The sequence below is a fragment of the Phacochoerus africanus genome, chromosome X (assembly GCF_016906955.1).
Source record: "Phacochoerus africanus isolate WHEZ1 chromosome X, ROS_Pafr_v1, whole genome shotgun sequence".
Classification (NCBI taxonomy): Eukaryota; Metazoa; Chordata; class Mammalia; order Artiodactyla; family Suidae; genus Phacochoerus; species Phacochoerus africanus.
The window spans coordinates 105539625-105827982 of NC_062560.1; the positions used below are offsets into that span (position 1 = coordinate 105539625).

At 38.5% G+C, this 288358-nt stretch overlaps 2 protein-coding genes across 13 annotated transcripts; both read left to right on the plus strand.

Annotated features, from left to right (window-relative positions):
- The first annotated feature begins 1533 nt into the window (after positions 1 to 1533).
- XIAP (X-linked inhibitor of apoptosis) lies at positions 1534 to 44162 on the plus strand. 5 transcript variants are annotated; one of them, XM_047764499.1, is made up of 9 exons: positions 1534 to 1668; positions 1899 to 2024; positions 7761 to 7873; positions 21186 to 22091; positions 23196 to 23295; positions 24771 to 24849; positions 25805 to 25847; positions 32987 to 33187; positions 39933 to 44162. In XM_047764499.1, exons 3-9 carry the CDS (start codon positions 7852 to 7854, stop codon positions 40124 to 40126), a joined length of 1545 nt encoding a protein of 514 aa, XP_047620455.1. In that variant the 5' UTR covers positions 1534 to 1668; positions 1899 to 2024; positions 7761 to 7851; the 3' UTR covers positions 40127 to 44162. The 5 variants fall into 5 exon arrangements, with proteins under 5 accessions (XP_047620455.1, XP_047620458.1, XP_047620456.1 ...); XM_047764500.1 differs by lacking the exons at positions 1534 to 1668; positions 1899 to 2024 and adding an exon at positions 2093 to 2291; XM_047764502.1 differs by lacking the exons at positions 1534 to 1668; positions 7761 to 7873 and having other exon boundaries at positions 1758 to 2024.
- A 38566-nt stretch (positions 44163 to 82728) lies between these two features.
- Positions 82729 to 221625, plus strand: STAG2 (stromal antigen 2). 8 transcript variants are annotated; one of them, XM_047765856.1, is made up of 34 exons: positions 82729 to 82749; positions 130002 to 130145; positions 134447 to 134525; positions 139629 to 139793; positions 146256 to 146352; positions 150885 to 150961; positions 153596 to 153800; positions 156839 to 156990; positions 160429 to 160502; positions 161634 to 161757; positions 162562 to 162660; positions 162756 to 162835; positions 168111 to 168218; positions 170144 to 170255; positions 172960 to 173077; positions 173483 to 173586; positions 176172 to 176264; positions 176400 to 176489; positions 177752 to 177955; positions 179734 to 179804; positions 180611 to 180698; positions 180789 to 180869; positions 183977 to 184069; positions 186860 to 187034; positions 193544 to 193683; positions 199072 to 199173; positions 202268 to 202416; positions 203750 to 203878; positions 207887 to 208110; positions 210478 to 210667; positions 210758 to 210868; positions 214170 to 214296; positions 215531 to 215608; positions 219696 to 221625. In XM_047765856.1, the coding sequence occupies exons 2-34, from the start codon at positions 130102 to 130104 to the stop codon at positions 219717 to 219719; spliced, it is 3807 nt and encodes a 1268-aa protein (XP_047621812.1). In that variant the 5' UTR covers positions 82729 to 82749; positions 130002 to 130101; the 3' UTR covers positions 219720 to 221625. The 8 variants fall into 8 exon arrangements, with proteins under 8 accessions (XP_047621812.1, XP_047621808.1, XP_047621813.1 ...); XM_047765852.1 differs by lacking the exon at positions 82729 to 82749 and adding an exon at positions 83772 to 84012; XM_047765854.1 differs by lacking the exon at positions 82729 to 82749 and adding an exon at positions 84457 to 84581.
- Positions 221626 to 288358: the final 66733 nt, after the last annotated feature.

Here is a 288358-nt window from a genome sequence, read left to right on the forward strand (position 1 = left end):
CACCTAGGCAGAGGGGGCAGTTTGAGCAAATTACTGGAAAGTAAGAAGGCTGAGAATGGGCAGGGGCACAGTGAGTGGTTCCATTTGTTAGAAGATAGGTAGGGTGTCCAAGGGCAGAGGGCACATGAGGCACATTTTCACATTATCTTGGTGGCAGTATTAAACAATTTTTAACTCAGATGGTCTTGTGCTGGCTGTATTATAAGGGATCTGTCTAGGGATGGAGGGGTCAGCTAAGACTAGGTCATAATGGTCAGACCCACCTGTAATCAGATTTAAGTTTGAATCACTGTTCCATCTCTCACACACAATAGCAGCGTGACTTTGGGCAAGCCACTGAACATCTTTAAATCTCAGTGTCTCCTGTAAAATGGGGAAAATGCTAGTTAGATATTTCGTAAGATTGCTGCGAGAATTAAATGAAATAAATATCGCTTGCAATTACTTATTGCACTAAGTCAATGTGAGATTCCCAGAGGATTAGAGGGGATAAAAATCTTAGCAAAAGCCTAAAAACCAAGAAGTCTTTCCTCTTCCCTCTCCAAGGTCCCTTTTCATGAGGGTAGCATCATTTGAAGATGCAAGGGATACTTATGATCTTCCCCTCAACATTAGACATTCTCATTCGGAATCTCTCAACTCACTACACTAGCCTGTAAGGGAGTCCACGTTTCTGAAACACAATCACCTGTCAGTCTGATTCATCTGTGGGTTTCCACAACATATTTGAAATAAATCCAGGATATGACCAGAATTTTATGAACACAGAATTGCTTTGTTTCCCTTCCTTCTGCTTTCTTTCTTCCCTATACATTTTCCCTTCATATTCCAATCCTCTTCCCGCTCCCACTGGCTCCCTTTCTTTTTCCTTTCACCTTCCCTCCTTGGACACAGATCATATCCTAATCTCAGTTCCCTTGGTTTTTATTATTATTATTATTTTGCTGCTTTTAGGGCCATACCTGAGGCATATGGAAGTTCCCAGGCTAGGGGTCTAATTGGAGCAGCTGCCAGCCTACACCACAGCCACAGTAACGCCAGATCCCAGCCGGGTCTGCGACCTACACCACAGCAATACTGGTTCCTTAACCTACCGAGTGAGGCCAGGGATCCAACCCGCATCTTCATGGATACTGGTCAGGTTCTTAACTCGCTGAGCCACAATGGCAATTCCTCAGTTACCTCGTTTATTAGCTGCGTGCTATGGGGCAGTTAGCCCCTCTCTGGGCCTCAATTTTCCCGTTAAAGTGGTGTTATATAAGGGAGTGCCTACCTTAGAGGGTTGTCAAAATTACAACAAAGAACAGGTCTCATGCCGACCACAGTGATTGGTCTACAGTAAGAACGCAACATGTTCGCTCTCTTTATCTTTTCATTCTTTTAACTCACTTCCCCTACTCCTCCACCCTAGAGCTCATCAGGTAAAAACCGCGGGAAAAAACACCTTGAGGTACAAGAGGAAATGCTTGACCTGGGGGCGGGACTTGAGGTGCCCATTGCGCATGCGCACTCGCTCTTTCAGGTTCTAGAATCCAGCTAGTGGGGTGGGGGGAGGGTAATAGGGCCGCGTTCCTCTGGGTCGCCCCCTTCCGGCCGAAAAAAATGGCAGGCCTTCAGCGGCTTCGTGGACGAGCTCAGGGCTAATCGAGGGAGGCCTGGGCAGGAGGGGTAAGTTCGAAAATGGCGGAAGGGGAAGGAGGAGGGGCTTTGCTGGGCGGGGGCAGAGGCCAGGAGACTGCGCGGGCGGGGGCCGGGGGCGGATGGGCAGTGCCGCGTACTGTGTCTCTTTGAGGCCGTGACGTGAACGCACTTTGGATTCCCCGACTCGGGGTTCCTCCCGGGGATAGGCGGGCTGCTACGTGCGAGCGGGGGAGACTAAGACTTCCGTTTCCTTCTAGCCGGGGCCTGGCCTCCGGGAGGAGTTGGCATTTCCAGATTGGGGCTTGGGCCGCCCCTCCTCCAGGGCCCTCCCCTCAGCACTGCGCGGTGCGCCGCGGGCGATCCGGGCCGGCTCTCTAGGCGCGGTGGGTACTGCCCGAACGGGCTTTCTCCTCCCTCCCCTTTCCTTCTTTTCCCTCCCCTCCCTCCCCTCCTTCTCCTCCCCTCCCTCCCCTCCTTTCCCTCCCCTCCCTCCCCTCGGGCCCCTCGCTGTGGGGAAGGGCGGAAAGGCAGCCCCTGCCCGGCGCGGGTGGCCCGCCCGGGACTCAGTTCCCAGGTTCCCTGGACTGCCGAAGAAAGGCGTGGGTGGCATCGGGCCGCCAGGCTGCCTCCTTAAACCCATGACCTCTAAGGTAAATCGAGTCAAAGAACTTTTTTCTCTTAATGATCCAAGGGACACCCCCCCCCCCATCTAATGCCTGCGGCAGGTATGGAGCCGGGTGGGGTGTGTCTGGCGAGAGTGTGTGAAACAGAAAGAATGGGAGCCAAGGACCTTCCGGAAGAGGAAATTAGCTAGTAATTCTTTCCAACCTTTGCTACCCTCGTCACCTCCCCAGCATATTCTGTGAGTAAAACAAAATTCGGTCTAACTTTCAGTTTCATTATTTTAACTCCGTAATACACTTAATTCTTTTCGTTTCGGGAGGAGGGGTTATTGCTGAAACTAAACGACAGCCCTCTCCACCTTCAGAAAAAGAAAAACGTCAATCAAAGCTTTGTAAAGACCTATCAGATTTTAATAATCTACTACTTTGTTTTAAAATGTAATTACATCACTATTTATGTCACAAATGTACTACTTTTGTAGTTAATGACACACAGATATTTACTCTAAGATTGGAGGTTGCTATAGTGTTTGTTTCTTGTCTTTTTTAACTCAACATTTGTTATATCCAGTTCAAGAGAACACTGTTACAGACGGCCATCTTAGAATTATAACATTTTAGAGTTGAAAGGGATCTTAGTTCAACCGCGGTATTTTACAAAAGCAGAAACTAAGGCACAAGAAGATTTCATGGCTTGCCTGAGGCTACTCCATTACTTAGATTAGAACCCAGGTTGTCTGGCTCCTGGCTCACTGCTCTTTCTGCTCAGCTGCTCCACATAGCCTCCAAGCAAGAAAATTAAAACGTATTCGATGCACATTTTGGAAGTATGTACCACTTTGTGCCATACAACTGTGCTGCCTACTTTCAACGTATTTAACATGTTTATGAAGCCAGGGCTTGAGGTATTTTTCCCCGTCGTTCAAGGAATGGCAACGGTTTAGGTTAAAAAAATGTATACATAGACAGGCCTACTTGTATATGCTCAGATAATTTCTTGAATGGTGCACACAAAAAAAATGTTATCAGTGGTTACTTATGGAGGGTGGAGGGGGTGGGAGGCTTTTTACTTGCACTTCACATGTGACCAAATGTATCGTTTGAATTTTTTACCATAAACAACTATTGATTTTATAACTAAAAATAAGTTTTAAAGTTCACACACACGTGTGTATCAGTATGAACAAGTACCAGTGGTGTGTGTGTATATGTTTATATACCTATATGTATTTAGGTATCAGTGGTTTGTACTGTAAAATCCAGATTGGTTCATTTCAGCCCAACTGGCAAAGCAGGCCAGATTATTGGATGCTAACATTTCATCTTTGGTTTTCTTCTATTGATCCTAATGTAAGAAGGTAACAATAATATATGTTATTAGTTTTTATATATTTTTAGGAAATGTGCTAAGCTTTTGATTATTGAATAATGTAGCAAATTATAACATTCAGGGTATCAAATTTGACACAATGAAAAAATTCTGAATGTGGAATCTTTGTGGATAAAAATCAATAAAAAATTTAAGACTGGAAAGGTCCCTGGTAATTAATTGTTCAGCTCTTTTGTTTTTATGAAAGGTTAAGACATAAAAATGAAAAAGGAAGTTGCCCAAGGTTATATATTTGATTATTAACAGAGCTTGGATTAGTCTAGGTCCTAGTCCAGGGCTCCTTGTACTACATCTGCAGTTTTATCACTTTCTAGTGCATTCGTTGACTCCAACTAGGGGGATGAAGTAATCTGACTAAAGATTAGTCCAGCCCATTTCAGTAGATAAGTATTATTGCAATTAATGTATCAGTTTGTATAATGCTTGAAATATTTTAGTAATGTAAATATTCCCCTTATATTTGGTTGTAAGCCTTCACTTAAGAAATCTTTTATTTAATTAATAAATGCTGGAGTTCCCATCGTGGCTCAGTGGTTAATGAATCCGACTAGGAACCATGAGGTTGCGGGTTTGATCCCTGACCTTGCTCAGTGGGTTAAGGATCCAGCGTTGCCTTGAGCTGTGGTATAGGCCAGCAGCTACAGCTCCAATTAGACCCCTAGCCTGGGAACCTCCATATGCCTCAGGTGCAGCCCTAAAAGGACAAAAAGACAAAAAAAAGTTAATAAATGCTTAGAGACCCCAAATATGAAATAATTTATATTTCACTGTTTTGGGGTTTTGTTTTTGTTTTTGTTTCTGTTTTTGTTTTTTTTTTTTTTTGGTCTGGTAGTTGGTGCTAACAGGGAAAAAAAAATCTATGATTTTTTTTTTAATTTATTGAGCATTTACTATGTATGCCAGGTATTACACTATGTGCTAGAATTCCAAAGATGAGTATGGCAAAATAGATGCCCTTGTTCTTTTGAGGATGGGAGATTATCATGAGCTGTCAGTTCTAAAGCTTTATCTCTGTGGTCTGATCTGGTAATAGTATTACAGTGTAATCTGTAACACTGTTTAAGGTCATTGTGTGAGCAGATTTGAGGAGATAAAAACAGTAGTGGTAAAATAAGTTGAACTGAACAAAAGCTATTCTTAAGAGGTCATGAGGTTTGGTGGAAAGAGCCCTTGATTGGAAGCCAGGGTTCTTGTGTTGGCTTTGTTTCAAGTAAGCTGTGTAATTATGAGCAAATCACTCGACCTCATTGCCTCCATATTTCTTTTTTTCTTTTTCATAACTTTTTAAATATATTCCATTTAATTCAAAACATGAAAAGAGCATTTGGAATATTACATCTTTTTTTAAGTGGCTGAAGATACGCTTTTATTGAATAGGTAGCATCATAGGTATACAGGTAGATATTAAAGTGTTTAACATTGGTTTTGTTTTCCTAAGTAATTCCCCATTATTTATCATCTTAATATTTTATATTCAGAAAAAGCCTTGGGTCATGTCATGTCAATCCAATCCTTCCTGAAGTTCTTTATTTTTATTTTTATTTTTTTATTACATTTATAGGTGTGCAGCAGTCATCACAACCAAATTTACAGCATTTCCATCCCAAACCCTCAGTGCATCCCCCTACCTCCCCAACCTGTCTCATCGGAATATTACATCTTTGAAATGAAATGTATCTACCATAAGAATTTGAGGTCAAACTTTAAGAGTTACATGTTTTATCTGCTTTGTGTCATACTTAATAATAGCTTGTCCTTTGTGTGATAAAAGCATATTTATGTCCATTCTGTAGGACTTGACATAGACTTTTATTATTTTTAATTATGGTATAATTGTAGCTCTGCTGTTTGATCCATTTTGGGTTTGATTTGGTGTGATTAGTACCCAGTCTCTGTTGTGGATACAACAGATCATGATTCAATATCATGATCTGCTTCTGTAATGTATTGTCATGGTGAAGTGAGGTTTACCTGTGTAGACTGGAATTGGTTGAACTTGGGGACAGAGGTTGAACTGAGTTAATTAAGGGTGATTTCCTAAACTGGGTAAATCTGGTGCCACTGTGTATTCCCTAGTATAGTTATAAATGTTTATACGTGGTTTGAACATTTATGCTTATTCCTGTAATAATTTTGGTGACCTTAAAACACAGGCTTCTCAGCATATATTTCTATGTATGTCTTCTCAACATACCTTTCTATGGCTCCATCTAATTTTTCAAGCCTTGAAAGGGCACAGAGCCTAGCATTTCTACCCTTTCTGCCAGTAATCTTTATAGTAATTTCTTTACACCTATATTGGTCATAACCACTGGATTTTCTTTTTTTGTCATTTACTGGCCACATGATCTTTGATGAGTAACAACCAGTCAGAAAACCACAGTTTCCCCATATTTTAAATTGGGGGTATGATGTGTTCTGTAGGTTGTTAGCTTCCACATATGAAAAAATTGTAAAAAATTGTAAAGCACATATTTTAGTTATTATCAGAGGTAATATAAAAGAGGATGGGTTGTGGATTCACACAAGCTCATGCTTAAAATTTGAACTTATGTTAAAACAAATAGTATTAGAAACTTTTAGCATGTTTTAATAAATTAGAGAAAATACATGTAGGGGAGTTCCCGTTGTGGCTTAGTGGAAATGAACCTGACTAGCATCTATGAGGACACAGGTTCAATCCCTGGCCTTGATCAGTGGGTTAAGGATCCAGTGTTGCCCTTAGCTGTGGTGTAGGTTGTACACACAGCTCAGATCTGACATGGCTGTGGCTATGGCTAGCAGCTACAGTTCCTATTCAACCTCTATCTAGCCTGGGAACCTCCATATGCTGAGGGTTCGACCCTAAAAAGCAAAAAAAAAAAAAAAGAGAGAGAGAGAAAGAAAGAAAATACATGTAGCTAAAATGATGGAATGGAGGGAAATGAAAGCTTCTAGATGTTTTGAACACATGAGCATTCATTAAGTATGTTGTACTGCTTTAATTTGGCTTGTAGCCACTTGTAGCAAAATTCCCTTTTCTTTACGTCATTTTTATTTTTTTATTTTATTTTATTTTTTTGTCTTTTTGCCTGAACAAGATTTGCTTGTGAATGTCTACAAAATACAATGATTTTACTTTTCAGTGTACTGGGATTCTAAGCTGCCCCCCCCCCCTTTTTTTTTTTGTCTTTTTGCCTTTTCTAGGACTGCTCCCATAGCATATGGAGGTTCCCAGGCTAGGGGTCTAATCAGAGCTACAGCTGCCGACCTATGCCAGAGCCACAGCAATGCCAGATCCAAGCCTCGTCTGCAACCTACACCACAGCTCATAGCAACGATGGATCCTTAACCCACTGAGCAAGGTCAGGGATCAAACCCACAACCTCATCGTCCCTAGTCGGATTCGTTAACCACTGCGCGCCACGATGGGAACTCCCTGAGCTGCTCTTTTGTAAAAATTATTTTAGGGAAATTTTTGGCCAAAGATCAGGGGCGATTCCTTTCTTACCAGGCCTCAAATTATTGCTTTTGAAGGCAATGAGTGAAAAAGTTTAGAACTCCAGCAATAGACATCACTAAAAAAATTTTTCTAAAAAAAAATTTTTTTTGGTCTTTTTAGGGCCTCACCTGCAGCATGTGGAAGTTCCCACAGTAGGGGTCGAATTGGAGCTGTAGCAGCAACGTGGGATCCAGGCCCTCGTCTGCTACCTACACCACAGCTCATGGCAACACCGGATCCTTAACCCACTGAGGGAGCCCAGGGATTGAACCCACATCCTCATGGATACTAGTCAGTAACTAGTATATTCAGTATCATAGATACTGAGCCACAATGGGACTCCCAAGTCTTTTATTTTCAACTTCAAGTTAACCATAAGTAGCAGTCAGGTATTATTACCTGTGTTTTTCTCTGCCCTCTCTGCTATTGATTTACTGACACCCAGGCTGTGGTCTAAAGGACATTTGTTCATGATCAACTACTGTGGACATGACCTGGTCCTGCTTTTATTTTTTTTACCTCTGGGAGTTGACATATGTCCTTTTTTAAAAAAAATAGGCAAAAATTCTCAGGATAGGCAAAAATATAAGGATTAAGACTATATCTTTCTCTCTCCATGTTATAGGTTATAGAAATTATCTTCTGTGAAGGAAGAGCCAAAACTTTGCAGTAGCAGTCCTCACCATTAGTAGCTTACTGGGCCAGTGTATTCACAGATGAAGAAAGCACTGTCACATGGTAAATAGTCAAATAACAGACACCAGTCTGCTGAGCAGGATCGTATAAGGAATCTTGACTAATCAACAGTCCAACTGCTTTTTTCTTTTTTGTTTGTTTCTGTCTTTTCTTTTTTTCTTTTTAGGGCCGTACCTGAGGCATATGAAAGTTCCCAGGCTAGGGGTCAAATCAGAGCTGCAGCTGCTGGTCTACACCACAGCCACAGCAACACCTGATATGAGTCGCGTCTGTGACCTACACCACAGTTTACCGAAATGCCAGTTCCTTAATCCACTGAGTGAGGCCAGGATCAAACCTGGGTCCTCATGGATACTAGTTGGGTTTGTTACCACTGAGCCACGATGGGAACTCCTAGCCTGATTCTTTTTTTTTTTTTTTCTTTTCTTGCCATTTCTTGGGCTGCTCCTGTGGCATATGGGAGGTTCCCAGGCTAGGGGTCTAATCAGAGCTGTAGCCGCCAGCCTATGCCAGAGCCACAGCAACGCGGGATCTGAGCCTCGTCTGCAACCTACACCCCAGCTCACGGCAACGCCGGATCGTTAACCCACTGAGCAAGGGCAGGGATCGAACCCTCAACCTCATGGTTCCTAGTCGGATTCGTTAACCACTGCACCATGACGGGAACTCCCCAGCCTGATTCTTTATATATCTGTAGTTTCTTTCTTTCTTTCTTTTTTTTTTTTTTGACTGCCCTGTGGCATGTGGAGATCACTACTAGCCAGGGATCAGATCTGAGCCACAGTCATGACCTACACAGCAATTTTGGCAATGCTGGATACTTCACCACTGTTCCAGGCTGGGGACTGAACCTGTGTCCCAGTTCTCCCAAGATGCTGCCGATCCTATTGTGCCACAGTGGGAACTCCTGTATTTTTTTTTATATAATTGGGATTATATTGAACAATATTGTTTTATAACCAGCATTTTTCCACATAATACAACATCATGGACACATATATGTGTCCTTTAGTATTCTTCTACAACCTGAGTTTTTAAAAGGTTGCCTAGTATCTGCATTACCCAAATGTAGTCCTTTTTTGTTGGAATTGAGGTTTTTGTTTTTTGTAAATAGCACTGTATTGAATATCCTTATAAACATCCCTGATCATTTCCTTAGAGTTAATGTAAGAACTGGAATGGCTGTTTCAGAAGGTAATTGTGTATTTAAGACTTTTAGAACATATTGCCAGATGACTGTCTAAAAAAGGTGTACCAATTTTTAGTTCTACCAACAAGAGTGCCTTTTGTCCCATACTTTCTCCACCATTGAATTTTTATTGTTGATAGTGATGGCAGTCTCTGCCAAACAGGATAAAAATGGCATCTTTTAAGATGTTTATTTCTTGGAGTTCCTGTTTTGGCTCAGTGATAACCAGTTCGGCTAGTAAGCATGAGGATGGGGGTTTGATCCCTGGCCTTGCTCAGTGGGTTAAGGATACGGCATTGCTGGGAGCTGTGGTGTAGATTGCAGATGCAGCTCAGATCCTACATTGCTGTGGCTGTGGTGTAGGCCAGCAGCTTCAGCTCCAATTCAACCCCTAGCCTGGGAACTTCCATATGTTGCAGGTGCGCCCCTAAAAAGAAAAGAAAAAAAAATAAAAGGTGGTGATAGGACACACTTCTGTTTTAGACTTTTTTTTTTTTATGGCCACACTCATGGCATAAGAAGTTCCTGGGCTAGGGGTCAACGGGATCTGAGCCAAGACCTACACCATACCTTGTGGCAATGCCAAATCCTTAACCCACTGAGCGAGGCCGCATCCTCATGGATAGTAGTCAGATTCGTTACCACTGAGCCACAATGGGAACTCCTGTTTGAGACCTCTTGAGGTTGATGTTTCAGTAAAGTGGAAGAGGGGTTACTAGTGACATTGAGCTTTTTTAATGATCTTATGTGAATTCTTGTGCCCCAGACCTGTATATCTTTCATGCAAAACATTCTTTTAGGGAACACAGTCCCATAATTTGTTGAAGAAAATATGAAGGAATACCTTACTGTGGGTCCATTCTGAAAGAACCGTACCTGTGGAGTTAATTATTATAAATAATTTGTCAAAGATTGGAGGTCCAAGCTGAAATTTATGTATTACTGTGACTTTCTAAATTAAGTGCAGAACATGTCATTGATAATCTCTTTGTTGATTCTCAGTATGCCTCAGGTGTTTACAAAAGTAGGCTTCATGATTCAAGCATATATTGTAGGCAGTGGTATTAATAAGTTTATGTTATTGACTGAGCTTATGGGCTGAGTGCTCCTTAATGCCATTCAGTTACTTGAATGGCCTTAGTGCTTAATTTTAGGGAGAGAAGTTTTGATTTGATTGAATGTAATTAACCTCAAAAATGTTTTATTGCCCTTTTAAAGTTAAAATATGCTTCGTGCTTTGAAGAACATAGTATAAATGAACAATCTGACTAAAAGCTGAATTTTTATGTAAATGTATCATAGTATGAAAGCTGTTTTTAAAATTATATATATATATACATATATATAATACACCCTTTTTGTTCAGGGCATATTTTTAAAATTCAGCTTTTTTATACTATGATACAATTAGGTAGATAAATTTCTTATAGGGAACTAATACTTGAAGATCATTAAAAGAGGGATTGCCCTCCATTGGGTCAGGGAGATTGTTGCTTGTTTGACAAGATCTCTTTGCTGGATATGGGGAGGAAAAAAAGTAACTGATGAGAAAATCTTTATAATATTTCTACACATAATGAGCAATTTTTTTTTGGTCCATTTCTTGGGCCGCTCCCGCAGCAAATGGGAGGTTCCCAGGCTAGGGGTCTAATCGGAGCTGTAGCCGCCAGCCTACGCCAGAGCCACAGCAACGCGGGATCCGAGCCGCATCTGCGACCTACACCACAGCTCATGGCAACGCCAGATCATTAACCCACTGAGCAAGGGCAGGGATTGAACCCGCAACCTCATGGTTCCTAGTCGGATTCGTTAACCACTGCGCCACGACGGGAACTCCCCGAGAATAATATTTTTGAAATGTGATTTTAGTATAGGTTTTTATCGCTGAATTGAATTGTTTGTGTGGTGTGTATGTATTTCCTATTTCAGTCACATTTCCTGGGCACAGTGGCATATTAAAAATGTTTAGTACTCACAGTGATCTCAAGAGTCCAGGGGAGGTTTTGGGTAGGATGTGAGATAGTGACAGCAGTGGCCTAATATAGATGGTTCAACATTCATTCTTTTGTTCAGCAGTGATTAAGCACTACTGTGTGTTGTGCATTGCTTTATGCATCACGAATTCAAATGTGATAAGACAGAGCCCTTGCCATAAAGGACCTTTATTCTAACAATATACATATATATATAAACTTACAAATATACACACATGGAGAAATTATACATTCTTGTTCTGGTACAACTTGGTCCTCAGCAAATTATTTAGAGGATATAGTGAGGGCACAAAGAGTAGTCATTCTACTAGGGTTTTGAATGAAAGAATCAGCAAAGATATCATAGAATGAGATTCTAAAAACATACATTTTCTGAGTTTTAAATAGATCCCCTTATTTAATTACATAATGTGTTTGAGTTAGCATGGTAGTACTGCAATGAGAGGTAATGGTTATATCTTCTTGCTTAATTTTTGTCATTTTTTGAACATCATTGTATTAGTTTCTTAGGGCTGCCATAATAAACTACCACAAACTGAGTGACTTAAAATAACAGAAATTTATTTCCTCGTAGTTTTGGTGGCTAGAAGTCGGAAATCAAGGTGTTGGCAGGACCATGCTCTCTCTAAAGGCTCTGCAGAGAACCTGTTCCATGCCTTTCTCTTAGTTTCAGATGTTGCCATTGATCCTTGGTGTTCTTGGCTTGTACATAAATCATCACTCCAGTCTCTGCCTCTGTCCTCACATGGCCATCTTCCCTGCGTGCCTGTTCCTTCTCTTTTTTCTATGAGGATTTTAGTAATATTGGGTCCTAGTGATCTCACCTTAACTTGATTATATCTGCAAGGACCATGTATCCAAATAAGGTCACCTTCCTAACCAGTGGTTAGGACTTCAACATATCTTTGAGGGGGCACAGTTCAACCTGTAACAATCATTTAATTCTTTTTTGCTGTGTCACATCAATATAGTTACTTAAAGAATGCTTTTTCATGATGAGAGGTTAACAAAGCCCTTGGTTACCAAAATGGTGTTAAGTATTTGTAGTTCATTAAAATAAGCTTTAGTAATTGAATGAATTTCTTTCAGAGATCAGAAGGGTGAAACACAGATCTGTGAGCACAGTAGAAAAAAAGACTAGGAGTTCCCATGTGGCTCAGCAGAAATGAATCTGACTAGTATCCATGAGGATGCAGGTTCAATCCCTGGCCTCGCTCAGTGCATTAAGGATCCAGCATTGCCGTGAGCTATGATGTAGGTCACAGAGGTGGCTTGGATCCTGTGTTGCTTCGATGTAGGCTGGTGGCTACAGCTCTGATTTGGGAATTCCCTTTGTGGCTCAGTGGCTAACGAATCCGACTAGGAACCATGAGGTTGCAGATTCGATCCCTGGCCTCGCTCAGTGGGTTAAGGATCCAGAGTTGCTGTGGTGTAGGCTGGCGGCTACAGCTCCAATTCAACCCCTAGCCTGGGAATCTCCATATGCCATGGGTGTGGCCCTAAAAAGACAAAAATAAAAAAAAAAGAGACGCTGTCCTTCAAAATGGAATCATTTGATCCTTCATTGTTTTAATAGCACAGAGCTGTTATAAAGGCATTCATACTAGCCATACCATAAGATTAATTAATAAATAGCTGTGGGGGGAATTATCCATAAACCACAGGGAACTTCATAATCTTAATTTCTTTGTATATGTATACTCTAGTGTTTGCACACATTGTACAATGATAAACACCAAAGAAGTCAGGCAAAAATGAAAGTTGGCAGCCTTACCCTTGTTCTAAGTGAATGTGTGGAAAATAAATAGCCTAATAAAATAATGAAAACTGCCTGTCGATGGTAAGTGCCACAGCTTTATTTTAAAGTGTAGGCAGTGTTCCTAGAATAGTCCCACAGAAGAAAATCCAAAATTTTTGAATAAAAAGGTGCAAAAGTTTGTCCTGTGTGTAAAAATCTTGTAATCTAAGTGCATTTTGGATTCAAAATAATTTGCACCGCTTAAATACAGATCTTCCTCAACTTACAATGCAGTTACAGCCCAATAAAACCATCCTAGGTTAAAAACATCCTAAGTTGAAAATGCATTTAATACACCTAACCTATGAAACACCATAGCTTAACCTCACCTATTTTAAACATGCTCAGAACACTTACATTAGCCTACAGTTAGGCAAAGTCATCTATCACAAACCTATTTTATAATAAAGTATGGAATATCACGTATAATTTATTGAATACTATACTGAAAGTGAAAAATTGATGGTTGTATCGGTACAAAAGACTTGTAAGTTTATGGGTTATTGACCTTTGTGATCTTGTGGGCTGAATGGGAACTAGGGCTCACTGTGCTGCCTTGCATCACGAGAGAGTATCAAACTGCACTAGCCCAGGAAAAGATAAAAATTCCAAATAAGGTTTCTACTGAATGTGTATCACTTTCACACCATTATAAAGTGGAAAAATCATAATAAGTCACACCATCGTAAGTTGGGGATCATCTGTACATTTTAAAAGTTCAGAAGTTCCCATCATGGCTCAGTGGTAAGAACCCGACTAGTATCCATGAGGACGCAGGTTTGATCCCTAACGTCGCTCAGTGGGTTAGGGATCTGGCGTTGCTGTGAGCTGTGGTGTAGATCACAGATGCAGCTTGGATCTCACGTTGCTATGGTTGTGGCGTAGACCTGCGGCTTCAGCTCGGATTGGACCCCTAGCCTGGGAATATGCTGCAGAGGTGGCCCTAAAAAGCAAAAAATAAAAATAAAAGTTCAATAGCCCACCAACATATATATAGATAGATAGATAGATAGATATGCCCAAAACAAAAGGAATGCTTTCCAGTGAGAATGAGGATAAGAATTGAGTCGCCCATATTACCAGAGTCAATGAAATTAACTGCATTTTAAAACAAATTATAAAAAAAAAAACTCATACCTATTTGGAATTAATGTATAAATATAGTCTATAGGATGGACAAACACCAATGTGAAAGACTGTCACAGAATTTCATAGTTCAGGAAAATAGCTTTAGTGCTTCATAATATGGTAAGAAAAGTTAGAAAGGAGTGCATTTCAGGAAATTATTCGTAACAATTAGCAAAGAAAACCATTAAGTTAAATACTGGATATACAAGAACTGAGGTCCTAGAGTACCAAAAGAGTTAGACTTGGATTAGAATTTAAAGAATGTAGTTAAAGAAAAAATTAACTGGATCTTTGTAATCAGTTAAATATTTAACCACTTCAAACAAATAATTTAGTCCTCTCACATAGTTCTAAAAATTTGCTATAGCATCTAGTTTTCCATATCAAAGGCACATAATTTCATTAGCAGAGCTCCCTTTGTTTTAGACTTAAAATCACCTCTGATCCACCAGTTTGTACTAACAATTACCAAACTACTATTTAAATAACATTTAAACAGTTTTATCAAGATATAATGTACATGCCATAAAATTTTAAAGTGTACAGTTCAGTGGGTTTTAGTATATTCATAGTTATACAACCACCATTACAGTCTAATTTAGAATATTTTCATTACTCCAAAAAGAAACACAGTAACTATTTGCAGTTATTCCCCATTCCCTCTTTCCTCCCAGTTGTAGGCAACCATTGATCTACTTTTTGTTTCTATTTAACATTTTAAACTTACAACATTATTGTTCTCATGCCTATTTCAAATCCTTGGCTCCTCACAGGTTAAAAAGCTCTTAAACTAGCCAAATATACAAGTCCTATGACAACCTCACTCAGAAAACATTCAAACGATGTTATGATTGTTCCATCTCTAAGAGTTTTTGATCTGGAACACATGTTTCAAATTCTGTTTGCACCGCTTGCCAGGGGTGCTAAACTCATTTAATTAGAAGGAATAAAAGCATTCTGTCCAGACTCAAAACCGAGTTTGTTCTATTTGGATTATCCATTCCAGGCTCTTGATAGTAGAACAGCTTTATGAATCTAGTGTGGCACACCATTGTCTTCAGTAATAATGTCATCTTCTTCACTGTCTTCATCCTTTGTCTCAGTGTTTGGTTCAATCTTCTATGGATAGCCAAGAAAGCTATTATCAGTAGATTGGCTGAGCTGCCAAAAGTCCTACTGTTTCTAACGCTATTCTCTTGTTTTCTTGTCTTGCTGGTATGATGAAGTTGCAGCTGTTTGCAATCATCCTATCTATTACTTGATCAAAACCTATTTCTGAAATTTCCATACCATTAACTTCTAAAACTTCATCATTAACAGCCAATAGTCCTGTTCTGTGAGCCAGACCTCCTGGAGCAAGCCAGTCTATAAAGATTCCTGGGACCTTCTCTGAGCCATGCTTTATCTCCCTTAGGATAAAACCATCCCAGCTATAGATAGAGTCCTAGGTAATGTTCAGTGACATGTTTGTAAAGATGAAGTAATCCTCCAGTGTGTTTCTGAGGGAATATTCACACCTGTAATAGAAGACATACACATGAAGTCTTGGTACGTACCAATGACTGGAACTGGCTTTTTTCTGTGGTTGACTGAACATTGGTTAAAACATTTTCCTTCTTCATTAGCCTGTCTGTACCAAAGGCATTGTTAGCCTCTTCCTATTTTCTGTATAAAAATCTTAAGCAGCAAGTTGGTTGTTGAAATAGCTTTGTGATAATTATCATCATTATTTTTTTTTTAATTTTTTTTGTCTTTTTTGTTGTTGTTGTTGTTGTTGCTATTTCTTGGGCCGCACCCGCGGCATATGGAGGTTCCCAGGCTAGGAGTCGAATCGGAGCTGCAGCCACCGGCCTACGCCAGAGCCACAGCAACGCGGGATCCGAGCCTCGGCTGCAACCTACACCACAGCTCACGGCAACACCGGATCGTTAACCCACTGAGCAAGGGCAGGGACCGAACCCGCAACCTCATGGTTCCTAGTCGGATTTGTTAACCACTGCGCCACAACGGGAACTCCTATCATCATTATTTATAGTCTCCCTGGATGTCTGTATAGCCTAATAAAATGTCAACATTAGGTATCTTCAGTGCCAAACCTGCTCTTTTGCTGCAGGATGCCCTGGTAGCCGCAGTCACGCTGAGTGCAGGGGCTGCAGCCCAGGAGCCTGCAGCTTACCAAATGTACCTGCAGAGGTTGCTTGGATCTCAATGCTGAGCTCCACAGGGTGGCTGGGGCATCCTGTCTGTCTGGCAGGTAGCGACATAACTCCATCCACTCTCCCTCTGCTTTGGTGGCTGCAGAGCTCTGGTGGAGAAAGGTGAGGAGGCAGCTAACTAGCTCATCTACCTAAAGCTTTTGACTTCCTCCTCCACAACTAGGCTTCTTACCCAGGCCAGTGGTGCCAACCTGAGAGACTTTAAGTGAAAATATTAAAGACATTTTGAAGAAAAAGATCACCTCTAATCCTGCCACCTTAACATATTTTACCCATTTATTAAAAATTACCAGAGTTCCCGTTGTGGCTCAGTGGAAACAAACCTGACTAGTATCCATGAGGATGCAGATTCGATCCCTGTCCCCGCTCAGTGGGTTAAGGATCTGGCATGGCTGAGAGCCATGGTATAGGTAGCAGATGGCAGCTCGGATCTGGTGTTGCTGTGGCTATTTCTTAGGCCAGCAGCTGCAACTCCGATTCATCGTCTAGCATGGGACCTTCCATATGCTGCAGGTGCAGCCCTAAAAACAAACAAACAAAAGAGTACCCTCTGTGGCACAACGGGAGCAGCAGTGTCTCTGGAGTGCTGGGGCACAGGTTCTGTCCCTGGCCCAGCACTGTGGGTTAAGGATCTGGCGTTGCTGCAGCTCTAGATCCTGTTCCTTGGACTGAGAACTCCATATGCCGTGAAGTGGCCAAAAAAGAAAAAAACAATTACTGAAAAAAAAATAAAAATTATTTTCCAGGTCTTGTCCATTAGTATACGTGTTTTTTTTCTAAGAGAAATAATAAAGCCATTTTTTGTTTTTGAAATAAGTATTTGTTTAACCATGCTTATTTCCTCCAGCATATAACATTCAATATTTTTTTCATGGGTATGTTTTCAGAGTCTGAAGGACATCCAACCTTATATCCTTTTTCCCCTTTAAAACAACTTTATTCTATATATTTGACAACTTTAATAATAAAGACCTGAGAGAAATAGAAACTTTTGTATTGTATGCAAATACCAGGTAGGTAGATTTTCTGCATATTTTTCTCTCCCCATCAACTCCCCACATTGCCACATTATTGCTAAATTAGCAATCAGTCTTCCTTTTTTGGCGCAGGCTCATGGCTATCTTTACCCAGTTGTCTAGGTTTGTGTATGTGTGTGCACGCACACATGCTGTGTATGTGTACAGGTATATGTATATTTTAAACATAATATTTCACCATCTTGAATTCTTCCATACCCCTTATATAAACATATACTACTGGTTGCTGAGGTTTTGTTTTGTTTTGTTTTGTTTTGTTTTGTTTTTAGGGCCACACCCACAGCACATGGAGGTTCCCAGGCTAGGGGTCTCATCAGAGCTGTTGCCACTGGCCACAGCCATGCCTGATCTGAGCTGCATCTGCGACCTACACCACAGCTCACGGCAATGCCAGATTCTTAACCCACTGAGCGAGGCCAGGGATCGAACCTGCATCCCCTGAATGTTAGATTCATTTCTGCTGAGCCACAATGGGAACTTCCGATTCTTTTCATACCAGTATTGGTTTTCAGAGTGCTGTTTTTCCCAACCACTATTCCCTCAAGATTCCTGACTGCCTAGCCCCTTTATGTCAAAGCTTTATTGGACATCTTTGTCTCTCTGCCTTCTTAACTTTCTACTTACCCAGTACAAAGCCTGAATGTGATTTCACAAAGAAGCCTTAACTTATCTCAGCATATCTTATTGCACTCAGTCTTTTTCACATCTAAACCTTCTCCAATATTCATACCTCATTTTCTTCTGTGTTCACAATTCCTGTGTTCTGAATATATTTATTTTCTAAGTATCATATTCCTTACCTTCATTTCACTTAAATTCTTTTTTTAAAAAATCTCCCAGAGTTACTGTGGTGGCACACCGGTAACAAACCTGATTAATGTCCATGAGGACTCGGGTTTGATCCCTGGCCTCACTCAGTGGGTCAGTGATCTGGCATTGCCGTGAGCTGTGGTGTAGGTCATGGACGCAGCTTGGATCCCTCTTTGCTGTGACTGTGGTGTAAGCCAACAGCTACAGCTGTAATTCGACCCCTAGCTGGGAACCTCCATATGCCTCAGGTGCAGCCTTAAAAATCAAAGGAAAAAAAAAAAAAAAGAAGAAAGAAAAAAGCTCCCAACCCTTTCTTTGGGTTTTTACCTCCAATCCCAGGGTTTCTGTCTTCTGTCAATCAATTTTTCTCCCTTTCACTCTTAACCTCTCTGATAATTCTGTTTTCTCACCCTTCTCCAAAACCTCACATTCTGATAATGTATATGTACCATTCAGTTGAGTACTTCTGAATAAATATCTGCTTTTCAAAAAAGTGAAATGTAAACTATTAGCATGGAAATAACCCCTGGGAAGATGAGGTCTCCACTTGAAAGCTTCAAATAGAGATTCTCCTGCTAGTGTTGAATTACAGAGCTTTATCTGATATTATCTGAAATGGTATGACTACTTGAACCACACCAAATATTCACTATTATGAAATGAGACTAGATCGTTGATTTTACTCTTTTATCTATTTTGATGGACCTGAGAAACAAAACTTAACACCTTAGGGAAGCTAATTTTCATATGCTTTAGATTATATTGAGAATTGTCACCTGATCCATGCCAGAGTCCGTTCCATTGATGAGAGGAACTCAAAATTGACAAGGCAGCCTAATCCATTTTATACTTTTTTCTTTCTTTTTTATTACAGTTGAATAATTGTTCTATCAATTTCTGCTGTACCAACCCATTTTATACTGATATTGATTGTTGTAGCTGTTCATCCTTGTGTTGGGTTAAAGTCTACTGGCTGTAATTATGTTCATTGACTCTAATTCTGCCCTCAAGCTAAACAATTTGAATCCCTTTTCTACATGACAGCCTTTTAGATCTTTAAAGGTAGTCCTAAAAAGCAAAAAAAAAAAAAAAGCCCAAACCAAGATTCCATCTTCCTTTAGTTATAAAAGAGTTTTTTGTTTGTTTGTTTGTTTGTCATTTTGCCTTTTTCTAGGGCCGCACCCAGGGCATATGGAGGTTCCCAGGCTAGGGGTCTAATCGGAGGTGTAGCCACCTGCCTACGCCAGAGCCATGGGATCCGAGCCACGTCTGCAACCTACAGCACAGCTCACATAAAACAGAATTTTAACATCAGAATATAAGACTTTACACATAATCCTATTTTATCTCATTAGCCTGTAAGGCAGCCTTGGCTTCGTTGAATCTTGGTTTTTGTCATCTAGTTTATGCTGATTCAACAAAGATCTTGAAACTAGTGTTGGAATGTTTTCAGACATCTGGGAAACAATAACCAAAAGTCATGGAGAGTGTCATCTAAAAATTGTTGTATGAGGAGTTCCCGTCGTGGCGCAGTGGTTAACGAATCCAACTAGGAACCATGAGGTTGCGGGTTCGGTCCCTGCCCTTGCTCAGTGGGTTAAGGATCCGGCGTTGCCGTGAGCTGTGGTGTAGGTTGCAGACGCGGCTTGGATCCCGCGTTGCTGTGGCTCTGGCGTAGGCCAGTGGTTACAGCTCCGATTCAACCCCTAGCCTGGGAACCTCCATATGCCGCGGGAGCGGCCCAAGAAATAACAACAACAACAACAACAAAAGACAAAAGACAAAAATAAAAAAAAATAAAATAAAAATTGTTGTATGAGCTATAAGTCAGCTCTTGAGGTATATTGAGTTAATAACATTATAAATTGACAAGTCCAGGAAAGACTGAAGTCCATGCCAGCCTACAAACCAGAAGCTTTGTGTTGAACTTTAATTCCAAGAGAGATGATATTCCCAGACATATTGTGCCAACATAATGCCAAAAGAGCTGCTAATTCTTCCCAAGAAATAAGTTAATATGCATATGAAGTAGAGATGGAGTCATTATGACTGTTCTTTTATTTTGCATTTGACAAGCAGGTATTGAGCACAGTGTCAGGAACAGTGCGAGATTCTGGAGAACCAGGTTTGCTTGGGGCAACCCTGATTTGCACCTCTTGTCCCAGTGTAATTATTAGTAGCATCATTTTTCACTTTCAAAAGCGTCCAGGTTTGGAGGATAAATTATCTGGCCACTCTTCTCATAACCCAGCCAGTTCCTTTTAGTATTTTATCTTGGTTAGATATTACACAGCTGTAATTTGGCAGCTCTAATGAGGCTTTCTTCCATTTGAACAGATTGTTCCTTGACTGTGGGCAGTTGATTGCAAAAATAATAGCAATTAAAGGTCTACATGTACTTAATATTTTTCCTGAGCCACCCCCTAGAGGACACTATTATATACATTTGAGATGATCCATTTCCAACAAAAATGGAATCTTTGTTTATGCCTGAAAGTCATAAACATTTGATACTCTTAAAGAGCACATTGGAACCAATATTATGAATAAAACATCTTTTGCTAAGCAGTAAGGAAATATTAAAAATCATTAACATTCTGAACATCCTTTTTTATTGTAAAAACTGAACTTTTATGCCTTGAATATACAATAATCCATTATAACAATTATGCATTGACTTCAAGAATATGCATATTTTATGCTTCTTTTGTGTTTTTCCTAACTGATAGTTTTAATGGTTAATAATTTTAATAAATTCTGTATCATATAGTTTTCATATTTATGTAAAGTAAGCACTTAAATAATTCTACTTAAATATTACTTTCCTATGAAAGAGAAAACAAGAAGTCTCTTATGGCACATCGGGTTAGGGATTTGGCATTGTCACTGCGGCAGCTCAGGTCGCTGCTGTGGCATGGGTTTGATTCCTGGTTGGGGGAACTTCCACACGGCACAGGTGCAGCCAAAAATAAATAAGTAAAAATTAAAAAAAATGCTAGTTCTTAATTTATGACCTCAATCATGTGGTAATGCAGAATTCTAGTATTTATAATTAGAATGTTTCTTAGAGATTGTATGATGACTTTTATGTCATCAGTGGGTAATTTGTTAGCTCCTAATATCAAAAGTGTATTACCTGTGTTTCACATTTTGGATTTCCTAATGTAATGTTCTCTTTTTAGAAAAGGTGGACAAGTCCTATTTTCAAGAGAAGATGACTTTTAACAGTTTTGAAGGATCTAAATCTTGTGTACCTACAGACATCAATAAAGATGAAGAATTTGTAGAAGAGTTTAATAGACTAAAAACTTTTGCTAATTTTCCAAGTAGTAGTCCTGTTTCAGCATCAACGCTAGCACGAGCTGGTTTTCTATATACTGGTGAAGGAGACACAGTGCGGTGCTTTAGTTGTCATGCGGCAGTAGATAGATGGCAATATGGAGACTCAGCAGTTGGAAGACACAGGAAAGTATCCCCAAATTGCAGATTTATCAATGGCTTTTATTTGGAAAATAATGCTGTGCAACCTACAAATCCTGGTGTCCAAAATGGTCAGTACAAAGCTGAAAACTATCTGGGAAACAGAAATCATTTTGTTTTAGAAAGGCCATCTGAGACTCATGCAGACTATCTTTTGAGAACTGGACAGGTTGTAGACTTATCAGACACCATATACCCGAGGAACCCTGCCATGTGTAGTGAAGAAGCTAGATTAAAGTCGTTTCAGAACTGGCCAGACTATGCTCACTTAACCCCTAGAGAGTTAGCTAGTGCTGGACTCTACTACACAGGTATTGATGATCAGGTGCAGTGCTTTTGTTGTGGCGGGAAACTGAAAAATTGGGAACCATGTGATCGTGCATGGTCAGAACACAGGCGGCACTTTCCTAATTGCTTTTTTGTTTTGGGCCGGAATGTTAATATTCGAAGTGAATCTGATGTGAGTTCTGATAGGAATTTCCCAAATTCAACAAATCTTCCAAGAAATCCAGCCATGGCAGATTATGAAGCACGGATCATTACATTTGGGACGTGGATATATTCAGTTAACAAGGAGCAGCTTGCAAGAGCTGGATTTTATGCTTTAGGTAAACTTTATTATTAAACTGAGCTAATAAATAACTTGCCAACTATCCCAGGGCTCCTAAAAAATAATAGATGCCATTTGCCCACTAAACTAGTAAATATTTAGGTGTAGGCTGGTATAGTTATATATATTAGTATTATTCTTTGAACCCTTATGTTGAATCTGTAATATAAGCACTGAATTATATTGTGCACCTTCTCTTTGTGTTGAATATATATGTATCACATGCATTTTCTCTACACCTCACAACAACCCTGTAAGAAGAGTTAATAGAGAATTTACTTTGGCTGATGTTAAAATTGATATCTGCCTTTTGTACATAGACTGTATATTTGAAAGCTGCCCTGTATGATACCTTATTGCTTACCAGGAGCACTTTTCAAATGGAGTACTGTAGACATCTCAGTATAAAAAAAAAGGGCCATTAGTGTGAGGGCTTCCAGGAATATTCAGAAAAAGTATATCAATGTATATCTGACCCATTTACTTTGGGTGCCAAAATACAAAATATCAATTATTTCAGTAGTTTATTTACTTAGAATCATATAGCAAATCTTGCAAGTTTGCTTAGTGCCATATTGCTATAACCTTAAAGAAACTTACTTTGTAATTTCATTATACTGAACTTTATTGTTAAAGTTTCAGTTTGAAAAAAAGTAAGTGTAGGAGTTCCTTTGTGGCACAGCGGATTAAGGATCTTGGCATTGTCACTGCAGTGACCCGGATCACTGCTATGACTTGGATTTAATCCCTGGCCTGGAAATCTCCACATGCCACAGGGCAAGGCCAAAAGAAAAAAATTAAGTGTAGAATTGATGGCCCAAAATGACATATGTTAAAACCAATTGTAGTTTTTCACGTAAAGATTAGGAAATTTTGTTTTTGTCTTCTGTAAAATACCTCAAATTCAATCAGTGAATTTAATGTGTATTTCCTCCTCAAATGAGCTTATCTGTTACTTAGATGTGAATTCAGATATCTTTTTTTAAGCTCTAAGGTTTTCATGTGATTTAGAAATGCTTAATTTTATAGTATTTAAAGGGGTGTTTTGTGTAAGCTTGTAATTACACAAATACATTTATTTTTTACTTTTATGTTTTCTTAGGTGAAGGTGATAAAGTAAAGTGCTTTCACTGTGGAGGAGGGCTAACAGATTGGAAGCCCAGTGAAGACCCTTGGGAACAGCATGCGAAGTGGTATCCAGGGTAAGGTATTTAAATGTTCATTCAGTGACAGGCAAGTTGGACTGTATGCAGTGAGGAAATTTGAATAACTTTTCACCTCAACTATTTTTGCCTTCACCAGTGGATCGAAATTTGCACCAGGTTTATAAAAATGGGGTCACCTACTTTATATATTTAAAAAAAAAAAATAACACCTAAGCCTTCTCTGGTGACCAAAACATTATGTATCATAAATATGACATTCAGATGATTCCTTTTCTTTTTTCTTTTTTCTTTTTTCTTTTTTTTTTTTGTCTTTTGAGGGCCGCACTTGCAGCATATGGGGGTTCCCAGGCTAGGGGTCCAATTGGAGCTACAGCTGCCAACCTACGCCAGAGCCACAGCAATGCCAGATCAGAGCCTCATCTGAGACCTACACCACAGCTCAGGGCAACACCGGATCCTTAACCCACTGAGCGAGGCCGGGGATCGAACCCACAACCTTATGGTTCCTAGTTGGATTCATTTCTGCTGCACCACGACAGGAGCTCCAGATGATTCCATTTCTAAACACCAAATTAGGAATGTCTGCTTTTGTTGTTGTAGGAAGTGGGCTCTTTAATGATGGGGACAAGAGAACCCATGTTGCAGAGAACTTATCACACCCCTTAGCAAATACTGCTGAATCTCACTGATTCTAAGACACATAATTGTTCACAGTTTAAATTTGTAAAATCTGGACACATGTGATGCTGGGTGATAATGTAATTGGCAGTGGTGGTACATCATATAATCATACTGTTTACAGTTAGTAGCATCTTAAAATGATGACATTCTAAATGTCTCTTTGTCATCTTGCCTATTTAAAATAAAGTACACACAAAAAAACAAAATAAATAAATAAAATAAAGTACACAGATGCATACAGTGATATGAATTTTTGGCCTGCAAAAGAGTACAACTTGAAATTTCAAAATGGTAACTTGAAAATAAATCTTAACCTTTAACAACCTTAAAAGGAAAGACTGAAAGCCTAAAAAATTCCTTTAAAATGTACAATTAGTTAATCTAAATAAAACTCAGTAAGATTAATGATTTAAGGAATTCCCTTGTGGCTCAGTAGGTTAAGGATCCAGCGTCGCTGCTGTGGCTCTGGTTACAGCTGTTGTGCAAGTTTGATCCCTGGCCCAGGAACTTCTGCATGCCCCCCCCCAAAAAAGATTAACTATTTAAAGCTTCTTTTAAATATCAAGGTGCTAATTTAATAACTTGCTTAAAAGTTGAAGGGTCTCAAGTTGATATTTTTTGCTCTACTAACATTAGCATATTAAGATAACAATGGGAACATTATTTTAACCTTAAAATGAAGGTTGGATAGAGAATTGAATAACATTTTATTTTGTGGCTCCTTAGATCAAAAAGCAAGTTAATGGAATTAAGATGATGGAAAGTATATTTTTACTTATACCTTACTAATTTATGAGTTATTAGAGTTTAACTTTATTTTAATTATTTAGGTGTAAATATCTGTTAGAAGAGAAGGGACAAGAATATATAAACAGTATTCATTTAACACATTCAATTGAGGAGTCTCTGGTAAGTCACATATTATAGATTATGTATTTTCAAATATTACACAACTTGTTTTGCAATGATTTCTTGGAGTAAAATTCACAGTACAGTATTTTAAATTAATAATATGTGGCGAGCTTAAAGGGGAGATTTGAAGAGTGCTAGTTTTTCTTAATCCAAAGCGTATTTTTGGAAACGGAATTGAACTGATTTAAGTTTTGCTCAGGGCAAAAATGGGCTTGAAGAAGTAAAATACTTAAATCCCTCAGCCTTCTGAAATTATACTGTATAATGTGATTTATATTCATAAATAGTTCTTATCTTTTCATAGACAGTCTTTAAAATCTCAAAAATGTATCTAAGTTGATAGTGTGGCCTGGGGTGGCCAAAGCATCAGTACTATGTGCAAAGACCCCTGGACTAGAATGGGAGACAAGAGTTGCCATTATGGCCCTACCATGAACTATATTGTCTTGATCAAGTTGTTTAATCTCTCTGAGCCTCACCTTCTTGTCTTGTCTGAAATGAATGGATTGGGTTAGATGATCTTTTAACTTCTAGCTTCATCAGTCTGTGCCTCTTATGACTACTCATATGTTAAATTGGAATAAAGCCAATTAATAAATTCATTATTAATGTAACTTTTAAAATTGAGGCAATTGCCTTCTACCCAAAGGAATTCTAGGAGTTTCTGTCATGGTGCAGTAGAAACGAATCCAACTAGGAACCATGAGGTTGTGGGTTCGGTCCCTGGCCTCGCTCAGTGGGTTAAGGATTGGGCATTGCCGTGAGCTGTGGTGTAGGTCGCAGACGCGGCTTGGATCCCGTGTTGCTGTGGCTCTGGCGTAGGCCGGCAGCTACAGCTCCAATTAGACCCCTAGCCTGGGAACCTCCATATGCCGTGGGTGCGGCCCTAAAAAGATTAAAAAAAAAAAAGAAGAAGAAGAATTCTAACTTACAATTCATATTTCTATTTTAGGTGAGAAGTGCTGAAAAAACACCATCATTAACTAAAAGAATTGGTAAATATACTTACTAAAATAATTTGCCAATTTACTATAGCTGTTATATATAAGGTGGAAAGATAAACTGATTCTCTCAAGGTATATTTATTTGAGATAAGATTGCTATAAATTAAAGAATTAATGAAGTACCTATAAATTTAAGTTGGATATTTATATATTAGGAACATTCATTCAGAGGTTAGACAGTTTTTTCAAGTTTGAGAGGAACAGCTGTAGGCTGTCCATTGTCATTTCTGTTAAAATCACAACAAGGAGGGTTAAATGTATTTTTGTCCCTGGAATTTCTTCAGTTAGCCAGGATTGTGAATCCAGTGTTCTACTAATGACCGGCCCTAACCTACGTGATTCCTTATCCCATGCCATCTTTTTCTCTTCACCAGCTTCTTCACAGAGGAGTACGGTTTGGTTTGTTTACCATTACCTTATAGAGAGGTAGAGGTTTTTTATCACAAAGATAAAACATCATAGACATCTTTAAAAATAAAAAGTATGCAGGGAAAAAAGTATGCAGAAAAAGATATTATGTTAAGCAACAAAGATATTGTTATCCCACTTCTCAGATGAAGGAACAGAAGTTAAGTGACCTGCCCTTGATTATATTACAAAGCTTTAGGGGAACTAGGACTGTAAATAAGGTCTTCTGAATCCCACATCACACTACAGATCTCATTTTCAACCTGGGCATCGCATTTGAAAAATAATAAATTTAGAGTATTCGTGATGATTCACTACTCCCTATACTCATAGCATGATCTATTTAGTATTTTAAGGATTACAAGGCAAGAGAATACTACTATATATATTCATAAATATGCTAGAGAAGGAGAGCCACTTTGATATTATTTGATAAGGATTTTGTAATGTATATAAATTATACAGTTTAAGAAGTCATTTATGGGAGTTCTCGTTGTGGCGCAGCAGAAACAAATCTGACTAGGAACCATGAGGTTGTGGGTTCAATCCCTGGCCTTGCTCAGTGGGTTAAGGATCCAGCGTTGCCATGAGCTGTGGTGTAGGTCACAGTCGTGGCTCGGATCCCAAGTTGCTGTGGCTGTGGCATAGGCTGGCAGCTGTAGCTCCAATTAGACCCCTAGCCTGGGAACCTCCACATGCCACAGGTGCGGCCCTAAGAGAAGCAAAAAAAAAAAAAAAGAAAAAAATCATTTATTCCATCCTGTATTTTTGAAATTATCCAGAAGCAAAGATTCTATAACATTTCTCTTACAATGAGATCCTGCTGTGTAGTATTGAGAACTATGTCTAGATACTTACATCGCAACACAACAATGGGAGGGAAAATTAAGTATGCATGTATGTGTAACTTGGTCCCCATGTTGAACAGCGGAAAAAAAAATACAACATTTCTCTTATTCATTTATTTTTTGGCCATACACATGACATATGGAAGTTCCTAGACCAGGGATCGAACCCATGCCACAGCAGTGACCCAAGCTGTTGCAGTGACAATGACAGATCCTTAACCCACTGCACCACAAGGGAACTCCTAACATTTCCTGATAGTAATCATCCTTTCGCTGCTTACTGTTCTTTTTGTGACTAATGAGACTCTTGCTCTGGTTTAGGATTAGTGGGGGGGGGGGTTGCTTTTTAGACCCACATCTGTTGCATGTGGAAGTTCCCAGGCTAGGGGTCAAATCAGAGCTGCAACTCCCAGCCTGCACCCAGCCACAGCAATGCCAGATCTGAGCCACGTCTGCAACCTACACCACAGCTCCCAGCAACACCAGATCCCTAACCCACTGAGTGGGGCCAGTGGTTGAACCCACATCCTCATGGACACTAGTCAGATTCTTAACCTGCTTAGCCACAACAGGAACTCTGGAATAGTATTTTTAAATTGAGATATAATTCATATAGCAGAAATTTCACCCTTATAAAGTGTGTACTTTAATGGATTTTGGCATATTCACAGAGTTGTACAACTATCACTATTGTTTAATTGCAGAACATTATCATAACCCCAGAAAGAAATCCCATACCCATTAGCAGTCACTCACCATTGTAGCCCACCTAGTCCCCAAGCCCAAAACAACCACTAATTTACTTTTGTTTCTATGGATTTGCCTATTCTGGACATAAATAAATGAAATCATAATATGTGGCCTCAAGGTTCATGCATTCATTTAAGTATATGAGTACTTCTTTTTTATGGTGGAAAAATGCTCCTTGGTACATAGATAATACAACATTTTGTTTATCCATTCGTTAGTCAGTGGACATTGGGGTTGTTTGCACTCTTTGGCTATTATAAATGATGCTGATGCTGCTATGAATATGTGTTCAAGTCTTTTTTTTTTTTTTTTTTGGCCACACCTGAAGCATATGGAAGTTCCTGGGCCAGGGATGCAATCCAAGCCACAGCTGCAACCTACACCACAGCTGTGGCAATGCTGGATCCTTAAACTACTGCACTGGGCCAGGAATTGAACCCACACCTCCACAGCAACCCGAGCCACTGCAGTCAGCTTCTTAACCACAGTAGGAACTCCCAGGTTTTTTTTCTTTAATTAAAAACATTTTTTTGGCTGCAACATGCAGCAGTATGATGTGGGGTCTCATGTTCCGAGACCAGAAATTGAACACAAGCCAAAGCATTGAAAATGCCAAGTCCTAACCAGTAGACCACCAGGGAACTCCCTGTTCATGTTTTTGTATGGGCCTAAGTTTTTAGCTTTCTTGGGTATATACTTAGGATTAAAATTGATGGGTCATGTGATAACTCTATGTTTAAATTTGATAAACTGCCAGACAGTTTTCCAAGGTGGCTGCACCATTTTATATTACATCAGCTTTGTATGAGGGTTCCAGTTTGTTTTTTCACAACTTTCTTGACACTTGTTGTCTGTCTTCTTACTACAGCCATCCTAGTGAAGGTGGCTCATTGTGGAGAAATGTCTCCTTGTGGTTTGATTTGCATTTCCCTGATAGCTAATGATGTTGGGCATTTTTTCATGTGCTTATGGACCATTTGTGTGTCTTTGGAGAAATGTCTGTTCATCTCCTCTGCTCGTTTTTTAGTTGGGTTAATTGTCTTTTTATTATGGAATTGTCATTGTTCTTTATATATCTTAATGGATTATAAGTCCCTTGTCAGCTATGATTTGCAAATATTTTCTCCCATTCTGTCTTTTCACTTTCTCGTTGGTGTCCTTTGAAGCATATAACTTCTAAATTTTGATGAAATCCAATTGTCTATTTTTTGTTGCTTATGTTTTTGGTGTCATAGCTAAGAAATCCTTGCCTAATCCAAGGTCACCTGTGTTTTCTTCTAGGTTTTTTATGGTTTTAGCTCTTATATTCAGGTCTTTTATCCACTTTGAGTTAATTTTTGTATATGGTATGAAGTAGGAGGTTCTTCTAATTCTTTTTCATGTGGATAGCCCATTATACTTGCTTTTGGTTTTTAGCAACCTGAGGTTGAGATAGCTGCAGAATATCCATGTAGGTGGATATTAAAACCTAGAACTCAAAAAAAAAGGTGGTTAGGAGTTCCCTTGTGGCTCAGTGGGTTAAGAACCCAACTAATATCCATGAGGATGCAGGTTCAGTCCCTGGCCTCGCTCACTGGGTTAAGGATCCGGTGTTGTCATGAGCTGTGGTGTTGGTCGTAGATGTGGCTTGGATCTGGTTTTGCTGTGGCTGTGGTGTAGGCCAGCAGTTGCAGCTCCAATTTGACCCCTAGCCTGGAAACATCCATATGCCACAGGTGTGACCCCACCCAAAAAAAAAAAACGAGGTTAAAAATGAGGTTGTGTGGGGAGGGTGATGTCCATAAGATGGTTAAAAAAAAATCGATGAAGGAATGGAAGAGAACCACCAAAGTCTAATTAGGTGGGCAGAGGAGCCAGCAAAGAAACAATCAGGAGTTGCCCTATGGCTCAGTGGGTTAAGGATACAGCATTGTCACTGCTATGGCTCTGGTTACTACAGTGGCACAGGTTCAGTCCCTGGCCTGGGGAACTTCTGCATGCCATGGGTGCAGCAAAAATAATAATAGTTAAATTAAAATGTTAGAAATGAATCAATTAATAAAACCAGAAAAGAGTGATGTCCAGCTGACATCTGGCCATCTCCACCCCAAAATCTCAAAAACAGCTCAAATTCAGCATGTCTAAAAACCATTCAGGGGAGGTCCCTGGTAGCCTAGTGGTTAGGACATGGTGCTTTCACTGCTGCAGCCCAGGTTCAGTCCCTGCTCTGGGAACTGAGATCCCACATCCAGCTGCTATATGCAGCAGCCAAAAAAATAAGTAAATAAAACAATTTTTTTATTAAAAAAATCTTAAAAACTAGGAGTTCCCATCGTGGCGCAGTGGTTAACGAACCTGACTATGAACCATGAGGTTGCGGGTTCAATCCCTGGCCTCGCTCAGTGGGTTAACGATCTGGTGTTGCCGTGAGCTCTGGTGTAGGTCGCAGACGCGGCTCGGATCCCACGCTGCTGTGGCTCTGGTGTAGGCCGGTGGCTACAGCTCCAGTTTGACCCCTAGCCTGGGAATTCCATATTGCTGCAGTAGCGGCCCTAGAAAAGACTAAATAAATAAATAAATAAAATTTAAAAATCATAAAAACTAAAAGCACTCAGACTGATTTCATTTCTGGTCTTCCTCCTCCCGCCCCCCCTATTATAGTTAATAGTACTATAATTCACAAAGTCACCTGGTAATTTGAGTCATTTTAAGTTCTTTTTGTCCCTTAATTCCTCAGAATTTAATGAGTTACTGGGTCTAATGAGTTCCACCTTTGTCTAAAATCTATAGAGTGTTGGAGTTCCCGTTGTAGCGCAGTGGTTAATGAATCCAACTAGGAACCATGAGGTTACAGTTTCGATCCCTGGCCTTGCTCAGTGGGTTAAGGATCTGGCCTTGCAGATGTCGCTCGGATCCTGCGTTGCTGTGGCTCTGGCGTAGGCCGGTGGCTACAGCTCCGATTAGACCCCTAGCCTGGGAATCTCCATATGCTACAGGAGTGGCCCTAGAAAAGGAAAAATACAAAAAGAAATTTTAAAAATGATAAAAATCTATAGATTATCTAAAATCCACAGATTCTGCCATAGTCCCTGCCTTTATTCCCCATCCAGACTATTGTACTCTCCTAACTGGTTTTATCTGCATTATAACATCTTTTTTTTTAGGTCTTTTTGTCTTTTTAGAGCTGCACTCTTGACCTGTAGAGGTTCACAGGCTAGGGATCCAATTGGAGCTGTAGCCCCCAGCCTACACCACAGCCACAGCAACGTGGGATCCAAGCCACGTCTTCAACCTACACCACAGCTCACTGTAATGCCAGATCCTTAACCCACTTAGTGAGGCCAGGGATCAAACCTGCATCCTCATGGATGCTAGTCAGGTTCACTAACTGCTGAGCCACAATGGGAACTCCTGCATTATAACATCTTAACAGAATTTTTCTTTATCAAACATAAATCTTAAGAGTTCTCCTGTGGCGAAGTGGGCTAAAGATCCAGTGTTGTCACTGCAATGGCTGGGTCACTGCTGTGGTGAGTTTGATCCCTGGCCTGGGAACTTCCATGTGCCACAGATGTGGCCAAAAAACAAACAAGCAAAAACAACAACAAAAAACCCACAAGTCTTAAGTTAGTTTCCTACTTAGAAAATATCTTTAGTTGCTTACCATATAATATTCTTCATAATCAAATCCCTATATATCTCCCTTTCCAGCTTCCACTTTTAAAAACCGTTATTAAGGTATAATATACATAAAATGCTCAAAGTGCACTAATCATAAGTGTTCAACTCAGTGAATTTTAACGTGTGTGTGTGTGTGTCCATTATCCAGATCAAGATATAGAGCATTTCCACCACCCCAGAAAGTGCCTTCAGGCCCTCTTCCCAATAAATATCCACCCCCAAATTATATTCTACTATTACCATAGATTAGATTTGAACATCTTAAAAATGTAATCATACAGTATATACTCCTTTTTTCCTCTGGTTCATCATTATGATGATGATTTGCTTATCATATCTATGAGATTGATCCATGTTGTCTGGCATAGTTCATTCTCTCTTGCTGTGTAGTATTTGAATATACCATAATTTATCCATTCACCTGATGATAGATATTTGAATTATTTACAGTTTGGGGCTTTATAAGTAATGTTGCTATGAATATTCTTGTGTATGTCTTTGGTGGACATATGTTCTCATTTTTAATTCCCAAGAGTGGAATTGATGAGTCAGAGGATAGAAATCTCCTCTTTAGTACATCACAATGTGTATTCCTTCTTTGAATATTATTAAAGTGAGTTTCTATTTGCTTTCCTGCCTTAGCTAGTCCACCCCCCTCAGCTGCAGAAACTTAGTCTGAGGATAGGAAACTGATACATTCAAGATCACAGACTGGGACATCTCTCTATTTCTCTTGATTTTTTTCAGAATAATTGCTGGTGACTCAGTAAAGACATCCACCCTTTTAAGTACTTTATGTTAGTTGTTAATGGGTATAGCTGATTTGAAAGATGTTCAAATTTTTGATGCTCTTAACCCTTTTCTTATCTGTTTTACCAGAGTTGCAGCTGCCGGCCTATGCCGCAGCAATGCCAGAGCCAAGCCACATCTGTGACCTATACCACAGCTTGTGGCAGCACTGGATCCTTGACCCCACTGAGCAGGGCCAGGGATCGAACCCACATCCTCATGGATATTAGTTGGGTTTGTTTCCATTGAGCCACAACGGGAACTCCCTCATCATAGTCTTTAAAGCACCTAATCTCAATTCATAGTTCTACAAAATACCTACTTGTATTTTTTTTGGCCTCACCCACGGCATGTGGAAGTTCCCGGGCCAAGGACTGAACCCACACCACAGCAGTGATCCCACCCCCCGCAACAAGCCACAGCAGTGACAATGCTGGATCTTTAACCTGCTGAGCACCAGGGAACTCCCTCACTGCATTTTCTATTATAAGATTCTGAAAGTGATTCTTCAGTGCCTCACTATTTCAAAATCCTCTTTCCTATGCAGCTTTGGTTTGCTGCTTTGGTTTTGATTTTTTGCTTGCTGCTTAAATTTTTCTTTTAACTATACTTTGCTCTTAAGTTGTGTTGATGAAAATAAACTATGATTATTTTCATCACCAATTCTCGTTTCAGATGATACCATATTCCAGAATCCTATGGTACAAGAAGCTATACGAATGGGATTCAGTTTCAAGGACATTAAGAAAATAATGGAGGAAAAGATTGAGACATCTGGAAGCAACTATAAATCACTTGAGGTTCTGGTTGCAGATTTAGTGAGTGCTCAGAAAGACAATGCACAAGATGAATCAAGTCAGACTTCATTACGGAAAGGTATGTATGCCTGGTTTCAAAAAACAAGAAACACCTAACATCACTTCATTATGGGTAGTATCTTATATGACTTTCTCTCCTCTCATATTCCCATTATGATAAACATTTTTTTTTAAACTTTTTATTATGGAAAATGTCAAACATACTCAAAAGTGGAGAGGACAGGATAATGAACCTTCACATACCCATCAACCAGCTTCAGTAACTATCAACACTTTTCCAATCTTGCTTCATTTCTTCCCCCAACTTTTTTTTGTTGTAGTATTTCAAAGTACATCCCAGACATTCTATATATCATTTACCTATAAATACTTGAGTAAATATCTAACAGGTAAGGACTTTTTTTAAGATAACCTTGATAATGTGTGTTAGCTTGCTCAGACTGTTCGAACAGTACCGTGGACTAAGTGACTTAAACAACATTTGTTTCTCATAGTTCTGGAGGCTGGGAAATACAAGATCAAGGTGTAGGCAGATTTGGTTCCTGGTGAGGAGGACTCTTCCAGGCTTGCAGAGGGCTGCCTTCTCTATGTCTTCACATGGCCAAGAGAGAGCACTCTGCTTTCTCATCTTCTTCTTATAAAGACATTGATCCCATCATGGAGTCCCATCCTCGTGACCTCATCTAAACCTAATTTTCTCCCAAAGGCCCCACCTCCAAGTACCATTACATTGGTGGTTATGGCTTCAGCACATGAATTTTGGGGAGATAACTAGACATTTAGCCCGTAGCATACTATTATCAAATACACTTAACATAATTTCATCTGAAATTCAGTTGGTTTTCTTTTTCTTTTTTCTTTTTAAGGCTGTACCTGCAGCCTGTGAAAGTTCCCAGGCTAGGGGTTGAATCAGAGCTGCAGCTGCCAGCCTACACCGTAGGCACAGCCACAGCCATGGCAATACCAGATCTGAGCTGCATATGTGACCTGCACTGCAGCTTGCACCAACATTAGATCCTTAACCCACTGAGCAAGGCCAGGAATCAAACCTGTGTCCTCATGGTTACTAGTTGAGTTCTTAATCCACTGAGCCACAATGGGAACTCCCTGAAATTCAGTTGGTTTTAATTTTCCTCATTGTCTTAAAAGGTTTTTACAGGAGTTCCCACTGTGATGCAGCAGGATTGGCAGCATCTCTGGAGTGCTGGACATAGGTTTGGTCCCTGGCACAGTGGATTAAAGGATCTCGTGTTGCCATAGCTGCAGAGTAGGTTGCAATTGTGACTCAGATCTGACCCCTGGCCCAGGAACTCCATGTGTCACGGGGTGGCCAAAAAAACAAAATAAAGTTTTTACAGTTTATTTTTTTCTGCAGTATATAAGGAAGATCCACTGATCCATTAATTTTAAAAGTGTGAGTTTATGCTCTATTTTAAAGGACAATGAAGGCTAACTTTTATCACTGTGTGTAGATCGTAAGTTTTGTAGTTGAAACTACTTGGATTTAGAGTGTTCTGCAACTTTTCATATGATGTAAATATATAAAGGAGTTATATTGCTAAATAGAGCTTGAATGAGTGGCATTTTAATACTGTGAATCATATATAGAAGGTGTATTAAGTAATGTAGAAGAGAAGTATATAAACTCCTATTAGGAAAAAAAGACGTTAAAATATACAAGTTTTTCCTTTAAGGATGGCAGCTGCTGTAGAGCTTGTCAGCAACATTGAAAGTTAAAGAAGAGGTTTCAAACTGAGTACATTTGGGGGTACATTATTATAATCATTCTCTAAGCTTTTGACCATCTCTACCAAAAGATGAGAATTCTGAGTGCTAATAAGCCTAGAAGTTTACTTTTTTTTAACATTAAAGATCCTTTTGATCTTTATTTCAGATGCTTTTGAAACATTATTCAGATAATTAAATGTCATAAAACAATTTAACATTAATGATTTTTATTTTTTATTTATTTGTTTATTTTTTGCTTTTTAGGGCCACAGGTGCGGCACATGGAAGTTCCCAGGCTAAGGGTTGAATCAGAGCTGCAGCTGCCAGCCTACACCACAGCCACAGCAACACCAGATCCAAGTCACGTCTGCGACCTACACTGCAACTCACAGCAACGCCAGATCCTTAACTCACTGAGCAAGGCCAGGAATTGAACCTGTGTCCTCAGGGATACTAGTCAGGTTCATTACCACTGAGCCACAACAGAAACTCCCACATTAATGATTTTTAAAATTACATTAGTTGATGTAAAAGATTCAACAGAAAGCATACTACTCTTCCCCTAAAGATTCATTTGTATAAAACCTATAATAGGAGTTCCCATCATGGCACAGCAGAAATGAATCCGACTAGGAACCATGAGGTTGTGGGTTCAATCCCTGGCCTCGCTCAGTGGGTTAAGGATCCAGCGTTGCCATGAGCTGTGGTGTAGGTCACAGATATGACTCAGATCTGGCATTGCTGTGGCTGTGGTGTAGGCTGGCAGCTGTAGCTCTGATTAGACCCCTAGCCTGAGAACCTCCATATGCTACTGGTGCAGCCCTGAAAAAAAAGGAAAAAAAAACCCTATGATAGTTCCACTTGTCTTGATATTGGTAAAACAAACAATTTACTTTGTGATGCAGATGATTATATATATCATTTCCCCCTGCATCTTTTTTTTTTTTTTTTTTTTTTAGGGCTGCACCTGCAGCATATGGAGGTTCTCAGGCTAGGGGTCAAATTGGAGCTACAGCTGCTGGCCTACACCGCAGCCACAGCAACGCCAGATCCAAGCTATATCTGCAACCTACACCACAGCTCATGGCAACACCGGATCCTTAACCCACCGAGCAGGGCCAGGGATCAAACCCACATCCGCATGGATACTAGTCAGGTTCTTAACCTGCTGAGCCACAATGGGAGCCTTCAGGTACCTGAAGGTGTTTGCATCAGAAGTATTTGGGGGAGTTCCCGTCGTGGCTCAGTGGTTAACGAATCTGATTTAGTCCCTAGCCTGGGAACCGCCATATGCCGCCGATGCAGCCCTAAAAAAAAAAAAAGACAAAAAATAAAAATAAAAGTGGCTCAAGGAGTTCCTGTGTGGCTCAGTGGTAACGAACCAGACTAGTATCCATGAGGACTCGGATTTGATCCCTGGCCCTGCTCAGTGGGTTAAGGATCTGGCATTGCCGTGAGCTGCTGTGTAGGTCACAGATGGGGCTTGGATCCCGTGTTCCTGTGGCTGTGGTGTAGGCTGGCAGCTACAGCTCCGATTTGACCCCTAGCCTGGGAACTTCCATATGCCATAGATGCAGCCCTAAAATAAATAAGTAAAATGGTTTAAAATAATATAGTGAAAATATTAACAAGTAACGTCAAAAACGATCTAGATACTGCCTTTACTGCTATGTGCCAGGAATCTCCCAATCTAGAAGAGGGCCTTGTAAAAAGTAGGAGAAAGGTGCTTTAGGAAAGGATGTAGAATCCAGTAGTTACTCTAAAGGCTAGAGTGAAGTAATTGCCAGAGGTAAATTATTAGTCTGGAAAAAATGCCCAGAGCATCACCATCTCAAGTGTCTGTATTCAAGGCTAAAATAAGGTAGGAAAATTAGAGTCCATGATATTGGTGTTTGGTAGGCAGGACATTTCATCCATTGTGATCTGTAACATGGAGTTGCAAGCAATCAGAACCAAAGGAACTTAAAGATCATTCAATAATTTTCATTGCTTCAGTGAGAAAACTGAAGTACAGATGTGCTATTACTCAAGGTCACTCAGACAGTAGGGAGTAAAATTCAGGTTTCCTGACTTCTGGTCCAATGTTCTTTTTTCTTTAATTTAGAAAAAAAATGTGGTTAATACACATAAAATTTACCATCTGAATCATTTGTAGGGGTATGGTTCGGTAGCTTTAACTATATTCACATTGTTATGTAATCAATCTCCAGAACTTTCATCTACAAAACTAAAACTCTGTACCTATTAAACAACTCCCCATTTCCCCCTTCCCCTAGCAACCACCGTTCTACTTTCTGTGTCTTTAAATTTGACTAAGTATCTGGTCCATTGTCCTTTTTTACTCGTTATGGCATCGCATCCCAAAGTAATGCATAAATCACTTAATTGTTTTCCTCTTTTTGATTTGTCTTGGAATTACAAAGCTACTTTTTTTTTTTATGGCCTCACCTGCAGCATATATATGGCAGTTCCTGGGCCAGGGATTGAATCTGAGCCACAGCTGTGACTGCACTGGATCCTTTAACCCGTGACCCTGGGCTAGGGATCAAACCCATGCCTCCGCAGCAACCCAAGCTGCTGCTGATTCTGCCACAGAGGAAATTCCCACAAAGCTACCATTTAAATAAAAACACTGAGAAGGGGTAATCCCCTGAACCACAGGCCTGGCCAGGGGAGGGGGCTGGTGTAGGAGAGGCCCCCTGAGGGAAAGGAAGCACAAAAGGGACCTGCTGTAGACTCAGGGCAAAGGGAATGCTGTGTGAGGCTGGGACCTATAGCACTACAGGAGGATTGGACATGAAGCCACAAAGTTACTTGGGTTTCCCCTACTCATTTGCTTTTTTTCTGCTACTTCTTCATGATCTCCAAGTCCCTCTGCTTGCGGATGGCAGCAGGAAGCTCGTCATCTCAGTGCTTTCCCTTAACCAAGTCACTGCTTTTCAGTATTCCTCTGGTGGGCTAGCTCAATTCATGCTGGTTACCACAGTCACGGCAACGGCATGAATATACACTTTATTTTGACTTTTTTGGCCAGATGCTCATAATGTCGTCCCTTTACTTCTCTGTGCTCTGAATGCCTTTTTCCTGTTTGTGAGCCTCATTCCCCACTCCACCCCCAATTCCCAACATCTTTTCTTGAACTCATCCCTCAAGGCTCAGCTCAAAGGTCGCTTCTTTAAGTTTTTCGCAATACCCATAACAGAGTTTGCAGCTCCCTCTTCTCTACTCTCTGCTGTTAAAGCATTTGTAACTTTGTTTTGGAACTGTTTTCTCTCCTACCCATTAGACAAGCTTCTTTAGGGCAAGCACTCTATCTTCTTTTCTCTATGCTCCATGTTTGAGTTGATGGTTTTGCTTATCCCCAGGAGGTCGCTTTTGAAGAAAAAAGAGAATAAATAATCCTTTTCTTCACCCCTCACCAAGAAAGCCTTTCTGAAGTACAAATCTGACCTCTCTTTCCAGGTTAAAACCCTTCACTGGCTTCCGGGGCCCTTGGTGTCAAACTCAAATTTCTTTACATGGGTTGCCAAATTTTTCATGATCAGGCTCCTACTAACCTTCTATAGCATCATCTCATGCTATTTTCCCTTCAAATTCTCTTCCCAGGCCTTACCTTGCACTCGTAGGCTTGGTTCTGTCTCTCCCCTTGGAGCGTGCTTATGACATTTCCTCTACCCAGAACCCTCTTGTCCCACTGCTCCTGTCTGCCAGGGCCTTCTCCCTCTACTAGTTTACTCCTCTGCATCCTTTAGGACCCAGTTTAGGTATAATTTTTTTCTGGGAAGCCTTCCCTTTATGTGTGTGTGCACACACTCCCTTACTGTGTTCTTCATAACACATTGTATAATTACCTTTCTCATCACACTGTATTATAATTTCCTATCTACATGTGTTCCTTACTTGGCTATGAATGATTGGGAGCCTAAGGGTCTGTATATTTGTTAATTGTTCTATCTCTAATGCCTAGTAAGTACTTGTTGAATAAAATTAGACCACCGTTTTCCAAACTTGTTTTCAGAATAATTTCCCCCAGGATGTTAGAAGAGATGCCATGAAAAAGGAGCTTTGTAGTTAAATAAGGAAATGCATTATGAATTTCTAAGAGGGGATGTACATTTTATTACACTGCCCTGAACTTGATAGCCGTGGTGCCCAAATACCAGTGTGCTCAACCCCAGAAATTTTAGATTCTGTGAATGGGGCCCAGGAATCTATTGTTCTAAAAAAAAATGCCCCAAGTGATTCTCATTTGAGGCTTAATTTGGAAACCACTGGTATGCAATGATTACAAAGATTGTTAAAATATGTAATACATTTGGAATAGTTCCTAGTACATATTAACTGCTGCTGTTGTTGATGTTGTTGTAATTATAGTTATGTATGGCTGTGAAACACATTTTTATGGCATATTTGTTAACATTTTACAAAACAGTTTGAGAAAGGCTGAATTAAGCAAATACTTTGGTGCCACCTGTAATCAACTTTATTTCCTCTTTCTTCCTCATCCCTCACATCCAGTCAGCCACCAAATCCTGCTTGTCCCATTTCAGAAGTGGCCCTAAAGTCCGCACATAAGGAGTTCCTGAGCCCAGGGATCAGATCCAAGCCACAGCTGTGACCTATGCCACAGCTGCAGCATCGCTGGATCCTTTAACCCCCGTGCCAGGCTGGGGATTGCACCTGCGTCCTGGCTCTGCAGAGATGCTGCAGCAGGAATTCATGCTGCCCATTTTTAAATGCCACTCTTCTTCCCCCCCACCCCCACCCAATTGCCACCAACCTGTGAAGCCTTCCCCAACTAGTCTGGACAGAAGAACTTATTCTCTCATCTTGTCCCAGAGCACTTTGTATATAACTTTATTATGGCACTTATCACTTTTATGCTTACCTCCATAGCCTTAGCTCATGTCCTTCTCTCCCATTAGCATGCAAGCTAACAAAAGAGCAGATGCCATATGTGTCATCCTATCTCCCAACACTTGATTAGTGCCTCACACATAGTAGGGGTTCATATTGTTTCAATGAATTTAAACAACTAAGCCTAAAATTTAGCACTTTTTTTTCTCTTTGTACAGAAATTAGTGCTGAAGAACAGCTGAGGCTCCTGCAAGAGGAGAAGCTTTGCAAAATCTGTATGGATAGAAATATTGCTGTGGTTTTTATTCCTTGTGGACATCTGGTCACTTGTAAACAGTGTGCTGAAGCAATTGACAAATGTCCGATGTGCAACACAGTCATTACTTTCAAGCAAAAAATTTTTATGTCTTAGTCTAACTACAGTAGGCGTGTTATGTTCTTATTACCCTGATTGAATGTATGATGTGAACCAACTTTCAGAAATCAGCATTGAATTTCATTAGCATTTGCTACCAAGTAGGAAAAAACATAAACTGCAGTGTTTACAGTTGGCAATATAAAATTTGAATTTCTGGATTTTTCAGGATTTTAGCTATATTATTGTCCTATTTTTTCACTGTTATTTAATTGAAACCCTAGACTGAGAAGCATCATATTAAAACTGACCGCAGTGTGTATCCGTGGTACACTGACTTAGTTTTCTAAATGTTAGTGAATTAATCAACTGAATTTTTCATTCTTTTCAGATAGGCTTAACAAATGGAGCATTCTGTGAAAACATGGAGATTAATATCCCCAATCACATAATTTGTTTTGTGTGAAAAGGGAATGAACTGTTCCACACTGGTAGAAAGATAGAGATTATTTTTAGATGTTTCTGTTTTAGTAGTCTGTCCATTTTGTTTTAAAATTATAGTCATGTACTTGGGTGAATGATTTTAAAAAATAATTTTGCCATTGTTAAAAGGGTATTTAATGATAGAATACCATTTAGCCTACATGTACTGACATGGAAAGATATCAAAGGTGTATTAAGTGTAAAATCCAAGTGGCAAAATACTATGTATAGAATGAGCCAAATGAAGGTGTGTGTGTTTTGTATACATAGAGAAAAGATTTGGAAAGATAGGCACCAAATGTGGTTTCTTTTGAGGGGGGTGTGGGGCATGGGTCCCAGAGGGGCTGTACAGGGGCCTTTCACTTTCTACTCTTTTCATTTTGTTCTGTTTGAATTTTGTATAAGTACGTATTACTTTTGTAATCAGAATTTTTAGAAAGTATTTTACTGATTTAAAGGCTTAGGCATGTTCAAACGCCTGCAAAACTACTTACTGCTCAGCTTTAGTTTTTTTAATCCAAGAAGGCAGGGCAGTTAACCTTTTTGGTGCCAATGTGAAATTTAAGTGTTTATATGTTTTTCCTGCTTTGTGGATGAAAAATATTTCTGAGTGGTAGTTTTCTGACAGGTAGACCATGTCTTCTCTTGTTTCAAAATAAATATTCCTGATTTTGTAAAATGAAATATAAAATATGTCTCAGATCTTCCAATTAATTAGTAAGGATTCATCCTTAATCCTTGCTAGTTTAAGCCTGCCTAAGTCACTTTACTAAAAGATCTTTGTTAACCCAGTATTTTAAACATCTGTCAGCTTATGTAGGTAAAAATAGAAGCATGTTTGTACACTGCTTGTAGTTATAGTGACAGCTTTCCATGTTGAGATTCTCATATCATCTTGTATCTTAAAGTTTTATGTGAGTTTTTACCATTAGGATGATTAAGATGTATATAGGAAAAAATGTCGTCTTTACCTAAATTTTTTTTTATTTCTTGTCTAGTAATAGTAATAGATACCTCTGAAATAAATGTTCTTTGAGATCCATAAAAACCTCTTGGAAATTATAAAATATTGACAGGAAAAAATAGTTATTTTAATATTGAAGAGAAAATAAAACTTGAGTAAGAATCAATACAGATTTAAAAAATTAAAGTTTAAAAATGCTTCATAGACCAGCCAGGCAAAGACTCTTGCAGTGACCTGTTGTAGAGGTGAGTGAGGCATTTTACTGCAGAGAAAAGTTTGAGAATGAATCTGTTAATTATATTTTTGTTGTATTTTCTAAGAGAAAGAGTATCGTTATGTTCTCAATCTCTGTTGATGACTGCTTTGATATTCATTTAAAGTATTGCAAATTTAAATGAGAATTTTTTTAATCAAATAATGACTGCCCTGTTTTTGTTTTACTGTATAAATTCTCAGTTCTTTACCTTTGCACTTTCTTCCACTTAGGTTTAGTTATATATTCATTAAGTTAAATTTTACATGTATAGTCTAAGCTTTAAATTTAAACTTAAATTACAAGGAGAGAAAAGTGTTCATTTTAAAAATGTATTTTCCAAGACACGTCAGCACCAAGTTAGGTAGGTAGTTCAAACTAGTTGGCCAAGGACTGAAATTGTTTTAACATAAGGCTTTTCCAGTTCTGAGAGCCTCAGTTCATTAAAACTCTTAAAACTTGTATGTTTAGAGTTAAGCAAGACCTGTTTTTTTCTCCCCTTGAGTTGTGAAATTTAATGCATGAAGCTGATGTGGCTCACAAGTTTATTTTAAGGATTGTTTAGAAATGCTGTTGCTTCTGGTTCTTAAATCACTCAGCACTCCAACTTCTAATCAAATTTTTAAAGACTTAACCAATGTTTGTCTGTATTTGCACTATAAAAAGCTCTGGATCCTTCCCATCAAATGTGCAAAGAACGATCACTTGCAAGGTCAAAAATATAGCCAGATCCAAATCTCTGCCTCCCCTTCCCAAAATAGTTCTTAGTATCTACATGTAGACACTCCTTTTCTGTAAAGTTCACCCTAAAATTTCAAAGGCACCACCTATTTTACTACATTTCAATCATGTGAAGAGTCAAATCTTTTTGTAATAAATACTTATCTTTACTCATAATAGTCTGATGTGCTGATCAAAAGCCTTGTCTTGATTTTTGAGAAATAGATTTAGTGTTTATACAGTAAATTCCAATTTATTAACTAATGGCTTTGTATTGCCTTTCCTGCTAGATTTGTGTTTGGTTTGGTTTGGTTTGGTTTTCCCATTGGCTAGGGCCTCTGATGGGGCAGGATGGGTGTAGTGAATGTATATAATGTGATTTGGCCCTGTGTATTGTTATTTTGTTGTTTTTGTTGTTATATTATTTACGTGTTGGAAGTTTTTTCCCCATTTTCATTTTAGTGGATAAAATAGGTATTTTGAACTCTCTGAATGGAGACTACCACCACAGCATTAGTAGCACGTATTGTACACTTCAGATCCATGTCATTGTTTTATTTCCTGATTACTCACTTGTTGAATATGGGGGAAAGAGGTAGAGCAGTGGAAGAGATAGGGTAGGTTGTGTATCGTTTCCATTAGAGAAATAAGAAAACAGAAGGGAATATTTGAGAGATATGGTTATTTTTAGCCAAATTTAAAGAAACAAAAAAGAGGGCAGCCATTTCTTTATCTTTGAAATGAGAATACTTCCTGTCTTATAAAGTTATGAGTTCCGGCTCAGGGGTTACAAACCCGACTAGTATCCATGAGGACATGGGTTCAATCCTGTCCTCCCTCAGTGGGTTAAGGATCTGGCCTTGCCGTGAGCTGTGGTGTAGGTCGCAGACGTAGCTCAGATCCCATGTTTCTGTGGCTATGGTGTAGGCCAGCAGCTGTAGCTCCAATTCGAACCCTAGCCTGGAAACTTCCATATGCCAGGGGTTCGGCCCTAAAAAGCAAAAGAAAAAACAAAACAAAAACTTCAAGCTACCTCTCCAGGGAGGTCTCAGATGTTAATTTTTTCAACTCTTCTTTCTTCTATACCATAACCTTCACTACATATTAAATGACACTTTATAACTAATACTATAGGACAATCTTAACTACATATAACTTCAAATTGTACAATACTAAATTAATGTTTGGGTGGTAAGATTCTATTTTGAAGTCTGAAGTTTGCAGAAATGTGTATTAATTTTTGGTATTTACTACATTCATACTGTGTATCATTAATGTGACATTTAAAATTACTATATGAGGATATTTTGCCATTCTAACTGTATTTAGCAACAAATTTGCATTTTTGATTTGATCCAACAAAGGCTTTAATGTAATTTTTATTAGATAATTTTGTGTTTTTTTATTACTGCTGTATTTTATCTAACTTGACAGAATGACTAATTCTTATGTCATTGTATTAGTGTTGTGAATAATCATGTGAAATATTTGAAATAGAGTACTATATTTGTGAATATAATTTTATGGCTGTTTTCATTTAGTAGAAACCTTTCCATCAGTATGGAAAACCAAGAAAATTGCTTTCTACTGTATAATCTGGCAGTCATCATAGATTAAAGCTTATTTTTCTGTGAATAAAACTTTATTCAATAAAGCACTATTCTTTAAAATGATATCTTACAAGTCTATATTTGTTGCACTTTCTCAGAAAAAAAAATAGCCCTCTTAAAAATACTAAAGTATGAGTTCCCTGGTTCAGTGGGCTAAGGATCCGGCATTGTAGTTGCTGTGGGTCTGGTTACAGCTATGGCTGGGGTTTGATCCCTGGCCTGGGAACTTCCACATGCTGCAGGCATCCCCCCCCAAAAAAAGAAAACTTGAAATGCAACCTCCTAAACATATCCTCTGCCATTGGGCCAGGCATTAAGGTACACATCAAGTCATGTCATGTTAAAAAAAAAAGACATCCGCTTTCACATTAATTTTTAGAATTCTGTAAGTGCATGGAAAGTTAATTTTCAACATGTGTAAAAATAGGAACACCCCTCCCCATAAAGATTGGCAGAGAAGGATTTTTATGAGTCTGTTGGGATAAAATGTGAGGGAATAAAGGATCTTTAAAGGGAGAGAGAAGGAGTTCCTGTCGTGGCTCAGTGGAAACAAATCTGACTAGGATTCGTGGCTCAGCGGAAACAAACCTGACTAGGATCCATGAGGATGCAGGTTCAATCCTTGGCCTCACTCAGTGGGTTTAAGGATCCAGCGTTGCAGTAAGCTGTGGTATAACGGTCGAAGATGCGGCTTGGATCCCTTGTGGCTGTGGCTGTGGTGTGGGCCAGCAGCTACAGCTCCAATTCGACCTCTAGCCTGGGAACCTTCCTATGCCACAGTGCAGCCTAAAAAGACCAAAAAAAAAAAAAAAAGTTAAGAAGAAGGCATTTTAAGTAGTGTCTTATTTCCTCTATCCCTTCCCACAATGGAGTTTTCGATACTGAGAATTGTTTTTCAGGCCTAGTCTGTACAATGACTGATTATAGAATCCTTGACTATATTACCACTGTTATCTGAGATATACCATAAAACCTTGTTTTAAACGCAGTCCATATTTCTTACATGTCAACCATTAGTGAATATTGATGAAGATGTGAATTTTCTTTTTCTTTTTCTTTTTTTTTTGTCTTTTCTAGGGCCACACCCGTGGTATATGGAGATTCCCAGGCTAGGGGTCGAATTGGAGCTGTAGCCGCTGGCCTACACCACGGCCACAGCAATGCAGGATCAGAGCCACGTCTGTGACCTACACCACAGCTCACGGCAATGCCGGATCCTTAACCCACTGAGCAAGGCCAGGGATCGAACTCACAACCTCATGGTTCCTAGTTGGATTCATTAACCACTGCACCATGACGGGAACTCCAAGATGTGAATTTTCAAAGCTTTCTCTTACAGAAATTTTCAAACTTACATAAAAGTAGAAAGGAAGGAGTTCCCGTCATAGCGCAGTGGTTAACGAATCCGACTCAGAACCATGAGGTTGTGGGTTCAATCCCTGGCCTTGCTCAGTGGGTTAAGGATCCGGCATTGCCGTTAGCTGTGGTGTAGGTCGCAGATGCGGGTCGCAGATGCGGCTCAGATCTCTTGCTGTGGCTCTGGCGTAGGCCGGTGGCTACAGCTCCGATTCAACTTCTAGCCTGGGAACCTCTATATGCTGCGGGAGCGGCCCAAGAAATGGCAAAAAGACCAAAAAAAAAAAAGTAGAAAGGAAGTGTAATGAACCTCTGGTACTCAACGTTCAGCTTCAACAAATAGCAACATTTTGCCAAACTTGTTTCATCTAGGACTCTCCTTATTTATTGATTGATTGCTACTATATTCTAGAGAAAATCCTAGACATTGTATTGTTTCTCCTACAAACCTTGTTATGTGCATATACCAAATTAAAACTTTTTTTTTCTTTCTAGGGCCCCACCTGTGGCATATGAAAGTTCCAAGGCTAGGGGTTGAATTGAAACTGCAGCTGCAGGCCTATGCCGTAGCCACACAGGATCTGAGCCACGTCTGCGACCTACATCATAGCTCACAGCACTCTGGATCCTTAACCCACTGAGTGAGGCCAGGGATCAAACCCACATTCTCATGGATTCATTTCCCCTGCTCCGCAACGGGAACACTGCACCCACAGCAGGAGCTCCATAAATTTTGAATGTTTAACTCACCACTATTACTGCTACATTTTAATGGACGTCTAAACAAGAATTAAAATTAACTTTATTCCCCCTCTTCTCCTATTTGAAGACTAAGGCAAATAAATCCCCTTCAAAACGGTATTGTGGACTTCCCATTGTGGCTCAGTGGGTTAAGAACCAGACATAGTGCCTGTGAGGATGCAGGTTCAATCCCTGGCCTTGCTTAGTGGGTTAAGGATCCGGTGTTGCCACAAGCTGTGGTGTAAGTCACAGATGTATCTTAGATCTGGTGTGCTGTGGCTATGGCTCAAGCTGCAGCTGCAGCTCAGATTCCACCTCTAGCCTGGGAACTCCCATATGCTGCAGGTGTAGCCCTAAAAAGCAAAATAAAATAAAATAAAATAAAATAAAATAAATAAGCAACAAGGATATATTGTATAGCAGAGGGAAATATAGCCATTATTTTGTAATAACTTTAAGTATAATCTATACAAAATATTGAATCATAGTGTTGTACACCTGAAACTAATGTAAATCAACTACACTTCAATTTTAAAAATTAAAAAAAAATAAAAGTAGGCTAACTGGAGTTCCTGTTGTGGCTCAGCTAATTAAGAACCAAACACAGTGTCTGTGAGGATGGGGGTTCAAGCCCTGGCCTCACTCAGTGGGCTAAGGATCTGGCGTTGCAGCAAGCTTCAGTGTAGGTGGTAGATGCAGCTTGGATCTCAAGTTGCTGAAGCTATGGCCTGGGCTGGCGGCTACAGCTCTGATTCAACCCCTGGCCCAGGAACTTACATATGCCACAGATGCAGCCCTAAGAAGAAATAAACAAAAAAAGTAGGCTAACTGCATGGTGTATATATACTAGTGGTTTTCAAAGTGTGGTCTGGGTACCAGAAGCATCTGCAACACCTGGGAAGTTGTTATAAATGCAAAAATTATCCAAACCTAACGAACAGAAACTGCAGTGTAACCCAGCAATCGGTTTTTTTTTTTCTTTTTTCTCTTTTCTTTTTAGGGCTGCACACATAGGACGGCCTATGGAAGTTCCCAGGCTAGGGGCCAGAATCAGAGCTATAGCTGCTGGCCTGCACCACAGCCACAGCAACTGGGATCCAAGCCACATCTGGGATCCACAGCTCAGGGCAATGCCGGATCCTTTAACCCACTGAGCAGGGCCAGGGATCAAACCCACATCCTCATGGATACTAGCTAGGTTCGTTTTCTGCTGAGCCACAAGGGGAACTCCAGGTTTGTTGTTTTTTTGGTTTTGTTTTGTTTTGTTTTTCTTCTTCTTCTTCTTTTATTTAAGGCTGTACCTGCAGCATATGGAAGTTCCCAGGCTAGGGGTCGAATCAGAATTGCAGCTACCAGCCTATGCTACAGCCAGGGCAACGTTAGATCTGAGCCACATCTGCCACCCACACCGCATCTTGCAGCACCGCCAGATCCTTAACCCACTGAGTGAGATCAGGTTTCGAACCCGAATCCTCTCAGACATTTTATCAGGTTCTTTAACCCTCTGAGCCATAATGGGAACTCCAACAATCACTGTTTTAACAAATCTTCCAAGTGGTTCTGATAGAGGCTCAAGCTTAAAAACCACTAGAATATGGTATGAGGTAAAATCCAGAAGTAACTAAATGGCTGAAAGCTGTAAATTAAATTGATATAGCTCTCTGCAAATGACTGTCATCCTCGACTCTCTTCTCTCCTTATAACTCTGCTGATCCCGTCCTGTATTTTCTCCTGCTATCAAAATGCAACATCCTGAAAGTTCCTTCTGATTCCACTTTTCAACGAAATTTTCTTTCTCCTTGAATTTGATAATGAAATTCATTCTTCACCCTTACACTGCAAAGTTCAGAGTAGCCTTACATTGTTCATTGCCATTAAACTATCCTCCAATCAAGCAGTGAAAGGGTTAAGTATTTGAAGCCTCACTCATAAGTACTAGTGTGACTGTAATCAGTTGAAATTGTGCAGAACAGACCTGCACTAATAGAAAGAGCCAAAGCTTCAGTGATATGTGAGCAGTTAATCTACAAATGATAGAATTTGAGTTGGAAGTGCCTTCAATTCATAATAACTAGCAGTTCTGAATTCTTTTTTAGGTCCGAAGTTTTTAAAATAACTGTGGCACAGGAGAATCAAAGAAAATTCCTGTAGTTGTCTTAGGTCTCTAAAGGCCTTCAGATACATGAACACACACTGAGGTCAATATTGGTCTCTAACTGTAACCAAAATAAAAATCTTAAGGTAGGTAAAGTCAGAGTTAGTTTTCTTTTCTTTTCAGGAAAACCACGAATTTGCTTATAACAAATACTTCCGGGAGTTCCCGTCGTGGCGCAGTGGTTAACGAATCCGACTAGGAACCATGAGGTTGCGGGTTCGGTCCCTGCCCTTGCTCAGTGGGTTAACGATCCGGTGTTGCCGTGAGCTGTGGTGTCGGTTGCAGACGCGGCTCGGATCCCGCGTTGCTGTGGCTCTGGCGTAGGCCGGTGGCTGCAGCTCCGATTCGACCCCTAGCCTGGGAACCTCCATATGCCGCGGGAGCGGCCCAAGAAATAGCAACAACAACAACAACAACAACAAAAAAGAGACAAAGACAAATACTTCCATAATCTAGCCATTTGGCTTTGTATAGATTTGGTCTGCTCAGAGATTTTTTTTCCTAATCTTACTCTGTTTAATTTGATATTTCCAAGACCCTGTATGTAACATAACCAATGACTACAGCATAAGAAATCTTTTGCATGGACCTATGCTTGTTAACTTTGAATATGAATAAATATTGGAAGAATACTGGTTCAAAACAAATAAGGAATGAGAACCCAGGAGAAACTAAACTTTATTCCCCCATTTTCCCAGAATTTAAATTTTTTAAAAAAGACTAGGGTATCATTAATTGAGGTAATAGTATTTAAGCAATGATATCGCAAATTCTTATTCTTGTCTCAAAGAACTTTATGTTCCACAAATATTTTTTACATACAAAACTATAAATGTCCAAGAGTTCCCCTTGTGGCTCAGCAGTAACAAACCTGACAAGAATCCAAGAGGACTTGGGTTCGATCCCTAGCCTCACTCAGTGGGCTAAGGATCCGGCATTGCCATGAGCTGTGGTGTAGGTCGCAGATGTTGTGGCTGTGGCTGTGCCATTGGCTGGAAGCTGCACCCCAATTCGACCCCTAGCTTGGGAACTTACATATGCGGCAGGTGCGGCCCTAAAAAGACAAAAAAAAAAATTTATAAATGTCCATTTGCAGCAAAAACTTTTACATTGAGAGGTTTTTTTTTAAGTCTGTACATTGTGTTTCTTTCATTTTATTCCATTATTCCATTAAGAGGTACTAGGGATTTCTTTTTAATTCCATTAGCTTAAACAAGGGGCTTTGCATTTTTGGCTAAAGCACAAAAAATGTATTTTCTCATTAAATGCTGGAATTTAGTTTGGCAGTGATTAGTCTCTCCTTCTGCCAGATTACTAACAATTGGATTGAGGAAAAAAGAACACATAAGTATGTTCATGAACACTTAGTAATGTTTCAGAGGAACTTAAATTAAAAACAAAGACTCCAAATATCCCCCACAAAATTAATCTGAAGTGGAAAAAAACTTGCTAAAAATCATTTTATTTTTCATTAAATAAACATTGTGCAGGGATTTCTTAGAAGATTCTCTCTCTCTCTCTCTCTCTCTCTCTCTCTCTCTCTCTCTCTCTCTCTCTCTCTCTCTCTCTCTCTCTCTCTTCTTTTTAGGGCCATACCCGTGGCCTATGGAGGTTCCCAGGCTAAGGGTCTAATGGAAGCTACAGCTGCTGGCCTACACCACAGCAACATGGGATCCCAGCCATGTCTGTGACCTACACCACAGCTCATGGCAATGCTGGATCCTTAACCCACTGAGTGAGGCCAGGGATCAAACCCGAATCCTCTTGGATACTAATTGGATTTGTTACTGCTGAACTCCTAGAAGATATTTAACAAAGGCCTGTGTTAATCATTAAGAGTATGACCTAACTCACCTGGAAAAACTTGTTTTTCTTTCAACTGGATTTTTGTTTGTTTGTCTGTCATTTAACTACTAAAATGGATGTATTCTACTGTACTTATATCTTTCTTGGTTTTCTAAGTATTTCAGATACATTGTATTGTTTTGTGAGATATAAGAATTAAGTAAAAATACCTATGCTAAGTATGAGTTATAAATCAATATTTGGTCAGTTATATGTAATGAAATGGAACAAAAATATTAATACACAGGGTTAAGAATTCCTATTCTAGGAGTTCCCATCGTGGCGCAGTGGTTAACGAATCCGACTAGGAACCATGAGGTTGCGGGTTCGGTCCCTGCCCCTGCTCAGTGGGTTAACGATCCGGTGTTGCCGTGAGCTGTGGTGTAGGTTGCAGACGAGGCTCAGATCCCGCGTTGCTGTGGCTCTGGCGTAGGCCGGTGGCTGCAGCTCCGATTCAACCCCTAGCCTGGGAACCTCCATATGCCGTGGGAGCGGCCCAAGAAATAGCAACAACAACAAAAAAAGACAAAAAGACAAAAAAAAAAGAATTCCTATTCTATCTACTTCAGAGGACTGTTGCAAGGATCATATGAGTAAATGTACATAAAAGAGCCTCAAAAAGTATAAACCATATAAGCTAAGGAATGATTCCTCTAATTACAGTTTACTTGACTAATTATGGGTAGTTTCACACAAAATGAAGCAGTTGTGGACCAGAATCTGATTAATCAAGGATATATTCTATTTTATTTTTATTTTTGTCTTTTGTCTTTTTAGGGCCGCACCTGTAGCCTATGGAGGTTCCCAGGCTAGGGGGTCAAATCGGAGCCACAGCTGCCAGCCTATACCACAGCCACAGCAACACCACATTCTCAACCCACTGAGCAAGGCCAGGGATCGAACCCAAGTCCCCATGGATGCCAGTCGGGTTCACTAACCTCTGAGCCATGATAGGAACTCCTTAATCAAGGATATATAGTGGTGAAATTCATTTATACAGTTTCTTGGCCATTTCCATGGCTCTCAAAATCCTTTACATACATTATCTCTTTGCCTTCCACTCTCTACATGGTCACTCCTGTGTTTAAATCAGAAGTATATGGGTAATGGCACAGAGATAATTGGAGAAATTGTTGCTGTGTACATTTGTGGAAATTGTGTTCATAAACCCTGCCATTCGAGTGGCCCTTAAATAGATTAGCTTGGGCAGTCAGGTCAGTTCTGTTTTATAACATATGAAAATAAGAATATATAAAACAGATAAATTCAGACTGGCAAAATAATTAGTCTTGTATCTTGCACCATACAATTGTGTCTCTCACTCATTATATTCATAGCATCTCTGTAATTTACAGCTGAAGAACCCCAGACATAGAGGTTATGTGACTCACCTAAATCATATGGTGAATCACCAGTCGAGCTGTTGTTATAGGCAGTGAAAATGTTTCTAGTTAATTTTTGGCATGAATTAGCTAAATTGGCTGGCTCACTGTCTGAACTTTGAGTATATATATCCAAATCAGGCTCTTTTTTTGTATGGCAAGAACTGGCTGGCCATATGATACTAAACCACAAAGCTAATAGATATAATAAATAGTATATGTGGTCCTTAGAATATCTACTAACTAGATTTGGAAAATTAATTTTAAAAAACAAATTGATAACTATGTTTCTGATCTTAAGAACTTGGATATGCGTTCCCACCGGGACACAGCCAGTTAAAGATCTGGCGTTGTCTCTGCAGCGGCAAAGGTTCCATTCCTGGCCTGGCACAGTAGGCTAAGGATCTGGCATTGTCACAGCTGTGGGGTAGGTCGCAGCTATACCTCAGATTTGATCCCTGGCCCAGGAACTTCCATATGCTGCACACAAGGCCACCTAAAAAAACAAAAAACTTGGACATGAAAAAGAACTTTTCACTACATTGCCAAGGCAGCCTTGGAAGTCAGGAACCATGTCTCCCTAATCATTATGTTCCCAATGACTAGCATGCTATCTAGCCCATTAATAAGCACTGAATTAATTTTTTCAATACATAAATATAGGAATGAAGGAATGAATGAACAAATTAATAAACGAAGGGAGTGGGAAAGCCTCCTCATCTAAAAGTTGTGCATTGACAAAATACAGTACAATTTGGAATCAGTACTGACTTTTCAAATTTTATTTTTTTTAAATGCACCAACATTAAACACCTACTATGTGCCAGGCTCTGTGCTAGATGCTAGGGAGTCCACCCTAACAGAACACTGAAGGGCAATAGGAACTGTAGCTCATTCAAACTGTTTGGGGAGGGGCTTGGGGGCAATATTCTGGGGGAGGGGACCCTTGAAATAGTCGAGAAAGTGGTAGAAAGGATTTCTGCCTAGGAGAGAAGCACATGCAGAGTTCAGAATCAAGAAAGTCTAACATGTCTTAAGACTGAAAATGGAGGTTTTGAACAAGAGGTCTAAAGACATTTACGGGGCATCCTCAAGGCCATTTTACATGCACTAAGTCTCCTTGAGTACACATTTGGGATAAATTTGGTTTCTCATACCATCTTAGAGAAATTTAAGATGGTATGATGGAGCGTTCCCGTCATGGCCCAGTGGTTAACGAACCCGACTGGTATCCATGAGGATGTGGGTTTGATCCCTGGCCTCACTCAGTGAGTCAAGAATCCAGCGTTGCCGTGAGCTGTGGTGTAGGTCGCAGACGAAGCTCAGATCCAGCATTGCTGTGGCTGTGGTGTAGGCCAGCAGCTGCAGCTCTGATTCGACCCCTAGCCTAAGACCTACATATGCCAAGGGTGGTGGCCCTAAAAAAACAAACAAAACAAAGCAAAACAAAAAAGATGGTATGATGGGTTCTGAATTTCAGAGCAGGAAACTAGTAAGTTATTTTCTAAAGCAGGTTTTGTGAGGTACATTGGCAGGGTAAAGGAAAGGATATTCATTCACCAGGCAACCATCATCTTTTCTAAGCCTTTACTGGAGCCGGATGGTATGTACAAGTCTCACATAGGTTTCTTTGTATTTGAAATATCTATTCAAATTAAGCCACCTGGTTTAACACGTTTAATGAGACCTCGTTTTACTTCATTGTTTACCTCCACCAATGTCTCTTAATCCTATTAAATTATACCACCGGTGTGTATTAAGTGCTTGCAATGTACACAGAAATTCTGGGTGGTAGTGATAGAAAAAAATAAGACCCAGGCTGGGTCCTCCTGGAGTTTAGTCTTGGTAGCAGAAAGAGATTTACATTTGTCATTCACAAGATCGTCCCCCATTCCAAACATAATGCAGAGATCATTGGTGGTGTTTAACGCAGAACAAATCAAGAGAACAAAAGAGTATAAATATAGTGTGATACTGTGCTAGATTATGTCGTATATATAGACTAACATTATTACAGGAACAAAGAATGTCAAATGAAGGTGTGGCCCAATAATTGGAGCAGGTTTCATCAGAGTGGTGCAACCGAAGCTACATACACGATCTGAGATTGTTCAAGGCTGTTCCAGATACGCAAACTTTATGATCATATGTGATGTATTTGTTGTTGTTTTGTTTCCTATGCAAGGTTAATGGAGGACAAAAGGACCCACTTGGGCCGTTACACTATAGGCTTCTGTGTGTGTTCTGGCATGTGTCTTGAATAATATTTTAATATATTTCCATACACATTCCATTAAATAATGACTCTTTGAACAGCATTCCATTTTAAAAGGAATTCAATCTCCCTTGCTTCCAAACAAAAAATAGGAAGCCAAAATTCCCTCAAAGCCCTGCTCAAGCATTCCCTCTTCATTTGGAAATGGTCAATTAATTCAAATGACAAATCAGGAACAGGTGATTCATGGTGTGATCAAATCAAAGGAGCCTGGTACCCCTTCTGTCTCGTTTCTTCACCTGTGTGTAGGAAATCATGGTGTCACAGAGGCGTTATGAAAAATAATTAAAGTTGAGAATGTGCTTTGAGAGCCACGAATGAGCCATGCTTTCAAAGCGCAAAATTACACACTGCAGTGAGTCTCTCAGACCGGCTTCCTATACTCATTCTTTCATGGGTATTAAAAATGACCCAGCTCAGGTAGGTTTTCCTTGTTCTCAAGTTGCTACTACATTATTTAGCCACTGATACCGGTCGCCTTTAAATTAGAATGCAACCCACAGTAGTAGTAAGGACCACTAATCCTTTGGCTTTAGGATTCTTAAAGTCTTTTCTTTGGGAGAGTTTACTTTTCCAGATGACTCTCTACCTTCATCCTCAATTTTTCCACTTCAGTTGGTTCACTTATCTCCTCTCTGATACTAATCCCAAAAGATTGTAGATCAGCTCAGTGGCTTCACTGAAACTAAACAGGAGGTCCCTGTTTGCTTGGCTTAATACTTGATAATTTCTTCTTTGCTGTTCTTATTCGTCTTCTTTCCCTCCTCCCCTCTTCCCCATTTAATTGGCCTGGTGGAAACACCCAGCAGGTGAAATTCTTTAGATGACTCCACAGCAGGAGAAGAAAAGAGATGCTGAAGTCCAAATGTTGAATAGTTAAAGGGGGAGGAAAGGGGCTGGGATTGGCCAAGCAGAAAACAAGCGGGAGAGATATGTGCAAGATGTTGTGACAACATCCAAGTCTATCTGGGTAGTAAGGGGAAACCTAGAACAACAAAGACAACCGAGAACACAAGAGAAAAGAATCACTGACCTCTGACCCCAGCAGCCTTCCCACAAACTTCTTTTGCCATTTTGCCATTTGGGAGAAGAAGCAAGAGAATGTGGTACCGCTCCCCATTACAGGAAAAACAACATCAAGCTTACACATCCTAATGACCTTGGATTCACAGTGACATCGTTATGTTCAAAGGAAAGCATACTTTTCCTCAACGTTTGGTTCCAAGATGAAATATGAAATGGAATATGAAACTATGAGTATAAATCATACTTTTTCCTTAAGCTCCTTTTGAATTCTGTCATTTATCAATACGTGCGACAATTTCGACATATGAATCTCAAGCAAAACCTTTCTTTCATAACTCCCAACCCCTAAGTTCTGTCTGCACTACTGGGTGGTGGTGGTGGGGCCAAGTTTCTTTAACAGAAACTACTACTTGAAGCAGTGCCCATGTTGAAGGGCTACAGTTACCATCACTAAACTAGAACTTCACCAGAATAAAATATTCAAAGAGTGGGTCAATTTTGCCCCTTTACTTTGCTGGTAAGAAATATTTTCCTTCAAATGGAGTAAAAAACACAAAGAGGGATTTTACCATTCTTGAAATACTATAACACTGCATATGTTTCTCACTCTAAGTGCAGAAAACTTTTGAAAAGTACCTATTAATATAGCATTTTGGAAATGACAAAATTTAAGAAATGGAGGACAGATTAGTGGTTACCACTAATCTGACTGCCCAGCCAGTAGTTTTCTAAAAAAATAAGTGACATGTAAGAAACAATATGAAAAGGTCACTAAACTAAAATTCAAAAGAGATTTTATTAGTAGCTCTGACATTGTATGTTCTGAAAAGATACTAAATACAGACATTTCTTTTTTTATATAATGAGGAGGGGAGGGCAGAATAAAGGGCAACTCCAGGAATCCTTGTGGTGTCGGAACTGTTCTGTATCTTGAAGTGGTGGTAGATACATGAGTCTACTTGGGTAATAAAAGCGCATATAAATTAATACAAGCACATGCATGCAGGCACACACACATACACAAACTAGTATAAGTAAAACTGGGGAAATCAGAATAAGACCAATAGATTGTATCAATGTCAATATCCTGGTGTTGATATAAGACTACAGTTTTACAAGATGTTACCTTTGAGGGCACCTCGGCAAAGTGTACGAGGGATCTCTCTGTATTATTTCTTACAACTGTAGGCAAATTTACAATTATTTCAATAACAATTTCAGTTTTAGGGAGTTCGCATTGTGGCACAGTGGAAATGAGTCCGACTAGTATCCATGAGGATGTGGGTTTGATCCCTGACCTCACTCAGTGGGTTAAGGATCCTGCATTGTCATGAGCTGTTGTGTAGATCGCAGACACAGCTCGGATCTGGCATTGCTGTGGCTGTGGCATAGGCCAGCAGCTGTAGCTCTGATTAGACCCCTAGCCTGGGAACCTCCATATGCCATGCGTGTGATCCTAAAAAGCAAAAAAAAAAAAAAAAAAAAATTCAATTTTAAAATAGTGGACCAAAGAGTTCCCATGTGGCTCAGTGAGTTAGGAATCTGGCATTGCCACTGCTGTGGCTCTGGTTACTGCTGTGGTGTATGTTTGATCCCTGGCCAGGGAATGCATACCACGGGGCATAGCTAAATAAATAGGTAAATGATATTTTAAAAATGATAAAACTTTTTCTAGGCCCCTCTCAAACAGAATAGGCAAGGAGACAAACTACCCATGGCTGAGACAAAGAAATCTGGATGGTGAAAACTGAGTGACCCAGAACTAGAGTTTGATAAATCAGAAAAGAAAAAAATGCTTTCAACTACAACTTATTCCGTGTAAAGGATTTAGGTTACAAATTAAGAGGAAAAATGCTGAATTGTACAATACTTGTTTATTTCTTTTTAAAGTTAGCCTACGATATAAACTTTAGAAAACAAGTAACTATGGCCAACAAGGATCTACTGTATGGCACAGAGAATTGTATTCAATATCTTGTAATAGCCTATAATGGAAAACAATCTGAAAGATATGTATATACATAAATAACAGAATCACTCTGCTGTTCACCTGAAACATTGTAAATCAACTGTATTTCAACAAAAAAGCAAACAGATAACTATACTTCCTAATGCCTATTTAATTATTTTATTACAAAATGGTATTTTTATGAATAAGGGTGAGGAATTCATGCTGATGTTTGGGCATCAATTCGTCTTAACCCAAGTGTCATCACTGACATGACTGCTTGAGATTTGTTTGGAGAAATGAATAAATCTTATGAAGGTTAAATCTTCACAGTAAGAGTACCAAGTATCAGCACATGTTGTAGATACAGAGTCTTTTTTTTTTTTTTTTGGAAACGAAGAAAAATATTAAGACTAGGTTTTGAATATGTATTTGAACCAAAAAGGTAGGGGGCAGTAGATAAGACCAAAGTGAGAAGAAAAAGACTCTAGTTGTAGCCATTGATATTCTCTGTTAGATAATTATTATCCTGGGGGAATAAAAGAGGAAAAACCAGCCCAGCCCATCCGTTTAAGTATTAAAAGCTTCTCCAATTAAATTATTCTGTGTGAGTCAATAATGAGGTAATTCAGATAGAATCAAACTAATAAACACCTTGATACGGAACTGAGAAGAATTTCGGGTCAAAGTCAAATCTCTGCCTAGTAGTCTATTGGTATAATATGTAAGACTAGGCGTGGCTGAACAATAATGAATAATGCATGTGCTGAAAGTCCAACTACTGTACAGATATTCCTGGCAAATAACAGCATTCTTTCAAGCAACATCCTGAAGGCTCAACAGGATGATATTTTCCATCCCCACAAAGACTTGAAGGATATCATCCAAGCAAAAAGGAAAATAATTTCCTGGAGGCTGAGTTAGGGATCTCAACGCCAGTGTGGAATAGGAGAGAGCTCATAACTTAGCAGACAGAAGATCAAGATTATCACGTTAGGGGAAACATGGGAGAAAGGAAAGGGCTGCTGTCCTAGAGGTTTTCAAAGACAAATGGGCAAAATGGAACTGTCAGGTACACCATAAAAGAATTAAAGGGCTAAACAGTGATTCCTAATGAGCCAGAAGAAAAATTGGGTGGATGGGATTGAAAAAATATTCTTGAAAGCAAAAGGTGGGGGAAGCAATGAATAGCTCCAGATGCAGAGGCTGCAGATATTAGCAGAGAACTGATTCCAAGACCTCCAAATGGCCGAGAAATTATACATGAATAAAAAAGTGTATAAAACTTAGAACTGGTCCTGGGTTATAAGAAGACAGTGAAAGGAAAATAATTAGTAAGAACTTTAAAAATGAGGATTTCATAAAAGTATTGTGTAGGAACTGAAAAGGGAGTCTGGACATATGTAATTTGGCTTTTTTGGAGTAAAGTTTGCTTTGACATTTAAGTATTCCTAGTGGTTTCAAACCAAATCTGGTGGCATGCTGCCAATCACAGTTTTATGGTCACTTAAAAACCTAGAGTCTATTATTTCAGAAAAAAATAAAGGATCTCGATGGCAATTCTTTCTGTAAATACAGTATTGTCTCAGATAATAATAATATGTGAAAACCTCTCCTTCCTTTCTGAGGCTAAGCATGTGGCACTGTACCTTTCTACTGCCTGTCAATTTCAGCCAATAGACTATAGACTTCTAGAAGGTAAGAACTGTGGCTTACTTTTTCTGAATCCCAAGTGCCCGGCATATGCTAGGAAATCAATAAATGTTTGCTTCTTTTATAAGTGAAGAGCAAAGCAAATTTAGCAAAAATGAAAGGCAATGTTAACCTACCCACTAGGCAGTCAGCTAAATTCTGAAAGTGCTTCTTAATAATCTCTACATGATGACACAGAAGAAACTAGATAACAACCTGACAATTTCTTCGAGGAGGTTTGGGAGAAAACAATTCAACAAAGGAAAGGAACAATACAAGAGAAGCCCAATTCCTGCGTGACATTCAAAGATATGATAACATTAAACTGCAACTGGTAACAACACTTTTCCCTTCCAGACTTACCCTTTCATCAGCTATTCCCTGCTGAGCACCTTCTGTTTTTCCTTTAACCACGCAATACCACTTGCCCTTCCTGAGATAGGCTGTGCACTTTGACTCTTCTGCTCCTTTGCTCATTGGACTCACTCTGCCTGAAAAGCTCTTGCTTCCATTATCTTCCTGGAGATTTCCTATTCACCTTTCCATTGTCGGTTTGTCTCACTTACTTATTGCTGTATAACAACTCCCCCTAAACTGAGTGGCTTAAAACAACTTGATTTATTATTCCCAAGATTTTGTGGCTTGGCTGGGCAGTTCTATTGGTCTCTCTTAGGCTCACTCAAGTGAATGCAGTCAGTTGGTGGGTCATCTGGGGCTTGGGCTCAGCTGGGCTGCTCTCATACCTGGTCCTCTCTCTCCATGTGTCCTTTCATCCTCCACATAGCCTCTTTCCAGAAGAAGAGTCTGGACTTTTTTCCATGGCAACTGGGTTCCAAAAGCAAAAGCAGAAACCGCTAATTCTCTGAAGGCCAGAATGGTAATTCTGCTGCATTCTATTGGGCAAAGCAAGTTACGTGGTCAGCCTAGATTCAAGAGGGATAGGAAATAGATTTTACCTTTTGAGAGGAGGAGCCATCGCATCACATTGTGAAGGGACATGAGCGCAGGGATGTACAATTCATTGGAAGCCATTTTTAACGGTCATACAGCTGAAATGCTATCTCTTCATTCATGATTTGTGAAATACATACATATATATATAATACACACACACATTCACAGACACATAGAGAGATCACATTTTCTCATTAACATTATCTCATTACTTGTGTCTATGTCTGTTTAAAGGAGGCCGGAGTTTAGGAAAATAGTCTGAAAGGACCACTTTCCGTAATCTGCCTGGGGGGAGCTATACTGGTGAGATACAGTTGAAAATATAGTTTTGGTCCAGACATGGGGGACCTTGAATGCCATACTAAGGAGTTTAGATTTTCTTTTGCAAGAATTTAGAACTGGAGTTCCCATCGTGGTGCATCAGAAACGAATCCAACTAGGAACCATGTGGTTTTGAGTTCAATCCCTGGCCTTGCTCAGTGCATTAAGGATCGGGCATTGCCGTGACCTGTGGTGTAGGTTGCAGATGTGGCTCAGATCCGGCGTTGCTGTGGCTGTGGCGTAGACCGGCAGCTGCAGCTCCAATTAGACCCCTAACCTGGGAAACTCCATATGCAGCAGGTGTGGCCCTAAAAAGATAAAAGACAAAAAAAAAAAAAAAGGAATTTAGAACTGAAATCAAGGAGTTCCCACTGTAGTGCAGCCGGTTAAGGATACAGCATTGTCTCTGTGGCGGTGCGGGTTTGATAACCACCCCAGTACAGTGAGTTAAAAGGATCCACTGTTGCTGCAGCTATGGTGTAGGTCACAGTTGCGGCTCAGATTTGATCCCTAGCCCAGGAAGAGTACAGCTGAAAAAGAGAGAGGAAAAAAAAAAAAGGACTGAAGTCAAGAAAATTTCTCCCCAAACTGCTTGTTCTAAATTTCCTATCTGAGAGTTCCCTTCGTGGTGCAGTGGAAACGAATCCAACTAGGAACCATGAGGTTGCGGGTTCAATCCATGGCCTTGCTCAATGGGTTCAGGATCTGGCGTTACCGTGGGCTGTGATGTAGGTTGTAGACACAGCTTGGATCTGGCATTGCTGTGGCTCTGGTGTAGGCTGGCAGCTGTAGCTCCGATTCCACCACTAGCCTGGGAACCTCTATATGCCATGGGTGCGGCCCTAAAAAAGACAAAAAGACAAAAAAAAATCCTATCTGGGCGAATGGAGAAATAAATAAAGATCCATATCTTCTACCCACCTTAGCCAAATGACCTCTGTTACTTCTTACTACTCCTAAATATCTCTTGACTGTCCCATCCTCCCATTTATACTGCCAGAGCTTTAGTCCAGAGGCTCCCTCATCACTTCTCTGACCTATTGTCACAGCTTATTAACAAATCTCCTAATCCCCTTGTCCCTTCTCTATGATTCCACCAAACTCATAGGCTCACATTAGCCCCTTCATTATAAGCCTTCATGGATTTCTATCACTCCTAAGATAGAGTTCAAAGTCTTTAGCGCTGATTACAAGACCCCTCCATGATTTGGTCCCTGTCTAATCTCTCTCTGCTGTCCCCCTGCCCTTGCCCTATTTCAGCAACACCAATTTTTTTTTTTCAGCTGCGCCCACAGCATACAGAAGTTCCCTGGCCAGGGATCAAACCTGAGCTACATCAGTGACAACGCTGGATCCTTAACCATTAGGGCACCAGGGAACTCCTATACCAAACTTCTTGTAGCTCCTATATTCATGCCATACCCCCTTATGTCTTTGTGCCTTGCCCATGCTAGACTGTGTCAAAAATCCATTGTCTCCTACTCTGCTTGGGTAACCCCTAGTTTTTGTTTTGTTTTGTTTTGTCTTTTTGCTATTTCCTTGGGCTGCTCCCGTGGCATATGGAGGTTCCCAGGCTAGGAGTCGAATTGGAGCTGTAGCTGCTGGCCTATGCCAGAGCCACAGCAATGCGGGATCCGAGCCGCGTCTGCAACCTACACCAGAGCTCACGGCAACGCCAGATCGTTAACCCACTGAGCAAGGGCAGGGACTGAACCCGCAACCTCATGGTTCCTAGTTGGATTCGTTAACCACTGCGCCACGACGGGAACTCCAACCCCTAGTTTTGTTTCAAGACAAAATCTTTAAGACTACTTCCCATGACTCCCCTCAATCTGGGTTAGATGCCCCTTTGCTGCGTTGCGAGAGCACCTAGTGCTTAAGGTGCTCAGAATAGTAATATTTATTGATTACTCACGTGAATAACTCAATTCTCATACCAATTGCATGAAGTAAATTCTTATGTGACAGGTAGTAAATGACAGAGCCAGGATTTGAATCCAGGTGGCCAAAGAGCCTACCGTTGAAACCATTATACTACTTTCTCACTCAGGCACAGCACTTATAACTCTGTATTGTAATTGCCAGTTTACCTGCAGGCCTCCCCTGCCTATTGTGAGTTTTCCTTTTCTTTTATTTTCTTCTTTTTTTTCCTTTCTTTATAGGGCTACACGTGAGGCATATGGAAGTTCCCAGGCTAGGAGTCAAATCAGAGCTTCAGCTGCCGGGCTACACCACAGCCACAGCAACACAGGATCTGAGCTGCATCTGTTACCTACACTGCAGCTCATGGCAAGTCTGGACCCTTAACCCACTGAGCGAGGCCAAGGATCAAACCCTCATCCTAATGGATACTAGTCAGGTTCTTAACCGGTGGAGCCACAATGGGAACTCCAATGAGTTTCTTGAGAATAGAAATTATGTCACTTTTATTTTTTTATCCTCAGAAATTAACATAGTGACTGTCACATAATAGGCACTCTATAACTTTGTGTTGAATGGATGGAAGGACAAATGAATGAATGACTCCTGAAATTTTTGAGTGATTCCTCTTGCTCTGTCGTTTTAGCCATTTTTTAAAGATAAAAAATGCTTATTGAACTAGAAACATACTTCGATAAAGACCCAAATTATATTAAGGAAAAGAACAGAGGACTGCTCACAGGTGATAAATTTTCTGTTTACTGATGTTCTTTCAGCAGTTTAAAAAATGCAAGCAAAATCATTTTAAGAGAAAATATACAACAGTGGAATAAAGAAGGCACTAGATAACAGTAAGAGTTTAATTCTTCCTTCAACTCCTCTCTATTAAGGTAAGACATGAAATGAAACCCACTATTAAGGGAAACTAGAGAGGGACACCAAGACTGCCCAAGAAAGATATAAGCTTTACCAGAATGAAGATATTAATAATACATAGAAATATAATACAATAATACACTGAAAGTTCTCTTGGTTATAGTGGAGAGCATGTACATTTTGCATCCTAATAGATTTTGAATCCTGCCCTGGTACTCTCTGTGAAAGTCACTTAAATTCTCTGAACCTCCTTTTTCTCATCTGTGATATGGGGATGATAATATCTACCTTAGAGGGACATTATGAGGTTTTATAGATAAGGTACCATATCTAGTCCAGTGCTTCACATGGTTGGTGGTCAATAAATGGTAGTTTTATTTACTATTTACTCGTTTTTTTGGGGGGGGGGGTGCTTTCAAGGGCTGAACCCACGGCATATGGAAGTTCGCAGGCTAGGGGTTGAATCGGAGCTTCAGCTGCCAGCCTACAGCACAGCTTACACATGACCCACTGAGCTAGGCCAGGGATCGAACCTGCATCTTCATGGATACTAGTCGGATTCGTTTCCACTGTGCCACAATGGGAATTCCTACTTGGCCTTTTATAAAATAAAATGCCTCGAATACACACATGTTGTTGCAAAGTGAGTTAGGGATAAAGAAAATATGTCATGAAAGCCTACAGTATCCTGTGGAAAAAGCACTGGACTTTAAGTCAACCAGACTGGGGGGGCTGAATCCTGGCTCGACTATTTCAGGACTTTTGGTGCCCTGCAGCAAATTCTCTTAACCTCTATAAGCCTCAGTTTCCGTATTTGTAAAATAGGGACAATAGTGCCTATTTACAGAATGAAGGGTTTTTTTCAAGCCACACCCACCACGTGTGGAAGTTCCCAGGCCAGGGATCAAACCCGCGCCACAGCAGCAGCTCAAGCCGCTGTGCCTCAAGAAAACTCCCAGAATGAGGAGTTTTAGCAGAATGTTTGTGGTGTAATGGTGAGCATAGCTGCCTTCCAGAGTGAGGGTTTTTTTTTCCACTTGCATACAAGCCTAAGAACCAATAAAAAAATGAGTGTTTCAAGGGAGTTCCCATTGTGGCTCAGCAGAAATGAACCCTACTAGTATCCATGAAGATTTGGGTTCAATCCCTGGCCTCACTCAGTGGGTTAACTGTCAGGCATTGCTGTGAGCTGCGATGTGGGTCGTGGACGTGGCTTGGACCTGACGTTGCTGTGGCTGTGGTGTAGGCTGGCAGCTACAGCTCCAATTTGACCCCTAGCCTGGGAACTTGCATATGCCACACCTGCAGCCCTAAAAAAGGCAAAAAAGAAAAAAAAGAATCTTTATCAAAAAGCAACAATTCGGAGTTCCTGTCGTGGCGCAGTGGTTAATGAATCTGACTAGGAACCATGAGGTTGCGGGTTCGATCCCTGGCCTTGCTCAGTGGGTTAACGATCCGGCTTTGCTGTGAGCTGTGGTGTAGGTTGCAGATGCGGCTCGGATCCCGCGTTGCTGTGGCTCTGGCGTAGGCCAGTGGCTACAGCTCCAATTCGACCCCTAGCCTGGGAACCTCCATATGCCTCGGAAGCGGCCCAAAGAAATAGAAAAAAAGACAAAAAAAAAAGCAACAATTCATAAGATTACATACCAAAAAGACTAGCTTAAAAGTTTACAATTAGTTTTCATTAGACTAGCTGTCTCTCATCAAAAGAATTACATATATTGCACTTCTAGGTAAAGAAACATGCCCATGTATGCACAAAGATGTTTATTACAGAACTGTTGTTAATAGTGACAAATAGGAGTTCCCATCATGGCTCAGTGGTTAACGAATCTGACTAGGAACCATGAGGTTGCAGGTTCGATCCCTGGCCTTGCTCAGTGGGTTAAGGATCCAGCGTTGCCGTGAGCTGTGATGTAGGTTGTGGGAGCAGCCCTAGAAAAGGCAAAAAGGCAAAAAAAAAATAGTGACAAATAAGAAACAACCTTAATGTCTATTAGTAAATGAATAATTAAAATGTAGCTAATTCATTCAGTGGAACAGTAATGTATTATTTTAGTGGTTAAAATCATGAACTAGTGTTATGTATCAAGAGGAATAATTCTCAGACACATGAGAATGAAAATGAAAAAAGCCACAAAATGTTATGTATGATATGATACCATTTATGTGAAATACTCCAATACAATACTATGTATTTTTTAATATCTGTTTAGGTAAAAGAATTTAAAAGGTATTTCTGGAAGAATGTGCATTAAACTCAAAAATGGTTATCTATGGGCAGAAGGGAGGGGAGCAAGTTGGGGAGTGTGATAATTTTGTGTCAACTTGATTAGGCCATGGGGTTTGCAGCTATTTGGTCTGACATTATTCTGGGTGTGTCTGTGAGGATGTTTTGAGGTGAGATGAACATTTGAATCAGTAGACTGAGTCAAGCAGATTGCCCTCCCTAATGTAGGTGTCCTCATCCAATCAGTTGAGGTCCTTAATAGAATAAAAACGCTGACGCTCCCTCCTGCCTGAATGTGTGAGCTGCTCAAAGTGAAGCATCAGCTCTTCTTGGGTTTCCAAGCCTGTTTATTCCTGAATTGGAACTTATCTTTGGCTGCCCTGAGCCTCCAGCTTTCTATCAGTAGATTTTGGGATTGCTCAGCCTCCATAATTGTGTTGAGCTAATTCCTTATAATCTCTCTCTCTTTCTTTCTCTCTCTTCACATACGCACAAACACATATAGATATAGATATGGATTATACAGGCTCTGTTTCTCTGGAGAACACTGACTAATACAAAGTTTTTACTTTTATCTTTTTACTGTTCTCATTTTTTAAAAGGAGAATAGATTCATGTAGTATATTTATTTTAACATTATCTTCAAAGAACCAAAGTCTGTCAAGCTTATATTATTATTCCCAGTTAATAGATAATGAAACTGAAAGGTTAAATGATGGGCACAGTCCTTCCCCTTAGCCACACCCCCAACACAGTTGCACTTGCAAAGAGAAATGCAACATTATAAAATAGCAGTATTTGGAGCTCCTTGTTAGAACATAGAAATTAAAGGTTTTATCATTTCTTGCTTTTTCCTTCTCACCTTTTCTCAGATCTTCTGCACCAAAGAGGTGAGTTCACACACATAGAGGAAGAGAGAAGAAGCAACAAATATCTCATAAACATGTTAATTAACCCCATGTTACTTTCAGGGTTTGAGGATGTGCCAAAAGCTGTCTGACCCCCAGAGTGTGGAGTGAATAAGATTTTGGAAATCATTGACAATCAGTGCTTCAGAAACATAATTCATGGGCACAGTAGCCAGACAAGAACTTTTGCAGTAGAAAATTCCTCTCATTCCCAGGATAAAGGACAGGGATAATTCTTTGGGACAGGAAAAATGTGCCTTGAAATATGTAAGAGGAAGGCAGAAAAAAATTAAAAGGGGGAAAAACTACATGAATATTTATAAAATATCTGCTCTTAACTCTCTTGACTATGTTTCCAGGGGAAGATATATTGACATGAAATCTGTGGGGTCTTCTGCTTTACTAAAAAGGGGGAAAATAGGAATATATATGTTTCTGTTGTTAACAAAAATAGAAACCCCCTTTCCATCAAATTAAGAAAAAGCTACTGCATCTTAGATCTTGGGAGTTCTCATGTAACTACTTGAATGTCTATAAACAAGGGAAATAGAACAGTCTCTCTTCCCGGCTGCCTTGCTCCAAATCAATGGCTTGACCTTTAAATTAAAAATGTGGGATTAGTTGTTGCACAAATCAAATGTCCTATTATTCAGATAGAATTATTCATCTTTTCAAACCTGATCTTTTATCAAGATACTTCTGAAAGCTGTTTTCAGAATTCTTCCTTCCCCCTGATTAAGTACAACTTTCTTTAAACAATGTAATTTAAATATATAAACAAAAATACTGCGTTCCAAAACAGTTCTGTGGACTTCTGGTTTGAATTTGGACACGACCTCTCAAGAGACTGTATATGTTGTGCTTATATGAATGTATGCTAATAGTATTTTTTTTAATTAAAAAAAATTTTTGGCCACACCCACAGCGTATGGAAGTTCCCAGGCTAGGGATTGAATCCCAGTCACAGCTGCAGTCTACACCACAGCTGAGGCAATGCTGGCTACTTAAACCCACTGTGCCAGTGTGGGGATCAAACCTCTGCCTCCGCAGGGACCCAAGGTGCCAGAGTTGAAGTCAGATTCTTAACCCACTGTGCCACAGTGGGAACTCCACTAATAATATTTTATTGCGAAGTTTTCATTACTTTTATCTGTAGAGACTAATTTTTTTATATTGTATCACTGAGCTTTTATTAAATATCCAAGTTCATTTCAGCTGAAGTGAAAGTTTCCGAATTTCACATGATCTTGATTTTGCATTATTTGTATACATATTTAAAATTACAATCAGAATTGCTTACTACATTGGAGATCCAGGACACATATACTGGCTTTATAATATACTTTCATTTTCATTTCTTCTTCTTTTTTTTTTTGGTGGTGCCTGCAACATATGGAAGTTCCTGGGCAGGGATCAAACCTGTGCCACAGCAGTGACCAAAATCACTGCAGTGACAACACTAGATCCTTAATCTGCTGCATCACAAGAGAACTCTTTCAGAGTTCCCTTCGTGGAGCAGTGGTTAACGAACCTGACTAGGAACCATGAGGTTGCGGGTTCAGTCCCTGGCCTTGCTCAGTGGGTTAAGGATCCAGCGTTGCTGTGAGCTGTGGTGTAGGTTGCAGACGCGGCTCGGATCCCGCGTTGCTGTGGCTCTGGCGTAGGTCGGTGGCTACAGCTCCGATTCGACCCCTAGCCTGGGAACCTCCATGTGCTGGGGGAGCGGCCCTAAAAAAGACAAAAGACAAACAACAACAACAACAACAAAAAAAAACAAGAGAACTCTTTCATTTCTTCTTTTAAAAACTTCTGTTTTGGGGAGTTTCTGTTGTGACTCAGCTGTAACGAACCCGACTAAGAACCATGAGGTAGGTTAAATTCCTGGCCTTGCTCAGTGGGTTAAGGATCCAGCGTTGCCATGAGCTGTGGTGTAGGGTGCAGACGTGGCTCGGATCCCGCGTTGCTGTGGCTGTGGCGTAGGCCGGCGGACAGCTCCGATTGGACCCCTATCCTGGGAACCTCCACATGCCACGGGTGTGGCCGTAAAATAAAAGACAAAACAAACCGTCTGTTTTGAAAATTATGAAATGTTTTACAAATACAGAAAGATATAGAGAATAATATAATAAGCTTCATTGTACTCACCACCTAGCATTGACAAATCTTAAAATTTTCCCATATTTACTGAAGATCTCTTTTTTAAAGAAATCAGACTTTACAGATTTACCACATATGTGTCTGTCCATAAAAAGTATAGAATATCATTTTGAATATTTTAAGCTTTATTAAATGGTATCATACAATCAGTAGTAAAGATAGAACAGTGCACTGAATAAGAGCACAAACATTGGAGCCAGAGGTAGTCTAGAATATCTGCTGTACATGTTACCAGCCGTGTGACCTTGGACAAATTACTGAATTTCTCTGTGCCTCATCTTTCTCAAGGAAAAATGGAAATTCATAATAATACCTACAATATAAGGTTATTTTAAAGATTAAATAAGTTGATACATACAAAGTACTTAGAACATAATAAACTAAGCATGATGTGTTAGCTATTATTTTGCACCTTCCTTTTCTTAACATAATATTTTTTTTTTGTCTTTTTGCTATTTCTTGGGCCGCTCCTGCAGCGTATGGAGGTTCCCGGGCTAGGGGTCTAATCGGAGCTGTAGCTGCCAGCCTACACCAGAGCCACAGCAACGCGGGATCCAAGCCAAGCCTGTGACCTACACCACAGCTCACAGCAACGCTGGATCCTTAGCCCACTGAGCAAGGGCAGGGATCGAACCCTCAACTTCATGGTTCCTAGTCAGATTCATTAACCACTGCGCCATGATGGGAACTCCAACATAATATTTTTGAGATTTATCCATGTTGATAGATGTGGCATTAGTTCGTTTTCACCATTGCATAGTATTCCATCATATGAATATACTGCAATATATCTTTTTTTTTTTTTTTTTTGGCCACTCCCAAGGCATATGGAAGTTCCTGGGTCAGGGATCGAATCCAAGTCAGAGCTGCAACTTACACCACAGTTGCAGCAACACCGGATCCTTAACCCACTGTGCCAGACCAGGGATCAAGCCTGCCCCTCCACAGCAACAAGCTGATCTTTAACCCATTGAGACACTGCTGCAACTTCTATCTACTCTTCTGTGATGGATATTTAAATTATTTCCATTATAAAAAGTACAGCAATGGACATCCTTGTACATGTCATCTTGTGCACATATATGAATTTCTCTAGATTTCTTCATCTTATTTAACTATTTCTAGAAAGATACATTTTTAGGAAATATGGCCTTGATTTCATTTTTACAGGCAAAGGAACTATGCATTTTATTCATTCCAATATCTTCAAAATCAATAGTGCTTGTAACTTTCTAAACCTTTGCAGCTATCCTTTGAGCATTCAAATCACAATTTGGGGAGTTCCCTTATGGCTCAGAAGATTGAGGATCCTGCGTTGTCACTGCTATGTCTCTAGTTACAGCAGTGGCAAGGGTTTGATACCTGGCCTAGGAACGAATAATGATATCACGACAGCAAATACTGGTCTCATTTATTATTATTATTATTATTTTGCTTTTCAGGGCCGCATCTAGGGAAGTTCCCAGGCTAGGGGTCCAATCAGAGCTGCAGCTGCCAGCCAACACCACAGCTACAGCAATGCTGGATCCTTAACCCATTGAGAGAGACCAGGTATTGAACCTGCATACTCATGGATACTAGTCGTTTTCCTCTGAGTCTCAAAGGGAACCCCTACCTTTTATTTTTAACATAGTGCTATCTGCAAACTGAAGGATAGAACCTGACTTCCAAACAAACAGCATACTATTTTTATGCCATGTATAAAAGCATCTGGAGAGTTCCCTGGTGTCACAGCAGGTTAAGGATCTGGCCTTTTCACCGCTGTAGCTTGGGTCACTGCTGTGGCATGGATTCTATCTCTGGCCTGGGAACTTCTGCACACTGTGGGTGTGGCCAAAAGAAAAAAAATCTGATCACTGTACTTCAAAGGTTTTGAGGTCTATGTCACAACAGTTGTAACTAATGAAAGTCTTTTCAGACTAGGACTGTTTTGTTATTTCTTCCTGGGAAACGACTGAATTGGTCAAGTGGGTGTTTTATTGGTCTTAACTTGCTGAATGGTAGGCTGTAAACCTTAAGAATGTTTCAACAACTCATAAAGGAATAAAGACTCCAGTTAAAAGTCTCTGATGATTGGGATCTTAGACTACTAACCTCATTAAGTTTCATCTGGCAGTCTTTCTGAAAATTTATTCGAATTTTATCATTTTCTCTTTCTGAAGATATAAGAAAATGTTGTTTTTTAAATAATAGGAACAAAAACAATAAAAAACAAACAGAAATTAAAAAATAAAAATAGAGGAGTTCCCGTCGTGGCGCAGTGGTTAACGAATCCAACTAAGAACCATGAGGTTGCGGGTTCGGCCCCTGGCCTTGCTCAGTGGGTTAACGATCCGGTGTTGCCGTGAGCTGTGGTGTAGGTTGCAGACGAGGCTCAGATCCTGCGTTGCTGCGGCTCTGGCGTAGGCCGGTGGCTATAGGTCCGATTTGACCCCTAGCCTGGGAACCTCCATATGCCGCGGGAGCGGCCCAAGAAATAGCAACAACAACAACAACAACAAAAAGACAAAAAAAATAAAAAAATAAATAAAAATAGGGACAAACAACTTCTGATAGCCATTAGTTTTACATTTACTGTGTTGCTAATTAATATACTTCTCCTTTAAGAATATCTAAACGGCGATAATGTTTTGCCCTGTAAAGTGACTTTAAATTGATTCTCAAAGTGTTCTATAAACCATATTTAAATCCGAAAGGATAAAACCTCAGTAAAGACTCCAAGGCTGATCTCATTTTATAATTTGGCACCTAGACATTTGGATGTCCCACCCCCTGGGAAACAAGTCATCTACTTCCATTGTTGGTAGCCAGTTCTTCATTTACAGCTCTAAAAAAATACTTGTCAGGAGTTCCCGTAGTGGTGCAGCGGAAACAAATCCTACTAGGAACCATGACGTTGCAGGTTTGATCCCTGGCCTCACTCAGTGGGTTAAGGATCCGGCACTGCCGTGAGCTGTGGTGTAGGTCGCAGACCCAGCTCGGATCTGGCATTGCTGTGGCTCTGGTGTAGGCTGGCAGCTGTAGCTCCGATTTGACCCCTTGCCTGGGAAACTCCATATGCCACGGGAGTGGCCCTAAAAAGACAAGAAAGAAAAAAATCCTTGTCAAGATTTATTGCTTCATAAATAAATCAAAAAACGTCTTCGGGGAAAAAAAAGAATATGTGAAAAGCATTCCAAACTAATGGATGTATGGAGTCTTTACTGAGTACCAAATTTTATTTATTGAGCATATACTGTGCTAAATAGATGTTCCTATTCATAGAGGGAGTAAGCATATTAAGTTTGGCCAGGAAGCAGAAGACTGGCCAGTGTGTGCCTTAGTTGTGTAGAGGAATAGCTCAGGGCTTGGGAATGAGAGGATGAGGGTGTTGCTCCAAACTCCAAACTCCATAACTGGATGTTGTGTTATACTGGGCATGTTAATCTCTTGATCTTCTGTTTCTCCTCTGCAAAATGAAGGGATTAGTCTGGATGCTCTTCTGTGTATCTTGCATGCAGTTCTACGAACTGTAAGGAAAGAACCAATATGGAATGTGGTATTCAAGAGAGACCTTAGGGAGAATATGAAACTTCACAAAGTCCTGGGAAGAATTCCGATGCATGAGAGGCAAGCAGTGTTTGGACGTAACTAAATTGATTCCTATTGCTAGATATGTGATTGCTTCTAGTTTACAGTGTACAATAAATTACTACAAAACTAAGATAATGTCAAAGTTCTCTTGTGGTGCAGCAGGTTAAGGATCTGCTATTGTCACTGCAATGGCTCAGGTTGCTGCTGTAGCATGGGTTCAATCCCTGGCCTTCGAACTTCTATATGCTGCAGGAGTGGCCAAAAATATAATAATAACAGAAAATTTTCATGAATTTGGATATTATCTGAGTTTGATCCCTGGAAAATATGTTTTTTTATTTTATTTTTTTATTTTTATGATCGCACCCTCAGTGTATGGAAGCTCCCCAGCCGGGGATTGAATCTGAGCCACAGCTGTGACCTACACCACATCTGTGGCAACTCCAGATCCTTTAACCCACTGTGCCAGGGCCAGGGATCGAACCTGTGCCTCCACAGCAATCCAAGCCACCGCAGTCGTATTCTTAACCCACTGCACCACAATGGAAATTCCCCTGGCAGATATGTTTTAACAAATGGTTCTCAAGGGGAAAAAATAGCCCTGATCTATAGAAGTTGCTGATGTTCATAGTGTAAGTAATGTCACCATGGCTTATTTCAGGCTCCAGATGTGAGCTCACTAGCTGGAGATGGGAAGACATGTACATAATCAGCTCTTGTGAGCCTGTGCTGGCAGATTCTAGCACACTACCATAATGTACAATGTGTATATAAAGAATATATTTACCTTTCTTTCTGAACAATTTGAGTATAAGTTGCTGATGTAATGCCCCTTTTATCTTTAAATACTCCAGTGTGTATCTCTTAAGACTAAAGACATCCCCACTATATATGACATAGATAATCAACAAGGACCTACTTTTATAGCATGGGGAACTCTACTCAATATTCTGTAATAACCTACGACATAGGAAAAGAATTTGAGAAAGAATGGATGTATGTATATGTATAACTGAATCACTTTGCTGTACACCTGAAACTAACATAACATTATAAATCAACTATACTCCAATATAAAATAAAAATTAAAAATATAAAGAAAGCAAATGGTTATGTAAAAAATAAATATAAAATGAAATACCAGGAAAAAAAAGAATAAAGACATCTACTTAAGTAGCTACAATACAATTATCAAAATTAGGAAATTAGCATTGATAGAAAATTATACTCAGGAGTTCCCATCATAGCTCAGTGGTTAACAAATCTGACTGAGAACCATGAGGTTGCGGGTTCGATCCCTGGCCTTGCTCAGTGGGTTAAGGATCCGGCATTGCCGTGAGCTGTGGTCTAGGTTGCAGACGTGGCTCGGATCCCACATTGCTGTGGCTCTGGCGTAAGCTTGGCAGATGTAGCTCCGATTAGACCCCTGGCCTGGGAACCTCCACATGCCGAGGGTGCGGCCCTAGAAAAGGCAAAAAGACAAAAAAAAGAAAAAAGAAAAGAAAATTATACTCTACTATACCTTATTCGAATGTTGCCAACTGCCCAATAACGCCCTTTATAGCTTTAAAAAGGAAAAAAAAGGCTTGGTTCAGAATCTAATCCACTATTGTCTATATTTTGGGGATAAAATGTATTTTCTCGGAAGTTTCTATCTCTAGCCCTCTTCCACTTTGCAAATCTTCCTTCATCCTTTCTTCACACCTCTTAATCTTTCCACAAGCAGTTCTAGCATTAATTTCTAGTGTCTAACATTAGAAGTGCTATCAGCATGTAACAGTAAACTTGCTACCAATGATAGACATCAAATGCTGACAGTGGTTCTAGTGTTTGAATTTTACTTAATATTGGTAGTTACTAACAAGAAATACCACACTTAAATTCGAGGAGTAGTCTTTGTTATTATTAATGTTAGTGTCCCTCTTAGTTATTAATATGACCTTGGCATTATAATCTTGCTTTCATGCCAATGAAAGAGAGTCTTACTGGAGGTTCTGGGCAATGCTAATTTTAACCAAATCACTTTCAGCAATATAGGGAAATACCTAAAAATGTTTATTCGGGGAGTGTGTGTGTGTGTGTGTGTGTGTGTGTGTGCGCGCGCGCGTGCGTGCGTGTATTATTCTGCTAACAACAATGCTCTGCTTCCAAAAACTATTTCTATTTCTATAAAAAACGAATACCCAGCAACAGTTCCAAAATGGCAACAAACAAGATGAAGAGTAATGTAACCATTAAATGTGTATGGGTTTGAAATGATAAATGTCTCTTAAACATATTGAAAAAGCTAGCATCACAATAGGACTTTTAAAATAATCCATGAGTTTGAACTGATAGGTCTGCCTGTGACTTGATAAGTCTTTTTTGTTGTTGTTCGTTAAATGTTAGCACTCAAAAAATAATGCACATGTCATCTGTCTACATAAACAAATCCTATGACATGTTTAGCTACTTAATACAAATAACTAGGACCAGTGCCAGTATTAAGTGATGAAAGAATTACCAGCTGATAGGAATGATGTTATTTTGGCTAGTATTTCTCAAATGATTTAAGCAGAAGGTAGTATTTTCCTTGAAATTTCCAGATATTCATACCAAGTTTCGACTTTGCTTCCATGGAGATCTGGCTATTCAGCAAAGGCTGTGTCTCTCTCTATATATATATTTAAAAAAAAGAAAAAAGAAAAAGAAAAAAAAAGCAAAGAAAAAGAGGAAAATCGAATGGATTATTAAATAGACAAAAAACAAAGATGTTCACTGTAATTATTATAATATTTCAAGCCAAAAAGCATGTATACCCTATCTAAACCTTAACTACATACATTTTCAATGCCACTGATTACTCCAAGCCCCGTCACCTCTCAGACTGTCTAACCCTTTCTAATCCATATTCCAGAGACACCTTTCTAAAATGTCAAAATGAGGAGTTCCCATTGTGGCTCAGCAGAAATGAACCCAACTAATAGCCATGACGGCTCAGGTTCAATCTCTGGCCTTGCTCATTGGGTTAAAGATCTGGTGAGCTGGAGCTCCCATCGTGGCTCAGTGGTTAACGAATCCAACTAGGAACCATGAGGTTGCCGGTTCAATCCCTGACCTTGCTCAGTGGGTTAAGGATCTGGCATTGCCGTGAGCTGTGGTGTAGGTCGCAGACGTGGCTCAGATCCCGCGTTGCTGTGGCTCTGGCGTAGGCCGGTGGCTACAGCTCCGATTCAACTCCTGGGAACCTCTGTATGCCGCAGGAGAGGCCCTAGAAAAGGCAAAAAGACAAAAAAAAAAAAAAAGGATTCGGTGAGCTGTGGTGTATGTAGGTCACAGACGGGGCTCAGATCTGGTGTTGCTGTGGCAGTGGCATAGGTCAGCAGCTGCAGCTGCAATTCAATCCTTAGCCTGGGAACTTCCATATGCCATACCTGCGGCCCTAAAACAAAAACAAACAAAAAGTCAAAAGGAGCATATGGCTTACATGGCTCCCCATTGCCTATGGGATACCAGGCTCCTTCCTTAGCAAGGCATTTGAAGGACCCTCTGGGATTGGGCTCCTACCTAAGACTCCAGCACAAACTTCTCCAGCTCTCTTTTTTTTTTTTCCTTGGTTTTTAGGGCCGCACCTGCAGCATATGGTGGTTCCCAGGCTAGGGGTCGAATTGGAGCTACAGCAGTTGGCCTATGCCTCAGCCACAGCAATGCCAGATCCAAGCTGTTACTGGGTACTACACCACAGCTCATGGCAACATTGGATCCTTAACCCACTGAGTGAGGCCAGGGATAGAACCTGCGTCCTCATGGATACTAGTCAGATTCATTTCCACTGCGCCACAACAGAAACTCCCTCCAGCTCTCCTTTTAATACAGCTCTCTTCCTTCCAATTCTTGGGTGTAAGTCAAACAAACTACTTGTAGTTCCAGGAGGGGGTGGGGTCTCTCTGTTTTGACTTTCCATGCTTTTGTTCACCCTTATTCCTTTTGCTAGATGAATCTAATCTTACCTTGCTTACAAACCCTCTTCTGACTCCTGCCCACAGTCACCTTTATATACAGATTCTACTTTGTCAATCTTCTATAATTGCACCTATAACACTTGATTGGATTTATTTTGATCCTATCTTTTCTTAATAGGTTGCAAACTCTTTGAGGTCAAGGACCATGAATTATTCATGTTTGTATCAGCTCCTAGCCTATTTTGTGTCTCGCACATGGGGGCACTCAGTAAATACTGTTGAATGAAGAACAATTGTAACTGGAATTATTTAGATAGGCACTGTCCAATACACAGCCACTACCCACATGTGGCTATTTATATTTACATTTAAATTAATCAAAATTAAAAATTCAGCTCCTCACTTACACTAGCCACATTTTGAGTAGTTAGTAGCTACTTGCAACTACTGTACTGGACAGCACAAATAAAAGTTCTAATACATAGTGTTGATCTAGATAATTCTTTATTCTCCCATTTCAATTAAATAAACGTTGATTTCCTATTATGTGCTAGTATTTGTGCAAGGCATGGTGGTTATAGCAAATGTGAACAAAACATAAATAATGTTATTATTATTTATAAGCCTTCAATCTGGTAGGGAGAAGCCTTTCAAAATGAGAGAGATTATGTCCATATTGGGACATTGAGGAAGGCTTTATGGAGATTTTCTCATTTTCAACTGGGCATTTAAGGATGAAGAGATTTTTTTTTTTTTTTTTTTTGCTTTTTAGGGACTACACCTGCAGCATAGGGAAGTTCCCAGGCTAGAGGTCGAATCGGAGCTGTAGCTGCCAGCCTGTGCCACTGCCACAGCCACACCAGATCTAAGCCACGTCTGCGACAGACACCACAGCTCATGGCAGCGCTGGATCCTTAACACACTGAGGGGGCCAGGAATGGAACCTGCATCCTCATGGATACTGGTCGGGTTTGTTACTGCTGAACCACAGCAGGCACTCCCAAGGATGAAGAGAATTTGAATGGGGCAAATTTTGGGAAAGGAGAATAGTGTGAGCAAAGGTACAGAGGTGGGAAAGTACTAGGAAAATGGAAAGCAATTTTAGTTTGATTAAAATGTATGGCATACAAGGAGTTCCCATTAGTTCATTCATTCATTCATTCTTTTAATCATCCAACAAATATTTTAGGAGCACCTATCTTGTTTCAGGCTCTGTACTAAGTGCTGGGGATAAAACAGTGAACTGTACAGACATTGCCCCAGCAAAGTTCACAGTTACAAGTGATGAAATTTGGATAAGACTGTGGAAGGCACTAAAAACTACCCTAAAGAGTTTGTACTTTGCTCCTCAGGCCCTCACACCCAAAGTGTGGACTTTAGACCAGCAGTGTGGGCTAGATATAACTGAGTTTGTCAGAAATGGAGAATCTAGCAAAAAAAAAAAAAAAGAGAGAGAGAGAAAGAAAAGAAATGCAAAATTTGAGGTTCCACCCTTACCTCAGGCTTACTGAATCAGAATTTTCATTTTAGCAAGATTCCCAGGTTATTTATTTATCTATCTATCTATCTATCTATCTTTGGCCTTGTCCACAGCACGCGGAACTTCCTGGGCAGCAATTTAACCCTGAGCCACAGCTGTGACAATGCCAAATCTTTAACTGCTAAGTCACCAGGAAACAACAAGCACATTAACGTTTGAGGAGCACTGTTGTAGGCCAACTGAGCCAATAAGAGAGTATGTAAGTGAATAAGTTAGAGCAAGTAAGGGAGTAAGAAGGCAGCAAGTAAGTAAACATAAAAATAAGACAGTAAAGTAGTAGTCTAATCAGAAATGAATTGGATGTAAAAGAAATTGGACATAGGGCTATTATTATGGCTCAGACCAGAAGTAGGAGGGGTTGGATGCGAGACACCGAATATTTTGTATGTAGATACGGGTTTTTTTTTCCCCCTTCTTTTTTAGGGTCCCACTTGTGGCATATGGAAGTTCCCAGGCTAGAGGATGAATTGGAGCTGCAGCTGCCGGTCTAGGCCACAGCCACAGCAATGTCAGATCCTTTAACCCACTGAGTGAGGCCAAGGATTGAACCTGCATCTGCAGGTTCATAACCCGCTGAGCCACAACAGGAACTCCTGTATATACTAGAAATATTCTATGTTATTCAAAGTAAAAAAAATCAGCAAATTCAGTAATATGGTATTTGTGATGTCTTAGTAAGTACAAGCTATTCATTTTAGCTAAGGCTTATTGGTATGTCTAGTTCCTGTTGGTGCTACAGTCTATGGTCTTCTCCTGAGTACTGAAGTATCAGGCCCTTAATAAGTTCACAGAAGAGTGATGATAAGGATTTCAGAAATTAAGTCATTACACCTGAGTTCACAAAGAAGCTAATTTGTGAACGAGAAATTTCATCTATTATTAAAAATTTTTTTTTATTTTGTTGTCTTTTTAGGGCCACACCCACAGCATATGGAGGTTCCCAGGCTAGGGGTCCAATCCGAGCTGTAGCTGCTGGCCTAAGCCACAACCACAGCAACGTGGGATCCGCGCTGCATCTGTGATCTACACCACAGCTCACAGCAACACCAGATCCCTAACCCACAGAGTGAGGCCAGGGATCAAACCTGCATCCTCATGGATACTAGTCAGACTCGTTTCCACTGAGCCACAATGGGAACTCCCAGTGTGTGACTCTTTGAAATTGGCTTTTTCCACTAAGCATGATGCTCTTGAGATCCATCCAAGTTGCTGCATGTTATCAACAATTCCTTTTCATTGCTGAGTAGTATTCCATTCTATACAGATACATATATATATTTTTTTAACTATTCACCAGTTTATGGATATTTGAGTTGTTTCTTGATTTTGGGTATTACAAGCAACTTTGTCAAGACCATTTATGTACAGGTTTTTGTGTAACCATAAGTTTTCATTTATCTGGGATAAATGGTCCAGGAGTAAGATTGTTGGGCCACAGGGTAAGTATATGCTTCACTTCATAAGAAAATGCTAAACTGTTTTCTGGAGTAACTAGAATAAGATCATAAAAATTACTGGCAGTTCCCATTGTGGCTCAGCGGAAACGAATCTGACTAGCATCCATGAGGACGCAGGTTTGATCCCTGGCCTCACTCAGTGGGTTAAGGATCTGGTGTTGCTGTGAGCTGTGGTGTAGGTTGCAGACTCACCTCAGATCTGGCATTGCTGTGGCTGTGGCACAGGCCGGCAGCTACAGCTCCGATTGGACCCCTAGCCTGGGAACCTCCAAATACTGAGGGTGCAGCCCTAAAAAGACCAAAAAAAAAAAAAACCTTTAAAATTACCAAAGTAATACATGATCACTGTAAAAAAAAATGTATATATATATATATATATATATAAAATAAAGTAGCAATGTATAAAATGAAAAGTAGAATTACAAGCCCTGGAACCCTGCATCATCTCTTCCCTGAGAGGCAACTGTCATTAGGTTTCCTGTATATTCTTCAAGCATGTTTTAGGTGTATATAACATATATATGTTTGTAAATAAACATATTCACAAATGGGATCACACTATACAGCTATTTGCAACTTGATTTTTTCCCCCACTTGACCTATCCTAGACATATTTGTGTATCAATAGATAAAAATATACCCAGTTGCTTTAATGTTGGGCATAGAACCTCACTGTATGGATGTATTATAATTTCCTTAACCAGTCCCCTAAGGGCGCCATTTCTATAGTTGTCAGTTTCTCTTTATTACAAAGCTATAATGATAGTCTTTCTATGTATGTCTTTGTGTAAATTGTATGAGGTTATCTGTATAATAGATTCCTAGAAATGGAAAAGCTGGGTCAGTTTTACATTTTACATGTTATAAGTTTTTTTTTAACAATTTACATCTCCACCAATGGTATATGAGAATTCTTAATTATTCACCAAAATTATCATCAGAATTTGAAATCTCTGCCAGTGGAGTTCCTGCTGTGGCACAAGGGGATCGGTGGCAACTTGGGAGTGCTGGGACACAGGTTTGATCCTCAGCCCACACAGTGGGTTGGGGATCCTGAGTTGCCACAGCTGCGGCTTTGGTTACAACTATGGCTCAGATCTGATCCCTGGCCTGGGAACTCCATATGCTGTGGGGCAGTCAAAAAAGAAAATAAGTAAATTAACTCTCTGCCAATCTGGGAGTTCCCATTGCAGCTCTGCAGGTTACAAACCTGACTAATAATCATGAGGATTCAGTTTCAACCTCTGACCTTGCTTAGTGGGTTAAGCATCCTGTGTTGCCATGAGCTGTGGTGTAGGTCGCAGACACAGCTTGGATCTGGCTTGGCTGTGGCTGTGGCTGTGGCCATGGCTGGCAGCTGTAGCTTCAATTGGACCCCAGCCTGGGAACTTCCATTTGTCGCAGGTGCAGCCCTAAAAACAAAAACAGAAACAAAACCCACAACAACCAAACAAAAAACCTCTGGCGATCTGGTAGAAGTGGTATTTAATTTCCATGTCTTAGTGGTGAAGTTGAGCACTGTTTTATGTTTTATATATTTATTAGCCATCTGCATTTCTTATCCATTAAGTTGGCCGTTTATGTCCTTTTCCAGTTTTTTATTGGAGGTTTTAAAATTTTTTTTTTGTCACTACCCATGCAGTGGCTTGAGTGGCATCTGAGTTCCTTGACCAGGGACTGAATCTGGGCTGCAGTGGTGAAAGTGCTGAATCTTAGCCACTAGACCACCAGGAACAACCTAGAATATTTTTATCTTGATTTGTGAGAGTTCTTTCTGTATTAAGGAAATTAGCTTTTTTCATTCATGTAGGAAATATTTCCTCATAACTTATAGTTCATCTTTGACTTTGTTTATGGTATTTTGGTATATATAATTTTAAATTTCTGTAGACTCAAACTTCATCTTTAGGCTTCATGATTTTAGGTCACATTTAGAATGGTGTTAGAAAATACAGAATTTATATGTATGCTGTGTAGAGAAGGAGACTATCTAGAAAACCTAATTATAATCAGAAGCTTGCTCTATTTGCATGGAGTCAGAGCAAAGAAAACTGTGGTATGCTTTATTCAGACTGTGGTAAGTCTTTTTTTTTTTTTTTTTGTCTTTTTGCCTTTTCTGGGGCTGCTTCCGTGGCATATGGAGGTTCCCAGGCCAGGGGTCCAATCAGAGTTGTAGCCACTGGCCTACACCACAGCCACAGCAATGTGGGATCCGAGCCACGTCTGCAACCTACACCACAGCTCACAGCAACGCCGGATCGTTAACCCACTGAGCAAGGCCAGGGACCGAACCTGCAACCTCATGGTTCCTAGTTGGATTCGATAACTACTGAGCCACGATGGGAACTCCCTGGGGTGTTTATTTCTGACCAAAATATTTTTGCATCAAATGGATACCCCTTACACAGTATCAAATATTCTAACTATTCAGCTTTTTCAGTATTTCTTATCAGGCACCAAAAGCTTCTGCCGCATTATCTCATGAAGCACGTACCACAAATAATTAAATTTATTTATTTATTTAAAGACAATGTATTTACATATTTTTGTTATTACTCAATGAATTTATTATTTATAGTTGTACAATGATCATCACAATCCAATTTTATAGGATTTCCATCCCACAACCCCAGCGCATCCTCCCACCCCCGAACTGTCTCCTTTGGAGACCTTAAGTTTTTCAGTCTGTGAATCAGTATCTGCTCTGCAAAGAAGTTCATTCTGTCCTTTTTTTCAGATTCCACATGTCAGTGAAAGCATTTGATGTTGGTGTCTCATTGTATGACTGACTTCACTTAGTGTGATAATTTCTAGGTCCATCCATGTTGCTAAAAATGTTTATTTTACATGTTACATATTTCATTTGATGGTATTTTCTCACTTTGTCCTCAAATTCTAAGGGTGTAGTCTTTATCTTCAGTACCTTATGAAATAAATTCCACTCTTGGGGACAGGACTGGGGCGCATAGCATTGTGATCTGCACATATTGAAGACTTAATAACTTTTGAGCGAACTCTAGAAAAAAGAGAGCTAACATTGGTAATATATTTGCTATAAAACTTCTGATGTTACATAGTTATTAATCTTCTATGGTGTTTTTTACAAAATAAAAGTTTACTAAACAGGAAATTTTCAATTACTTTCAAAGTATAAAATTGTTTAAAGTCTCAAATGCTACACAGAAATCAGCTGAGAATAGAAATTTATAAAATAGATGAAAAACTATTAGCACCATGCAATGTTTAGAGCAGAAAATCAGTAACTTTCAGCTAATACTAAAACAGGAAATCATTTAATATCAATTGATATTAAATTGGCACAACTGAACTAAATTAATGTAAAATGATTTGGTACAGAGCCCAATTTTTCTATTACTTTAAGTGGAATTTTGCATTAACTTATATAACTGTAAATTTTCCACTACTCCTTATTTAATGTTCTAGCTGCATCATTCTGTAACTTGAATCTATTAAAAACTGTATAACATTCTACCAAAGATGGTCTATAAAAGAAAAGGAAATTTATTCTGAATAGTATTCCACAACCCAAAGCGTTAGCGATAAGTAAAAAAGTCTTCAGATTTTATTTCTTGTTATTGGTATTTAGATGTTTCGGTTTAACTTTTATTGTTCAGTTGACTAAATACACTAACTTTTTTTAAAGTTGCAGGAAAAAAAAAGGAAGCAAAACTAGTGAGTACAGAGGATAGGAGAGAAACTAAGACAGGCATGGAAGGAATATAGCTTAAGGACTGAAAATAACCATTAATTAGGAATGCTTTAGAAGTGATATTGGGTAAATTCTCCACCATTTATACGGGGCTTGCATTCTTTCTTACTTGGAAAATCTGTCTTGTTATTAAATACATTTATTCCTTTTCTTCTAAATGAAATCTATTATTAAAGGAACAGCTTAACTAAAAATTTAAAAAAAGAAACTAACGAAGAGCTCTTATTAACTACACAATTGTGTGAATCTGGGAACTATTGTATGAATCTGTGTAACAGCAGTGGAAACACTGCAATAGGTCACTTCTTCCTGTCCTAGGAAAAGCGGTGCATCGGGGGTAACTGGCCCTCCCCAAGTTGATGTCTCCAGCGTAGAGATCTCTTGGTGGTCAAAGGTGCCCGACGATGGATTCGAAGCAAACAAAAAAATAAAAATAAGTAAAAAGACTTGAGTTAACTGGAGTCGAAGGAGCGTTAAGGTGCCCTTTCGCCTGTCGAACGTCTAGGGGGTGGGGTGAGGAGGCAGGATAAAAAGGAACCAAAATTCTTAACTAAGTCGCGAGGCCGCCTCCGCCCACACTTCCAGGAAGACCGCGGATAAACGGAGGAGGCGGGAAAGACCCGGTAGGTGCTCTTCGACTCCCTCTTCCCAAATTTCGATTTCTTTTCACTTCGCTCCGTCCCGTTCCCCCCTCGGCCCCCAGAGTGAAGAATAAATTGGTCGAGTGCCCGGCGTAGCCTAGTAGCCCAGTTTCCCTAGTCTCCTAGACCCTGGAGGGAGAGACCACATTTTCTGGGAAACGGGACTAGTGTTTGTAAAGAAAAAAAATTTTTTTTCCAGTGCCATGTCTATCCGGGAGGGACTCAGTTCGCTTTCTTTCCACACCCGAAGCAAAAAGCAAGCAAAACAAAAACTCAAAAAGAACCCCCCCCCCCAATCACTTAGGATCAGGTGCCAGAGTTGCGCGAGTTGAGTTCTTTCGGAGGGAAGGAGTAGAGGGCGCGGTGAAACGACGGTCTGGGACCTAGGGTCAGAGGCTCCCCTCGCTGGGGCGTGTCACAAGAGGGGACATCGAGGGGTAATGCCCAACCGGGCTGCCACCTCGGGCTGCGCGGGGGGGCGGAGGGGCACGGGGCACGAGTCCCCAGCGAGGCCAGCTTCCGATTTCCCACGGCGCGAGGCTCCGGCGGACATTCCTACCGCCCTCCCCTCGACCCCCTGATAAAGAAAGAGGAAGCGCGGCGCGACCGGGTGCGCGGCGGAAGCGCTGCTAAACGCATGAGTAAGTCAGGCGCGGGCACGGCACCTTGTTTACCCCACTCGGCGGCGCGCCCCTGCGGGCGCCTAGTTGAGGGGCGGTGTCGGAGACGCTGAACCCGGGAGGCAGTCGGCCCCGATTGGCTGGCCATTGGGAGGAGGACGCTGGGTGGGAGGGCTGGCGGCCAGGCGTTGCAGTGGTGACCCTCTGCCGCTAGATGACGCTCCCTCCCAACGGGAGCTGGGCGCCGGTTCGCGGCCGACAGATGGCGCCTGCGCGTTCCATTCGCCTCCAAGTCGCCGAAGAGCGAACACCCCAAACAATCCCGAAGCGCCACCAAAAAAAAAAAAAAAAAAAAAAAAAAAAAAGAGAGAGAGAGAGAGAGAGAGGAGAAAAAAAAAAAAAAAAAAACCCCGCCGGATCCGACCGCCACTTTCAAAACCCCCCACCGCTCTAGAACCGCGGGAGCTTCCGTCCCTGAGTAGAATTCGAGGGTGTAAAGAAGAGGAAGGGAAAAATATCTTGTACCAGCCCAGGGGTGAAGAAGCCCCCGGCCTGAGAAAGAAGGAAGGAGGAGTGGGGGAGGCGAACAGTCTCGTTGCTGCCTCTGTGTACGCTGAGGGGGGAGGTAAGTTATAAAATGGCGGAGGCGAAGCTTCTAGAAGTTTGGAGGGGCACCCAGAGGGCGCGGGGCCCACCGTGAGGCGCGTGTCGTTGAAATAGGGCGCGAGAGAGGAGTTGGGAGGGAAAGAGACTGGGCACTCTTGCCGTTTAATTTCCCCTCTTCTTCCTTTGCCCCCAGCGGAGCCCGCCGGGGAGCGGGCGGCCAAGTGAAGGCGGGGAGAAGGCTCCTCGTCCCCGCGTAACCCCCGGCCCTTCTTTCTCCCCTGTTCCCGCAAGTAGCTCCCTCAACACTACCAAGGAACTTCCAGCCCCCCCTTCCTCCCTACCTCCTACTCCTAGAGTGGCTTTCTATCGCAGGACTCTTCTTTTCGACTACCCTCGCTGAAGGTTTTCTCTTCTTTCCCTCGCCCCACTCTCCCTCGGGGCCTCTACGGAGACCCCCCCCCCCCATGGGTGGCCCAAAATGGAGAACGCGGAGCAGCGCAAGATGGAGGCTCTGCTTCTCGGTCTAGCGTTAGGTTTAGGTGCCTTTTCTCCGGCAGGCTCTTAAGCCTGGGAGAGCCCGAACTGGAGGTGGGGTGGGGTGCGAGCCGTAGTGGGGGAGGAAAGCCGGGCGGCCGCGGTCGGGGTGGGGGAGAGCGTGGTATCGCGGCGAGGGGAAGGAAGAGAGCAAAATGGTGGTGCTGGGAACCTAGGGGGGAGGGGAGGCGCGGAGGCTCGCTTGTGTATATTTGGGCCTCGGACCGAGGGAGGCGAGGGAAAATCTACTCTGATCACACCCCTCCCTCGTGCCCCCTCCCTTCTCCCTTCCCCTCCTTCCTTTCCTCCCTCCCTCCTCTCCCTCCCTCTCTTCCTCCCTTCCTAGAGAGGGAACAACATTCATGTGACGGGCCCCTCTGCTTCTCCCCCGCCCCATCATCTCCAGCGCGTGGTGGGGGAACTGCCGGGGAAAGCGATTGGCATCGATCTCTACATCCCTTCCGAGGCCCGACTTCGGTCAGTTTTCTTCGGGCAGCAATTTTCTAAATAGGTTGGGGCCGGCACTGTTGGCCCCCGCGTGCAGACCTTGCCCCGAAGGGGGCCCTGCCTGCCTGGCATGGGAGGAGGGGGGAAGGGCGGGAGTGGAAGGCTGTTTGTTGGGGGGTTTTGGCGCCACTTTTGTTTTAGTTTTAGTGCTGCTTTTCGTTTCCACCCCCACCCGCGCTGTCTTTCTCAAGGCACGAAGTGAGCTGATCCTTGCCCCAGGTAGGCAGCTTCTGCTTTTTCCCTCCACACTTTTATTCTTGCTTGGGCTTGACTTTCTTTTTTCTTCTCTCATGTACCCGGTGATCTGTGGACGGCGATTTCAGGACGGAAAGGGTCGAATGGGCCATGGGAGAGAGAAGGTGTGGGAAACAGCATCAAGTAGTTCCGCAAAACTTTGAGCCCCGTTCCCATTTTCTTCTGGCCTACATTCGTAAATGTATTGTTGATTTCTGCCCCCCCCATTTTTCCCCCGTTGCGAGAATGTCTTGTTTTGCCTTTAGTTTTTTTATAAACCGCTGTACTTTCGACATTTAGTTTCCGCTCCCTCTTGGTGTATATGTCATTTTATTTTTAATCTTGAACTGTAATGGGTTTTATCGTGTGATTTTTTTTTTTCGTGCTGCAGTGTTCAGCTTTAATTTTTAATATTGCATTGGTAGTTTATCTGGCTTGTGAGACTTTCTCGTTCGTGGCCTAGAAATGTTTTATATGTTATTGCCTATAACCCCCCCTTCTCTTGGATGTAGTTTTTAAATTGAGGGTCATGGTATTTGATTAAGTGGTTATTTACAGTTTACGTGATATATGTATTAGAAACTTTTGATCTGTAGGATTAGATTTAAGTAAACCAAAAGCTCGTGTTTGAAATGGTTCCTTAAAATGCGCGGGCTGCCCCCCCCAACACCTCCCGCGGCCCCCCCCCCCCCCCGTAAAGCCCCATCTTCCCCTCACACTGGAGTGTAAATTCCATACCCCTTTTCTCCCACGGACCGCCGTATTTCACAGCAGCCACACCCTGTATTTGTCTCTGTGGATTGGACTCATTATCAGCTTAATTTAGTGACTCTTAAACCACCATGATGGGACTTGCTTAAGCACGAAGCTTCTTTTCCTGTTTAGTCCTAGTGGTTAGTGTCGAAAGAGGGATAATCGAGGTTTCTTGATGAAACCTGGTGCGGTCCAACCTCTGCCTTTTTTCTGTTGTCTTTTTTTCTACTCCGGGCTGTTGGCGGTGTCAGCACCGCTGCTGGGGGCGGGGGTGGAGGGGAGAAAGAGTCGGGTTACCGAAGTGCGTCATTCCTGGCTCTAGCAGGGCCTGCTCCGGAGCTGCTGGTGTTTGTTACTGTCCTCGCAGTACTTTCTTGCCAACCTTCTCTCTCTCCGTATTGGTTAGGAGCAAAAGCAGGAGGCGGTCTCCTAATTCTATCTGTAGCCTAGCGCGTTGTGTTTAAGGGTATATGTGAACTTATTAAAAAAAAAAAAATCGGCCCCGGAAAGTGAATGCATTTCTGTTTAATGACATACAATTCAGGTAGTTTAGACTTTCTTTCATGTATTTCCAGTGAACGGTGGGGTTAATTTTGAACATTTTAAACCGCTTAAGTTAAAATGCCTGGTTTTCTTTCCATGTTGATATCAATCTATAATTAGGAATCAGAAGGACCAGTTAAGGCATAAGTGTTCAGAGGTTTTTCAAGTGGTTGAATTGTGATTTTGTGACACATTAAGTTAAATAGTCTTTTTTTTTTTTTCTCTTTTTGAGTCAAGGTACTATGTGAATGGAAGCTAATTGCAGGTGTTTAAGCTCATTTTCATTGCATATTCCTATTTACCCTTTTAGATGTACTTTTAAATATGTCCTTTGGACCTTATGGACTTCCTTAGAATTCCTAAAGATGGCTCTTTCCCTTTTTAAAAAGAATTCTTAAAAAAAATTACCACCGAACAAGGAGTTGTTAGATTTTGACTTTTTGCTAGTCCTTGATACTCTCATCTTTGGATTTTTCTCGTACTTAACTGAGCACAGTGTCTTCCTCTTAATTCTTTTCTGAAGATAATTGGGGGAGAGGTGGGAGGTAGAGATGAAACAAAAGTGGCCTTGAGTTGCTGGGTGATGAGGACAGGAGAGCTCATTGTACTATTATTCTGTGTACTTTTCGTGTGTACTCCAACGTTTTTCTGTAATTAAACAGAAGAAATTTTGAAGGAGATTTCAAATTGTTTTGCAATTTTAGTGTAATGACTTATTAAGTTTATATTTACATATTACTTGCATGGGAGATTTGGTCTTCTAAATAATCACACAATGTCTGATTTACAAACTCAAAAAATACTTAAAATGAGTCAGTATTTATAAGCACAGTAAGTGCTTATAAATTGGTTGGACTTAAATGTTTGTAACTTTGCCTGATTGTGCTCCACTTTTAGTTTCTCTTTGAAAATAGGAAAATTCCACTCCGCAAATTTTGAATTTTGCTTGGTGTCTATTTCATTAAGTTGGAGTTCCAGTGAGTCAGTGTGAAAGGGATTTACTATTAATAGGAGGGGCTTTGGCAGTTGGAATAAGAGACAGTGGAAGGGATTCGGGTGCCCTAGGGAGCATTCTTGGTAAGAAGATCGAGGTAGGAGTCGAATTCAGTTTCAGTATTTGGTATTTAATGAATGGGTAGAGAAGAGGATTGGAAAAGAAATGTACTTATTAGTATTCTTTCCCACTGTGAAATAACTATAGCACTCTAAGGTATCAGAGACTGGCAGTGTGGGTGGGGTAGGCTTTTTTTTTGTCTGATATGAAAAATGAATGTTTACATATAAAATGAGTTAAATTCCCCCCACTTTTAACCATTTGGTGCTATAAATAGTTAAAAGTTGATATGTAGAATATTAATGTGTTGTATTAAGAACATTAACCATTATCCATCTTACAGTTAAGTAAAAATGCATTGCCATTAAAATCCTCAGTCTCCTTAATTAGCGTATTTGTAAATTGCTCCTACGAGGAATTTGTAAATTATTTGAAGGTAAGTACCTTATTTTATGCAATTTTGTGTTGTTCTGCGTCAGGTATTTTCACCTTATGTGATTTTTTTTTTGAACCAGTGTCAAAACCCTAAAATAATGGATATTTAATTTTTATATTTGGCCAAGTGTGTTCCCTAATCATTCATTACTGAGGCAAAAATTTCACTCTAGGCTGGGAACAGACAATTCATAATTGTTAGTATTAACCTGTTTGTATATTTCATATTCAACATTTTAACTATACAGAGATGTTAAGAAAAGATATATATTTTGAATTCTTATATGCAAATAATCTTAAAAGATGATGAGAATTGTGACTTATAGATTTATTTTATCGTGGTGAGGCAAGAGCTAAACTACTAAACCAACAAATTATGAGTTTGGTAACTTTAAAGTCTATTTAGTTGGGATTTTTTTAAAGCTCAAGCACTCAATATTTTAATAAAATTAAATTATACATCATTTTTTCATTGCTTTTTTTTTTTTCCGACCTTGATGACATCGGTGGTCACCTGAGAACCTATGAATTAAAATGGGTGGGATGGGGTGGGGTGGGGGACAGGCTCAGGCTCAAATTATCCTTTGGGAGTATAGAGTTAGGTGTGAAAATATGTCTTGGACAGTTTAGTAGTGCTTAATATTCTACATGTTTAACTGATACAGCCCACAGTCATGTGTGGAAAGGGAGTAAACAGTGAACAGCATATTCTTTTTGCTTTGGATTCTTTATAGTAGAAAACCAGTTTTTTTATGGTTGCAAGTTAACTTTTGAGCTTAAAATTTACATTAGATGGATACAATGGTCTATTACGACATTTCAGTGGGATAGGGTTTTTATCTTTAATGTTACTTTTTTGTCTCACGTATTAAAAAAAACTGGTCTTGTGTTAGTGCTTTGAAATCACTATTAGATTATTCAAAGTCTTGAACACAACAGTCTACTGTGTAGTGGAGCATTATATACCTATTTTGAGAGCTGGGGAGCATAGCAAGGGCAAGGGATAGTTCCAATTATCTATGGGTGTCAGTATATAACGAAACATGATTAATTATTCGAGAGTAAAGAGGAAACTTTAAAGATACAGATTCGTTTAAAAGTTATTTACATTTTCCTTACATTTAATTTCTACATTTGATACACATTTCGGACTTTTAATTTAATTTGTGGTTCAGTACTGTCCCTGTATAATAATTCTCTGTATTCTGGGCTATCATGAGCAGTGGTTATTGCATGTTTTCTTTGGCAAAGATAGGTGAGAAAACAAAATTGTCAGCCTGATTCTTTTTTTCAATCTCCTGAGTTGCCTGCTTTGTATTTAATTTAACCAAACTTTATATTTTGTCAGTGTAAATGATATATCTTGGTGGAGTCTTAATTTTTGTATATGTGCATTTTTAAAAAAATATCTCTTTAGCAGCTGTGGTAATCTGCTACCTGAACTGTATTTTTAACTATGCTTGCTATAGTTCTATCCTTGGTACTAACTAGAAGAAAACAAGTCTTAACAAGGTCTAGTCAAGAGATTATTGAAAATATTTTAAGCCTCATCCCTCCCCTCAAACAAGGGGAGGGTGAGTAGTGTCAATGGTCTGTTTTAATTGGAAAATGCAGGATTAGGCTCAGTGTGACAAACTAGGGAGATTTCTATAAGCTCCAAATAATCTAATGTACAAACCAAAGATAAAATTCCTTTATAAAAATATATTTTTCAAATTCTGTAGAACATTGTTAGAGGGGGAAAAACTAAGTCCTGTTTACATTTTTGCATGGATAACATTTGTTGTAATGGGATTTGACCTTATAACTTGTTGAATCCTGAGATATTCTAAGTAACTCTTAATTTGCCATTTGAGTGCCTTTTAAATGCCAGTACCTGTACTGTATGTTTTAACTTGTGTGTTGCTTAATCTTCTCAACTACCTTGCAAGATAGGTGGGTGTCATTTTACAGATGGGGAAATTGAGGCTCTTAGAGAATAAATGACTTCTCACAAGGTAATAATGAACAGCCTGAATTCACACCCAAATTAGTCTGACCTCAAAACTTTTGTACTTTTTTGTTAAGTTCAGTAGTTTCTCTTAATTCATTTAGGTCTTGGGATATTTATCCTCAGAAAGCATGTCTCATTTCATTGTTACAGAGTAAAGACTTTTTTCATGTATAGTACAGGGTAAATACAGATTTTTTTTACACGGGGTTAAATAAGTTGCTGCCTGATCTAAATTGTGTTTTATACTAAGAGTTGAAATAGTTGAAATGAATCTGAGCTTTGGTTTTGTTTGAGTATGCTCATTATATAAAAGTTTGTGGGATAATATGTTCAATTATATTCTTGATTTTTGGGGGGCTCATACTATGGTAGAATGGTTTCACTGACATTTTCTTCTTTCATAATTTAAGCTCTATATAGAATGGAGGCTAAATGTGTCTGAGAATAGTTCCCCAATCATTCAGCATGTTGATCCAGTGATTTGAAATAAAAATTGTGGGTGACTTTTATAATTCTCTGCTCTCGTTGGTTCTGTAGGGGGATTTTCTTTTGTTATTTAATGGTACCCTGAAAATATTTTCTTTCCTTCCAAGTGTTAATATTTTCTGTTTCTACTTTCTATTCTTGTTCATTTTTTCACTTTATTAAATTTTCTTATTTTTTTTATCAGTAATAGTTAATATTGCTGCCCTGGATTATTTGGTTCATCAGTGATCAGAATCTTGGTCTCAGCCTTGTTTGCTTTTCCTCTTCTTCCTGCTCCTGCTTTTCATAAACTATAACTAGAACTTTTCTTATCTGAAGGAATGCCAGATATTGTATATTTGGCCTGAGATAAATTACTGGAGATGAGGTAAAACAAAATATTAATGTTTTTCGCAGCCATGAGTCAAATTTATATATTTTATGCGATTTCTTTAAGCTTCATTCTGTAGGAAATATTTTTACCAGGTGATACAGTCTTGTACCCAGACTCTTTGTTCAATATTGAGTCTTTTCATCCATATTTTCCCCTTTGTAGTCCAAGAATACCAAGACCCTATCACAGAAGTATGTCCCAAAGCATCCATTGTATATAATAAATTAGTTCCTCTCCTGGGCATCTAGAAAGGTACTAGCTATGTACAGTTCTTGGGGAGAATTCAAGAAATTGTCACTCATTTTTCTGAGTTCTGTGGTTAATAACATGAACCCAGTTGAGAAAGGCTGCAGGAATATTAAGGGACTTGCTTTGGCACTAAACAAGGTTTTTCCTTTTTATGGTTACTTTCCTATCAGTAACCCTAATATAACTTCTAAAACTTATGTTTGATGAAATGTGAATGCAGTTGATAATATTGCCATCTCTGGGATAAATTAGTGTTGATTTCAAGCATTTGGAGCTATTTTGTTGTTTTAAAAAATTGAGTTCTCTTGTGGCTCTGCGGGTTAAGGATCTTGTTTTGCCACTGCACCAGCTTGGCAGTTGTCGTGTGGGTTCCATTCCTGGGCCAAGAACCTCTATATGCTATAGATGTAGCCAAAAAAAAAAAAAAATGAGTATTGTATGCGGGAAGTTAAATGCATAATATCATTTGTAAAAAGCAATATTGTAGGAGCTCTGTTCATTATATTATTCAAAACCTTTTATAAGAAGGCTTTGACAGTGACTAAAATTAACAGTAACTAACACTAGCCTTACTAGGTGCCCGACACTTTTACAAATGTTTTATGTGTATTTGCTCATTTAGTCTTCATAACTCTCTGAGGTAGGATGACCATATAATTTTATTGTTCAAACCAGGAAACTTTCGAGAGTGAAAGGGGGCACAAACTGGATAGCATGCTAGGATAATAGTATAAACTAGGACTGTCCCAGAGAAACTGGGATATATGATGACCCTAATTAACACCCCCTCCTCCTTTTTCAGAAGAGGAAACCAAGGCATAGGGAGGCCAAATAACTTGTCCAATTAGTAAATGGTAGGAAGGGATTCAAAACCCCATAGAGATTTCTTTGGGCATGAGAGGGATTTAAAATAATTTAAACTGCCATATTCTTTGAGTTTGTTTATTGTTACTCTTTTGGAGGGGTTTTTATTGGTATGGGGTCAGTGGTAAAAGACAAGGTAGTGTTTTTAAAAACCCAGTAGAATTGCCAGTTGTCTTTTTTCAAGTATTTCTTCAAGACAGTTAAGACTTGAGTGATTATGTGTCTTAATGTTGAAAAGCAACTTTTTTGAGGTCCCCCTAAATAAAAACAGAAAACTGCAAGATAACTAATTTGACTGTTTACATCAGTGTTTGTTTTCCTTACAATATTCAGACTCCCTTTATGGTTTCTTAGGAGGGAATGCGAATTGTATGATATTTCATGGGGGGCACTTTGATGGAAAATTTCTTTTGAGAAGAAAACTGAAAGAGATACAGTTTTGTGACTAAGAAGTAGTATTACAAAAGAAAGGAAAAGGTGTACTTAGTGAGTGACTCAGTGGAAAATAAACTGATTATGAAACATAATTTAGTAAAGTCATTTTGTAAAGTTAATAGTTCTTTTTTATTTTTGGTGACTTTGTAGGTGCTTTGTACTCCCAGCCTGTTTATGTTCGTGACCCCTGCCCCCCAAGTGATTTCAGCAAATGGCAGATTTTACTATTTTGTAAACTAAAATTTTTCCCCCTTTTTTTTCTTTTAGTGGGAGTGAGTGATAGAGCTGATCTTAAGAGGACTTTGAGTTTTGTTTTCATAGTTGTCTATTTTAGTACTTCATTGAGGAATTTGTGTGCTTTTTTTCCCCTTAGCTAGTAAGTTCACTTTTAAAAGTTTTGTTGGTGTCACTATCTTATAAACAACTGAGAGATTATTAAGTAGTCTATTCAAATCTTAAAGTCATTTATTTAGCTTATTAAAGTCTTTATGAAGTTGGAAGGGAGGGGCCGCTTTTCTGACCAGATGCAGGAATTTGTGGGCCACATAGTGACTGGTAGACAAAAGGTTATGTTGTGGGTTTGATTTATTGTATGAAATTAATAGTTTGGTTTTTTAAAAAAGCTACAGCTGAGTTTTAATCTGGGGCCCATGGATAGTGTGGAGGTGTGAGAACCCTATGAAATTATGTACAAGATGTATAACTGCATTTCTTCAGGTTCTCAAAAGGGTTCATCTATTGTTATATCAGCTGGTACTGATATCACAGCGCCTTCAGAGATGGGATATACAATGATAAACTGCATAATTTCTGCCCTCATTTAACATTGTCAGTTTAACCCAGAAGGGTTAAAAATAACTAACTCCTTTGGAAAACACTGGGATTACTGTATATTAAAAAATACTGGGCTAAAACCAGTAGCCAATCAATGCAGTTTTGATGCAGTGTCCTTAATTTAAGATTAGTCACAAGTATTTGGAGTTCCCATGGTGGCTCAGGGGGTTAGGAACCTGCCATTGTCTCTGAAGATGCAGGTTAGATCCCTGGCCTTGCCTAGTGAGTTAAGGATCTGGTGTTGTTGAAAGTTGTGGTGTAGGAAGTAGATGCCACTCTGATCTGGTGTTGCTGTATTGTAGGCCCCAGCTGTAGCTCCAGTTCGACCCCTAGCCTGGGAACATATGCCACATGTGGCCATTAAAAAAAAAACAAGGTTGGTTGGAGTTCCTGTCATGGTGCAGCGGAAATGAATCCGACTAGGAACCATGAGGTTGTGGGTTCGATTCCTGGCCTTGCTGAGTGGGTTAAGGATCCAGTGTTGCCATGAGCCGTGTAGGTTGCAGACGCGGCTTGGATCTGATGTTGCTGTGGCTGTGGCATAGGCTGGCAGCTGTAGCTCCGACTAGACCCCTAGCCTGGGAACCTTCATATGCTGCAGGTGCAGCCCTAAAAAGCAAAAAAATAAAATAAAATAAAAGGTTAGTCACAAGTATTCAATAAAGACTACTTTGAAAGCTTTGAGGGAAAATAACAATTGAGGACTGTTAATGTATTGGAATACTAGTTCAGTCTTTGATGGTTGTTAATAAAGTTAAAAGAGCCCATGATATCATCCCCTATAACCAGTTACTGTTATCCAAAGTTGAGACCATCTAAATGATATTGGACTTCTGTGTAAAAGGAGAAAAAAAAAGATAGGAAATCAGCAACCATTTTGTTACATGAGATTTTTTATTTCAAGTTCTAAATGTTTGCTTTTAAATAGGAATTTAAATTTGCCTGTGTTTTACTTTTTGACTTTGGATTCTTTGTTGGAATGTTAGCTTGAAATGTCTTTGTAGCACTATATGATACTCATTAAATTCATTCTCTACATATATATGATGTAGGTTTGGTATGTTTATTATTTTTTTAAAATTTTATGGCCACACCTGTGGCATATGGAAGTTCTCTCGCCAGGGTTTGTATCGGAGCCGCAGCTGCAGCAACACTGGACCTTTTAATTCATTGCGCTGGCTGGGGATTGAACCCGTGCCTCCGTAGCAACCCAAGCTGCTGCAGTCAGATTCTTAACCCACTGTGCCACAGCAGGAACTCAGGTTTGGTATATTTAAAGTAGTGTTTCCAGGAGTTCCTGTCATGGCTCAGTGAAAACAAACCTGATTGGTATCCATGAGGATTCGGGTTCGATCCTTGGCGCTGCTCCGTGGGTTGAGGATCCGATGTTGCCGTGAGCTGTGGTTAGGTCACAGACATGGCTTGGGTCTGGCGTGGCTGTGGCATACATTGGCTGGCAGCTAGAGCTCCTATTTGACCCCTAGCCTGGGAACTTCCATATACTTCAAGTGCTGCCCTAAAAAGTAGTATTTCCATGTCGGGATTGGATTTGTATGATACCCTCTTTTCTTGGATTTCTAGCCTTTTTCTTTTTTCAAAGGCAAGAATTTTTCCACACTCATCAGTGTATCTGCTGCCTTGTTACCTAACTTGCAAACTTTATGATGATTAGAATGTTACTACAAAGAAAGAACATATTTAATAGTCTCTTACTAAAAAAAGATTTTTTGTGTTTTTCTTCTTTCTTTAAGAAGTAGTATTAAAGATAGGAACATGAACTTTTGAGAATTACCCTTCTATGCTAAAGAAGTAGAGAAAATGTAGGAAATATTAGGAAAGCCATACTATTTTTCCTTTGGGATATGTCTGTCCCTCCCTGTTTCCACCGCTCATTCAGGCCAAAAGACATTCCTCAGACGTTATTCCTGGCAGGAGAATTGAGGAAGTGGTGGTAGCCATGGTTGGCAGGGAAGCAGAAGCTTGAAGGTGTGTTTTTAAAAAGCAAATTTGTCAATGACAAATGATTTTTTCCAGCTCTGAGCATATGTACTTTTCTTGAGTTTTGATTACACATCAGTGCATAAAGTGCTACTATTCTTTGAGGAATGTTCAGTAGTTGCATTCATATTCGGGTGTTCTAAATATACTTGAAAAATTTCAGAGGGATTATTTGGACAATGCAGGATTATATTAGAAAAGATCCTATAGTAGGGGATTAGTTCCTAAACCTTTGAAGTTAGACTGAAAGAGTTATCTAGGTTGCTGCAGAAAAATAGCAAGCCTAACATGAGAGATAATTATTTGTGTGTATAAATATATAGTGTTTATATGTACAGTATTGGTGAATATCCAGATTCCTCTTATAACTAGATTGTTAACTTTTTCAGACAAGGAATTATTTTTATATCTAATTTTGAATACTTGTCTCATTATGTAATATATATCATGCAGATTCTCAAATGGTAATTAAAACTTTAAGGTTTCTAGATATATAACCCTGCATTATAATGATATTATTAATAATAACTCATCTTAAAGAGTTGTGTATTAAAAGTAGTCAGTTTCCTTTAGTTGGCTTTACATTAATGATAAACTTTTTTTCCCTCATTTTTGGCCACCGGCGGCATACAGAGTTCCCAGGCCAGGGATCAGATCTGAGCTGCAGTTGCCATCTAGGCCACTGCTGCAGCGATGCCTGGCTGGGGATTGAACCTGCATCCCAGTGCTCCCAAGATGTCACCGATTCCGGTGCACCATAGCAGGAACTCCAATGATAAACTTTTAAGTTTCTATCCATAGGATACCATTTACATGATCTACTACATGGCAAGGCTCCCTAACATTTAATTTTTTATTTCTTAAAACAAATGTGTGAGGTAGTTGGTAGTATATTTATTTACTGAGGTTCAAAATGGTAAAGTGACTTGCCCAAGTTCACTCAGCTAGAGAGTAGCAGAGCCTACTTTTGAATCCAGTTCTGCCTAATTCTGGAACACTTCTTTACCTTCTTTACGTGGTAATACACTGCCTCCCAGTGGGATGATTTATAGACTTGTGCTGTGATAACTTTTTTGCGGGGGAAAGAGTAAGAGTGGGCAAGAATCCTAAATTGATGAGACTGAGAAGTTAAACTTCTCAAAGTAGTCAGAAAACTTTTGGAAATAGGTAGGAGAAAGGCTTATTTTCTGCCAAGAGCTGATAGAGAATAAATTATTGTCGATCTCAAGTTACATGTGGTATTTTTCGTATTTTATAATAAGCATCAAGTAACACCTAGAAGAGGGTTGGGTGAGGGGAGGATGAAGTTTGTTAATATTGAATTTGTTTTAATCCTTATTAAAGTAACATTTGAATTTATTTTTAAGGAATTGGACTTCTTATTAATTAAACTGTGAAACAAAATGTTATCCAAAGCATTGTTGGCGTATGTCTTCACTAATAGTGTTCCTACTAAAGGACAATAATACTTATAAGAACAGTCTGTTCAGGTAAATTGGTCTCAATCCAGGCAATATTATGATGCCACTTTTGTATTGTGTTTTTCATTTTTCTCCAGCATCCTTTTTCTGTTCTTTCCCATTTCCAGTAAATTTACAATTTCTAAAATTCTCCATGGAAAGTAGAAATATTTTGATGGTGATTTCCTTTTTTCACTTTTATGCTATTACTAATAACACTGTATAATTCTACATGCTAGGCACTGAAATAGAAGTGATTTCAAAAATAAACCCATTTTATCCTCCCAGCAACCCTGAGATAGATAGAGATGCACTGAAATAGAAGTGATTACAAAAATACACCCATTTGGAGTTCCCGTTGTGGACCAGTGGAAACGAATCTGACTAGGAACCATGAGATTTTGGGTTCGATCCCTGCCCTCACTCAGTGGGTTAAGGATCTGGTGTTGCCATGAGCTGTCGTGTAGATCGCAGAAGTGGCTTGGATCTGGTGTTGCTGTGGCTGTGGTGTAGGCTGGCAGCTGTAGCTCCAATTAGACCCTGAGCCTGGGAACCTCCACATGCTGCGGGTGTGGCCCTAAAAAAGACAAAAGACAAAACAAAACTCATTTTATCCTCCCAGCAACTCTGTGAGATAGGGATAGTATTTCCTGTTCACAGCTGAGAAAACAGGTGCAAAACAGAAAGGTAAAATTGCCAAAGAAAAGTGGTGGAGACTTGATGTGAACCCAGGCAATCTGATTATATAGTCCCACGTTCTTAGCACTACATTACCATACTGTTAATTGTTGACATTAACGTGAATGGTTTCCTCATCCTGGCAGTGCATTTAAGTCCTTTTTTTTTTCTTTTATTCTTTTTTTCCTTTTTATGGCTGCACCTTTGGCAGATGAAGTCTAATAAGGGCTTCAGCTGCTGGCCTACGCCACAGGTACAGCAATACCGGATCCAAGCTGCTTCTGTAACCTACGCCGCAGCTTGTGGCAGCACTGGATCCTTAACCCACTGAGCGAGGCCAGGGATCATACCCGCATCCAAATGGACACTGTCAGTTCTTAACCCGCTGAGCCACACTGGGAAGTTCTTAAGTCCTTTCTGTAATTGCGGACTATGGTGGTTCATACTAGTAGGAATTTTAGAGGTTAGCAGAGGATTGGGCAAATTTCTGATCCTTAGATTTCCTAGCTATAAAATGGGTATAATCCTGTCTGCTTTATATGCTGTTCGGGGGAATTAGAAAACATTTTTTCTGAGTGTTTTATGTGTTCCAGACAATATGTTGAGGGTTCTGCTGGCATGATAGGCCTCCAGATAATTAATATTCTCACTTATTAATTTCAGTGTGTCAGATACTTGATGTAATATATACTACATTTACATCTTACATAGTATAGGGGCTATTCTACCCATTTTACAGAAAACTGAGACCTAAAGAAATGTAGTAATTTGCCCAAATGTGTTCTCACTCATGGCCTTTGTATTTCTTTTGTATTTCCTGGTTCCTCTGTCTGGTGTGGTTCCTTATTTCTTCAAGACATTTTGCTCAAGTAATTTAATTAGCCTTTTAGTGAAGTATTCCTAGGCTGTGTCATGTAAAATATTCTTTGCCTCCAGCACTCCCTTTTCTCCTTACTCTGCTTTATTCCTTGAATGACTCCTTTTTTTTTTTTTTTTTGTCTTTTCTAGAGCTGCACCCGTGGCATATGGAAGTTCCCAGGCTAGGGGTCGAATCAGAGCTTCAGCTGCCAGCCTACACCACAGCCACAGCAATGGGGGTCCGAGTTGAGTCTGTGACCTATGCAACAGCTCATGGCAATGCCGGATCCTTAACCCACTGAGTGAGGCCAGGGATCGAACCTAAATCCTCATGGATGCTACTCGGGTTTGTTACTGCTGAGCCACATGGAACTCCCAGTCTTTTTTTTTTTTTTTTTTTTTGCCTCGCCTGTGATAGGCAGAAGTTCCTGGGCCAGGGATTGAACCTGAGCCACAGCAGTGACAACCCTGAATCCTTAATTGCTAGGCCAACAGGAAACTCCTAAACTGATTTAATCTTAATAGGCCAAGATGGGCATTTCCTGGAACAGAGAAGTGCTGAGGATTGTGCTAGGGCTTGTTTTGTGATAAGAGTGGGGAGGTAGTTCTCTCACGTTGTAGTTTTTAGAAGCCTATTCTCATGAATTACCTTGAATTCCAGGAGGAGTATGTGCCCTCGGGTCAGCTTTTAGGCTCTGTGAAGCCTTTTTATCTCTTTGTAGAGGTCAGCTTTCCAGCTTCTTACTATCTTAACTTTCAATCCCTCATTCTGCTTAAAGATTTGTTCATTGGCCATTTATCTTATATTTGCAACGAGTACAGTGCGGAGCTAGTTTTCCTCATATAGGAGGATTCCTAAATTTGCCATAATTTAGTGGAAAATAATATATACAGCATATGTGTACATACACACATGTATATATTAAACTGCCATGTATTGGAACTTTAAATCATTATTTTAATTAATTTTTTTTCGCTTTTTAGGGCTGCACCTGGGGCAAATGCAGGTTCCCAGGCTAGGGGTTGGATCGGAGCTGCAGGTGCCAGCCTATGCCACAGCAACGCAGGATCCAAGCTGCGTCTGAGACCTATACCACAATGGCAGATCCTTAACCCAGGCCAGGATCAGACCCCCATCCTCATAGTTACCAGTTTGGTTTGTTACTGCTGAGCCACAACAGGAACTCCTGTTATAGTTAATTTTTTTTTTTTTGTCTTTTTGCCTTTTCTAGGGCCACTCCCTCGGCATATGGAGGTTCCCAGGCTAGGGCACGAATCGGAGCTACAGCTGCCAACCTATGCCAAAGCTACAGCAACACGGGATCCGAGCTGCATCTGCAACTTACACCATGGCTCACGGCAACACTGGATCCTTAACCCACTGAGCGAGGCCCGGGATTGAACCTGCAACCTCATGGTTCCCAGTCGGATTTGTTAACCACTGAGCCACGACGGGAACTCCTATAGTTAATATTTTTGATGGCACATAAAATCATTCTTTTTGGATGTCCTGGAATTCGTATCTCTCTCTGTTTCTCATAAAATTTCTTGCAATAATTTATGTAGTTGAAAAACAGTGATAATATTGTACTGTGCTCTTGCATTTAAATGGTAGCTGAGGGAGTTCCTGTTGTGGCTCAGTGGTAACCAGTCCGGCTAGTATCCATGAGGATGCGGGTTTGATATCTGGCCTCCCTCAGTGGGTTAAGTATCCAGCTTTGCTGTGAGCTGTGGTGTAGGTTGCAGATGTGGCTCGTATCTGTGGCTGTGGCCTAGGCCAGCACCTGCAGCTCCGATCCAACCCCTGGCCTGGGAACCTACATTTGCCCCAGGTGCAGCCCTAAAAAGCAAAAAAAAGGTAGCTGACTTTCAAAGGAAAGACAAAATTGTATTTTTAGGTGCTTCATTCTTAAGCTGATATTAATGCAAATGGGGTTCGGCAGATATAAGTATAGGAGCTAGACCTTAGGGATCCCTATGCGTAGTGTCTATTCCTCTTTAGAGAGGAGAAGTTATAAAGAGGAGCAGAGGGCCAGGAGTGAAAACCTTATTAATTGGACAGAAGGAAGAAATAGGACCTTTGATAGAAAGGTTAGGGATATAGGACAAAATCTAGGAAATGTAGCATATAATTCATAAGCATCTCAAATTTGAAAAGAATCCAGATGGCATGTTTTCCCACCTGGGAGATGCTGCTAAATGGTATACAGTGTAAAAATTGTTGTTTCAGAGTTCCCACTATGGCGCAGTGGGATCAGTAGGATTGGCAGTTTCTTGGGAGCCCTGCCAGAACAGGTTCGATCCCTGCCCTGGCACAGTGGATTGAGGATCCAGCATTGCTTCAGTTGTGGCTTAGGTAGAGACTGTGGCTCTGATCTGATCCCTGGCCTGGGAACTCCATGTGCTGTGGGTTGGCCAAAAAAGAAAAAATAAAAAGAAAACTCTTGTTTCAATTATGTCAAGTTGAAATTATCTTTAAAGCTGATATTCAATCAATGATTATCCTTATGTAGATTGTGACATCTTTTGGTGAGTTAGGTTCTTCCACACCCAGCTAACCAAAAGATGTCAGGAGTGCCAAGTTACCAGACTAAGCTGGCAAGTGGTCTGGCAGAAGGAAGGTCATATCTGACTTATCTGCATTCTAAAGAGTCAACTAAAATTTTATTGGTGTTATTTTTTAGGGAGCACTTATATTAGTGTGGATAATCTAAGAATTGATTGTACTTAAATATGTGAGTGGTATTATATTGCAATTTGATGTCCTCTTCAAAATAGCTATGAAAATTATGACTGGATTTGCTGGAATTTTGAAAAGGAAAACTTTTTTTTCTTTTTTTCCTCTGTACTTTTATATGAAATAAGGGTGTAGGTAACTCCTTCAGTTTTCAAGTTTTGTGGAAAAACTATCTTGGGTAGAGGTAATGTCAGACGTGATTATCTTATACAGTTTTCTTACTTTTCTGCTTCTTGGGATGATATTTCACCTATTAAACAACTATCCTTTGCCCTCAAACAGTTCCTGGTAACCAGTGTTTTTTGTGTTCTTAGGTATGTGACTAGGAACCTCATGTAGGAGGAGGCATAGATATTTGTCCTTTTGTGGCTGGCTTATTTCACTTAGTGTAATGTTTTCAAGGTTCATCCATGTTGTAACATGTCAGAATTTCCTTCCCTTTTAAGGCTGAATAATACCCTATTTTTGTATATACACATTTGTTCTTTGATCCATGATGGACACTTGGGTTGCTTCCACCTTTTGGCTGTTTAGAATAATGCTGTCATGAACATGGTGTACACATATCTGTTTGAATCTCTACTTTAAGTTCTTTTGTGTACATACCCAGAAGTAGAATTGTCCCACAAGTGTTAGAGTGTCTAGTATGTTGCAGGCACTGTGCTAAGCACTGGGGATATCAGTAACAAGACAGGCCTGCCCTCAGTCTAGTAGGAAAAAAAGATATATTAAACAAGCAGTTACAAATTAAGTATGGTAAATTTTACAAAAGGGCAAGTACAGAGCCCGTGTATATTTTATATGAATGTAGTAACATATATTGTTAAAGTAAAAAGAGAACAAAACATGAAATGCCTTTTCATAGTCTAATATCCCCTGTAGCACCTCACTCTCTCAACTACCACCACATGGAAATCTCTTTTTTCTCCCTGCATTTAAAAATTAAATGAATCTAGGATATATTTTTGAATATGATGTGATATTGTGATATTGTGATTTAAAAGTAGTATATGTTTGGTCTTTGTCTCCATTCTGGCACAGAGCTCCCCAAACCTTGGAATTTCTTAAGTGTTGAGAGAGATAGAGGTATCTTTTGTTATGCTAATTGGCAACTTTTGGAAAGCACCTTAGGGTAGGGGCTGGTTGGTTGGAGCCAACCGTGTGATTTGAGGGTTAGAACGCTCAGCCCTCACTCAGCCCTCAGGACTTCCTTTTGAGGAGTGGAGAGGGGCTGGATATAGAGTGTATCATCAATGGCCAATGATTTAATCAATTATAAAGCCACCATAAAAATCTAAAATGAAAGGGTTCACATAGCTGGTTTTGTGAACATTTGGAGATTGGGAGATCCTCCCTCACCATTTCCCCATACCTTGCCCTAGATCTCTTTCACCTGGCTGTTCCTGAGTTCTATCCTTTTATAATAAACTGGTGATCTACCAGTAAAATGTTTCTCTTGAGTTTTGTGAGCCACTATAGCAAATTAATCAAACTCGAGGTTTTTTTGGCCCCACTGCTGCATATGGAAGTTCTCAGGCCAGGGATTGAACCTGTGCTGTAGTTTCTACCTGTGTTGCAGCGGAGGCAAGTACCGATCCTTAACTGACTGCGGCACAAAGGAACTTCCCCAAGGAGGAGTTCTTAGTTTCAACTGAAAGAAAAGGCATAGCCTAAAAGTTGAGAGTAATGTTTTATTTGGCGAAATTTCTGAGAACTTAAATCCTGTTCGCTCTGAGGGAGTGCTTGGAAGTTAGCTGTAAGGGAAGAGCCAGGCTATATAGGAGTTTCTGCAACAAAAGTCTGGGAGTAGGAACATCAAAAGATTACTGTTAATTAAAAAAAACCAGACCTTTTAAGTTAATAAATTTAGTACTTGGAAGATGCAAGAGTTGACTCATTGAGATCATTCCTTTTGATAGGCTATCTAGGGTCAGGCTAGGTAGCTGCACTGCAGCCCTTTGCCTCCATCCTGAGTTCCCTCAGGGGCTTACCATGGGGGCTTCTCTAGTGGTGGATGGCTTGATGGCTGCAGCATCCTTTGTTTGCTGATATGGCAGGCAACTTTTTTTTTTTTTTGCTTCTCCCTTGGCATGTGGAAGTTTTCCCTGGCCAGGGATCGAACCTGTGCTGCATTTGTGACCTGCAGCGCAGCTTGTGGCAACATTGTGCCACATGAGAACTTTCTGGCAGGCAACATTTTTCATTCACAATTATGAACCTTTGATTTATATAGCCAGTAAAAAGTACAGGTAACAACCTGGAACTGCCCTCTGAAGTGTGGTTGGGCAGGGGCAGTCTTGTGGAAACCTGTGATGCTGTCTCCGGGTGGATAATTAGTGTCAGAATTGAGTTGAATTGTAGAACACTCAGCTTGTGTCTGGAGAATTACTTGGTGGTGTATGAGAAATCCCCCCCACCCCCAACACAGTGTTGGAATTGGGTATTGAAGCCAATTTAGCTATACACATTTTTGTGTATGTGTGCCATACCATGAGCTACCTAATTATTTTCCTTGCTGTACATGTCTCTTTCCTCTTCTATTTTAGATGGCACAGCTTCTATGAGGAACTTAGTTTTTTTCTGCCTATGTAGTTATAACTAGTCCAGCAGTGGGATCATGCTGTCAGTCGGTATGAGCTTTATGAAGCTTCTCATAACTGAAGGTGTATTATTTTCCCGTTGTTCTGTACACCTTACAGTTCCACCATTGCTGTCATATATGGTAATCATATTATCCCCGTTTTGGAGATGTTATTTTAAGCAGTATTGCCAGTGGTATTGCAGGTTCTTTTGTTTTTTTGATTGCTAGCTAGAACGAACATTACTCTTTTTTTTTTTTTTTTTCATTTCTCCTTATTTTTGAGCAAGGTATTTTGAATGTGACAAACAGCACTTAAGCTTAACTTGAGGGCCTTTTAATTATGAGTATACAGTAGTTTCTGGTTAATTACTGGTAGGGATGGTTTTTAGTATTAAGTAGATGTATGTATTTTAAATTGGATTTGTGTATTGTAATGTCTTTTCACCTTATTTGTAGTGTTAGTTCATTTCAATTTACAAACACAGTTGCTTAGGAAGCCTTCAATAATCTATCCATCCACTTGTCTAGCCCAGTAGTGTTAAGTTGGATTCAGCGGACAGTTTTGCAGATGAGCTGTGCTTAAGTGTTTTGTAAATAGAGTGTGAGAGAATCGGTAGGAAAAGCTCAGATTTTTTTTTTTTCTCACTGCAGTATAATCTTTTTAGCAATGAAGCCTACAGTGAAATTAAATTTTTATTAGTACTTCAGTCTGTTTCTTGATAGTAATGATCATTTTTAGTCATGAGCAGGATAGATAAAGTGAAATTGGCTGTTTGACATCATTCTTTCAAAGAAATAATTACATGATTGCATTTATGGTTATGCTTTGTAGTAGTCTACAGACTATATCCAGGTAGGAAGCTCATAGACTTCCCCTGTTGAGAATTTGTCAGTGCCAAGGCATTGTGAAATCAATGATAAAAGATACCCTTTAGATATCTGAGAATTTTCTGGACTGTCTAACTTTAGAGTGATTAAAGATACATTAGCAGCTTTGTAGTGAAAAGAATTTTCAGGTCTGGGGAGAGAAGTTCAGGGCAAGAGGAAATATAGAATAGTTAATTTTCAAGTGGTTTTTGGATTAGGACTTAGGAACATAAAACCTATTATTAGTTAAAATGATCATGCATTTTACATTATGTTTAAATATAGTGAATGGATTCCTGCTCCCCTCAACATAGTCACCTTGTTTTATTTTCATGGTAGCTTTTACCACTGCTTAGTGTTTTCTTATTTCTTTGTGGTCTCTTCCCCCTACTGGAATTGAAGCATCATGGCAGCAGGGACTTGACTTTTTAATGCTATAACTTTGGTGTCTCCAACAGAGTACTGAGTACAGGTCCTCAAGAAATACTTGTTGAATGAATGAGTTATTTAATAATTTATCTGGATACTGACTGAAATGTTTAGAAATAAATTCAGTCTTAGTCGTGAATGTAACTGAACTTTCATTTTTTGGCTGTCCCGCAGCATATGGAGTTCCTGGGCCAGGGATCAGATCCAAGCCACAGTTGCATCCTACGCTGCAGCTGTGGCTGTGCAGGATCCTTAACCCACTGTGGCCAGCTCGGGATCAAACTTGTATCCCTGCGCTCCATAGATACCACGGATCTGGTTATACCACAGCAGAAACTCCATAACTGAACTTTTGAGCTTAAGAAATGGCTCAGAGGGGTTTTTTAAAATTTTTTAAAATTTATTTTTAGGGCTGCACCTGTGACATATGTAAGTTGCCAGGCTAGGGGTTGAATCGGAGCTGCAGCCGCTGGCCTATGCCACAGCCACAGCCATGCCCATATCCGAGCCTCGTCTATGACCTACACCACAGCTCATGGCAACAGTGGATCCTTAACCCACTGAGTGAGGCCAGGGATTGAACCCGCATCCCCATGGATACTAGTCTGGTTTGTTTCTGCTGAGCCTCGACGGAAACTCCCAAATTTTTTGTTTTTTTAATTTTTAAAATCAGTTTGAGAAGTGGGAAAAAGATTTGAGGGGCTTTCAGTGACATTGTACAATACAAGGAATCAGATGTAAGGCTAAGAAGACATCAGTCTCCAGAGTACATTAAGTAAATCTTTTGCTGTGTGTTAACTTTGAGCTCATTATCTGAGCTATGAGTATTAGCATATTTTCTTATCAATTTTATCTTTACAAGTTAAGGCAAGCTTTTTTTTTTGTCTTTTTAGGGCCACATGGCACATTGAAGTTCCCAGGCTAGGGGTTGAATCAGAGCTGTAGCTGCCTGCTTACACCGCAGCCACATCAACTCCAGATCTGAGCCATGTTTGTAACCTACACCACAGCCACATCAACTCCAGATCTGAGCAATGTCTATAACCTACACCACAGCTGATGGCTACGCCGGATCCTTAACCCACTGAACAAGACCAGGGAATGAACCCTTGTCCTCATGGATACTAGTTGGGTTCGTTAACCACTGAGTCAAGATGGGAACTCCAAAACCATGATGGAACCTCCAAAACAAGCTTAATTTACTCTTAAGCATCTGATTTGGTGTATTTCCAAACTTAGGTTTCTTTTACAAGTTGCAGAAGTTAAGAAGTCTGAAGTATGTGAGAAAGGGGAGTGAGAAACTGTGTTGCCTTTTTGCTACCATCTTGTAGGAGGATTGGGGGAAGGGAGATATGCTTGCTTGTGTTCTATGTTGAACCCATTACCTAATATCAAATTCTGAGTGTACTACTCATTATATGTGTTAGTCAAATGTAATACTACTGATGATTCCATCATAAGTTTTAATGCAGTATAGAGTTTATGTAGCACTTTCATTCGGTTCTCCTAATAATCTTTTAGGGAGGAAGGCCTCGTGGTATTCTTGCTATTTTACAAATGAGGAATTAGGCTTTCATAGGAGCCAAACAACATGGCCCAAGGTCACAAAACTAGAATAGTAAAATAAACACTAGAATGTAGGTCTTGTGTTTCTGGTTCTATGTCCTTTAGAACCATAGAATTTTAGATCAGGAAGAAGCCTTAAAGACTAAACCATGTATAAAAAATGTTTTAACATTACAAACCTGATGTGCCAGGATTCCAACCCAGGTCTCCTCCTCAGACTAGACTAGTATCATTTCTAATCTTCCCCATCTTTGATTTTGGAGATGTGTATGCTACTGGATGAATTGGCTGGCTGATAACAAAGGTATTTGGGTTTCTTAATAGTTATCTGATTCATGCCTATACTTGTAATGGTGAATAGCTTCCAAAAACATTTAAATGTATTTTGAGGCAGCTTGAGATAGTGGAAAGAACATAAGCCTTAGAGCCAAGCGGATTTAAGTTGGAATCTTATGACTTCTCATTAATTCTGTGACTTTGTGGAAATTATCTAAGTCTTTGCTTTCTTATCTTTAAAATGGACAGAATATCACCTACCTCAAAATAACCAAAGATAGTTAAGTTTCTAGCACATGAAGTGTGCTCAGTAGTGTTAACACTGTTTAACATTCATACAAATTGTTATGAACAGCTATTATGATCTTATTATTACTGTTTTTTGTCTTTTGTCTTTTTAAGGCTGCACCCGAGGCATATGGAGGTTCCAAGGCTAGGGCTGTTCCCATGCCAGAGCCACAGCAGTGAGGGATCCAAGCCGAGTCTGGGACCTACACCACAGCTTATGGCAACTCCAGATCCTTAACCCACTGAGCGAGGCCAGGGATTGAACCCGAGTCCTCATGGATACTAGTAGTCGAGTTTGTTAACCACTGAGCCATGACTCTCCACTATTATGATTTTATGTTTTTTTTTTTCTTTTTCTTTTGTCTTTTCTGTGGCCACACCTGCGGCATATGGAGGTTCCCAGGCTAGGGGTTGGATCAGAGCTGTAGCTGCCAGCCTATGCCAACGTGGGATCCTAGCTGCGTCTGCAGCCCACACCACAGCTCATGGCAACTTGGGATCCTTAACCCACTGAGCAAGGCCAGGGATCAAACCCACAACCTCATGGTTCCTAGTTGGATTCGTTAACCACTGAGCCACGATGGGAACTCCCACTATTATGATTTTAGATGTTAATGGTTTAATATTCTGAATACTACTTGTTGATGCTTATTGAGTGCCAGGCACTAAGCTAGGTGCTTGCTAAATCTCATTTTATTGTATTTTAATTTTTTTCCTTTTTAGGGCCACATCCTCAGCATATGGAGGTTCCCAGGCTAGGGGTTGAGTCAGAGCTGTAGTTGCCAGCCTCTGCCACAGCCACAGCCATGCAGGATCTGAGCCACATCTGTGACCATTCCCACAGCTCACGACAATGCTCTATCCTCAACCCACTGAGAGAGGCCGGGGAATTGAACCCATGTCCTCACGGATACTAGTCGGGTTCGTTAACAAGCTGAGCCACAGTGGGAACGCCCCTAAATCTCTCATTTTAAATCCTTAGGCAGTAACTACACAAAAGCTAGGTGCAAATCTCCTCACTTTACAAATAGCTAAAAATTGTAGGCATGTACCTTGTCTCTAATCAAGGGCCCTAAAATAAATGTTGATATACATGGATCTAATAATGATAAAATAGGGAATAATTCAACATACAATAGATACACAGGAAGCAGTGTTAGTTATTGTAATGAAATACTGGGGTCAGTCTTAGTGTCCAACAATAAGTAGGTTATATAGTATATTATGTGGTGGGATTTCATGAAACTATTAGTGCTGTTTATTATGAATATTATAGAAATGGTAGAAATGCATATAGAAATGAAAATTATGCACAATTACATCCATTTTGTAGTTATAGTTTTGAAAATTTTATACCTAGACCTTCATGCACACACATATGGACAAAGCCTGGGAAGAAAGATGAGTATTAGTGATTTATCAGGGTAATGGATGCTATATGGTTATTCTGAGTGTTTTAAAGGTAATTTCCTGTGTGATTTCGTGGAAATTAGGGTTATATGCTTCCTCTATAGTGTGCACTTAAGGATATTGCTCTTAAAACATTCAGGGGGTTTGACCTGGTCTGGTATAATGTTTTTTATACTTTGGGGACACCTTAAGTAATCTCAGTTATTGGCTTTTTATTTTTTTAGTAAACTCTCAGAACACATTATGGTTCAACTTACTGCATTTTATCATGGAATTGTAGGTTGTTTTTGAACACGATAGCCATGACGAGTAGACCTCTATAACTACTTTTGTGTTTTAATGGATTTATTTGAGAATCTTTAAGTTCTTAGTGACATGAAAGAAGCATGCTTTAAGCCCCAGATGCATGTTGTGTTGTGGTATTATGAGGGAAACCACCCTTTGTAATCAGTGCCCATACCTTTTTGTGTAGCTTGTCTCGTCAATCAGCAAAGCAAATACTCTGCTGCTCTCTGCCTTCTGAATTACTTCATATATTTTATGGTTGATATATTTTATGGTATGAGTGTTCTTTTCTGTTTCATTGCTTCCATAAAAAAGACTGGTTTAGGTGTTATTTTGATTCCTTCTCTTTTTCCATTCATCTGTGAGTACTACAAGACACTGTGCACCATTGAATCCTGCATTTCTCATTTATATTCTGATTTTAAAAGAAGCTTGTTAGAAAGATTTTGCCTGGGTAAGTGGTTATGATGCTCTTGGTGGTTTGAAAACTTACCAGAATTCTGCTTTTTCAGTTGTTTCCAGTTGTGTTCTGGTTAAAGGTATTGTTAAATTGTTTCTCTGTATCTTTTGTATATATCTTTGTGTCTGTCTCTCTCATTTATTTTAAATGAATCTTCAGAAATATGTCTGCAAGTGATACCATTGAGAGTTCCTTGTACTGTAATTCTTTGGAATGCTTGCCTTTCTTAGATTGTTGTGTATTTTACAGAATCAGTATCTGGAAAACTTTCGGGTTTTGTAGCATGGTCCTTGCGTTCTGTAGCATGATCCTTTCGTCTTCAAGGGATTTTTTTTTTAAATGTTTAGTTCATTGCAAACTACCTCAAAAGAAGGAAGAACTTTATTTTTCCTTATATATGATCCCGGGAGTTTCCTTCCCTTTGTGGCTCAGCAGTTAAAGATCCCATCTAGGATCCATGAGGATGCAGGTTCCATCCCTGGCTTCACTCGGTGGGTTAAGGATCCAGAGTTGCCGTGAGCTGTGGTGTAGGTCGTGGATGCGGCTAGGATCCTGCGTGGCTGTGGCTGTGGCTGTGGCATAGACCAGCAGCTACAGTTCTGATTCAATCCCCTGGTCCCTAGCCTGGGAACTTCCATATGCCGTGGGTGCGGCCCTAAAATGCAAAAAGAAAAATATCCCTACCAATGGTAAAAAATCCAGCACGAAAGGGGTATAAAATGAAAAATTCCAGTCCCTCCATTCTCAGTTTTCAGAGGTAACACCACTGCTGATTATTTTCTTCTAGAAATTTTCTAAAAATCAACAAATTGGACCATCCTTATCTATTGGTCTGTAACTTGTTCTTTTCACTTGATACTATTTTGTATTATTGATACTGTACATTTTATACTATCAGCACATTATTTAGAAGTGTGTACTTTGTATTTATGAATCTAATTATCCCCGTGCCTTTTAAAAATAAAGAATTTTTCTGGACATAGGGCATACATATAATTTAGTGTTTTTTCCTTAATGGCTGCACCCTATTGAATCAGAGCCATAGCTGCAAACTGCTCCACAGCTGTGCCAATGTCAGATCTTTAACTCACTGTGCCAGGTTGGGGATTAAACTTGTGCAGCCAGAGAGACAACACCAGATCCTTAACCCTCTGTGCTACAGTGGGAACTCCTAATTTAGTGTTTTTTTTTTTTTTTTTTTTAAACAGAAAAAGTGGTACTGTAGTTATTTCTCTATGGTAAGTTAGCCCAGACATATTTTTGTTGTTGTGGGAAGTTTATGGGGATGTAATTGAGGGCATATTTGATGTCAAAAGAATAAACTTTACTATACAGTTGTCCCTTGGTATCCAAGGGGAGTTGGTTTCAGGACCCACTGTGGATACCAAAACCTGAGTATGTTTAAATACAATGGTCAGCCCTCTGTATCTGTGCTTTTGCTTCCACAGATTCATCCAACTGCAGATCATGTAATACTGAAGTATTTATTGAAAAAATATGCATATAAGTGTAGTTCAAACCTGTGTTGTTAAACGGTCAACCGTGTATGTATTATGATGGTATCTTTTGAGAGTGAACTGTATATACAAAATGCAGTTTATGTCCTTTTCAAAGAGTCAACAGTCAATATAAAAGGTAATTAGGAAAATACAGAATCATTATTGCAATGATGGAAGCTTGCGTATAGGAACAGAAGGAGGTAGTGATTATTTGGGAGACTTCCGTGAGTGTGCCTTACAGAGGGGAGAGTCATGATTGAGGTTCAGAAGGAGTTGACTTGGGCATTCCAAACCAGTCCCCGCCCTCCCCATACACTGCAGTAATATCCAACTGCTTTTAGTTCCCTTAATATACCACAATGTTTGATGTCTACATGTTTCTTTGCCTGGGCTGTTTACAATGCCTAGAATGCTCTTGCACCCACTTGCCAGCATAACTGTGTATATCATTCTAGATTTAGATTGGGGTCACCTGGAAATCATTTCTGATCTCCCCTTTCCCGGTTAAGAGCCACTTCTCTGTGCCCTGGGGCTTCCTGTGTATATATATGCCAGCATACTTTCAATGTACTCAATTATAATTGTGTGGCGCCTTCACTGTATTGTAAGCTCCTGGTGGGGAGCAACTATATTCTCTTCATTCCCCCCAACGTTTTATTATGAAAAATTTCCAATATACATAATTGTATAGTGACCATCAATATACCTGTCACCTACATTCTACCTTTATTGTTATATTTGCTTTGTAAAATATCCATCTAACCATCTCTCCCTTCTATCCATTGATCATCCTTTTTTTTTTTTTAAGGCCGCACTCAGGGCATATGGAGGTCCCCAGGCTAGGGGTCTAATCAGAGCTATCGTCGCCACAGCCACAGCAATGCCAGATCCAAGCCACGTCTGCGACCTACACCACAGCTCATGGCAACGCCAGATCCTTAACCCACTGAGCGAGGCCAGGGATCGAACCCACAACCTTATGGTTCCTAGTCAGATTTGTTCCCGCTGCGCCGCAACGGGAACTGCATCATTTTTTTTTCCCTTTTCCTTTTTTTTTTTTTGATGGATTTCAAAATAAGTTACATATATTTGTATGTTTCACCCCATCGACTTCAGCACTAAGGTCATTAAGTGGAGTTAATGTTTTATTCATTTTTATCCTTTTATTTATATTTTGAAAATTGTGCCTGTTAGTTTTATCATCAGGGCCATCACAGTGCTAGTACAGAGGTGCTTAGTAGTATTTGAATTGAAATCCTTAATTTTGTGCATTTGAATGTGAGTGCATTGCACCTGAAAGGAGAAATTAGTTAGGGGCTAGAGATAATTTATTAGAATAAGGATAATTATTATGATTATTAGAATTTATTGTTTAAAGCCTGAAATAAATGCTAGGTAAACAGAAAGGGGCATCCAGGCAATGGATTTAGGGATAAAGTTGGGATGACAGCTAGGCAGGGAATCCAGGAGCTAACCTTGGAAGATAGGATTTTAATTGGGCATTAAAAAGTGATTCTGGGTTGCGTAGAAGGGGGCGGTTATAGTTGTAGGGGGGAGAAGCAGAGATTGGAATGAGCACCTTTCCTGGAGTACTGAGACAAACATTGTAATTGCAGCCATAGGTTCTGTTTTATATTTTTAAAAATGTTGGTTTGTGGTCTTTGGAGGATCTGGTCAGGGTTGTGAAGGGGCTTAGTGTTAAAATATAACAAGTGTCCAAAGAGGCTATTTTGCATTTTTTTAAAACTCATAGTTTAAAAAATGTGCTTTCTTTATCTAATACTTTTTTACAATTGAGTAAACAATTGTCTTGGGTTTTTCAGAATTTCTAGAAAGTGGCAGCTCTTATTCTTTCTGTAGAAGTTAGAAGTTTTAAAGTTTTAAAGAAGATCCTAGTGGCAAGTTGAAGTCTATGCGGAATAAACTTCATGAAGATTTTCAATCCTGGTTGGCTTAAACTTGGGTGGTATCTTTTAGGAAAGATGCATTTCTTTCTTGTGGAAAGAAGAGTTGTGTGACCACTGGTACTGGTGACTTGGACTCTAAGAAGTTTCTTAAGGACATTCTGGGAGAAATACATCATTGAGTTGTGGGTTTCTGACATTTGAGTGAATAAGGTTCAGATGATTAAGTGGCCCAAAGGCAGGAAGGGGGAAGTGTGTTTGTTTCTATTCTCTAGCTACTCATGCCTTCTTGTCTCTAAAACTGGGTCATCCTGTATATCAGAAATTGCTGACTCCATGACTTAAAGCAGCTTTTCTTAAAGTGGGATATGAACCCACCTACATAGGGGATTTGTGAATAATAAAAGATAACCTGAGACTTCTATACAGATCTACTGAATGAGTCCCTATTTGTGAGTTCTGTGACCCTGCATTTAAGCAAGTATTTATATGATTCATATGTACACTGGAATTTAAGAGAAACACTCTTTTATAGATAGAATTTTCCATTATTTTTTACATGATCAAGAATTTTCCATTATTTTTTACATGATCACCTATATGTATGATGGTGGAGCTACTGTTCCCCTTCAGGGATATAAAATTACAGGCAGCAAATGCTTATTTACATTAAAAGATTGATGGTAAAGTGCATCTGTTGGGGATTTTCTTCTCAAGATTTTGTGAGAGATCATTTTGTGTACATAAGTATAAGGAAAAAATACTGTTTTCATTGCATGTATTGAATAAGGTGTATAAGATATTTCTGGGGTTTCTATGTGATAGTTTCAGACATTTATGTAAATACACTAGAGGTAAACTAGCACCTCTCATATTTGAAATTGACTGATTCACAAGACTTTAAGAACATAATCTCATTTATGCTCTGAAGGGCTGATATGTGGATTATATTAACAAAAGACACCCATCTATTTGTGAAGCAAATATGCGGAAGGCAGGTTCAAACCTAGAGTTTAACTCATTAGCTGTTTGACCTTGGGCAAGAATCTTTTAGAAAATAACCTTTTAGAAAATAATCTTAAGAGTATTTGGGTGAAGTTGATGATATGTTATGGAAACCATTTTATTATTTGCATAAGACTTCTGGTTTTAGCACAATGGCATGAGGGCATTTTTCTTGTGTATAATACAGAAATAACAATAGAAAAAAGCTCTCTGTAAACTGAATTCCTTTTTTTAAAAGCATACTTGGAGATAGGTAAAATATGCAAATAACAAAAAATGTGTGTGGGGAGTGGGTAGTACATCAAAGAGGCCTGGAGAGTTAGGGAGCTAGTTAGCCCAGGGGTTGGTGATCTGAGAAATCTTAAGTGCAAAAGATAATAGCATCCTTTGTATGTGGCAATGGGAGTAGATAAGGAGGTGATCAGGCTAGACAGATAAAGCCCTCATGGACAAGGTCAGGCTAGGAGAGATGGTAGGTTTTTATGTAATAACTGTTGCGCAAAGATGCCATTATAGCAGGAAGTGATCTGTCTGTCTCCTTGGAAGCAGTGGAGAGAATGTTTTGCTTTTTGAAGTCAGCAAGAAAGAGATCATCAGCCTTTTAGGAATATGGGCAAATGACACCAGAAGAGAGTTTATAGAAAAGTTAATAAGAATGGCTCTTAAACATAAGGAAATTGAATTAAAACTATAAGTATCGTTTTTAGCCAGATCTGTATGCTTCCTGATTTTCATTAGCAAGATTTCAGCTAATCACAAATACTGAGTATCCAAATCTTCTGGATTACGAGTCTTGAATAACCAGGGATTTATCAAAAATCTATGTTTGGTTTCTAAAATGAAATTTTTTATAGGCAGATTCACCTGTATCCTGAAACACCATTTTTCATTTTAGCAGATTGGCAAAAAAAATTTTTTTTTTTTTTTTTTTGCTTTTAGGACCACACGCGGCATATGGAGGTTCCTAGGCTAGGGGTCGAATCGGAGTTACAGCTACCGGCCTACGCCACAGGTGCAGCAATGCAGGATCCAAGCCGCATCTGTGACCTACACCACAGCTCAGAGCAACACTGGATCTTTAACCCACTGAGCAAAGCCTGGGATCGAACCCACAACCTCATGGTTCCTAGTTGGATTTGTTTCTACTGCACCGTGATGGGAACTCCCAGATTGACAAAAATTTAAAAGTCTTGACAGCACTATTAGATATACAGAAACACACCCACCCACAGATAGGTTGGTTGCTGGTGGAAGTGCAAATTGGTATAACCTTGGAGTGTTCTCTCGTGGTGCAGCAGGTTAAGGATCTGGCATTGTCACTGTAGTGGCTTGGGCTGCTGGTGTGGTGCAGGTTAGATCTCTGGCCCAGGAACTTCTGCATGCTGGGGGTGTGACCAAATAAACAAACAAAAACCCCAAACACCCAAATTGGTATAACCTTTGCGTATGGAGGACGAATTTGTTAAAATTACAAATGCATGTGGCTTTTGGCCAAAATCTTCAATTATGTGCCAGTTGGTATGAGGGACAGCTTATGTGTTGTTAATTGACTAAAATGACCAGAACAACATGGAATTAAATATTGTTCATGTGGCTAAAACAGATAGTTTTGGTGTTCCAGTGTAGATGTTGAAGAAATTAATTGGAAGAAAGCATTTGGGTGGTGGGCGGTGGTGGGGGGATAGCAGTGATGGACACAGATTTAAAAATTTTTTGTTAAGATATCATTTACATAAAGTCCGAGTCACTCTTTTTAGTGTACAGTTCTGTGAATTTTGGCAAATGTATATAGTTGTGTAAACGTCATCACCCCAAGATATATTAGAGTTTCAATACCCCCCTGCTAAATCCCCTCCAATGCTCCTTGGTGTAGTCAGTCTTTCTCCCCAGTCTCAGCCCCTGGTAACCACTGATCCATTTTCCATCCGTAGGTTGTTTTTTTTTTTTTTTTTGGCTTTTCCAGACTGTTATATAAATAGAATCACACAATAAGTAGCCTACTGAGTTTGGCTGCTTTCACTTAGCAGAATGCATTTGAAATTCAGGCAGCTTGTGTATATCAGAAGTTTGGTCTTTTTTTACTACTCAGTAGTATTTTATTGTATGGCTGTAACATAATTTTTGCTTATCCATTCACCAGTTGAAAGCATTTGGATTGCTTTCCACCTCTTGGTGGTTACAAATAAAGACACCTAATTTTATAATTTAAGGTTTTTACATTTGAATCTAGCATTCATTTTGACTTAATTTTTGCATATGGTACAAGGTAATGATTAAGGACCTTTTTTAAACTTATTTTTTATTTTTTTATTTTTTTGCTTGCCCCCGTGGCATAGCAAGTTGCCCAGCCAGGGATTAGATCTGAGCTGAAGCTTCAGTCTACACCACAGCTGCAGCAATGCTAGATCTTTAACCCATTGTGCCTGGCCAGGGATAGAACCAGCACCTCCCCAGAGATAGGTCGGATCATTAACCCACTTGGCCAGGTTAGGAACTCCCTAAGGAATTTTTTTGACATACGAATATACATTTGAAAAGAAATCTTTATTCATTGAAGTGCCTTGGTACCTTTGTCAAAAACTAAATGAGCATATGTGTGTGGGTCTGTGTCAGGTCTCTATTTCATTGATCTGTCGTAATCACCATTCACAATGCCTTGATTACCGTAGCTTTATAATAAGCCTTGATGTAGTATATAGTGTGAGCCCTTCGAATTTGTTCTTTTTCAAAATTGTTTTGGCTGTTTTTTTTTTTTTTTCTTTTCTTTTCTTTTTTTTTCCTTGTCTTTTAGGGCTGCACTGGCGGCATTTTGAAGGTTCCCAGGCTAGGGCTCAGATGGGAGCTGTAGCCACCAGCCTATGCCAGAGCCAGAGCAATGTGGGATCTGAGCTGCATCTGCAGCCTACACCACAGCTCACGGCAACGCCAGATCCTTAACCCACTGAGCAAGGCCAGGGATCTAGCCTGAGTCCTCATGGATGCTAATCAGGTTCGTTAACCACTGAGCCATGACGGGAACTCCAACGCAGTTGGATTCTTAACCCACTGCAGCACAGTGGGGACTCCACAGTTCTTTCTTGCAAGTATCATACTGATCAAAACAATTTGTTGTTAACATTTATATTTAATGCCAGACCTAACAGATTGTCAGTTGTGTTGATGATATCTCTTTTGGTGAGAAAGTTGAATCTGCCACATAGACTCCTGAACAATTTCATGATCTACAAGGTAAGATCAGTATAAATTAGTAGTGAGGTATGTTCACTAGTAAATGTTAATGATTATATAGCCAGTTCAGCAATGGAGAAACTCTACTTGTTGCTCTGTAACTTTGGACAGAAAAAGAGATGAAATATATAGTTGAACACAGAGTTCATTGTTATTGCTAGCCAAAGCAGGTGGTACAGGACTAACCTGTGGAGTTGGGGGGCATAATGAAGTAAAACTTGTAAGTAAAACAACATGAGTGGCATATTTGGTAAACATTAGCAGAGTAATTTATAAGAAGCAGTTGGAGGAGAAAACTTTTTCTTTTTTTTAAAATTTTAGGGCCAAAGGTTTGGCTTATGGAAGTTCCTAGGCTAGGGGTTGAATAGGAGCTACAGCTGCCGGCCTCCGCTTACAGCCACAGCAATGCCAGATCGAAGCTGTGTCTGCGACCTATATACCAGAGCTCAAGGCAATGCTGGATCCCTGACCCACTGAGCGAGGTCAGGGATTGAACCTGCATCCTCACGGATACTAGTTGGGCTCATTTCTGCTGAGCCACAATGGGAACTCCCTTTTTCTTATTGGGAGTTTATTAATCAGGAAAACCAAGCATAATCACTGATGGTAGAGAGAGACTGCTTTTCATAATGAAAAGAGCATTTTGGGCAGTTTTATTAAAGTAATAATAATCATAAAGTAAGATGGGAGATACTTGCATATGAAGGATCTCATATATATAAAGAATATTTTTTTTGGCTGTAGCCTTGGATGTGGAAGTTCCTGGGCCAGGGATAAAACCCATGCCACAGTAGCAATCAGAGCTGCTTTAGTGATGCCGGATTCTTAACTGTCTGCACACAAGAAAACTCCAACCTCATATATATTATTCTCAAATTTTGCTGCATTATTTGGCTGAAACCTTTTTGTGAATAGATGAGTACAAGAATTTTCTAGTTGAGAAATCAGAAATTCTTTCCTAACTAATGACTTAGCAGATAAATCATTGGTACGAGAAACTGTCTTAAAAGCATAGTAACTGTGGAATTCCCATTGTGGCGTAGTGGTTAACGAATCTGACTAGGAACCATGAGGTTGAGGGTTCTATCCCTGGCCTCACTCAGTGGGTTGAGGATCCGGTGTTGCCATGAGCTGTGGTGTAGACTTGGATCCCGAGTTGCTTTGGCTCCGGCGTAGGCCGGTGGCTACAGCTCCGATTAGACCCCTAGCGTAGGAACCTCCATATGCCATGGGAGTGGCCCTAGAAAAGGCAAAAAGCCAAAAAAAAAAAAAAGCATAGTAACCATAAACCTCTCCAACTTAAGATAGTAGTTTCAAGTTCTCTGCTGCAGAAGTGTATTTGACACATAGAAATATTAGTTCTGTTATATACTTGCTTTAATAATATATTGGTCTTAATATTAAATGTTTACCGAATCATTATTTTTGCTTCCTTAACATTTAGATAATCCTTTTGAGGATGTTTTATAGGATGCTTTAATATATTCATGGTGGTTTAGAAATAAGGTAGTTTTTTGTTATCAGTTGCTCTAGGAAAGTTTAAAAATTCCTGTCATCTTGGGAGTTCCCGTCGTGGCGCAGTGGTTAACGAATCCGACTAGGAACCATGAGGTTGCGGGTTCGGTCCCTGGCCTTGCTCAGTGGGTTAAGGATCCGGTGTTGCCGTGAGCTGTGGTGTAGGTTGCAGACGCGGCTCGGATCCCGCGTTGCTGTGGCTCTGGCATAGGCCGGTGGCTGCAGCTCCGATTAGACCCCTAGCCTGGGAACCTCCATATGCCGCGGGAGCGGCCCAAGAAATAGCAACAACAACAACAACAAATTTCTGTCATCTTGGATGGATTCAGAGTTGGTCTGTTTTCTCCCCATTTCACCATTGGATGGCCTTCTAAGGTGGATGTGTAGCTGTATAGAGGTGCTGAAAATGGAATAGGTTACAGGGCAAAATATGAGGGCCCCTCGTAATATTTAGTACCACTAATCTAACTGCATATATGTAAATTCCGATATCTCTTCTTTGGGTTGTCTTTATTATGTAAGCTAATAATTACCCTAGTCCAAGTTTAATGGAATCACACTACATTTTAGGGATCAGTAACTCTTAATTCCTAGGATCATCACATGATGCTATTCCAGCATGGTAACCCTTGACTGCAGCTTGCCTGAATAAGTGCTGAAAGGTTCTTGTTGCTTTTTTTTCCTGCTTTAAATAGTGTTCTGTTCTCTTGTGGGTAACTCAAAGACTTGTACCGTCAGATTTTGAACAAGGGAGAGAAATGTTGAACATTTATTAAATGGTTTTAATGATAGTTTTCATGGCGACGAACTTAAAAAACATAGCTGAGACTGGCTTGCTTTGTACAACCAAGTGCTTCTATTTCCTCCTTTTTAAAATTTTTTATTTTTTATTTATTTATTTGTTTATTTTCTAGGGCCGCACCCACGGCATATGGAGGTTCCCAGGCTATTGGAACTACAACTGCCGGCCTACACCAGAGCCACAGCAACGCCAGATCCAAGCCGAAACTTCGACTTACATACACCACAGCTCACAGCAACACCGGATCCTTAACCCACTGAGCAAGGGCAGGGATCAAACCTGCAACCAACTACTGGTTCCTAGTCGGATTCGCTAACCACTGAGCCATGATGGGGATGCCTCCTTTTTTTTTTTTTGAAGTCAGGTTTTCTTTGTCATAAAGACAAGCTACAGTTCCTTTTTACCTTGTAAATAGGATACCAAAAAATCTGTTTGTCAAAGTATTTTCAGTGTAGGTATCAATTGTCAGTACTTTTTTTTTTTTTTTTTGTCTTGTTGCTTTTTCTAGGGCCGCTCCTGCGGCATATGGTGGTTCCCAGGCTAGGGGTCAAATCAGAGCTGTAGCCGCTGGCCTACACCAGAGCCACAGCAACGCGGGATCCCAGCCGCGTCTGCAACCTACACCACAGCTCATGGCAATGCCAGATCCTTAACCCACTGAGCAAGGCCAGGAATTGAACCCGCAACCTCATGGTTCCTAGTCGGATTCGTTAACCACTGTGCCATGATGGGAACTCCTAGTATCTTAATTTATAAAACTACATTTCTGTAGAAAGTGTTTTCAAGTGATTGGTAAAATCTTGTGATTATTTGGTACAAGAGAAACTTGTTTAATGAAAGGGTTATATTTTTTTTATTGTGGTAAAAATATAAAATTTATAGTTTTAACCATTATTAAGTTTAGCAGTGTTAAGTAAAATGACATTGCTGTGAAACTGATCTCCAGAACTTTTTCTCTTACAATTCTGAAACTCTACTCATTAAACAATACCTCCCCCTTCCTGTCCCTCCTCCGCCCCCAAACTGGTAACCACCATTCATTCTACTTTCTGTTTCTATGAATTTGATACCTTAATATCTCATGTAAATGGGATCATACTGTATTTGTTTTTTTTGTGACTAACTGGCTTATTTAATTTACAATAATGTCTTGAAGATTGATCCATGTTGTAGCATGTGACAGGACTTCTTTTTTTTTTTTTTTGTCTTTTTGCTATTTCTTGGGCTGCCCCTGCGGCATATGGAGGTTCCCAGGCTAGGGGTCGAATCGGAGCCGCGTCTGCAACCTACACCACAGCTCACGGCAACACCGGATCCTTAACCCACTGAGCAAGGCCAGGGACCTAACCCGCAACCTCATGGTTCCTAGTCGGATTCGTTGACCACTGCGCCACTACGGGAACTCCTTATTTTTTTTGTTTTTGTTTTTTTGTTGGACTTCTTCTTAAGGATGAATAATACTCCATTGTATGTATATGCCATATTCTTTTTATTCTTTGAGCAGTTGATGGACATGTGGGCTGCTTCCACCTCTTGGATATCGTGAACATGCTGCTATGAATGTGGGTGTGCAGACATTTATTGGAGACCTAGCTTTCAAATGTTTGGGATATATACCTGGAAGTAGAGATTTGTTGGATTATATGGCAATTCTATTTAAAAATTTTTGAGGTACTTCCATACTGTTTTCCATAGCATTTGCGCAAGTCCTACCAACAGTGCACAAGTGTTCAAGTTTTTCCATATCCTTGCAGGCACTTGTTATTAGGTCTTTTCTATTCTAGCCATTTCAGAGGGTTTGAAGTGTCCTTTCTCTCTCTTTTTTTTTTTTTTTTTTTTTTGGCCTTTTAGGGCTGCACCCATGGTATATGGAAGTTCCCAGGCTAGGGGTCAAATTGGAGCTACAGCTGCCAGCCACAGCCATGCCAGCTCTGAGCCACGTCTGTGACCTACACCACAGCTCACGGCAATGCCGGATCCTTAACCCACTAGCAAGGCCAGGGATCTAACCTGCATCCTCATGGATTCTAGTTGGATTTGTTTCCGCTGTGCTACAGTGGGAACTCCCTGAAGTGGTATTTCATTGTAGTTTTTATTTGGTTTTGACTTAAGTTGTTTGTCTTAACCTTATTTGCATTATTTGTTTTTTGTTGTTGCTGTTGACTTGTAGGAATTTTTTGTATGTTCTGGATATTAACCTCTTAACAGATATGATTTGCAAATATTTTCTCCTATTCTGTAGGTTGCCTTTTCACTTTGTTGATTGTATCCTTTCATGTGTAAAAGTTTTGATGTAGTCTCCTTTGTCTATTTGTGCTTTTGGTTTCCTATCCAAATCATTGCCAAGTCTAATGTTATGAAGCTTTTCCCTGTTTTCTTATAGTTTTATAGTTTTAGGCCCTACACTTAGATCTTTAATCCATTTTGAATTAATTTTTGTGTATGATATGAGACAATGAATGATCCAACTTCCTTCTTTTGCTTGTGGATATCCAGTTTTTGCATACCTTTTTTTTTTTTTTTCCTTTTTAGGGCCACACCCATGGCATATGAAAGTTCCCAGGCTAAGGGTTGAATCAGGGCTGCAGCTGCTAGCCTATGCCACAGCCACAGCAATGCCAGATCCAAGCCGCGTCTGTGACTTACACTGCAGCTTGCAGCAACGCTGGATCCTTAACCCACTGAGTGGGGCCAGGGGTCGAACCCACATCCTCATGGATACTAGTCAGGTTCCTTTCTGCTGAGCCATGGTGGGAACTCCACAGCACCATTTTATGAAGAGAAATGCCATTGGATGGTCTTGGCACCTTTGTCCAAAATCATTTGAATGTGTATTCAAGTGTTTGTTTCTGACCTTTCTGTTATATTTCATTGCTCTGTATGTCTACCTTTGTGCCAGTATTGTACGTATGTTTTGAAGTTAGGAAGTGTTTCATCCAAGTTTGTTCCCTTTTTTTTTTCTAATTTGTTTTGGTTATTTGGAGACCCTTGAATTTTATGATGAATTTTTTGTTTCTACAAAAAAAAAAAAAAGAAGCTTTTGGGATTTTGATAGGGATTGCTTTGAATCTGTATATTGCTTTAGGTAGTATGGACATCTTAATATTAATCATTCCAATTCCTGGACATGGAATGTCTTTCCATTTATTTGTGTCTTCTTTAATTTCATTTAGCAGTATCTTTTTTTTTTTTTTTTGTCTTTTTGCCATTTCTTGGGCGGCTCCCACGGTATATGGAGGTTCCCAGGCTAGGGGTCCAATCTGAGCTGTAGCTGCCGGCCTACGCCAGAGCCACCACAACGCAGGATCTGAGCCTCGTCTGCAACCTACACCACAGCTCACAGCAACACCAGATCCTTAACCCACTGAGTGAGGCCAGGGATCGAACCCGTAACCTCATGGTTCCTAGTCGGATTCGTTAACCACTGAGCCACGACAGGAACTCCCATTTAGCAGTACCTTAAAATTTTCAAGTGTATAAGCCTTCTACCTTGTTGGTTAGGTTTATTCCTAAATACTCTTTTTGGTGCTATTGTAAATGGAATGGCTTTCTTGATTTCCTTTTTGGATTGTTCATTTTTAGTGTATAGAAGCACAACTGACTTTTGTGTGTTGATTTTATATCCTGCAGCTTTGCTGAATTAGTTTATTCTAACAGGTATTTTTTTGGTGGGAGTGAGATCTTTAGGGTTTTCTGTGTGTAAGAATATATCATCTGTGAACAGAGATAATTTTACTTCTTTCTGATATGGATGGCTTTTGTTTATTTTTGTCATTTCTTTTTTTTTTGCTGCACCCATGGCATATGGAAGTTCCTGGGCTAGAGATTGAATCTAAGCCACAGCTGTGACCTACACAGCAGTTGTGGCAACATAGGATCCTTAACTCATTGTGCTGGCCCAGAGATCAAACTGCTCTGCCACAGAGATAGGCTGGATCATTAACCCACTGCACCACAGTGGGAACTCCCTCTTTCTTTTTCTTACCTAATTGTTTTGGATAGGATTTCTAATACCATGTTGAATAGAAGTGGAGAGAGAGGGCATCATTCCCTTGTTCCTGATCTTAGAGGGAAAGTGTTTAGTCTTTTACCATTCAGTATGATATTAGCTGTGGGCTTTTCATAAGTGTTCATTATGTTGAGGAACTTGCCGTCATTGTCTGGTTTGTTGGTGTTTTTATCATGAAAAAGTGCTGAATTTTATATATATATATATTTTTTGTCTTTTGTTGTTGTTGTTGCTATTTCTTGGGCCGCTCCCGTGGCATATGGAGGTTCCCAGGCTAGGGGTCGAATCGGAGCTGTAGCCACCGGCCTACGCCAGAGCCACAGCAACGCGGGATCCGAGCCGCGTCTGCAACCTGCACCACAGCTCAGGGCAACGCAGGATCCTCAACCCACTGAGCGAGGGCAGGGATCGAACCCGCAACCTCATGGTTCCTAGTCGGATTCGTTAACCACTGCGCCACGACGGGAACTCCTGCACTGTGTTTATATAATTCTGTATACCATTTATGAGTATTAACACAAGAAATTAGCTTATTGTTGTAAATTTGATTTTCAGTTCCAGGTATTCCTTTATACCAGCTAATTTGGTCTCACCTCCAAAATGTTGAAAGCCACTATACCCAGTAGTAATTATTGCTGTTTACTCATGTGTTAACATACAGAAAGTTATGTTGTGTCATTTTCTGTAAATTAGTACAGAAAGCTAAATGCAGAGTATGATATTCAAGTGTAAGTGGGATGGAGAGTGAGAATTGACAGGACTTTAAAAATGATTCATGATTTAGCTGTTGACCTTGAAGACTGAGGTATTTTTTTAAGGTGAAAGTATATGATAAAACAAATATTTACCTGTTTTGATGTTTATCTTGTGATAGGGCCAGATAATATCTACTCAACTGCAGCTTGTTAGGGCAAACTGGGGAATTAGCAGAGTTGGAATTAGCTGATATGTATCCCCTATATATCAGGTATCCAGTATCTAGCAGCAGTCAGTGCCAGTATGATAGACAGATGAGAGGAGGACAGTATTGTGACATTTAGATTAGGGCAACTAGAGTGACACAGGGAGACTAAACTCAGGTTTAGGGGCAGGATTCCAGTTCTTGGGATGGAGCTGGTAGATATATTACAGCAAGAACAAGGCAGAGTGGCATAGGTTACAACTGAGTGCAGAATGATAGAGTAGTGGGTCTGCAGGAATAAGGCAGAAACCTTTTCTTATTTCCCCACTCCATGCTCCCCCCCAACCCCCACAAATGGTAGCACTCATTTGTTGTGAAGTTCATGATGATGTGCTTGCTTTTCTGTAGAAATCAGAACTGATGGTCAAGAACTAGGGCAAACTGAGTATGTAAGTTGGGCCATGTGATCCTGATTGTAGTTAGGCCTTCAGTCACATTTGGAGAATATTGGGGAATGTGGGTAGACAAGGAAATGAGGAAGATTGCTGAGCATCTACTATCATACACTTAAAAATAGGAGGGGAACAGGTGAATGTTTCTAGTTCTATCTGGCTTTAGTTTCTGGCAGTGTATAGTGATGCCAAATCTGTGTAGGCTGCCCCAGCTTGCTTCCTCCCCTCTTCCTGAAAGGAAAAGTTGTTTTTGAAGTGTTGTGGCATTAGGTGTGTCCACTTTGTCTACTTAATTATTTTAGGAAGTTTTTTTTTTCTTTTACTTTTGGCTTCCCCTTCCTTCTGTATGTTAACTAAGTTTGTAAGGGCAGGTGTTTGACCTTTCCTATAGTTTGGAAATGTAGATCGCATTATTTTGTAAAAATTTTATTGTAGTATAGTTGATTTGCAATGTTGTGTTAATCTCTGCTATATAGCAAAGTGACTCAGTTATATATATTTGTATTCTTTTTTTTTTTTTTTTTTTAATGGTTGCACCTGCAGCATGGGGAAGTTTCCAGGCCAGGAGTTGAATTGAAGCTGCAACTGTGGCCTCTGCCACAGCCGCAGCAACACTGGATCCGAGCTGGATCTGTGACCCATGTCACCGAATCCTTACCCCACTGAGCAAGGCCTGGGATTAAACCTGTAAGCAAGCAGACAGAGACAATTTTGGGTCCTTAACCCGCTGAGCCACAACAGGAACTCATAGGTAGTTCCTATTGTTATGTGTTTGTATGATAATGATGGTAGCATTTTAGAAGGGTATATACATTTCCAAGATAAGGTCCTTATAGATAGAAGAATGTAAGATAAGGAGGTGGCATGTGATATATGTGCTGAATTTGCTAGCTTTTAGCAGTTGAAGATTTCTGCAGTTTAAGGGAAAGAATAAACACATCAGCTATAGTATGTGCTCTCTTCACACCCCAATAACACATGGGTTCTGAGGGACCTTTTGCAGCTTTTTATTTTCTATCTTGAGACCACTTGGGATTGAATTAAAGAAACTTTGAAACAATCCTTCTTTTATAAAAAGAAAAACTGGTCGTTTTTTGTGTATTTTCACTTTTTTGGAGGTAATTTTAATCAAGTCATTGGGAGTTAAGGATGCAAGCATAATTATATATATTTAATATGTATTTGTGTTTATATGCTACAGTAGTAGGTATCCAATAGATTTTCAGAAATGGAAGAACAAAATTTTTTGTTACTGAATTTAGCTTGAGAATCTAAACTGATTAACAGGCCCTAAACATATATTCATTATAGATAACTTTAAAAGTTATGGTGATCAAGTTTCAGCGTTTAGATCTCTGTTTATATCAAAAGCAGTATTGCTGAGAGTGTTTACTTGAATTTAACGTGTAGAATTAAAATAATCACCTATCACTTTTTAATCCAAAAATTATATATGAATGCATTTAATCTTTAATAGCAGTGTATTTATTATACACTTGAACTTAAGAAAGTGCTTTTACTTTATATTATTCAACCTATCAACAAATGCGTTTGCTTAGTTTTCAGTAAGGAAAAGCAGAGGCTAGTTGTTATTGGATGTTTTTTTCCCAAAAGGAAAATAGTGATTGAGAATTAAATTTCACTTCTATGCTTTATCCTCCAATACAGTTGGAATGTTAAGCCTTTTATAGTAGTTAAAGAGAATTGGTACAAATGCTAAAAAAAAAAATCTCACTTTTTCCTTGACACTAGGTGAGAGCTCCACCTTGTGATCTTTGAGCATATTTCTTAAAAAATTAATAACCTACAGTAGTCCAGAAATGAGGTGGTGAGTTTGATTATTAAACTTACACTTTTATTTGAGCATTATATACTCTTAAAGTTTTGGGTTTTCTAATTAGGTCAAATGGTATTAAAGTACATTTAAAAATCTCATTTGTGAATTTTTTAATGAAAATCTTTGGGGGAAGCAAATTGTATGTATATACAGCTGTAGACATTTAAAAAGGGAAAGTGCTCAGTTCTTCCTGCAGGCAAAGTTTGTATTCTTTTTTTTTTTAATTTGGCTACACCTGTGGCACGTGGGGGTTCCCAGGCCAGCTGCAGTTGTAGTCTGCGCCACAGCTGCAGCAACACTGGATCCTTAACCCACTATACCACACCAGAACATCCTAAAATTTGTATTCCTTTTTTTGGGGGGGGGTCTTTCTAGGGCCACACCCTATGGAGGATCACAGGCTAGGGGTCAAATCAGAGCTGTAGCTGCCGGCCTATACCACAGCCACATATGCAACTTACACCACAGCTCAAGGCAACCCAGATCCTTTACCCACTGAGTGAGGCCAGGGATCAAACTTGAGTCCTCATGAACACTAGTCAGATTTGTTTCCACTGAGCCATGAGGGGAACTCTGTAAAATTTGCGGTCTTAAAGAAAAAAGAAAAAAGAAATGCTAACTTGCCCATTGTTCCCCCCTCACTTTAAATTACAAAGCAACTGGCACAGTGGTTAATCCGACTAGGAACCATGAGGTTGCAGACCTTGCTCAGTGGGTTAAGGATCCGGCATTGCCGTGAGCTGTGGTGTAGGTTGCAGATGCGGCTGGGATCCCACGTTGCTGTGGCTCTGGCGTAGGCCGACGGCAACAGCTCCGATTTGACCCCTAGCCTGGGAGCCTCCATATGCCGCAGGAGCGGCCCTAGAAAAGGCAAAAAGACAATAAATACATAAACAAAAAATAAATAACAAAGCAACTTTAATATATATAATTTTTTTTGAGCTATGAAGAACTGTTTTGGTGGCAAATTGGTTAGAGAATGATAATAGTAAAAACTCAAGATACATAGAATTTAATATTATGTTTAATAATACATGACAATAGAGGCAGTTGTCTTCTAGAAATAAATATATTTTCACATTTATTGTTATAAGTAGTTTCGTAAGAGCAAGGATCATTGCTCTCCTGTTCGCCACTGTATGCCTAGTGAACAGGAGAGCAATGCCTCCTGTTCACTGGTGCCTACCACTGCATTTGGCACATGGTAGATACTTGGTAGATTTTTAATATTCAGAAACTTTAAAAAACAGATGTTTTACTGGCATAGGCAGTTGGATAGTTCAATAGTTTTTTATAAGTCTATCAGACCTTGGTATGATATTTCTTTTTAAAATACAGACATCTTGCCTGGGAGATTCTCATCCTTATCAATTCTGTTTTTCTTTTGTGTTTGCTTTGGTTTCTAATTACAAATACAAGTTAGCTAGCCTTATACTGAGCAACATAATTTGACCTGGCAAGATTTCTTATACACTGGAATTTAATTTTTTGCTATTTGGAAGAATGTGTATCACATAATACCTATTTTATATTTAGTGCTCTTGGCTTTTCAGAGCTGATTCATTCTTTATGCCACTTAAGAGAATACGTTGGAGTCTGCTTTAAAAATACTTAAAAGAAACACTTAAAGAATACTTTAAAGTCTGCATAAAAGCTGTATATTTAAGGAATGCACCAAGTTTGGTTTTATAAAATCCTTAGGAGAGGGAACAGGTAGGCAGAGAGACACAGCAAGTGCTTTGTTTCCATCTTGCCATCTAGATGACCTGATGTGTTGATTAGGACTTATTAGCTCTATACCTTTCCAGCTCCCTTAAAAAATAGTCTTCTTTTAAAAATAAGTTTGGATTCTTGGGAGGCTGGAGTGTGTCTTACATGTGATGGCAAGTTTCAGAACTCTGGTGTACTACTTAGATAATTCCTTAGGTTACACTAAGAATAAAACCAGATTAACAGTTAGTAGCTTTGGAGGGAAACAATCCTGGGACCATGATTTAGTGTGAGAAGACCATACTATTAGTCATATCTAAATAAAGATTTTAGGAGTTCCGTTGTGGCCCAGCGGAAATGAACTGAGTAGTAACCATGAAGACGCAGGTTCTATCCCTGGTCTTACTTGGTGGGTTAAGGATCTGGTGTTGCCATGAGCTGTGGTGTAGATCTTGTATGTAACTTGGATCAGGCGTGACTGTGGCTGTGGCGGAGCCTAGCTGCTATAGCTCTGATTTACCTTCTAGTCTGGAAATGTCCATATGCCACAGGTGTGACCCTAAAAAGAGCAAAATAAATAAATAAAGATTTTATAGTATGAGTACTCTCTGGAAAAAAGATAAACTCAGAGTGGTGGTATAGATAATCCTTGATTAGGGCTTAATTTGTGTATTATTCTTGTTTCTCCTCTTCATTATTTTGCTATTCATAGTAACTTAATTAGAGTGAGCAAGGAAATGTAGTGTTTTGAACTTTTGTATATTGATTACATATTAGCAGTCATTTATGTTTTTTAGAGCTTTAAAATTAATGGAAAATTTGATCAGTTTCTTCTATGTCTACTCTGCTGAAAGAGATCATTAGAAGTTCATCAGTATGTGACATTTTAACATTTATTATTAATTGGATATGTTTAGTCTTTAGGTGGCCACCAAGTATGAGATTTACTTGGGAATAAAAGTATAAAATTATAGCAGAAAGTTATACATAATAAGAGCTTCAGGCCCAGCATGTTTTTTCTTTTTCGTTATAGACTTGTCATTTGCTTTTAAATCACTCTCTTGTTTAGTAACTGCATCTTCCTATAGCCGGACTTAAACTTACTTTGGTTACACATGACATTATTCTGCTGTCCATATGACTTTATTGGTATTTAAATTGATTGTAAGTTCTTTGAGGAAATAGATCAGTGCTAACATTATTCCCCCTTTCCTGTTCAGCGCAGGTGGTATTATCATGAAGTACTCTATTAGTAAGCCAGGCTTTGGACTGTATGTTTCTTCTATGGTAGAAGAACTTATTTTTAAAGCGTTTTAAAATTATGTCTTATTTATTTATTTATTTATTTATTTATTTATTTTTAGCTCCTTTCAACTATTACTGTACATCATCAGCAGAAAGCTATAGAGTTTTCAGGCATCTTGTATTATGGTGTAAACTTGTCATAAAGATTTTAGGATGAGGAAAAGAGTCATATTCTGTTCCTAGTTAGGGCATCTGTCTTTTTAAGCCAGGCTAGAGAATCATAACAAATTAAAAAAAATAGTTGTAATTGAGGCTTCTTTCTTTGTATCTGTTGTTACTATTGTGGGGCTACAACAGTTGTAACAAATCCCTATCTAGAAAAAGCAGTCAAGAGCAAGGGAAAGAATTCCTTATTTAAAACACATTAGCAGGCACTTGGAAATTTAGTTTTCGGGTAGATACCCTTCCATATATATATATACATATATGTATATATATATTACATATATATATATATATATTATATATATTTTCCTTTTGGCTGGCCTGTGTCTTGCAGAAGTTCCTGGGCCAGGGATTGAACCCAGGCCACAGCAATGCAAGCTGCTGCAAGGACAGTGCTGTGGTCCACTGCACCGCAAGAGAACTCCTTCTTTCCCAGTATTTTTAGTGTGTTTACAATAAATAAGGCATCCTCCCCCTCTCCTTTTAAAGGAATTGTCTGTCTTAGAAGAAAGAAGCAAACCATCATTTTACCCACGTAAATATATGAGTATATTTCTGACATTGGGGCGTTCCAGAAGATGATAAAGAAATGATAGCAGCTCCAGAAATACCAACTGATTTTAATCTTCTTCAGTAAGTATATTATGATAATTTCTAAATACTTTTTCCACAAAATGGGAAATGTGTTAGCTTCAGTTAAAGTTATTTCTTCTTTAGAAGATCTTATGTTTCAGTATAAGCATGCATACTTAAACAGTTTATATCATTGTTTATTGGGCTCTGTAACAGTAAGTCTATGCTTTTTTTGTAATATATTTAAATTTATTTTTTAATTTAGATACTATAAAACTTATTATTTCTGCTGTTCAGTTCTTTGAGTCCATACTTGGTTTTACAATAGCAATGTTTGGATGGAATGTCATGAAATTCTTAAAATGTTAAGTGTTCTCATCAAATATATACCAAGCAATAGTATTTAGGATGTAATATCAGATTTCTATTATAAAATCAAATGATAGGCTAAAACAAACGTAGGAGGGTAGGACATGCCCTCCTTTTTTTTTGGAGGGGGAGAGCAGAAACAAATTATATGCTCATTGGTCTATAAGGTGACTTCAACATAGGTATTTTCATTACCTTCGTCTTAAAAGCTACTTATTCAACTTTTATTCTAATTACTCTTTGGTGTTAGATATAGGAAAGAATTTGAACTACTATATGCAGTAGTGGTTTTTATACCAACTAAGCTCCAGTTTTATGAGGTGCCAAAATGAAAGTGAACCTTTAAACTGCCTGTGAACCCCTTTAACTTTATACATACATAAACCACACTAAATTTGTTATTAGAGTCTTGTAAGACTTGACTTTAAAACGGAGTCTGGTTGCTAAAAATTTTGAAAAATGATATTATTGTACATAATGGTAGTCAGTGTCTACTTTTGATGTTTTATAGGTTTTCACTTGTTATTTTTTTTTTGCCTTTTGTCTTTTTGGCGCCACACCCAAGGCATATGGAGGTTCCCAGGCTAGGGGTCAAATCAGAGCTGCAGCTGCCGGCCTACGCCATAGCCATAGCAACACAGGATCCTAGCCATGACTGAGACCTATGCCACAGCTCACGGCAGCACTGGATTCTTAACTCACTGAGCGAGGCCAGGGATATAATTGGGTTCGTTAACCACTGAGCCACGATGGGAACTCTGATTTTCACTTTTTAAATGATTTTGTTATTTTTCAGACTCTTAAGAGCCTATTGGGACATTGCCAGTATTTCAAAGTATGATTTTTAGTGTCCTGTTATTTTAACCGCTGAGCCACAAAGGGAACTGCCTCGTTATTTTTTTGTTAAAAATTAAAAATTTTTGGCTGCATTTGTGGCATATGGGAGTTACTGGGCCAGAGATTTGAATCCGAGCCACAGCTGTGATCTACATCACAGCTGAGGCAATGCTTTTAACCCACTTGCCTGAGCGAAGGATCGAACCCGAGCTGCTCTAAAAATGACACTGGATCATTAACCCACTGCACAGGAACTCCTGGAGGAAAATTTCTTGTTTTTCTTTTTTGTTTGAGGGAGGATATGGGATAGTCTGAGGAAAAAAAAGTTAATTTTTGGTTTGACTATTAGGTCTTATGAAATGTCTCGGATACATTAATTAATACATTATTACATTTGAGATAATTAAAGAGGTTTGTGTAATTAGGCCCTGAAGTAGGATAATAGATAAGAGGGACTTGATGTTGTGGAGATCTAGACAGCATTTGATTGGGTATGTGAGGTGGCATCAGGGTAATGGGAAAAAGGAGTGAAAGATTTAGTCATGTGATAGATGACTCATGAAGTTTCAAGCCACTAAAAGGTTAACCCTGTATGCTCCATAAACATATTAGCATATGTTATTTCACCTAGGATAGATTTTTTTTTTGTCTTTTCTAGGGCCACACCCACGGCACATGGAGGTTCCCAGGCTAGGGGTCTAATGGGAGCTGTAGCTGCCGGCCTACGCCATAGCCGCAGCCACATCTGTGACCTACAACACAGCTCAGGGCAACACCAGATCCTTAACCCACTGAGCGAGGCCAGGGTTCGAACCTGCAACCTCATGGTTCCTAGTCGGATTTGTTAACCACTGAGCCATGACGGGAGCTCCAAGGATAGATTTTTGTTGTTGTTTTTCTTTTGATCCTAAAAATAGAGGAAAGCATCAGAGAAAGACTCACAAGAATATTTCTTCTCTGGTTGTGGGGATATTTTAGACTTACCCTGATTACTCACTTCAGTTTTCTTCAGAAGATTTTCCAGTTAGTAATTAAACCTCTAGTGGCTCATTCTTTTAGTTGGGATAGCCTGGAGATGAGGATTAAGAGTGTAATTGAGCCTTTGATTACTTTGTGGCCATTGGAATATTGGCAGAGACTAGTGATTGCAGACTTGAGCATTCACTGAGCTCTAATAAGAGAGCTAGTGTCCCTTTCGTCATGGGGAAGAAAGAAATATTACTTATACACCACAATGTTTAAAAACATTTTCCTTTTTTGCAAGACCATGTAGGTATGTAAGAAGATTATTAATGACAACAATCTTCTTAAGATGTAACAGGCATGAGTTTAAGGGATAATATTAAGTAGTCATTCAGTTTTTGGTGCATTAACTCTGGGAAGTGGTGTTTATTACAGGCTCTCTCCTCAAAACGTTATAGGGCATAGTTAGAATTGCCACTGTCTTCAATACATTGTTTAAATAACTTTAGATAAGTGCTACAAATAGTAATTTTTTTCCCCTGCTAACACCTTAACCATTACTTCAGATTTATAAAGTATTCCTGCCTCACAGCCTCTGGACAACTGGTTATTATAGCAATAAAAATGGAAATAGAATAAAACTAGTTAGAGAAAACTAGCTTTAGAAAGGTAGCTTTTGATTCTGTTTATTTTATACAAAACTGATAATAGGTTTACACATTTAAAATGGTAAAACCTTTATCTTCTTTGTGTATTGTTCAATTCTAAAATCCATTGACTCAAATACCAAGTATGTCTTGCCTTAAGCATTTAAGTATGAGTATATTACTACTATTTAGATGGGTACATGTTTACATATATTGGAAGCATCACATGTGTATTTAAATTATTCTTCCTTATGTATGAAAAGATCCAGATTATACAAAGCACCCCTCCTACTCCAAAATAGGGACAAAATCTTAGAACTATAAATTTATATTTTAGAGATTGAGAAGACTTTAGAGATTTCATTCTTTCCTGCATAAACATTGTTTATAGATGAGAAGAATGATAGGTTGTCAGTTGTCTAAGATCACTGTTTCTTTTTCTTTTTTTTGGTTGCCCTGCAGCATATGGAGTTCTTTGGCCAGGGATCAGAATCCAAGCAGTAGTTGCAACCTAAGCTGCAGCTAGGGCAACACTGGATCCTTAACCCACTATGCTGGGCCAGGGATTGAACTTGAGTCCCAGCGCTCCCAAGATGCTGCTGATCCCGTTGTGCCACAGTGGGAACTCCAAGGTCACAGTTTCTTTGTACTGTACTTGAACCAGTTCTTTTGACTATAACTCACTACCTCTTTACTTCCTAAAGGATTTTGATCAATTAGACACTTCCTTACTGTATTTCAAATGGCTTAGTTTGAAACAAATGTTTCTATATGTATATATTTTAAGAAATACATGTTTTGAGTAGTTATAGTTAGGCTTATAAATATTTCTTGGGTGATGTAAGAGAGGTCATAGGGTCCTTAATGTTTCTTTTTTTCTTTCTTTTTTTTTTTGTCTTTTTAGGGCCGCACCTGCGGCATATGGCAGTTCCCAGGCTAGGGGTCGAATTCGAGCTGTAACTGCTGGCCTGTACCACAGCCATAGCAACATGGGATCTGAGCTGTGTCTGCGACCTACACCACAGGTCATGGCAATGCCAGATCCTTAACCCACTGAGCAGGGCCAGGGATTGAACCTGTGTCCTCATGGATGTTAGATTCTTTTCTGCTGAGCCATGATAGGAACTCCAGGATCCTTAATATTTCTAAAATTCCCTAATAAAGAGAATTATCCTATACCTAGTGCTAAAATACAGTTTTACCTGTATACCATTTTCTTTGAATCAGAACATGAAACCAGCCATTCAATAGAACACCACAGTTCCTTGAGTTAAAATTTTGAGAGCTCCTGGTTTCGTTTTTATGTTTTGGTTAAAAATTAACAAAAAAGTTTAGCTGTTTGTGTTTTTGTGTTAAGTAATTTTAGATATTTGGTAATGTGCTATGATATGATGCTTTGAGAATCATCTTAATTACATTTAATGCCGATACAGAATTTTATAATGAGTTAACCAAACCTTTATTTTAGAAAATATAGTGAAAATTAGAAGTTCCGTACACATTTCTTAGGAAGATTTTAAATAATTGCTTATCTTTTTGTCATAGGGAGTCAGAGACACATTTTTCTTCTGACACAGATTTTGAAGACATTGAAGGAAAAAACCAAAAGCAAGGCAAAGGAAAAGTATGTACAGAATATGTGTCTATTTTGGTTTAAGGCCATAAATATACATATGAATGTATACATAATATATAGTTGCTTAGTTATGTCTCAGATGTTGTCTTTTAAAAATATTTTTTTCTGATTGGTATGGTAAGCCTTTAACACATGTATTAAATTTGACTTATAGACCAAATACCTTTTGATTTTCTATTTCTACTATTAAAGTTAGAATTAATACATCATTGCTTCTAGTAGTTTATTTTATAAAGCATAGTTTGCTAAGCAAAATGTAATATTCTATTTGGCTTTATTTTTGTTTGCACATGAGTGGTTTGATATAAAGCAAATCATGTGTAAACAAATTTCTTACTGTAAAGCACTCTAAAAATGTAACCTACAAGTATTTGAGTCTAATGGGTTACGACTGACACTGACTATAAGTAATGTCAAGGATAAAAACTAACAAAGTGAAGTTCTGAATCAGTCAAATGCAAGTTTAGAGTATGAGTGGGTAGCCTGAGGGGTGTGGGTAACTTAGTGAATGGTTAAATCATTTTACTGTTTTGGAAAGTACATTTGATTGACTCTGTGCATGTGTAAATATAGTGTGCAAAAGATGACTTGGTTTTGTTTAGAATTTTTTTTTTTTGCCAAAGTGAATTTTGGATTTATATTTTCTCATGACACATTTACTTTAACAAGTCTAAATAATACTGATATGTACAATGAAGAAAGCAAAAACTTAACATTTTAAACATTTAACATTTTGATGAATATACATATATAAACACACCTATGTATAAACATGCACACAGAATTTTACATAAATGGAATCATTCTATGTAAACTCTTTAATTTGCCTTTAAAACTTGGAGGTGTATTGTCAGCAGCTTTCCTATCAGTGAATTTTTCCTGTGTGTAATTTTTATGTCATAGTATCCCATTTTATTTATGGAACGTAATTTATTTAATGAGTCTTTGGAATATCTTTTTTTTTCTTTTTGTCTTTTTAGGACCACACCTGTGGTATATGGAAGTTTTCAGCTAGGGTTCGAATCGGAGCTACAGCTGCCAGCCTACACCACAGCCACAGCAATGCAGGATCCGAGCCGCTTCTGCAGCCTGCACCACAGCTCAAGGCAACACCGGATCCTCAACCCACTGAGTGAGGCCAGGGATCAAACCCACGACTTCATGGATACTAGTTGGGTTTGTTACCACTGAGCCACGATGGGAACTCGTGGAATATCTTTTTAGAGTGCACATAATCTATGTGTTTCGTAATTTCATAGTCCCTTAATAGTTCTAAGGGAGTTTCCTGGTGGCTCAGCGGGATAAGGATCTGATGACATTGTTATGGTAACAGTCACTGCTGTGGCTCGGGTTTGATCCCTGGCCCTTGAACTTCGGATTGTTGGGTGCAGCCAAAACAAAAAGGGTAGTAGTTTGAGAGAGAGAGGGAGAGAGTGAGCAAATAACTTAATACAAATGTTAACTTGTGACTATCCAAAGACAGCCATATTTCTAGTGGGTGGTATATGGGTATTCATTAGAAAATCATTTCTTTTGGAGTTCCCGCTGTGGTGAATGGGATCCGTGGCATCTCTGTAGCACCAGGGACACAGGTTCAGGTTTGATCCCTGGCCTGGCACAGTGGGTTAAAGGACCCAGTGTTGTTGCAGCTGTGGCTTAGGTCGCAGCTATGGCTTGGATCTGATCCTTGGCCTGGGAACTCCATATGCCATTGGGTAATAAAAAAACAAACAAACCATTTTTTCTTGTTCTGCATACATTTTGCAAAACTGAAACTACTTTTGGCTTTGATTTAATTTACAAATTGGGATAAGACATCTAGATAGAATAGCCACTGCTGAATGAGCTAGGTGTTAGAGGTCAGATCAAGAATTTATTGGAGTTCCTGTCATGGGGCAGCGGAAACAAATCTGACCAGGAACCATGAGGTTGTGGGCTCTATGCCTGGCCTCACTCAGTGGGGTGAGGATCTCGCATTGCCGTGAGCTGTGGTGTAGGTCGCAAATGTGGCTCGGATTCTGTGTTGCTGTGGCTCTGGCGTAGGCTGGCAGCTGTAGCTCTGATTAGATCCCTAGCCTGGGAACCTCCATATGCTGTGTGTGCGGCCCTAAAAAAAGAATTTATTATAAAAATGTTTTGACTTTATACTATGAATGTTCAATGCAGTATGCTAATAATTTTACATGTTATTTAATATTTGAACAACCTTGTAGACTAGAAAACTCCCTTTTTATAGATAGGAAATTGAGGTCTAGAGAAGCTTAGTGATTAAAGGATTTGAGTCCACATGTGTTGCAAGATGGTGCTGTTAATCCACTGTAGTATACTATCTCATAGTCTTTTTTGGCTATGCCCGTGGCATATATAAGTTCCCATTCCCAGTCCAGGGATGGAACCCCGAGCCACAGCACTGACAGCCCTGAATCTTCAACCACTAGGCCTCTGGGAACTCCCTCATAATCTTTTTCTTTTTTTTAATGGATTTTTTCCCCTCTATAAGATTATACCCAGGTTAGTATGTTTACCTCTTGTACTTCCCAGTATTATCACTTTCCATATTTTTCCTCACACATCATATCCATTGAACCATTTTAATTGTACTAATTAGTTTTTCATACCAACAGGGAATATTGAGGCATATGATAAATTGCAAATATTTAGCTGCACATTAATTAACAAGGATATTTTATACTTTTTTAGTGTACTCTTTTTTTTTTTTTTTTTTTTGGTCTTTTTGAGGGCCACACCCACGGCATATGGAGGTTCCCAGGCTAGGGGTCCAATCAGAGCTGTTGCTGCCTGCCTATGTCACAGCCACAGCAACGCCAGATCCAAGCTGCGTCTGCGACCTGCACCACAGCTCATGGCAATGCTGGATCCTTATTTCACTGCACGAGGCCAGGGATTGAACCTTAAACCTCATGGTTCCTATTCAGATTTGTTTCCGATAAACCCCGTCAGGATTTCCTCTAGTGTACTCTTTACTGTTGGTTGATCTTTTCTTTTGCCCTTATCTCTGTAATTTCTTTTACTGGGAAGCCTTTCATTCTACAATTAGGAATTAATGACTTAGGTTCACAAAGACTGATTCTCATTAACAAAAAACAATGTAAATTAACAAATAGTATCTCATTTGTTAGCAAGGGATTTGAAATACTTTTTAAGAGTAGGGTAGTTTTGAATTCTTTTTTTTTTTGCTTTGCATGCGCAAGTTCCCCAGGCTAGGGATCAAATCCATGCCACAGCAGTGACCTAAGCCACAGCGATTACAATGCCAGATCCTTAACCACGAGACCACTAGGGAACTCCAGTTTTGAATTCTTTTTTTTTTTTTACTTTTAAGACCACAAGTGGAGGCATATGGAAGTTCCCAGGCCTAGGGGTTGAATTGGAACTACAGCTGCCGGCCTACACCACAGCCACAGCAACGCCAGATCTGAGCCGCGTCTGCAACCTACACCACAGCTCATGACAACGCTGGATTCCAGACCCACTGAATGAGGCCAGGGATTTAACCCACATCCTCATGGATTTGTTTCTGCTGTGCCACAACAGGACCTCTGAGTTTTGAATTCTTGAAGAAGGAGGAAGGACCCTTTATGGAACAAAGTATACAAACATACAAACTATCAATAGAAATAAATTTGTAGACCACAGCTGTAGATCAGGGATCTGCAGCTGTGGTCTGTTTTTGTACTGCCCATAAGCTAAGAATGATTTTTACATTTTTAAAGAATTGTGAAAATAAGGAATATGTGACACAGTATGGTCCATGGATCCTAAAATATTTACTATCTGATACTTTACAGAAAGTTGGCTGACTTTTGGGCTAGATCATGGGAATGTATACATCTAAGAGATCTTAGAAATTATCTATTCTAGGAGTTCCTGTCGTGGCTCAGTGGAAACAAATCTGACTAGCATCCATGAGGACGTAGGTTTGATCCCTGGCCTTGCTCAGTGGGTTAAGGATCTGGCTTTGCTGTGAGTGTGGTGTAGGTTTCAGATGCGGATCGGATCTGGTGTTGCTATGGCTGTGGCGCAGGCCAGCGGCTACAGCTCAGATTGGACCCCTAGCCTGGGAACCTTCATATGCTGTGGGTGTGGCCCTAAAAAGACAAAGAGAAAATAAAAATAGAAATCATCTAATCTGTAAAGGTTGCAATACAACTCTGACATTTTAGAAATGAGGACTTTAAGTTGGGGGAGGTGTTTTATAACTGAGGCGTGTAGGCAACTTTTTCACTGATTTATGATGTCATCACCTCCAATCCAATATTGACAACTTTCATTTCTATAGTGAATTTTTTTAAGTTATGCTTTGAATTTTGATATTTTTATAATGATTTTTATTTTTTTTGATTATAACTGGTTTACAGCATTCTGTCAATTTTCTACTGTAAAAGCAAGGTGTCCCAATCACACCTACATACATACATACATTCTTTTTTCTCACATTATCATGCTCCATAAGGGGCTAGATATAGTTCCCTCCATAGTGAATTTTTATGATAAATAAGTGTTGAGGGAGGGGCCAGAATTAAAATGAGATTGATATAGCTATTCATACTATTTGGAATTCTTTTGTCAAGGCACAACAATGATTTACAAGACTAGCAGTAGACATCATGTTAAAATGTTGAACAAGTTACTTATTTCATAGAATTTTGTTATTCCTGCTGCCCACTTCAGTCTGTACCCTAGAGTAACAATCCTGTGCACTAAGCACAGTTTTATCCTCACTTTACAAATTAGAAGCTCTCTCTGAGGCACAATGTGGTTGAGTAATTTGCCAAAGATTACTCAGCTGACAGGAATAAAAATTTGGACCCATGCAGTCTGTCAGTTTGCAGAGACTGTGCTCCTAACTGCAATGTCACATGAGGTATATGGTAGTTTAGTTGAAAAACTCGATACCACAATGAGGCTGTCACAACCATAACATTTTATTATGGTATATGTGTATGGCACTCCACTTTGTTAGGTTTAAGCTTGTTACAATTAGGCACTCTATCAGCTGCTTCTGCTGTAGCTTTATTTTGAACCTTCAAGGATAAGGATATAACCTGGTTAATTTGTGTTTTTATGCAGACTTGTAAAAAAGGCAAAAAAGGCCCAGGAGAAAAGGGCAAAGGTGGAAATGGAGGAGGAAAACCTCCTTCTGGTCCAAACCGAATGAATGGTCATCACCAACAGAATGGAGTGGAAAACATGATGTTGTTTGAAGTTGTTAAAATGGGCAAGAGTGCTATGCAGGTAATGTTTATTCTGTTCTTCCCAGTTCATTTATACATTTTGAACTTTTAGAGAGTTATATAAAATATATCCCTGATGTTGCTGCTTATTAAAAAACCTACAAAATAGCCAGAAACTGGGACTCTTTCTAATCAGATGTAAGATCTCTAAGCTGCGTCTTTTCTGCTGCATTATTTTCTTTTAATGGCATATGGTAAAAAATTACTTGGTCAAAAAAATATGCTGATGTAAACCCTGACTGAGGTTTCGTTTTCCTTTGTATTTATATAGTGGCTATTAGAACATGAAGTTCTTTGCCCATAGAGAATTCTTGGTTGAGTGATCTAATATAAGCACTGTTCACTTTAGTGTATTATTTTGATCACTTTTGCCTATTATAAATTTTATTGCTTGTGCTGTTGCTTAGAAGAAGAATAAAATAAAAAGTTGGAGTCATATCCCTTGTCAGGTCATCCTAATTTTTTAAAATGACAGTAGAAGCATTTCGGCTTTACATTGTAAGGTAATAAACCCATGTGATTTTTAAAAAAAAAAAATCCATGTTTTTAAAAAATTGAATCAACACTATACTCAAAGAATATATACGCTTAATGAAATTTTTAATTTATAAAAGCCATAGGGAAAAGTTGTTTTCCTTCATGGAATTAGTCAAAAAAGATGCCCATAAATGGGTATAGGGAGGGCTAGCCATTAAAATTTTGTTATCAATGAATAACTAAAATGTAAATCTTGTTTATATGGACTTATCTAAATATGTGTGGTTTTTAAAATAAATTTTAAAATATCAATTGGGAGTTGCCATTGTGGCTCAGTGGGTTATGGACCTGACACAGTGTCTGTGAGGTTGCGGGTTCCATCCCTGACTTCACTCAGTGGGTTAAGGATCTAGCATTGTGGTAAGTTGCAGCATAGGTTGCAGATGCGGCTAGGATCTGGTGCTGCCAGTAGTTGTGGTGTAGGTCAGCAGTTGCAGCTCTGATTCAACCACTAGCCCAGAACTTCCATTTGCTGCAGGTGCGGCCATTAAAAAAAATAATCAATTGGAGGAGTTCTGGTTGTGGCTTAGTGGTAACGAACCCAACTAATATCCATGAGGAGACTCAGGTTTGATCCCTGGCCTCCCTCACTGGGTTAAGGATCTGGTGTTGCCGTGTTGAAGCTGTGGTATAGGTCACAGTTGCAGCTCGGATCTGGTGTTGCTGTGGCTGTGGTGTAGGCCAGCTACAGCTTTGATTCAGCCCCTAGCCTGGGAACTGCCATATGCCACGGGTGCGGCCCTAAAAAAGGCAAAAAAAAAAATCAGTTGTAATTAATAAAAACCTTTTTTTATATGTAAAATGAAAAAGAATTGTTAACTTTTGAACTATCATCAATTTACAGTGCAGTGTATTTTCTTAAATTCGAACTCACAGTCATTTATCCATATATGGTTTACTTTTATGTAGTTATGATTAGTATGTGTATTTTATTTCTTGTTTAGTGTTTTGAATGATTATTTTGTGTACATATTAGAAAAAATAATAATGTCTTATATTACTGTACTGTGGTTTATTTAGTCATTCCCTGATTAAAAAAATTATCCTCTCTCTAGTTCCCACTTTGGGTTAACTTTATCAAAGGTATAAATTATCTCTGTCACATTTTATACCATTTCATTGCTTTCCTTTTTATATTTATACTTTTTTTCCTCTATAATGTCTTAAGTGGTTAAATGCATTAATATTTTTTCTGATATATTTTATTTTTGTTAACATCAGAAATATCAACTTATATCCATAAGTAATTAGGCTATTCTATTTTTATCTAGTCTGTAGGGTTTTTTTTTTTTTAACTTTTTGGCACATCAGAAAATTTTAATAGAAAACCTGGTGGCTTTTCTTTATATATTTTTTAATGGTATCTCAGTGTTTAAAGAATGAACACTTTCCTTATTTTTGTGTTGCTTATGATTTGTCATATGTTAAGATTGTACCTCTATGCCATTTGTTTTTTTGTTTCTAAATGCGTTTTCCTTCTTAAAAGCACAATATCCACAGTATCTCTCCATTGATTTCCCTGAATCATCTCTCCACCTCCAGTTTGTTTTGTACACTCCTACTTGGGTTATCTTTCTAACACCAGATTTAATCAAGGAAGTCTCCCGTTTACAAACTTTCAAGAGTACTTTCTTATCTAAAAGTTCTAGCCCTCGGAGTGGTTAACGAATCCGACTAGGAACCATGAGGTTGCGGGTTCGGTCCCTGCCCTTGCTCAGTGGGTTAACGATCCGGCATTGCCGTGAGCTGTGGTGTAGGTTGCAGACGCGGCTGGGATCCCACGTTGCTGTGGCTCTGGCGTAGGCCGGCGGCTACAGCTCCGATTGGACCCCTAGCCTGTGAACCTCCATATGCCGCGGGAGCGGCCCAAGAAATAGCAAAAAAGACAAAAAAATAAATAAATAAATAAATAAAAGTTCTAGCTCAGATTTCCTAAAGACATACTTGATGTTTTCTAGCCACCATATGTTCTCTGCCCTTCCTTTTGTTTTTATTATTTATTTGCCTAGAATAGTTCTTACTTCCTCCCATCCATATCACACAGGATTGACAGATTCAAATATCACTCTTCTTTTTTTTTTTTTTTGAGATATGTTCTTCTCCCCTTGAATGTATTTCTTACTCTTCTCTTTCTAATGTAGCACTTGGTATACCAAACTTAGTGATGTAAAACAACCATTTTGGAATCATCTGGTGGCACAGTGGGTTAAGGATCCAGTGTTGTCAGCTGCTGTGGCTCGAGTTGCCACCATTTTGTTATCCTTGGTGATTCTGTGGATCTAGAAATCAGACAGAACTAAAGAGGGATGTCTCTTGTGTGCTTCCAGCCATGACGGCTGGGGTTTTAGCTGAGATAACTTGAATGCCTGGAGGTGATGAAAACAGGGACTATAATCATCTGGAGGCTTTTAAAAGAAATTTTTTTTTTTTTTTTTTTTTTTTTTGCCATTTCTCGGGCCACTCCCTCGGCATATGGAGGTTCACAGGCTAGGGGGCGAATTGGAGCTGTAGCCGCCAGCCTACGCCAGAGCCACAGCAACGCAGGATCCGAGCCGCGTCTGCAACCTACACCACAGCTCATGGCAACTCGGGATCCTTAACCCACTGAGCAAGGCCAGAGATCCAACCCGCAAGCTCATGGTTCCTAGTCGGATTTGTTAACCACTGCGCCACGACGGGAACTCCTAAAAGAAAATTTTAAATGGCTGCACCCGCAGCATATGAAAGTTCCCGGGCCAGGAATCAAATCTGAGCCATAGCTGCAGCAATACCAGCTCCTTTAACCCACTGAACTGGCCTGGGGATCAAACCCATGCCTCTGAGCTGCTACAGTCAGATTCTTAACTCACTGTGCCACAGTGGGAACTCTGCTTGGAGGCTTCTTTATTCATGTTTGATGCCTAGTCAGGAGTGACTTGAAGACTGGACTCATCTGGAAATGTTGTCACCTGGAATACTTAGAAATGGTCATTCCATGTGGCTTTGGTTTCTTATAGTATGGCTTTTGGGTTTGGAGCGAGTGTCTAGTTTTCTAGTGCTGCAAGAATCCAGTGCTGAAATTGAATAGCCTTCTATGACAATCTTGGAGGCATCATTTCTATTGCACTTTGTTCTAGAGAAGGGGACAGAGACCCTACTTCTTTTTTTATGGCCCTACTGGTGGCATATGGAAGTTTCTGTGCCAGAGATGGAATCTGAGCCACAGCTATGGTAACATTGTGTCCTTAACCCACTGTGCTGGGCTGGGGGTCGAACCCAAACCTCAGCAGCAGCCTGAGGCACTGTGGAGACAACTTTGGATCCTTAACATATGCTATGCCGCATCAGGAACTCTAGACCCACCTTTTTCGGGGGGAACAGTGTGAAACAACTTGGGGCCACGTTTTAAAACTCCCATACTCTTGGAGTTCCCATCGTGACGCAGTGGTTAACGAATCCGACTAGGAACCATGAGGTTGGGGGTTCGATCCCTGGCCTTGCTCAGTGGGTTAACGATCCGGTGTTGCTGTGAGCTGTGGTGTAGGTCATAGAGGCGGCTTGGATCTTGGGTTGCTGTGGCTCTAGCGTAGGCCGGTGGCTATAGCTCCGATTAGACCCCTAGCCTGGGAACCTCCATATGCCGCGGGAGCGCTCAAGAAAAGGCAAAAAGGCAAAAACAACAACAAAAAAACCAAAACCTCCCATACTCCTGTGATATATTCCCTTGATATCTATTGCCCATATCATCCTTGGGAATCATCTTAAATACATTTCTTTCATAAGTTGAATTGGTTAACATAAGCTACTACAAAATATAGAAAAGAACGGAAATCTAGAAATTAATCAGAATTTTAGAATATATCTAGTCAGTCTCTGAAGCAGGTAATTCTTAGATAATATTTCCTTTTTCTTTTTTTTGTGTAGTACTATCTTTTTTGTACATAAAATTGTACATATTTTACTCATTCAGTTCATACCAAGATTTTATATTTATTTGTATATAACTTAAAACATTTTTCCCTCCTGACTTCATTTTTTAGTATTAGCTGTTATTTATCCTAATTTTGGAGGGGTGATTAAAGAGAAGAAGATAGATTTATTGCTTTGCTAGGCAAAGGGAGCCTCAGCATGCTAATGCCTAAAAACTATGCCCCCTATCATCCTAATTTTAAAAATTTTGTTTATTTAAAAATGGTTTTTATCTATTTTGTGGTTTCCTCTTCTTTCCACAAGGGGATATAGTACTGTTTTTAGTTTATAGTTCTATTTTTTTTTAAATTGCTTTATTGGGATATAATTCATAAACTATAAAATCACCCTTTTGAAGTGTAAATTCAGTGGTTTTTAGTGCATTCACAGAGTTGTGCAGGCATGACCACATTCTAATTTTAGGATTTTTTTACAACCCCAGAAAGAAACCTTGTGCTCATGAGGAATTTTTTCAATACCCTAGAAAGAAACCTTGTACCCATTAGCAGTCACTTTCTCCTCACCTGCCCTATTCTAGACATTTCATATAAATGGGGTCATGCAAATAATGTGGTCCTTTTTGAGTGGTTTATTTGACTTGGCATAATGTTTTGAAAGAGCATCCATGTTGTGCCATGTATTGTAACTTCATAGGGTAGCTCTATTTTTAGTTTCTTTGAGGAAACTCCATACTGTTCTCCATAGTGGTTATACCAGTTTACATTCCCACCAGCAGTGTAAGAGGGTTCCCATTTCTTCACACTCTCCAGCACTCCAACATTTATTGTTTGTATCCGTTGCAGTGTATGTACATAGTATGGCGTTCCATGGTGGCTCAGCAGGTTAAGGATTCTGTGTTGTTACTGCTGTGGTATGGGTTGAATCTCTGGCCCAGGAACTTCTGCATATTGTGGGTGTGGCCAAGAAAAATATTACATGGTATGATATTTCAGTCAAATCTTTTAACCATCTTTTTTTTTTTTTTGGCCTTGCCCATGACATGTGGAAGTCCCTGGGCCAGGGATCAAATCCGTGCCTCAGCAGTGACCTGAGCTACAGTCATGACATTGCCAGATCCTTAACACACTGAGCCACCTGGGAAGTCTGCTCAAAAATATTTTAAGATTTTTTTTGTCCTTTGTGTGATTGTTTTTATTCTTTTTTGTTGTTGTCGTTTGTTTATGGCCATACCTGTGGCATATGGAAGTTCCCTCGCCAGGGATTGAATCTGAGTTGCAGCTGCCGACCTATGCCAACAGCTGTGGTAGTGCCAGACCTTTTAACCCACTGCACCTGGTTAGGGATTAAACCTGAGCCTCTGCAGTGACCTGAGCCTATGCAGTCAGATTCTTAACCCACTATGCCATGATGAGAACTCCTTTATTGTATTCTTTATATTAAAAACATTTTAGTATTTTCTAAGAGATCTGTAATGTTACTAAGAAGTTTCGGTTCAGACTTGGGTCCCATAGTTTTCGGATTCTTGCAATGCAAAAAAAAAAAAGGGTGAATCATCATCATGTACTATCAGGTGATGAATTAACTGAATTTGATTCTATTTTATTGTTAAGATTTAACTCTCAGTTTTAGTGTACAAGTTTTTTGTTTGTTTGTTTGTTTTTAAGGGCCGCACTTGTGGCATGTGGAAGTTCACAGGCTAGGGGTCAAATCAGGGCTGTAGCCACTGGCCTGTGCCACAGCCATAGCAATGTGGGATCCGAGCCACGTCTGTGGCCTACACTATAGCTCACGGCAACGCTGGATCCTTAACCCACTGAATGAGGCCAGGGATCAAACCTGCATCCTCGTGGATGCTAGTTGGGTTCATTAACCACTGAGCCATGACGGGAGCTCTTACAAGTATGTATTTAGTGAAGTAACTATACTACTTAATGTTGAATTTAATCACTTTAATCTGATTTAATTAATTCTTAGAAATTTAGAAAAAGCTAATGGTTTTCCTTCCTCTCTACTTTAGTCCGTGGTAGACGATTGGATAGAGTCATACAAGCATGACCGAGATATAGCACTTCTTGACCTCATCAACTTTTTTATTCAGTGTTCAGGCTGTAAAGGTAAGGTTTATTTATTTTGGAAACAGAATGTTCTCAAATGATCTCTTCATTTTTGGTTCACCTAAAGATGTATTAGCGTTTTATATGGAAAATAATGCCAAGATATTGAATTATTTGCATTATAACCATACAGAATATATATAAGGAAAAAAAGAGCAAAGAACAAAGTAAGAGAGAAAATCTTTTGACAGCTGTATTCATATATGAAACTTAACTAAAATCTTGGCAATTTATAATTGTTATGTTACTTTTATTAGATATATTTCCCACTTTCAGCATCTGGTTTTAGGAACAAAGAAATGGATTAAGAAGGGAGGAGGAAGATAATGAAGAGATACAGGTTCAAGTGGCAGGGAATTGTAAAGTTTAGGGAAATAAAAAGTGCCATGAATAAAAGTAAGTAAGTAAGTAAGTAGGTAAGTAAGTAACTAAGTAAGTTAAGGTGTTGGTGAAATTTCTAGGTTTTTTTTCCCTAAAAGGTAGAAAAACTCTGAGTGGGGAGTGGGATCTTATTTAAAATGTTTACACTTTATTTTAAAAGATTTTGAAATAAGAGCAGGGAAAATATAAAATATAGAAATGTCTTCCCTGGGACCAAAACATTTAGCACACTCATTTGGCTAGGGGGACAAAATTTTGAATGTTAGGGAGTCATACATCCTGATCTGGATTAGTAGGAGTCAGTCAAGATCATCGGCTGTTTCTGATCTATTCGGTATCTCCCTAACACTTGGCCCATTCTTAAAATTTCAGAATATGCATAGGTAAATGTTTCTAAGGGTATTACATATTTTTAAATGAATATGGCACCTAAAACATGGGCATTAGGAGTCAAGAGGAGAGAAGATTGCTTAAAAATAAATAAAAATGCTAAAAATGACTAATTTAAACAAATCTGAAAAAAAGATCCCAAGAAACAATTTACTTATGTCTACTCCTTTAATTCTACAAAACTTTTTTAAAAATCCTGTTGTTGGAATTGGAAAACAAGTAACATAAAAAGCTAATGCATTTTAATTTGAGGTTGATCACAACTTTGAGTGCAGCCTGCATATTAAATGTTATATGTGTGAGGCCTGATAGGCTTCTCGAGTCTATGGTCTTAATAATGCCATTAGTGTGGTCAGTTTTGAGAAATTTTTTAAAATGTCTAAACTTTAGAATACAGAGATTGCCTAGTTTGCTTGACTTCTTAAAGGTAGCTGTAAGTCAATATTAGAAAATTCTAAATCTGTTTAGAGAAAGTGTTGTAGTAATGACAGTATTATTAGCCACATTAACTCTTTGTAAAATGACATATGTTACTATTATTTTTATTTTGTTTATTCAGTTCATCTTTCTAGAGTAGAAGGATACAAGTACCTCTGTTGTATTAAGTAATCAAGGGCCATGTCCTTTCTTTGAAAATGGAAGGTTGATTTACAGAACAGCTGAACAGGTGCAAGAAATAATTTGATGAGTTGATAACAGTTATCTTTCCTGTTATACTATAGTTTGATCAGTTTTAGTTCCTAATTAGGCTTATCAATTTCAATTTTAAAACAAAGTCATAGAGCATTTTCTCTACATCAGATAACATTATTTGGCATCAGTGTGTTTTTAGGTCAGGAGCTTGCCCAATCAAACTTAGGTACATTTAAACACTGATATTTATTTTAGAATTAAGAAATGAGATGAGAGGAGGAGCTTTAGAAGTTTGTCAAAATCTATACATTATGGTTGCTTTGAGATTTATATATATATAAATGTTAGTTTTATGGAAATTGTTTTAGGGATTGAGTTTTACTTGTCTTTAGTAGTACAAAGTTTACTGTACCTGGGTGTAAAACATGGGAAGGTTCTGGAGATGTATCCATGACTCTAGATAAAAATTAAAAACCTTCAAAAGGTCTTTGAGAATGTGCTTCTTTTTGGGTAGGGATGTGGTGCTTTCCTACAAAGTTGTTAATATTTTTAAACTATCATTTGGTTTTTTAATGGTTGTGGTAAGTAAGGAATCTTTCACAGTACCAGTAGAAATTGATCTAACCTGAGGCTGGGCAGTATGCTGTAGATGAATATCTCATAAAAACTTCTCTTTGTCTTAGCATCAGTGTCTTTATCTGTAAAGCCAGGAGTATAGTACCTTGCTTATAGGCCTGTTACCAGGGCTGAAGTGGCTGATGCATGGGAGGCTTGATGGATGTTAGTTCCTGTTCTTTTGGCTTTGGTATGCTGCTGGAAGGTCTTAAAGCATACCCATACAGAAGGAGCTCAAGTATCTGTTGTTCCTTTCAGATTTGGGATTGGAAAGAGAGGATGATATTCTATTGTTTTTAAATTTATGTGTGCACACACACGTGCATGCACCTAATCTACAAAATATAATTTGGTCAGTTGAAATAAATCTGTTAATTATATCTAATTTTTATAGTAAATCTCATCTTCCTGTATCAGAATATATGTATTTTTTTTTGGTCTTTTTTTGGGCCACACCTGCAGCATATGGAAGTAAATTCCCAGGCTAGGGGTCAAATAGGAGCTGCAGCTGCTGGCTTATGCCACAGGCAAAGCAACGCCAGATCGGAGCCACACCTGTGATCTATACTGCAGCTTTCTGCAAGGCCAGGGATCAGACCGCATCCTCACAGACACCGTGTTGGGTTCTTAACCTACTGAACCACAATGGGAATTCTTGAATACTCTTTTTTTAGATGTTACTATATTTATAATATTCTTTTTATTTTTTTACTTTTGCAGCCACACCTGCAGCATTTGGAACTTCCCTGGCTTGGGGTCAGAATGGAGCTGCAGCTGCCAGCCTACACCATGGCCATGGCAACACAGATCTCACCTGCATCTGCAACCTATGCCACAGCTTATAGCAATGCTGGATCCTTAACCCACTGAGCAAGGCCAGGATTGAACCTGCATCCTCACGGAGACTACGTTGGGTTTTTAATCTGCTGAACCACAATGGGAACTCCTGTTTATAATATTCATAGTGAAAAGACTGGCAAGGAATAAATAATCTACCATTAGAAATACGGTTTAGAAATATCAGTTTTTACTTTTTTTTAAAAAAAAATTTGACACCCTGTTGGTGGAAATTCACATACGTCTTCTTCCTACATTGTCTCTTACTCATAATTTTTTTCTAGAAATCCTTTTCTGATATTTGATCTATGCATGGCTAACTCTTACTACTTTTTTAAATTAAATTTTTTTTTTTTTTTTTTTGTCTTTTGAGGTCCGCACCCACGGCACCTGTAGGTTCCCAGGTCAGGGGTCTAATCGGAGGTATAGCTGCTGGCCTTAGCCAGAGCCACAGCAACACCAGATCCAAGCCGCATCTGCAACCTATACCACAGCTCACGGCAACGCCAGATTCTTAACCCACTGAGCAAGGTCAGGGAACCAACCCGCAACCTCATGATTCCTAGTCGGATTTGTTTCTGCTGCACCACAGTGGGAACTCCACTACTTTTTTTTTTAAATTGAAGTATATAGTTGATTTACAATGTTGTGTTAATTTCAGATGTACAGCAAAATGACTCAGTTATACTACTTCTAATGTGCATCCTTTTTTATGTTCTCTCCCATCTTCCTTTAAAACTCTAAATGTCCTCATTAGATTCCTTTTCTGTGAAATGCCTACTTACAGAATTTTTTTTTTTTTTGTCTGAGCTATAACCTTTCTTGGCTTTTCCCACTCATCAGGGCATTTATTATGTACCTCCATTAATACTTTATTCCCTACTCCCTTCCTTTTTCTTTGTTTATGGTTACAACTATATCACAGGCTTTTGGATGGGCAGGAACTACAACTTACTGCTTAAAGTTTATTTGAAGCCCTTTTAGGGGATGATGGGATGTAGTTGCCTTTCATATAGTTGTGCTTAATAAAGAAACCTGCCTATTACTTGTTCCCTCATTATCTTTAGATTCACCCTCAAGGTTTTATCTTAATTTTTTTATCTTTTTAAGGCCACATCTGCGGCATATGGAAGTTCCCAGGCTAGGGGTTGAATTGGAGCTATAGCTGCCAGCCTACGCCACAGCCACAGCAAGGTGGGATCCGAGCCACATCTGCGACCTACACTACGGCTCCTGGCAATGCTGAATCCTTAACCCACTGAGCGAGGCCAGGGATCGAACCTTCATCCTCATGGATACTAATTGGGTTTGTTACCACTGAGCCATCATGGGAACTCCCTTAAGGTTTTAAATGTAATCCTGGATGCTGTCTCACGCTTGATGACACAAGCTTTATATTAAAGGGTAGAAGCTAGTATATATATTTTAGGCATGAGTGAAATAAGTCAGGTAGAAATGGCTGAGGCTGATTGTGTTAGGAAAATGATAGTTTATCAGAAGTGTGAGGCCGTTTCCTTGTGTATGTTGAGAATGGCATTTGTACTTTATAGGGTTGAGTATCATGGTAAAGACCATGTAATACAGAAGTACTTTAGTGTTAGAGAGACTGACTTAGAAGGTCTCCATTTTTTTTTTTCATTTACCATGTATTAACCTCTTATCCTTGAAAATTTCAGGTGTTGTCACAGCAGAAATGTTTAGACATATGCAGAACTCTGAAATAATTCGAAAAATGACTGAAGAGTTTGATGAGGTAAGTTATTACCTCAATTGTTGTGATAATTTTAATGCGTCTTGTTTTCGATTTGCCCTTCAAAGTTTTAAGTTGTGAATGTTAGTGTTGTGGATAAGATCTTTGGTAATAGCAGTCCAATAAAATGATGGCTATGTGACCTTCCTTGGGCAAGTTGTCTTAGTGTCAGTTCATCATCTGTAAAATGGAGCTAAAAATACTCATAAGTCAGTTTTAAAGATTGAATTCAATAATGTATGAAAAATTTCTTAGCATTTTACAATGCCTGGCACATAGTAAGAACTTAATAAATGTTAGCTGTATTTATTTGTTAAAAAATTAAAATTTCAAGGAAGAATAAAATTAAGTGCCTACAAATATACTTTAGAATATCATAAAAGGAAATATTTAGGGAGCCAGGTGGTAGCTTAGGCAAAAGAATATATACATTTAAAATCTTCATGTTTCAAATATCAGTAATAAGAACAATACATATACATAATAAATAATAGCTTAGACTTCAGTAGATCCTTTCTCACAGTAATGCCTTTGAAGTATACTTAGCAATAAAGTCATAGTTAGATTTACTATAATATAAACTCCTTCAGGGCAGAGATTTTTGTTTTTTTTGTTCATAGCTGTATTCCAGCACCAGTAGTTTTACTCTTTAAAACTTTTCACCATGAATTTATAAGTTAAACCTTGTCTCATTTGAGCTTTATTTCATCATTTTTTTCTTACTCAAGTGAAGGAGCTTTCAAATGTCATTCTAAAAGACAGGAATTAAAATGGCTTTGATGATCACTAAGTACTGTTAATCAGTCTCTAAGTCGAGGTGTAATTCATGAGGAATGGTATTATTTAAATCTTCTGATACTAATGTTTTAGTGGGAACTTATCTTTCTTCTAAACAGCTATTTGAAATAGGAATCCTGAAATAAGATTTGAAAATATCAGCAAACCAAGTTGCTAACAACAGTTAAGATGATAACCTTTCAATACAAGATGATAACCTTTCAATACAGCACCAAATGAGCCAATCAGAAAATGTGATAAAATCACCTTAAGTTTCTAGGATATTTTTGTTCAGAAACTCTTAATTTTAGAGGTTCTGTATAGTATTGGTCTTTTTATTTATTTATTTATATCTTATATTTTTTGGTATTTTTAAATTAAAGTATAATTGATTTACAATGTTATGCCAATTTTTGCTGTATCTGCTTTAATTTTTAAATTTTTAAAATTTTTTAATTTTTGGCCGCCCCACGGCATATGTAGCTCCTTGGGCAGGGTTCAGATCTGAGCTGCAGTTGCAACCTAAGCCACAGCTGTGGCAATGCCAGATCCTTAAACCCCTGTGCTGGGCCGGGGATCAAACCTGCTAACGAGTGCTCCTAAGACACCACCAATCCCGTGACGCAGGAGCTCCTTGCTTTTATTTATTATTGGCTTTTTAGGGCTATACCTGCGGCATATGGAAGTTCCCTGGCTAGGGTTCGAATAGGAGCTACAGCTGCTGGTTTACATCATAGCCACAGCAACACTAGGTCTGAGCCACATCTGTGATCTACACCACAGCTCATGGCAGTGCCAGGTCCTTAACCCACTTAGTGAGGCCAGGGATCAAACCCACATCCTCATGGATACTAGTCAGGTTCTGTTACTGCTGAGCCATGACTCCTCTCTGCTTTTTTTAAAAAATTTTTTTAATTTAATTTTTTTTTAATGAGAGTTGCAACATTTATTTTAGATTCTCTCTTGGGTTTTTTTTTTTCTTTTTTTTTTTTTCTTTTTTGCCATACAGTCAGTATGTGGGAATTCCTGGGCCAGGGATTGGACCTATGCTGCACAGCAGCAACCAGAGCCACAACGGTGAGAATGCAGGAGCCTCAACCCACTAGGCCATCAGAGAGCTCCCCTGCTTTCATTTTTAACACTTGTTTGTTTTTTAATAATTTGTGGAGACTCTCAGTGTTTCTTCATTGGCGACTGCCCCATCTTATATTTAAGAATACTTGACTATCAGTCTTTCCAGGCCATACTAGCAACATTTCCATTAAAAAAAATTATCTCTTTATTTATGTGCGCTATTTGATGTCTTGAAGCCAATGACAACATACATTGTAATGCTTCAATTATTTGTAAGTCATATATCAATCCATTAGACTAGGTGAGAATGATTTCATCATTTTGAATCCATTAAAAATATAACTGGTTTGATTTTGGTTCGCTTTTCTTTTTTTAATTCAGTAAATTTTATTGTGTTTATAGTTGTACAACCATCATCATAACCTAATTTTAGAATATATCTGTCCCAAACTCCCAGGGTTTGCTTTTCTTTTAAAGAAACTTATTTCTAGTCAGTGTTCTGTGTTGTGTGATGGGAGAGGCTTTTTATTTTTAACCTGAGTAATTGGTATATATTTTCATTGGTTAAAGCGAATTCATTTTATCCATTTTGATTATAAATAAAAGAGCAGAGGTGTTCAAAGGTACCTGTACTTTTGCATATAATTCTTTTGCCTGCTTTGATGACTTATTGTAGAAGATGAGATAAAGGAATCTCTTCAGCTTCTGCCGAGGGTATTTCAAAAACAAGTAAAATTTTATTAAGTCATGAGTTCTAAATGAAATTGTTTAAAATTTCTGTTTTAGGATAGTGGAGATTATCCACTTACCATGGCTGGTCCTCAGTGGAAGAAGTTCAAATCCAGTTTTTGTGAATTCATTGGTGTATTAGTACGGCAGTGTCAATATAGTATCATATATGATGAGTACATGATGGATACGGTCATTTCACTTCTTACAGGATTGTCTGACTCACAAGTCAGAGCATTTCGACATACAAGCACCCTGGCAGGTTGGTATTTAGAAATATTTTCTGTGCATTTCCTTAGGTTAGAGATGAGAATGATTTGAAATAATGGTGACATTAATTAATTTTGTTTATTTATTTTTAAAATGATTTTTATTTTTTCCATTATAGTTGATTTATAGTGTTACTGTATAGCAAAGTGACCCAGTCACACATGTATACACATTCTTTTTATCACATTATTCTCCATCATGTTCCATAACAAGTGACGAAATAGTTCCCTGTGCTATACAGCAGGATCTCATTGCTTATCCAGGATCTGTTGCAAAATGCAGTAGTTTGCATTTCTTAACCCAGACTCCCAGTCCATCCCATTCCCTCCTCCTTGGCAACCACAAATCTGTTCTCCAAGTCCATGAGTTTCTTTTCTGTGGATAATTTTGTTTGTAAAGTAACCCCTAAGAGAACATTCTCTCCTCTTCTCCTGACCCCATGAATTACTGGGAATGGATGGTATTTTCAGTTTTGATTCTGTGTAGGGATGCTATAATTAATCTTATGATAAACCTACCTCATTACTATGCTATAGAAAGGGAGAAGAGGTGGATAGGATAAGAGGTGTTGGGTCCTTGGAATGTGTTTTATCAAGGACAATATTGACAGCAAATTTGCGAAAACTGAGACTTTGGATATGTAGTTCTAAATGGCCTTTATGCATAGTCTCTGCTATCTATACTCCCTGCTGGTATGATGGTCCGGACAGGATCATGCTTATTTAACCACAGAAAGTTGATTTCTCTTGTGTTTCTGAGTAACATAGGCTGAGTCAAATTCTTTGATCTTTAAATTTTAATGAAATGAGTTACACTTTAAGGCTCACATGATTAATTCTAGAACAGTGATAAATCTTCCGGTTTCTCTTTTGTGCCAAAGGTAAAATCGTTCATATACTGTTACTGAATGTGTGCTTTTTGGTTTGAGTTTAAATTGACTAGACATTAATTGTTAAATAAAGTATTCTAAGCCTTAGTGATAGAATATTTTGGTTTCTGAAAAAATTTTCATTCTCTAAGTGTGGGAATATTTTTTTCTTTTTTGATCTCCACACTGCATATACAGTTCCCGGGCCAGGGGTCAGATCTGAGCCGTAGTTGTAGCTTAAGCTGTAGCTGCAGCAGTACTGGCCCCTTAACCCACTGTGCTGGACTGGTGATTGAACCTGAGTCCCATCGCTTGCAAGATGCTGCCTGTCCCGTTGCGCCACAGTGGAAAACTCAAAGAAATATTGTTTTCCTTTAGAGTATTTCTCCAAAGAATGAAAGCTGTGATTAAAGATGTACTTTTGCTAAACCCTCTATTTAAAAAAATAAAACACAGACAATTTCCCTGTAGGTTTTGTTTTCAGATTTGAGGTCACAGAATGTGAATGTGATCTTGCTGTATGAATTTAGGTAACTTTAGTATTAAGAACTTGAATGATTAAATTAAAACATGTTTGAGGGCATAAGGTGAATAATTTAAAATCAGAATGTCAGACTGGTTTGCTGAGGATGTGGAATAGCTCAGAGCGCAAGATTGAAAATCTCTTAAAGAGAGGCATTAGCCACAAATTAGGTTTAGTTTTGTATTGTAATGTCATGCAATGAACCAAATCTGAGAAATAGTCTGGACTAAGCTAAAGAAAGCATAAAATGGAGTTCCCTTTGTGGCTCAGTGGTTAACGAAACCGACTAAGAACTATGAGGTTGCAGGTTTGATGCCTGGCCTTGCTCAGTGGGTTAAGGATCTGGCGTTGCTGCGAGCTGTGGTGTAGGTTGCAGACGCGGCTCGGATCCTGCATTGCTGTGGCTCCCTAGCCTGGGAACCTCCATATGCCACCGGAGCGGCCCAAGAAAATGGCAAAAAGACCAAAAAAAAAAAAGCATAAAATGATCAGATACTTCAGTTAATAAATTTCTAATCATAGGCAGTGAGTCTTGTCTCAGGAGCAAGAGTTCAATAACAGAAGATGGAGATTTGGAGGAACTCTGATGAAAAATGCTTTGTTTTTTATTTAAACATTTTTGGCCACACTTATGACATGGGGAAGTTCCCACACCAGGGTTAGAACCCATGCCAGACCAGTGACCTGAGCCACAGCAGCGACGTCAGGTCCTTTAACCCACTGTACTACCAGGGAACTCCTGAAAAGCGCTTTATTGAGTGATATTTTACTCTTTGTACTTTTGACTTTTTATCTAGATCTGTTTTTCCTAATCTCACCATTGTCTTTATGATGATATGTAATAAAGTGAAAGGAAATAAAATACTGATAAGACGCTCCAACATTTCTATACATTGTACTTGATAAAGCACTTAAGGAGTTCCTGTTGGGGCTCAGTGATAACGAACCCAACTAGTATCCGTGAGGATGTGGGTTTGATCCCTGGCTCTGCTAGCGGATTAAGGATCTGGCATTGCTGTGAGCTGTGGTGTAGGTCGCAGACACTGCTCAGATCTGGTGTTGCTGTGGCTGTGGTGCGTAGGCTGGCAGCTGTAGCTCTGATTCTACCCCTAGCCTGGGAACTTCTATATGCTTCCATATCCCCCCCCCCCAAATGATTGCTGTATGGATCAAAATTTATTTAGGAGGTGAATCATGATCTCTGAAAAAAAATTGTTGTAAGGGACATACCATTAAAATAGTGGGATTTGAGCCTAGTCTAGAGTCACATTATCTAGTTTTGAATCTTGGTTTAAATACATATATGAATTGCATAATCTGAAGCAGATTTCTTAATCTCCCTGAGCTTCAGGTTCTCCATGAATGAAATGAGGATAATATTTAACTTTGAGGGCTCTTATAAGGATTAGGAGATAATGCATGAAAAGTATTTAACATAGGTAATTGACTGACATATAATAAATATTCAGAACACATTAGCTGTTCTTTTACTATTGCTGTTGTTATTTGTAGCAGCTGTATTTTCTTTTCTGTTAGAAGTGGAACAGCCCATCTTGTTTTTAATTTCTCTTAATTTGATCTTAAATTGTAAATTTTTGCATCTGTGAGACTAATTTCAACATTTTTCATTTAAAAATAGCTATGAAGTTGATGACAGCTTTGGTAAATGTGGCACTAAATCTAAGCATTAACATGGATAATACACAAAGACAATATGAGGCAGAAAGGAATAAAATGATTGGAAAACGAGCCAACGAGAGGCTAGAACTTTTGCTGCAGAAGCGGAAAGAGGTAAATTTTTGTCTTAAATCTTTAAGCTATCAATTTGTGACCAACTTGGTTACCATTAATTATGATATGACTTTGCTAGTTCATCAGATAAAATTTTTTGAAAAATATAAATAACATGTTTCAGGTTATTTATATGTCTAGCTTATTTTTGTTGATTATCCATGCCAACAATACATTCTGTGTATATTTTCTTTCTGTGGGCTGGGATTAAGAGTTCAAGGGTTAAGGAGTCCTGAGCCAGTCTGACGGGTTGTTTTATGCTTTGGTGTTGTTCATCTCTACTATGAAAATAGCTTTCTTAACTTCCTCCTTCAGCTTATTATCAAGATGAAATGAGGTTTCACTTAGATGAAATCAATTTGAAAAATAACTTTTAAACTATTTATGGTGTCATAATCTTTTTTGTTTGTTTCTTTTTTGTAGTGTAGGAAATTATTGGTTAACATTAATGACTGACCACCAAATTCAACTTTGAAGGGGAAAATATTTTTTCAGTTTTATGCTAAGTAAAAATAAATAAAACCTTTTGATGTATTTTTGATTGAAATTCCACCTTCCATGGTGATATAATATTTTTCTAATATTTTTCTATCTGATATGGGGATGTTTATTTTTATTTCTAATAGGCAAAGTCTGATGTTTCAGAAATGATGGTAATAGGAGTTCCCTTTGTGGCTCAGTGGTTAACAAATCCGACTAGGAACCATGAAGTTGTGGGTTCGATCCCTGCCCTTGCTCAGTGGGTTAAGGATCCGGCCTTGCCATGAGCTGTGGTGTAGGTTGCAGACGCAGCTCGGATCCTGCATTGCTGTGGCTCTGGCATAGACCCCTAGCCTGGGAACCTCCATATGCCATGGGAGCGGCCCTAGAAAAGGCAAAAAGACAAACAAACAAACAAACAAAAGTTGGTAGTACACTTGAGTTAAAATATCTGCAGTGGTACTTACTTGGTTTTGACATTTTTGGGGGGATAGACTTTTTATAGCTAAAGTCAGTTAATTCTGAGATAGCCAATAACTTCTAATGCTCCTGCTCAAGAAAAGCTAGAAAAATCTTGCCATGTTTCCCCATGCCTAAATTCCTCATCTTTTTTGTGTACAGTTAACTCTTGAACAACAGAGGTTTGAACTGCACTTAGACATAATTTTTTCAGTAGTAAATATCACAGTACTTACTTACAATACCCACAGTTGGTTGACTCTTCGGTCATGGAACCTCACACATGGAGAAACTGTGGATATAGAGGAACAACCACACACACAGGGCCAACCAAGTTATTTTTGGACTTTCAGCTGCAGAGGGTCGGCACCTGCAGGCGTCATGTTGTTCAAGGGTCAACTGTGGTTTGAAATGAAGAATTGACTTTCTTGCCCCTTAATTTAGTTAATTTTATTGGATGATTTATTAGCTGAACGTAATGCATGTCTTAGTCCTTGAAATTATGTCTTAATTCTAAGATTCTGAATATAGAATGAGTGGATAATATAGGTAAAAGAGTTTTGAGATTGAAATTCTTGTACAAACACGAAATAATACTTCTGGGTTGAGTTAAGTTTTTTAACATGTTAGAAGACCACCTGTGTCTTTGACTGTGCTAATGAATACAAGTGCATGCCTTTGTTATCATTATTTGGAAATGTTACGTTGATCTTTTCTGTAGTTTTCTTCATTTTTGTTTCATTTATTTCTGCTCTGATCTTTATGATATCTTTCCTTCTGCTAACCTGGGCTTTTGTCTGTTCTCTCTCTAGTTGCTTTAGGTATAAAGTTAGGTTGTTTATTTGAGCTTTTTTTTGTTTCCTGGGAAATGTTAGATTATATTCATGAAAAGAAATTTTTTTATAAAAATACGCAACATAATTCTAAAACCTAATTGTTGTTTAAATTTTGAAAGGTTTTTCTTATAACTCTTAAGCTCCTAATTGAAAATATATGGGAGTAGATAATTCAACCAAGATTCGAAATGTTTACTTGATTATTTCAAGTGAGCCTTGTTTCTCTCAAAAATATTTAGCAAGTAGACTTTTTTTTCCCCAAGTTATTTTACTCAAGTCCCTTTTGTTCTTTGACTAGGCGCTAGTTGACTTATTTTCTTTTTTTCTTTTTTTTTTTTTGGCCACATTCACGGCATATGAAAGTTACCTGGCAGAGCTGCAGCTGTTGCAATGCTGTATTCTTTAACCCACTGCACCAGGATGGAGATAGAATGCTTCTGCAGTGACCCAAGCTGCTGTAGTCGGATTCTTAACCCACCACACCACAGAGGGAACTCCTTTTTTTTTTCTTTAAAATTTTTTTCTAAAGATTTAAAAATTTTTTTTTTTTGTCTTTTTAAGTCCACACTGTGGCATATGTGGAGGTTCCTAGGCTAGGGGTTGAATTGCAGCTGTAGCCACTGGCCGATGCCACAGCCATGGCAATGCCAGATCCAAGCCGTATCTGCAACCTGTACCATAGTTCACGGCAACACTGGTTCCTTAACCCACTGAGTGAGGCCAGGGATTGAACCTGCATCCTCATGGATACTAGTTGGGCTGGTTTCTGCTGAGCCACAATGGGAACTCCTATTTAGAGTTACTTTTGATATCAGAGTTGTTTCCATCATATTTAATTGGAGGTGCATTATCTCACTTTTGAGGATGGAGATTACTTAGATGTGGTTGCAAAGTTTGTTATCATAGATGGGACTCTATTGGCATTATTTGGTTTGAGAATTTCAGCCAGCTCTGCAAGGCCATGTTGAACCTGAATAAATACTGCTTTGCTTTTTTTGTTTGTTTAGTTTTTGTTTTTTTTTTGTTGTTGTTTGTTAGTTTGTTTTTGCTTTTTAGGGCCACACCTGCAGCATGTGGAGGTTCCCAGGCTAGGGGTTGAATCAGAGCTACAGCTGCCAGCCTACACCACAGCCACAGCAATGCAGGATCCTTAACCCACTGATCAAGGCCAGGGATCGAACCCGCAACCTCATGGTTCCTAGGCGGATTTGTTTCTGCTGCGCCACATCAGGAACCTCAGTTTTTTTTAACATTAAAGTATAGTTGATTTACAATGTTGTTCCAACTTCTGCTTCACAGCAAAGTGACCCAGTCATACACATATGCACATTCCCTTTCTTATATTATCTTCCATTATGAATATAGTTCCCTGTGCTTAGAGTAGGAACTTTTACACAATGGTAGTATGTGAGCATACAAAAAAAATTAATCTACCAGCTAAACATTAAAAGCCACGTACAGATATTCCAGGGTCAAGGGACTTTAACTACCTGATATGCAATGGCTCTTAATTTTTCTATGTGGATACTTTCATCTAGTAGAATTAATGATGGATATAGCCACCAAAACACTGGAGAAAACTGCATTTGTGTTGAGAACAACTTTTAGATGTTCTTTTGGTTGTCTTCCATTACAATTGAAAAGAAATGATGTGTTTTTTCAGCTTCAAGAAAATCAAGATGAAATAGAAAATATGATGAATGCAATATTTAAGGGAGTGTTTGTACATAGATACCGGTAAGTCAGGACAGTTTTTTCTATGTAATTCTTTTTCTATTCAAGTTTGAATATTTTAGTGGTTTAGGTAGTATAAATTTAGTCGAAATAAGGTTAAAGTAAGATCAGAGTTAGAATCTAAGCTGTTCCACGATCGATACACTCTTGGCAAGCTTCTTTAACTGCTCTGAACTTTGTTTCCTGTCTAAAAAATGGAGTAATGTTATGCTCGACTTGTAGATTCCCAGCAAATGGAAGTTATTGCTGTTCTTGGGAGTCAAGGTGCATAATACTTCATTGCTTTTGGATGAATTAAGTTAGTAAAGACTGTACTTACTGATCCCTGATGCTTTCCTTTTCCATTTGATTATCAGTGGGAAAATTTGGATAGATTTAAGTGAGGTGTTTCCTTTACTTTGAATGAACACAGAAAAGAAACAGGCAATATCACCACAATTTCTGCAGTAACCTATTTAAATGTTGGTGGCATTTTTATTCAATTTCTCTGTCATTTCCTCAACTTAGCAGTTGCTGAATCAGGTTAATACTTCCTTTGTAATATCCTTTTATCCATTCTTAACCTTTTTATTTCTGTTGTCACCGTTACTCTTAGTCTATTCCCTCATCATTCTCATGCCTAGAGATTATTGAAGTTTACTTAAAATGTTCTTTTGTTGCATTATTCCTCTGTTCAAAAGCTTTGAGTGACTCACCAGTACCTACAGGATGAAATTAAAATAATTTAGTCTGTCATTCAGATCCAAATTGAGCTTGGCCTCAGTATTATGTGTAACTGGTTCTCACCTGGAAAATTATGCTCTAACCAGACTGGTATTCCTACTGTCTTCTGTACATGCCATGTCCAGCAGGTGTGAGCAAAGGCTGGGTTATGGCATGGTGGGGATCAAATTTTGTTGGTAGTTTTATTTAACTTAAAATATTTATATGGTGATAATATTTGACTATAGCTTTGACAATTAGACTAAGCTCTTGGCATTCAGAGGCCATGTTTCAATTCTCTTTTAACATCCAGTAATACTTGAGATAGTATTATACTTATATTTGGTATGAAATATTTGGCATTGCTTAAATGAACCACAAGTCCTTGAGGTATCTGGCACTAATATGCATAATTTTCCTTCCTCCATGTAGCGATGCAATAGCTGAAATCCGAGCTATTTGTATTGAAGAAATTGGCATTTGGATGAAAATGTATAGTGATGCCTTTCTTAATGACAGTTATTTAAAATATGTTGGTTGGACTATGCATGATAAGGTAAGATAGACCTTATAGGCTGCTTGTCTTTGTACACATTGGCATAGCTATCTTCAGCTCTCATTCATAGTGAGTTATCTGCATGTAATGTAAGTATAAATGGGAGTGCATTCTTGTAGGCTTCTCTCCCTTCTATCTGCTACATGAAAATACGGTCTGTGTCAAATAAAGTCCCCTAGATTGTTGAATCTTTGAATCCTGGCCTCTTATTTAGCCTTCAGTCTTGAGTCACTTTTTCTGTACTGAATCATTAGGATCATGTAGATGACGATTTGAGCCAATTCTTACAGCAGTAGGAGTTCTTAACTTTGTTAATATATAAGTGCTATATATATAAAATGTTCTAAAAATTTTGATCTTCTTGATAACCATGTATCTTAGCCAGATTATCAATTACAATTTGGCATCTGACCTTTATTTTTTATTTTTAGTATTCATCTACCTTTCTCTTATGCTGCCTCTTCACTAGCCTTGAAGTTCTTTGTATATATCCTTTACAAATATTACCTTCTGTAAAGGAAAACTTACTGTGAAATAAAAGTTACTATCGTCATTCACAATAGTACTGCTCTGAACAAATTTTCAAAGACTTTTCATTTGACTTACAGAAATAGTGACCCCCAAAGTTATTTACTCTTAAATGTATATTTTGATTACTCTTTTTGCATTATCCAAGATGTGAGTTTCTGAAGAAATGCTATTGTATAGAACATATTTGAAAGTAGTATAAAAGATTGTATATTATCTTGAATGTTCAGGTTGAAAATATGCCAAGTTTTAATGTATTTTCTTCTCTTGTTTCAGCAAGGTGAGGTAAGACTCAAATGTCTCACTGCTCTACAAGGGCTTTATTATAACAAAGAACTTAACTCCAAACTGGAGCTATTTACCAGTCGGTTCAAGGTTAGTATTATTTTAAGTATTTAAAAATTACCAATTATTTGAAAGTATTTTTCTCTTGCTTTCCCTTTAAGAATATTTTAATTCTTTGTTCTTAGGATAGAATTGTGTCTATGACCCTTGACAAAGAATATGATGTTGCAGTACAAGCAATAAAATTACTCACTCTTGTTTTACAGTAAGTATGTATTTATTGTGTATTGATAATGACTAGATATCTAAATAATACATTAGAGCACTTGGTTTACATTTATCTAATTTAAAGTTAAACACTCAAGTATACTAAATATGCTTATCATATTTTGTCACGTTTAGAAATTAGTATTTACTGAAACTTCTCATTAAACAATCTGAATTTAAAACATTCCATTATGTTAAAGTGTAAGAGTGATGCAGTTCAATTATTTCCTTTTTAAAAAAGTTGTGGGTAATATATATAAGATACGATTTACTGTTTTAAACATATTTAAGTGTACAGATGGATGGCATTAAGTACATTCATATTGTTGTGCAGCCATCATCATTATCAATCTCCAGAACTTTTTTTATCATCTCATGCTGAAACCCTGTAGCTGTTAAACACTGTCTCTCATTCCTCTCTCTCCCCAACCCCTGGTGACCACTGTTCTCTTTTTTATCTCTGAATTTGGTTATTTTAGTTACCTCAATATTTGTCCTTTTGTATTAGGCTTATTACACTTTGCATAATGTCTTCAAAGTTCATCGGTATTATATTATTTATCAGAGTTTCATTCTTTTTTGAGATTCATTATGTTTCATTGTATGTGTATACCACAGTTGATTTTTTCATTCATCTATCAGTGGATATTTAGATTGTTAACATGACCCAATTTCATTTCACAGCTTTTTATTTATTTAAAAAATTTTTTTTGTCTTTTCTAGAGCCGCACCCACAGCATATGGAGGTTCCCAGGCTAGGGGTCTAGTCGGAGCTGTAGCTGCCGGCCTATACCAGAGCCACAGCAATGTGGGATCCGAGCCACGTCTGCGACCTATACCACAGCTCACAGCAATGCCAGATCCTTAACCCACTGAGCGAGGCTAGGGATGGAACCGGCAACCTCATGGTTCCTAGTCGGATTCGCTAACCACTGAGCCACGATGGGAACTCCAGCTTTTTTTTTTTTTTTTTTTTTAAATCATAGCATGCTCATATGGAAAATTCATCACAAAAAAGTAGCTGGCAACATTCTGATTTAAAGAAAAAGAGAGACGACTGCCCAGTATGATTTTAAGTCATATTGTAAAACCATAGTAATTTTAAATTTTGGTACTGGTATGTGAATAGACAGAAATCAGTGGCACAGAATAAAGACAAATGTAAATGTATCCAGGAACCTAGTATAGGGTAAACGTGGTTTCCTATCAGAAAAATAAATGGTTTTATTACAACTAGGTTCTATTTGGGGGGGAAATTAAATTGATTCATATTTCATTCCTTATATAGAAATGATTTCCAGGTGGATAGAATATCTAAATGTAAATAAATGAAACCATTAAAGTGCTAGATGAAAATATGGGGAGGAGTAAACATTTTCATTTTATTTTATTTTATTTTTTGTCTTTTTTGCCTTTTCTAGGGCCACACCAGCAGCATATGGAAGGTCCCAGGCTAGGGGTCAAATTGGAGTTGTAGCCGACAGCCTATGCCAGAGCCACAGCAATGCCAGATCTGAGCCGCGTCTGCAGCCTACACCACAGGTCACTGCAATGCCGGATCCTTAACCCACTGAGTGAGGCCAGGGATCAAACCCACGACCTCATGGTTCCTAGTAGGATTTGCTAACCACTGAGCCACAATGGGAACTCACGTTTTTATTTTTATATGTAAACTGCCTGAGCAACATCTTTCTGAGCATGACATAAAACCTAGACATTAAAAATTACTAAGTTTAGGAGTTCCCGTCGTGGCGCAGTGGTTAACGAATCTGACTAGGAACCATGAGGTTGTGGGTTCGGTCCCTGCCCTTGCTCAGTGGGTTAACGATCCGGCGTTGCCGTGAGCTGTGGTGTAGGTTGCAGACGCGGCTTGGATCCAGCGTTGCTGTGGCTCTGGCGTAGGCCAGTGGCTACAGCTCCGATTCAACCCCTAGCCTGGGAACCTCCATATGCCGCGGGAGCGGCCCAAGAAATAGCAACAACAACGACAAAAGACAAAAAAAAAATACTGATTTTAACTACATAAAAAACTAAAATGGGAGTTAGCATTGTGGCTCAGTGGAAACGAATCTGACTAGCATCCATGAGGATGCAGGTTCAATCCCTGGCCTCGTCCAGTAGGTTAAGGATCCGGTGTTGCTGTGAGCTGTGGTATAGGTTGCAGACATGGCTCATATCCAGCATTGCTGTGGCCAGCGGCTACAGCTCCCATTCGACCCTTAGCCTGGAAACCTCCATAAGCTGCAACTGCAGCTCTAAAAAACAAACAAAAACTAAAATGTGTATATGACATAAAATATAAACTCAGAAGACAAATGACAGATTGGGCAGAATATTTGCATCATAGGAGAGGAGTCACTTTCAATAAATTAATAAAAAGAACAGAAACCCATTAGGAAAAGATTCAGAGGTTAGGAACCAGATCATCGACAGGAAAAAAAAAAATTTAAACATACGAAAAGATGTTTAGCCACACTTAGAGTTATGTATATTAAAATGAGACCAGGAGTTCTCTTGTGATGCAGCGGATTAAGGACCTGGTTTAGTTACTGCTGTGGCTTGGGTCACTGCTGTGGTGCAGGTTCTGTCCCTGGCCTGGGAACTTCCACATGCTATGGGTGTAGCTAAAAAATAAAAAATAAATAAAATTAGACCATTTATTAAAAAATAAATTAAATGAGACCATTTATTACCTATTTAACAAAGATACAGAATATGTTTGGTAATACCCTATGTTGGTGAGGGCTATGTAAAAACAGACCCTTATATATTATTGATGGGACTATAAATTGGTATAAACTCTTCCAAAGCTTGGCAGTATCTCTTCAAAATTTAAAATGCTCACAGTCTCTAATATAGCTATAGTAGAATTTTGGAAATACCTTAGATAAGTTTTTTTTGTTTGTTTGTTTGGTTTTTTTTGGGCCTTCCCATAGCAAATGGAGTTCCCGGGCCAGGGATCAGGCCTGAGTGGTAGGTGAGGTGCCACATCCTTAACCCACTGTGCCGAGCTGGAGATCGAACCTGCGTTTCAGTACTCCCAAAATGCCACTGAGTTGTAGCACAGCAGGGACTCCATAGGTGATTATTAATAAAGGAAGAATAAGTTCATATGTAAGATAATACAAGCACCTTATACGGGTTATCTCATTTAATTCAGCAGTCTTGTGAGATGTGGTGGTTAACCTCATTCATATGTGATCAACTACATTGCAGTCATTAAAAAGACCACTCTTGGAGCACTGACATTTTCTTTTTTTTTTTTTTTGTCTTTTGTCTTTTGTTGTTGTTGTTGTTGCTATTTCTTGGGCCGCTCCTGCGGCATATGGGGGTTCCCAGGCTAGGAGTTGAATCGGAGCTGTACCACCGGCCTACGCCAGAGCCACAGCAACGCGGGATCGTTAACCCACTGAGCAAGGGCAGGGACTGGACCGAACCCGCAACCTCATGGTTCCTAGTCAGATTCGTTAACCACTGCGCCACGACAGGAACTCCCGGCACTGACATTTTCTGAGAATTTGCTTAACTAGGGGAGATTTTGAGCATTCTTAACTATTGCATTTTTCTTTAATATTTAATTGGATTTAAAAATTATAAACGATTATATACATATTTTATAAAAATATTGAAAGATCCTGAAATAAATAATACAATAGTACTCATATTTCTGTAACTTCCTCCCCCCCCCCCTTCCTCTGTAATACTCTGTAGGTATCTTTTCTTGTTTCTGGCATTTTAGTGAAGGGTAATAGACAGCCATTTTTGTTGTTTCAGGTATGTGTGTGTGAGATAACTGAAACTTGTCAGGTACATTCCTTATCCTTACTTATTTTCAATGAGTGAACTACTACACATTTGCTATACTTTAATCGATTCGATACTATATATACATACACACATAAATTCTTTCTATATATAATTATAAAACGACACAAGTGGTCTGTCCAAAAATGATGAAGCATTATACATAGAGTTAAAATGATTTTGAAACTTTTAACATTTTGGTTTCATTTTTCTTAAAAAAGGTAGTATTTCCTTAGACGTCAGGCTTCTGGAAACCTTGGGCACAATAGAAAACTAAGAAGGATCTGAGCTCCTCAACTGTTTAATATCCTTATATCCTTAGGCTTTTTCCTCTGATGATGGTCCTATGATTTTTAATTTACATATAATGATAAAAACTTAGTTTATCTCACAGTAGACTAAAAGTGTATTGGGGGGAAAGAGGTGCCAGAGGCCTGTACTGAAAATGCAGCCTCTGCCAGGGAAAACCTCAACAATGTTTACCCTGGGGAACTGTGGCTGATGGGCCTGATAATGACTTTGATTTACCAAGATTTTGTTAAATTTATTTTGTTCTTTTAAAATAAGATCAGGAAAATGAGCACTACATTTTAGTAAGATTTTTCCAGTGATTGTAATTAAATATCTTTGGTACTTAAATTTTAATTATTTGTAAAAATCCATTTATGTTGCCTTAATATGCTGTTTTGTATATTCATGGTAAATGAAGTATTGTTATTCATCATTGTGAGATAACTGAGGTGTTAATAACTTAATGTTGCAATTTGCCTCTTAATATTACTATGAAATACATGCAAAGTGTTGTCTGTGATTTCTAACTCTTTTTTTTCTCTTCTTTTTGTGATTTCTAACTCTTAAGCTCTTAGCATGCCACCACTTTTTTCCTACCTCTTGTTTTCATGTTCCTTTAACATACTTGTCACTTTGTTATTTCTCTTCAGCATATATTTCTTTACCCTTGGTATTCACTCTAATTTTACCTCCCACTGATCTTAGATGTTAAGAAAATACTCAACTCTTTTGTCAGGCCAAGCTTTTACTGATAAATGATCATAAAATAAGGTTGATTTCTTCTTAAAACAGATTTTTAAAAGAGTTTGTAAAAAAAAAAGTTTAAAAGTGAATTGTACTATTTTTTAATGTGAGTGTTAATTTTTGTACATAGTGTGCTTAAAATTGCAAATTTTTTTTTAAGGGCTGCACCAGCTGCATATGGAAGTTCCCATGCTAGGGGTTTTAATCAGAGCTTCAGTTGCTGGCCTACACCACAGCCGCAGCAGTGCGAGATCTAAGCTGTGTCTATGACCTACACCACAGCGCACAGCAACACTGGATCTTTAACCCACTGAGCAAGGCCAGGCATCAAACCTGCATTCTCATGGATTCTACTCGGGTTCTTAACCCGCTGAACCACAATAGGAACTCCTGCAGCATTATTTTTAAAATAGCTATTTCTTATGTCTTTTCAGGAGTAGTGAAGAAGTTCTCACTGCAGAAGATTGTGAAAATGTCTATCATCTTGTTTATTCAGCTCATCGGCCAGTAGCAGTAGCAGCTGGAGAATTTCTCTACAAAAAGTAAAGCTATAGTTCTGTTGCTGATTTTTGAAGCATATTTAATGTCAATAATTTGTTATAACATATTAAAATATATATAAATATAACTTATTTGCAGATTATTCAGTACAGATCTTAAGCCCATTTTTACTTATCCCCACCCCCCTTAAAAATTTTTTTTTTTTTTTGTCTTTTTGCCGTTTCTTGGGCCACTCCCGCTGCATATGGAGGTTCCCAGGCTAGGGGTCAAATTGCAGCTGTAGCCACCGGCCTACGCCAGAGCCACAGCAACGCAGGATCCGAGCCACGTCTGCGACCTACAGCACAGCTCACGGCAACGCCGGATCCTTAGCCCACTGAGCAAGGCCAGGGATTGAACCCACAACCTCATGGTTCCTAGTCGGATTTGTTAACCACTGAGCCACGACGGGAACTCCAAAAAAGTATTTTTGAAAATAGTAAAATGTTTTACTTAGAGTACCTTGGTAACAGTTTGATATAGAACCCCAGAGTTCTTCAGTTTCTTTACTTTTATGTTGCTATTTAACATCTCAGATGAGGTAGTATAGATAGCAATATGATTATCTGCCCACCAAAAATATTCAGAAAATGTTATGTAATGGCTTTTCTTTCTTTCTTTCTTTCTTTATCTTTGCTTTTTTTTAGGGCTGCTGGTACGGCACATGGAAATTCCCAGGCTAGGGGTCCAATGGGATCTGTAGGTGCCAGCCTACATCACAGACACAGCAACGCCAGATCTGAGCCGTGTCTGCAACCTACACTGCAGCTCATGGCAACACCGGATCTCTGACCCACTGATCGGGGGCAGGGATTGAACCTGCATCCCCGTGGATACTAGTCTGGTTCGTTTCCGCTGAGCCACAATGGGAACTCCTGTAATGGCTTTTAAAGAGAATAATTTGAACCACATGGACTAAACTGTATTTTGTAAGATTTGATTAAAATGCTCATTTGGGGGTGAAGCATTTATTAGAAAGAGCATATGATGTAAAACATTTTCATTATAGTTTTCTATTCATTGTCATCTAGTGATAACTTTTTTGTTGTTTATAAGGAAGAATGACCATGATATCGATAGAAAGAGGCCACTAAGTTTGAACTTTGGGATAATTGTGCAGGAAGGATAAAAGGCAACCATATGTCTTTTTTTTTTTTTTTTGGTCTTTTTTCCATTTCTTGGGCCACTCCCACGGCATATGGAGGTTCCCAGGCTAGGGGTCGAATTGGAGCTGTAGCTGTCAGCCTACACCAGAGCCACAGCAATGCAGGATCCGAGCCGTGTCTGCAACCTACATACACCACAGCTCATGGCAACGCCGGATCCTTAACCCACTGAGCAAGGGCAGGGATCGAACCCACAACCTCATGGTTCCTAGTCGGATTCGTTAACCACTGAGCCACGACGGGAACTCCAACCATATGTCGTTTTTAAAGAGAAGAATGTTTATCATAGATTTATGTGTATAAGTGGTACAGATTAGTTATTCGTGATACTTTTATGAAAAGAAATGGTTGTGTACAATGCAATAAAGTTTTTTAAAAAGAAATACTTCACAATGCAATTAACTTGAAAAGTTAATCTTGGATATAGAGGTAACTTCAAGTGTGAAATGAAAAGGTTTATAGCAATTATTTACTTCAGTATAATGTTAGATGATATTGTACCTACCTAGTTCCCATTTACTCCTTTATTACATACTTAAATATGGAATCTAGACAGGTTTTTTTTTGATTAGGAAATAATTTTGTTTTAAAAGTAAATATCCTGGATTTCCCTTGTGTCACTGAGGGTTAAGGATCCGGCGTTGTCACTGCAATGGCTTGGGTCACTGCTGTGGCGCGGGTTCAGTCCCTGGCCTGGGAAGTTCCACATGCTGCAGGTGCGGCCAAAAAATATATATATAAATATCTTGCATTGATCATAGGCTCTTCAGTCGTCGTGATCCAGAGGAGGATGGAATGATGAAAAGAAGGGGACGACAAGGTCCAAATGCCAACCTTGTTAAGACATTGGTTTTTTTCTTTCTGGAAAGTGAGGTTAGTTGACGTTCATTTTACACTTAAGTTCAGAATAACTTTGGTACATTTTTGGAAACAGGATTAAAATGATGTAAGTCTTGAAATCTTCCAAATATTATAGTAAGTGTTGGATAGAATAGAGTTTACCAGTTCCACACCAAAAAAAACCTTTCTACTTTAGTAAGATACTTAAATAGTATGAATTATATGTAATGCTAAGAGCATGAATTTTGGAGTCAGAAAGACCTGATTACTGTTTGGCCTACTCTATTTTTTATTTGTATAACCTTGATTTGGTTACTTAATCCTAAACCCGTTTTCCTTGTAAAAATGTGGGTAATAATTTCTTCTTCGGTAACACTGATGAGATAATCTATGTAAAACCATTAACATAGACCTGTCATTTTTTTAATTCTCATTATTTGGTAGTTGTAATTTTTGTTGTTGTAGATACATATTTACTTTGTATTCAGCTCTTTTAGGTCTCCCTTAGGTTGAAAACCTACCTGTCCACCATAATTTGAGGGGGCCCAACATATATTTTTGGTGTTTGTATATTATTTTAATCAGTATTAGGGCTTTTTAATTAATTGTTCTAATAGTTTCTCTATATAGAAATATATAGAGAGTTGGTTTTTGTATATTGACTTCTTAGCTGCAATTTTGCCAAATTTTAGAGGAGTTGCTATTGTGGCTCAGTGGTAACAAATCCGACTAGTTTTCATGAGGATTCATGTTCAATCCCTGTCCTCCCTCAGTGGGTTGAGGATAAGGCATTGCCATGGGCTGTGGTGTAGGTCATAGACGCAGCTTGGATCTTGCATTGCTGTGGCTGTGGCACAAGCCAGCAGCTGCAGCTCCAGTTGGACCCCTACCCAGCCTGGGAACTTCCATATGCCGCAGGTATGGCATTTAAAAAAAAGGTTTTAGGTAAAATTCTTAGGATTTTCTGTAACATACAATCAAATCATTGTCAAATAATAATAATTTTACTTTTTCCTTTCTTACATTGATGCCATTTTTTTCCTCAGGTTTATTGTGCTGGCTAGATTATCCAATAGAATGTTGAATAAAAGTGGTGAGAGTGGATGGATATCTTTGGATTGTTTTGATCTTAGGTGAAAAGCATCCAGTGTTTCAACATTAATTATGTCGTTAATTATAAATGTTGTATAGCTACCTATCATATTGAGGATGTTTCCTCTTGACCCTTCTTTTGCTGAGAAGTTTTATTATGAGTTTATATTCAGTTTTGCCCAATGCTTTTTCCTCATCCCTTGAGATGATTATTTTATCTTTTGTTACATTATTGTGATGAATTACAGTGATTGATTTTTTCCAAATGTTGAACCAAACTTGCATTTCTAGGATAACTCGCACTTAGTCATGATCCATTATCCTTTTATATATTGTTGGTTTCATTTTGCGAATTTTTTGAGACTGTTTCCTCTATTTTCAGGCAGGGTGTTGGTCTTTCGGTGTACATATATATATGTATGTATGTATATGTATGTATTTATACACACACATATTATATACATTTTTATTCCTTTTTATGGCCATACCTGCAGCATATGTTCTGGGCTAGGGGTCAAATCAGAGCTGCAGCTGCCTGCCTACACCACAGCCATGGCAACATCGCATCTGAGCCACGTGTGCAACCTATGCTGCTCTTGGCAGCCACACGGGATCCTTAACCCGCTGAATGAGGCCAGGGATTGAACCTGCATCCTTGTGGACACTATGTTGGGTTTTTAACCCACTGAGCCATAAAGTTGACAGATTTTGGTATCATGGTAATGCTTATTCCCTAAAATAAGTTGGGAAGCTGTAGGGCCTTTTTATTTTATTTTATTTTATTTTATTTTTTTGGTCGTGCCCACAGCATGCAGAGATTCCCGGGTCAGGTATCAAAACCTGCACCACAGCAGTGACTTGATCCACAACAGTGACAACGCCAGATCCTTAACTCACTGAGCTGCCAGGGAATTCCTGTAGAGCCTCTTTAAGCTTCATAGAAGGAACAAAAATGATTTGCTTATATATTGAATTGATAAGTGATCCCCTGTTTTATATTTTAAGTAACTTTTATCACTCCCTAAGTTACAGTAAATTCATAGTATATTTTATAATTGATAGTAGTTAATTCATATAATATGGTTGTCCCTTCATATCCATGGGTTCTGCATTTCAGATTCAGCCCACAGGGATGTCAGCCAATCATGGATTGTAAGTTCCAAAAAGCAAACTTGATTTTCTGTGTATTGACATCTATTTATATAGCATTTACATTATGTTTGCTATTGAAAGTAATCTGAGATGATTTAAAGTATACAGAAGAATGAGCATAGGTTTTGTGCAAAAAAAATAACATACCGTTTTATATAAGGAACTTAAATATCCTCAGAAAATCTGAGGGGAGTCCTGGAACCAATCCCCCTTGGATACAGAGGGATGACTATATTGAGATACTAAATATACATGCATATAATCTCTTCAAAAAATTATTTCATGTTAATGATTACTTTGAGAAATGTTACTACCTAACAGGGTTTATTTATTTATACACAGCGAACTCAGGCAATTCTTCTCTGTCCTTTCTTCCATTTGACCTCAAAAACACATAGCTCTTTGAATTTGTACATGGTGCCAACAGAACTTCTATTCTTTTAAGGCTAGCATGCTGTTTCTCTAAGAGCACATCACGCTTTTTAAATTCTAGTTACATGAGCACGCAGCATACCTTGTGGATAGCATGTGGGACTGTGCTACTGAGCTGCTAAAAGACTGGGAATGTATGAATAGCTTGTTGCTGGAAGAGCCACTTAGTGGAGAGGAAGGTAAGGATGTTTAATTATGGTATTTTTGTCATGTAGATAATTTTGAAAATAGACTTTAATTGCTCTGTTTATCTTTTAGCATTAAAATAATTGACTCAAAGTCTTCATGAGTAATTTTTTCATATACATCAATATTAGGCTATGTAGAAAGATGAAGTCCTTTTTATCTGTTCATATTTCATTTCTCAAAACTGTGGAGCAGTGGTGTACAGATTTGTAATGTTAAGAAAGGTTTAACTTGCTGTGATCCTTTTTGTGATATAATAATGGGATTTTCTTAGTACATTAGGTCAGATTCTGTCACAGGCAAAAGTAACTTACATAATAATTTTAAGTGGCATATAGGGAAAAGAAATAGGTTAACTCTTCTGTTTTTTTGTTTGTTTGTTTGTTTTCCCCCTTCAGCACTAACGGACAGACAAGAGAGTGCTCTGATTGAAATAATGCTTTGTACCATTAGACAAGCAGCTGAATGTCATCCTCCTGTGGGGAGAGGGACAGGAAAAAGGGTATGCCGACATATTTTTAGTATTCTAAATTGTATCTCTCTTTTTAAAATATCTTTTTAAAAAATTCTTATTTGTAACCATATAATCAAATTTTGGAATCTTAAATTTTTTTCAGATCATTTTTGCTTATAAATATGTGTTAGAAGTAAATTTTAAAACATTTGCAGTTTTCGAAATCTCAATTTCTTCCGTTAGATACTTTGTTAGTTAATTACAGGAGAGACACTGACAGTCCCTTCCTTCAAGACTGGATATAACGCAGCACTTTATTTTTATTGATTTATTTATTTGTTTAAAAAATTTATAGTGTTGTGCCAATTTCTACTGTATAACAAAACAACTCAGTTTTATACACACACACTCACTCACTCACACTCATACACTCTCTTTTTCATCATGGTCTATCCCAGGAGATTGGATATAGTTCCCTGTGCTATACAGTAGGACCTCGTTTCTTATTCATTCTAAATGTAATAGTTTGTATCTACTAACCCCAAACTCCCAGTCCATAATATGATAGTTCTATATTTAGTTTTCTGGAGAACCTCTATACTGTTTTCCATAGTGGCTGTACCAGTTTACATTCCCATCAACAGTGTAGGAGAGTTCCCTTTTCTCCATGCCCTCTGCAGCATTTACTGTTTGTCAACTTTAGTGATGGCCATTCTGATTGGTGTGAGGTGGTACCTCATTGTAGTTTTGATTTGTATTTCTCTAATGATAAGTGATGTTGGGCATCTTTTCCTTGCCTGCTGGTCATATATATGTCTCCTTTGGAGAAATGTCTATTTAGTTATTCTTGTGCACCATATTAGAATGGTGCATTCATTTTAGTTTATTTATAGACCTGCTTTTTCTTTTAATACAAGTTAGAGATAAAACCAGGATAATATTTGTTAAAATGGAAGGAAATTCATATTTCCTGCCATTAGATTTTAATTCAGCATTGCAAATTTTAATATGCTTGTATTGTAGACCAGCAGTTGCACAGGCTTTCAAACTTTGATTGTGAAGCACAAACATATTTTTATGTTATGACTTAATATACATCTGTATGTGTGTGCTTGTGTAAAACTCAAGTAGATTTTCATCAAACAATTCTGAAACTTAGGTGATGCATTCTGTTTTCTTTTGCTATTTTTTTCCTTGTTTTTGTAATTGCTGGTAGTGACTTACTATGTTGAATTCATAACCCATGGATCATGGAAAAACTTACAGTAAGCTGAAATGCTATTCAATCCTATTATTATTACTTTTTTTTTTTTTTGGCCGCCCCATGGCATATGGAGCTCCCAGGCCAGGAATCAGATCTGAGCTGCAGTCTTGATGTAAGTTGCAGCTGCAGCAACGCTGGATCCTTAACTCACTTTGCCAGGCTGGGGATCAAACCCACGTCCCAGTGCTCCCAAGATGCTATGATCCCATTTTGCCACTGTGGGAACTCCTCAATCCCATTATTATATAAACTCCTAAACTATATTTCCTAACTGCTTCTCCTTTCATCCAAAGATAGAATTGGTTAGTCTAACTAGGTATAGAATTTGCCTCTAGAATTATTCAGTGTGTTTGTTATTTTTAGTAATAATGTGCAAGTTACTTTCTTTATCAATTCTGGTTTTCAAGTTTTATAGTAGAAATTTTAGTTTCCTTCCTTCCTTCCTTCCTTTCTTTCTTCCTTCTTTTCGTCTTTCTGTCTTTTTAGGGCCACATCCACGGTGTATGGAGGTTCCCAGGCTAGGGTCCAATTGGAGCTGTAGTTGACAGCCTACAACAGGGCAACAGCAACGTGGGATCCTAGTCACGTCTGTGACCTGCACCATAACAATGTCAGATCCTTAACCCACTGAGTGAGGCCAAGGATCGAACCTGCATCCTCATGGATGCCAGTCAGGTTCGTTAACCACTGAGCCATGACAGGAACTACTGTTTCCATCATTTTAAATGTCTTGGAGTTCCCGTTGTGGCTCAGTGGTTAATGAATCCAACAAGGACCCGTGAGGTTGTGGGTTCGATCCCTGGCCTTGCTCAGTGGGTTAAGGCTCCGGCTTTGCCGTGAGCTGTGGTGTAGGTTGCAGATGCGGCTCGGATCCTGCGTTGCTGTGGCTCTGGTGTAGGCTGGCGTCTACAGCTCCGATTATATCCCCAGCCTGGGAACCTCCATAAGCTGTGGGAGCGGCCCTAGAAAAGGCAAAAAGGCAAAAATAAATAAATAAATAAATAAATAATAAATGTCTTTTTTTGCTTTTCAGGGCCGCACCCGCGGCATATGGAGGTTTCTGGGCTAGGGGTCGAATTGGAGTAGTAGCTGCTGGCCTATACCACATCCACAGCAATGTGGGATCCAAGCGAAGTCTGCCACCTATACCACAGCTCATGGCAATGCCAGACCCTTAACCTACTGAGCAAGGCCAGGGATCGAACCTGTGTCCTCATGGATGCTACTCAGATTCATTTCCGCTGAGCCATGATGGAAACTCCTAAAATGTTACTTTATTACTTATTTTGTTATATCTTAAACTTTAGTACCTAATAGTATTAATGGACTTAATAATAAATTGCTTAGAAACTCTGTTGTTTTACTTAAGGTGCTTACGGCAAAGGAGAAGAAGACCCAGTTGGATGACAGGACAAAAATCACTGAACTTTTTGCTGTGGCCCTTCCTCAGTTATTAGCTAAAGTAAGTTTGTGTCAGTGTCAAGTGTATACCTAAGAAATTACAAGTTTTGTTTTGAAGTGCCACACAGAATTTTATCATAATACTTACTTACCACTGTTGTGATGTTTTTGACATGATTATTTTTTTAATTTCAAGTACTCTGTAGATGCTGAAAAAGTGACTAACTTGTTGCAGTTGCCACAGTACTTTGATTTGGAAATATATACTACTGGTCGATTAGAAAAGGTATGGTGTTTTCTGTGTATAAAACACCTTGGAGAAAAATTGTTAATTTGTTTCATCCTGTCTTATCATATGTGTAAATTTTTTGAAATATGTTTTTGTAACTTTGAATGTAAAAGGAAACCTATATCTTAGTCTTAACATATTTTTTTTTATTTTTTTTATTTTTTGTTTTTTGTTGTTGTTATTGTTGTTGTTGTTGTTGCTGCTATTTCTTGGGCCGCTCCCTCGGCATATGGAGGTCCCAGGCTAGGGGCTGAATTGGAGCTGTAGCCACCGGCCTACACCAGAGCCACAGCAACGCGGGATCCGAGCCGCGTCTGCAACCTACACCACAGCTCACGGCAACGCTGGATCGTTAACCCACTGAGCAAGGGCAGGGACGGAACCCGCAACCTCATGGTTCCTAGTCGGATTCGTTAACCACTGTGCCACGACGGGAACTCCTAGTCTTAACATATTTTAGATAAGTTGGATTTAGAGAAATGTTCCCAGGCCAGGGCTTGAGCCTGATTCACAGCAGTGACAGTGCTGGATTCTTTTCTTTTCTTTTTTTTTTTTTTTTGTCTTTTTGTGTTTTTGCTATTTCTTGGGCCGCTCCCGCGGCATATGGAGGTTCCCAGGCTAGGGGTCGAATCAGAGCTGTAGCCCCCGGCCTACGCCAGAGCCACAGCAACGCAGGATCCGAGCCGCGTCTGCAACCTACACCACAGCTCACGGCAACACCAGATCGTTAGCCCACTGAGCAAGGGCAGGGACCGAACCTGCAACCTCATGGTTCCTAGTCGGATTCGTTAACCACTGCGCCACGACGGGAACTCCAGTGCTGGATTCTTAACCTGCTGAGCCACCAGGGAACTCCAGTGAGGCTTCCCTTTGACGCATGCCCACAGCCATACTGTGTTCCTATTCATTATGTGATTGTATCACTGATCATTTATGAAGATTGAGGGTGGGTAACTGGATAATAACAAAATGAAAGTAGCTAATATCCGTTGAATACATTTATTATGTTCCAGGAGTATATGTATTTATATGTGTTAACATCTCACCAAAGCCCTGTGAGATAGATGGTATAATTCCTTTTAATGTTGGGGAAATAAGTATCAGTGAGTCTATGCATTTATTTTCTATGACTAGAAAAACTTAAAACATATGCCCTACTGATTGTAAACTATAGTTGAAGCTTTTCACTCTGGTTGTGTAGTCATTTTATGCCTATCATATATATCTTAGTTTTAATGAAGAAAACTTTGATTTTGCAGCATTTGGATGCCTTATTACGACAGATCCGGAATATTGTGGAGAAGCACACAGATACAGATGTTTTGGAAGCATGTTCTAAAACTTACCATGCACTCTGTAATGAAGAGTTCACAATTTTTAACAGAGTAGATATTTCAAGAAGTCAACTGATAGATGAATTGGCAGATAAATTTAACCGGCTTCTTGAAGATTTTCTGCAAGAGGTATATATTACAAATATTTTGTCAGTTGTGGCCCCCTCCCCTTCAGTAGCAAAGTTACTCATCAGTTTTGTTGATAGTCCCTAGCAGTATGTTGAAAAGACATTCAAAATAAAAGAAGAAAAGACATTCAGACTTTTTGTCCTGTGAGTCATCCTATTATTCCTCCACCAAAATAGGAAGGTGGCAAGAATCTGAAACTCAGAGAACTGAAAGCAAATATAACATCTTTCACATTTTTTTAATTTAAAGAATAATCTGGGAAGTTACCAGGGTTCAGTTGAACAAGAGGCTGTTAGGGAAGAGGGTTTTAATGGAACAGAAAAATAGAGCTAGATGGTATCCATGTAACCTCAAAAAGTAGGATATTTCCTTATGTTTTGGAAGTTTTTTATGGTCTTTGATATTCTAAAGATAGTAAATTATAGCCACTATTGATTTTAGTGTTTTGTTTTTCTCTTGTATTTCCAAAAAGGCTTAAATGTTTTGTTTTTCTCTTGTATTTCCAAAAAGGCTTAAATTTAGATGCACTTATATTTTTATTGTGATTTTTTATCTTTTCTGGAAATAAGTCCAGTTTCATTTATTTGCATTAAAGTAAAAAGTTATGATACTCAAATCTACATTTAGCCATTTCTGCATCACTTTTGGTATCAGTGCTGCAAAAATGATAGGGACTTTTGTAATTTCCAGTTATTTTGTTAAAAAGTCACTTCTTTAACGTTCTTATTTCTGTGTGAATCATTTCATGCTATCTACATATTGCTTAATTGGAGGTTTGTGCAAATATGCTGATGTATAATGATAACATTCTTAGTTAAAAATTTTAATGCCTCTGCTCTTGTCTGGATATGATTCTGATTAGGACAGGTTAATTTAAAATCAAGCAGTGGTTTGTTCATTAAGTTGAATTACTTTGTATAAAAATTAAAGTTTAAAAACACCCTTTTTTGGGGGGTCTTTTTAGGGCCACACTCATGGCATATGGAGGTTCCCAAGCTAGAGGTTGAATCAGAGCTTAGCCACCAGCCTATGCCACAGCCACAGCAACACGGGATCCAAGCCATGTCTGCGACCTACACCACAGCTCATGGCAATGCCAGATCCTTAACCCACTGAGTGAGGCCAGGGATCAAACCCGAGTCCTCATGGATGCTAGTTGGGTTTGTCAACCACTGAGCCATGGTGGGAACTCCAACAAGCATTTTTGAGAGACCTGGGGTTTACTACAATACATTTGATAATATTTTTTAAAAATTACTAGTTTTTTGTAGTGAGACTCATAAAATTTTCAGTAAGTTACTCTGTATTAGAAAGTTCATACCCAGAAAGGACAGGTTAATTTAAAACCTTATCTAGTCCTGGAGTTCCTGTCTTGGCACAGTGGAAACGAATCCTGATCTACCTTTTTTGAGTACTGTGTTTTACTTAGTAGATTTTGTCCTTTAGGTGTTGTGTTTTATGATCTCTTGTCCTCTAATACATTTTCGAAACTTTATTTTTCTAATGCATTTGTTATTGTGAAAGAGTAGATGTATTTCAAGGTTATGAAAGGGAGACTGTCATTCAACTTTTCTCTCTTGGGCATGAAAACTGTGTTGACTCATTACTCTGGCCATATTGCTTTAAATTTCACCAGGTCTAGATTTTGACTAACAAATTAATTTGTGGTTTTTAATTAGGTTATTCTTTTTTTTTTTCAAGTTACACCAATGTAATAGCCTAATATTTTTCACTTTTTTGGTTATTAATGTTTAACATGGTATGCTTAACATTCGTAGGGCGAAGAACCTGATGAAGATGATGCATATCAGGTATTGTCAACATTGAAGAGAATCACTGCTTTTCATAAGTAAGTACAATCTTAAAGTTTCTCTTAAAACTAGCGAAATTGGAACAAGCGTGCTTGTTTTGGAATTATAATGTCAAATTCCTTGATGAATTTCTTGTGCTTTTGGGGAAAAAAGTACTTGATAGAGTCTTTTTTTTTTTTTTTAATTCCTCACCAGTGGCATGTGGGGTTCCCAGGCTAGGGGTTGAATCAGAGCTAAGTCTGTTGGCCTACGCCACAGCAACATGGGATCCAAGCCTCGACTGCGACCTATACCACAGATCACAGCAATGCTGGCTCCTTAATCCACTGAGCGAGGACAGGGATCGAACCTGGGTCCTCATGGATGCTAGTTATATTCCTTTCCTCTGAGCCATGTCGGAAACTCCCTAGAGTCATGTTTTGAATTGGAGAATGAAAAATTATCAACTAACATACTTTAAAAAACTACACTGTTTCTTTGTAGTTCTTGTGAGTACATGTTTAAAATTTTACTATATTCTGGGTTTTTATTTTTTTATTTTTTATGCTTTTTAGGGCTGCACCTGCAATATATGGAAGTTCCCAGGCTAGGGATCAAATCAGAGCTGCAGCTGCCAGCCTACATCATAGCCACAGCAATGTGGGATCAAGCCGTGTCTGTGACCTATACCATAGCTCGTGGCAGTGCCAGATCCTTAACCCACTGAGTGAGGCCAGGGATTGAATTTGCGTTCTCATGGATACTAGTTGGGTTCGTTACTACTGAGCCACAACAGAAACACTCAAGTCCAAAACCAAATGTGATAAAGCTTAACTTCTTAATATAATTTAATTCTTTTTTACAGTGCCCATGATCTTTCAAAGTGGGATTTGTTTGCTTGTAATTACAAACTATTGAAAACCGGAATTGAAAATGGAGACATGCCTGAGCAGGTTTTTATTTATTTACAAGTTACATAGTTAACTTTGAGAATGAAGACTCGTGACTTAATTTTAACTCTGTTCTCCTGATTCTTTTTACAGATTGTTATTCACGCACTGCAGTGTACTCACTATGTAATCCTTTGGCAGCTTGCAAAGATAACTGAAAGCAGCTCTACAAAGGTTTGTGGTGGTTCAGTGGCATCTTTACTAAATATTGTTTTCAGCAAACTTAAACATTTTATAAGACAAATTATTTCAGTAAAGCCTTTGTTATTTCTAATATACTATTTAGGCATGTGTACTTTAAAAATAGTTATTTGTAGTTTGATGTATATTCAGTGAAAGAATAGTATGTTTTGTTTTGGGTGTAATTTTAAGTTGAAAAAAATCACATTCGAAAGTGGCATAATTATGGAGTTCCCTTTGCGGTGCAGCGGAAATGAATACAACTAGGATCCATGAGGTTGCAGGTTCGATCCCTGGCCTCGCTCAGTGGGTTAAGGATTGGGCATTGCCGTGAGCTGTGGTGTAGGTCGCAGATGCGGTTCGAATCTGGTGTTGCTGTGGCTGTGACATAGGTCAGCAGCTATAGCTCTGATTTGACCCCTAGCCTGGGAACCTCCATATGCCGTGGGTGCAGCCCTAAAAAAGCAAAATAAATAAATAAATAAATATGAAAATGGCCTAATTTATGGATTTACATATTCTCAAAAGTGCTGAGTACATATAGAACTAAAGATTTTGTAAATCAAGGCTATTAGCCTTTGAAACATGCAGTTATGGCTAATGGGTTATATAAATTAATGATACAAGCCACCTGGTCCTAGATCTTATGCTTTGGTATTGTTGGGATCACCTTATTTTGTACTCAGAATCTCTCTACTCATGTTCCAAACTCATGATAAAAATGATTTTCTGGTTGAGTATAATGTACTAGATACTAGGTCATAGGAGTTTCAAAATTTTGTCTGTAATGGTAATCTTTGATGTGTTTAGTAATTGAACTAAACAGTATTGCCATTTTCATTTATAAATTAGAAACTTAAACATCTTACTTGTGGTAGTTTTTGCCTTAAATATTATTTGGGTTGGGCATGTTTTTATAAATATTAAGTAATTTCTGTAAGTTACAGGATTAGTTGTTCACAGTTATTTTCCTCAAAAAAGATCCTCTTGTAGTTCCCATTGTGACTCAGCGGAAACCTGATTAGTATCCATTAAGGACGGAGGTTTAATCCCTGGCCCCACTCAGTGGGTTAAGGATCTGGCGTTGCTGCGAGCTGTGGTGTAGGTCGCAGATGCGGCTCTGATTTGAGCCCTAGCCTGGGAACTTCCATATGCTGATATGCCGCAAGTGCAGCCCTAAAAAAGGCAAAAAAAACAGAAAACAACAACAACAAAAATGACCTCTTGACAATAAGTTTGTTTTGATAAAATCACAGAATAGTCTTAGAATTTTTTTGAGGTTTTTAATTGCAAGATGCTATTATATCTACCAAGTGGATATTTACCCCTTAAAAAAGCAGTGTAGTACTGTTGTTAAAATAGTTGACTTTTTGCCAAACACCCCAAAAGTTGATTTAACTCAATATCAAGCTTGTAGTAGCAACAATGACTGTATTAGCAAATATGATTACCCCCCTAAATAAAAAGCATTTAGTTAAAAATTAACATGGGGTGGGAGTTCCCATTGTGGCTCAGTGGAAACGAATCTGAGCAGTAACCATGAGGGCGCAGGTTCGATCCCTGGCCTTGCTCAGTGGGTTGCCACAATCCAGCATTGCCATGAGCTATGCTGTAGATTGCAGATGTGGCTTGGATCCTGTGTTGCTGTGGCTATGGTATAGGCTGGCGACTGCAGCTCTGATTCAACCCTTAGCCTGGGAACCTCCATATGCTGTGGGTACGGCCCTAAAAAGACAAAAATAATGAATTAACATGGGGAAAAAAGGTAATACTTTTAGTAGAGGAAAAAAGGTAAAAATGAAGGTTATTACATACAAAAGCATGCTAAAGCTTTGCTTTCTTCACCAGACCCATCTCCAAATTATATCTGTTTTTATTTAACTTATCTATTACATATACCAAATATGTATATTTTCTCTCATTTCTCTCTGATGTTCTCCCATTTGGCATCTATCAGGAGATGGTTATGCCATAAATAAATTAGTGTGGATGATCTTTATAGAATAGTTTTCTGTTTTAAATTAGCTGGTAAATATTTAGAAAAATATATAAGAACAAGATTCATTTTTTAAGTGTAGGTTTATGAAACAAATTATTTTCTTAAGTGGAGTAATACCACAGAATTATTTTTTTTGGTCCCTCTCTGTTTTTAAAAAGTATAATCAATATCCTACAAATGAAAAATGAAAGATACTGTCCCTTTTTATCAATTAATTTATTCCATTCATTAGTAGGCAACCCTTCAAATTACAAAGTGAGGATGGAACATAAATCTGAGGTAGGGGCTTTTTATGGATAACTATATTTAGTCATGTAAGTTTTTTCTCTCCTCCTCCCACCCCTTTTGTTTTAATAAGGGCCATGACCATGGCACGTGGAAGTTCCCAGGCTGGGGGTCGAATTGGAGCTACAGCTGCTGGCCTATGCAACAGCCATAGCAATGCCAGATCCGAGCCTCGTCTGCGACCCTACACTAAAGCTCACAACAATACCGGATCCTTAATCCATTGAGCAGGGCCAGGGATTGAACTGGCATCCTCATGGATACCAGTTGGGTTCATTACCACTGAGTCACTACGGGAACTCTAGTTTACTCATTTTAAAGGATCCAAATCACTTAGGGTGTTTATTCATTAATACACTTGATATTTTTCTTTGTTTTTTTTTGGAAGGGCTGCCCCTGCTACATATGGAAGTTCCTGGGCTACGTATCAAAATTGGAGCTGTAGCTGCTGGCCTACACCACAGCCTCAGCAATGCCAGATCTGAGTCGCATCTGCAGCTTATGGACCTTGACCCACTGAGCGAGGCCAGGGATCAAACCAGAGTTCTCATGGATTTTAATTGGGTTCTTAACCTGCTGAGCCACAGTGGGAACTCCCATAGTTGATATTTTTAAGGCACCAATTTGTTGAGATTTTAAATAAAAATGGTTTTGTTTTCCTTTCTGATAAATAATAAAGAAGAATTTAAATCTAATACATGGAGAGTTAGCATAGTTAAATATATGGTGCTGTTTTATATAATTTAAAATACCTTAAATAATATGAAATGTGTTTTTAATACAGTATATTTAAATGTTCATGTTAAATTTTTTCAAGGAGGACTTGCTGCGTTTAAAGAAACAGATGAGGGTATTCTGTCAGATATGTCAGCATTACCTGACCAACGTGAATACTACTGTTAAGGAACAGGTAATTACTATAGATAGCAGTCTTTTGTTTGCCACCCTGAACAAAAATCTGAACTAATACAGAAAATTTAAGTTATACTGAAATTGAGCAAACTAGAAATAATTTAAATCTCTCCATTAACATTAATTCCATATGGAGCATTATAAATTACCCTCATATTGCAGTTATTCTATGTTATTGTTTCTTTATGCCACTCTTGGTAAACAGATCCATGTATACCAAGTAGGTATATGCAATTAGTAAGTTATTCTGGAAGCAACAAATATAACAAGTATGCCTCAGGGAGGAAAAGTCCATTCAGTTTTGTTATCTTCGAGAGTATTATCAGATGCTGCCTGTCCTGATTGTGTAAGTTTTTTTTTTATGTACACTTTGAAATAAAAATTTTAACCACTTCCCTGTCTTCAAAGTATTACCTCCCACACCATATGCCCTCTTGATTCCATTACTGCCAGCCTTCTCATTCTGAAAGTACATTGTTAACTGGTGCCATAGGTAGTTTTCCCATCTGTAAAATGAATTCTGATCCTGGGACCAAGATCCTATTCAGTTCTAATTTCCTAATAGAGGATTAAGCTTTTTTGGATACATACTTTTGAAATGCTTCTGTGGGCAAGTTGTTTTCATAATCATTTTTATAAGAAATATTAATACTGATACAGTAAAAAATGATTGCAATTTCAAGGGTTTTTTTTGGGGGGGGACCATTTTTATCTTGGTTAACTTTTTAAAATGAAATTTAATATTTTAATTTTATTACTACACCTAGGGCATATAGAAGTTCCCAGGCCCGGGATCAAACCTGCACCTCCATAGCAACCCAGGCCCGGGTTCAAACCTGCACCTCCATAGCAACCCTGCTACAGTCAGATTCTTAACCCACTGTGCCACAGCAGGAACTCCTGTCCTGCTTAGCTTTTGTATATTGGGGTAGAGCCCAGTAGTCATATTAAGTACTCTTTTTAGCAGCTTGTGTTCTGTTCAGTACTGTTTATTTCATTTTAGAGTGTATTATTTCTTCAAGCTACCAAGAAAAGAAAGCAGTCAATCTTTTTGTTTGTCACTTGTCTTTATTTCATTTAAGAATATCAAACTTAATTTTAATGGGATACATTTGCATTTTCATAGTTAAAATTTTTGTGTACATTCAATACCTGAGTTAGTATCTTTTTTCTTATCATTTCCAACTTCTTTTAGTCTCTCCCATACTAAGAGATTGGGCATATAGTAATTTATATAATGTAAATTATTACATAATAAGATATTAGAATGGTCAAGATCCAATTATTGAATTCATTTTTCTTTCAAAAGAATAAAGTATATTGCTGTAATTACAGTGTTGCTGAATTTTCTCCAGTTTTGAGTATGTAGTTTTGAATTGTAACAATAAAGGACTTAGAACTTTTAATTTCTTCTTTGCCATTTCAGATAAAAGGGACAAAATTTCTGAATGTAATAAAATGAGTTTAAAGTCTTAGAATAGGATTTAATGAAGTATGTACACTGATCCAAACTTAATACATCAAGTATTACTTTGATATATTTTCATAGGCCACCAAAATATTCGGCTTAATATTCCTTATTTCTTACAGTGTTAACAGGTAACTCTTATAGGTTATCCTGTGTAATGTCCTTTATATATAATCTGTAGTTCAGGCCTTGGGGATTAATTATTTGGTCTTTAAGTAGCTTTTGTATTAGTCTTTCTAACAGCTTCCAGGAAAATGTCCTGGTCTGCTCACAAGACCTGCCGGTTCACCTAATTAGTAAATGTCACCATGCTTATCACCGTGTATCCTTAGTGTGTATGTTGCAAAAGCTTTTGTAAACTTAAATTTCCTGATAGGTATGTATTATTACTGTAGTAATAAAATGAGAGGAAGAGACCAAAAGGAGATAAAAACGTAAAGAGAAAAAAAATAAATGTGGTTAGTCTCAAAAAGTCAAAGCAGTTATTAAGGTCTGTTTTGTGTTCTATATTATAATCTGTCTTAACATTAAATGTAATTTTCTGTTGACTTTGTGACCCCCAAATTTTATTTTCTTTACCCCCTCCCCAAAAGATAATTTTTTCCAGTTATCTTCTGACTACTTTTACCAGTGTTTGACTCTATTTAATAAACTCCTGGCAGAGTGTTTGTAAAACTCCTCAAGATAAAACTCAGCCTTATGTTTATTATACTATCAGATTTGCTTAATGATTAGTAAATAGACCCACACTTGGTAATGCTTTTTCTTTTTAATCACCACACATATTGACAATGAGAATGCTTAAAAAGTACCATAAATTTTATGATCTCTCTTCTAAGATATCTTCTAGGAGATATTCATCTTCTTGGTAAAGTTTTCTTCCATAGAAGAAAAAAATGGTACCAGCTTTATACATTATTTCATATTTGAGAATGTATACCATGAGACATTGTGTTACAGTGTAAAGTTTGGGATTTGGAGTCAAAAAACCTGAGACTGAATCCTGATTGCATGTTTTAATGATGTTAACATATTGCACAAATCACTTGAAGTTGCAGAAAATAAAAAGGAATATTTGTAAAATTATCTTGCAGTTATTAGTAAATCATGATGCAAATATCAGTAGTTATCGTTACAGAAATTACACTTTTTACCCTTAAGATCTTAGGAAAATACTGGACATTGTTTTTTCTTAAAAGTTTCAAATACAGAAAGTTTGATTTTGTTTCCATGTTAAATATGTAAGTTACTTAAGTTGTGGCACTTGGTGAGAAACTTTGGTTTATGGCATGCTATCCCTTTTTTTCCCCCCCTAAATAGGCCTTCACTATACTATGTGATATTTTGATGATCTTCAGCCATCAAATTATGTCAGGAGGACGTGACATGTTAGAGCCATTAGTTTACACCCCTGATTCTTCATTGCAGTCTGAGTTGCTCAGCTTTATTCTGGATCATGTCTTCATTGAACAGGATGATGATAATAATAGTGCAGGTAATTTTATTGCCGTCTTTTTGTTAACCTGTGTATCTACCATAAAATCAAATTTAAATAATAACTATGTAAAGTATTACACTAGTTTGATATTTTATTTTTTAAATTTCAAAAGTTTGTTTATTTTTGTCTTTTGTCCTTTTTAGGGCCGCACCTGCGGCATATGGAGAGTCCCAGGCTAGAGGTCTAGTTAGAGCTGTAGCTGCCCGCCTACGCCAGAGACACAGAAATGCCAGATCCAAGCCACATCTGTGACCTGCACCACAGCTCACGGCAATGCAGGATCCTTAACCCACTGAGCGAGGCCAGGGATTGAACCCACAACCTCATAGTTCCTAGTCGGATTCGTTAACCACTGCACCACGATGGGAACTCCTACACTAGTTTGATATTTTATTCTTAAAACATAAAACACAGATATGTTTTCCAGTGCAATTTATGTTCATATCTTATAACATTGTAAAGTATTTGTTGTCTTCTTTCTGGCATTGTCACAGAGCATGGGCTTTGGAATCAAATCTGTTTCCTACTAGCTGTGAGCTTGTTTTTCTAATTTGTAGCTACTTTACAGAACTGTATGAGTTAAACTGAGCAAAGTGATGTGTACAGTGACAAGGCATGTAGTAGGTAGGTACTCAATAAAATTTACTTCCCTTTCTCCTGATCATTCGTAATACCAGTATTTAGGTAATTAGAGCAGAATAAAGTGTTTATTTAAATGAACTTTTTGTTGCATACTATTCTTTTTTTTTTTTTTTTGTCTTTTTGCCTTTTCTAGGGCCGCTCCTGCGGCATATGAAGGTTCCCAGGCTAGGGGTCGAATCAGAGCTGTAGCCGCCGGCCTATGCCACAGCCATAGCAACTCGGGATCTAAGCCGCGTCTGCAACCTACACCACAGCTCACGGCAACGCCGGATCGTTAACCCATTGAGCAAGGCCAGGGATCGAACCCGCAACCTCATGGTTCCTAGTCGGGTTCGTTAACCACTGCACCATGACGGGAACTCCTCCTTTTTTTTTTTGCTTTTTTGGCCACACCTGGGGCATATGGAAGTTCCCAGGCTAAGAGTAAAACCAGAGCTACAGCTGCCAGCCTACGCCACAGCCACGCGGGATCTGAGCCACGTCTGCGACCCACACCATACAGCTTATGGCAATGCCGGATCCCTAACCTACTGAGGCCAGGGATCGAACCCATGTCCTCATGGATCCTAGTTGGGTTTGTTAACCACTAAGCCACGAAGGGAACTCCCTGCTGTATACTTTTATACCATGATTTCTCTGTAAAAGTCTGGAGCAGTATGGAATGTTCACAGGTAAATAATCAAACCAAGCTTGCCTAGTGTTAAGTTACTCTTTGCATCCTAATTGCATACACAGATGCCTTACTTAAACAATAAATTATGGAAAAATAGACAGTATTTGGTGACTTCTTTCTGGATTTGTTTTCAATCTGAAGTTAAACTTGAAGGATAATATAACATCAATATGAGTATGTCCATACATAAACTGACATGTTCCTACAAAGCAGAGTCATGACTATATATAATTACAGACATGACTTGTAGCTTATTTATCAGTAAAGAGCTTTGTTCTCAAGTATTAAAAACTTTAACCAGAAAAGAATCGAGAAACTTAAAAGTAGCCAAAATAGATGTCAAAATTCATGTACTAACATTTATCTATTTAGAATTTTCCACCATTCACTTTCAGATACTTGTTTGATTACACTTTAACATTCATTTGAAATTTATTGGTTAGGCAGTGTATGAGATGCTATTATGAATATGAAAAAATGAGACATGGTCTTTTTCTTTAAGAATTCCATTCAGGGAGTTCCCGTCATGGCACAGTGGTTAATGAATCCGACTGGGAACCATGAGGTTGCAGGTTCGATCCCTGGCCTTGCTCAGTGGGTTAAGAATCCAGCGTTGCCGTGAGCTGTGGTGTAGGTTGCAGATGCGGCTCAGATTCTGCGTTGCTGTGGCTCTGGCGTAGCCTGGCGGCTACAGCTCCAATTAGGCCCCTAGCCTGGGAACCTCCATATGCCGCGGGAGTGGCCCAAGAAATGGCAAAAAAACAACAACAACAACAAAAAACAATTTGGGAGTTCCCTCTGTGGCACAGTAGGTTAATTCGACTGCAGAGGATCAGGTCACTGCAGAGGTGCAGGTTTGATCTCTGTCCTGGCACAGTGGATTAAAGGATCTGGTGTTGCTGCTGCTTCAATGTAGGTCACAGCTTGTGGCTTGGATTTGGTCCCTGTCCCAGGAACTTCCAAATGCCATTCATACAGCCACTTAAAAAAATTCAATTCAAGTGAAAAAGACTAATCTAAAAACAAGTGATTATAATGTGATTTTATAAGTAATAGTGGCATGTACAAAGGTTTGTGGGCATGTGGAGGAAGTTCTGGTTGGACTGTAGGAGTCAAAACACCTTTGAAATAAACTAACATGTAATATCAATCCTAAAAGATAAGTAGGAGATTTTATGGAAGTTCTTGGGTGGTGCAGTGGGTTAAGTGTTGCTGCAGTTGTGGCGCAGGTTGCAACTGTGGCATGGGATTGATCCCTGGCCTGGGAACGTCCATATACTATGGGTGCGGCCAAAAAAAAAAAAAAAAAGAGTGGGAATTTTTAAGGCTTTTATAGGAAAGCTTAGTTACATTGTAAAACTGATACAAAATCAGTTAGGGTCCATAACCCTATTCTTAGTTGGGAACTACCTTGACTTTAATTGAGACCATAGGAAGTAGAAATGAGAATAAGCTTTCCAGTACTTCTGAATTTTCTGGAAACTTCCAGGAATTTTTCTCAGTCTTAACTCTGGATTTTTGTTCTATTTATACTTTTAGTAGGAGTTCCCTGGTGGCCTAGCAGGTTAGGGGTCTGGTGTCGTCACTGCTGTGGCACATCTTCAATCCCTGGTTTGGAAACTTTCACATACAGTGGGCATGGCCAAAATAAATAAATAAAAAGAATGTGTTCCAATTCTATGGAAAAGAATAAAATATAACACATTTGTATATACCAACCACCAGCATTTGTCAAAGTTTGCTCTATTTGTTTCAGATTTGCTTTTTAAAAGAATAAAACATGGATGCACAAGAAGCCCTTGTTTGTTTACTTCCACAATTCCAGTATTCTTTTTTCCTAGAGATAACTGCTATCCTGAATTTGGTGTTTATCATGCTTTTGCATTTCAATTTTATTTTACTAGGAATTTGTTTATCTTTTAGTAATATGTAGTTTATTTTCTCTTCTAGCTTCCACATAAATGGTATCATGTTGAACATTTTATTTTGCATCTTGCTTTTTTGAGTTAACATTATTTTTGAAATTTGTCAGTGTCAGCATGTGGTTATAGTTTATTCATCCTGATTGCTGAATACTATGTGATATGAATTAACCACACTTTATCCATTTTCATATTGATGAACATTCAGGTTGTTTCCTTTTTTGTCACCTATTACAAATAGTATTACAGAATTTTTTTTTTTTTTTTGTCTTTATAGGGCCGCACTGCAGCATATGGAGGTTCCCAGGCTAGGGGTCTAATCAGAGCTGTTGCTGCTGACCTACGCCAGAGCCACAGCAACACCAGATCCGAGCCGTGTCTGCAACCTACACTACAGCTCACAGCAACGCCGGATCCTTAACCCACAGAGCGAGGCCAGGGATCAAACCCGCAACTTCATGGTTCCTAGTCAGATTCATTTCCATTGTGCCACAACGGGAACTCCACAGAAATGTTCTTATACTTATCTCCTTGAGCATGTGCAAGTGCTTTTCCTAGTGTACAAGCATACCTCCTTTTATTGTACTTTATAGACATAGTTTTTTAGTTTTGTTTTTACAAATCGAAGGTTTGTAACAGTCTGCATCAGGCAAGTCTCTTGGTGCCTTTTTTTCCAGTAGCATGTGTTCATTTCATGTTTCTATGTCACTCATTTTCGTAGTAGTTGCACCATTTCAAACTTTTCCATTATATTTGTCATGGTGAACTGTGATCAGTAATCCTTTTTTTTTTTTTTTTTGTCTTTTTGCCTTTTCTAGGGCCGCTCCCACAGCATATGGAGGTTCCCACAGGCTAGGGGTCCAATTGGAGCTATAGCCACCAGCCTATGCCAGAGCCACAGTAATGCAGGATCTGAGCTGTGTCTGCACCTACACCACAGCTCACGGCAACACCGGATCGTTAACCCACTGAGCAAGGGCAGGGATCGAACCCGCAACCTCATGGTTCCTAGTCGGATTCATTAACCACTGAGCCACGATGGGAACTCCCGTGTGATCAGTAATCTTTGATGTTATTACTCCAACTCTCATGAGAGCCTAGATGATGATTACCATTTTTTTAGCAATGAAGTTTTTTTTTTTTATTTAAGATAGGTACTTTTTTTTTTTAGATGTAATGCTATTGCACTTAGACTACAGTGTGTAGTGTAAACATAACTTTTATATGAACTGGGACCCCAGAAAATTCATGTGACTCATTGTGATATTCCCTTTATTGAGGTAGTCTGGAATCAAACCTGCAATATCACCATTGTGCCTGTATATCTAAGAATGGAATTGTTAGATTATAGGGTCTGTATGCATCTTAAACTTGACCAAGTGTTGTCAGATTATTCTCCAAAGTAGTTTTAGTCTTTTATCCTCCCATCAGCAACATAGGATAGTTTCCATTGTTTTTCATACTCATCTAACCTTTGGTACCATAGACCCATGACTATTTGATTTGTTAACCAACATCAGATTCGAAGGGGAGAGTAAAGTAGGGAATGTTCCTAGGGCCGCTGACAACACAATAATGGCATCTGACATCTTTGAAAAGGCCCATTGTGTTAGGACTTCTCTAACATTCCTTAATCCCCACAGGAGAAAAGGTGGCTAATTTTTGATAAGAAGTGAAGAAAACTATAAATCAGGCTCAAAAAAAATTCTTCATATCTGGGTAATATAGTTTTTGGGGGGAGTAAGTCTTTATACCTCCAGTTCCTGAGAGCAGTACTGAACAATGATTGGAAATAATACTGTATAGATATCCCTTATAGGAGTTCTGTCATGGCTCAGCAGAAACAAATCTGACTAGTATCCATGAGGATACAGGTTCGATCCCTGGCCTTGCTCAGTGGGTTAAGGATCTGACATTGCTGTGAGCTATGGTGCAAGTTGCCGATGGGGCTCGGATCCCACACTGCTGTGGCTGTGGTGTAGGCCAGTAGCTGCAGCTCCACTTCGACGCCTAGCCTGGGAATTTCCATATGCCACAGGTGATGCCCTAAAAAGACAAAAAGGAAAGAAAGCAAGAAATCCATTATAATCACAGTCATAAAGGAAAAAGTTAGCTTATATGTTCAATATACCATTAAAAAATAAACAGTATAAGTTTTTAAGCAGATCACTTTGGCTTTCTGGAATAGGTAATTGTAATAACAGAACTTTTTAGATGGTCTGTCTTAAATTCCTATCCTCAAAATTTGGTTTTAATTTATTAGCAATTATTGAGGCTTTTCAGAGACAGGGTAAAAACTTGTTATAAAAGAGTTGTTATTTTATATACAATATTTTTGCTTTTTAGGGCCTTACCTGTCGCATATGGAGGTTCCCAGGCTAGGGGTCCGATCACAGCTACAGCTGCCAGCCTACACCTCAGCCACAGCCACGCAGGATCCAAGCCGTGTCTGCAACCTACACCACAGCTCATGGCAACGCTGGATCCTTTAACCCACTGAGTGAGGTCAGGGATCGAATCCACAACCTCATGGTTCCTAGTCAGATTCGTTTCTGCGATGGGAACTCCTATACAGAATGTTTTTGATAAAAAAGTAATTTCATTTGTAAAATTTTTCAAGAGGAAAATTTTTCGCATAGCTTTTTATGTAAAAGGCTTCATTACATTTTATTCACAGTTTCAAGTAATTAGAAACAATCCTTCGACAGTACTTGGAGGAGCCTGTAGTCCAGTTTTCTCAATGATGAATTTCAAAATAATTTTGCCCCTTCGATAACTGAGTATCATGATCTCACATAATGGATCAGAGCAGAAATATGTGAAATTATCTTAAAAAGACAGAATGGTTTCTAGGCCAGTCTGATTGAATATCTGTAATATATATATAAAGGAAGTATCTGTCAATAGAAGTTGGGTTCGATGTGGGGTGGGGTCATCTTTAGAAGGGATGGGAGAATTTCTTAGGTTGTCTGGCCCTAGGGAAGAAAGAGCCTTAAGTAATAGAGATTGAATATACAGGTCTATCATCAAACTATCCTATTATGGAAATAGATGAATGTGTTAGGCAAGCTTAGCCTGACTTCACTAAATATCAATCCTCTTCTTCAGTCCACTTGTTCCTGTTCCATGTTCATCAGCCTTCCGATTATTACTTGACATCACAAAAATTTTGTCAATTGGAATAAATGCCCTGGTCTTTTTTTATATTGAGTGATAATAATTTTTATTTTATTCAGTTTTTTCTTTAATATTTGGAACTTTTTTCCCAGATGGTCAGCAGGAGGATGAAGCCAGTAAAATTGAAGCTCTGCACAAAAGGAGAAATTTACTTGCAGCATTTTGTAAGTTAATTGTATATACTGTGGTGGAGATGAATACAGCTGCAGATATCTTCAAGCAGTATATGAAGGTAAAGTTGAAGAAATAGATAGCAAGATATTTTTCTATCACTTTTATGTTTGGTTGCCATTGAATTTTTAATAGTAAATTACTTTTCTAGTATAAAAGAAATCTCTTTTAAAATATTTAACATTTTCAGTAACATTTTCTCATACCTCTACTCCTCCATTAATGAACATTTTGGGTTTATTGAGTTCATTTGCATTTGGAATATTGGAAGCAGCTTGTCTTAGAGTAACTGTCACTAGTAGAAATTGCATTTGTGATTTAGTTTAAAACAACAGGGTAGTGTCTCTCTCCCCTGCTTGATGTAGTGTAAAAAAAAAAATGTTTCAGCAATCAGAAGAACTAGATGATATAGTTACTCTGCAACTTGTGACCTTGAGTAACTCAGTAGCTTTTGTGTCCTGCCTTTCTTTTTTTTTTCTTTTTTTTTTTTCTTTTCCCACTGTACAGCAAGGGGGTCAGGTTATCCTTACATGTATACATTACAATTACATTTTTCCCCCAGCCTTTCTTCTGTTGCATCATGAGTATCTAGACAAAGTTCTCAATGCTACTCAGCAGGATCTCCTTGTAAATCTATTCTAACTTGTGTCTGATAAGCCCAGGCTCCCGATCCCTCCCACTCCCTCCCCCTCCCATCAGGCAGCCACAAGTCTCTTCTCCAAGTCCATGATTTTCTTTTCTGAGGAGATGTTCATTTGTGCTGGCTATTAGATTCCAGTTATGAGTGATATCATATGGTATTTGTCTTTGTCTTTCTGGCTCATTTCGCTCAGGATGAGATTCTCTAGTTCCATCCATGTTGCTGCAAATGGCATTATGTCATTCTTTTTTATGGCTGAGTCGTATTCCATTGTGTATATATACCACCTCTTCCGAATCCAATCCTCTGTGGATGGACATTTGGGTTGTTTCCATGTCCTGGCTATTGTGAATAGTGCTGCAATGAACATGGGGTGCACGTGTCTCTTTTAAGTAGGGTTTTGTCCGGATAGATGCCCAGGAGTGGGATTGCGGGGTCATATGGAAGTTCTATGTATAGATTTCTAAGGTATCTCCAAACTGTTCTCCATAGTGGCTGTACCAGTTGACATTCCCACCAACAGTGCAGGAGGGTTCCCTTTTCTCCACAGCCCCTCCAGCACTTGTTATTTGTGGACTTATGAATGATGGCCATTCTGACTGGTGTGAGGTGGTATCTCATGGTAGTTTTGATTTGCATTTCTCCTCTAATCAGTGATGTTGAGCATTTTTTCATGTGTTTGTTGGCCATCTGTATATCTTCTTTGGAGAAATGTCTATTCAGGTCTTTTGCCCATTTTTCCATTGATTGATTGGCTTATTTGCTGCTGGGTTGTATAGGTTGTTTATATATTCTAGAGATTAAGCCCTTGTCGGTTGCATCATTTGAAACTGTTTTCTCCCATTCTGAAAGTTGTCTTTTTGTTTTCTTTTGGGTTTCCTTTGCTGTGCAAAAGCTTTTCAGTTTGATGAGGTCCCATGGGTTTGTTTTTGCTCTAATTTCTATTGCTTTGGGAGACTGACCTGAGAAAATATTCATGATGTTGATGTCAGAGAGTGTTTTGCCTATGTTTTCTTCTAGGAGTTTGATGGTGTCCTGTCATATATTTAAGTCTTTCAGCCATTTTGAGTTTATTTTGGTGCATGGTGTGAGGGTGTGTTCTAGTTTCATTGCTTTGCATGCAGCTGTCCAGGTTTCCCAGCAATGCTTGCGGAATAGACTTTCTTTTTCCCATTTTATGTTCTTGCCTCCTTTGTCAAAGACTAATGGACCATAGGTGTCAGGGTTTATTTCCGGATTCTCTATTCTGTTCCATTGGTCTGTCTGTCTGCTTTGATACCAGTACCACAGTGTTTTGATGACTGTGGCTTTGTAGTATTTCTTGAAGTCTGGGAGAGTTATGCCTCCTGCTTGGTTTTTGTTTCTCAGGATTGCTTTGGCAATTCTGGGTCTTTTGTGGTTCCATATAAATGTTTGGGTTGTTTGTTCTAGTTCTGTGAAAAATGTCATGGGTAATTTGATAGGGATTGCATTGAATCTGTAGATTGCTTTGGGTAGGATGGCCATTTTTACAATACTGATTTTCCCAATCCAGGAACATGGAATATCTTTCCATTTCTTTACATCTTCTTTGATTTCTTTGATGAAAGTTTTATAGTTCTCAGCATGTAGGTCCTTTACCTCCTTGGTCAGGTGTATTCCGAGGTATTTGATTTTGTGAGGTGCAATTTTAAAAGGTATCGTATTTTTGTATTCCTTTTCTAATATTTCATTGCTGGTATACAGAAATGCAACTGACTTCTGAATGTTCATCTTATATCCTGCTACTTTGCTGAATTTATTAATCAGTTCAAGTAGTTTTGGGGTTGAGTCCTTCGGGTTTTCTATGTATAGTATCATGTCGTCTGCATACAGTGACAGTTTTATCTCTTCTCTTCCTATATGGATGCCTTTTATTTCTTTTGTTTGTCTAATTGCTGTGGCTAGGACTTCCAAAACTATGTTGAAGAGCAGTGGTGAGAGTGGGCATCCCTGTCTTGTTCCAGATTTGAGTGAGAAGGCTTTCAGTTTTTCCCCATTGAGGATTATATTTGCTGTGGGTTTATCATAAATGGCTTTGATTATATTCAGGAATGTTCCCTCTATACCCACTTTGGCGAGGGTCTTGATCATGAATGGATGTTGGACTTTGTCAAATGCTTTTTCTGCATCTATTGAGATGATCATATGATTTTTGACTTTTTTTTTGGTTAATGTGGTGTATGATGCTGATTGATTTGCGTATGTTGAAACATCCTTGTGAACCTGGGATGAACCCAACCTGGTCATGGTGTATAATTTTTTTGATATGTTGTTGGATTCGGTTGGCTAAGATTTTGTTGAGAATTTTTGCATCTATATTCATCAATGATATTGGGTGATAGTTTTCTTTTTTGGTGGTATCTCTGTCTGGTTTTGGAATGAGGGTGATGGTGGCATCATAGAATGTCTTTGGGAGTATTCCTTCTTCTTCAACCTTTTGAAAGAGTTTCAGGAGGATGGGCACCAATTCCTCTTTATATGTTTGATAGAATTCACCTGTGAAGCCATCTGGTCCTGGACTTTTATTTGTAGGGAGTGATTTTATGACCTCTTCAATTTCATTTCTAGTGATGGGTCTGTTCAGTTCGTCTGTTTCTACTTGATTCAGTTTTGGCAGGCTGTAAGATTCTAGAAAATTGTCCATTTCTTCCAGATTGTCAAACTTGTCGCCGTATAGTTGTTCATAGTATTCTCTTATGGTTTTTTGTATTTCTGCTGTATCCGTTGTGATTTCTCCTTTTTCATTTCTAATTTTGGTTATTTGGGTTCTTTCTCTCCTCTTTTTAGTGAGTCTGGCCAGGGGTTTGTCAATTTTGTTTACCTTTTCAAAGAACCAGCTCTTGGTTTTATTAATTTTCTCTATTGTTTTTTGAGTCTCTATTTTATTGATTTCTTCTTTGATCTTTATAATTTCCTTCCTTCTGCTGACTTTAGGACTTTTTTGTTCTTCTTTTTCTAATTCATTTAGGTGGAGGGTTAAGTTGTCCATTTGGGATCTTTCTTCTTTTTTGAGAAAGGCCTGTATTGCTATGAATTTCCCTCTGAGCACTGCTTTCGCAGCATCCCATAGATTTTGAGTGGTTGTGTCTTCATTATCATTTGTTTCAAGGTAGTTTTTAATTTCCTTCTTGATTTCCTCATTGACCCATTGGTTTTTTAGTAGCATGTTGTTTAGTCTCCATGCAGTAGGTTTTTTCTCTTTCCTTTTCCCATGGTTGATTTCTAATTTCCTGGCATTGTGGTCAGAGAAGATACTTGAGATAATTTCTATGGTCCTAAATTTATTGAGATTAGCTTTGTGTCCCAATATGTGGTCGATTCTTAAGAATGTTCCATGAGCATTTGAGAAGAATGTGTATTCTGCTTTTTTTGGATGTAGTGTCCTGAAGATATCAATGAAGTCTAACTTTTCTATTGTTTCCTTTAGGATCTCTGTTGCTTTATTGGTTTTCTGTCTAGAGGATCTGTCCATTGGTGTGAGGGGGGTATTACGGTCTCCTACTATGATTGTATTCCCATCAATATCTCCCTTTATGTCTCTTAATATTTGTTGTATGTATCTGGGTGCTCCTATATTTGGGGCATATATGTTGACGATAGTAAGATCCTCTCCTTGGATGGATCCCTTAATCATTAAGTAGTGTCCTTCTTTGTCTTTCTTTATGTCTTTTGTTTTAAAGTCTATTTTGTCTGATATGAGCGTTGCGACTCCTGCTTTTTGTGTCCTGCCTTTCTTTATCTGTGTCATTGTGATAGCTAAGGTTCCCTAAGCTCTGAAAATTCTGATTTGATTCACCATAAGTTATTCACAATTACCATAAATACATGTAAGATTCTTTAACTTTTAAGTAGTAGAAAGGATATTGTTGATTTTACTAACCGAATGTTACTACATGTGGTAAGATAATTTTCTGTAATTATCTTAACCACATTTACCTTTTTTAAAGTAAAATCTAATTATAAATGTAATTTTAAGCCTTTGCTTTCACAAAAAAATATAGAATACATTTTTTTCAAAACCTAGTTAATTCTCTTTTTGGAATACTTTCGTATGTGATGGAACATTAGCACCATTATAAAGTACTTTGAAACTTATGTGGCATGCTGCTTGCTAGATTTTTTCTTTTTTTACCTAAAGTTGTTTTTGAAACCATTTTGCAAGTTTTAAACTTTCAGACTTAGGCATTGTAGACTAAAGTCAATTTTATTAGTCAAATAGAGGCATGGTTATCCTGTTATCTCTGGTCTTTATGTGTGCATTTTGAAATAAGATCTTAAGTTAGAAGAAAAATTCATGTATAATGTATAAATACCACACAAAAAATAAGTTGTCTTTTAAATGTTGTTAACAGGCTATTAGTTTGTATAAGTCAAATTAATACAGTTGGAAACTACATGAACTAAATGCCAGTAGCAGTGAATAAGTTATCAAAGTAGCTGTGATTATATTCGTTGTCTAAATAGTTCACAAAGAACATAAGTCCTTTGTTTCTATCCTTTGATTTATTTCTGAAAAACCTGTATAACTTATTGTTATATGGTATATCTCCTTAAAACCAACTCTGGAGCTTACTGTGATCTTAACTGATATTTCTGAATTTACTGATGTTAGGGATTATATGTTTAGAAATGCTAAAAAAGTTTCAGTAACATTCTTTTATGTCTTTGAAGGCATAATTTTAACCAAATTCACTTTTGTAATTTCCTTAAATGACTAACCTAAAATTAGTTTTATTGTCCAATAGTTTTTAGAGACAAAGCTCTAATTTGCTCAAATTTCTTTTCTAGTATTATAATGACTATGGAGATATCATCAAAGAAACAATGAGTAAAACAAGGCAGATAGACAAAATTCAGTGTGCAAAGACCCTTATTCTCAGTTTGCAACAGGTAAGACTTGAGAAGAGTACTGGCTTTAGATTAACATAATAAACACTTAATAGTTTTCAAGGTAACAGTCAGAAACTGGACAAAGGGTGCAATAGACAATTCATAAAAGTGGGAATGCCAGATACTCAGTCTCACTAGTAGATATTGTGCAAGTAAGATCATTTTTTGCTTTGAGACTGGCAAAACCTACAGCTGCCTAATGTATGGGAAAAACATGTATGTCAGCAATACATATTGGTTCAACATTCCTGGCAGGCAGTTTAGCAATGTATTTCAAAATTTATAATGTGTATGCCATTTAAGTCAGCAATACTACTTTTAGAAATTTATCCACAGTAGTAATAGGACAAGTTTGCAAAAATGGGTGTACAAGATTATATACATGGCAAAATTGTTTATAATGGCAAGAAATTTGAAATAATCCAAATGTCCTCTGATAGGATATCAGATGAATATATTGTGTAGCACATCTCTTCAGTGGGTATTGTGTAGCACTTAAAATTAGTGTAGGTCTGTATTCATTATTTTGTAAAGATCTCTGCAATGTACAGTTTGAGAATAAAATATATAACCTTGTGCATATCTTTATATCTGTTTCGAAAAAACAATCACCAAAATGTTGCTTTGGTAGGTTTCAGGTGAATTTTACCTTTTTCTTTGTACATTTCCACATGTATTTTAATGAGCATTTATCAATCTTATGATCAAAGTACAGCAGTCATTTTCATTTTGGCAGTGGCAGGGCAGGTTTAATTAAAAATCATTTTCCTTAGTATAGTTTTCCCTCTGGAGACCAAATAAATGCATGTAAAACATAACCCAACCCATTTCACTTTGGTAAACTTTCTTGCTTTTTAGAAATCTAGGTTTGAAAAAATATTAATTTCATTTGCATATCTGGAATTTCTTTATTCAAATTAATAGAATTTAGCATATTTAAAGGCAGCATTTAAATAATTTTTCTTTTGCTGTGAAATAACAGCTGTTCACTATAGAAAGTTTAGAAAATATTCTAGGAAAACTAGAAAAAAATACAACTTACCCTTAATTTTTTTCACTTAGCAATGTTTTAATTTTTTTTTGTTTGTTTCTTTTTGTCTTTTTAGGGCCGCACCTGCAGCATATGGAGGTTCCCAGGCCAGGGGTCGAATCAGAGCTGTAGCTGCTGGCCACAGCCACAGCAACACGGGATCTGAGACACATCTTCGGCCTACACCACAGCTCAGAGCAATGCTGGATCCTTAACCCACTCACTGAATGAGGCCAGGGATCGAACCTGGGTCCTCATGGATGCCAGTCAGATTCATTTCCACTGAACCATGACGGGAACTCTTTTTTTTTTTTTTTTTTTTTAATGGCTGTACCTACAGCATATGGAAGTTCTCAGGCTAGGGGTCAAATTGGAGCTGCAGGTGTGGTCTACACCACAGCCATAGCAACACAGGATCTAAGCCACATCTGCAAGTTAACATTACAGCTTGTGGCAGTGTCAGGTCCTTAACCCACTGAGCAAGGCCAGGGATTGAACCTGCATCCTCATGAAGACATCAGGTCCTTAACCCACTGAGCCACAATGGGAACTCCACATTTTATTTATAATAGCCTTCCTAATGTTTTTATGCCTCTGTAAAATCTTATTTCATTTTACAAATATAAAAGCTCTGGAGTTCCTGTCATGGTGCAGGGGAAACGAATCTGACTGGAAACTATGAGGTTGCAGGTTCGACCCCTGGCCTCGCTCAGTGGGTTAAGGCTCTGGCATTGCTGTGGCTGTGGTGTAGGCCAGCAGCTGTAGCTCTGATTATATCTCTAGCCCAGGAACCTCCATATGCTGTGGGTGTGGCCCTATAAAGACAAAAGACAAAAAAAAAATCATACTGTGTGGTCTATTTTGAAATCTTGAATTTTTCATATTAATAAATCCTGAACACTTTCCTGCCGTTAAGTACTTTCCTCTGCATTTTTTAATGACTGTGTAGTATTCCATTTTATAGAGGAACTATAATGTAACCAAGCTCTCTTGCTTGATGTTGAGGTCTTTTACAATTCTTGCCCTTATAAGTAGCACTGAAACAAACATTTTTGTACCAATGTATTATACACATATATTACTATTATCATTCCTTTCGGATAAAGTCCGATCATTACAATTGCTTTTGTCATAGGACATGAAAATTCTAAAACTTTCACTACAGGTTGCCAGAAGGATACCTCAATTTACGTCCCCAGCAGATTAGTACTCGTTGCACTGTATATCGGTTTTTTGTTTGTTTGTTTTTGGCCACACCTGCAGCATGTGAAAGTTCTGGGCCACAGCAACGATTCCAGCCACTGCAGTGACAATGCTGGATCCTTAACCTGCTGTGCCACAAGGGAACTCTGCATTGTATTCTTAAGTAGTAGCCATTATCTGTTGAAGACTTTCACCTTTTGATAGTTGAAAATTTTTATTTTTTTTTTCGCTCACTTTATGATAAAACTTCTTGATGTGAAGATAATACCAGCAGAAAAGAATTCTGTCTAAACTAATCTAAAGAGTTTATAATGTCAATAACTACCTCTAGTCTGAGTATATAAGTGCTGCAATTTTGGTCATTTGTATCATGCTTTTAAAAATCCATGTTTTAGAATAAATGCAATGCCTCATTTATAGAACATCAAATGTATTTTAAATATAAAATGTATTTTGGGAGTTCCTGTCGTGGTGCAGCGGAAACAAATCTGACTAGGAACCATGACATTTTGGGTTCGATCCCTGGCCTCACTCAGTGGGTTAAGGATCTGGCGTTGCTGTGGCTGTGGTGTAGGCCGGCGGCTATAGCTTGGATTAGACCCCTAGCCTGGGAACCTCCATATACCACAGGTGGGGCCCTCAAAAGACCAAAAAAAAAAAAAAACCAAAACTGTATTTTGGGAGTTCTGGTGGCTCAGCAGGTACAGCATTTGGCTGTGGTACAGGTTCATTCCCTGACCTGGAAACATGCCGTGAGTGTGGCCCAAAAAAAAAAAAAAAAAAAAAGTGGTATTTTAAAATTAGGTATTAATAATACATAATTATTTAAAAATTTAACATGCTTTATTTCTTTCCAAACAGCTTTTTAATGAAATGATACAGGAAAATGGCTATAATTTTGATAGATCATCCTCAACTTTCAGCGGCATAAAAGAACTTGCTCGACGTTTTGCTTTAACTTTTGGACTTGATCAGTTAAAAACAAGAGAGGCCATTGCTATGCTACACAAGTAATTTCCAAATATTTTATTCAGCTCTCCTGTTCGTTAATCATGAAGGTTTTTTGTATCTTGCTCTTAAACAGAATAACCAAATTCAGTTGATCTTTATTACTTTATTTACAAATCTATGACATGTCTCCTTTCTTAAGAACCAGTTGTAGTGCTGTCTCCATTGACACATGAATTGGGACTAAAACATCTTTCTTTTATAGAAAGTCTTTGCTTTAATTAAAACCATACAAAATTTTTATAAATTATGTGAAGAAAAGCAACATATACATCAGGTATTATAAAATCTCTTTTAACAGTTTTTGTCACATTATCTCACTGCTAGGTAGAGAAATTTTTGAGATGTGATTCCTTTCTTTCAAGTTTTCTGTTTTTGGTCCTATTCTCTGTTTTGTAGCTATCTTTTCTTGTGTTCTGAGCCACAACCTTTACTCTGTCTGCATGTTTCCTTTGCCTTATCAAAACTGGAAATCATCTGATTTTATTTTAGGCACATAATTTAGTGATCAGTTTTACTTTTAAGTATGAGTGCATTTTAGAGCTCTAACATAACAAACACATGGATATTAATGCCCTTTGTCTCTTTATTGTGAATAAAGAGGCTTGCCTTTGGAAAAATCAAGAGGCTTTAACTTTGTTTCATTGAAAGCCCTCTTTTATTTGTGTCTTTTAAAATTCTTATTGCTTACTTAGTTATGAAAGTGTTAAATGACTCCCTTCAGAAATTATTCTGCTCTTTGAGTTAGTCCCATACTTTCCTCAACTTTAATTCACTCTCTCCTTTTCACTTTGCTCTAAAAGTCTCAAATTTCTTTGTATGCTTTTTAATACTTTGGATGGTAATTTTAGCTAATGCTTAAGGGCCACACATGTAGTAATTATTTTAAGAAGTAATAACATTATTTACTTCATATAATATCCTTATTTCTTTCCTCCCTGGTTTAATCTGGATTTTTTTTTTTAGTCATCGTTTTGATAGTCTGTAATGTTGGGTTGTTGTCTTGATTAATAGAGGTATTTGTTGTTAAATGTAGTTAAAATAGGTCCTGAGTAGAGTTTAATTTTTGAACTTTATTCTTAAACGAGTCTTTAATCATTATAAGTTAATCCCCTGTGTTATAGATCTCCTTTAGGTCTTAAAAAATGCGTAACATTTATTGATCATTATGTGAAAGAATTTGGGTTCTCTGCAGAGAACTGAGGAAAGAATGTAGATATACCAAACCACGTTTGAAATAAAAGACCAGCTGTGCTGTGTGTATGTGTGTTTTAGAGAAAGTAACAGTGGTATAAAATGTAAATATATTTACATTTGTCTTTGTTGTTGTTGCAGAGATGGCATAGAATTTGCTTTTAAAGAGCCTAATCCACAAGGAGAGAGCCATCCACCTTTGAATTTGGCATTTCTTGATATTCTCAGTGAATTTTCTTCTAAACTACTCCGACAAGACAAAAGAACAGTGTATGTATTTGCTAGAAATACTCTATTTAATTTTGTTTTGGAATTCTTTATTTTATTTTATTTTTTTGGATTTTTTTTTTTTTTGGTCTTTTTAGGGCCACACCTGTGGCATATGGAGGTTCCCAGGCTAAGGGCCAAATCGGAGCTACAGCTGCCAGCCTGTGCCACAGTTATAGCAACTCGGGATCCAAACCGCGTCTGTGACCTACACTACAGCTCACGGCAACGATGGATCCCCGACCCTCTTGAGCAAGTCCAGGGATCAAACCTGCTTCCTCATGGATCCTAGTCGGGTTCGTTAACCACTTTTTAGGGCCGAACCCGCGGCATAGGGAGGTTCCCAGGCTAGGGGTCCAATCAGAGCTATAGCTACTGGCCTACACCAGAGCCACAGCAACGTAGGATCTGAGCTGCGTCTGCGACCTACACCACAGCTCTTGGCAACGCCGGATCCTTAACCCACTGAGTGAGGCCAGGAATCGAACCTACAACCTCATGGTTCCTAGTCAGATTCGTTTCTGCTGTGCCTTGATGGGAACTCCTGTTTTGGAATTCTTAAAGATTGTTGTACTTGGTATGTCTCTCATGTTAGATTTGTAGGATTGCATTAATGCACTAAAAACTTTGTAATTTGTATAATTTAAGGATTATAACTGTTTTATGCATAATACATAATTTTAGTTCTGTGAGTGCCTTACCAGTTAGTTATGGCTTTAGGGGTATAACTGGAATGCTTCGTGTATTCTTATTTGTGTTCTTTGCTTATAACCAAGGAAGGAGCATTTAACAGACAGTAATATCACTGATCCATCAGGAGCATATTGGTCTGTTCTGAGTTGTGATTACACTGAAAAGTAGAAATGTGTCTCTCCCTTCCTACCCCTCCTCCCCTTTTATCTTTGTACTTTCGCTAGTAGTCCTGTCCTCACAGACCATTTAAACAGGTTATTTTTATGGTGTGTCTCCTAAAATGGTGGCTTACATTCTGAGAGCCCAACAAATGGAATTAAAGTTTCAAGATCTTCTTTCACCCCCATCCCACCCCCAACCCAAAGCTTTGAGGTATAAAAGGACAGAAGAATATGAATAACTCATAGTATAGACAATGTCTTCTGAAAGTCCACCAGTATTTTGCATTTAAATATTATATAGATATTTTATGAAATTCTAAAGCAGACAAAATTAATCTATGGTGATAAAAATCACAATAATGGTTACTTCTAGGGCTGGAGAAACTTAATGGGAAAGGGGATACAGGGTATTCTTTCTAGGGTCATGGAAACATCCTGTATCTTAATTATAGATGTATGGGTTATGTGGTTGTGTTCATTTGTAAAACTGATCCAACTTTATTCTTAATTTCTGTGCATTTTATTATATATGAATTTATCCCAGTTAAAAATTTCATTGAGACTAATTTTTTTTTTGTCTTTTGTTGTTGATGTTGTTGTTGTTGTTGCTATTTCTTGGGCTGCTCCCGCGGCATATGGAGGTTCCCAGGCTAGGGGTTGAATCGGAGCTGTAGCCACCGGCCTACACCAGAGCCACAGCAACGCGGGATCCGAGCCGCGTCTGCAACCTACACCACAGCTCACGGCAACGCCGGATCGTTAACCCACTGAGCAAGGGCAGGGACCGAACCCGCAACCTCATGGTTACTAGTCGGATTCGTTAACCACTGCGCCACGACGGGAACTCCGAGACTATTAATTATAGAAATACAAGTAAAAGTAATAAAAAAACATTTCTCACCTAGCGGATAAGCAGAAATTTAAGAAATCTGATAGTGCCAAGTATTGCCAGGGATGTGGAGCAGTGGAGACTTTTGGATATTACTAGTGGCAGAGTACATTGATGCAGGATCATTTTGTGGAAATATTTGGCAATGCTTAGTAAAGTTTAAGGTTAGCCCTACCTCATGGTCTAGTAATTCGAGTCATAGGTAGATACCCTAGAGAAACTCTAAAAGAATTTGACTAAATACTCAAACTGTCAGCTAGAAAATGGGATCAATAGATAGATAAACAATGGAATGCTATACTGTGGCCAAAATGGTTAGATTTTTTAAGAAATAAACAAGAGTTCCTTAATTTTATTAAAAACCCATTTATTGTTCAAATTTCTAGTAGTCTCAGATGTCATAAATGGCTTTTATTTTTACAGTTCATTTGATTTAATTAGGATTTAAATAAGATTCACACAGTCCAACTGATCTGCTTTTAAAATCCTTAAAAATTTTTTTCATCTTTATTGAGGTATAATTGACAAATAGAACTGTAGTATCTTTAAAGTGTACAACATGATGAATTAATATACACATATATACACACACATTGTGGAAGGATTCCCATAATCAAGTTAATTAACATTTAGCACCTCACATATTTATCCGTTTCTGGATCAGAATACTAATCTCCACTCTTCAGCACCAAACAGTATGTTTGTAACTGATAGATCCTTTCTCTTTAATAGTGTTCAAAACTGGTAGTTCTGAATTGATTTGCATTAGCTGTTATTATGACAGCAAAATTTGGGTTGCAGTTTACATTTAGTTGATGAAAATTTTGTTCATGTATTTGAAATTTAATTTAAATAATAAACACTGAACCTCTGTCAGAAGCTTGAGATTTAAATCATAGTTACACTGCTTTCTCATTTTTATGACCATGGATATATTAACTTTTCTTTTTTTTCTTTTTTGTCTTTTTAGGGCCGTACCTGCAGCATGTGGAGGTTCCCAGGCTAGGGGTCCAATTTGAGCTACAGCCGCTGGCCTACACCAGAGCCACAGCAATGCAGGATATGTCTGTGACCTACACCACAGCTCACTACAATGCTGGATCCTCAACCCACTGAGGGATCAAACCTGCATTCTCATGGATACAAGTCGGTTCCTTAACTGTTGCGCCCCAATGGGAACTCGTATATTACCTTTTCTTAACCTTTCTGTTCTTATCTGTCAAATGGAGAGAATGTTTCCCTCACAAGATTCTAGGAATAAAGCTAAAGAACCCAAGAGGAGAACATCTAGCACACAGTAGTCACACAAATGTTAGTTCATTTTTGATTGCCATATTATATATAAGCCATAGAGTGTTTGTGATACTTGAATCCAACAATAGATAGTCTATTAGGCTTCCGTAAGTTTGAAACATTTTTTGTAGGTAGGGACCTTATCTGATTCACCTTTGTATCTATCCCTATTGCCTGGGACTTAGATGCTCAAAAGATCCTAAACTGAAATGCTGTGAATTATTTAATGTGAGAATCATGATAGAGACAAAAATGCTCATCAGTATACTGTTGAGGCTGAGATTGAGTAGTGAAGTAATATGCCCTTGCTCACACAGCCAGGGGTTGGTAGAGCTAGGACTAGGACCCAAGTTGTGTGATTTTTTTTTTTGTCTTCTGTCTTTTTGTTGTTGTTGTTGTTGTTGTTGCTATTTCTTGGGCCGCTCCCGCGGCATATGGAGGTTCCCAGGCTAGGGGTTGAATCAGAGCTGTAGCCACCGGCCTACACCAGAGCCACAGCAACGCGGGATCCGAGCCGAGTCTGCAACCTACACCACAGCTCACGGCAACGCCGGATCGTTAACCCACTGAGCAAGGGCAGGGACCGAACCCGCAACCTCATGGTTACTAGTCGGATTCATTAACCACTGCGCCACGACGGGAACTCCTGATTTTTTTTTTTTTTTTAATCCAATCCTCTTTGCAGAAGTATGACTCAGGTCTGTTCTAACAAATGACCTGTACAGTTAGGATAGAATAGAGACATCTTGAGAGAGAGAACACTAATATCCTTCACTTATTTTGTATGCTTTGAGCAAGTGTGGACTATCAACCATTATTTTGTTTCATTCTAATTTACTTTTTAATTTAGCTCTAATTAAATCATTGTATGTTCTATGCAGTGTATGAGCCTTAAGATTATTAGGAATAAGCAAAAAGGAAGAAAACTATGGCAATTTAATATATCAAAGCTAATGATCTCCACTCCTTTTTAAGGTATGTTTACTTGGAAAAGTTCATGACCTTTCAGATGTCACTCCGAAGAGAAGATGTATGGCTTCCACTGATGTCATACCGAAATTCTTTACTAGCTGGTGGTGATGATGACACCATGTCAGTCATTAGTGGAATCAGCAGTAGGGGGTCAACTGTGCGAAGTAAAAAATCAAAACCATCTACAGGAAAACGGAAAGTGGTTGAAGGCATGCAGCTTGCACTCAGTAAGAGTATAGTTTATTCTCTTCATAACTTTACCAACTGAATTGATTAAGGGCCACCTTATTTTAAAATTTGAGATGTGTATTAAATGATATTTTGTACAGTGTGTCCAGTTATGTGGAAAGTACTGTTTTAAGCATTTTATACACATAAATTAGGTTTTCACAACTCTTTAGGTACATTCTCATTTTTTAGGTGAGAAAACTAGTACAGAGAAGTAACTTACCTGAAGGTCACAAAGATATTAAGTAGCACAGCCAAGCATTGTCACTCTAGAGTACTTGGTTTACATACTGTATACTCTATGCACAGAAATATGGACTCAGTATTTTAGAGCCAATTGTTAGCTAAGAGTTTAAGTGAAACAACAGATTCAGAGAGGTTCCAACTTTTAAATTTCTATCAAGAGGTCATTAATCATAAAGAACTCGATAGAAATATAAGTTGTTATCTATAATCTTAGAGGTAAGAATATATTATGACACTTGAATCTCTTAGCTTCTTAATACTGTAAGGTTGGTTCAAAATGGGCCTGGGGACTTTTACTTATATCTATATCTGATGATGGCTGTCAGCTGGGACCTCAGCTGAATTGTCTGCCAAGAACACGTTATGTGTGGACCTTTCTATGTGGCTGTTTGGCTTCCTTACAGCATGTGACTACGCTCTAAGACCAAGTGTCCCAAGAGACAAAGACTTTGGAAGCTGTCATTTTCTTAAGGCCAGAAACTGAGCATAATTTCCATCATATTCTATTGATCAAAGAATCACAGGGCCTAGATTCAAGGTGATGGGACATCATTACCCACTAGTATTTAAAACTTGATTGTCCCATGGATTGTTTTAATATAAATGCATAAGCTTACAATTTATACAATCTTACACTTGATTGGTTATATAGTCCCAGTATTCCAGTCTGGGGAGAAATCTATCTTACAGTATCTTTGACTAGTTAAAATAGTTAGGACTGATGATTTATAGAAAGTTAAAATAAATTTTCCTTCTTTTGAAAATAGTTATCAAATTAAAAGATGCGTTCCCAGGATATCACTACAAATTTTAAGAAGTTTTTCTCATCTGAACCTCTAACTTACCTGGTCTACACAGTTATCCTCCTAAGTGGCCTGTTTGCTCACTATTCTTCATATTCTTCCTTCTTTCTTTCTTCCTTCCTCCCTCCATCCCTTCCTCCCTTCCCTTCTTTCTTTTTTTCTTTCTTTCTGCCACCACAAGGCCTCTTGAGTTTCTGGGCCAGGGATGTGATCCTAGCAGTTGTGATCTTGGATCTCAGAGCTGTGGCAATGCCAGATCCTTTAGCCCACTGTGTTGGGTCAGGGATTGAACCTGCATCCTGACACTGCAGAGACACACCAATCTCATTGCACCACAATGGGAACACCTTTTTTCCCCCCAACTTTTAAAGTTTTATTGAAGTGTAATTGATTTACAGTGTTGTGGTAGTCTTCGTGATAATCTTCATATTCTCAAGCCCACTCTCCACACTCTTATCACTTACTTTGTCTAAAACATGTAACTCATCACATCACTTCCCATAAAACCTTCAGCAGCAATTCCTGTCACCTTAGCACAGCTTATAAGACTTTGTATAAATTGATTTTTTTTTTTTTTGCCTTTTCTGGGGCCGCTCCCGTGGCATATGGAGGTTCCCAGGCTGGGAGTCTAATTGGAGCTGTAGCCGCTGGCCTACGCCAGAGCCACAGCAACGCAGGATCTGAGCTGCGTCTGTGACCTACACCACAGCTCACGGCAACGCCAGATCCTTAACCCACTGAGCAAGGGCAGGGATCGAACCCGCAACCTCATGGTTCCTAGTCAGATTCGTTAACCACTGAGCCATGACGGGAACTCCCTAAATTGATTCTTGCCTTACCTTTTGCTGTCTGCTCCAGAAGTACTAGAATCTTAGTTTGAACATAAGAAATTGATGATTTTTGCAGGTCAAAAATTGCCAAATATCAGCAGATTAGTTTGGTTTGTTTAGTCATGCCTCAGTGCTTTTGCTTATGTTCTTCCTCCTGCATAGGAAACTTCACAGTCCACACAGTATCTGCTGTAATCAGAAGTCACTTCTGAACTCTGATCTCATTGATCTCTCTCACTGATCCCATTCTACCTGTGCTTCCCTCTCTTTTAGCACTTACCACAGTGTGTTAAATTGCCTGTGTTTTTCTTTCCCACGATTAGACTGAAGGGTGTGGCAGGAACTGCACCTTACATATCTTTGTATCCCCCTGTTCCAAGCACCAGCATGTGAAAGGTAACCAGATGTTGTTAACTTGAACAGGTTCTATTAGACACTTAGTCAAAATTAGTAACTAAACTTCATCACTGTTAATTTTCTTTTTCAGCTGAAGAAAGCAGTAGTAGTGACAGTATGTGGCTAAGCAGAGAACAAACACTGCACACCCCAGTTATGATGCAGACTCCACAACTCACCTCAACGATTATGAGAGAGCCCAAAAGATTACGACCTGAGGATAGTTTCATGAGTGTCTATCCAATGCAGACTGAACATCATCAAACTCCTCTTGATTATAAGTAAGTACATTTGATCATTTTCTGTACTATAACTTTATTAATTACATAGAAAAAAGTTAAGTTAAAAGAAGAATAAAATTCTCCTTGAAGCACGCAGGTAACATGGATGTTAGCTCAAAGACAACAAGAGGAAGCAAGGCAACAGCAGGAGAGAGCAGCAATGAGCTATGTTAAACTGCGAACTAATCTTCAGCATGCCATGTAAGTGAGAGTGCCTTATTGTCTGAGTCTAGGAAGTTCACTAATTCATTTTAACATATTTTAATGTGTGCCTTATCTAAAAATTTCAGCAGACTCTCTAAAGTAACTAAGCTGAAACAATCAAGGAACTAAAAATTGGTCTTTCCAACAGAATAAAAAATCCTTTTAAAGTTAAATATTAACTAGTTAGTTACAGGACCAATCTTAGGTTATCTGTTGGAAAAGTTTAAATATGAATCCTTGTTTATTTTGGTACACAGAGCTATAGCTAAAAATACAGTTTTGTTACGTCTTAATTGATTCCCTACCTTAGTTCAGGCCCTTGTCTCTCACCTGAACTGAATATTAGCTTTCTAACTCGTTTTCTTCCCTCAAATCTCCCATTTATCCTCTCACCAACCTCCTTCACTCACTCCCCCCCACCACCACCACTCCATCATTCATACTGCCATCAAGAATTGCTATTCTAGAATACAAATCTGATCATGTAACTCTTTTCCTTAAAACCTTTCTATGGTTCCCCATTGCTTGCAAGATACAATTCAAACTCCTTAGCTCATGGCATGCAAGATCTTTCTAAATATGGCCCCTGCCTATATCTTAGTATCATACCCTGTTCCCTGGCAACTGGTAAAATCATTGTAAAAGAACAAGCTCAGGTGTCACCTTATGTGAAGCTGTGGTGTCATCTATGCTCCCTTAACACTATGTATATTTGTTTCTTTAGCACTTACCACATTGTATTATAGTTTGTTTTGAATATGTCCCTTTCTCTAGACTGTGAGCTCCTTAAGGGCAGGGACCTCCTTCTTTCTTTTTAATTGAAGTATAGTTGATGTACAATATTATGTAAGTTACAATTTTTAAGGTTATGCTCCATTTATAGTTGTTATAAAATATTGATATAGTCTGTGCTGTACAGTGTAGCCTTGTAGCTTGTTTTATACATAATAGTTTGTACCTCTTAATGGGGATCACTTTCATTTCCTGTTATTACTTGGCACATAAAGTTCATTGAATGAATAAATGTCCAATGCTAAAAAAATGTAGTTTAATTTTCAAATACTTTGTTTTTACTGGAATCTGTATGAGAGTCTTATAAATTTTTATTAACTTCAGTCTCTAAAAGAAACGGCATATAAGCAGTCTTCAGATGTTTGGTACAAAGGAGGAGGATCTGATGATTCTAGTTATTTAGGTTTTTGAGTTTGAAAGCTTTGTATTTGTAACAATGTATATATTTTAATGCTGGAAGATAGTAATTGCTACCTTTTTAAAATTTATATTTCATTTTGTTGGTTTTTGAATGATGAGAATTTTAACTACTTTTCATTTGCCATGGGAGTAGTAGTCTATTTAAATTCACTCTAGTTATCTATAGTGGTCTTAAGAACTTCTTCAGACAATGTATACTTTATCACATATGTGGATTCTGATCCTAATATGTCTAATATGTTCATTCTCTATACTGTCCCTTGGTTCTGTCCCCTATTCTGTTTCTGTGGCACAGTCTCTTTAGTATATACTCTTACTTCATGCTGGATTCAACAAGTGATTTCTTAGCTTCCAACCAGTCACCAATCCAAACACCCCATAATTCTGCCATGTAATTCTTTGGTCCATATGTCTCCCCTAAAAAGATCTTTCACAATGTCTTTTTACTCAGTACCATTTATTATTATTCTTTTGTATGTAGATTGGTTGATTAAATTTTTTTCTTCCACTTTTATGCTATAATTAATATACAACACTGAATAAGTTTCGGGTGTACAGCGTAATGATTTGATCTCCATATATCATGAAATGATGACCACAGTAAGTTTACTGAACATCCATCATCTCATAGAGATACAGTATTTGTTATTCATTTTAATTCTTCTTAGAGATAAACTTCCCCAGGTGACTAAGAAATTAACATAGTTAAATGATTCTTAGCAGACGATTCTTCTAGTTTTTGTACTGTAAGTGGTCTCTTGCCTGAGACCTTGAATATTTTCTTTTTATATCAATTGTTCTGTAATGGTATCTGTCCTATAACTGGAAATACTTCCAAATTATCTCTCTTTTTTATAGTTTACGCCACACATATATCTTCTTTATACTCCAAATGAAGTGCAGAATGGATTTCTGGTTTTCTATAACATACAGTCCCCAAAGCACACATACTTCTTTCACAGTTGGCTCCACCAAATATATAGTAAAATTGTCATTTACTATTCAGAACTCTTAGGAAATGTGGACCATTGTCAATGTTTTTATCCAGGTAGCCTGGATTAGACATCATGTCTTGTTATCTTTTAAGATCCAACATAGTATTATTTAAATTGTAAGCAAGCATTCGGTAAATAATTGATTTTTGGGGTGGAATCTTTAAATGAATGAGAAAAGAAGGGAATGTCAGCCAAACTGGGGAACAAGTCACTCTCAGTTTTACTGTTATGTTGATTCCATTATGCTGATCTGGGCTAATTTGTGAACTTGAAATTTGAGTTTATTCTTTATGTGATAAACAAAATTTTTGGTCTTAATTTTTATTTTACTTTTCTATATATGTCTTAAGTTTTGAGTTTCATAGGACACAGAGGGCAAGTTTCAGCATAAATGTTGCTCATTTCTTCCTGAAGCAGAATTAATCTCTTCTTTCAGTGTATCTTTATAGCACTTAATGCATATTTCTCTTGCAATATTTATCATACTTTGTCATAATTAATTTTCTCTGTTTCCCATAGTAGAATGTGAGCTCCTTGAGGGCAGGAACCATGTCTTACTCATCTTTTATTTTGCATCTGTAGGTCACAATAGAAGTCTGGCACATATTAGGCATTGTATAAAAATGAGTGAGTGCCTGGTACATTTTAGGTAGTGAGTCAGTGAATGAGTGATTATAAAATTAACATTATAGATTAATGAAAATATATGTATTCTGAAAGTGTCATTTCTTTGGTCTCTGTTTTATATTTGTTTATTAATTTATATCCTGCCTACTTTCAAAAAGGATTTGAGGTATCTTATCTGTTCCCATGTGGGAAATTCTCATTGAACTTTTATATAGGATGTCAGAACTATCAAGCTAAATGTATTGAAGTAACGTAGAATAAACATGACCCCTTAGCATTTTTAGACGAGTGGACATTGGGGTTTTGACATCATTGATGACATGATCAATGCCTAATCATTTTCCCTGACCTTTAATTCCATCATTTTCCATTATTCTTGAATATAGAGAGCCACATAGTTGCTGCCAGTACATTAATAGTCATAACTTTGGTTCTGATCTTGACCTTGTTTTGTATTTCTCTAGTCGGCGTGGCACAAGCCTAATGGAAGATGATGAAGAGCCAATAGTTGAAGATGTTATGATGTCCTCAGAAGGGAGGATTGAAGATCTTAATGAGGGGATGGATTTCGACACCATGGATATAGACTTGGTAAGACAATGATTTCTGTAAGATTTTCAATTTAGATCTTTTGGAAGTTAAGTTGGATATTTACTATAGGAAAGAAATACTTGCCATGAAAAGTAAGTTTTGCAAAATTAAGTAAAATAGTTGCCAGGAGTTTAGCTATTTGAGATGGGATTGAGAAAGAGGGTGAGGTTGGTGAGGGTTTAAGATGATAAACTTTTAGATTAATTTGGGGATGTTTGGATTTAAAGGCTATATCTTGCTTAATAGTATATTAAGCATAATATCACTTTATAATTTGGCATTTATTTACTGTTATGAAAATAGTACATTATTAATATGAGACCAATTTCCATATCAGATAATAAAGTAAAATACTTACACTTGGAAGTTGAATATATATAAGGGTATATTATTTAATAATTACATCATATATATGATTTTATATATGTGTGACATATATATAGTTAGGGCTTTATCATATACAAAATGCTTCTACATGTTTCAGCTCATTCAACTCTGTGAGGTAGGTTGGAGGGATTGAAGATGTTGAAGCTTACACAGCCTTTCCAAGGAGACAAAACTAGTAAGCAGTACAACAGACCTATTATAAGCCAGGCCTTCTGATCGTATTTCTCAGTTTATCTTGGTGTATTCTCCTTAAAGGGAAGAAATTATTAAATATGGCTTGTCTTTAGAATAGTATGATTTGGTGCCTTTAGAGGAAAGCAAGTTGAGGGAGACTTTTTTTTTTTTTTTTTTTTTTTTGCTTTTTAGGGCCACACCTGCAGAGTATGTAAGTTCCCAGACTGGGGGTTGGATCAGAGCTACAGCTGCTGGCCCACACCACAGCCACAGCAATGCCAGATCCAAGCCACATCTGCAACCTACACCACAGCTCACAGCAGTGCCGGATCCTTAACCCACTGAGTGAGGCCAGGGATCAAACCTGAGCCTTCATGGATAGCGGTCAGGTTCATTACTGCTTTGCCACAGCAGGAATTCCGAGACGTTTTTAAAATAAAATTAAAAAATTGGTTTTCCAGTTTTCACCTTTAAGAATAATTTTCCACAAATGAATTGCTTTTGCATTTTTAAACATTCTGTAGTTTGAATATACAGTATTTAAAGTAGTATTGTAGGGTACAGTTGTAATTACATAGACCATGTGAACACTTAATAATTTCAATTTTTTGGTTACTATTTGGCTTATTATAGATATGACAATTATCAACTTCCTTCCTTTTTTTCCTCTTAGCCTCCGTCAAAGAACAGACGAGAGAGAACAGAACTGAAGCCTGATTTCTTTGATCCAGCTTCAATTATGGATGAATCAGTAGGTTTAATTTAAGTATGCCTCAAGATTGTTAAATCAAAAGTAGTAGGCAATCCCTAAGTTTGAGGTTGAAGAGCTGGGACAGTACATTGAGGATGAATAAAAACAACTGAACAGGAGATGGGATAAAAAAAACAAGAGGCAGCCAGAAGGGATTTGAGAGGGAGGGCTTAGGAGGGCTTGTGCAGTGGTGATAACAGATTCAGTGTGCTTTTGAATCCCTGGCCAACTGGGACTTGAGTATTATGTTAAGGAATTTGGACTTTTCCTGTAGGCTTGAGTTACCTATTGAAGGATTTTGATTGGAGGAGTGGCATGATCAGAACTGTGTTTCAGAAAGATTTCCTTGGATAGAAGGAGTGAGAGGAATAATAATCATAATAGTCATAATCATGTTAAGGCATGGTGAAAAATAGAACTTGAACAAAGGCTTTGGTAATAAAAAGAAGGGGATTGAGATAATTGCTTATTTTTGGATATTGTCAATTTTATCAGTCCCTTTTGCCATATTCTCCCTAAGAATGCTTGGATCAAAATCTTGTAGTTCTGTCAGAGACACAGCTCTTTCACTGCTCCCTGACTTTGTATAAGCATTTCTCTCTGTCAGAATTGCCCCTTTCCTTTTCCTCTTAGTGAATTCTTCCTTTACCTGTGGAGTTTTTCCTAAGCTTTTTTAGATAGATACTTTATTTTCAATTCCCATAACACTTTGTATACACTTCTATTTTGATGATTACCAGATTGGTGTAGTGAAATAGGGTGTCACGTTTTGCTCAATGGACTAAACTCCAGGGAGTGATGATTTTATTATTTGAGTTTGGCCTAGCATAGTAGGTGTTTAGTTTTGTCAAATTACTAAATCAGTTAATTGCACTTCTATCTCACTTTTCAGTGTCTACCCAATTATATTCCTTCTTAATAGCTACTACCTTAAATTATTATTGTATGAGGCCTGCCTTCTGTGCCCCTATTTCTGGCACTCTCTCCTTGCCCTCTCTCATCTCATGATCTGCTTTCAGATAGCTTTTGGAAGAATTTTGACAAACCAGCTCACGTAAACACATTAATAAGGCCAGTTATTTGAACCAAAGACACTGTTTCCTAGAGAACGGGTGTAGAAATCTTTGGATAAGCCACCTTGGGATTCTTTAAACCACTGTTTATCAATCTATAATGGGCGTATGAATCATCTGGAGATCTTATTAAGATGTAGATTGTGCTTCAGTAGGTCTGAAGTGTGGCCTGACATTCTGCATCTCTAATAGGACCATAATTTGAGTAGCATGTGTGACCTAAGCCTGCCCGTAAGTCTGTAGTTTAAGTACATATTGAAGTATGTGGTTTCCCTGATAATCTAGGAATATGTATCTTCCAGTTAGTAAAATAAAACATGAAGGAAGTGATTGTGATGAGACATAAAGGGAATCTTTTCAAGCAGATGTGATGAAATGCATTAATTCAGCAGTTTGTTGGCTTGGAAGTTTGTGCAAAAATGAATAAGATCCTTCCCCTACTCTCAAAGGGCTTGTATTCTAGTCCACCTGGACTATCACTTAGAGGTGAAAGAGGGTGGAAGCTAGTATTTGAAAGCTTATGTGACTGACACTATACTAGGCATGATTCAGTTTGAGAAGTTAGCAACCTTGTAAGAAAGGTGGTGGGATCCCACTTTTACACCCAAGCAAATACAGTGACTTATTCAGAGTTATACAACTTTAATGTCAGTGTAGTAATTTGATCTGATTAAAAAATCTCATACTGCCTCTACTGTGTACTTCCCAGAACTAGAAACAGAACTTATTTGGAAGAAATAATAAGAAAAGTAATTTAGAAATTGAAATGATTAACTGTAGTCAAAATTGATATGGGCAGTTAGAGATCTCCTTATTTCTTCATGTGTTTCCTCTAAAATCAGGAAAGCTTTAGGCATTCCTTAGTCACTAGATTTGCAAAAAAGTGCTCTTCACGTTACTAAAATAGTGGAATAGCAATGTAAAAGTGTGTATATTTTTGACATTTAACATTTAGCAAAAGCTATAACCTGAGTGAAGCCAAAGATAGGGACCTAATAATTATTTGTTTTTTATAGACAGTTTTGGCATTTTCTTGTGTTAATAACTAAGAGGATAGTGGTTTTGCTGCTTCTACTAAAATTAGGAAAATGAACACATGCATCTATACCTGTAGTTTTATAGTATTACCACATGATGGCAGCAGTCACATAATTGAGTGCTCAATATCTTTAAAAGTTCAGGTATCTTTAGAAATCTTGGACCATATATATAAAGTTAAAAGTTAATACTAATTTCTTTTAAGATATATATTAAACTTTACCTCATCTCAATGATAAGAAATAGAATAACAAATTTTTCAGTATAAAAATCTACATTTGCCTTTATGTAATAGCTTATATCTTGTTTTTAGTCATGCCTGTGATGAGTCATCCATACAGTACTTAAATTGGGACTTTAAATCCTTTTATACCCAGTTCTAAGATTCTCTAATTTTAAGTGAAGTAACCCAAAGTATCCTAGTATAAATACTTTAGGTTATTACTAACTAAGTCCTAAATATATTTTTCATAACATGATACCAGAAGTGGTAATACGAAAACTCTGAACAGATCAGTTTTGGGTTTCATCTACACAAGATTCTAGATTTATGATTTAGTTAGTTTCTTATTTGGAAACAATATCAGCATTGGTTTATCCCATTGTACCAGTGGTTGTTTTGTGCTACTAGTAGGCCAATATTACCTCAGCATACCAAAGCTTACTATTAGTACTTTTAGAGTATATGCTTAAAAAATCTTGAGTTCATCTTCATGCCACACTTTACACTAAAATTGCTAATTAAGATTTTATCCTTTCATTCACCATTAGATCGTCCTTTACTCAGAGTGTTATGACTAGAAGGGATCTTTAAATATCACCTATTACCTAGGCTTCTTTGGTGGAAACATTCTAACCACCTAAACTCTGACTTTAACCAAAAAGGGAGAACCCTGAACCTTATTGGAAGGGTGGGGGGACAAGGGGTGAGTAGTGGTGGTGGTGGTCTTGGTGGATGACAGGTAAGAAATGGGATACATTAATCCTCTTCCTCTTGTTACCTTACTTGATAATTTATTGCAAGGAGCCTGCAGTCAGATATTTTCTGTCAGATACCAGAAAATAGGCAGTTCCTTGACATCAAAACAATTCTTGAGCTCTACGACTTTTGTTAAAGTGAGATTTAATTTACAAGTAAGAGCGCTTTGTAATCTCAATCTTTGCTCATTACCTCTGGCTTTAATACCAGTTTTCCTTTTTTTTTCTTTTTTTTCTTTTTTTTACTAGCTCATTACAGTATTTTAAAATACTACTTGTCATAGTAAGTGCTGGAATTTTAATCAAAGAGCCTAATTTTTAGTATATACAACTAAAAGATATTTACATTGTTGTTGGATATTTTTGATCTACATGTTCAAATGCCTTTTTAAAAACTAGCCACTTCATAGTGCCGGTGACTAAGTTTGTCAGACATTCTTTTTTTTTTTTTTTAATTTTATAGCCACACCTGCAGCATATGGGAGTTCCCAGGCCAGGGATTGAATCTGGGCCACAGGGTGGTGCAGCATTGTTGGATCCTTTAACCCACTTCACAGGGCCAGGGATCGAACCCATGCCTCTGCAGTGACCTAAGCCGCTACAGCTGAATTTTTAACCCACTGTGCCACAGCAGGAGCTCCTTGCCAGAAATTATTAATGAATCTGTGACAGAAGTATATATGTTCAAGAAGCACATTCATTTGTTCATTTAACAAATGTTGGATGTCTAATGTTCAGGGCATTTTCTAGGCATTAGAGGTTTGTATGAACACAAAAATGAGATATAATCTCTGCTTTTATTTATGTTTGTGAGTTAAGGTCTGATGTTATATGGTAATGTTCATTATAATTTTAGAATTATATATCTGAAGAGAGGGGAGTTTTTTAGTGTTTTTTAGCATGTTTTTAAACTTAGTATTACAAGGTATTAATGTAATATATTATGAAGAAAAGAATGACAATTTTAACGAGATTTTTTTTTCCCTTTCTCTCATTAGGTTCTTGGGGTGTCAATGTTTTAATACCAGTACACAATTAAATCTGTGGTGAAGTCATTTTCTAAGTGGAAGAGGAAATTTTAAAATAAAGTGTGGTAGATACAGTGAAATTCTGTACAGATTTTTCTCTAAGGAGAATATGATGTGCTTATGCTTACCAAGATCAAGTGCATTGAGGGGCAGTTTTGTTTGCCTGAAAAAAGTAAAGGACAAGTAAACAATTTGATGATAAGCTACAGTTTTTCTTAGAAAGTAAATATTTTATTTATGCGCTGTTAGTTGGCTTTTGAATCAATTATTTCATGCTTTTTTTAAAAAAAGAAAATATAACAATCTGAAGAGGCATTTGGTACAGACATGAATCCTTTCACATTTATTTACTGGGTGTACTAAGTAATGCTGACCTCTGCTGGATTTCTGTTTACATCCAAGAATCAAAGTAAAGGATGAATTTATCCCCATACCCTGAAATTATAAGATAGAATTGTTTTTAGCATTCTAAATTTAAATGCTTAAAATAGCAATCAACAAAGGTTTCTTTTAAATATTGTAATTGTGGAGAAAAGTAAACTTATAAGCAGAACTTTTACAATTTTTTCATCTAAAATGTATTTTAAGATATTTTTAAAATCCAAGAGCTTCTCTATACTTTTCAGAAATACCCAGATGCAGTGAACTGCCAGAAGGTAACCAGTGTCCAACATGCTTATCCCATTATCAACCCTGAAAGTTTGCTTGTCCTTTAAGATAAAAAATGTAATGTTGTGATATTCCTTCCAGTAGTGCCACTGTATTTTGTCTCCAAATAAAAGAAGCTTATTGTAGTATGTTTGCAGAAAAATTCTAAACAAAAATTATACAGCTTATTAGAGTGTGGGAATAGGGATCTAAATTTTAAATAAAACTATATATATATATAAATTGGTGCTGATTTTATAATTGCGCAGTTTGTTTAGTTTTTTCTTACTTTTAAATTCCAACTTAAAATTATGAGGTTTCAGAAATATATTGAAAGTTTAACAATGTTTAAAAATAGAAAAGCATGAATGTTCATGCTTTAAAATGATTTTTAAATTTGTATTTTATATTGTTTTATCTATCTGTCTTTGCAAGCAGTCTTCAGGTTAAAGATACTTCTAACAGGTTACAGTACATTTCCTCTGTATGTAAATTAGATGGGATAATAGAATTCATAACCCATAATATTCTTTGAAAGCTAAGCTTTAAACTTCATTTTATGTCCTTTCACAAATAAATTAGTTTAAAACAGAAAGTGGCTACTTGCCATTTTGACATCAACTCATTTTGCGAGGCTTAGGCAGCTAGACATCTTTTAAAACAAAATATTAACTTATATTACATGTGTATCTATCTTTTGTCAGTCGTCTCTCAGTTCTTGAGGTATATTATTTTAATCATTCCATGCCTTAATATGCTTGCAATACAGGAATATCTTCAGATGGGTGAATACCAAAAGGCTTTCAGTTCTTAGAATCAGAAATCAACAAGCATTGGGCTGTGGTAGCCAAAAACCATAGGTTAGCTAAAAGGTCATGATAAAATACAATTATTTTATTAAATCATGGTTAATAACAAAATCAAACTTGTCTAACAGATTTTTCCATCAACAAAAATTGTTATGTGCAAAAGTATTGCCTATGTTGTTTTTCACACCACTGCATTTACTAGAACTGCTGAGAGGACTGTATATATGATTTTTAAACCTAAGTTGATTTTTTTTTCTCACTCTCGAAAGGAGTACTTCTTTGTGAAAGCAGTTCTTACAGCTTTGTTTTCAACCAGCTAAAAATGTTTTATATATTACTCTAACCTGTTGTCCTCCACATTCTATTGTCCTAATTGTACTGTTTTCTGATTTGTATTTATGTCTTGAGACAGTAACTTTTTGAATAAAAATAAACCTACAGTATGTTGTATGTTTTATCTTTTGTAATTGAAGGAGGAGGGTGGCTATAAATGGTTTAGAAAAAGTGTACTTATTATCACATATTTTTACATGTTTAGATGGGAATAATTTATAGAAAACATTGCCATTTTATATTTTTAATAAATCTTGTGTATTTTTAAATGAGACTAAATCCCTAATTGGATATTACTTTAGAAACCTGTGACCATTATTACTTTAATTTTTATCTGGTATGACATATGCTTTGTAAGATATCTGCATTATTCATCCAGTGTACATTTGATTGCCCATTATGTATTAGGCATGTGTTAGAGATCTAACAAGATAGAAAACATCCCTCCTTCATAGAGCTAGTGGGGCAAGCAAATAAGGAAAGACTCAAATGAAATAATTAAACCTGTAATACGTGCTAGGAAGGAAACTAGCAGGGTGCGCTGAGCTGGAGAGAAGGGAGAGAGAGAGTGTTTGTGTGTGTGTTTGTGTGTGTGGAAAAACATCCCTTAGATAAGGGGCTGATGCTTGGAGGTGAGTGAAAGCCAACATTTGAGAAAGAATATTCTAATTGAATTCTTAATGAAAACTCTTAATCCTCAATGTGGTAAGATTTGCATTGTACTCTTAAAAATGATTCATACCAATGTAACACTAGCATACTGGTCATTTAGGCTAATTTGTGGATCATATTATAAGCCTGGTCTTCTGTTACTGGTGATGCAAAACTGAACATAATAAACAATCACTAATAGCTGGGCACTGCTTAAAGTGGTTTACATGCAGTAACTTAACTAAGAGTGATGGCAACCAGTGAAAATACATTATTATCCCATATTCTCCCCACCCCTCAGTTTTTTAAAAAACAAAAACAGGAGGCAGTGAGGAAAATGAGGCACAAAAAATTAAAACACCTTGTGCAAAAGTTACATGGCTAATAAGTGATGGAGTTGGCATTCAAGTCCAGGCAGTCTGCCTGTGTTAGTCCTGACAGCACTGAGACTATTTGACACAAAAGGATAACGTGGATAATTGCATAAAGATAAAATGGCACATTATCCATTGTGCCATGGTGAGAAAATGGAGCATCTTCAAGGAGTCCAGCTGGCTATAGAACTGAGAAGTGTGAATCAGCATAGTCCTTAATATGCTAACCAGCTGGCTTCTGTAAAGTATATATTAAATCTAAGCCCTGAGCCTATCAGTAGTGTTTTGTTTTTGTTTTTGTTGTTGTTTTTTTACATGTTAGCTTTTTTTAAATTAATGAGTTTATTACATTTATAGTTGTACAATGATTATCACAATCCAATTTTATATCATTTCCATCCCACACCCCCAGTGAATCTCCCCACCCCCAAAATTGTCTCCTTTGGAAAGCATACGTTTTTCAAAGTCTGTGAGTCAGTATGTTTTGCAAAGAAGTTCATTGTGTCCTTTTTTCAGATTCCACATGTCAGTGATAGTATTTGATGTTAGTGTCTCATTGTCTGACTTCACTTAACATGATAATTTCTAGGTCCAACCATGTTGCTAAAAATGCTGTTATTTCATTCCCTTTAATGGCTGAGTAATATTCCATTGTGTTTATGTACCACATCTTCTTGATCCACTTCTCTGTTGGTGGACATTTAGGTTGTTTCCATGTCTTGGCTATTGTAAATAGTGCTGCAGTGAACATCGGAGTACATGTGTCTTTGAGAGCCATGGTTTTCTCTGGGTAGATGCCCAGGAGTGGGATTGCTGGATCAAATAGTAGTTCTATGTTTAGTTTTCTGTGGCATCTCCATACTATTTTCCACAGTGGTTGCACCAATTTACATTCCCACCAACAGTGTACTAGGGTTCCTTTTTCTCCACACCCTCTCCAGCACTTAGTGTTCGTAGACAGTTATCGCAGAACTCGAACAAAACACTTTAAAGTTTGTTTGGAAGCACAAAAGACCCAGAATAGCCAAAGCCACCCTGAGAAAGAAAAATGGAGCTGGAGGAATCAGGCTCCCGGACTTCACACTATACTACAAAGCAACAGTCATCAAAAGCGTATGGTACTGGCACAAAGATAGAAATACAGATCAGTGGAACAGGATAGAAAGCCCAGAATTCAACCCATGCACCTACAGCCAACTAATCTATAACAAAGGAGGCAAGAATATACAGTGAAGAAAAGACAGCTTGTTCAATAAGAGGTGCTGGGAAAACTGGACAGCCACATGTAACAGAATGAACTTAGAACACTCCCTAACACCATACACAAACATAAACTCAAAATGGGTTAAAGACCTAGATATAAGACCAGGCACTATAAAACTCTTAGAGGAAAACATAGGCCAAACACTCTGACATAAACAACTGCAACATCTTCTCAGATCCACCTCTTAGAGTAATGACAGTAAAAACAAAAATAAACAAATGGGACTTGGACCTAAACATTTCTGCAGAGCAAAGGAAACCCTAAACAAAATGAAAAGACAACCCACAGAATGGGAGAAAATCTTTGCAAATGAATTGACTGACAAGGGATTAATCTCCAAAAAACACCTCCTACAGCTCAACACCAAAAAAACAACTCCATCAAAAAATGGGCAGAAGATCTCAACAGACAGTTCTCCAAAGATAACGTGTGAATGGCCAAAAAACATCACTCCTTATTAGAGAAATGCAAATCAAAACCACTCTGAGGTACCACCTTACACCCGCCAGAATGACCATCATCCAAAAGTCTATAAACAATAAGTGCTGGAGAGGGTGTGGAGAAAAAGGAACCCAATCAGTAGTTTTTGATTAATTTTTAAAGTTTAGAGACTGGGGAAGAGGAGTAGGATTAACCAGAAGGGATTTGTTCAATATCTTGCCAGAAAGGGAATTCTAAGGATTCACGTGAATGAATTCTAGGTCAGGTAGGTTATTCTAGTGGCTGTAGTGATTCAGCAAAAGAAAATGAGCCAATAAGTGCTCCTTCCTGGCTCAGTGGGTTGAGAATCCAGTGTCAGAGTTCCCGTCGTGGCACAGTAGTTAACGAATCCGACTAGGAACCATGAGGTTGTGTGTTTGATCCCTGGGCTTGCTCAGTGGGTTAAGGATCCGTCGTTCGATTAGACCACCTAGCCTGGGAATCTCCATATACTGCTGGCGCGGCCCTAGAAAAGACAAAAAAACAAAACAAAACAAAACAAAAACCTCCAGTGTCACTGCTGTGGTGCAGGTTCGATCCCTGGCCGGGGAGTACCCAAAGCAAAAAGAAGCCAAAAACACACAAGGTCTTTGGTTATAGGAAGTTAGGTGAAGTTCACCTAAGTATCACTTCAGGTCAACAAATCTTATGACTTGTCTACTATGTGCCTAGCCTTGTGCTAGCTGCTGAGACCAGTAAGACAGACTTTGATTTCAGATTGCTTACACTTCTGTTGGGGGTTGTGATGCAGTTGCAGAACTAATTATATGGAGCAAGTTCAGTATTGTTAGGGGATCCCGGAGCTGAGGCAATCTGGGTATGCTCTGGGAGGCTTCCTTTAAGGCTGGTACTTGAGTTTCTTCTCAGCATTTTACTGTGAAAAATGTTACACAACAATATTGAATTTTACAGTGCACACTTTTTTTTGCATATTCTACCATATATATATCAATATGTATCTTTTTATGTATTTAAAAATAAATTGCAAACATGGTTACAGTACCCTCTAAATATTTCAGTATTTATCATTAGGAATTTAGTATTTATCATTTCTGTTTTTGGTTTAAAAATTATATATGGTGAAATACACAAACTCTATATGTTTGCTGGGTTTTAACAAATGCTTACAGCTGTTTTAACTCAAACCCCAATTGAAGAGATAGAGTATTACCATCAACCCAGAAAGTGCCTTTATACTCTTTACCAATCAATCTCTGCTTCCATTCCTTCTCTGCAGAGACAACAACTGTTTTCTTTCCACCATAGATAAAATTTGGCTGTTTTAGAACTAGATGTGAAGGGAATCATATAGTATGCTTCTGTGCAAGGTTTCTTTCAGTGTGTTTTTGAGATATATCCATATTGTGTGTATTAACAGTTTATTCATTCAGTGGTTGATGAACACTTGGTTTGTTTCCATTTTTTGCCTATTATGAATAAAGTTGCTACTTGAGTTGAATTTTAAAAGCTGAGAGGTGGGCTAGGTGAAATGGGGGCAGGGTGACCAAGGCCAAGAATTCCAGGCAAAGGGGACAGCATAAATGACCATCATGGACAACATCGTAAATTCATATACTTCAATTCTTTAAAAATGACATCATAGAAGTAAGAACTATTTAGTAACCACTTGGGGGTGGGTGGGGCAAAACTGAGGATAGTTGGTTACCCACTACCTCACATCAACTTTAAGAAAAAAAGGGCATTCACAGTTGTACCTTTGGTCACTGAAGTGTTACGTACAATGTTCTCAAAACTGGCAAATACCAAGACCTTTAAATGAGTTGTGATAAATGGATTGGTATAATATGGATATTAGTCACATTAGGCTTCTTTCTACCCATTGAGAAAAATAATGTTTAACAGTTTATCGTTGTGTGGTTGTACTAAATTCCTGAGAACTAAGTTCCCCAAAGTCAGTTTGGGGCTGATAGTGCAAACATAAAATGGTCAATTACAGAAAGTTTATTTATTTTTTATTTTACCTTTTTTTTGTCTTTTGTCTTTTGTTGTTGTTGTTGTTGTTGCTATTTCTTGGGCCGCTCCCGCGGCATACGGAGGTTCCCAGGCTAGGGGTCAAATCGGAGCTGTAGCCACCGGCCTACGCCAGAGCCACAGCAACGCGGGATCCGAGCCGTGTCTGCAACCTACACCACAGCTCACGGCAACGCCGGATCGTTAACCCACTGAGCAAGGGCAGGGACGGAACCCGCAACCTCATGGTTCCTAGTCGGATTTGTTAACCACTGCGCCACAACGGGAACTCCTTTTTTTTGTTTTTTAACCTCTTCCATCTTAAGTTCAGGGTAGGCAGGAGTTCAGTGAATCTTTGGCAAGTTATATTTTAAATAATTTTATAGCACTTATAGCAAAACTGTAACTAATTTTGAAGAAATAATAGCCAATATTTATTGGGTGTTTACTGTGTGCTGAACAGCTATTCAAAGCGTTTCACTGGTAGTTAATTCTTGCAGCAGATTTCTTCACAGGTAGTTAATTTCTTTCAGATTAATATTACCCACATTTTACAGATAAGGAAACTTAATGCAGAGGTTAATCAACTTGCCCAAGTGTACATAACTCAGAAGTGATGGAGTCTAGATTTGAACTTGGGTCCTCTGACTCCACAGTGCATGTTCTTGGTCACCTCTCTTCATCTTTGTACTAAATATACCCACCTACTTGCTCTGTATTTATATATGCTGCATTTCCTTTTGTTACAGTGAATAAACTGTTCCTGTATCTAAGTCACTGAATTCCCCCCTCTCCCTTTCCCTGCATTAGTAGTTTTCTCCTCAGTTGGATCATTCCTAGCAATATGCAAACATCTCCCATCTTTAAAACTAGGGAAAGAAACCATTCCCTTGATCAAACATCTCCCTTTAGCCACTGCCCCATTTTTTTCTTTTTGCTTCTGGATTTCTTCTCCTTCCATTCTTTTTTTAATTTAATTTATTTTTTTTAGGGCCACACCCGTGGCATATGGAGGCTCCCAGGCTAGGGGGCTAATCAGAGCTGTAGCTGCTGGCCTATTCCACAGGCACTGCAACGTGGAATCAGAGCCGCATCTGCGACCTACACACAGCTCATGGCAACGCCGGATCCTTAACCTGCTGATTGAGGCCAGGGATCAAACCTGCGTCCTCATGGATACTAGTCAGTTTTGTTTCCACTGAGCCACGCCGGGAGCCCCTTCCATTCTCTCTTGGAAGCTCTCCAATCAGGCCTTCATTCCTACCACCCCAATGCAATTCTTCCACATCCCAGTGACCTTCATTTTGCCAAATTTCCTTACCAATATTCTCTTGCCTGTCTACAGAGCCTGGTTTCCTCCAAGTCACAGTCTCTCCCTCTATGCCGCAGGCTAACTCATTGATGGCAGTTTCAGAATCACACACTTTTGAAGTTCTGGGGATGCTTTTCTTCGGCAGCCATCTCTCAGGGAACTGAGAGAAGGCTATTCCCATGTGGTTTTCCCAAACCTGTACAGTAGTAATTGAACTTGTAACTGTTACATGAGGTCCCCAAACTTCATAGTTGTCAGGGTCTAGCTTATGCCACATGGAAACTACTCTGTGACTTCCTGGCTTTCCTTGTTAGTGAAGCAACCAATTTCATCATCTCCTCCTTTGGAAATGGCTTTGGTAGTGAGTTGAGAGAAATTTGAATGGAGCAGTAAGATTAAGCTTGGAGCAGAGCGTGGCACTCAATTTCACACCTGCCCAAACTTGTTTGGGTCAGATTCTAAATCTCTTGGGACCAGGGTCCTTTATACCAAGTTTCAGTATACATGTAGACACATTTAACTGGCCCTTCCATAGCATTTAAAGGTTTATCTGACATGTCTTAGGATTTGGCACCTTCAAAAGCTTTTTCTTAACAACCGCCTGCTTTGAGAGCCCCAGTGGTCTCTGTATTAACTTCAGAAGGCTAAGCTGTTGTAAGAAGAGACTCAGTAGCAATTCAGTGACTTCATACATAAAATTTCTCCTGTTGGTAGCAATTCAGGATGGCTCTTCCAAATTGGCAGGTGTTTTTTGTCTATATGGTTGTTGAAAGACACAGGCTAATGGCAGACAACTCTGCCATCTTCAACACAGGGCTTCCAAGGTTGATCGCTGTCATTTTTGCCCACGGAAGGTGAGGAAAGATCATGGACGACTGCACATGGGAGGTTTTCATGGGCCAGGCCTGAAAATCGCACCCAAAGCTTCTGTTCACTTTTCATTGGAACAGAAAAGTATCCAAAGTTGGAGAGAACTTTGCTATATGGCCACACCCAACATGCAATGTGGCTAGGAGATGTAGCCTAGCCATGTGCCCAGGACGAAGGGAAGAATAGATTTTAGCTGACCACTGGCAGTCTCTGCCTCAACCTTTCTCCTCTGGCTGTCCCTTCCCATTCCCCAAGGGAAACAATACAAAGTCCTATCCAGTTGCTATGTACGACTCAAAATTTAGTTTCTCTGTGTTATGCTCAGTTTTCTCCATCAAGTCCAGATATAGATGGACAACCACTAACACCCAATATAGAATGTTGCGGCATGGACAAAATAACCGTGATGGCTCACATTCAGAAAAGAGAAGGATGGGAAACATAAGGAAACGTTCTAGACAGAAATTGTGAAGACTTCCTGCCCTGGCAGTTTGGTTGGGGATTCTGGTTCTGTTCTCTGGAAGGGGATTTCCTTATTCTTTGTCTTCCTTATCCTCCTTCTGGAAGTTTTTCCTTGTCCTTTATCCTCCATAGCCACCTCTGAATTGGGCAATGCCAAATATTTTGTTTGTTTGTCAGCATCCCACTTTAAGGTACCTGATGTGTATCATTTGGTGTAGGATAAGCTGCTGTTACAAGATCCAGCGATGGCTTACATGCAGTGGCCTACATAAAAGAGGCTTTTCCCCTGCTCTTCTATAGTCCAAGCTAGCTGTTCCAGGTTAGGATGAAACTCTTCCGTGTGATTATCCGGGCTGACAGTGGGAAGTTGTGTCACTTTTTACAAAACTTTTTTTAGCAGGCGTATCACCATTTACAGTTTTTTCTTTTGGTATAAAACTGTGTTGCAGATATGATGCCCTTTTAGCCCTAAGTAATGTGTATTTCCTAAAATACAAGGATATTCACTTGCATAGCCATGGTACAAGTAACAAAATCAGGAAACAAACATTGACAACACTATTATTTAATCTACAGAGCTTATTCATATTTTTCTTACTGTCTAACTAACGTTCATTATATCAAGAGAATAAAAATCTCTGGTCCAAGAACTAATTCATGATGACATATTGCATTGAATTGTCATGTCTCTTTAAATCCAGAAACATCCCCAGTCTTTGTCTTTTATGACATGGATATTTTTGAAGACTACAAGCCAGTCATGTTGTGGAATGTTCCTCAATTTGGGCTTGTCTAATATTTCCTCATGATTAGATGGATTTGGGCTGAGCACTTTGGACAGGAATACTACAGAAGTTGTATGCTCAGCACATCATATCAGGAAGCACATGATGTTGATTTTAACTTTTATTACTTGGTTGAGGTGATCCTGTGTTTCTCCACTATGAAGTTATTATTTTTTGTTTCATGATGAATAAGTATTCTGTGGGGAGATACTTTGAGTGTATGTAAATATCCTGTGACTCATCAACTTTCTTGCCTGAATTGATTATTACTATTTATTTATATCAGTATGGACTCAGGAATATTTGTTTTAGTCTATGGTCATAATTCCTATTATTTAGTTGATCAAATTGTCACAGATTTTCCCAGTGACAGTTCTTTCAAGCTGGCTCCTGTGTCTTTTGACATGTCCACTTCATTCTTTGGTCATTTCATTACTTTTTGGGATCATTTTGTACTTTTCCTGCCCAGCCTTGGAATTAGACATTTCTCCAAGAAACCCCAGTTTCTTTTACTGAAAAATGGTATTTAGAAGCCAGGATATGGGATCTACATGTGTTCATTGGTACCAAGTTGTGATTGCTTCTAGAGGCCTTCTTAGAGAGCGAGGTTTGGAAATATATGTATGTACACACATCATGTGCATACTTATATATGTATGTTTTTGCCACCCTCCTCCCCTGCCACTGCCACCATAGCATGATTATGCTATTCATTTGACATACAATTACCTTCATTTGCTTCTGTTTATATTGCATTTGGAAGCATCCTCAATCCTTATTGATTTTATTTTTTTTGTCTTTTTAGGGCTGCACCCTTGGCATATGGAGGTTCCCAGGCTAGGGGTTAAATCAGAGCTGTAGCTGCTGGCCTACAGCAGCCATAGCAATGAGGGATCCGAGCCATATCTGCGATCTACACCACAGCTCACGGCAATGCTGGAATCCTAACCCACTGAGTAAGGCCAGGGATCAAACCCACGTCCTCATGGATACTAGTTGGGTTCGTTAACCACTAAGCCACAAGGTTTATTTTATTTATTTTTGAATTTATGAAACATTATTAATATAATTCCAAAAGCCAAAACCATGTAGAGGTATATACTCACCCCCTAATTCCTTCTGCCCTACTTGCATCCACCATTTTTTCCATCCTATTTCCATTCACGCTGTGTAGGTAACCAGTCTTTTAAGTTTCTGGTTTGTGTTTCCTGGTTTACTTTTGCAAAATAAGCAGATACATGGATATTTTCTTATTTTCCCTTCTTTCTTACTCTTTTGCCCTCTCATTTTTAAACTTAATACTTCCTAGAAATCACTTCATATCATTCACAGACTCTTTCTCCTTCCTTCCTGTGGTTACATAATATTCCATTATGTGGGTACACTATAGTTTAACCACTCTCCTATGTATGGGCACTCAGGTTGTTTGCATTGTTTTGCATTCACAAAAAATGCTACAATGAATAATTGTATGTATGTGTATTTTTATATTATTGAAAGCGTATCTTCAGAGTAAATTCCTAGGACTGGAAATCCTGGTTCAAGTGGTAAATGTGTGTGTGTTCTTGTTAAATATTGCTAAATTCCCCCTCCAGAAGGGATGTACCAATTTGCATTCCCACCAGTGTATGGTACTGAATGTATATGTGTGAATGCCTCTTTCTCTACAGTTTCACCAACTGACTGTGTTGTCTTACTTTTAATTTTTGCCAATCTGATACCTAGGAAATAGTATCTCAGTATATTTTCATTTTGCATTTTTATTATTTGAGAGTGAACATTTTATTGTTTAAGGGACATTTTTATATCGTGTGTGTGAGAGAGAGAATTGTGTCTTTTGCTTATTTTTTATTTTTAATTTTTTTTTTTTTGCTTTTTAGGGCCGCACCTGTGGCATATGGAATTTCCCTGGCTAGGAGTCAAACCAGAGCTGCAGCTGCCAGCCTACGCCACAGCCATGGCAACACGGGATCTGAACCACGTCTATGACCTACACCACAGCTCAGAGCAGTGCTGGGTCCTTAACCCACTGAGCGAGGCAAGGGATCGAACCCGCATCCTCATGGATCCTAGTCTGGTTTGTTTACCACTGAGCCATGAAAGGAACTCCTTTGCTTATTTTTTTAATCAAGTTTTTGGTGTATTCCCCTCAATTTAAGAGAGCTTTTTAAAATTTTTTGGCCATACCCACAGCTTGTGGAATTTCCTGGTCCAGGGATGGAGCCTGCACCACCACTGCAGCACCGTCAGATTCTTAACCCATTGTGCCACAAAGGAACTTCCTAAGAGAGTTTTTTTATATAGTAGAGATATTTTCCCTTTCTCTGTGATATATTTTGCAAATATATTCTTCCAATTAGTCATTGTATTTGACTTTGCTTATAAGATATTTCTTGTGGTCAAATGTATCAGTCTTTTATTGCATCTGGTTTTGGAGTCATAGTTAGAAAACTTTTCCCTACACTTGAGGACATACAGGAATTCACCAAAATTTTCTTCTAGAACTTATGTGGTTTAATGTATTTCTTCAGATCTCTGATCTATGTGAAATTTATTCTTGTGTCTGGTGTGAAGTATGAATCTAACTTTATCTTTTTCTGTTTCACTGGTTTATGGTCTGTTCGGGTGAGCAGTTCCACACTATTTTATTTATAAAGGCTTTATAATATGCTTTAATACTCCATATGTAATTTTCTTTTCAGTAACATGGTGCATGTCTGCTTTTCTTTTTTTTTCTTTTTTTTAGCACTTTATTTTTATTTTTTTTATATTACTCAATGAATTTATTACATTTATAGTTGAACAATGATATAGCATTTCCATCCCAAACCCCCAGCATCCCACCACCCCTCAACCTCTCTCCTTTGGAAACCATAAGTTTTTCAAAGTTCTGTGAGTTAGTATCTGTTTTGCAAAGACGTTAATTGTGTCCTTTTTTCAGATTCCACGTGTAAGTGATAGCATTTGATGTTGGTGTCTCATTGTCTGACTGACTTAACTTAGCATGATAATTTCTAGTCATCCATGTTGCTAAAAATGCCGTTATTTTGTTCCTTTTAATGGCCAAGTAATATTCCATTGTGTATATATGTACCACATCTTCTTGATCCACTCCTCTGTTGATGGACATTTAGGTTGTTTCCATGTCTTGGCTATTGAAAAGAGTGCTGCAAAGAACATCAGAGTACATGTGTATTTGCGAGTCATGGTTTTCTGTGGATAGATGCCCAGGAGTGGGATTGCTGGATTAAATGGTAATTAATTTTTTTTTTTTTTGGTCTTTTGAGGGCTGCACCTGCAGTATATGGAGGTTCCCAGGCTAGGGGTCTAATCGGAGCTGTTGCTGCCAACCTATGCCAGAGCGACAGCAATGCAGGATCCGAGTCTCATCTGCGACCTACACCACAGCTCATGGCAATGCCGGATCCTTAACCCATTGAGGGAGGCCAGGGATTGAACCTGCAACCTCATGGTTCCTAGTCGGATTCATTTTCGCTGCACCATGACAGGGACTCCCTCAAATGGTAGTTCTATTTTTAGTTTTCTGAGGAATCTCCGTATTGTTTTCCATAGTGGTTGCACCAATTTACAATCCCACCAACAGTGTACTAGGGTTCCTTTTTCTCCACACCCTCTCCAGCACTTATTGTTTGTAGACTTTTGGATGATGGCCATTCTGGCCAGTGTGTAAGGTGGTACCTCATAGTGGTTTTGATTTGCATTTCTCTAATAATGAGTGATGTTGAACATCTTTTCATGTGTTTTTTGGCCATCTGTATGTCTTCTTTGGAGAACTGTCTGTTTAGATCTTCTGCCCATTTTTTTTTTTTTTTGGTCTTTTTGCTATTTCTTTGGGCCGCTCCCACGGCATATGGAGGTTCCCAAGCTAGGGGTCAAATCGGAGCTGTAGCCACCGGCCTACACCAGAGCCACAGCAACTCGGGATCCGAGCTGCGTCTGCAACCTACACCACAGCTCATGGCAACGCTGGATCTTTAACCCACTGAGCAAGGCCAGGGACTGAACCCGCAACCTCATGGTTCCTAGTCGGATTCGTTAACCACTGCGCCACGACGGGAACTCCCTCTTCTGCCCATTTTTTGATGGGGTTATTTGTTTTTTTGGTATTGAGCTTCAGAAGGTGTTTATAAATTTTGGAGATTAATCCCTTGTCAGTTGATTCATTTGCAAAGATTTTCTCCCATTCTGTGGGCATGTTTGTTTTTCTATATAGATAGTATCAACTTGTCTAGTTCCATTAAAAACAACAAAAGAAGCTTTTTAGTATTTTATTGAGATTGGCTTTTGCACGGCAAAGGAACCCATAAGAAAAACAAAAAGACAACTTACAGAATGGGAGAAAATAGTTTCTCATGATGCAACTGACAAGGGCGTAATCTCTAGAATATACAAACAACTTATACAACTCAACAGAAAAAAAGCCAACAACCCAATCGAAAAATGGGCGAAAGACCTGAAAACAGAAATTTCTCCAAAGGAGATATACAGATGGTCAACAAGCACATGAAACAATGCTCAACATCACTGTGTATTAGAAAGATACAAATCAAAACTACTATGAGGTACCATCTCACACCTGTCAGAATGGCCATCATTAACAAGTCCACAAATAACAAATGCTGGAGAGGGTGTGGAGAAAAGGGAACCGTCCTGCACTGTTAGTGGGAATGTAAGTTGGTACAACCACTATGGAAAACAGTATGGAGGTACCTCAGAAAACTATACATAGAACTACCATATGACCCAGCAATCCCACTCCTGGGCATATATCCGGACACAAGTTTCCTTGAAAAAGACACATGCGCCCCCATGTTCATTGCAGCACTATCCACAATAGTCAAGACATGGAAACAACCTAAATGTCCATCGACGGATGAATGGATTAGGAAGATGTGTACATATACACAATGGAATACTACTCAGCCATAAAAAAGAACAAAATAATACTATTTGCAGCAACATGGATGGAACTAGAGACTCTCATACTAAGTGGGGTAAGTCAGAAAGAGAAGGACAAACACCATATGATATCACTTATATCTGGAATCCAATATATGGCACAAACGAACCTTTCCACAGAAAAGAAAATCATAGACATGGAGAACAGACTTGTGGTTGCCAAAGGGGAGGGGGAGGGAGTGAGATGGACTGGGTATTTGGGGTTAATAGGTGCAAACTATTGCATTTGGAGTGGATAAACAATGAGATTCTGCTGTGTGGCACTGGGAACTATATCTAGTCACTTGTGATGGAACATGATGGAGGATAATGTAAGAAAAAGAATATGTATGTATGTATGGCTGGGTCACTTTGCTGTACAGTAGAAATTGACAGAACACTGTAAACCAACTATAATGTAAAAAAAAATCATAAAAAAGATTGGGTTAAAATTTAAAATTAACCGGGAGTTCCCGTTGTGGCAAAGTGGAAACAAATCCAACTAGGAACCATGAAGTTGCGGGTTCGCTCCCTGGCCTTACTCAGTGGGTTAAGGATCCGGCGTTGCTGTGAGCTATGGTGTAGTTCACAGATGTGGCTTGGATCTGGCGTTGCCGTGGCTCTGGTGTAGGCCAGCAGCTGTAACTCTGATTAGACCCCTAGCCTGGGAACCTCCACATGCCGCAGGTGTGGCCCTTAAAAGACAAAAAAATATATGTTATAATTTAAAATTAACAGAGAACTGATATCTTTATGGTGCTAAGCTATTCTATTCAGGAACAGGGGCATCTTTCCATTTGTTCAAGTCTACTTTGTGTCTTTCGGGAGTGTTTTAAAGTTTTCTCCATGTACGTTTTGCATGTTTCTTGTTATTTCCAAGTATTTTATCCTCATTATTATGACTCGAAAGGGATTCTCTACCATTATCTTCTCTGATTATTGCTTGCGTATATGAAGGCTATTGATTTCTATATCTCAATTTTATATTCTGCTACCTTACTGGATAAAATGGTGTTGGAACACCTGGTTCACCATATGAAATAAAATTAACCTCAACCCTTATCTCACACTATGCACAAAATCAATCTGAGATGGATTATAGATCTAAAGCTCTAAAAGAAAACATAGGGGAATATCTTTGTTATTTGGTGGTAGGCAAAAGTTTCCCAGGACATAGATAACAATATATATCAAAGAAAAAATTGATTAAATAGACCTCATAAAAATTTAAAACTTGTGCTAATGAAATGGCATCATTAATAAAATATACAGGCAAGTCATAGAGTGAGAGAAAATATAAACATATATCTGAAAAAGGACTAGTATCCAGGATATAGAAGAAAAAACTGACAACTCAATGAAATAAATACCCAATAAAATGGGCAAAAATTTGAATATACACTTTACAATGAAGGAAAAATAAATGAGAAATAAACCTATGAAAACAAGTTCTATTGTATTAGTCATGAGGGAAATGCAAACTAGAATAAGAATGAGATACCATTACACACTCAGCAGAATGGTGAAAATCAAAGGATGATGATCTAAAATATTGGCAAGGATATGGAGAAAATAGAACTTTGCTATTTTGTTTTGGAAAAAGCTCTGATAGCTTCTTAGGAAACTAAACATACACATACATACCCTATGATCCAGCAGTTCTCATGGGTGTTCACCCAAGAGACGTGGAAGCATATGTCTATAAAAAGATGTACAAGAATGTTCATAGCAGCTTTAGTTCTAATAGCCTCAAACTGGAAATAGCCCAAGTTCCAATAACAGGAAAATGGTTACATAAACCAAGGTATATTTATGTGATAAATATGACTCAGCAATAAAAAGGAATGGTGGATAAAATCATAGCAGTGGTTGTCTCTGGTATGTAGAGACAAGGATTGACTGGAAGGTGACACTTAGCAAACTGTATGTGTGATGGATAAGCTTTGTCCTGTGCAACTCAAACCCTTAGACTTAGGATTTGTGCATTTCCAAACTATTACATTTAGAATGGATAAGCAATGAGGTCCTACTGTACAGCAGAGAACTATATCCATTCTCTTAGGATAGAAGAGATGGATCATGCTGGAAGATAATATGAAAAAGGGAATGTGTATATATGTATGACTGGGTCACTTTGCTGTATAGGAGAAATTGGCACAACATTGTAAATCAACTATAATTTTTAAAAAAGTGAACAGAAAGATTTGTGCATTTTGTTATTTATATTTTACCTAATAACAAAACCCATAAATAAACATTAACTCTAGTTAAATATTTGTACTGAAGTGTATAGATGTGAAATGAACTACTGTCTTTAACTTATTTCAAAATACATCAAAAATAAGATTAATTCATGGATGACATGGATATGTGTAATTAAAATGTTAGTTGTAGGAGTTCCTGGTGGCCTAGTTGGGTTAAGGATCCAGCATTGTCACTATAGCAGCTTGGATTGCTGCTGTGGTGTGGGCTCAATCCCTGGCCTGGAAGCTTCTGCATGTGCAGGCATGGCCAAAAAAATAATATTAGTTGTAGACTCCAGGTGGTGGGTATATGGGTGTTTACTGTAGAAATCTTTCAATTGCTGTGTTTGAAAATATCCATAGCAAAATGTTGAACAGGAATGAGGCCAGTGGAAGAAAGGGGGAGGGGGAAGGGAGGGGAGTAGAAGAGGGGGAGGGAAGAAAGAATCACTTATCCCTATCTTTTTTTTGCTTTTTTAAAAATTAATTTATTTTTTAGGGCTGCACTTGCAGCATATGGAGATTCCCAGGCTAGGGGTCAAATCAGATCTATAGCTGCCGGCCCACGCCATAGCCACAGCAATGCAGGACCCGAGCTGGGTCTGTGAACTGTACCACAGCTCCCAGAAATGCTGGATCCTTAACCCACTGAGCGAGGCCAGGGATCGAACCCACAACCTTATGGTTACTAGTCAGATTAGTTTCTGCTGCACCACAACAGAACTCCACCTACACCTAGCTTTATGGTAGGACTATGTTGTCCGTGGAAACAAGGAAGGCTAACAGTGTAAAGAGACTTAGTAGGTTCAGTGATCATACCCAGACAGTATTTGGTTTTGGAAGACCACTTAATTTACCATTGTTTAAAAAAATAGTTACAGTCTTAGAACTTAATCAGCAAAAGCAACAAGAACACCACTGACAGACTATTCACTTCCTCTATGGCAGAACTCCTCAAACTTAAATCAATACAATCTATTTCAATAAAGTTTTGCCTTATTAAATAATTGTTAGTGTGACATCATTGAGTGGCAGAGCTGGAAGGAACCTCAGAAATCTCAAATCCAATTCACCTCCTTCTACACAGAAGAAAGCATACCCAGGGAATAAAACAGCAAGTTAAGAGCAAACCCATTTTCCAACTGCCTGTCTCTTGTTTTCCTCACTCTCAGGGATTTTCAAACATTTTAGAACTATCTTGTAAAATGAAATTGTACATGGAACCCCTATGTGTGAAATGGTTAAAAATAACAAGTGAGTTTCATAGGTAATTTAAATCTATATTGTGTGGTAGAAATTTAATTGAAGAACCTCTACTATTTCTAGGATGCCATTTTAGAAAATGTAGATAAAGGTAAGATGATTTTTTAATTTATGTCTTGGTAACTTACCATTTTACACCTCTGCCTTGAAGGCAGTTATTGACATTTGAGGATGTGCTTATGGTCCTCTTGCTCAACTGACTTCTAGTTTGCTTCCTCTCCATATTCAAGGCCCTGCTTCTGTTCAGCCATGACTTGCAGAGGCGGCTAAATGGCTACTAATGTTTATACTCTATGTTGTTCAAAAAAAGGATAATACAACAATATAAAAATAAGCAAGTAATCAGGACAAAAGGTAAAAATCAAGCTCCTGTATACCTGCTAGGAGGGGATGATAAATTTGTTTCCAAGCTTTCTAAAGGTGAACACCAAGAGTGAAAAAATGGTTACAGGATTCACAGTGTCTCAAAGATCCAAACAAAACCAGCTTTTCAGATTAAGCCTATGTCTTAGGAATTCTTATAAATAGGATCCTGGGCAATGGATTTTACTTACTGTCAAAAACCTCAAATTTCTAGTATATGTCTCATCCATTGGTGTAAGTTATTGGTGTAATGCCATTAATGTTATTAGTGTAATTCATTAAAAGTAGTTCCACAGCAGCATTATTCACAATACCCAGAAAGTGAAAGTAATCCAAATGTCCATCAACTGGTGAATGAAAGAACAAAACATGGTATATCCACAAATGGAATATTATTCATCCATAAAAAAGGATTGATGTAATGATACAAGATATAATATGGGTGAACTTTGAAAGTACTGTGCTTAGTAAAAGACTCTGGTCACAAAAGACCATGTATTGGATGATTTCACTATGAACTGTTTAGAAAAGAGATTAGTGGTTTGCTATAGACGACACTGGTGGTCAGTGGGGGGAAAGGGGTGTGGCTGCTAATGGGTATGGAATTTTGGGGGTAGGGGTGAAGAAAATGTTCCAAAGAATAACCATGCTGATGGTTATGCAACTCTGAATAAACCAAAAAAAACCCTTTGAATTGTATATTTTAAATAGGCAAGTTTTGTGTTATGTGAATTATACCTCAATTTTTAAAAAAGCACTTATGTGGGGACCAAAACAATGCAGTCCAGGGATACAGTTTTCTTTTATTCAAGGATACACTTCTATCCAGGGGTGAATTTTTGACCAGAGAAATGGATGGATGTCATAGCCTTCAGACAGTCCTCCATAAAATTTGATTTCTCTCAGCTGAGCTTTTGATAAGTTGAGCACCTGTGAGTTTAAGGGTATGCTGTCTGACATGTCCCTAGAGCACAACTATTCTGTGTTTGGCAACGTACAGAGCCATGTGTTTTAAAAGTCACCCTGAGTGAAAGATGAGCCAAACAAGAACCCATCCTGGAGGAGAAAGCCACTGTCCTTGCATGTGAAGGCTGCCCAAGGGAATATTCACTGTTAGGGTCAATATAACTCTCGAGAAGTAAGTTGGGATTTGCTTCAGCACATAGATGAATCAAATCCCCAAATTCTAAACTGGAGAGCAACTCTATAGTAATTTTAGGCTGGAAAAAATTTAAAGTAGTAACCAAATCTGTCATGAAAAAGAACATCAGGAAAGATTTAGCTTTGAACAGTGTAACTTCCTGATGAACCAGCTACCCAAGAGAAACTAATTGTAAAATGTATGCTATGTAAAGAAATGAATTGACTTACTGAATAAGGTTGTTAGTGCTGAACTTGATAAATGTTGGAAAATGTCTACCCAAAAGGATGATTTTGGTTTTCTAAAGGTTGGTTTGAAGCCCCTATTTATTACTGTCACTCTTAGTTTGTGGCAATAAAACCTCTGTATGTGGGAATGGATAAGCATCTATCTTATTTCAAAGTGGCATTAAGTTATGACAGTACACCTAAACTGAGAAAGAGCTAGAACACATTCCCATTGGATGAGTCAGAAAATTTACAGCAGGTTAAGTGAAATACTCCTAGTGATTTTTTTTTTTTTTGACCATGCCCATGGCCTGCTGATGTCCCCAAGCCAGGGTCTGAACACATGCCATAGTAGTGATCTGAGCCACAACATTGACAATGCCAGATCCTTAACTCACTGAGCCACCATGGAACTCCCCTCCTAGCAATTCTTATGTTCTTGTTTATTTGATGAGTGAATGGGCACTGAATATACATTTAGGCAAAACGCTAAATGGCCACATGATAAAATCCTGAAGCTAAGGCCAAAACTAAATAATACTATTATAGAGAAAAATTTTAGAATATGAGTAAATTCAAATTTTTATTGAAAAATTATTTAAGGAGTTCCATGGTGGCCTAGCGGCTAAGGATTCTGAGTTGTCACTTCTGTGGCTCAGGTTTGATCCCTGGGCCCTGGGAACTTGTATATGCCACAGGCATGGCCAAAAAATTTATTTAAAATTTTTGTTTAAAAATGAGGTTTTCACATCTAAAAATTTTGACATTATAATGCAGGAACACTAATTATTCAGTGCTGTCAGTTTTGTGCACTGTTTGAAAAAAATGTTTTCTGAATATTTTTAATAGACTTTTTTTTTAGAGTAGTTTTAGGTTCGCAGCGAAATTGAGTGGAAGACATAGAGATTTCTCAGATACATTCTGACCTCTCACATACATAGCTTCCCTCATTATCCACACTCTGCACCACAGTGGTATATTATTTTTTTGTCTTTTTGTCTTTTTGCCATTTCTTGGGCCGCTCCCAAGGCATATAGAGGTTCCCAGGCTAGGGGTCCAATAGGAGCTGTAGCTGCCGGCCTACACCAGAGCCACAGCCACAGCAACGCAGGATCCGAGCCGCGTCTGCAACCTACACCACAGCTCACAGCAACGCCGGATAGTTAACCCACTGAGCAAGGGCAGGGATTTAACTCGCATCTTCATGGATACTAGTCAGGTTCGTTAACCACTGCGCCACAACGGGAACTCCATATTTTTAAAATCAATCAACCTATGATATACATGATTATCATCCAAAGTCCATAGTTTCCATTAGGGTTCACTCTTGGTGTCATACATTCCATGGGTTTGAACAAATGTATAGTAACAAGTATCCATCATTAAAGTATCAAAGAGAGTATTTTCACTGCCCTAAAATTCCTCTGTGCTCTGCCTATTCATCCCTCACCCTGACCCCTGACCCCAGGCAACCACTGATTTTATTACTGTCTCCATAGTTTTGCCTTTTCCAGAGTGTCATATGGTTGAAATCACACAGTATGTAGCCTTTTTAAATTGGTTTCTTTCACTTAGTAATATGCACTTAAGTTTCTCCCATGTCTTCTTATGGCTTTACAGCTCATTTCTTTTTATTTTTTTCCTTTTTTTAGGGCCACACTTGCGGCATACGGAAGTTCCCAGGCTAGGGATCAAATTGAAACTGCAGCTGAAGCGTACCTCACAGCCACAGCAATGCCAGATCCGAGCCTCATCTGAGATCTACACCACAGCTGGAGGCAGATCCTTAACCCACTGAGCAGGTCAGGGATCAAATCTTCATCCTCAGGGACACTATATCTGATTCTTACCCTGCTGAGCCACAGTGGGAATTCCAGCTCATTTCTTTTTAGCACTAAATGATATTCCATTGTCTAGATGTACCAGTTTATAGATTCACCTACTAAAGGACATCTTGGTTGTTTCCAAGTTTTGGAAATTATGAATACAGCTGCTATAAACATCTGCGTGCAGGTTTTTATGTGGACCTAAATATTCAGCTTCTTTGGGTAAATACCAAGGAACATGACTACTGAATTATATTTTAAGAGTATGTTTAGTTTTTAAGAAACCACCAAACTTCCACTAGACCCCTAGCCTGGGAACCTCCATATGCCATGGGTGCAGTCCTAAAAAAGGCAAAAAGAACCAAAAAAAAAAAAGAGGTCAATGACTTAACAGTCACCTCACCAAAGATATACAGATAAGCAAAGAAGCATATGAAAAGATGCTACACATCATACGTCATCAGGGAAATGCAAATTAAAATAACAACAAGAGCAGTTCCCTGGTGGTTCAGCCAGTTAAGGATCCAACATTGTCACTGCAGTGGCTCAGATAGCTGCTATGGCATAGGTTCAGTCCTTAGCCTGGGAACTTCCACAGGCCACATGCATGGCCAAAAATTAAAAAAAAATAAAATAAAATAGCAATGAGATACTACTACACATCTACTAGAATGGCCAAAATCCAGAACACAGACATCACCAATTGCTGACAAGCATATGGAAAACAAGAACTCTCAATCATTGCTGGTGGGAATGCAAAATGATATTCCTTTGACCAATTTTTTAAATTAGGTTTTTTATTTTCTTATTGTTTTAAGACTTCTTTGTTATTTTAGATAATAATTGCTTATCAGGTATGTCTTGAAAATATTCTCTCAGTCTGTGAATTAACTTTTCATTCTCTTTATAGCATCTTTTGCAGAGCAGAAAAAATTAATTTTAATGAGGTCCAGACCATTAATCCTTCCTTTTATGGATTGTGCCTTTGGTATTATATCTAAAAAGTCATTCAGGAGTTCCTGTTGTGGCACAGCAGAAACGAATCCAACTAGGAACTATGAGGTTGCAGGTTCGATCCCTGGCCTCGCTCAGCAGGTTAAGGATCTGGCATTGCCATGAGCTGTGGTGTAGGTCGCAGATGCAGCTTGGATCCAGCATTGCTATTGCTGTGGTGTAGGCCGGCAGCTGTAGCTCTGATTAGACACCTAGCCTGGGAACCTCCACATGCCGCAGGTATGGCTCTGAAAAAAAAAAAAGGCAAAAGTCATTCAAATTCAAGATCATCTAGATTTTCTCCTATGTTATATTCTAGGTGTTTTATAGCTTTACATTCTACATTTAGATCTGTGATCCATTTTGAGCTAGTTTCTTGAAAGATGTAAGGTCTATGTCTAAATTTTTTTTTTTTTTTGCATGTGGATGTCCAGTTGTCTTAGCACTGTTTCTTGAAAACACTATCTGCTTCATTGTATTGCTTTTACCCCTTTTGCAAAGATCAGCCAACTATATAAATATGTGGATCTATTCCTGGGCTCTCTATTCTGTTCTCTTGATCTATTTGTCAATACCACACTGTCTTGATTATTTTATAGTAAGTCTTGAAGTTGGGTAATGTCAATTCTCCAACTTTGTTTTTCTCTTTCAATACTATGTTGACTATTCTGGATCTTTTGCCTCTTCATGTAAACCTTAGAAGAGATTTGTTGATATCCTCAAAATAACCTGCTAGGGTTTTAATTGGGATTACTTTGAATCTGTAGATCAAGTTGGGAAGAACTGACATCTTGACAATATTGAGTCTTCCTATATATGAACATGGAATATATTTCCATTTATTTAGTTCTTTCATCAGAGTCTTGTAGTTTTCCTCATATACATCTTATATCATATTTTGTTAGATTTATACCTAAATTCTCTATTTTTTTGGTGTGGTAATATAAATGGTACTGCATTTTAAATTTCATATGCCACTTATTCATAGCTGCTACATAGGAAAGCAGTTGACCACTTTTGTATACTAACCTTGTATACTTTAACCTTGCTATAAATTGCTTTTGTTTGTTTGTTTGTTTTGATTTTAGGGCCACACCTGCAGCATATGGAAATTCCCAGGCTAGGGCTTGGATCAAATGGGAGCTGTAGCTGCTGGCCTACACCACAGCTTTCAGTAATGCCAGATCCTTAACCCACTGAGCAAGGCCAAGGATGGAACCCACATCCTCATGGATACTAGTCAGATTTGTTACCACTGGGCCACGATAGGAACTCCTATAATTACTTATTAATTTCAGGAGTAGTTCTTCTTCTTTTTTGGACTGTATATTCAGATTTTCTACATAGATGATCATGTCATCTGGAACAAAGACAATTTTATTTCTTCCTTCCCAGTCTGTATATCTATTATTTTCTTTTCTTGTCTTATTACATGTGCTAGGACTTCCAGTATGATGTTAAAAAAACAGTGGTGAAGGGGACATCTTACCTTGTTTCTGTTTTTAGCAAGGAAGCTCTTCTCATCATTTATGGGTTTTTTTGTAGATATTCTTTTTACAAAAGTTGAAGAAAATTCCCCTCTATTTTTTAGTTTACAGGGAGTTTTGTGGATTTTGTCAAATGCTTTTTATGCATCTTGATACGATCATGTGATTTCTCTTCTTTACCTTGTTAACATAATGGGTTAAATAACTGATTTTTGGATGTTGAACCAGCTTTGCATACCCAGGATAAATCCCTCTTGGTCGTGGTGTATAATTCTTTTTATGCATTGTTGAGTTTGATTTTCTAATATTTTGTTGAGAAATTTTGCATCTATGCTCATGAGAGATACTGGTCTATAGTTTTCTTTCTTTTTTTAATTTTCTTTATTTACTTGGCCACATCAGTGGCATGCAAAAGTTCCTGGGCCAGGGATCAAACCTCCACCACTGCAGTGACAATGCCAGATCCTTAACCTGCTGTGTCACAGGAGAACTGCAGTTTTCTTTTAATGTTTTTGTCTAGTTTTGTATTAGGGTAATGCTGGCCACACATAATGAATTAGGAAGAATTTCCTCGGCTTCTACCTTCTAGATTGTAGGGAATTGGTGTAATTTCTTTCTTAAATGTTTGGTAGAATTCATGTGGACCTAGTGCTTTCTGTTCTGAAAGGTTATTAATTATTGGTTCAATTTCATTAATGGATATAGGCCTATTCAGATAATCTATTTCTTCCTAACGAATTTCAGTAGATTGTATCTTTCAAGGAATTGGTCCATTTCATCTGAGTTATCAAATTTGTCAGCATAAAGTTGTTGATAGTATGCCTTTATTATCTTTTTAATGACTACAGGATCTGCAGTGACATCACTTCTTTCATTTTAGATATTAGTAATTTGTGTCCTTTCTCTTTTTTTCTTAATTATCCCAGCTATAGACATCACTTTCATTGATTTTTTCAAAGAAACAGCTTTTGTTTTCAGTGATTTTCTCTATTGATTTCCTATTTTCAATTTCATTGATTTCTGCTCTAATTATTTTTTCCCCTTCTGCTAACTTTAGATTTAATTTGCTTTTCTTTTTCTAGTATCCTAAAGTGGAAGCTTGGATTACTGACTTTATATCTTTTCTTCTTCTTTTTTTTTTTTTTTGTATTTTGCCATCTCTAGGATGGCTCCCGAGGCATATAGAGGTTCCCAGTCTAGGGGTCCAATTGGAGCTGTAGCCACTGGCCTACGCCAGAGCCACAGCAATGCCAGATCTGAGCCACATCTGTGACCTACACCACAGCTCACGGCAATGCCAGATCCTTAACCCACTGATCAAGGCCAGGGATCGAACCCGAAACTTCATGGTTCCTTGTTGGATTTATTAACCACTGAGCCACGACGGGAACTCCTCCTTCTTCTTTTCTAACATATGCTTTCAATGTTATAATCTTCCTTCTAAGCACTGTTTTCACTGCATCCTACAAACTTTGATAAGTTGTGTTTTCATTTTAATTTAGTTCAAAATATTTTCAAGTTTCTCTTAAGGCTTCTTCTTTGATCCATGTGTTATTTGGAAATGGGTTGTTTAATCGTTAAGTATTTTGGAATTTTCCATCTATCTTGTTATTAATTTCTAGCTTAATTCCATTGTAGTCTGAAAACATACATTGTATGATTTCTATTCTTTTAAATTTGTTAAGGTATGGGTTTTGGCCCAGAATGTGGTCTATCTTGGTGAATGTTCCCTGTGAACTTGAGAATAATGTGTTCTGCTGTTGCTTGATGAAGTACTCTATAGATGTCCATTATAGCTAATTGATTGATGGTGTTATTGTGTTCGACTTTGTCCTTACTGATTTTCTGCCTGTTAGATCTATTTCTAATACAGGGGTGGTGATATCTCCAACTATGATAGTGGGTTCATCTATTTTTCCTTGCAGTTCTATCTGGTTTTGCCTCACATGGTTTGATGCTCTGTTGTTAAACACATATACATTAAGGATTTCTATGTCTTTTTGGAGAATTGACCCCTTTATCGTTATGTAGTGCCCCTCTTTATTCCTGATAACTTCCCTTGGTCTGAAATCTTCTGTCTGAAATTAATATAGCTACTCCTTCTTTCTTTTGCTTAGTATTAGCATGGGATAGCTTTCTCTATCCAGTTACTTTTAATCTATATGTGTCTTTATATTTAAAGTGGGTTTCTTGTAGACAATACATAATTGGATTATATTTTTTGATGCACTCTGACAATTTCTGTCTTTTAATTATTGCAGTTAGACTCTTGATATTCAAAATGATTATTGATATATTTAGATTAATATCCACCATATTTGTTAGTTTTTTATTTGTTGTCCGTGTTCTTTGTCCCTATATTTGTCTTCTCTTTTTTGGCCTTTTGTGGTCTAAATTGGACATTTTGTATAATTTCATTTTCTCTCCTTTCTTAGAATATCAGTTATACTTTTATAAAAAACTTTTTAAAGTCGTTATCTTACAATTTGTGATATACATTTACAATTAATCCAAGTCCACTTCAAAATAAGACTATACTGCTTCACAGGTGGTACAATTATCTTATAACAAAATAATCCTAATACCTCTCTCGTGTCTTTTGTATCATTGCTGTCATTTTTAACTTTTATATATATATATATATGCATACCTCATTTTATTGTACTTCCTTTTGTTGCACTTCATAGATATTGTATATTTTACAAACTGAAGGTTTGTGGCAACCCTTCATCAAGAAAATCTATTGTACCATTTTTTTTTGGTCTTTTTGCCTTTTCTAGGGCCGCTCCCGTGGCATATGGAGATTCCCAGGCTAGGGGTCTAATCAGAGCTGTAGCCTCCCAGCCTACGCCAGAGCCACAGCAACGCAGGATCTGAGCCGCATCTGTGACCTACACCACAGCTCACGGCAACGCCAGAGCCTTAACCCACTGAGCAAGACCAGGGATTGAACCTGCAACCTCATGGTTCCTAGTTGGATTCGTTAACCACTGAGCCACAATGGGAACTCCTACTGGTACCATTTTTACAACAGCATTTGTTCATTTTGTGTTTCTGTGTCACACTTCAGTAATTCTCCAATATTTCAAACTTTTTCCATATTATTATATTGTTATGATGATCTGTGGTCAGTGATTTTTGATGTTACTACTATGAATTGCTGGAGGTTCAGATGATGGTTAGTTTTTTTTTTTTTTTTTTTTGCTTTTTAGGACTGCACCCAAGGCATATGGAAGTTCCCAGGCTAGGGGTCAAATTGGAGCTACAGCTGCCAGCCTGCACCACAGCACAGCAACGCAGGATCCGAGCCACGTCTGCGACCTACACCACAACTCACAGCAACGTTGGATCCTTAACCCACTGAGTGAAGCCAGGGATCAAATCTGCAATCTCATGCTTCCTAGTTGGATTCGTTTCCTCTGAGCCATGATGGGAACTCCTGAGTGTTAGTATTTTTCAGTAAGGAATATTTTTTTGATAGGCAAGAAATAGATTTATTAGGATAGGATGCTTGTGAGAGATGCAAGCAGGCAGGCAAGGAGGCTCTGCCATGAATCATTTTTAAATTAAATTTTGTACATTGTTTTTTAGACATAATGCTATTACACACTTAATGGACTACGATATGGTATAAACATAACTTTTATATGCACTAGAAAACAAACAAAAACTGTGTAACTACCTTTATGCAATATTTGCTTTATTGTGGGGGTCTGGAATTAAATGTGCAATATGTCCAAGGTATGCCTATATACACACACACATACACACACATATACAGAATTCTGGATTGGTATTTATTTTCTCTCAACTCTTTAAATATACTGTCTTTTTGCTTGCATGGCTTTTGAGAAAATGAATATAAATCTTAACATTTCTCCTCTATAGATAAGGTGTTTTTTTTCCCCCTTTGATTTCTTTCAGGAGGTTTTTTTAAATGATTTTTTTTCTATTATAGCTGGTTTACAATTTTCTACTGTACAGCAAAGTGACCCAGCCATACATACATATATACATTCTTTTTTCTCACATTATCAATCTCCATCACAAGTGACTAGATATAGTTCCCAGTGCCACACAGCAGAATCTCATTGTTTATCCACTCCAAATGCAATAGTTTGCACCTATTAACCCCAAATACCCAGTCCATCTCACTCCCTCCCCCTCCCCTTTGGCAACCACAAGTCTGTTCTCCATGTCTATGATTTTCTTTTCTGTGGAAAGGTTTGTTTGTGCCATATATTGGATTCCAGATATAAGTGATATCATATGGTGTTTGTCCTTCTCTTTCTGACTTACCCCACTTAGTATGAGAGTCTCTAGTTCCATCCATGTTGCTGCAAATAGTATTATTTTGTTCTTTTTTATGGCTGAGTAGTATTCCATTGTGTATATGTACACATCTTCCTAATCCATTCATCCGTCGATGGACATTTAGGTTGTTTCCATGTCTTGACTATTGTGGATAGTGCTGCAATGAACATGGGGGCGCATGTGTCTTTTTCAAGGAAACTTGTGTCCGGATATATGCCCAGGAGTGGGATTGCTGGGTCATATGGTAGTTCTATGTATAGTTTTCTGAGGTACCTCCATACTGTTTTCCATAGTGGTTGTACCAACTTACATTCCCACTAACAGTGCAGGACGGTTCCCTTTTCTCCACACCCTCTCCAGCATTTGTTATTTGTGGACTTGTTAATGATGGCCATTCTGACAGGTGTGAGATGGTACCTCATAGTAGTTTTGATTTGTATCTTTCTAATACGCAGTGATGTTGAGCATTGTTTCATGTGCTTGTTGACCATCTGTATATCTCCTTTGGAGAAATTTCTGTTTTCAGGTCTTTCGCCCATTTTTCGATTGGGTTGTTGGCTTTTTTGCTGTTGAGTTGTATAAGTTGTTTGTATATTCTAGAGATTACGCCCTTGTCAGTTGCATCATGAGAAACTATTTTCTCCCATTCTGTAAGTTGTCTTTTTGTTTTTCTTATGGGTTTCCTTTGCTGTGCAAAAGCTTTTCAGTTTGATGAGGTCCCATGGGTTTATTTTTGCTTTTATTTCTGTTGCTTTGGGAGACTGACCTGAGAAAACATTCATAAGGTTGATGTCAGAGAATGTTTTGCCTATGTTCTCTTCCAGGATTTGGATGGTGTCTTGTCTTATATTTAAGTCTTTAACCCATTTTAAGTTTATTTTCGTGCATGGTGTGAGGGTGTGTTCCAATTTCATTAATTGACATGTGGCTGTTCAGTTTTCACAGCACCACTTACTGAAAAGACTGTCTTTTCCCAATTTTATGCTTTTGCCTCCTTTGTCAAAGATTAATGGACCATAGGTGTCAGGGTTTATTTCTGGGTTCTCTATTCTGTTCCATTGGTCTGTCTGTCTGTTTTGGTACCAGTACCACACTGTCTTGATGACTGTGGCTTTGTAATAGTACCTGAAGTCTGGGAGAGTTATGCCTCCTGCTTGGTTTTTGTGCCTCAGAATTGCTTTGGCAATTCTGGGTCTTCTGTGGTTCCATATAAATGTTTGGATTGTTTGTTCTAGTTCTGTGAAAAATGTCATGGGTAATTTGATAGGGATTGCATTGAATCTGTAGATTGCTTTGGGTATTTTTGCTTTGGGTATTACGGCCATTTTTACAATATTGATTTTTCCAACCCAGGAGCATGGAATAGCTTTCCATTTCTTTGAATCCTCTTTAATTTCCTTGATGAATGGTTTATAGTTCTCAGCCTATAAGTCTTTTACCTCCTTGGTCAGGTGTATTCCTAGGTATTTGATTTTTTGGGGTGCAATTTGAAAAGGTATTTTATTTTTGTATTCCTTTTCTAATATTTCATTGTTAGTGTACAGAAATGTGACTGATTTCTGAATGTTAATCTTATATCCTGCTACTTTGCTGAATTTGTTGATCAGTTCAAGTAGATTTTTGGGTTGAGTCCTTGGGGTTTTCTATATGTAGTATCATGTCATCTGCATACAGTGACAGTTTTACCTCTTCTCTTCCTATTTGGGTACCTTTTATTTCTTTTGTTTGTCTGATTGCTGTGGCTAGGACTTCCAATACTATGTTGAGTAACAGTGGTGAGAGTGGGCATCCCTGTCTTGTTCCAAATTTTAGTGGGAAGGCATTCAGCTTTTCTCCATTGAGTATTATATTTGCTGTGGGTTTGTCATAAATGGCTTTTTTTTATGTTAAGGTATGTTCCCTCTTTACCCACTTTGGTAAAAGTTTTGATCATGAAGGGATGTTGGGCTTTGTCAAATGCTTTTTCTGCATCTATTGAGATGATCATGTGGTTTTTTGACTTGTCTTTTGTTAAAGTGGTGTATGATGTTGACTGATTTGTGTATGTTGAACCATCCTTGTGAACCTGGGATGAATCCCATTTGGTTGTGGTATACTATCTTTTTTTATATGTTGTTGGATCTTTCAGGAGTTTTTTATCTTTAATTTTGTGTAATTTGAAAATGATATGCTTAGGCATAGCTTTTTAAAAATAATTATTTTTAATTGAAGTATAGTTGATTAATAATGTTTCAGATGTACAGCAAAGTGATTCAACTATACATATATACATTCTTTTTAAATTCTTTTCCATTATAGCTTATTACAAAACATTGAATATAGTTTTCTGTGCTACACAATAGGTCCTTGTTGTTTATTTTGTATGTAATAATCTGTGTCTGTTAATCCCAAATTTATCCCTTCCTCCCCTTTCTCCTGTGGTAACCATAAATTTGTTTTCTATGTCTGTGAATCTATTTCTGTTTTGTAAATAAGTTCATTTGTATCTCTATTTTTTTTTTTTTTAGATTCCGTGTATAGGTGATTTCAGACAGTATTTGTCTTTCTCTGTTTTACTTACTTCACTATGATAATCTCTATGTCCATCTGTGTTGCTACAAATGGCATTATTTCATTCTTCTTATGGCTGAGTAGTATTCCATTGTATATATATATACTACATCTTTCTTATTTATTTACCTGTTGATGGATGTTTAGGTTTCTTCCTTGTATTGGCTTTTGTAAATAGTGCTGCTATGAACATAGGGCTGCATATATCTTTTTGAGTTAGAGTTTTCTTCAGATATATGCCTAGGAGTAGGATTGCTCGTTCATAAGGTAATTCTATTTTTAGTTTTTAAGGAACTCCCATATTGTTCTCCATAACAGCTATACCAATTTACATTTCCACTGAGTGTAGGAGGGTCCCCTTTTTTCCACACCCTCTCTAGCATTTATTATTTGTAGCCTTTTTATCATGGCCATTCTGACTAGTGTGGGGTGATATCTTATTGTGGTTTTTATTTGCATTTAAGTTTAGAGATTCTTTTCTCAGCTATGTCTGGTCTCCTAATAAGCCTGTCAAAGGCATTCTTCATTTTTGTTATCGTGTTTTTGATATCTAGCTTTTCTTTTTTATTCTTTCTTTGTTTACATTGCCCATCTGTTCTTGCATGCTGTCTACTTTATCCATCAGCATCCTTTGCACATTAATCATAGTTGTTTTAAATTCCTGGTCAGATAATTACTATATCTCTGTAATATCTGGGTTTGATTATGATTCTTGCTCTATCTCTTCAAACTGTGTTTTTTGCCCTTTAGTATGTTCTATAATTTTTTTCTTGATAGATGGGTATGATATACTTGGTAAAAGGAACTGGTATAAATAGGCCTTTAGTGATGTGGAGATAGGGTGTGGGGAAAGGGGAAGCATTCTATAGTTCTGTATTAGATCTGTGGATGTTGCCTGCCATATCAATAAATAAAAGATATTGAGGCCATCAATCCATTAGCTATTATGCCCCTGACCGTGAACCCTGAGGGGGTTCAAGATGGAGAAAAGCAGGATTCTTGCCCTGTATAATGAAGGTGCATATCGAAGGAATAATTTCAGTGACCCCCAGATACTTGTATCTTCCTGTATATAGAAAAACACTAAATTCATTAAATTGGGGTGTCTGTTTTTCTTAATTAACAGCAGTATTTTGATGTTCTGACTACTTGGCTTTTATTGCAAAACTCCTAAATATCCTGGTTCCTCCCTTACCTCTTCCACAGAAGTCCCTCAGAGGGGTTAGATTCTGGCCTTAAGTCCCCAGAAAGTCTGCTGAATAAAACATAATTATCAACTTTCAGGTTGTGTTTTTTTTTTCAGTCAACAGATCTCAGACTTTAGGTGAGCCTGTCCCTCTGGACTGTGAATTTCACCTGTGCTTCTCAATTTTTTTCTCCCCCTTAGGTGGGACAGGATGGCTTGAGTAGGCTGGAGTTATTTCCATTTTCCCAGGTGGAAGAGCTGGCTGTATTTGAGTATTTTCCTTCCCAGGTCAGTCAGGTTCTGATAGAACCTCAGCAAGTTAGGCTTTGGTTAAATAGTTTCTCCTGAGGGCAGAACTTGTTAAGGAGAACAGAATACTCTGGCTTATTTCCTTTTCCCCTCCCCTTGCTGGAACAAGAAGGAGGTTGTTCACTGTGAGAAGTTGGTAGAGATCCAGGAGGTAAAAATCACAAAAGTCCCAGGGACTCCAAATGGCTGGGTCCCCTCGCAGTTTTAAACTCAGACTTGTTCAAACTGGGCCACCAGCAACTCATCAACTATAGTTTCGGTTTCCCTACCCAGCACTGTTTCCCATGGAGGTTTCTACTCAGGTAAGTTGTGATTCTCCTGCATTCATCTTTTGGTCTCTCCCATGTGGTGAGCAGTGGTTTGCCCTGTGACATCATTTCTGTCACTTATCTAGGAAGAGTTGTTCATTTTTCAGTTTGTTCAGCCCTTTATTTGTTAGGATGGAGAGGCAACTTCCAAGTTCCTTACATGCTAGACTGGAAATTGGACCTGTACTATTAGTAATCTCTGAGATCCTTTAGGACAGAAACTATTGCTTGAAGTTTGTCATAAACTCAGTAAGGTATGTAATGCCTGGCACATAATAGGGGCCAGGCTAATAGTTGTTAAGTGAGAGAATAAGTGAATGAAAGAATGTGTTGGCAAAAGAATGTGTTGGCTGTATACCAGCAATGAAATATTAGAAAAGGAATACAAAAATACGATACCTTTTAAAATTGCACCTCACAAAATCAAATACCTCGGAATACACCTGACCAAGGAGGTAAAGGACCTATATGCCGAGAACTATAAAACTTTCATCAAAGAAATCAAAGAAGATGTAAAGAAATGGAAAGATATTCCATGTTCCTGGATTGGGAAAATCAATATTGTAAAAATGGCCATCCTACCCAAAGCAATCTACAGATTCAATGCAATCCCTATCAAATTACCCATGACATTTTTCACAGAACTAGAACAAACAACCCAAACATTTATATGGAACCACAAAAGACCCAGAATCGCCAAAGCAATCCTGAGAAACAAAAACCAAGCAGGAGGCATAACTCTCCCAGACTTCAAGAAATACTACAAAGCCACAGTCATCAAAACAGTGTGGTACTGGTATCAAAGCAGACAGACAGACCAATGGAACAGAATAGAGAATCCAGAAATAAACCCTGACACCTATGGTCCATTAGTCTTTGACAAGGGAGGCAAGAACATAAAATGGGAAAAAGAAAGTCTATTCAGCAAGCATTGCTGGGAAACCAGGACAGCTGCATGCAAAGCAATGAACTAGAACACACCCTCACACCACGCACCAAAATAAACTCAAAATGGCTGAAAGACTTAAGTATACGACAGGACACCATCAAACTCCTAGAAGAAAACATAGGCAAAACACTCTCTGACATCAACATCATGAATATTTTCTCAGGTCAGTCTCCCAAAGCAATAGAAATTAGAGCAAAAATAAACCCATGGGACCTCATCAAACTGAAAAGCTTTTGCACAGCAAAGGAAACCCAAAAGAAAACAAAAAGACAACTTTCAGAATGGGAGAAAATAGTTTCTCATGATGCAACTGACAAGGGCGTAATCTCTAGAATATATAAACAACTTATACAACCCAGCAGCAAAAAAAGCCAATCAATCAATGGAAAAATGGGCAAAAGACCTGAATAGACATTTCTCCAAAGAAGATATACAGATGGCCAACAAACACATGAAAAAATGCTCAACATCGCTGATTATAGGAGAAATGCAAATCAAAACTACCATGAGATACCACCTCACACCAGTCAGAATGGCCATCATTCATAAGTCCACAAATAACAAGTGCTGGAGGGGCTGTGGAGAAAAGGGAACCCTCCTGCACTGTTGGTGGGAATGTCAACTGGTACAGCCACTATGGAGAACAGTTTGGAGATACCTTAGAAATCTATCCATAGAACTTCCATATGACCCCGCAATCCCACTCTTGGGCATCTATCCGGACAAAACCCTACTTAAAAGAGACACGTGCACCCGCATGTTCATTGCAGCACTATTCACAATAGCCAGGACATGGAAACAACCCAAATGTCCATCCACAGAGGATTGGATTCGGAAGAGGTGGTATATATACACAATGGAATACGACTCAGCCATAAAAAAGAATGACATAATGCCATTTGCAGCAACATGGATGGAACTAGAGAATCTCATCCTGAGCGAAATGAGCCAGAAAGACAAAGACAAATACCATATGATATCACTTATAACTTGAATCTAATATCCAGCACAAATGAACATCTCCTCAGAAAAGAAAATCATGGACTTGGAGAAGAGACTTGTGGCTGCCTGATGGGAGGGGGAGGGAGTGGGAGGGATCGGGAGCTTGGGCTTATCAGACACAACTTAGAATAGATTTACAAGGAGATCCAGCTGAATAGCATTGAGAACTTTGTCTAGATACTCATGTTGCAACAGAAGAAAGGGTGGGGGAAAAAATGTAATTGTAATGTATACATGTAAGGATAACCTGACCCCCTTGCTGTACAGTGGGAAAATTAAAAAAATTATTAAAAAAAAAAGAATGTGTTGGCAAAACAATTCACAGATGTTTTCAGTGAGACCTTCAACAGCTTTATAGCCTCCTCCTGAACTTCCCAATCCTTAGCCCAAATGTATAGAATATGATTCTATATACGGAATATAGAATATGATTCTATATACGGAAAAAGAACTCTTTTCCCTCCTAGTGGAAACTTAGAAGCTTCTTTCATGTTGGACAGGAAACTGAAAGTTTTGCTTTCTTAATATTTTCAGATGTCATTTTAAGATTGCTGCCTTCATTTATATTTTTCTTTCAGATACTTTGCCCTTGGTGTTTTTTTACATTTGAATAATAATTATTTTTTATTGGTTTATAACATATGCTTCATGTATATAACATTACATTTCAACTTCTGTATACACTGCAGTGTGCTCACTACCAAGAGTTTAGTTTCTATCCCTCACCAGATAGTCAACCCCTTTTACCCATGTCACCCTTCCCCTCACCCATTCCTCTCTTCTCTGTATCTATGCCTTTGTTTTTGTTTAGTTTGGCTTGTTGACTTACTTTGTTTTGTTTTTCTTCCATATGAGTGAAATTGCACAGTATTTGTCTTTTTCTGACTTACTTCACTTAGCATGATAACCTCAAGGTCCAACCATGTTGTTGCAAATGGCAAGCTATCATCTTTTTTAATATAACATCTTTATCCATTCATCTGTCGACAGGCATTTAGGTTGTTTCCATATCTTGGCTATTGTAAATAATGCTGCAGTGAACATAAGGGTTAATATATCTTTCAAATTAGTGTTTTTGTATTCTTTGGGTAAACTCCCATAAGTGGAATAGCTGTACCATATGATAGTTCTATACTTAATTTTTTGAGGAATCACTCTATACTGTTTTCCATAGTGGCTGCAGCATGGTATTGGCAGAAAAACAGACACATAGATCAATGAAACAGAATTGAGAGCTCAGAAATAAACCCATATATATATGGACAATTAATTTATGACCGAGGAGCAAAGAACATATGATAGAGAAATAATAGTCTATTCAATAAATGATCTTGGGGAGTTCATGGGGTGGCTCAGTGGATTACGAACCTGACTAGTATCCATGAGGATGCTGGTTTGATCTCTGGCCTTACTCAGTGGGTTAAAGGATCCAGTGTTGCCACAAGCTGTGGTGTAGGTTGCAGATGTGGCTCAGATCTGTCATTGCTGTGGCTGTGGTATAGGCTGGCAGCTGTGACTCCTATTCAACCCCTAGCCTGGGAACTCCCATATGCCATGTGTGCGGCCCTAAAAAGACGAAAAAAAAAAAAAATTAGCACATCTAATAGTATGACTAATCATTTTGTGCACAGTAGAATGTAATTCAGAAAAAATATTTTCCAGTAACCTAGTTTCTAGGAGGAACTTTGTATCTGGAGTTTAAGCTTGGGCAAATCTCAAAACCCTTCCATTTCAACTGTTGAAAATGGTTGGCAGTAAGTATCATTTCAACAAATTTTGTTTCGATTTTTTGAACTCCATAGACCTAAAACTATGAGGAAGTAACGTAAAATTTACTTTGAAAATTGATTTAGAATGAGTCTTCTGCTATCTCACTTGTCTCTAATACATTCTTCTCTTTATAGTCATTACATTCTTAAATACATTTGTATGGAACATGATATATTATGTGTGTACGGTTTTGAAGTTTTTCTTCCTTATAAAATTTTGAGATGGAAAAGTTGACATTTAGCTTTTATTACAGCCTCATAAGCTATGAATGATTTTCAAATAAGACTTTTTCTTAAAACACTCATTATAGTTAAATAATTAAAAATTTTAAAAATCAAATAGTTCTTAAAGACTATATTACTGTTATGAATGCTAAAACAAAAGCAACCTACAAAGATTAGAATATGTTATCTTATTTTTGTTTTTGTTTTATATTTAATTTAAAAGTTATTGTCTTGGAGTTCCTGTTGTGGCTCAGTGGAAATGAACCTGAATACTATCCATGAGGATGCAGGTTTGATCCCTGGCCCCGCTCAGTAGGTTAAGGATCCAGCATTGCCTTGAGCTGTGGTGTAGGTCGCAGCAGCTCAGATCTGGCGTTGTTGGCGCTGTGGCATAGGCCAGCAGCTGCAGCTCTGAAGTTCCCTAGCCTAGGAACTTCCAAATGCCCCAACTGTGGCCCTAAAATAAATGAATGAATGAATGAATGAATGAATGAATAAATAAATAAATAAATAAATAAAATAAAAGTCATTGGCTCAAAGAATATGATGCTCTTGGAGTTCCCGTTGTGGCTCAGTAGTTAACGAATCCGAGTAGGAACCATGAGGTTGTGGGTTTGATCCCTGGCCTTGCTCAGTGGGTTAAGGATCTGGCGTTGCCATGAGCTGTGGTGTGGGTCGCAGACGCAGCTCGGATCCCGCGTTGCTGTGGCTCTGGCGTAGGCCCGCGGCTACAGCTCCAATTAGACCCCTAGCCTGGGAACCTCCATATGCCGTGGGAGTGGCCCAAGAAATGGCAAAAAAACAAAAAACAAACAAACAGAAAAGAACATGATGCTCTTAAATTTATTTGATCACTTTATGTTTTCTTAATAATGGTATTGACTTCATATATTTCCCTATTTAAATTTCTAATAATTATCTTTGTACATAAAATTAAAAGCTTTCATAATCAGTAAATATCAAAGCATTTTACTCCTGCCATGATAAATATGCATTTATACTTCAAATGAATGAGAAATTTCAACATATAAAGCACCTAGGGAGATTTTTTTCACTCCAATTGACATCTACAATGCTTACCTATGTTTGAAAATAAATGTTTTGATATTAAAAATAAATGCAGGTGATATTCTATGTTCATATTTCTGACATTTGGAGGCTAATTATAAATGATAGTAACATACATGATTCCACTCTGCACATGTTCTGGGATGGCAAAAGTGATATTGAGGTAGACATTTGGCCTTTAAAAGAGTAAGGCCATAGCTGAGAGATTTTGGCCAAATACTTCAGTCCATCCCTGCAGTTGATATTCACTTATTTCTCTCCTCCAGAACTTTTCTGGATTATGTGACTTGGAAAAGTTCTGGGATGATTTACCCATAGCAGCACACCAAGGAACATCCTAAAATCCCACTTCATTCATCTCCACTTTCACACCCCATATCTGCCCCAAGAGATACCAGTCTCTTCCATTTGTGAGCTGGGTCCTTTTAAGATTAACGGGGGGGACAGTAAGTGGGGAGTGCCCCTGTAGTGGGGAAAGAGAGATACCAGAAAAAGATGAATGAACTGGACAAGGAGATAGGATATGAGAAAAACCAGAGAGAATAGAAGCCTGCAGAGGTAGAGCACCATTTGAGTTACTGAATGATTGTTGGAGGCTACTCACTATTTCTATTTTCACCTAAGTATGGGTGTGAACATCGTTAAGTTTTAAGGAAAACACTCTTTGGTGGAAGAAGCCACAGTAAATGTTGGAGAAAGTCGCTGAGGCAGGATCTCAGGAGAGGGGAGGAAGCAAAGCCAATGAAATGATGTTATTCTCTGAAACCAGCAGTGTTACTAGGCAGACTTTCCATTTGGATTGTCTTTATAGTTTCGTAAAAAGCGACAAGTAGGGAGTTGCCGTCGTGGCGCAGTGGTTAACGAATCCGACTAAGAATCATGAGGTTGCGGGTTCGGTCCCTGCCCTTGCTCAGTGGGTTAACGATCTGGCGTGCCGTGAGCTGTGGTGTAGGTTGCAGACGCGGCTCAGATCCCGCGTTGCTGTGGCTCTGGCGTAGGCTGGCAGCTACAGCTCAGATTCGACCCCTAGCCTGGGAACCTCCATATGCTGCAGGAGCGGCCCAAGAAATGGCAAAAAGACCAATAAATAAATAAATAAATAAAAATAAAGGCATTAGTAAAAAAAAAAAAAAAAAAAAGGTTAACCTTGGGGGAAACTGGGTGGAGGTATACGGGAACTCTCTGTATTTGCAAATTTTCTGCGTATCTAAAATTACTAAAAAAATATTTTAAAATAACTAAAGCTGAGTGTAAAAAAAAGAAGGTTTCAGTTTGAAAGTAGGTTGCTGGGTTTTGGTTAGAGAAGTGTTGCCCTCAGGCAAGACAGACCCAACAGAAAAGGTCAGGTTAGAAGGATGAAAGGGCTGCTCCAGATATAGATTAGAAAGTAAAGTGATGGAATACAATTAAGGAAAAGAATTTGGCAGATTCACATCAGGGTACTTAGTATAAATTTTAAGGAAAATATTTCAATAGTAATATGTATATTATAATGAAATAATAATGATTGGTATAATACAAACACATTCTCTGACACAGGTTCCCCTTTAGTCATTAACCAACACTCAATTCACATGGAACTGATTTTTGCCACCCTTGGTGAGATTTATAGGAAACCAGATATATTTATTCCCTTCTTCCCTGTAGATGTGAGCTGCATTTAAGCCCCAGCTTTTGAGTGAGATGGCTCATTTTTTTTCTTCTTAGCTTGTTGTTTCCTAGTGTCAAATTCCGCATTTAAAAAATTAAACAGCTTTGGAGTTTCCATTGTGGTGCAGTGGAAACGAATCCAACTAGGAACCATGAAGTTGCGGGTTCGATCCCTGGTCTCGTTCAGTGGGTTAAGGATCCGGTGTTGCTGTGGCTGTGGTGTAGGCCAGCAGCAACAGGTCTGATTAGACCCCTAGCCTGAAAACCTCCATATGCTGTGGGTGCAGCCCTAAAAAGACAAAAGACAAAATAAATAGCTTCAAACATGATTATAAACCACATCTACTTTTTTTTTTTAACCACATAATACAAGAAGCATGCTTTGGTAATGAGACTAGGCCTTCCTTATGTTCTCTGGGTCTGTAATGATGGCTGGGCCTTAGATCACAACTTCCTTGATTTCTAAATGGTTCCTACTTATGTAACAAATCACAAGCCATTCCACCACCTACCTAGTCTGCTCTCTAATGCCAGGCATGAAAATTGTTCCCTTTTGGTAGACTTGGATAAGGGAAGGTGGATTGGGTAAGATTTTGTTTTAAATAGTAAATAGTATCTCAAGGCCACTTAAGCAAAAAATCCATAAATTGTCATTTACGAAAAGGAAATGGCGGAGGCCTCATGGTATCTATAGGCAAGAATGTAGCTGGATCTCAGGAGGAAATCAGAAGCAGGAACCAGAAAGCCAGCAAGGAACCCAAGAAGCATATTTTCTTTTGGCCTCTCATCTTTGCTTCTGTGTCTTGGCAGAATGATTTTGTTGGCTCCTCTGTCTACACCAAGATTGACCGCCTGACTCTAGGCCCAATGAAAAATTCCCCAGAGAGAAAATCTGATTGGCTAACTCTGGTAAGCACAACTCCCAGTCTAATTAACTGCAACCATGGAGGCAGAGTCATAGAGTGTAAACATGCCTTCCTGTCTATGTAAGTAGAGGAGTAGTACTGAGAGAAACAAGAAGTGCTTTTGAGCTATGCAGACACCTCAAAAGTATCTACTATAGGAAATGGCAGCAATGCAGATAGGAAAGAGATTTGATTGTTGTGTGAAACATATACAAGTCCACAAACCATGTGATATTGAACATCCTCTTAGAGGTAAGCATCAAATGTTGCTTCCATTCCTCAAAGAATATTGAATGTTTACTCTGTGCATAGGTTTGGCTAAGTACCATGGGTAGAAAAGTAGTATTAGATATGGTCTCAGGTCTCACTCAAGCTAGGAACAGGTATCTATGAGAAAATAAACCAAAAGCACAAGGGACTATAATATTAAATATGAAGTAGTATAGATGTTATGTTCTATTAGAGTTCATATTTAGAATTAAAATGTTTTGTTTACCTTTTAATTCAAGGTCTATTTTATTAATGGTGCAAATGCATACTGGTGTTTGTGTTATCTTGCATAGTATGAAGACCGAAGGGGCTATGGAAAGGCATATTGTTTTTTTTTTTACAATTTTTTTATTTTCCCACTGTACAGCAAGGGGGTCAGGTTATCCTTACATGTATACATTACAATTACATTTTTTCCCGCACCCTTTCTTCTGTTGCAACATGAGTATCTAGACAAAGTTCTCAATGCTATTCAGCTGGATCTCCTTGTAAATCTATTCTAAGTTGTGTCTGATAAGCCCAGGCTCCCGATCCCTCCCACTCCCTCCCCCTCCCATCAGGCAGCCACAAGTCTCTTCTCCAAGTCCATGATTTTCTTTTCTGAGGAGATGTTCATTTGTGCTGGGTATTAGATTCCAGTTATGAGTGATATCATATGGTATTTGTCTTTGTCTTTCTGGCTCATTTCGCTGAGGATGAGATTCTCTAGTTCCATCCATGTTGCTGCAAATGGCATTATGTCATTCTTTTTTATGGCTAAGTCGTATTCCATTGTGTATATATACCACCTCTTCCGAATCCAATCCTCTGTGGATGGACATTTGGGTTGTTTCCATGTCCTGGCTATTGTGAATAGTGCTGCAATGAACATGCGGGTGCACGTGTCTCTTTTAAGTAGAGTTTTGTCCGGATAGATGCCCAAGAGTGGGATTGCGGGGTCATATGGAAGTTCTATGGATAGATTTCTAAGGTATCTCCAAACTGTTCTCCATAGTGGCTGTACCAGTTTACATTCCCACCAACAGTGCAGGAGGGTTCGGAAGGGCATATTGTTAAAAGTCCAACTACTGTGTCTCAACAAGGAAGTTGCTTGAAAAAAATGTGTGCTGTAGTGATCTAATTAAGTCCAGTACCTCCGGGGCATGCCCCACCATAGTTGGGCCAAAATATACAATCTCATCTCCCTGGTCATTTTTTTTTTCTTTTTAGAGCTGCACCTGTGGTATGTGGAAATTCCCAGGCTAGGGGTTGAATCAGACTTGCAGTTGCCAGCCTATGGCACAGCCACAGCGATGCTGGATCTGATCTGCATCTATCTTCAACCTACACCACAGCTCGTGGCAAAACCGGATCTTTAACCCACTGAGCCCCAGGGATCGAACCCAAATCCTCATGGATACTGTGTTGGGTTCTTAATCCACTTAGCTACAATTGGAGCTTCTCCCCTGGTCATTTTTATGGACACTGCTCCACAAATTCCCTTTGTAAAGTCATATGCTATTTGGAGTACCCTATTTGGGTGCAACTGCTCTTTGGAACACTGTACCATCAAGCATTAAATACCATAGCACAGATTGGTTCATCTTATCCTAGAGGCTGATAAACTTGAATGAGAAATCAGAAATCAGAAAAGATCTTGAGTACAGCCTATGGGCAATCACCCCTATGGGGACTGTGGAGGTAAATGATGAGGTATAGTATGACATGGTGAGAGGTCACCAGAAGTTGCCTCACTTAGTTCAAGTTGTTGCCAAGAGTTCTGAAGTCTCCCCTAAGAATTTCAGTTCCCAGAAAGCTTCTGTAAAAATCATAATGGCAAAATTAGGTCCTCTGTTTTCTTTTTAAAATCCTATAAAGTCTTATACTCACACCAACTTTCCTCATTCTTGCACACTCCTGTAAATAAATCTTTAGTTGACTGAAGGATCAGGATTAGGAAATATGTTGAGGAAAACAGGAGCCTCAAGACACTCTAATTCCATCAGAAGAGCCAGTCATATGTGTTGCGTCTTCCTCCTGCTCCAAAACAGCTTTCTGGTTGGCCTGATGCCAGGAAATTTCTTATTAGAGTTCTTGCTTTGGGCTATTATTAACCAAGCCTGGCCAAGATGGTCTTCAATAGTATTGGTTGTAAGATATGGTGATGACATCAAGGATTCGTATGACTATCTCTCAGTTTAATGAAATCAAATTTCACATATAAAAGATGTTGTATGGGGGAAGGATGGTAAATTTAAGTCATGGTTCTATTTATTCTGTGACAATGTACCTAGCACATTTTAAAAGACCAAGATAGAAAGTAAAAACAGGAGTTCCCATTGTGGCTCGTGGTAATGAACCCGACTAGTATCCATGAGGATGCGGGTTTGATCCCTGGCCTTGCTCAGTGGGTTGAGGACCTGGTGTTGCTGTGAGCTGTAGCATAGACTGGTTCTGATTTGACCCTGGCCTGGGAACTTCCATATGCCGTGGGTGCGGCCCTAAAAAAAAAGACAAAAAAAAAAGTAAAAACAGACTGTGAGTACCATGTTAGAGAGAGGCTTTCCACTGCCATATCACATTGCCTCCCTTCTCTTCCATGACATCTTAGCCACCTGCCAGTTGATGTCTGCTGATAAGATCAGTGGTGGAGGCTGAACAGCTCTGCCAAAGTGAAATATACAAAGCTACTGCTCATCCCTCCTCAGTTGTTCCAAACAAATAGTCAGAGGGTGGAAATAACTCAGTGGCTAGATTTCCTACATCGACTTTGTTCAAAGCAATTTATCCAGATAAGCCTTCCTATTTCTTCCATCATTCTGGGAAAATACCATCAGAAAAGGTCATGCAAAGTAAATATACTAGGTTTTAAGGAAGTCTCTATATATTCCACTTCTAAAAAATATGTCTAAGAGAAACAAAATGAATTATGGAGTTTTCACTGCTGGTTTTAACACAAATCAACCAGGTCTTCATCACCTGGTAATAGCCTCGCCTTATTTTGTTTCTATAAGATTAGTGGTGGGAGATGGTGGACAGTATGCTGATAAATCAAGAGGAAAAAATTTAAAGTGAATATTGAGATTTAAAAATTACACAGAGCGCTTGGAGAACAATTTGACAGAATTCAAGTCAACCTTTGTCATTTTATAATACAATTGACTCCAGGGACCGTGTGTATCAACCAGATTAAAATGACTAGTTCTTGGAGAGAAGGGATTTGAATGCATAAGCACTTTTCTATGTCAGCCAGGTTTTTAGTAGAATTTTGAGAAGACATTAAAGCTGACATTTGCTAATAAATATTTTATTTCTTAGAAATGCAGCTCATGCAAATAAAAGTCGCTTTGGGCCTAAATGAGCATTATTTTATGAGAGAGACTGTCTCCAATTTCAAAACTATAATATAAAGTGCCTATCAGTATAAGTAATCAGTTCAGTTATTTTAAAATATTTGTCCAATCAAAGAAACACCATATCTGACTTAATTCCATAATTACAATTTCAATACTCTGCTATTACAGTATCGATATCCTGTTGCCTTTATGGCATACCTTGTTTTATGGTATTCAAGCAATGAATTCAGAAAAACACTTATGGAATTAGAATCCTGTTACCCTCCATTGAGGTTGTCTAATATGGTTCTGCCGCTTTCAGGGGAATACTCATTTCCCCTCCCTCCATTTCCCTCTTTTGTCCTTATCCTCAACCCAGCCCAGTTCAGTAGTGTGTACTAGATCAATGGGAAGAGGTGGGAAGGAGTGATATATTGGTTGGAGTAAACTTTTTCTGAAAGATCTCTGAATGCAAACCATTGAGGGAAATATAAGAATACTTATAACAGTAGGAACATTGGCATGATTCAAATTAACTTTTTCATTCAACAAACATTAGTTGAACATCTGTGTGCTCATTGTTTCAGGCACTGGAAATACAAATATGAATAAGATAGTCCCTGACTCAAAGACTTCACTCTTTTAAGGGACAAGCATCATGGCATAGGAGCCCTGACAGTTTCTATGTGTGACGATTTAAAAGGATTGAACAGGAATTTGTCAGGTGGACAATGAAGAAAGGGTCTTTTAGACAATGAATAGCAAGTGCAAGACAAGATGTGAAATGAAAAGAAGTTTTGGAAACTTCTAGGCAAATGGTGATGGGAAGAGAGGATGAAAATTAGCCAGAGATGATGCTGGGAAGGGACAAGAGCTAGATCACAAAGGGGCTTTGTATTCCACTGATCATTAGAGAGGTGTTTTCTCTTGTTAGGCGGAGATGGTATGCAGAGCTTGGATGAAATATCTCTGAACCATGTCTTTCTTTTTATTCTCATTTCATGCTTACCAAGTTGTTTTCTGGCTGGCTTAGAGATACCATGATAGCAGGAAAGGAATATTCAGAGTAGTGAGCAGAAATAAAATGGCAACTGGAAAAAATAAAACTCCATTTAAAATTAATGCATTAGACAGAGTAAAGAGTTCAGAAACAGACCCAAATCTCTTTGGAAATTAATTATATGATGCAAGTAGCATTTCAAACCAATATAGAAAGAAGGGACTTTTCGGGAAATGGTGTTGGAACAATTAGCTAGCCTTTTGGGAAAAGATAAAGCTGATCCTTACCTCATTACTTATACAAAATAAATTCCAGATGGAGCAGAGATTTAAACATTAAAACAAAAATATTAGAAGAAAACATAGGTAAACATTTTGATAATTTTGAGGTGAAGATTTTTTTTGTCTTTTTTTAAATTTTAGGGCTGCACCCACGGCATATGGAGGTTCCCAGGCTAGGGGTCAAATCAGAGCTATAGCTGCTGGCCTATGCCACAGCCACAGCCACACCAGATCCTAGCCACATCTGCAAAGTTCATGGCAATGCTAGATCCTTAAACCCCCTGAGTGAGGCCAGGGATTGAACCTGCATACTCATGGATGCTAGTCAGATTCGTTTCTGTTGAGCCACAATGGGAACTCCAAGAAGATATTTTAAAGTAGCATCCTAAACTCAGAAACAACAAAAACATTGAGAAATTTGGCTGCATAAAAATTTGTAGCTTCCTAATAGCACAGGGAAATTAAAAACAATGATCTGTAGGAAATCCTTACAATGTTTATGATAAAGGTAAAATTTACTTAATATATAAAGAACTCTTTTAAATCAACAAAAGTCCAACACCAGAATTATAAAATGACCTATGCACTTATGATAGAGCATGATAATGTGAGAAAAAAGAATGTATACATGTATGTGTAACTGGGTCACCATGCTGTATAGTAGAAAATTGACAGAACACTGTAAACCAGCAATAATGGAAAAAAAATAAAAATCATTATACATATAAAAAAAGAAAATGACCTATGGATGTTGATAACCGAATCAGTCTCTCCATAATCAAATAACTTTGTCATGTATTATTAATGTTAAAAATTCAACAAAAAATCCTCTAATACTTTATTTCTTTAATCTCCTTTGTTTTTCTGGACAAAGACTGACTTTCTTCTCAAATATGTCTTTTGTCTTTTTTTTTTAAGGCTGCACCCAGGGCATATGGAGATTCATAGGCTAGGGGTCAAATCGGAGCTGTAGCTGCTGGCCTACACCACAGCCATGCCAGATCTGAGCCGTGTCTGCGACCTACACCACAGCTCAGGGCAACGCCAGATCCTTAACCCACTGAACAAAGCCAGGGATCAAACCCTCATCCTCATGGATGCTAGTCAGGTTCGTTAACCAGTGAGCCACGACAGGAACACCTTCTTCTCAAACTTGTGTGTCTGAAACTTTCTATTCAGATGAATATTTTACCTTCTTTATCTTGACTGCCCTTGTTTTCAAAATGTATACTTGAACAGTTTTTCAAATGTTTTGCAACATGTTTACTCATGAGCACGAGGACCTCCCTTTCCTGTGGATCCCAAAAGAATACCTGAAAAGATACGGGGATAGAGCTTTGTCCTCATTTAAAAAGAAATATAGAACTGATATACTAAGATCTGAGGATGTTATAGCTGCTGGAATCTGGCTGGTCTCACTCAGTCCCTCTCATTTCTTCTTGCATGCTTATCCATGACAAAAACCAGACTTCAAAATTTCCAAGTCTGTGGTTTTATTTCCATAACATACATGAACGAGCAATTCATTTAAAAACAACAAATGGCCAATAGACACATAAAAATGCTCAACCTCACTAGTAATCAGAGTTAGGAATTAATACAACATTGAGATGATTTTTATCTCATTGATTGACAAAAATTGAACAGATTGATAATTGTGTTGACCTGGAGGTGGAGAAATTAGGGCACTGTTTTGATAAGGGCCTTTGTGGTTGGGTCTAACTTGACGGATTTTCCCTAACTTAGAATCTGAAAGTGAGCAGTTCCTTCCTCATTCCCTTCCATCCCAGCAGGCTCTTTGCTCTATGGCCTCCTTCTCAGCTCTGCTTGCCTGGGAGACAGATGTTGTGAGGATATAAAAGATCCTGTTATCTTTTACTCAGAGTAATAGCCATCTCCATGCCTCTACTTTGAGAGAGAGGTGCTCTTCAAGACACTCTCCCTATTTGCATCACTTTGCTGTACAGCAGAAATTGGCACAACATTGTTAATCAATTATACTTTAGTTAGATATGCTCCCTGAATGAATACGTTCCAATAGAATTTTCTCTATCTCCTCTACAGGGAAGAAGATGGCAGTTTTTTTGATTTAAGAAAATAATTCGTTCAAGTTACTCCTCTCACTAGGCACCCTACTACAAAAAGAACTTCCTGTCAGTTTGATTAGTGTGTAGTAGTTCTACAGAGACTGATCAAGTCTTGGTACCCTGAGTGAGCCAAATTTCTAGACCTCTGGAAGTAAGGATCAGACCCTAGGGTACTGTGATCCCACCCAGGCAATAACCCCTATAAGAAAGCAGCAAAACTCTTTTATCAATTCCTCTAGGAAATATGTATTCCATACTTACCACATGCTAGACACTTTTATAGGCACTGGGAAATACTGCAGTGAACAAAACACACAGAACAGACAAAAATCTCTGCCTCAATGGAAATTCCAATTTAGTATACTTGATGGATATTTCTGTTTATTCATTTACTCATTTGAGCATTCATTCAATAAATGTTTATTGAACATATATTAGGTGTCAGACACCATACTGAATCAATAGTTAAGTCTAGCATAATCAGAGTTAATGGCCATATGAATTTTTTAAAAATGGAGATAAAGTTAATCACTTTAATAATTTTAAAATATACCATTTCAGTGATTTTTAATATAGCCATAGTATTGTGCAACCATCACTATTATATAACTCCAGAATATTTTCATCACCCCAGAAAGAAACCTGTACCCATTAATTAGTCATTTCCCATTCCTCTCTCCCCTAAGCCACTGGTAAACACTAGTCTAGTTTCTGTATCTATAGATTTGCCTATTCTAGACATTTCATATAAATGGACTCACATATAACATTTTGTGTCCGGCTTCCTTCACTTAGCATGATGTATTCAAGATTCATCCATGTTGTGGCATGTATCAGTACTTTCTTCCTTTATATTGTTTTTTTTTTGAAATTTTATTTTATTTTTTTACGGAATAAAATACATATATTTAAACACAATTACATTCACAGACTATTATATCATGAATCTTAAGAAACAGATTATGTGACTCCCTCTGGAGAAATGGAATGGAAAATATGCTGAGACAAATAGGAAATTTATTCTATACTTTATCCCATTTTGTATGGCTTTCATCTTTACTATTTAGTATTATCTATTACATTTTAATTTTTTTCTTTAAAAATTAGCATTATATTAAAATTGTGTATATTATGCAGCTAAAATTTATAAAAAAGAAAGCCTATATACCATTAAATATTTTATATAGCATAATAAAAAGAATAGCTTAACTGGTAAGAATAACAAAAATAATATACCTCTGAAAATAAGTAAAATATAAAATGCATAAATTCATTAAAAAACAGTGTAACTATATAAATATGTCCTCACAATTTGTTACATCTTATTGATTCTTCAATATAGGCATTACACCATTCTAGGTGATGTGATAAACAAGACATTATAGACCTTACATTGTACCATGGAGATGAATGGTTATTAATAATACAATTGTAGAACTGTATTATTTAATCGTACAGTTGCATTCTTTAATTATAATTATCATAAATTCTTTGATGGAGAGGAAATCAGAATCAGATGTAAGAAGACTTCAGCATTCCAAGAATGATGTCAAATGACCCCCTTCATGGTTCTTCCTTTATATTGTTGACAAATATTCCATTATATGGATATACCACATTGTGTTTATCCAGTTACCAGTCAATGAAAATGTGGGTTGTTTCTAGTTTTTAGCTATTATGAATAAAATGCTACTAGGAAGGTTTTTTACAAGTTTTTGTATGAATGTTTCACTTCTCTTAGGCATATGCCTAGGAGGAAGGTTGATGAGTCATATGGTATGTCTATGTTTAACTGACTTGGAAACGACCAAACTGATTTTCATAGCAGCTACACCATTTTATATGATCATCAGCAATGTATCAGGGTTCCTATTTGTCCACATCCTCACCAACACTTGTTACTTTCTGTTTTTTTTTTCTTTTAAATAGCCATCCTAGTGAGTGTGAAGTGGTATCTCATCATGGTTTTTATATTCATTTCCCTGAAGACTGAAGGCGTTGAGCATCAGTTCATATGCTAGCTGGCCATTTATATATCTTATTAAGATAAATGACTATTCAAGTACTTCGTCTATTTTTTAATTGGGTTGTTTTTCTTTTTGTTATTGCTGAATTGTAAGAGATCTTTATATTTTCTGAATCCAAGACCATTATCAGATGTGTGATCTGCAAATATTTATCTCTCATCCTTTAGGTCTCTATTCACTTTCTTTTTGCTGGTATCCTTTGAAGCACAAAGTTTTTAATTTTTTTTTGTGATATAATAATACTTGTATTCTTTATTAACATATTAAATGATGAAAACATTTGAAATATTGGAAGGTAAGATGAATTTTATGTTTTGAAGACATTAGTGTGAAGACAGGAGTTGCTTAGCTTTTTTTTTTTTTTAATAATTTTTTTATTTTCCCACTGTACAGCAAGGGGGTCAGGTTATCCTTACATGTATACATTACAATTACATTTTTCCCCCAGCCTTTCTTCTGTTGCAACATGAGTATCTAGACAAAGTTCTCAATGCTATTCAGCTGGATCTCCTTGTAAATCTATTCTAAGTTGTGTCTGATAAGCCCAAGCTCCCGATCCCTCCCACTCCCTCCCCCTCCCATCAGGCAGCCACAAGTCTCTTCTCCAAGTCCATGATTTTCTTTTCTGAGGAGATGTTCATTTGTGCTGGCTATTAGATTCAAGTTATAAGTGATATCATATGGTATTTGTCTTTGTCTTTCTGGCTCATTTCGCTCAGGATGAGATTCTCTAGTTCCATCCATGTTGCTGCAAATGGCATTATGTCATTCTTTTTTATGGCTGAGTCGTATTCCATTGTGTATATATACCACCTCTTCCGAATCCAATCCTCTGTGGATGGACATTTGGGTTGTTTCCATGTCCTGGCTATTGTGAATAGTGCTGCAATGAACATGCGGGTGCACGTGTCTCTTTTAAGTAGGGTTTTGTCCGGATAGATGCCCAAGAGTGGGATTGCGGGGTCATATGGAAGTTCTATGGATAGATTTCTAAGGTATCTCCAAACTGTTCTCCATAGTGGCTGTACCAGTTGACATTCCCACCAACAGTGCAGGAGGGTTCCCTTTTCTCCACAGCCCTTCCAGCACTTGTTATTTGTGGATTTATTAATGATGGCCATTCTGACTGGTGTGAGGTGATATCTCATGGTAGCTTTGATTTGCATTTCTCTCATAATCAGCGATGTTGAGCATTTTTTCATGTGTTTGTTGGCCATCTGTATATCTTCTTTGGAGAAATGTCTATTCAGGTCTTTTGCCCATTTTTCCATTGATTGATTGGCTTATTTGCTGTTGGGTTGTATAAGTTGTTTATATATTCTAGAGATTAATCCCTTGTGGGTTGCATCATTTGAAACTGTTTTCTCCCATTCTGTAAGTTGTCTTTTTGTTTTCTTTTTGGTTTCTCAAAGTTTTTAATTTTAATGAAGTCCAAATATCTATTTTTTCTTTTGTTGCTTGTGCTTTTCATGTCATATTTAAGAAACCATTGCCAATGAACATGGTTTACTCTTATGTTTCCTTATATGAATTTTAAGACTTTAGCTCTTATATTTATCATTGATCCATTTTGAGTCCATTTTTGTACATGGTGTGAGTTAGGGGTCCAACTTCATTATTTTTCCTATTTTATCCAGATGTCTCAGCACCAATTGATGAAGAAATTATTCTTTCCCCATTGAATGGTTTTGTCACCTTTGTTGAAAATCAGTTGGCTGTAGATATATAGGTTTATTTCTGTACTCTCAGTTCTACCACATTTGTCCTATATGTCTATCCTTAAGACAACACTGCTTTCGTTTTGATTACTGTAACTTTGTAGAAAGTATTGAAATCAGGAGGTATGAATCTTCCAACATTGTCCTTTTCAAGACTGTTTTGGCTATTCAAGCTCCCCTGCAATTCCAAATGAATTTGAGCATTGGCCTTTACATTTCTTCAAGAAAGGCCTTTGAAATTTTGATATGGATTGCATTGAACCTGTAGATCTCTTTTGGTGGTATTGCCATCTTAAACAATATTGTCTTCCAATCCATAAATAAGGGATGTTTTTAAAATTTAATTCAGCAATGTTTAGCAGTTTTCAGTACACAGTTTTTGGCCTCTTTGGTTTAATTTATTCTTAAGTGTTTTGTTCTTTTGGATACTATGATAAATGCAAATGTTTTCTTAATTTTCTTTTTGGGTTGTTCATTGCTAGTGTATAGAATTACAATTGATTTTTGGATGTTGCTCTTGTATTCTGCAAATTTGCTGCATTCATTTATTAGCTTAAGTAGATTTTTCTGTAGTCAGCAGTTTTCTGTATATATGATCATGTCACCTGTGGATATTTTTTTCTTTTTCCTTTCCAATTTGGATACATTTTCTTTTTCTTGCCAAATTGACCTGACTATAATTTCCAGTACAGTGTTGAATAGCAGTGGAGAAAGAGGCATCTTTGTCTCGTGCCTGAACTTTGGAGGAACACTTTCAGTCTTTTACCATTAAGTATGATGTCAACTGTGAATTTTTTATAAATACCTTTTATCAGGTTGAGAAAGTTCCTTCTACTCCTACTTTTCTGAGTGTTTTATCCTGAGAGGTGTTAAATTTTTAAAACTATTTTTCTGTATCAATTGAGATGATCATGTAGATTTTTTTCCCTTCATTCTATTGATGTGGTGTATTACTACCTTGATTGATTTTCTTATGTTGAACTACGCTTGCATTTGTGGCATAAATCTTATCTGGTCATGGTTTATAATCCTTTTAATGTGCTGCAGAATTTGGACTGCTAGTATTTTCTTGAGGATTTTTGCATTTGTATTCATAAATAGTCATCTGTAGTTTTCTTATAATGTCTTTGTCTGGCTTTGGTGTAGGGGTAATGCCAGCTTCAAGTATAAGTTAGAAAGTGTTCTTTCCACTTCTATTTTTTGAGGAGAGTTTGAGAAGGGTTGATGTTACTTATTTTTTTTTTTAAGTGTTTGGTAGGATTCACCAGTATAGACATCTGGTCCTGGGCTTTTCTTTATTGGAAGGTATTTAATTATTGATTCAATTTCTTTACTTGTAGATCTGTTCAGATTTTCTATTTCTTCTTGAGTCAGTTTCAATAATTTTTGTCTTATTTTTTAAAAGTCTTTTTAACATAACATGGAATCTGCTTTTCATCTCTGATCTTGTCTTCTTATTTATGTCTTCTCTTTTTTCCTTGAGTAATCTCATCAAAATTTTGCCAACTTTATTAATCATTTCAAAAATTGTGGATCCGTTGATTTTTCCTATTTTATATATAGTTTCTATGTTACTAGTCTTTATTTTTCTGTTGTTATCATTTTTCTGAACTTTGGTATTTAATTAATTGATTTTCAGCCTTTCATGTAATATATGTGTGTGTATATACATATGTATAGTATATATATTTGGCTAGGCTGTATAAAATTGTCCTTTTATAGGAAAATGATCAAGTATTGGCAATTAATGTGCTTCATTCTAATATTTAAGGCTAAAAAACTTTACTGTAAGCAATATTTCCCACAAGTTAAAATGATATTATAAAGTTATTTATTATTTATGAGTGTATTTATTTGTAGTAAAAGTACAAATCAGTCATGGGAAAGAAGTACACAAATTCCAAGATAGTAGTTACCTCTGAGGAGGAAAGGAGGTGAAGGGATATGTGTAATATTTTAATTCTTACAAAGAAAACATTAAACTATAAATAAAGATGTAAAGCAAATAAGGCAAAATATCAACATCTGTTTAATTTTGTTGGCGAGACAATCCCACAAGATTTGATACTTAGAATTCTTGCTATTCAATTTAATATATTTTCCTGTTTTATTATAATTTATTATTTCTTTCTTCCTTTTTTTAACCCTTGAGTTGTTCGAAAGTCTATTTTCTAATTGTCAAGCATATGGAATTTTCTAGTTATCTTTGTGTGTGTGTAAAGAAAAAGAGAGATGTGGTAATACACCTACATTTGGGGAATCTGGGTGAAAGATATATGGGAATTCTTTTTTAGTATTCTTGCAACCTTTTTTTTATAAATCTGAGATTGTATCAAAATAAAATGTTTTAAAAATCTAAAAAAAATTTTGCCTTTTCTGGAGATTCATGCTTAAAATGAATTTTGCTTCACATGACATTAATTCTAAAAACTTCGTATTTTTATTTTGTTTTATTTTATTTTGTATTTTATTTTATTTTATTTTATTAATTCTTTTTGTCTTTTAGGGCCGCACCTGCGACATATGGAGGTTCCCAGGCTAGGGGTCAAATTGGAGCTGTAGCCACAGCAACACCAGATCTGAGCTGTGTCTGCAACCTACACCATAGCTCACGGCAACGCTGGATCCTTAACCCACTGAGTGAGGCCAGGGGTCTAACCCTCAACCTCATGGTTCCTAGTTGGATTCGTTTCCACTGCACCAAGATGAGAACTCCCAAAACTTTGTATTTTAAACTTTCTCTTTTTAGCTTTTCCTTTTATAATACATTAAACAAGTTGATATTCTAAAAAATTCAAATACTCATATTTGATATTCACTATACCACAAGACTATATCCAACTATGGCATATTTGGTTCTGTTATTGAAGTTAGTCTGTATTTTTCTTATTGAGATAAATGCATCATGATATCAAATATTATTATTTAATTTTTGCAAATCTCCATAAGAATCACTAGTATTGTTTTATACAGTGAGTATTGACTCTAATTTACCTATGTATTTGAATTTTTTCTCTTCATTTCTTTCTAAACCTCAGATTTTATAGTAGAATAATTTTCTTTCTGCCCGAGGTATGTCTTTTAGCATTTCCTTTAGTTGTGAGTCTCTTAGTAGCAAACTCTCTTAGGTTTTGCTTGTCTAAAAATATCTTTATTTAATCTCAAATTTTAAACTTGTAATTACCGAAAAAAGTACATGTAAAAAATGAATGGTGTCATTACTTTCTTAGTGTTTCCTTTTTCACTCAAAACCAAACTTTTGCTTTATTTTATTGTTTTTCTTATTTGTACAAATTTTTCCTTTAATTTTGAAAAATTTCAAACCTACAGAGAAATTGACAGCCTGTATAGTCTTTACCTGGATTCACTAATTTTTTGCTACATGTCCTCTCTTCTCATCTTTCTCCCCCTTGTTCTTTTCCTTCTCTCTTCTTCTACCTCCTCCCCCTTTACTTCCTCCCTCCTCCCTCCTCCTTTTTCTTCCTTTTCTCCTTCTCTTCATTGTTAACACCAAACCAATTGAGAGTACACTGCAGATGTTATGACTCTTTACCCCTAAGTTCTTCAATATGTATCTCTTGAGAACATACACATTCCCCCTGTATAACCACAGAGTAATTATTATAGGGTGCTAATATTAGTACAATATTATCACCAAATATTATGTCCACATTTACATTTCCCCAATTATTTCAATATTCTTTATCCATTTTTTAAAAATCCATGAACCAACCCAGGATTATACATTCACTTTCCTGTCTGTGATGGGTGAAGAAGTCGGTTTCTTTATATATATTCTGCTTGGGAATCATTGAGTTTCTTCAATTTGTTTATTGCTGTCCTTCATAGGTTCTGGAAAATTCCCAGACATTACTTTTCTGTATATTGTCTTTGTCCAATATTTTTCTCCCCTCTCTCTGGAATTCTAATTAAATACAATCAATCCACATTATTTGTGGATCTCATATTTGCAAATTCACTTAGTTGCTAAAATTTATTTGTAACCCCCAAATCAGTACTTGTGGCACTTTTGGGGGCATTTCTGGACATGCGAAGAGTGGTAAAAAATTTGAGTCATATGATATGCTTGTTTCCAGACGATGCTCTGCCTTCTTGTTTCAGCTATCATGCTATTAACAAGTGTCTTCTTTGCAGTCTATTTAGTATCATGTTTTTTGCATTTTTGTGTATTTTACTGATGATTTTTTTTTTTTTTTTTTTTTTTTTTGCTTTTTGAGGGCTGCACCTGAGGCATATGTAAGTTCCCAGACTAGGGGTTGAACTGGAGCTACATCTGCCGGCCTACTCCTCAGTCATAGCAATGCAGGATCCAAGCTGGGCCTGTGACCTATACCATACTCATGGCAATGCCAGATCCTTAACCCACTGAGTGACTCCAGGGATCAAACCCACATCCTCAGATACAAGTTGGATTCGTTTCTGCTGTGCCACAATGGGAACTCTGTATTTCTACTGGTTCTTGTTTTTGGAGTCTGGTTTCATGGTATACTTGGTCATCTTAGATTGCGTCTTGCTCATTGTATTAAATTTTTTTGGTAAGACTAATTTGAGATCGAGTAAATATGTTTTCTGTTGGTGGGAATGTAAATTGGTGCAGCCACTATGGAAAACAGTATGGATATTCCTTAAAAAACTAAAAATAGAGTTACCATTTGATCTAGCAATCCCACTCCTGGGTATATATCCAGAGAAAACTCTAATTCAAAAACATACATTCACACCAATGTTCATAGGAGTACTATTTACAATAGCCATGACATGGAAGCAAACTTAATGTCCACCGACAGAGGATTGGATAAAGAAGATGTGCTATAAATATACAATAGAATACTACTCAGCCATAAAAAAGAATGAAATAATGCCATTTGCAGCAACATGGATGGACCTAGACATTATCATACTAAGTAAGTCAGAAAGACAAATACCATATGATATCACTTACATGTAGAATCTTTAAAAATGATACAAATGAACTTATTTACAAAACAGAAATAGACTCACAGACATAGAAAACAAACTTCTATTTCCCAAAGGGGAAAGGTGGGAGGGAGATAAATTAGGAGTTTGAGATTACACACTATTATATTCACACTACTATATATAACATAGATAACCAACAAGGGCCCTATACAAGGGCCTACTGTGTAGCACAGGGTACTATACTCAATATCTTATGATAACCTATAATGGAAAAGAATCTGAAAAAGAATATATATATATGTATGTGTGTGTGTGTGTGTGTGTGTGTGTGTGTGTGTATAAATGAACCACTTTACTGTATACCAGAAACTAACACAACATTGTAAATCAACTATATGTTAATAAAAAAAAGAGTAAAGGTGTTTTCCTCCAAAGAGGATATGGATTTGTTTCTGTTAGGCACTTGTGGGGGGTACCAGCAGTATGGCATGCCTCAAGTCTAGTTCAAAGATTGAAGTTCTCTGAATAGCCCCGAGAGCCAGATTCGGGCTATGATCCCATGTAAAGACTGTTCCAATTCTGGTTCACCATTTCCCTAAGTGTGTAGCACTTTGGGGTCCAAGCTTATTTTGGGGAAGGTCTCTTGTTTGTGAGGGCTCTGTGCTTCGACCTCTGTCCTTCTCCCAATTGTTCTGTGAGTTTCCAAAGTGAAAATTGAAAATTTGGGGGATTATCAACAACCCTCAGGGAAAAAGTTGCTTTTATTCTTGTTTACCTCTCTAGTGAGTATTTTCCCTTTACTATTGGCCTGGTAATTCCACACTGTCTTGTTGGGTCTTTTATGCTTTTACGATGTCATTTTTATATGATAGCCAGAGTTTTTAGCAGGAAGGTTGTTCAAATGATCTAGCCCTCCATGACCAGAATTAGGAAGCTAGCATTTAATTTCATCCCATTTTATTTTCTATCGCTTCTGTAAGGTGAATGCCATTCCCATCTGTTCTTTCAGGCTCAATTTCTCATCTCCCATATGTGATCACTCAAACAGAAGACCTATTTCCACAAGAATAAACAGTAGTTATAAAGCAAAGGACAATTCTCCAGGGCAAAAAACAAAACAAAACAAACAAACAAAAAAAACTGCAGAAACATAAGGTAATGCTAGTTCAACTACATCCAATGATTTCTGAAACAATTTATATTACCAAACAGAACTCAGTTCATTTGTCTAAAAACATCTTCATTCAGGTTTCTTCAGTTTCCTTCAAGAACAAAGCATCATTATTCACCTTCCATGTACGGAGCTGAAGGGCCGATTCAAGGCATCTCCTCAACCTCTTCCCCAAAAGAAGCAGCTTGAAATAAAGATGAGTTCACACTTCCACTTCCTGAGCTTTGTGCTTGTATTTTTGTAAATAACCACATTTTCGACTTTTATCCACCAATATTTTCAAAAAATTCCTACGGCTCACAATTCATCCTAGGCAGCTTGTTAACTTTCCATCCTAACAGGCAGATTCCAACTGATTCTTTCCTCTATCTTTTGTCTTCCCAACCTTGGATAGTTTAAATGGAACAAAAGTTGATGACCTACAATGCTGCTTCATAAAAGCTGCTTGTTGCTAAATAGGTCTTGCCAACCATTTGCTTACAAAAGAACAGGCACCTCTGTGGCAATATTTTATTCCAGGGATGCTTTTTCCATTCTTCCAGTATGTGCCAGAAGTGCAATCTGGTTGATTTTGGTTGACTGCCCTTAGTACAAGGGAGTCAAGTGTTAAGCTTTCCATTTTTTGTCTTGTGTTTTGACTGGCTAAGAAGCCCAAGCTGAGGTGTTTCAACACATCAAAGAGATACTGAATCTCCTGAATAAGGAGGAAGGTACTTGAAGGAGCTCTCTATTGGTTTTTAAATTTAGAATTAGTGCTCACTGTTATATAGCAGGTTTTCATTTTTTATTTGATATAAGTATAGGATGTTTCAAAGCAGCATCTTAAAATACTGAGTTTTAGAACAATTTGTTTTAACCTGAGGAAGTTTGTATAGTGGGTATAGATGGGAAGTGGAGGGAAAGTGTGTGTGTGTGATAGAAAGAAAAGATAAAGAGAGGGATGGAGGGAGACAGCTGCTTCGTAGGCAGAGGAGAAGAATGGACGATTTGGTTAGGGCTGGCCACCTGCCTCCTCCTGTCCCTCCAAGTTTGCAGGGACAATTAGTTGAGGATATTCTAGGTTATGATATGATAACAAGTAACTACTGATGTTAGTCCCTTAATGCAACAAAGATTTGTTTGTCCCTCATGTCCAATGTAGGTCTGGGAGATTTTCTAGCACAGTTGTACCTTTATGTGGTAACTAGACCATCCAGACTGGTAGGGACCTTGCCATCCAATAATTGTACCCTCTTAAACATCTGTTGCTTAAGACTTGTTTTAAACTTGGTTGATGTAACATGGGAAGAAGGAGAGTTTGAGGGTCTTGCACAAGTAATTAAATACTCCATTCCAGAAGTGATACATGCCAGTTCAGTCCAGAAGCCACTGGCCAAACTTGTCATATGGCCCTGACCAAGTTCATGATGGATGGAGAAGTATAATTTCCTATATGCTTGGAAGGAGAGGACATCAATGAGCAAGAATTGTCTATACCACAGAGGTGCACAATGAGGCTCTCTTTACCTTTTTTACAAGTTATTGCGTCATTAAACATTAAGTGGGGAGTTCCCGTCGTGGCGCAGTGGTTAACGAATCCGACTAGGAACCATGAGGTTGCGGGTTCGGTCCCTGGCCTTGCTCAGTGGGTTAACGATCCGGTGTTGCCGTGAGCTGTGGTGTAGGTTGCAGACGCGGCTCGGATCCCGCGTTGCTGTGGCTCTGGCGTAGGCCGGTGGCTACAGCTCCGATTCGACCCCTAGCCTGGGAACCTCCGGCCCAAGAAATAGCAACAACAACAACAACAACAACAACAACAAAAAAACATTAAGTGGAAATATGTAGTTCTTAGCCAGAGAATAAAAGCCTGTCAGGTATATGGCCATGGCACACCATGGAGAGGAAGAAGCCCTTTGTCTTTAGGAAAGCCACTCCTACTGCCATTAGGATAAAGTTCAAACTCTGATTCCATGGTTTGCAAGTCTTTCCAATACCTTGTTAAAAAGAAAATCTCCAGGCTCAAAATGGTGTCACTTGTGATAAGGCCCATGATACCAAACCTAGATTTAACACCTAGCATAATTGCAGTTTTGACCTTCACCAGAAATGTAATCTTCCTTACCCAGTCTGGAACTTTCTGGTCAGTACTGATAAGGTCATCTGCCATGTGGGTTCTCTCTATTCCCCAGAGAAAAGACAGTGTACTTGTTTTCCTCACCAGGATGTGAGCTCCATAAGGGCAGAGAGCATCTCTGTCTTGTCCCAATGTCCAACGCATGGCTTAGCAATTAATGGGTGTTCATAAACCTTTGTGAATGAATTACTAAGTAAAGGAATAAACGAATGTCAGACATTCTGTAACTCCTGATGTTAGGATTCTCCTGGTACCTCAGCCTCCAAAGAAATTGCTGATTTTTCCTAGGAATGGAGTTCCACCGATTTTCTTGTTTAATTTAACCCATACATGCAGCACAATCTTCCAGATACAAGCTGAGCAAATCAGCCAAGTTCAGGGGTTGGAGAATGAGGTGGTGCTTATGTTCCTGGCGGGTCAGTAGTATTGCTTGTGTACTGGAAGGCTGTTTTCTCATACTTGTAATTACATTTTTTTAAACAATTTCAACACAATATAATAAATGTTATCATAAAGATATGTGCAAGAATCACTTTCTAGTTTAATTATTTATACTACCTAAAGCATTTCTTCTTCATTTTGGGGCCCTCAGTGTTATGGCCATTGCGTCTTGCATCACAGAGACTTTTTAAAAATCGAAGTGTAATTGACCCATGACATTGTTAGTTCCAGGTGCACAACATGGTGATTCATACAATTTTTCTTTTTTTTGTCTTTTTGTTGTTATTGTTGCTATTTCTTGGGCCGCTCCCTCTGCATATGGAGGTTCCCAGGCTAGGAGTTGAATCGGAGCTGTAGCCACCGGCCTACGCCAGAGCCACAGCAACGCGGGATCCGAGCCGCGTCTGCAACCTACACCACAGCTCACGGCAACGCCGGATCGTTAACTCACTGAGCAAGGGCAGGGACCGAACCCGCAACCTCATGGTTCCTAGTCGGATTTGTTAACCACTGCGCCATGACGGGAACTTCCAATTTTTCTTAATATCACATCTGTCTCAAGTGAAATGCCAATTCCATGAGGACTGGTGCCAAATTTTCTACTGCTTTTGGAGATCTCCAACTCTGCTGGCCCAGGGCTTACTGCTAGATAAGCAGCAGCCCCAGGGGCTGATTGAAATCGAATGCTTTGTTTATCTTGCCTTGCCAGAGGTAGCAAAGTTTGGCTGACTGTTGGTTGCTAATGATTTTGAGACTCATTGGCAAAGATAACCCCGCCAGAAGCATGCTCTTGCTCTTGTTTTATAGCGGTGTGGGCTGGCCTCTAGAGTGAAGGCATGGCCATATGCTAATATTGGGTTATTGTTATAACAACTTTGTTGTGGGGATAAAGTTTCTTCCCAGATCTTTGTTATTCATTTTAATGTGTAAACATGTCATCTACTGAGTCTCCTTAGAAAATCCCACCAGCCACTTCTGGAAAGAAAAAGGAGTGCTGTACATCTGGAGGAGGAGATTACTCTTGTATCGCTGTGGATTTCTTCCTCTGTGTAATTAATGTCGCAGTTTTGCTTTTACTGCGCCTTTTAGTCTTCTCTTTGAGTTTGACTAACCACGGACCATTTACAACTCATCCCAGAGAACCTATGGATTCATTTATATGTTATGTCCTAAAAACATTGAGACGGACAATGTACAGTTAAAAATCAAAGGTTTGTGATAGGCGTTAACCCAAGTTTCAACACAAGGGTTGCAAAATTCTTTAGAAAATGATCTCTAAATAAACATTTATCTGTGTTAAAAAAGATCAAAGTTTTAAGGTGATTCTAAGTTGAATCCTTTTGTAAACTATATAATTCATGCTCTGTGAATAAGTAAGCCATACTTGATCTGGTTTAATAATTTGCACTTTTCATATTGACTTTTTCTAAGGTCAGGTACAAGAATACTGAGACATTACTTATTCATGTCATTATTCTTGGTAAGCGCCAATCACCAACTCTCCAACAGTTGTAAACCAATGTTGTAGTCATTAGTGCTATTAACCAAGTTTTTCTGGTTCTCCTTGGCATTTGGTAGGATTTCACTTCTTGGCCTCTTTCAGGGTTGGGTGGAACTATGTAAGCTGTGAGTAGTTGCTATGTACTGAATATTTGTGTCCCCTCAAAATTCGTATATTAAAGCCCTAATCCCCAGTGTGATGATATTAGGAGGTGGGGCCTTGGGGAGGTAATTAGGTCATGAGACATGAAAAAATATAAAAGAGAAAAGCAAGGAATTTAAAAAAATGAAGAAGAAGAAAAAGACAAGGCAGATGGCCTTTCCCTCCTATGTGAGGATATAGTGAGAAGGAGGCCTTCTGCAAGACAGGAAGAGGGTTCTCACCAGGAACCAAATCGGGTGGCACCTTGGTCTTGAACTTCTCTTCCTCTAGAACTGTGAAAAACAAATGTCTGTTAAGCCACCCAGTCTATGGTATTTTGTTATAGCAGTCCAAGCTGACTAAGACAGTGGTAATGATTTGTTACTTCTAGACCAGAACGCTTAGTTACCAATGGTAGGACTCTGGAGCTTTCTCTTTCTATCATGCTGGGTCCATGAGTGATTGTAATGAGCAGAGACCCCTGCCAACTCATGAAAGACATGAAATGTGAGTGAGAAATAAATATTTGTTATTTTAAGCCACTGAGATTTGAGGGTCGTTACCCCAGCAGATCCTAGCTTATCCTAATTGATAACACCCAGGTGTAGCAAGGGCCTTGCTTCCAAACAGAGGAGAAATCAGGGATGTTAAAATCTGTTGTGCTAGAGGAAATGTCTGTCTATGGAGTTTCCCTCTGAAGCTATGTGGTGGCTTTGCCTAATAATTAACCCAGGAAGGGCTAGTGCCCCCTCAGCCCTATAACAACTGGAATTCTGGAAGGTAATCTGTAATCTGATACAATTCCCTTCCAGAGACCCTCCAATTCTGTCTCGTCCAGACCAAAAGCATACTGAACTACACTGCAGATTCTGTGAAACAAAAATTTGAGGGCCGTCACAATCATGATTCCCTTGGTGACTATTCTTTTGCTAACAGATCCTGTACCCTTGGTCAAGGGTGACCACCTGACCCAAAGTGGACTAATCAGAATCCTTCTCTGGAATTCGTCATCCTATTAGGACATCAGCTATAAAGATATAATCCCAGATCTATTTAAATCCTTCTTCCCTACCTTGTGTAGAAAATCTGACAGCAGGAGGTAGAAAAATAAACATTCCAAGAGAAGCAGCAATGAGAAATAGAGAAATGGAGATCTAGAGATAGTGAACAAGAGCCAGCTAATCGAATTTGTGTCCCTTCATCCCTGCAATTCAAACGCTTTTGGTTCTTGAGTCAATAAAGGTCCTCTGCCACCCTCACTGCTTATTTGGCTCAGGCTAGTTTGAGTTGAACCTCTATGACTTACAACTAAGTGTTTAAAGTGGTTTAAACAACTCTCGTCTTATCTTTTTTTTTTTTTTTTTTGTCTTTTTGCTATTTCTTGGGCTGCTCCCGCGGCATATGGAGGTTCCCAGGCTAGGGGTCAAATTGGAGCTGTAGCCACCAGCCTACGCCAGAGCCACAGCAACGCGGGATCCGAGCCGCGTCTGCAACCTACACCACAGCTCATGGCAACGCCAGATCCTTAACCCACTGAGCAAGGGCAGGGACCGAACCCGCAACCTCATGGTTCCTAGTCGGATTTGTTAACCACTGCGCCACGACGGGAACTCCAACTCTCTTCTTATCTTAATGTGACTTTATCTCAGGGTCTCCCAACTCTTTTACATCATGGCACAAATGGAAAGTGATAAATTTTGTATGGCACCTGGGAGTAAATAGGAGGGAATTGGTGGGTGTCTACATGGGGCTTATTGACAACATTCATTACTTTATATCATATAGTTATGATAAGAACAATGAATATAAAATATTAAAGAAGAGATTAAATATTCATGTCAAACTTATAAGTAAAATATTTTCAAAAATGTTTTATGAAAAATTTGAAGCTTCTTTCAGTATAATTTTTATATCCACTGTTGTGCTTGAAATGAATATACACAATTCCCTATCAAGATTTTAGTGATGACTCTTGGAATTCTTCAAGGTCACCATTGACAAGAAACTTTGTTCCCACAAGTAAGTGATAAAGACAGTTTAAACTGTGTTTTATGATCATTCTAAAATTTACAACAGTTGAAATTAATTTAGAATCTAACAGCTATTCATTTTCTCTCATTGATAAATACTGTGATGAAATATCTTGTGATGACACAAATGGATTTCCAATCCAGTTGAACTTTTTCACGTCAAGCACAGTATTTCAAAATAATGATGATGCTACAATTTGCAGAACACACATGCAGTCACATGTGGCTAACTTGGATGCAACTAAAAGGTTGTAATAAAACCAATGTTAAGTCTGTGATCTGTGAAGACAGAGAAATTTGAGTCTGATCCCGGAGCTGCGCCCCTCAGCACTTCCCCTCCTCACTCTCTCCCCCTAGCCTCCCTCAGATCCCTGTCCTGGTGGTGAAGCAACTCAACACCAAGCAGTAGAGCAGTGGGGAGCAGAAGTGTCCTTAGTGCTGGCTTCCTGTGAAGACTGGAGGGCAAAAATTCCAGATTCTGTTCTGCAGGGTCTTTTCAGAAGAAAAGAATCTCATCTGGGCTGGTAGCAGCTGGTGATGACTGGCCTGGAGGCTCTGGCTCCCCCAAGCCTGATCTGATTTCCCCAAACCCTGAGAAGAGCAGAAGTTCTTGCTCACTTCTCATCCACTGGCAGGACCCAGTGTATCAAGGCCCATTGGTACGATGCTCTCTGCAAGGAGATACAAGGGAATCTCGCCAGTTTAGGCCTTCAGAAGAGGAGTGTCCCCTTGCATTGTTGCTCTCTCAACCTCTCTCAAGGCTCCTAGTATTTGTTCTAAAATCTCTCCAGCATTTCCACCTCTTCCTTGGAAAACTAAACTCATCTCAAGAGAAATTTGCAGAGTATTTTCGTTTCTTCATCTGGATGAAGTAGAGGCCTGCCACTCACTACTCAGCCTTGACAGGCTCTGAGGCTGAGGCCTATGGTGGCATGATCTCCCCACAGCCAAATATAACACTTCTTCTGTTACTCTCTCTGATACCCAGAGAAGCTTCTGTGCCAGTGAAAGCCTCAACCACCATGACACCAGGAATGGGGTTGGACTGCTGGACTCCTAGCAATGCCATGTTGTAGCAACAGTGATAACAGCTGAAGAAAACATTTCCTAGGTGGACCGAGCAGGCTTCCAGCTTTCTTTCCTCAAAGTGACAGAAGCCAGCACTGACTGACCCTTTGAAATGAATATGCACCCCTGAGATTTGTTGAACTCTTGTAAGAGGGTGCACCCTAGAGAGGGCAGAAACATTTTCTAAAGACAGGTAAAATGAGGGGCAAGGGAGGATTTAATTAAGAAAGTAGTAGAAATGTAATTGTTTTACTTCAAGCTAGATAAGTGTTTTATATATATATATATAGATGTATATATATACACACACACACATATTTATATATATACACACATATATATATTTCACCTGAAATTTGTTCTTTTCCAGAACATAATTGCCTTAAATTATTATTGGCTTCTAGCACAACTGGCCTTAAGAGAGATGTGATGACATATTAGAGTAGTGGAACAAAGTGGGCTGCCCCCTCCGTTAATCTTGCCTGTTTTGGACGTCAAATCTCATTGCAAACCTCATTTTCTTCAGGAAGCTAATCCCTGCTCTGTCAACTCCTTTAATCCTGGGTGCCCTTGGACAAGTAGAACAAAACATCTAAGGTTTTTTTTTTTTTTTTTTTTTCCTATTTGTTCGTCTGCTCCAATGAATAGGATTTGGTTCACCAGGTGACCACTCAATGTACTGAAGTGTTCCCGGTCCTGTGGCTCTGGTTGGCTGAGGGAACGTGAAGACAAGAGCCAAGTACAAAGGAATGTTGAAACCAGAGTCAAAGTCCTGGGAGTTGCCTTGTTTTCTTCTCCTTGGAATTATAAATATCATTTTAAGTCATGAAACTGCTACCTGGGTTAACAGCCAAGACGCTGTCTACCCTCAGCCCGGCTGGTAATACAGCTCACCAGTTGTACTATTCGTTTCTTGTTGAGCTTCATGCTTCCTCCTCTCTGTTGCCCTAAGCTTGTTTTTCCCACCATAGCACCTAGCACCCTGCTTACTTTTGTGTCATACCCACTGTGTCCTAAAAACTCAGAAAGGCCAGGGCCTAGGTCTGCCTTGTTCCCCACTGTACTTCACACATGTGGCATAGGCTCTGGATCTGATACAGATTTATGGCGTGAATTGACCCAAACTCTATTTGGTTTGGTGATCTGAGCAAATTTATTCCTTTCTCTAAGCCTCAGTTTTACTCTGTGGAAAATGAGGGCAGTGGGCTACTCTCCAAGGTCCTTTCAAATTCTGACATTTTAGAGTTTACTTTCCTCACACCTCAATGCAGTCCCAGTCACATTTCTCACTGGTGACTTCACCTTCCATTTTGATAATCCCAAAATTGTGCAGAGTGAGAGCTTACAGTATATCTTGTCCATTTTCTTTCTTTCTTCTTCTTCTTATTTGGCCAGGTCCATAGCATGTGGAAATTTCCAGGCCAGGTATTGAATTGGTGCCCCAGCAGCGACCCAAACCACTGTAGTGACAACACCAAATCCTTAACGCACTCTGCCACAAGGGAATTCCTGTCCATTTCAAAATTATTTTGCGTAGCCTCCTCTTCCCCTTTAATTTCCTCTTGTTTCAAAGAAGAAAACTTTCTCCTTCTATCCAAAGCTCACTCCTCTGTCCGTACTCTCTACCTGTTCCTTCCTTAGGAATCTTACATTTATCTGTTCATTCAGTGAACATTTGTTGAGCATCTACCATGTGTCAGATGCCATGCTATACACTGAGGATAGAAGTACAAGTGTCTAATTCCTGCCTTCAAAGGCTTTATCCTCTTTATCTGACATATCTCTGTAGATGCTCTGAAATCTCTATCTGCAGCCTGGATACTTTTCCAAAGTTCCTAGGTTTTTTCCCCCTACCCCTCTCCGGGTAGCTCCATATGGATATCCCATCAATCCCTCATATCATAGGTAACACTCTGTACCCCCACTTCTTGTTCATATTGTGACTCAGGTTAATAATTCTATCATGATCTGAGACAGGCCGATTTGAGGCCCCAGAATTACAGTCTCTTTCCTTCTTTTACTACCTGTGGTAGGTGAATAATTGCTTCCCACAAGATAGCCACATCCTAATCCCTGGAACCTGAGAATGTTACCATGTATGGCAAAGGGACTTTGTGGATGTGACTAACAATCTTGAGATAGGAAAATCATCGAGGCGAGCCTGATATAATCACCAGTGTACTTAAAAGAGAGAGGCTGAGGGAAGTTTGACACAGAAGAGGAGAAGGCCATGTGACTGGAGGCAGAGACTGGAGTAACACAGTCATAAGGCAAGGAATCTTGGCAGCCATCAGAAGCTGAAAGAGGCAAGGAACAGATCCTCCCCTGTAAACCTCAGAAAGAATCAGCCCTGCCTAAGCTTCGATTTTAGATCTGTGAGACTCATTTTGGACTTCTGACCTCCAAAACTGTGAGAAAATACATTTCTGTTGTTTTAGGCCACTGAATTAGTGGTAGTTTGTTACCGTAGTGATAGGTAATGAGTACACTGTCTGATGTCAAATCCCTTGCTAAGTCTGTTCTCCCCTCACCATCTCCACCATTGCTGCTCAGTTCAAGTTCTCATGACCTTTCCCCTGTGTTACTAAAAGAACTTTTTAGCTAGTCTCCCTTTCTTAAGTCTCATCTCCTCCAGTCCATCTACTTGAGTGACTTCTATAAAAACAAAGTATGGCTCCTAGCTATCTTCAGTATTCCAAATATTTTGGTTGTAAATCTCTACTTGAACACATCCAGAGATGACGAGCTTCCTGACTTATGATACAGTCAAAATGATTATCAGATAAGGGTTTGACAGTTATTTCTATTCTATTTATTAGGCCAAAGTCTACCCATCTGGCCCTTCCTGGTTCCCAGCCTCTACCTCTGTTCTCCCTGGGCAGTTCACTTGGCTGGTAATTTCCCAGAATTCCCTTCCCTGTGTGACACCTGTGGAAATGAAGTGGCAGCCATTTTGCAGCTCATTCATGTGGCTGGTCTGTTGACTCATCTCGTTGCACTGAGGCAAATGTTGGACCTGCCGCTGCTCCATCTTCCACAAATCCCTCTTCAGCATCTCCACTCCTGGGACAGGTGTGTGTTTCTCAGGACACCTGTACTGCCAAAACGGAGATGAAAAGAACAGACTCAGGTTTTGGTCTGCCCTCAGGACCTCTAGCTTGTGCTTGTGGGTTTCCGTGTAACCTTGCTCTTCTCACACTTTATGTCCATCTTTCCTTGCCAAATGCCTGCCTTTTGGACTTCAAGCTAGAATATCCAATGCAAAGACAACAGCCTTACAGAGCCCCAGAAACTGCTGAACCAGTTCCCACAATTATATAATGTCAAATCTCTGTAGCAAAAGCAAATAACCTACATATATATAAAATATCTATATACGCATAGTGGCTCCTAGTGGCTAGTGCCATACCTAGAGGCTCTACATTTTTTTTTTTGTCTTTTGGTCTTTTTGCCTTTTCTAGGGCTGCTCCCGCGGCATATGGAGGTTCCCAGGCTAGGGGTCTAATCGGAGCTGTAGCCGCCGGCCTACACCACAGCTCATGGCAACGCCGGATCCTCGACCCACTGAGCAAGGCCAGGGATCGAACCTGCAACCTCATGGTTCCTAGTCAGATTCGTTAACCACTGAGCCATGACAGGAACTCCTCTATTTCTTGAACTAAACACTTACTGATGTATTCCCCTCTGCTGGGACCATTTTTTAGCAGATCATTCAGTCTCTGAACTACAGCCTCAGCTCTGCGCCAGGCTCTAGGATCCACCCTGACCACGGGCCAGATGGAAGTCGGTGGTCGTAAGCCAGCTCTCTGACACTCTGGTTCAGTCACTCTCGCT

What these genes read in the sequence shown, in the direction of transcription:
- XIAP (XM_047764499.1), top strand. Translation starts at nt 7,852, where the DNA reads ATGAAGAAAGCACTGTCACATG. An exon ending in GAAGAAAGCACTGTCACATG is followed by an intron (nt 7,874 to 21,185) that starts GTAAATAGTCAA and finishes TTCTCTTTTTAG; the next exon opens with AAAAGGTGGACAAGTCCTAT. An exon ending in ATTCAATTGAGGAGTCTCTG is followed by an intron (nt 24,850 to 25,804) that starts GTAAGTCACATA and finishes TTTCTATTTTAG; the next exon opens with GTGAGAAGTGCTGAAAAAAC.
- STAG2 (XM_047765856.1), top strand. Translation starts at nt 130,102, where the DNA reads ATGATAGCAGCTCCAGAAATACCAACTGATTTTAATCTTCTTCA. An exon ending in GGAGAGGGACAGGAAAAAGG is followed by an intron (nt 173,587 to 176,171) that starts GTATGCCGACAT and finishes GTTTTACTTAAG; the next exon opens with GTGCTTACGGCAAAGGAGAA. An exon ending in ATACTACTGTTAAGGAACAG is followed by an intron (nt 184,070 to 186,859) that starts GTAATTACTATA and finishes CCCCCTAAATAG; the next exon opens with GCCTTCACTATACTATGTGA.